Below are 268,553 nucleotides of genomic sequence, written 5' to 3' on the forward strand. Positions count from 1 at the left end.
TCTCCCAAAATGAAATGTGTATAAAAATGAATGTATATACGTAACCAGAAAAAATAAAACAATAAAAAGTTAAAAAAGATCCTTCATCCACTTCCCAAATTTAGGGTTGAGCATGTCCAATGTTCTACTATCACCAAAACACATTTCTGGTGCAGATCCAAGATGGCAGAGATCAGACAGGTCCTTGTTTGAGTTCTTCCTGATTTTCCTCAGATCAACATCAGATTAAGGTTCTTAACTGGTTTTGGAGAGATAGAACCATAAATATTTGGAATATAACAAAATTTCAGTAGAACTTAAGAGCTTCAGAACTTTTTTTTTGTCAGAATTTGAAGAAAGGTCTTTAGAAAAGGGGGGAAATGGAGGGAGGAGAGGAAGAATACAGGAACTCAGGGCAGAGTGGCTTTTGCACACTGGGAAATCTACCAGGAGACTCTTAGACAAAATAAAGAAGCATTAGCTACTCTGTCCTGGTTCAGAACCACTGGCTCTGAGCCATCCAATGCAACTACAAAGGCAAATAGTGAGTCCCTGAACCCCAGAATAATGTGGGACTTGACTGTGCCCACCCAGCTCAGGAAGAAAGTCAGCAATACTCAGGGTACCCTGAAGCTGCTGAAACCTTTAGAGCAAGGATTCTCAAACTGCATCTCATGGGTCAGATGCAGCCCACTGACAGATGTTTATGTGGCCCACCGGGTTATGGCAAATGGGCTGAGGGGTAGAGACAGAATGTGCGTTTTTGTTTTTATTATAGTCTGGCCCTCCAATAGTCTGAGGGACAGTGAACTGGCCCACTATTTTAAAAGTTTCTTTAGAGGAAGCTTGGACCTCAACATAGCTTTTATGGAGACAGAGAAGAACCTTGAGGAGACTAAAGGCAAAATGTCTCCAAATAAATCCCCAAAGTATGATATGAGTTGGTATCCATCTCACAAGGCTCTCTGGGAAAAATTCAAAAAGGATCTTAAAAGAGACTTAGAAATAAAATGGAAAAAAAGGAAATTAGATCTTGGCAGGAGAGTTTGGAAAAGAAAACAAAAATTATCTGAAGAAAACACATTAAAATAGATTTAGTGAAATGGAATAAACATATAATTTCTTACAAAATAGATTTGATGAAATGGAAAAAGAAACCAACTCTTTGAAAAACAGCATTGTGAAATGAGAAAAACAAATTTCAATGAACAAAATAACTCATTTAGAAGTTCAATTGGCCAAATGCAAAAGGAGATTAAAAAAGCTAACTGAAGAAAATAATTCACCAAAATTAGAACTGAACAAATAGAAATGAATGACTCAAGACATCAAGAATCATTCAAACAAACCCTCACCCAAAATGAAAAAAAAAAAAAAAAAAGGAGAAAATAGGGACAGCTAGGTGGCTCAGTAGATAGAGCACTAGCCCTGAAGTCAGCAAGGACCTGAGTTCACATATGGCCTCAGACACTTAACACATCCTAGCTGTGTGACCCTGAACAAATCATTGAATTGCAATTGCCTTAAGGGAAAAAAAAGCAGAAGAAAATGTAAAATACTTCATTGGAAAAACAACTGACCAAACAATCTAATAATTATTGGACTATATGAAAACCATGATGAAAAAAATCCTAGACAACATCTTTCAGAAAATCATCAAGAAAAATGGAAAGAAAATATCAAACACATTTAGTTTCATAGATAAACATGTCTCACCCTATAGAGAAGTAGGAGAGGGAAGAAGAAAGGAAAGGTAGAGGCTAATAGGAGGGAGAACAGAAGTAGAAGAGAAAATGATAAGAAAGGTGGAGGGGCTGTAAAAGGAGAGCTCTGTTTGAGGGAGGTGGTGATCAAAAGCAGAACACTGGGGAGGGAAAAGGGGGAAAGAAAAGAGCAAAGTATAACTTAGAGAAAATAAGATGGTGAGAAATACAGTTAGTAATTTTAATTAATGTGAATGAGATGAACTCTCCTATAACATGGAAGTGGATAGCAAACTATATTAAAAGCCAGAATTCTACAATATGTTGTTTACAAGAAACACATTTAAATCAGAATGATACACACAGAGTAAATGTAAAAGGCTGGAGCAGAATCTATTATACTCAGCTAAAGTAAAAAAAAAAAAAATCAAGTTTCTTAAGTTAAACAAAAACAAAAATAGATCTAATTAAAAGAGATAAGGAAGGAAATTATGTTTTGCTAAAGGGTACCATAAATAATGAAGTAATACCAATACTAAACATAAATGTGTTATGTGGCATAACATCCATATTCCTTTTTTTTTTTTTATAACATCCATATTCCTAAAGGAAAAGTTAAGAGAGCTGCAAGAAGAATTAGCAAAACTAAAGTAGTGGGGGATCTTGAACCTTGCTCTATCAGAACTTGATAAATCAAACCACAAAATGAATAAGAAAGAAGTTAAGGAGGTAAATGGAATTTTAGAAAAGTTATATATGATAGACTTTTGGAGAAAATTGAATACAGACAGAAAGGAATATACTCTCCCCTGAGTGCTAAATGGAACCTATAAAAAAATTGCCCTTGTTTTAGGGCATAAAAATCTCACAATCAAGTGCAGAAAGGCAGAAATAGTAAATGCATCTTTTTTTTTCAGATCATGATGAAATAAAAATATCATCTAACAAGGTCCAGAGAGAAATAGACCAAATGTTAAAGTAACAGCTAGTTTTATAAATAAAATAAAATAAAAAAAAAACATAGATAAACCTTTAGTTAATTTTATTAGAATAAATAAAAAAGAAAACCAATTTGTTAGTTTCAAAAATGAAAAGGGTCAACGTTTTACCAACGAAGAGGAAATTAGAGCAATAATTAGGAGAAGCAACTTTGGCCAACTATGCCAATAAATCTGATAATCTAAGTGAAATGGTTGAACATTTACCAAAAAATATAGATTGCCTAGATTAATAGAGGAATTAAATTACTTCAAAAGTTCTATTTTAGGAAAAAGAAATTTAACAAGCTGTTAATCAACTCCCTAAGAAAAAAAATCACTAAGGCCAAATGTAATCACATGTGAACAAAGATAAGCAGAAGTAAATCGCTTGCCCAGTGTCACACAGTTAGTAGTTTCTCAAAACTATATTTGAACGCAGGAAGATGAATTTTCCTAATTTCAATCTTCATGCTCTATCTATTGTGCCACTTAGTTATTGGAGTGTGTGGGATGTTCAGAGAGGATTAGCATTTCTAATGGGAAGGGTTGTGACCTCTTTTTATGGATGCTCATCACCTATAGTACCTCCCTAAATTCACCCAACACTAACCTGTGGCTTCAAGAAACTATAGCATTGGGAAAGGCTTAATCTGACCTCTTGAGAAAGAAGCTATAGAAGGTTGAGAACAGCTGATATATCTCAAACCTGTTGATGAATCATGGAGTTATCTACCCCTGCATGTGAAAACTTTTCTTGACAGAATGGGTAGATGAAAACAATTTGTTCCAACAGCCATGGAATTGGCTCAACCAGGCACTCTGAAGGGTTGAGAATGTGGTCAGTCATTGAAGATGACAGGATTATCCATTATATCCTGGGCCATTTCTGATTATATTGACTTTTGTCTTGCCACTGTCATTGCCATTTATTAATTTGGGATGACTTATTCTTGTAGATTTTACAAAGTTTCACTTACTATTTTTAAATTCTCCACTATCTTATTTTTTCACTCACTATTTTCCTTCTCAGCCTCTGTTTTTACCATATCCCTTTACTTTATTTTCCCTTTTACCCTCTTATTCCTTATTTTGCCTGCTCCACTAAAATTTCCTTCTTTAGCTTCTCCCTCTACCCTTCTAATCTTATTCCATCCATCATTTTAAAAGTTCTTCTCTCACCTTATTTCCAGGTTTTTTCACCTCTAGAATTTCAGAAGACTTATAACCTTCTTCAAATAAAAATTTTGTTTCTTCTCAACTTGGGTTAAGTAAAATTTCCAATATTATCAGTCTTTTACAAACCCCAAAATGTTCTGGTTCCCTGTACTCACTAGCCTTGTGCTGCCTCATGCTCACTCACAGCATCAGACACAATCAGGGATCATGGTTGTGCAGCATCAGCATCACCAGGTATGACTTCTGGAAACCATAAGCCATTCTTCAATATTCTCCCATTCAGCCATCTGTTCTTTATTTTTTAACATTTTATTAAAGCTTTTTTATTTTCAAGATATATGCATGGATGATTTTTCAACATTGACCCTTGCAAAACTTTGTGTTCCAAATTTCCCCCCCTCCAAAGCCCTCCCCTAGATGGCAAGCAATCCAATATATTTTAAGCATGTGCAATTCTTCTATTCTGATTTCTACAATTAATGTGCTTCACAAGAAAGATCAAATCAAAAAGGAAAAAAATGAGAAAACAAACAAAATTCTGTTTTTCTTTAGATGAAAGTTGATTAAGTGAAAGTTGCTAAGGTTGAGGTTCCTGAGGTAAATTTTCTTAAGCCTATGAATAATGTGAAAGTTAAAATGAAATTCCTTGAAGCTTCCGTTTCCCTCAGAACCACTGTTTGTTGATAAAGTGAAGTCAGTCTGGAAGTATTTGGACTTTTAGTCCAGATGTGAACCCTTGGAGGCCTCACTAAAGTCCTCTCAAATTATGTCAGGAGGACAACTGCTCTACCCCTTCATTTTTGCTGCCCTATAATTATTTCATGATGTTTTCTACTTCCTGATGAATTTTGTCAACAATTTTTTCTCTTGCTTCATAAAGTAATTATTAATTTTATTGATATGGCCCTGAATAAGTAAATTAATTAGGTAGAATTATTTTCCCCTGCTCCCATAAATTAACCAGGCTTATAGATGAACAATTAATATTTATCCAACCATTTAAATTGTCTTTATTTGATAAAAAGTATTTTAAAGTTCTATTCATTTAATCCATTGATTTGCCTTAGCAGTTAGATTTCCAACTATTTTAGAATGCTCATTACTTTAATTGTAATGTTTTTCCTACCTCTTCTTGCTGGGTTTCATTAATAACATATAGAAATGATGATAGTTCATATATTTTATTTTATATTCGACAGAATTGTTAAAGTCATTAATTGTTTCACTTCGGTGTTTATTTGATTCTTCAGGATTGTATAAGTAGCTTATCATATGATGTGTAAAAGGAAAGTTTTATTTTTCCATTGTCTGTTTGTATTCCTCCAAAATATTTTCTTTTCTTATTGCTAATACAATATTGAATAACAATGCTGACAATGGACACACTTGCCTTTCCCTTGATGATATTGAATTGATTTCTAGATTATACCTATTGCAGGTAATGCGTGTTAATGTTTTGATATAGATACTATTTATTATATTAAAAAAAACTCCATTTATTCCTATGATTTGCAGTATTTTTAAAAATAGAAATGGGTATTGTATTTTGAAAAGTATTTTCTGCATCAACTAATATAATCATATGATTTTTGTTCTTTTTTATTTTATGGTCAATTAAGCTTAAATTTTTCCTACTATGGAACCCATTTTTCCCTCCTAATCTTGAAACTCCCGGGTCAGAGTGCATGATATTTGTAGCATATTGCTATAATCTCTTTATAAATATTTTATTTAATTTTTGAAGGGGTCAATATTCATTAAGAAAATTATTTTGTAGTTTTCTTTTGAAGTTTTGATCTCCCTGGTTAAGGTATCAAACCATTTATCATATAAAATAAATTTGGTGGGACTCCTTCTTTACCATATTCCCCCCTTAAAATAACATGTAGTATTAGAGTTAATTTTTCCTCAAATATTTGCTATAGTTCACTTGTAAATCCTTCTGATTCTAAGCATTTTTCTTTTTTTTTCATTGGAGGAGAAACTCATTTGTGGTTTGTTCACTTTCTTTTATTCTAATAGGGTTATTTAATTATTTGATAAATTGGTTAATTTGGGGAATATACATGCATGCATACATATAGATAGGTAGAAAGATACACACATGTACATTCAATCATTTTACATATATTGCCTGTTTTCCTGGCACAGAGTTGGACTGAATATTTCCAAATACTTGTACTAATGTCATCTTCATTATTGATATATTTACCCCTATCATTTTTTTAGTTCAGTAATCTGGTTTTCTTCTTTCTAATTTTTAATCTGATTAATAAATGACTTATCTATTTCCCCCCCAACACCCCCCAAAAAACTAAACTTGTAGCTTTTTTTTAATGGGCAGCATACATTCCCCCCCCTTTTTTTTGACTAGGTATAAAGATCATTCTTTACCTCATTTCTTTCTTAGCTAGTATTAATCATTGAATGGGCGATTTTCCCACTCATACTGCTACTTGTTAAAGAACTGAGCATAAAAAGGTCAAGGACTCCTTAGGCATCCAGAGCTGTCTGTAATTATCTACATCTACCTCTGGTTATTGGATCCCCATGATTCTGGAGGAAAAAGTAAGGCTAGTGACTTTGCACAGCTTTCATTCAATTTAATCTAACTCAAATCTAATTTACTTGTATATCTTGGTATTACCACCATGAAGTCATTGTCATCTACTAGAATGAAAAAAATATAGAACAACTTTCCCTAGCCAAAAGAAACTCAGTCCTTTATTTTAATGTAATCCATTTCCAATTACTTTTACCAATTAGGTTGGATTGCTCTTTGAGCCACCACTTACTGCTTTGAAGTATTGTGAGTATTTGATATGATTGCCTTTGGTTTAAAAGAATTGGCTAATTGACTATTTTATTATTAAAGTGTTAGATTTATTAGTAAAAGGATGAATTACATGAAAACTATGTCTGCTAAACTTTTTAAACATCACAATTTGTGAATTTGTCACTATCTGTGTATATGATCTAGCATCTTGAATACTTCCTTCATTTCAATGTGTTTCCTGAATTCAAATCCCTTTCTCAGTCCATCTTGGACCATTATGTTTCCAAAAGATTAATAAATTAGCAAATATTTCTCAAATAACTGCTATTTCCAGAATTTATATTAGGCAATAGAAGGAGAGGAACAATATGAAGAATGAACCAGATACAACGTAAAGCAAATTTACATTATAGTGGGGGAGAAAAACACATATGGAAATATATACAGTATGAGAAAGAAGTCATTAGCACCTGGTAGATCAGAAAAGACTTTAAATAGATTTGATTGGAGACCATATTAGCAGAAGCATTGCAGACAGTTTTCATTCCTTAGAGAACACAAAAGGACTTGAGAATATGAGTGTCACTGCTGAGAAGCACAAAGGGACTGAGTGATGGAAAAGACATTGACAGAAAGGCAGAGACATAATATGTCCAGGAAATAGTTTCTTGAAAACTTTCTATATAAATAATAATAGGGCCACTGACTGTGCTAAAGCAGACAAAAGTGCTCACTAACAGCAGAATGGATTTGGTGGCTTGAATCTCAGGGGAGAGACTGGAGGCGAGGTTGGTGTGGTGAATGTTCTTGACTTGCTGGTGGTGTCTGTACAGGATAAATACCATGTACACACTACTACAGGCCATGATACCCACAAATACAAAATTATACACAGACTTCCAGATTACAGTTTTTAAAGGACGCATGCCATTTATATTTAAAGAACAGACCCCCACGCTCAGTCTTCCTTTAATTGTCCTATTTTTTGAACCTGTCACATAGATAGGTATAAACATATCTATTAGCATATTGAATATCCAACAGAGAAGACAACATGGTAAGACACATTTTGGAGCTTTAGTTTTTATCTTATACCAAAAGAGGGTGGTGGGACTGATGGTAATGGCCTGGAAGACACTCAGGAGGCTAGTGCTGGACAGAGAAAGGCCCCTGAATACTGATTGTAGATAAAACATGAATTTACACCCAATGTCAGTTATAAAATATTCCCATTTCCTAACCCTTAACATCTCTGGGATTCCCCTGAATAGAAGCAACAAGGCATTGGTAAAGATGAAATGAAGAAGTATTGGGTCTATAGATCTTTTCCTGTAGCCACTCCTAAAATTAAAGATATACATACAAAAAAGCAGAGCATTCCCAAAAATGCCAGTTATAAACTGGATCAAGTAGACAATCCAAATGACTTTCTCTTCAGGAAACATCGTTTATTTGCTTGAGCAGAATTGTTGTTGTCATATCCAGAGCAACCTGGGGAGAAAAACCTAGTCATTTAGAATATTACAAAATGGAATTTCACAGGCCTTCATCTAGTATATGAGTAGCAGTAATATTTCCCTTATTTAGGTGAGATGAAAAATTTTTTTATTATATATATATATATATATATATATATATATATATATATATATATATATATATATATATATATATATTTTATAATATTATCCCTTGTATTCATTTTTCCAATTTACCCCCCCTCCCTCTATTCCCTCCCCCCGACGACAGGCAATCCCATACATTTTACATGTGTTACAATATAGTCTAGGTACAATACATGTGTGTGAATATCATTTTCTTGTTGCACAATAAACATTAGAATCCGAAGGTACATGCAACCTGGGCAGACAGATATTAGTGCTAACAATTTACATTCACTTCCCTGTGTTTCTTCTCTGGGTGTAGCTACCTCTGTCCATCATTGATCAACTGGAAGTGAGTTGGCTCTTCTTTATGTTGAAGATTTCCACTTCCATCAGAATACATCCTCATACAGTATTGTTGTTGAAGTGTACAGTGATCTTCTGGTTCTGCTCATTTCACTCAGCAACAGTTGATGTAAGTCTCTCCAGGCCTCTCTATATTCCTCCTGCTGGTCATTTCTTACCGAGCAATAATATTCCATAACCTTCATATACCACAATTTACCCAGCCATTCTCCAACTGATGGACATCCATTCATCTTCCAGTTTCTAGCTACAACAAAAAGAGCTGCCACAAACATTTTGGCACATATATGTTTCTTTCCGCTCTTTAGTATTTCTTTGGGATATAATCCCAGTAGTAGCGCTGCTGGGTCAAAGGGTATGCACAGTTTGATAACTTTTTGGGCATAATTCCAGATTGCTCTCCAGAATGGCTGGATTCTTTCGCAACTCCACCAGCAATGTATTAGTGTCCCAATTTCCCCACATCCCCTCCAACATTTGTCATTATTTGTTCCTGTCATCTTAGCCAATCTGACAGGTGTGTAGTGGTATCTCAGAGTGGTCTTAATTTGCATTTCTCTGATCAGTAGTGATTTGGAACACTCTTTCATGTGAGTGGATATAGTTTCAATTTCTTCCTCTGAGAATTGTCTGTTCATATCCTTTGACCATTTATCAATTGGAGAATGGTTCGGTTTCTTATAAATTATGGTCAGTTCTCTATATATTTTGGAAATGAGACCTTTGTCAGAACCTTGGTTTTTAAAAATATTTTCCCAATTTGTTACTTCCCTTCTAATCTTGTTTGCATTAGTATTGTTTGTACAGAAACTTTTTAGTTTGATGTAATCAAAATCTTCTATTTTGTGATCAATAATGATCTCTAGTTCTCCTCTGGTCATAAATTCCTTCCTCCTCCACAAGTCTGAGAGGTAGATTATCCTCTGTTCCTCTAATCTATTTATTATCTCCCTCTTTATGCCTAAATCATGGACCCATTTTGATCTTATCTTAGTATATGGTGTTAAGTGTGGGTCCATATCTAATTTCTGCCATACTAATTTCCAGTTTTCCCAACAGTTTTTTCCAAATAATGAATTTTTATCCCTAATGTTGGAATCTTTGGGTTTGTCAAAGATTAGATTGCTATAGCTGTACCCTTTTTTGTCCTTTGTATCTAATCTGTTCCACTGATCTACCGGTCTATTTCTTAGCCAATACCAAATGGTTTTGGTGACTGCTGCTATATAATATAGCTTTAGATCAGGTACACTTAGACCACCTTCCTCTGAGTTTTTTTTCATTAGTTCCCTTGCAATTCTTGACCTTTTATTCTTCCATATGAATTTTGTTGTTATTTTTTCTAGGTCATTAAAATAGTTTCTTGGGAGTCTGATTGGTATAGCACTAAATAAATAGATTAGTTTGGGGAGTATTGTCATCTTTATTATATTCGCTCGGCCTATCCAAGAGCACTGAATGTCTTTCCAATTATTTAAATCTGATTTTATTTTTGTGGCAAGTGTTTTGTAATTTTTCTCATATAATTCCTGACTTTTCTTTGGTAGATGGATTCCCAAATATTTTATACTCTCAACATTTGTTTGGAATGGAATTTCTCTTTGTATCTCTTGCTGTTGCATTTTGTTAGTGATATATAAAAATGCCGAGGATTTATGTGGATTTATTTTGTATCCTGCCACTTTGCTGAAATTTTGAATTATTTCTAGTAGCTTTTTAGCAGAGTCTTTGGGGTTCTCTAAGTATACCATCATGTCATCTGCAAAAAGTGATAGTTTAATTTCCTCATTTCCTACTCTAATTCCTTGAATCTCTTTCTCGGCTCTTATTGCCGAGGCTAGCGTTTCTAGTACTATATTGAATAGTAATGGTGATAGTGGGCAACCTTGTTTCACTCCTGATCTTACTGGGAAAGGTTGCAGTTTATTTCTATTGCATATTATGCTTACTGACGGTCTTAAATATATACTCCTGATTATTCTAAGGAATAATCCATTTATTCCTATACTCTCAAGAGTTTTTAGTAGGAATGGATGTTGGATTTTGTCAAATGCTTTTTCTGCATCTATTGAGATGATCATATGGTTCTTATTAATTTGATTATTAATATGGTCAATTATATTAATAGTTTTCCTAATATTAAACCAGCCCTGCATTCCTGGAATAAATCCTACTTGATCATAGTGTATTATCTTGGAGATGATTTTCTGAAGTCTTTTTGCTAATATCTTATTTAAGATTTTAGCATCAATATTCATTAAGGAGATTGGTCTATAATTTTCTTTCTCAGTTTTTGATCTACCAGGTTTAGGTATCAGTACCATGTCTGTGTCATAAAAGGAGTTTGGTAGGACTCCTTCATCCCCTATTTTTTCAAATAATTTATATAACATTGGGGCTAATTGTTCTTTAAATGTTTGGTAGAATTCACATGTGAATCCATCTGGCCCTGGGGATTTTTTCCTGGGGAGTTGATTAATAGCTTGTTCTATTTCTTTTTCTGAAATGGGCCTATTTAAGCAATTTATCTCCTCCTCTGTTAATCTAGGGAGCCTATATTTTTGGAGGAAGTCATCCATTTCACTTAAGTTATCAAATTTATTGGCATAAAGTTGGGCAAAGTAACTCCTTATTATTTCTCTAATTTCCTCTTCATTGGTGGAAAGATCCCCCTTTTCATTTGTAAGACTATCAATTTGATTTTCCTCTTTCTTTTTTTTGATCAAATTTACCAAAGGTTTATCTATTTTATTGGCTTTTTCATCTATTTTATTGGCTTTTTCTAGGTGAGATGAAAATTGAGGAGGATTGTCCACATTGAAAAGTACTTTACTGAGAGAGAGAGAGAGAGAGAGAGAGAGAGAGAGAGAGAGAGAGAGAGAGAGAGAGAGAGAGAGAGAGAGAGAGAGAAATGTAGAGCTAAATCGTGGAAAGTAGACACATTTTGCCTAGCTGATTTCCTTCAGGATCAACACTAGATCAAGCTTCTGGATAGATTTTGGAATTATAGAACTCACGAGTATTCTGAAATAACAAATTTTCAGCAGAAAATGCCTTGGAAACACTTCAAGAAAGATCTGTCTGAATCAAGGTGGAGGGGACATAATATAGGTGTGCTACAGGGAAACCCACGTTAGAGAGGCCTCACCATGGAGAATCTAGTAGGAGGTTCCTAGATAAAATACAGCACAGTTGGCTACTCTGTCCTGGTTCAGAAGCCAAAGATCAGCAGAATAGCTGTAAAACCTGCAATGCAACTACAGAAGGCAAATAGTGAGCCCTTCAACCCCACTATAACAGGTGGGACTTGGCCATGGCCATCCAGCTTGGGGAGGAAGCCTGGAGCATCACAAGCCTCAGAACAGTGTAAAATCCTTATTACCTAAGCTCTGGACAATATCCCCATTTGCCCTAGAAGCAGAACTCAACCTTTAAAAATGAGCAAAAAAGCAAAAAGAGTTCTGACCATAGATAACTATTATGGAGAGTGAGATTCTTTTCTTTCTTTCTTTTTTTTTTAATTTCCCATTTTCTCTTTGTTTAATTTTCAAAACATATGCAAAGATAATCTCTTTTTTTCTTGATGGTACATGGAACCTATACAAAAATTCACCAGGTATTAGAACATAAAAATCTCATAATCAAATTCAGAAAAAAGCAATAATAAGACATCCTTTTTCAGAGCATAATGAGAAAAAAATAATTTTGGTCCATTTTCCCTGCCAAGTTGCAAACTAAATCTAATCCTAAAGAATGAGAGGGAGAAATAACAGATCATAGAAATAATTGATAATTTCTTCCCAGAGAATGAAAATGAGGCAATAAACCAAAATGTATGGGATGCAGCTAAAGTAGTTTTTACTTACATTAAAAAATAGCTAAAGAGCAGATCAATGCATTGGATATGCAACTAAAAAGCTAGAAAAAGAGAAATTAAACCCCCCCAATTATATGCCAAATTTAAATTTCTGAAAATAAAAGAAGAGATTAATAAAATTGAAATTAAGGAAACTAGGGGGCGGAGCCAAGATGGCAGAGAAGATACACGCCACTGTGTAAGCTCCTTTCTTCCCTCACAACCAACTAGATTTAATCAGCCTCAGAAATAGGGCTGGACTGATAGAATCCACAAGGACTGGAAGCATGACTTACCAGCTGAAGAGAATCTGGAGTTTCAACAGGAAAGGTCGGTTCCCAGGGGAGGAAGAAGCAAGGCCAGCACAGATGGTGGGGTGGTGGCACACTGCGCCAATCACACTGGGGAGGGCTCTGGGATCAAAGAAGCCACTGAGATAGAGGAATCTGGCACAGGCTGTTCACCCTTCTCTGCTTATAATACAGCAGTTCAGAAGAGAAATCAAAGCCACTTTGGAATATAAGCTAGATACTAGAACCTCCCTGATCCTGGGGGTGACTCAGCAGATCTCGGCACTGTGGGTGTGGCCGACATGGGCAATCCAGGCTTTCACCTGAGAGTATTTAAGATATTGAAAAGTGGGCGGGGCGGCAACTCATAGTGCCTGGCTCAGCTGGAGGCTGTGGAACTCAGGCCCTGGAAGTCCCAGAGAAGCAGAACCTTTGAACTAGGGACCTCGGTTTCTGGCAAACACTTCCAGTTTGAGCACAGGGGCTTTTCACTTCACCTGCTGCTGACACCCACTCCCCACCAGGATGCATAGGCTAGGCTTTGAGTTGCCTTTACTGTTCAGTCTCAAACCTCAGGGAAGCCGCTAGAACACAGTGCCCTCAAGGCACAGCAGTGCTAGTCACCTGTGAGGCGTTTCCAGGGAGGGGGTGGGGAACTCTCTCCCAGAGCTCTCTCTTAGCTCAGGCACAGGGGCCGCTGCATCCATCTGGTCTGGGAGGAAGCTGATAAAGAAATAAATAAATAATTTCCTACCCCAGGGACAGACCCCAAAAGATTTGTTAACTATGAGCAAAAAGCCAAGAAAAACTATAGATTCCTTCTACACAGAGAAAGAGCGGGTATCCAACCCCGAGGAAGTTAACAGCAGAGAGTCAGCAGATAACAACCTAAAGGGGAACGATTCCTGCCCCCCATCACATAACTCTCTCCTTGAAGAGACTATTAAAAAGTTAAGAGAGTTTGAAGAAAAATGGGGAAAGGAAGGAAAAGCTATGATAGAGAATAACAACGTTCTGAAATTGGAGTTGGAAAAAATAAAGAATTCACAGGAGATGCAGGGAAACAAAATTAGTGAATTATAAAAGGTTAAAAAATCACAGGAAAGTAGGATTTCTGAATTGGAGAAGATGAAAAAGTCTCAAGAAAAAAGGATTTCTGAATTGGAGAAGATAAAAAAGTCTCAAGAAAATAGGATTTCTGAATTGGAAAAAAAAATAATTCTCAAAAAAAAATTAGGGAAATGGAAAAAAATTCAATAGAGCAAAACAACTCATTTAAAAATGAAATTGGGCATTTACAAAAAGAACTAAAAACTGTAAATGAAGACAATAACTCCTTAAAATTCAGGATGGAACAAATAGAAATGAATGATTCATTGAGAACCCAAGAATCAGTCAAACAAAACAAAAAAAAAAAAATGAAAAGCTGGAGAATAATATCAAATACTTACTTGGAAAATCTATAGACCTGGAAAATAGATCTAGGAGAGATAATCTGCAGATCATTGGACTTCCCGAAAACTATGACCAAAAAAAGAGCATAGATTCTATTTTACAGGAAATTATCAAAGAGAACTGTCCAGAGATAATAGAAACAGAAGGGAAAGTAGATGTTGAAAGAATTCATCAAACTCCAAAAGAACACCACGGAATATTGTGGCTAAGCTGCAGAATTACCACACAAAGGAGAAAATCCTGCAAGCAGCTAGAAAAAAACAATTTAAATACCAAGGTGCCACAATAAGGGTCACACAAGATCTGGCTGCCTCCACATTAAAAGATAGAAGGGCCTGGAACCTGATATTCTGAAAGGCAAAAGATCAAGGATTGCAACCAAGAATAAAGTACCCAGCTAAGTTTAGCATCTTTTTCCATGGAAGAAGATGGTCATTCAATGAAATAGAGGAATTCCATATGTTTCTAAGGAAAAAAACAGACTTAAACAAAAAATTTGATCATCCACAAGACTGAAGAGAAACAGAAAAAGGTACACAGAACCCTTGAGAACTATATCTCTGTTGTGGGTATATAGAAAGTATGCATGGATAATTTGATTTTACTGATATAAAAGAAAAAAAAAGGAGGGGGTGTAGTAAAGGGAAGGGGGTAGTATCAGAAAAAGGGGAGGGAGTGATAAAAAGAGGGAAACTACATCCCAGGAAGAGGCATAGAAAATACACCATATCTGAGGGAATTTAGAGAGGGGGAGAATCATTGTGTAAATCTTACTCTCATCAGAAGAGGCTCAAAGAGTAAATAATTGTCATATTTGTTTTTCAGAGAATTCTCTCTCACCTCATTAAAAGGGGGGAGAGGAAAAGGGAAAAGGAAAAGGAGAATAAGGGAAGGGACGTGGAGGGAGGGGGGAGGGATATTGAAAAAAAGGAGGGCTGTGCGTCACAAGGGGGGTCTATAAATTAAATATTGGGGAAGGGGTTCAGGGGGGTCAAAGGAAAAAGCATAATCTGCGGATAATATTGTGGCAGCTATTCTTATCTCAGATCAAGCAAAAGCGGAAGTTGATCTAGTTAAAAGAGATAAGGAAGGAAACTATATCCTGCTGAAAGGTAGCATAAATAATGAAGCCATATCAATACTAAACATATATGCACCAAGTGGTATAGCATCTAACTTTCTAAAGGAAAAGTTAAGAGAGTTGCAAGAAGAAATAGACAGTAAAACTATAATAGTGGGAGATCTCAACCTTGCACTCTCAGATTTAGACAAATCAAACCACAAAACAAACAAGAAAGAAATTTAAAAAGTAAATAGAACATTAGAAAAACTAGGTATGATAGACCTTTGGAGAAAACTGAATGGCAATAGAAAGGAATATACTTTCTTCTCAGCAGTTCATGAATCCTATACAAAAATAGACCATATATTAGGACATAAAGATCTCAAAATTAAATGTAGGAAGGCAGAAATAATAAATGCATTCTTCTCAGACCACAATGCAATAAAAGCTACATTCAGTAAAATGTTAGGGGTAAATAGACCAAAAAGTAATTGGAAACTGAATAATCTCATCTTAAAAAATGACTGGGTGAAACAGCAAATTATAGAAAACATTAATAATTTCACCCAAGATAATGACAATGATGAGACATCATACCAAAATCTGTGGGATGCAGCTAAGGAAGTAATAAGGGGAAATTTTAAATCTTTAGAGGCTTATTTGAAGAAAATAGAGAAAGAGAAGATTAACGAATTGGGCTTGCAACTTAAAAGGCTAGGAAAAAGACCAAATTAAAAACCCCCAACCAAAAATTAAACTTGAAATACAAAAAATAAAAGGAGAAATCAATAATATTGAAAGTAAAAAAACTATTGAATTAATAAATAAAACCAAGAGTTGGTTTTATGAAAAAGCCAATAAAATAGATAAACCTTTGGTAAATCTGATCAGAAAAAAGAAAGAGGAAAATCAAATTGTTAGTCTTACAAATGAAAAGGGGGATCTTTCCACAAATGAAGAGGAAATTAGAGAAATAATAAGGAGTTACTTTGCCCAACTTTAAGCCAATAAATTTGATAACTTAAGTGAAATGGATGACTTCCTCCAAAAATATAGCTTGCCCAGATTAACAGAGGAACAAGTAAATAGTCTAAATAGTCCCATTTCAGAAAAAGAAATATAACAAGCTATTAATCAACTCCCCAGGAAAAAATCCCCTGGACCAGATGGATTTACATGTGAATTCTACCAAACATTTAAAGAACAATTAGCCCCAATGCTATATAAACTATTTGAAAAAATAGGGAATGAAGGAGTCCTACCAAACTCCTTTTATGACACAGACATGGTACTGATACCTAAACCAGGTCGATCAAAAACTGAGAAAGAAAATTATAGACGAATTTTCTTAATGAATATTGATGATAAAATCTTAAATAAGATACTAGCAAAAAGACTTCAGAAAATCTTCCCCAGGATAATATCAAGTAGGATTCATACCAGGAATGCAGGGCTGGTTTAATATTAGGAAAACTATTAGTATAATTGACCATATTAATAATCAAATTAATAAGAACCATATGATCATCTCAATAGATGCAGAAAAAGCATTTGACAAAATCCAACATCCATTCCTTCTAAAAACGCTTGAGAGTATAGGAATAAATGGACTATTCCTTAGAATAATCAGGAGCATATATTTACGACCGTCAGTAAGCATAATATGCAATAGAAATAAACTGCAACCTTTCCCAGTAAGATCAGGAGTGAAACAAGGTTGCCCACTATCACCATTACTATTCAATATAGTACTAGAAACGCTAGCCTCGGCAGTAAGAGCCGAGAAAGAGATTCAAGGAATTAGAGTAGGAAATGAGGAAATCAAACTATCACTCTTTGCAGATGACATGATGGTATACTTAGAGAACCCCAAAGACTCTGCTAAAAAGCTATTTGAAATAATTCAGAATTTTAGCAAAGTGGCAGGATACAAAATAAATCCACATAAATCCTCAGCATTCTTATATATCACCAACAAAATGCAACAGCAAGAGATACAAAGAGAAATTCCATTCCAAACAAATATTGAGAGTATAAAGTATTTGGGAATCCATCTACCAAAGAACAGTCAGGAATTATATGAGAAAAATTACAAAACACTTGCCACAAAAATAAAGTCAGATTTAAATAATTGGAAAGACATTCAGTGCTCTTGGATATGCCGAGCGAATATAATAAAGATGACAATACTCCCCAAACTAATCTATTTATTTAGTGCTATACTAATCAGACTCCCAAGAAACTATTTTAATGACCTAGAAAAAATAACAACAAAATTCATATGGAAGAATAAAAGGTCGAGAATTGCAAGGGAACTAATGAAAAAAAAGTCAGAGGAAGGTGGTCTAAGTTTACCTGATCTAAACTATATTATATAGCAGCAGTCACCAAAACCATTTGGTACTGGCTAAGAAATAGAACGGTAGATCAGTGGAACAGATTAGATACAAAGGAAAAAAAAAGGTACATCTATAACAATCTAATCTTTGACAAACCCAAAGATACCAACATTAGGGACAAAAATTCATTATTCGGAAAAAACTGTTGGGAAAACTGGAAATCAGTATGGCAGAAATTAGATATGGATCCACACTTAACACCATATACCAAGATAAGATCAAAATGGGTCCATGATTTAGGTATAAAGAATGAGATCATAAATAGATTAGAGGAACAGAGAATAGTCTACCTCTCAGACTTGTGGAGGAGGAAGGAATTTATGACCAGAGGAGAACTAGAGATCATTATTGATCACAAAATAGAAGATTTTGATTACATCAAACTAAAAAGTTTCTGTACAAACAATACTAATGCAAACAAGATTAGAGAAAATATTTTTAAAAGTAAAGGTTTTGACAAAGGTCTCATTTCCAAAATATATAGAGAACTGACCCTAATTTATAGGAAACCAAACCATTCTCCAATTGATAAATGGTCAAGGGATATGAACAGACAATTCTCAGATGATGAAATTGAAACTATATCCACTCATATGAAAGAGTGTTCCAAATCACTACTGATCAGAGAAATTCAAATTAAGACAACTCTGTTATACCACTACATACCTGTCAGATTGGCTAAGATGACAGGAACAAATATTGATGAATGTTGGAGCGGATGTGGGAAAACTGGGACACTGATACATTATTGGTGGAGTTGTGAAAGAATCCAGCCATTCTGGAGAGCAATTTGGAACTATGCCCAAAAAGTTATCAAACTGTGCATACCCTTTGACCCAGCATTGCTGTTATTAGGATTATATCCCAAAGAAATACTAAAGAGCGGAAAGGGACCTGTATGTGCCAAAATGTTTGTGGCAGCTCTCTTTGTTGTAGCTAGAAACTGGAAGTTGAATGGATGCCCATCAATTGGAGAATGGTTGGGTAAATTATGGTATATGAAAGTTATGGAATATTATTGTTCTGTAAGAAATGACCAGCAGGAGGAATACAGAGAGGCTTGGACAGACTTACATCAACTGTTGCTGAGTGAAATGAGCAGAACCAGAAGATCACTATACACTTCAACAACAATACTGTATGAGGATGTATTCTGATGGAAGTGGAAATCTTCAACATAAAGAAGAGCCAACTCACTTCCAGTTGATCAATGATGGACAGAAATAACTATACCCAGAGAAGGAACACTGGGAAGCGAATGTAAATTGTTAGCACTATTGTCTATCTACCCAGGTTACTTATACCTTCGGAAGCTAATAATTAATGTGCAACAAGAAAATGGTATTACCACACATATATTGTATCTAGGTTATATTGTAACACATGTAAAATGTATGGGATTACCTGTCATGGGGGGGGAGGTTGTGGAGGGAGGGAGGGAATAATTTGGAAAAAAGAATAAAAAAAATTAATAAAAAAAAAGAAATTAAGGAAACTATTGAACTAATAAATAAATTAATTAAGATTTGTTGTTATGAACACATAAAATAGTTAATTAAATCTTGAGTTAATTTGATTAGAAAAAGGAAAGAAGAAAAATCAAATTACCAGAATCAAAACTGAAAAGGAGGAAATTACTACTCATGAAAAGGAAATTAAAGTAATAATTAGGTGTTATTTTTTGTTTAACTGTATATAAATAAATCTTATAATTTAAGTGAAATGAATGAATACTTACAGAAATATAGATTTCCCAGATTAACATGGAGGAAATAAATTATTTAAACAGTCCCATTTTAGAAAAAGAAATTGAACAAGCTATTAATGAACTCCCTAAAAAAACCCTACAGGGCCAGATGGATTTAAAAGAGAATCTAGGAGTAGCTAGATAGCACAATGGATAGAGTACCAGACCTGAAGTCAGGAGGACCTGAGTTCAATTCTGGCTTCTAACACTCAATGCCTCCTAGCTATGTGACTTTGGGCAAGTTACTTAATCCCAATTGCCTCAGGAAAAAAAAAATGTAGAAAGCCTTGAAACCACTTTTTTATTGCCTATATGCTATTCTTAGGCAAACTTCCAAGTTAAAGAGGAAAACTACCAATATTAGCCCCAGGGGAATAGGGGTTCTGGTCACAGTTTCAGGACAGAATTTCAGGATGGTGAAGAGTAAGGGACTGACCACAGTTACAGGATTTAGAGCAGTATAGCATCTGTGGTCGCAAGGGAATAAGATCCTTTCTTCAGAAACAACTAGATTATAGGCTAGGAGATCAGTGACCCCATCTTTATTCAGATCACATCTCCTTGAAAGCACTTAAAACTTATGGAACTACAAAATTAACTTTAAAAGGAGCAGTTAAAAAACCCTGAAGCTTGGTGCCTCTTTATGCCTCATAAAAACATAAAGTTAATATAAAGTTAAAAGTAAAAAAAAATAGATGGCGGAAATTATAAAATAAATAACAACAACAACAAAGCCTTAACCATAAAAAACTGCTCTGGTGGCCAGGAAAATGAAGAAAAAAGCCAATACAAGATAATGATGTCAAAATATTTATAAGTAAAGTCTCAAAGGAAAAAAAAATAAATTGGGCAGAAACCCATAAAGAATTCCTCAAAGCCTTCAAAACAATTTTTAAAAATCAAATAAGAAATCTAGAGAAAAATGAGGAAAACAAATGTAAATTATTCAATATTTATTACAAGAGAGTCAACATTGTGATATAAAAAGACCCCATACTGAAGAAAATACTGTATTCCAAAGAGGTGATTTAAACACACTCACCCACACACACGCATACATACAAACACCAGCTTTTTTGTATTACAAAATTGGAAATTTAGGGGATGTTTATCAATTTGGAAATGGCTAAAAATGCTGCACTACATTAATTAATTAGTGTATATATATATATATTATTTATTATTATTATTATTTGTTACTTAGACAGTTGGGGTTAAATGACTTGCCCAGGGTCACACAGCTAGGAAATGTTAAGTGTCTGAGATCAGATTTGAACTCAGGTCCTCCTGACTTCAGGGATAGTGCTCTATCCGTTGTATCACCTAGCTGTCCCTAATTAGTATATTAATTAAATGGTATACTATTATACTATATGAAATGATGAGCAGGAAGATTTTTAAAAAATTGGAAATATTTATAGGAATTGATGTAAAGTTAAATGCAGAATCAGAAAAATATGTTACACAGTAATAGCCACTGTATGATGATCAACTATGAATGATAGCTCTATTCAGCAATAAAATGATCCAATGCAATTCCACAGCTAGAGAAAAAAAAAAAAAAAAAACAAAAAAAAACAAAAAACAAAACTGATGGAACCTGAATTCAGATCAAAGTAGCTCTTTTCACTTTATAACACTTTTTTTTTTTACTATTTATTTACTATCTATTTCTTTTACAACATCATTAAAATAGAATTTTTGAAGGATACATTAAATGAGTTTCAGAAGGAAATAGTAATAAAAGTATATTATTGTGATCCTCAGATTTTACTTCTCACAACTAGATAAATCTAACAAAAATAAACAAGAAATTAAGGAGGTGAATACAATCACATATGATATATTTCTGGAGAAAACTGAATGGGAATAAAAAGCAATATACTTTTTTTTCTCTCAGCAGTACATGAAAAGACCATTTATTAGAACATAAAAACTCCTCGACCTGTTGAAGAAAAGCAGAAATAGCAAAGACATCCTTCTCAGATCATAATGCAATAAAATTTATATCTAATAATGGACAATGAATGAAACCTTTATGACCTTTAGTCATAAACCTTTAGTCGTAAATAGATCATACCAATATTTTCACTCAATCACCAATATTACTCACAGGGAGATCTCAGTATAGAAGTTAGTATTGAAAGGATTCTTATATCTCTTCCAACCCCCTGTTGTTTTGTTTTTTTTCCCTAAATAATCAAGAAAGAAGGTATAGAAAAAGGAAATATTTTCTCAAGTCATGCAAGGCAATAAGAAAAGCTAGATTCAATTTGTCCCAATACCTCTGCCTCTATTTAAGTATCTTTCCCAATTCTCCGAGCTGAAGAGATACCATGGCCTGCAGAGGCTGAGAACTGCCCTTTGCCTTTTTAAAGAGAATAATTTATAAAATGTAAGAGGTCATGCTATATTAGTCTGGCCATGATTAAATGAATGGAGGTGGTGAACATCCTATATGGGCATAAAAAGACAGAGGGAAAGATAGGATAAACAGTCATGGGGGCTCAGTGATGGCATATAAAACCAGAGCTGCTTGGCAGTTTGTGTTAACTGTATTAACATATAATAGGCATCTCATGCCATACAAATAGAAGGAAGAGGGGGAAAGTATTGAATGAGGGAAATGAGGATATAGGTTCAAATATACTCTCAGGTCAGTGCTGCTTCTGAATTCTTGGATGAGTCATTGAATGGTTTTGCCTGTTTTCTCATTTATATCATGAAGATTTTTGATTAATTAATTTATGCCCTCACTACTGTTTGCAACCCAGGTGTATCTGATGAGAGGAAGATTGAGAAATAGTCCCAGAAAGAGACAAACATAGAAAGACAGGAAGACAGGGTGTGGAGAGAGAAAGGGGAGGGAAGAGAAAGAGAGGGGAAAAGGAAGGGAGGGAGGGAGGGAGAGAGAGAGAGAGAGAGAGAGAGAGAGAGAGAGAGAGAGAGAGAGAGAGAGAGAGAGAGAGAGAGAGAGAGAGAGAGAGAGAGAGGAGAGGAGAGGAGAGGAGAGGAGAGGAGAGGAGAGGAGAGGAGAGGAGAGGAGAGGAGAGGAGAGGAGAGGAGAGGAGAGGAGAGGAGAGGAGAGGAGAGGAGAGGAGAGGAGAGGAGAGGAGAGGAGAGGAGAGGAGAGGAGAGGAGAGGAGAGGAGAGGAGAGGAGAGGAGAGGAGAGGAGAGGAGAGGAGAGAAGGAGAAAGAGAGGAGAGAAGGAGAAAGAGAGGGAGAGAGAGGAAGAGAGACAGAGACAGACAGAGACATAGATAAAGATAGGAACACATAAAAGAATGTTAGAGACAGAATAAAGGAGAAAGGGAAAATAAAAGATAGATACAGAGGGATCACACCTTGTCATGTCAGGGATACATACAGTTTTGCTCTTCTCACAGGAACTTTCAGCCTGCTTTAACATTATTTCAGAACCCTGATAGAAGAAGCCAAGGGTTTTGATGTCCACATTGATCTAACCAGGAAGACTTTCTAAACTATGATCTCACAATGTGACAGAACTGGGATTAGGGATCAGGGACTCCTATTGCTCCTTGTGCTAAATACACAACACTCTCTCTCTCTCTCTCTCTCTCTCTCTCTCTCTCTCTCTCTCTCTCTCTCTCTCTCTCTCTCTCTCTCTCTCTCTCTCTCCCCTTATTACACACACATACATATATATACATATATCTATACATAACCACATATAAATGTACACACATATGCACATACACACAGAGTTATATATGTCTCTGAGCACTAGAGACAATGGTACTCACCCAATTTGTTTTTCTAGGCAGAGAATAGGTCTAGAGAGATTGTTCATATTATGATGCCTGAATGAATAAAAATTCAAATAAACTATTTTACTGAAAAGTCTGGGTGTTCCTAGAAAATTTGAAAGACCTAAAAAGCAAAGAGAACAGAACACACACACATATGTATGTAAGTATATGTGTGTGTGTTTGTATGTGTGTTTATATCTGTGTGTATATGCATGTATATATGAATATCTATCTATCGACAAATATATTTTCTAGAAATATATGTATCTGACCCCTTGGGTTAAAGGCACTCACTAGACTGGTTTATCTTGCCAGAGAATGGTGTAGAATTCTATCCACAGTTGTGTGTGTGTCTGTGTGTGTCTGTGTGTGTATGTGCATATGTGTGTTGAGGATGACTGAAGCTACAATTTATAAGGACATCCTTGGTTTGTCTCATCTCCCTGAAGAGCTGTGATTATCATGTCATCAGTGTGGGGCAAGCAGGGAAAACTCTATCAGAAGGAGGAATCTGACAAGTGTCTGAAGTTTGTCTCAGATGCAAATCCCCATCAATAATGGTTAGTAATTAGTTCCAATCCCTAAAAGAGAAGCCTGTGTGTTATTGCTATGTGCTTGTGTACTACCTCCCATGCTGATGGGTGTGTGCATATTTGTCTCTAATAAGACTCTTCAACCCAGAAACCTGCTAGCAATCTGCACATCCCTTTGGTGCTTTTCATCTCCCTTCCTGAGATTTCAGGGAGGGTGTGATTATTTCCTTTTTGGGGTTCTCACTTCCCTGAGAAGTCAGGGATGATGTGACCACTTGTGTTCTAAAACAAAAGAAAGCTGGAGATGTAAAGGGATAGAATTGAGCAAATGCACTTGGATAATGGAGCATGTGAGACTAATTGCCAATTGGACAATTCTCTATTAACATGATGACCCTCCCCAACTATTCAGTGCTGGCTGGATCGGGGGTGTGATCAAAGGAGGGGAAGTGACATGTGAGTGGAGTAGAAAGAGGAAATTGAGGCATTCTCCTGGCGGTGGAGAGAGAGGAAGGAGGTGTGGAGATTGCTAGATCTAATCCCCTGACAGGGACCTCAAAAGACCAAGAATAAAGACTTTTGATTATCCTGACTCCATCTGATTTCTGGGAAGACAGAGTTCCAGCAGCTAATCTGCTGATCTACTGGCTTGCAAACAGGATAGAGTAGCCAACACTGCTGTAGATTCCTCCAGTTATATTCCCCAGCACATGGGACCCACACCACCCTGGGTCTCTATACTGTGCCTATGCTCAGCCCCTCCCTCCATGCCTGGTTGAAACAGATCTTTTCTGAGGTTTTTTCCAATAATATTTTCTGCTGCAAATTTGTTACAATCCAAATATTTGTGGATTCTGTCACTTCAGAGTCTTGATTTGGTGTTGACCTGAGGGACATAAGGGAAAGTTCAGATAATGATGTGTCTCCTCTCTGTCTTCTTGGCTCCTCCCCGCTATATTTGTCTTTAACAGTTTGTCTGTAGTTGTTTTGAAATTATGCTCCTCTTCTGTATGAGTCTGGTTCATTTATCATTATAATGTATTTTTATGATCCATTAGTGTGCTATTTATACTTCTAGACTATCTGTGACCTTAGACTTTGTTAGGCCTAAGTGCTACAAGATAGTTGTTCAAGAGAGAAAGAAGTTTTGTTGAATTGAGCTAGTCTATGATTTTACTCATGATCTTAATTTGCTTGAGCTCCTCTAATATCTAGAGGAGGCCACAGCTCCTGGGAACAAAGATAATAGAGCCACAGTTTAATGATAAATGATTATTAATAACCAATATTCAGGCACTCCACTTTTTTCTGAATTCTTTTTTAAAAGTCCTTTTTTTCTTGAAGGACATTATTGACTTTTTTCAGTCTTGGTCAGACCACACCCATTTTTGTAAGAATTTATTCTGAGGTAGGGAAGCCTATTGTGTTCTAGTCAAGTTTGGGTTGGATAAATATTATTTGAATTGGTCCTTTGTGGTCTTTCATTCTCCAAGACAACCAAAATGACATCATTATTTGGAGTAGTTATACAGAGTGTCCGACTGTGTCTGATCAGAGCAGTAGGAGCTCGGAATGCTCTACCACTGCTCATACACAAACATGAACTTATGAATAACTTTTCTAATTTTACACATCTCAGGTTTCATTTGGATTAATTTAATTCTGCTTTGCTCATAGTACACAGCAACTTCTCTGATGAGAATCTGCCATTCTCAGCAGTCCTGTAACAGTGCCATCCATATTATATAATCAATTCTAAAGTTTTTTAGAGATCCCTATATTAGTGTTCTTACAATGTTTTTTTCTTACTATCTTGTGCATTCTTGCCCAGTGTAAATTATCCATAAAATATTTTTTTTTGCAAGCATACATTTGACATCTGAACAATGTGGCCAGCCCAATGGGATTGTGCTCTCTGCATAGAGTTGGAATGCTTGGAAGTTTAGTTAGAAAAAGGACCTTGTTGTCTGGTATCATGTATAAGATACCTCATATTTTTGAATTGATAGCATAAGCTATGTATTGGCTGGGATAGAGATATTTTAGTGCATGTAAATAGCAATTATTGCCATTTTGGGCAGACATTCAGAGGGAGTTCCCTTCCCATAGTTATTCATTTTTTTGACTAGGTAAAAAAATTCATTCTTTACATCATATCTTTCTTATGTAGCCATATCTAATTATAATAAATCAATGGATGATTGCTCCACTCAAACTGCTACTAAGACTAAACAACTGCTATTAAGACTAAAATCTGCTAAGACCAGATTTTAGATTTAGATTTGGAAGAATATTGGAAAGAATAGTACAAAGATTAGAGATTTTGTGACCAAAATACATCGAATAAACAAGTTTGGCTAAATAATCAAGTTTGGAAAAGATAATAATGTCCAGTTGATGAGTTTGGCACAAGGCAAGGAGTTGTGGGAACCCCCTTCTGATCAGTGTAAGTCTTTCATAAATGAACTTACAGACCTGAAAAGTTAAACTGGCAAAAGAAATTTATTATTAGAACTGAGAAGTCAGCTTTTGCAGGCTGACTTCCTTAGTGTAAGGGTCCTGACAGAGAAGTAAAGATCTAGCAGAGAAATCCTGACAGAGAGATAAAGAGGGATAAGTTCCTGTTAGTGAAATAGGTGAGAGAGATAAAGAAGTCATGCTGAAAAGAGAATGTCTTTTCAGTGGGCAGAGAGTCACAGCTATGCCAAGGGGAGAGAGAGGTTCCTTGGCATGATTCCTGCTTTTGGCTCTCTGCAAGGAATTGAGCTGAAGGAAGCATGTTATATGGGTAGTTCTCGGAAGAGTCTGGGAGCAGTTTGAGTTGGGATCAGAATAGAGAATCTTCAACTTAAATGAGTATCCCTGGACTAATCTCCAACTCAATAGGGTTGGATAAAAATCTCCATCTCCAGCTTGGGCTAAGTAGGAGTGGTCCTGGACTCAACTAGTCCCACCCAGTTAACAGAATGAAACACTTTGTCTTGATTTCCTGGGGTAGGTCTCTCAGGGGAGAGCTTCTCTGAGGGAGTTTCCCAAGCTTTTCCCCCAAAGTGAGTGAGAGTGAGAGTTTTGGGGCTCCCCTCATCACAGTAAATATCAAAAAAAAGTGTTTGGGGCTAGGTGATATATGATTTTAAAAATTAAACGAGTTAATAGTTTATCTTGGACATAAAAAACAGATACTGAATTTTAATAAATAGGACAATGACATCATCAGACACATGCTTAAGGAGAACTACTTTAGATGTATGTAGGATGGACTAGAGCCTCCCAGTAAGGTTTTCATGGAATGACAGCTCTCCACAGATCCTTTATTTTATTTATTAAAAAGCACAAGCATACCAATGAAATAAATGACCTATCTACCATTTATATTTTGTTTTCAATGGCATTTTTCAGACAAATTACCATAAGTAAGTCCTTATATGTAATGTGTATATCCTATTTCCATCCTACACAGACTTTTATTGCTCTAGGCTGATCCTTAAATATGACTTCAGATTGTATTTTTTTTAATAATTTAAAATCCAGCACTAGTAATAGAACATTAATGTTATAAAACATTTATTTTAAGGAACAACTTGGGGTCATAGAGAGATTTTAGAATACATCAATTCCAAAATACACTTGAGGAAACTAAATGCCAGAGAGTAAGTTACATGCCAAAAGTCAAGCTGATTAATATGTCAGGAAAGAAATACAAAACTTTTGATTTCAGATTTAATATCTCTCTTTGTCACATTGGACTTGGTGTGTTTGGGCTGTTGCCTACAAATTGTAAAATCACATTCCTATAGAGTTCTAAAACTGGTGACTTAACTCTCTTATATAAGTTGAGTATGTTTTGTCTGTACCTTATAGAGAAAGTTGCTACAATAGGGCAGATGGCATGAGGGACGGCCTAGTTAGAAGTGGATTCATAAATCTTGGTTTGATAAAATCAAAGGATTTGGGTCCAATATTTTGTCTAGTTATATTATTTAAATATACTATACTATACTATACTATACTATACTATACTATACTATACTATACTATACTATAATTTTGCCTATGCATAGAAATATTCTATAATAGTGCAAGTGCATAGAAATATATTTTTGAAGAGGAATGAAATGTTTGTTCATTCTCAATAAGCCAAAAGTAAAATGTTTTCTCATAGGTGCCAAATATTTAAATAAATGTGTCATGATAAATTTATAGATTATTGGATGTTTGGATTATAGATTATTAGTTGGGAAAATCTGGCTGCATTCTTCAAATATTCTTTTCAAGTATTCCCTTGATTCAGAACTGTATTTGTGCTGGATTTTGATTGAATGTGTATAGAATTTCAATATTGTTTAATCAGTAATTTTTCTTCCTTCATATTTTGAAGGTTATAAAAAAGATAATTGCAATTGAGAATTTATATCTTTGTTATCCTTGTTGGAAGTTGCTAAATTACTGATTGTTTTACATACCTTCCACATCTTCATCTTCTGTGTAAAGGTTAATCGGGTATCAAAATGACCTGCCTTTTAGGGTTGATGTAAGGATCTAGTGAGATTACATTTAGAAAGCATTTATCACCAGGCTTTCCTTCAACTCACCCCCAATCTCTTATGCCTCTCATAATCTATTTGTTAGATGTTGTTAAAGGCAGTTTGTGGAATAGTTGATAGAATGTTGGTCCCAGAATCAAGAAGCCCTCTGTTCAAATCTAGTTGAAGCTTACAATATATGTAATATTGGGACAGAAATTTAACTTCTGCCAAAATTTCATCAATGATAAAATAAATATGGTAATTGTTTATGTCTTACAGAGTTAATGTGAGGATCAAGTGTGATTATACTTTATAAAAAGCAATTGGTAGAATTCCTGGCCTATAGTAGTAGGTAGTTACTCTCTTTCCTTTCTTCTCTTCATTTTCTCTTCCTCAAGATAGGATTTGCCGTATTTTAGTCAAAATATGATAGGTCCATTTACATTGAAGGTAGAAATTACTATTGTTTAAAAATATTGTGCAATTAACCAATTTTTGTTTTTTCTTGATCTTCTTATTCACTTCCCTGAACATACCTATGCTAGCTTTGTTTCTTGACGATCTTACACAAATTTCACTTAGATGTTTGTAAAAATAATTTCATTTCTTCCCCTTCCAAGTTTATGGACTCTGAATCTCTAGGGATCTTTTAGATACTGATAGTTTTCATAAAAAAAAAAAAAAAAAAAAAAAAAAAAAAAAAAAAAAAAAAAAAAAAACTTTAATATATTATTTTCTTACACTTTTTTCAAGTTGTAAAACTACATTTAGAGCATATAAGGCTTTAATTGGATTTGATCTGAGATCACATTAGGAGAAGTATTATAGACATTTATCATTTCTTAGAGAACACAAAAGGACTGGGGCATCTGAATGTCACTGCTGAGAAGCACAAAGGGACTGAGTGATTGAAAAGACATTGACAGAAGGGCAGAGACATAATATGTCCAGGAAATAGTTTCTTGAAAACTTTCTATATAAATAATAATAGGGCCACTGGCTATGCTAAAACAGACAAAAGTGCTCACTAACAGCAGAATGGATCTGGTAGCTTGGATCTCAGGGGAGACACTGGAGGCGAGGTTGATGTGGTGAATGTGCTTGACTTGCTGGTGGTGTCTGTATAGAATAAATACCATGTACATGCTACTATAGGTCATGACGCCCAGAAATACAAAATCATACACAGATTTCCAGATTACAGATTTTAAAGGACGCATGTCATTTACATTTAAAAAACAGAACCCCAACCTCAGTCTCCCTTTAATTGTGCTATTTTTTGGACCTGTCACATAGACAGGTACAAACACATCTATTAGCATATTGAATATCCAACAGAGAAGACAACATGGTAAGACACATTTTGGAGCTTTAGTTTTTATCTTATGCCAAAAGAGGGTGGTGGGACTGATGGTAATGGCCTGGAAGACACTCAGGAGGCTAGTGCTGGAGAGAGAAAGGCCCCTGAATACTGTTTGAAAGTAAATTATGAATTTGCACCCAATGTCATTCACAAAATATTCCCATCTCCAAACCCTTAATATCTCTGGGATTCCCCTGAACAGAAGCAAAATGGCATTGACAAAGACCTCATGAATGAGTATTGGGTCTATAGATCTTTTCCTGTAGCCAGTTGTAAAATTAAAGCTATACATACAAAAAAGCATACTGTTCCCAAGGACACCAGTTATAAATTGGATCATGTAGACAATCCATAGGACTTTATCTTCAGGGATCATTGTTTATTTGGACAGAACTGTTGTTGTCATACCCAGGGCAACCTAGGGAGAAGCACATTTAGAATATTACAAATAAAGGGTTTGCCAAATGGAAATTCATATACTTATGTTTAATATGTGAATAGCGGTAACATTTCCCTTATTTAGGTAGATAGAAGTGGGAGGGCTTTCTCCACATTCAGAAGAGCTTTATTTTCCAAAAAATTTAGAAAATAGTATAGTTATTTATATATAAAACTATATATACATATATATTTATATATATATAAGTATAGCTATATATATATATATATATGTATACATATATACATATATATATTTTAACCGATTTTTTAGATATTAGCTAAAAACCACATCTACTCATGTTAAAACTTAACCTTTCAGGTTCTAAATCTAACTCCAAGGTAAGTTCATTTTATATTTAAGTCTGTTGAATTATGTGAGTTATTATGGATAGATTAAGGGGAAGAAAATATCATACATGTATGTAACCTTAGACTTTCAAAATATGTTTTGATGACCAAAAAGAAAACACATAAGGCTTTAGTATGATTATCAAAAGTGTCTGAGGTTGTTTATCTTTTCTGTAGACCTTATGTAGAAATCATTCATTAATATCAAACTCCTCAGGAAAGGTGAAACAAAGATGATGGAGTATAGGAGGCAAATCACTGAAATTTCCAACATTCCCCACCAAACACTTAAATTTGCATTCTTCAGTAGCAGAATCAATAAAAGCTTGGATGAGACATTTTTCCCAGCTCAAGACTAATTTCAAAGTGAGGGAAAAAGCATCATCCTAGATGATCAGTCCAGACTATAGCCCATGCTGTAACAAGACCTCTAAGAGAGTTTAGAGGCTCTTAAAGCAGCTTCTAGAACTCTCAATCCACAAAGGCAAGGAATTTAGACAACTGTTTGGAAAGAGATCATAGAGGGCATTTGCTGCCATTTGGTATAGGGCCTTTTTTCATTGCTTATATGCAATTCTGAATCATACTTCCAAGGAAAAGAAGACTACCACTTGTAGTCCCAGGGGGAATAGCGACTCCAGGGAATAGCGACTCCGGTCATAGTTTTAGGATAGAGAAAAGTGTTTGTAATCACTCAAAAGGGAGCAGAGATCTTGAACTCACTTTCAAGGTTAAAAGAAGGATTAGTGATTATAGATAGAGGAGAGCAAGGATTTATATATATAGATATAGATTATAGATAGAGGAGATCACAGTTATAAAGTTCAAAGCAATAGAGTATCTGTGATTTCCAGGGGAAAATATCTCTTTCCTAGGAAAGATTAGACTGCAGGCCAAGAGATCAGTGACCACACTTTTTTTTAGATCATAACATCTTGGAAGGACTGAAAACGTACAGACCTACAAAACTAAATATAAAAATATCAACACAAACCCCTTCAAGCCTGGGTGTTTTATCATCCCTGAAAGCAGAAGACAACGATTTTAACTTTAAAGTTAGAAGTAAAACAATAGACTGGGAAAATTATAAAACAATGGCAACAACAACAAAACTTTAACCATAAAAAATTTCCCCGGTGTAAGAGAAGATAAAGGTAAAAACAAAGAAGTCAATGATTTATCAAAAAAGCTATAAACAAAGTCTCAAAGAAAAGAAACCCAATAAGAATTGCTTGAAGCATTTGATTTTAAAAATCAAATAAAAACATAGAAAAATGGGAAAAATAAATGAAAATCATGCCATAAAATTATTAAAAGAGAGTCAAATATGCTATAAAAAGACACAAAAAACACTGAAGAAAATAGTGTATCACAAAGAGGTTATTTTAAAAAAACAGATGCATATATACATACAGTTTTTTTTTTTGTGGTGGTAAAAATTGGAAGTTGAGAAGATGTCCATTTATTAGGGAACAACTGAAAAAGTTATATTAATTTAATTGGATGTTATTGTCCTGTATGAAATGATGAGCAGGAGGATTTCAGAAAAATCTTGGAAACACATGAGCTTTTGCAAAGTTAAACCCACAACCTTGAGAACAGCAAGACTATGATGGTCAACTATGAAATTCAGTAATAAAATCAATCCGGACAATACCAAAGGACTCATGATGAAAAATGCTATCCACAGCCAGAGAAAGAACTGATGAAGTCTTAATGTAGATCAGAGCATACTGTTTTTACTTTATTTTATTTCCCCCCATTTTGTCTGATTTTTCTTTTACCACATGGCTAATGTAGGATTTTTCAAGAAGCTGAATGAGTTACAGAAAGAAATATATGATTAAAGTATAATTTTGGAGCCCTCTATGTTTTCCTCTCAGAAATAGATAATTCTAAATAAAAAAGAAGTTAAGGAGGTGAATTAAATTATGAAAAAGTCAAATATTATAGATCTCTGGAGAATGGGAGTAAAAATGAATATAACTTTTGTGAGCACAATATGACACACACACACACACACACACACCAAAAAAAAAAGACTATGTATTAGGGTATTAAAAAAACCTTCAACAAAATAAAGAAAATCAGAAATAGTGAACACATAATTTTCAGTACATAATACAATAAATATTGCATCCAATAATGGGCAATGGGAAGAAACCCTAAAAGTTAAGCAGAAATTACATAATTCAATTCTAAAATGCATTTGGGTTAAGGAACATCATAGAAACAATCAATAATTTCATTCAAGAAAACAATGAGACAAAAATAAAAATTTATGGCATCCAGTCATAGAGATTCTTAGGAGAAATTGTATATTTCTACTTACTTCAATAAAATAGAGAAAAAGCAGATCATTGAATTGGACATGTAACTGAAAAAATAAAGTAGAAAAAAATACCTAATTTGGTGCCAAATTCAAATCCTGACAGTTTAACAAGATTGAAAGTAAGAAAGCCATTGAATTAGTAAATGAAAACAAAAAAAGATACTTTATAAAAAATTAACAAAATAGGTAAGCCTGGGCAACTTATAAATATGGTTTCATAAACTATGTTTCTATAAAAGAGCAGTGTTTGGGAAGAAGGTAGGAAATGAACTTCAAGGAGAAACCAAATATTATCTAGTAATTCAGAAGGATGGAATTGGCTGTTTAGAATTCATAAATTAAGCCATAGAGAATTATAGAGAAAAATGATAAAGGGGTGAAAATAATGGATTGACCAAGTTAAAGTGTATGGCTACAATGGAAAGGGGATAAGTATTTGGAATTTCATAGCAAGTTACTTTGCTCACTCAAAAAACTCAGAGCAAGAGAATCTAGAGTAAAGTAGAAACTAGCTCAGAGTAGGAGACATGGCCTGATTACAAAGAAAGGACAGAATACATTTTGGAGAGAGTCTAAGAAGACTATTGATATCTTGTACATGGGTTAGTCAGGCTATCGATTTTGAGTTGCTTAGGCACTTTTCAATCCCACACAATCAGTAGATAGGAAAAGAAACCTGAAGTAAATGCTCTTTATTAGTGAATGATTGCATTCATTTCCTTCCATGATCTAAGCGTTTAACTAAATACAGATCACTTAAATTTGCATCTTGTAATGTTTATCTTAATTTTATTAGTAATTTGCATCACTGTGAGGTTTTAATGCAATCACAAATTTTTAACTAATTAATGATTCAAAAAGCCTTTTAAGAAAATAGTCCATTTCTCTTGTCTTTGGGTTTTATGTTTATGAAACAATTTTTAGTATTTCTAGTATCGATTGCATAAAATAATGCTGTAAAAGAGTTTGATAATATAAGTATCAGTGCATTACTTTATGACATTTGTTTTCTCCTCAATCTATATGCAATTTATTTCATCATTTTTGCCTTATCTCAACAATCATTTAGAATTTTTTATAGGTAAGGATCATATCCCTTTACCTGTTTATCTACTCAGAGAACCACATCCATCATTGGTGCTCAATAAATATCTATGCTGGATAAAATGACTTTTACATTTTTAAATACTACATTAAATTTTTGTCATTGTCTAAATAGTACTTGAATCTTACTCAAACTTGATACTGCTCCCAAACCCCTGATAAATATGGAGAATTATGGAAAAAAAAACTGTCTCTAGCATAGTACAAGCAAAAATTAGAATGATATGCTCTCATAGTTTTGGCTTACATGAACACAAGTATTAGATGTAACTACAGATTGGACATGTCAGCACTTGAATTCCAAGATACCAATAACAGCATGCCCAAATTGTGCCATAAATATTGCTCACTCTGATTTTGATAAGAGAAAAAGAATGACCTTACCTTCATTCAGATCCCCAAATTTGATACATTTTAACTGTTGAAGACAAAATGAAACACGATTGGTTTTTTGTTACAAATTTCAATTAGATGATATAAAATATGTATAATATACATAAATATATAAATAAATATCATATAAATATAATAATATACAAATATATGAATATTATATATAAATATATAAAATATAAATAAATATATACATCTACAGTATATAACTATGAATAAATAAACAAAACAAATATAAATATAAATAAATGTATAAATATAATAAATATAAATATTTGAATCAGAGGAAACTAAATAAGCAAGTATGGTCATGATATGATGTTGAGTAGATAAAATTAAAAAAAAAATTTGCTGAAAAAGTTTGGGTGTTTCTAAACCTTGGAAAAATCTGAAAAATAAATAGAACAAAATAAATTTAGATCTTTCAGATGACAAAATTGGAAGATGACTTGGAAAAAAAGGAATACATTTTATAAGAAATTATGAATTTCATATTGTCAATAAAGATAGATATTGAAAGAACCCATAATTCTTTATATTTAAAACTGAGGTGATATCTATGAATCTTATTTGGAATGATTGAATAAGTTATTGAATATGAACATGATGGATTGCTAATGGGCTATAAGAATTGGTGGTTTCAGAGAAATGAGGGAGATAAGTTGAATTTAACCTTTTATTCAACGAATATCAAGGCTTAATCTGAGAAAACTAAAATACATACCATACACACAAAACACACACACACACACACACACACACACACACATATTTTGCATCTGTCAATGTATTGTTCACAATAACTGAGGAATAGGAAAGTGAGGCTGATGTATACAAGGAGGGAGAGGTATTTTTAGGCATATAGAGATCCCAGTAATGAAGTTAGTACTGAAAGGAACCTTAGAATATATTTGTTCCAGATCCTCCTCCTTTTTTTTTCTAAATAATCCAGAAAGAATGAATAGAAAAAGGAAATATTCCTCAAGTTATAAAAGGCAGTAAAAAATGCCAGATTCGATTTGTCCTCAATACCTCTGCCTCCATTGAAGTACTTTTCCAATTTTCCAAACTGAAAGGATATCAAGGCCTGCAGAGGCTGAGAGAGGGCCTTTGTCTTTTTAAAGAGAATAATAATTTATAAATGTAAGAAGCCGTGTTATCTTTGTATGGCCATAATTAAATGAATGGAGGTGGTGAATACCCTATATGGACAAAAAAAGACAGAGGGAGAGATAGAACAGATAGTCATCAGGACTCAGTGGCATATAAAGCCAGAGCTGCTTGGCAGTTTGTAGCATTTTATGCCTTACAATTAGAAGGAAGAGGGGGAAAACTATTGAATGAGGAAACTTAAATGTAGGTTCAAATATACTCTCAGGTCTGTATTGCTTTTGTGTTCTTGGATAAGTCATTGAATATTTTTGCATCAGTTCCTCATGTGTATAGTGAGGATTTTTTATTGATGAATGTATTTTCTCACTACTGCTTGCAACCCATGGTTTGTATATGTGATGAGAGAAAGACTGAGAGATAGACACAGCAAGAGAGAAAGATAGAAATATAGGAAGACAGAGAGGATGCAGGGAGGGGGAGAGAAAGAGAGAGAGAGAGAGAGAGAGAGAGAGAGAGAGAGAGAGAGAGAGAGAGACAGAGAGGGACAGAGACAGACAGATGGAGAGCCATACAGAGAGACAGAGCCAGACAGAGCCAGACAAAGAGAAACAGAAATGGAGACCGAAAGACAAACACTGAGACCGAGACAGAGAGAGCCAGAGAAAGACAGACAGACAGAGTCAGACAGATGGAGACAAAGACAGAGAGGCAGAGAGACAGAGACAGACAGAGACAGACAAAGAGAGACAGATACACACACAGAAACAGAGAGAAAGAAAGAGAGAGAGATACAGGGAAGGGATACACACAGAGACAGAGAAAGGCATAGAGACAATGACTCATAAAAAAGACAGAAAGAGACACACAGAAAGACAGAGATATAGAAAGAGAAAAACAAAGAGAGACAGAGAGAGATACAGACACACAGAGAGACAAAGAGAGACAGAGAGAAAGAGAATAAAGGTGAAAGAAAGTGAAAAAATACAGAGGGATCATACCCTGTCATGTCGGCAAAACACGTGCACAGTTTTGCTCTTCTCACAAAAACTTTCAGGCTGCTTTAACATTATTTCAGAACCCTGGGACAGAAGTAGGGAGGAGATGGAGGGTCACACTTACGTGTCTAAAGACAATGATAGAAGAAACCAAGAGCTTTGATGTCCACATTGATCTATATAGGAAAACATTCAAGACTTTGACCTTACAGTGCAACAGAGGCGGAATTAGGGATCAGGGACTCCTAATGCTTCTTGTGCTAAGTTCCAAATGAGTGTTGTTAGACACACACACATATGTGCAACTATATGCACACAGACAAATACATACATATATATATGTATATATACATATACATATATATATATCCACATGTACATATAATATACATGTATACACACATATACAGAACACAGATGCATATGTCTCTGAGTCCAGGGACAAAGTTTTCTGGATATTAAACAGGTAAGAAGAAATTGTTAATGAGTGAATAAAAATTCAATTAAAATATTTTACTGAAAAAAACTTGTGTCTTCCTATTAAATTAGAAAGATCTAAAAATCAAAGAGAACATAATATATACATATGCATCTATGTATATATGTGTGTATATACACATATGTGTATATATCTGTATTTATGTCTCTTTGAATTTATTTTCTAGGAATATATGTATCTGAGCTCTTGGGATAAAGGCACTTACCAGACTGGTCTGTCTTTCCAGAGAATGGTTGTAGAATTGTGTCCATAATTGTGCCATTGTGTCTGTGTGTCTGTATACGTGCATGTGAATATGTGTGGTGAGGATGACCAAGGATACAATTATAGGAACATCCTCGGTTTGTAATATTTCCCCAAAGAGCTCCATGATTATCATGTCATCAGTGTGGGGCAAGGGGGGAAAACATTATCAGAAGGAAGAATCTGACAAGTGTCTGCGGAAGAAATAAAACTTTGTCTCAGGTGAAAATCCCCATCAACACGGTAATTAATTAGAAACCCTAAAAGAGAATCAAAGGACAATTGGAGAGAGATTTTTTTTCTCTTTGCTTCATCAGAAGGAGAAAGGGAATGTAGAACTTTTATTGTCACATGCTCTTATGAGTACTAATGTGTGCAGTAAAATTTCCCTGTATTCTAGGTCTCCTGATGCTATTTTTATACTATGAGAATCAAGGAATGATAGCCTTTGCTCTAATAATATTAATAAATAACATTCATGTCATAGTTTATGATTTGATAATTTTACAGGCAATATTCCATCAGATTCTCTAAAGATTTAAGTTAAACAGGCACATATCATTTACAGTTGAATAAAATAAAAAAGAAGTGATTAATTGAGTTTCCCAGGATCTTGCAAATAGAAAATGACTGAACTAGGATACAAGTTTAAACTTTTAACCTCCAACCATCACTTTCTTCACTATATCACTGTTCTGTATGATTGGGTTCCCCAGGTGCTCTGAAAATATTCTTTCCTATGGCATGCTTTAGTTCTCAAATAGTAGTAAGTGGGGAGGAAATATAACTTGAAATAATGGGCCTTGAGGATCAAAGCATTGTTTATTGATAGAAGTAATATGCACTTGCACTTTTTTTACATAATTCGGAAGATAAATTTCTCACAACAGGAAGTGGCCCTTATTAATTTATCTTATATTATTTATCTCATTAACTGATTCAGAGTATCAGGAGTTTATTGCTTAAGCCTGACAATGCCAGAATTATATTTTAAAGAACTCTTCATGGATCTTCAAGAGTAGATGAATTAGATTAGTAAGGGTCATTTAGGAAGGGAAACTATTGGGTCAATGGAAGAGTCCAATGTGGTGAAGGCCACAATTGTACTTATGGCAGTTTTATTATAGAAAAAATCAGGAACCACTGGAGATTTATAGGGGAGATAGAGTCATAGTCCATATCAAACTTTCAAATGATTGTTAGATATTTGTGTCAGAAGGAAGACAACATCAAGTGAAGGAGATAATATAAAGAGTAATGAAGAGTGAATTTGTATATATAAGCAATATTATGAAAGTAATAAATGGAATGATTTGGCAAAATAGTGGAATTCTATCGTTTTTAAATCAATATCATGTTTATTACAATTATAAAGTTATTCCAGTAGCTTTTCCTTTTTCCCATTGAGTCAGTCATTCCATATAAAAACAATATTTTTTAGAGACAAAAACAAAATATCAGGACAATTAATCAATATATAGAGAAAGTTCATAAGCATGTACAATGTGTAATAACATTTGACCTACTACCTCCACAAAGTAGTTGGGGGATTGCCACTTATTTTCCTGTAAGACTTGCTTAATTTTTATAATTCTACTTTTATAATTTTTTGTTTCCTTTTCCTTTTTTTTGTTTAGGATAACTTTCATTTTACTACTTTTGTTTTTATATAAGCTAATATATAGTACAAATATACACATTCACATTTACATATGTGTTTATGTGCATCTCTTAAATCCAGTGCATGTGTAAATCTATATATCACATTTGATGTCATTGGTCCTTTTTGAGACAAAAAGCATCAACAAAATCTCCAATATTCCCTCACGTTTCATCTTAATTTAAACATTCCTCTTATACAAAAATTACTGAAAATGAACACCGATTTATAAATGTTTATTCACATATACATCACATCATTTTGCTGTCTATTGATGTCATTCAACTCAAAATTCTCTATAAATTTAGATTTTTAAAATTCTCAAATCTGGGGGGGGCAGAGCCAAGATAGAAGAGAAGATACACGTGAACTTCTAAGCTCTCCCTTACCCTCAATACCAATTATATAATTCAGCCTCAAAAATAATGCTGGATTGGAAAAAACCACGAAGATTAGAAACACAACAACTTATCAGCTGAAGAGAATCTGGAACTTTATCAGAAAAGGTCTGTAATGAAGGGAGAGGGAAAAGGACCAGCACAAACGGAGAGAGACTAAAGGCTAGCTTACTGTGCCAATTGGGCTGGAGAGGTCCCTGGGGAAAAGCTACTGAAACAGAGCATTCTGGCATAGGCTGACAGCTCTACTCTGCTTGCAAAAGAGCAGACCTAGCAGAGAAGTCAAGCCACTTTAAAAACAAAACAAACACAAAAACAAAAACAAAAACAAAACAAAACAAAACAACAACAATAACAACAACAACAACAACAACAAAATGCCAGAAACTGCCTATAGCTACCCCAAACCAGAAGTGAGACAGCACAAAGCTGGGCACACCTTCTGCTGTCCTGGGCTTTTCCTTGGGGCAATTAAGAACCTGCAAGGCAGTGGGGGGAGACACAGCCTGGGGCAGACTCTAATCCCACATGGGAGGCTCAGCCTGAGGCAGTGGAACTTCCACAGCAGTGAACCTCCTGCCACAGTGACTGTGCTTCCCAGGGCAGAGATACTTCTGGTCTGTGTGCCTGGGCTATTTGCCAGTTAGCTGCTAATATCCATGGCCCCATGGGGGGCTTTGGCCTGGGATTGTGACACTTTCACTGTTCAGCCTCTAGCCTTAGGGCAGTTGCTAGGCTACAAAGCTGGGATTCTTCACTGGGCACACCTGCAGCCTGGCTCTGAACCACTTCCAGAGGAGGAGGAGGGAACTCTCTCCCAGAGCACCCTTGTACCTTTTCCACCCTGTTCACAAGATAGCTGCCTTTAATATTTCTGTTCTGTAAAGGAAGCTGGGAACCCTTTAATCAGAAAGCAGACCCCAAAAGCTATAAAAATAAGTAAGAAATTGAAGAGAACATTTGACAGCTTCTGTATAGAAAAGGAACGGATTTCTAACCCTGAGGAGACTAACAGCAGAGAGTCTCCAGATAATGGCCTGAAGGGGAATGTTACCTGGCCCCTATCACATAACTCTCTCCCAGAAGAGAGTATTAAAGACCTGAAAAGAGAGTTAGAAGACAAATGGGCAAAAGAAAGAGAAGCTATGCCAGAGAGTAACAATGTCCTGAAATTTCAATTGGAAAAGAAAGAATTCACAGGAAATGCAGGGAAACAAAATTTGTGAATTGGAAAAGGTTAAAATAGCACAGGAAAGTAGGATTTCTGAAATGGAAAAGATAAAGAATTGTCAAGAAAGTAGAATTTGTGAATTGGAAAAATAAAATAACTCACTAAAACAAAAAACAAAAAAAAAATTTAGTGAAATGGAAAAAAAAATCCACAGAGCAAAATAATTCATTGAAAAACTCAATTGGACATATACAAAAAAGAACAAAGAAATGTGAATGAAGAAAATAACTCATTGAAAATCAGGATTGAACAAATATAAATGAATGATTCATTGAAACACCAAGAATCAGTCAAACAAAATCAAAAAAATGAAAAGTTGGAGAATAATGTCAAATATTTATTGGGAAAATCTATAGACCTGGAAAATAGATCTAGAAGAGATAATCTGAGGATCATTGGACTTCCCAAAAATTATGATGAAAAAAAGAGTCTTGATTCTATTTTACAGGAAATCATCAAAGAGAACTGGCCAGAGATAATAGAAACAGAAGGGAAAATAGGCAATGAAAGAATTTATCGAACACCTTCTGAAAAAGACCCTCCCCCCAAAAAAAAACCCTCCACGGAATATTGTGGCTAAGCTGCAGAACTATCAAACTAAGGGAAAAAATATTGCAAACATTGATGTGTCACAATAAGGGTCACTCAAGACTTGGCTGCATCCATCTTAAAGGATCAAAGGACCTAGAATCTGATATTCCAAAAGGCAAAAGAATTTGGAATGCAGCCAAGAATAAACTATCCAGCTAAGTTTAGCATTTTCTTCCATGGAAGAAGATGGACATTTAATGAAACAGAGGAATTCCATTTGTTTCTAAGGAAAAAAAAAAAGAAAAAGATTTAAACAAAAAATTTGATCTCCATCCACAAGACTCAAGAGAAGCAGAAAAAGGTAAAAGGAAATCTTGAAAACTGTATTTCTGTCATGGATATACAGAAAGTCCACGTGTATAATTTGATTTTCCTAATATAACATAAAAAAGGGAAGTAGTAAGGGAAAGGGGATAGTATCAGAAAAGTGGAAAAAAAAGATAAAAAGAGTGAAACTACATCCCAGGAAGAGGCAAAGAAAATTTACCACATCTGAGGGAATTTAGAAAGGGGGAGGATAATTTTGTGAATCTTGCTCTCATCAAAGTAGGCTCAAAGACTAAATAATTGACATATTTGTTTTTCAGAGAATTCTCTCTCACCTCATTAAAAGGGGAGAGAGGAAAAGGGAAAAGTAAAAGAGGAATAAGGGAAGGGTATAAGAAAGACGGAGGGACTTAAAAGGATGGAGGAGGGATACTAAAAAGGGAGGGCTGTGTGACACAAGTGGAGTCCATAAATTTGATACTGGGAAAGAGGTTCAGGGGGGACAAGGGGAAAAAAGCATAATCTGGGGATAATATGATGGCAGGAAATTCAGAATTAGTCATTTTAATTGTAAATGTGAATGGGATGAACTCTTTTATTAAATGTAGGCAGATAGGAGACTGGATCAAAAGTCAGAACCCTACATTATGTTGCTTACAGGAAGCACATTTAAAGCAGGGAGATACATACAGAGTAAAGGTAAAAGGCTGGAGCAGAATCTATTATGCTTCAAGAGAAGTAAAAAAAAAAAAAAAAAAGGAGGGGTGGCCATCTTTATCTCAGATCAAGCAAAAGCAGAAATTGATCTAATTAAAAGAGATAAGGAAGGAAACTATATCCTGCTAAAGGGTAGCATAGACAATGAAGCCATATCAATAATAAGCATATTTGCAGCAAGTGGTATAGCATCTAACTTCCTAAAGGAGAAGTTAAGAGAGTTGCAAGAAGAAATAAACAGTAAAATTATAATAGTGGGAGATCTCAACCTTGCACTCTCAGATTTAGACAAATCAAATCACAAAACAAATAAGAAATAAATTGAGGAGATAAATAGAACATTAGAAAAAAATTAGGTATGATAGATCTTTGGAGAAAACTGAATGGTGATAGAAAGGAGTATACTTTTTTCTCAGCAGTACATGGAACTTATACAAAAATTGATCATCTGTTAGGACAGAAAGATCTGAAAATTAAATGCAGAAAGGCAGAAATAGTAAATGTTTTCTTCTCAGATCACAATGCAATAAAAACTACATTGAAAAAGAAGTTAGGAGTAAATAGACCAAAAAGTAATTGGAAACTAAATAATCTCATCTTAAAGAATGATTGGGTGAAACAGCAAATTATAGAAAGTATTAATAATTTCACCCAAGATAATGACAATGATGAGACATCGTACCAAAATCTGTGGGATGCAGCTAAAGCGGTAATAAGGGGAAATTTCATATCTTTAGAGGCTTAGTTGAATAAAATAGACAAAGAGAAGATCAATGAATTGGGACTGCAAGTTAAAAAGCTAGCAAAAGACCAAATTAAAACCCCCCAACAAATATTAAACTTGACATTTTAAAATTAAAAGGAGAAATCTATAATATTGAAAGTAAAGAAAAAAACAAACTATTGAATTAATAAATAAAATTTAATAATAAAAAGCCAATAAAATGGATAAACTTTTGGTAAATTTTATTATAAAAAGGAAAGAGGAAAATCAAATTGTTTGTCTTAAAAATGAAAAGGGGGATTTCTCCACCAAATGAAGATGAAATTAGAACAATAATTAGGAGTTACTTTGCCCAACTTTATGCCAATAAATTTGATAACTTAAGTGAAATGGATAACTACCTCCAAAAATATAGGCTTCCTAGATTAATAGAGGAGGAAGTAAATTACTTAAATAGTTCCATTTCAGAAAAAGAAATAGAAGACGCTATTAACCAACTCCCCCCAAAAAAATCCCCAGGATCAGATGGATTTACATGTGAATTCTACCAAACATTTAAAGAACAATTATCCCCAATGTTATATAAACTGTTTAAAAAAATAGGGGATGAAGGAGTCCTACCAAACTCCTTTTATGACACAGACATGGTACTGATACCTAAACCAGGTAGGGTGAAAACCAAGAAAGAAAACTATAGACCAATCTCCTTAATGAATATTGACATTAAATTCTTAAATAAGATAATAGCAAAAAGACTTCAGAAAATCATCCCCAAGATAGATACACTCTGATCAAGTAGGATTTATACTAGGAATTCAGGGTGGTTTAATATTAGGAAAACTATTAGTATAATTGACCATATTAATAATCAAATTAATAAAAACCATATGATCATCTCAATAGATGCAGAAAAAGCATTTGATAAAATACAACATCCATTCCTACTAAAAACACTTGAGAGTATAGGAATAAATGGACTAATCCTTAAAATAGTCAGGAGTATATATTTAAAACCATCAGTAAGCATCATATGTAATGGGGATAAACTGGAACCTTTCCCAGTAAGATCAGGAGTGAAACAAGGTTGCCCACTATCACCATTACTATTCAACATTGTACTAGAAATGCTAGTCTTGGCAATAAGAGCTGAGAAAGAGATTCAAGAAATTAGAATAGGTAATGAGGAAATCAAATTATCCCTCTTTTTAGATGATATGATAGTATACTTAGAAAACCCCAGAGATTCTAATAAAAAAATTATTAGAAATAATTCACAACTTTAGCAAAGTTGCTGAATACAAAATAAATCCACATAAATCCTCAGCATTTTTATACATCACCAACAAAATGCAACAGCAAGAGATACAAAGAGAAATTCCATTCAAAACAACTGTTGATAAAATATTTGGGAATCCATCTACCAAAGAAAAGTCAGGAATTTTATGAGCAAAATTACAAAACACTTGCCACAAAAATAAAGTCAGATTTAAATAATTGGAAAGACATTAAGTGCTCGTGGATAGGCCAAGCGAATATAATAAAGATGACAATACTCCCTAAACTAACCTATTTATTTAGTGCTATACCAATCAGATTCACAAGAAACTATTTTAATGACGTAGAAAAAATAACAACAAAATTCATATGTAAGAACAATAGGTTGACAATTTCAAGGGAATTATTGAAAAAAAATCAGATGAAGGGTCTAGCTATACCTGATGTAAAGCTATGTTATAAAGCAGCAGTCACTAAAACCATTTGGTATTGGCTAAGAAATAGACTAGTTGATCAGTGGAACAGCTTAGGTTAACAGGACAAAATAGTGTACAACTATAGCAATCTAGTATTTGAGAAACCCAAAGATACAAACCTTTGGGATAAGAATTCATTATTTGAAAAAAAAAAAAAAACTTTTGGGAAAACTGGAAATTAGTATGGCAGAAATTAGATATGGACCCACACTTAACACCATATACCAAGATAAGATTAAGATAGGTCCATGATTTAGGCATAAAGAATGAGATCATAAATAGATTAGAGGAACATAGGATAGTTTACCTCTCAGAGTTGTGGAGCAGGAATGAATTTATGACCAAAGGAGAACTAGATATCATTGGTGATCACAAAATAGATGATTTTGATTACATCAAATTAAAAAGCTTTTGTACAAACAAAACTAATGCAAACAAGATTAGAAGGGAAGTAACAAATTGGGAAAATATTTTTACAGTTAAAGGTTCTGATAAAGGCCTCATAGAGAACTAACTCTAATATATAAGAAATCAAACCATTCTCCAATTGATAAATGGTCAAAGGATATGAATAGACAATTTTCAGAGGATGAAATTGAAACTATTTCCACTCATATGAAAGAGTGTTCCAAATCACTACTGATCAGAGAAATGCAAATTAAGACAACTCTGAGATACCACTACACTGCTGTCAGATTGGCTAAGATGACAGGAAAAAATAATGATGAATGTTGGAGGGGATGTAGGAAAACTGGGACACTAATACATTGTTGGTTGAGTTGTGAAAGAATCCAGCCATTCTGGAGAGCAATCTGGAATTATGCCCAAAAAGTTATCAAACTGTGCATACCCTTTGATCCAGCATTGCTGCTATTGGGCTTATATCCCAAAGAAATACTGAAGAGGGGAAAGGGACCTGTATGTGCCAAAATGTTTGTGGCAGCATTTTTCATAGTGGCTAGAAACTGGAAGATGAATGGATGTCCATCAATTGGAGAATGGTTGGGTAAATTATGGTATATGAAGGTCATGGGATATTATTGTTCTGTAAGAAATTACCAGCAGGATGAATACAGAGAGGCTCAGAGAGACTTACATCAACTGATGCTGAGTGAAATGAGCAGAACCAGGAGATCACTATACACTTCAACAATGATACTGTATAAAGATATATTCTGATGGAAGTGGATATCTTCAACATAAAGAAGATCTAATTCACTTCCAGTTGATCAATGATGGACAGAATCAGCTATACCCAGAGAAGGAACACTGGGATATGAGTGTAAACTGTTAGAATTTTTTGTTTTTCTCCCCAGATTATTTTTACCTTCCGAATCCAATTCTTCCTTTGCAATAACAACAACAAAAACAAAATTCAGTTCTGCACATATATATTGTACCTAGGATATACTATAATATATTTAATATGTATGGGAATGCCTGCCATCCAGGGGAGGGGGTAGAGGGAAGAAGGGGAAAATTCAGAACAAAAGGGAGTACAAGGGATAATGTAAAAAAATTACCTATGCATATGTACTGTCAAAAATGTTATAATTATAAAATTAATTTAAAAAATTAAAAAAAAAATTTGTAATTCTTAGGAAAGAATAAAGAGAGCCTTACACCCCTTCATTAAGGTCTAAAAATGAAAATGAGCTAAATCATGGAACTATGGACCTGTAAAGTTTAAAAAAATAAAGAAAAGCTCTTCATCTAAACATTTTATTCAGAAAAAATGATATTGGAGCAAAGTGCTGTTTGTTTAATTAGAAAATGATTATTTTGTTTTCTCAAAACTTAGCTCCCTTGAATATGAGCCTTTCTGTTCAAAACTTTGTGGAGAAAAGAAAAAAGGTAACCAATTACTGAAAGTTGGTAAAAAAATTCCAATGCATGGAATTAACCTTCATAGAAGGATGACATTTTAATTATTACCAAATTTAATACACTCATAATATGATCTGTCATGTTCCTATAATCAATTATATCTATATAATATATAATCAATAAAATATAAATATAATTTATTATAATTATATCTAAATAAATCGATATCATAGATCTGCTAAGACTTCATAAGTAGTATCAGACTGAAATTTTAAATTTTGTTTTTTCTTACTAGAAAGTTCTGCAATCCTACTCATTTGTCTTGTCTCCACCTCTTTTTTAGATCTAGGTAAAAGCCAGTCATTTGCTTTATACTTCTACTCTCTGAAAAATGATTTTTTAAAAATGTACTTTCTTAATCACCAAAACAGCCTAATTCTACAGGCATTTTTAAGAGAAATGATGAGAGGTAGGGTTTGTAAGAAGAGAGAGAAAATGAGAGAAAGCTGATGCAGAACAGGGTGATTGATTCAGTCAAAATAAGCAACATTTTAAGCCAATTTGGCAGGATATGTGGTATTACTACCTATATCTTATGGCAAAATAGTGAAGGGTACTTAAGTTTGCTTCAGATGTTCTGAGTCTAGTCCTTATTATACTAATTGCTTTTAGATTGGCTGTTGTCAAGTCCTTTACACCCTGGTCATTTCAAACTTTTAAAAACAAAAGAAAATAAAACTTAGAACAAAATCCAAGCTTCCAGTCAAGTATAGATTGAAAGGTAAAATGCTATCAAGTTGATATCACACAAATAGCAAATTATTTAATTTGGAAAAGCTAAAACCCATGACTTAAGTGGAGGGAGAGTTGGTACACATTTTTTTTTTCAGATACTTATGCAGTTGTTAGAAATAATAATATGAACACCCCTCCTCAAAGAGCTCAGAATAAGGAAGCAGTTTCAGATTTTTTATATGCTTTTCCATATGAGTTAACTCATACATACTCATACAACTCACAGGTATCAGAGCCAATTTGGAATCCCACGCCAATTCCACATTGCCTTCTTCTCAGCTTTTCCATCAGAGGGGACCCTTCATAAGTCTTACATGTCATTCTATGTAAGGATGCGGTTCCTGCAAAACAAGAGAAGGGAATTGTAAGGGCCCTTTAAATGGGCAGTGCCATAGTGCAACAGGAGATTTGAATGTCCCAGAAGTATTCTCTGTGGATATAAGATTACCCTGTGGGTGGGATCCTGTCCATATTGAGATAGCTTCATAATGGGTGACAGCTCTCTCGCTGGTTGGCTGTGTGTGTGACCTCACAGGCCCTTTATAAGCCCACTGCAGACAGCAGTCACTCTCTTTAACTTTGCTCCCTAGCCTGGGGTAGCCAAGCCAAGCCAAGCTGATGGATAGCCCAGAGGTAAGGAATTTGGTAGTGAACACGTGGGTCTTCAGACCAGGTGTTCAAGGGAGCTGACAAGTCAGGGCATTATGTGAGTATGCATAATAAAGGCTTTTAAGATTACATGTGGCTGTTCTTGAGTGTGCTACTGGTTATTAAACTATAGATTCAAGAGATCGTGGCCAGAGACCTTTGAAGGCCTCAGAGGAGGCGAGCCTGGTAGAGTTGACACTGCAAAGGTCAGTGGTCAAAGGTACTCTGTTGGGCCTAGGGCAGACTAGTAATTGTAATTGCCAGGAAGGCAGATTACAATTCTACATCCACTAAATACACCTCTTAATATATCCCCTCTTTCTGAGCAAGCATACCAAGTTCAAAGATGGTGACTCATTCCATCCTCAGAGTATGTCACTTAATATGTAAGAGCTCATTAAGCAGGTGTTCATTATGAGGTTCATTAAGCAAGCATTTGCAAAAACAAAACAAAACAAAAAAAACCTTGTAATCTGTCATTAATCCCAGTTAGTTCTAGCCAATTTTACACCTTGGCCCCTTTATCAGAAAATCTGTGATTTAGCCAGCTTCTTGACACACAAGGTAACTAGTTGAAGACATCTTAAGAGCTTGTAGTCACTTTCCCCTTCATCCTGTTTTGCCACTATCAGTGGAAATTTAACTTCTCATATTCCTCACCCACTCAATGCACCCTCTCTGATTGAGATGCAACAAAATATGGATCTCTTATTCTCGGTAAGTTGTGCTAATATTGACCTAACAATGAACACTGAGTGTTCTCCATCAGTCACCAACATACCATTCAAATGTGGAACCATTGGATGTGGAGCCATTGCTATGGAAAAGTTATGTAGGAATTTTGAATACTATGTATATATTCACTTAACTTGTCAATCTACTGTGCAATGAGTCTACTGCCCAAGGATGTACACATAGAAGATGAAGCATACACGTGCATTTCCATAGTTAGCTCAGTGTTAAGATTCTCCAAAGGAAAGTTAGGGAGAGAAGAATTATTATGTTGCCTACCAAACTGAAGGCCTCTAGAGCTACTCTGCTTTTCTCATTGTTGTATGCCTGTGAAACCTAGCCAGTATACCTGTACCATAACAGGAAACTGAATTACTTGCATTGAAATTGCTGTAGGAACATTCTGATAATTACCTGGCAAGATAAGACACTGGATGAGGTCCTTTCTCATGCTTAATTGTTGAAACATTCAAATTCTATTTCAGAGAACAGAACTTCAATGAACTGGTAACATTGTTTGAATAATCTTATGATTTCTCTGGTTATCTACATGATCTTATAAAAGTCACTGGAACCTTTCCTATAAACTGGACATCTAAATTCTTTTTCAATTAAAACTGTCAACCTACACAAAGGTTATAATTTTAAATAGGGAATTTGGAGACAGCTAGGTGGTTCAGTGGATAGAGCACTAGCCCTGAAGTCAGGAGGACCTGAGTTCAAATTCCTAGCTATGTGTAACCCTGGACAAGTCACTTAATCCCAATAGCCTCATCAAAAAAAAAAAAAAAAAAGAAAAAAAAAAGATAAAAAGTGGATTTTAATATAACATTATAAGAAACCGTTGTAGAAAATTGACCTGAAATTCTAGAACAAATGAATAAAGTAGAAATAGAAAAAAAAATCTATTATTCACTACCTGAAAAAAAAAAATGCTAGTAAGAATACTTACAGAAATGTCATAGCCAAAGTTCAAAACTCCCAGATTAAGGCAAAAATATTGTAAACAATAAGAAAAATAGAACAAATTAAAAAAACATTTCAAATGCTAAAATTAAGTGAGATTAATAAAATTGAGAGTAAAAATCCATTGGATTACTAAATAAAACTAGGAGTTGGTTTTTTGAAATAAATTAAATAGATGAACCATTGTTTTATTTGATTTTAAAAAGAGAGAAAAAAACCAAATCATCAGCATCAAAAATGAAAAGGGTGAATATATCCCTAATGAAGATAAACTTAAAGATCCCTTCCAGATAATTTAGGACAATTGCTTTATCCCTTTATTGTTGCCACTCTTAATTCATTTCATCTTGTTTTTCTGTCTGTTTGTGAAGGAAATGCAGAAAGCTTGGAAATTTCTTATTTATGCTACTCTTTTCCCAGAAATCAAGGCATCTTTTTGCAAAAACATTTAAGAGAAAAGGACATCTTGGCAAATGACCTGAACTGGAGAAACAGATCAGCTAGAAGAAGCCTCTCTGAAAGCTCTTCTCCAATGCCTAAGAGGCAAAACTTCCAAAGGACTGTTTTAGGAGATCTTTTTAGAAATCAGCCAGCTTTATAAGGTGTCTAAACTTTAAGATATAATGAAATCATGAATTAGTCAATATGAGTGAGTTTCCCATTTTCACTTGTTATCCTGGTTCTTTTGTTTGTTTTGTTTTATTGTTAGCCTGTTATCTACCCCCAAGGACTCCTAACAAAGTTTAATCCCTTCTTGCTTTCCCCCATACTATCCCCATCATGTTAAGTAATCATTCACTGAGATTGATTGAGAAAATTATGTTTCCTTAAGAGAATAAAAGGGAAGACTAGACAGGGAAATTAATCTTGATATTGTGAATATCAAATATCTTATTAATGCAATGTTAATTTTTCTACATCATCCTAGGAATGCCAGAATTCTAGTAATGTCCTTCCATTATTCTTGTTATGAGAATTATGTAAGAGGTAACACCCCTTTTGGTTCGCAAATTAAATGCAGTCTAGTGAAGGCACAGAGTCCCCTGTAAAGAAATTTACAGGCTGGAAAACCTAGATTGATAAAAAAAGGTTTATTGTAGGGGTTTGGAAGTAAGGGTAAAGGTAGAAAGACATCAGGGCCAGAGCTGGTCACTGGGTGGACAGGAATCCTTGGCATGGCTGATATAAGAATGCCATGTTTAGGCTCCTGCTAAGAGTGAACTCCAGGGTTTCCCTTTTTATAATGGGATTATGGGGGTTGGGGAAACCTGAGAAGATCATTAGAGTGGGGACTGGGAAAGTTCAAGTTAGCTCAGATCCAGTGGGGGCTGGGAAAGTCTGGATATCACTGGAATTCAAAAGGGTGCTTTTGGTGATCTCAAAGGTGGGTGGAGTCCCAGATTGACCTCTGGCTCAAGCTTCAGCCAGGGTTAGAATTGAATAGAATTCAATGGGTTCTTAGATAAGGAGAAAGCTGTTGGGGGGGGAGGGGGGTTGGGAATCAGAAAGGAATCTTAAAGGGATGCCAACCCACATCACTTGGGGCCTTTACTCTGAATTATTTTGAGCTGAGCCTCATCTTGAGTACTTAACCTAAGACTTTACTTGTAAACAAAACTTGATTGAATGAGATCAGCTTATCGAAATGATGTTTTAATGTTCTTACTCCTTTCATTAACATTAGTTGGGGCAGCTAGGTGGCACAGTAGGTAGAGCACCAGCCCTGAAGTCAGGAGGACCTTAGTTCAAAACTGGCCTCAGACAGTTAATACTTTCTAGCTATATGACCCTGGGCAAGTCACTTAACCCCAATTGAGTCAGGGAAAAAAAAAAAAAAAAAAAAAGATTAATATCTATATAGACCATGAAGTTGAAAAAAATGTGATGGCAAATATTAATTTACCCAGTTATTATCTCTAAATCTTAGACCAAATCACTTAAATTCTCTCATTCCATTTTATTTTTTTTTTCCTGTGAACTAGATGGAACTCTACATGGTCAATACAATAATTAACCTAATTCACCTTTGCTTTCAATTTATCCTTATCTATTGTATTTTGACAACTTTCATGCCTCCACATTTTAAAAACAAAATAAAGGAAAATATGTTCATATACACAGAAATGCAATTCATGTACTCATTCTTTCAATGTGTCATCCAGTTTTTATATAAAAAAAAAAAAGCTAAAAAAAAGAACATCATTCTTTACAGACATAATAAAATTCCTAATTTCATATGAAGGCATTAAAAAAAATCACATTAAGCACTTATTATTAGGAAAAAAGCAGATTCAATAGTCCTTTTTTTTTTTTTTTTTTTTGCAGAAAAAGTTACCAGGAGGGCTACATTATAATAACTGATTGTTTCAAATATCAGTTTTAGAGATCCCCATCTTTTTTCATTCCTTAAACCTTCCAAGGCCTTTATTTCCTTCTTACCAGTTACCAGGCCAAGGAAAAACAAAAGTTTCTCTCCCAAATGTCATGACTTTCTCCTTTAGAGATTTTAGTTATTCACTTGTGATTGATGATAACAGGTTTTATCTGAGATAACAAGTTGGTTTTTTTTTTTGTTTTTTTAGACACACCCCAAGATCCTTCTGCTGACTTATTTTTGAGGTGACAAGGTAATTACAGGTCTTAGGGGAGATGAGCTCGGGAAAGGCTGTCCTTATAACTCCAGGCTTGGCTATCCCCACAAAATACTTGCATGCACACATTCATGTAAACACTCCCATGCACACCCACACCCACACAACACTAGCCACTGCTTTGGAAGAACATAGATCAGTGACTTCTTGCATCCTTCACAGAAATAAGAGATTCTGAGATAACGGTTCAAGGAGAAAATACTTCCTTTTCCCAGTGCTTAGGATACTGAAGGTACTTTGTAAAAGAAACCTCAAGAGGTATTATTATTCTGGCAAGGATATATTTCTTTCCCCAGATATTTATGTAGTGTCTGTGCCTCCGTCCTCTCCCTACTCTGGTACCTAAGGGGAGTAGCTAGAGGGCAGAGGTGTGGAACTCAGCAGGTTATGCTTCAAATGGTGCAGAATCTGCATTATAACATTTCTGGGACAAAACTCAGACCTGATTAATCCCTTCCAGCTTAAAACAGAGGTGGGAGCTTGAACTCTTAGGTCTAAAGTAAACAGGTGAGTTTAGACCTAAAGAAATACCAAAATGTTTTGATCTCTAATTCAGGTTTCAAGTGTTAGCAAAGTCTTGTTAACAACCTTACTGTGGCAGGTCAGGATTCAGACTGCTTTGTTGGATTGCCAGAACACTATGGCCTTTAAGATCCCTGACTGCTGCTCTCAGGCTCCTAAGCTTGTCACCTTCCTGAGGAAGCTGCAGGACATTGAAAGAATATGGATGACAGGCTGAGTTCCAGTGGGGATTGTGGAAGCAAGTGCTTCAAGGCTTAATCTTTCTCTAAGTCCCAAGAATATAGACTTAGAGATTCAGAATAGATGAGTCAGAACAGTTGATCTAAAGCCCTGCTCACAGATGAAGTGTCTAAGTACCAGAGGGATTCAATGAATCTTTCAAAGTCACAGAGTAGACAAGGAAAGAGCTACAGACTAAGGATATAGTTCAAGTGTTGAAGTACCTCACTGGCAGAGATAAGGTTTTGTTCCCATCTGGTGCCTAAGTTTTGGGACTATATACTGACAGATACTAAGCAAAAAATGTCTGCCAAGAATTCCCTCAGGGAAAGTAGTGGAGGAAGTGTCAGAAGGGGAAGTTCAAGGGAGAAATCATAAAACTGTGCATGTGGTATATGTATTTTTCTTAGCTTTTATTTAAACCTTGATTACCAAAAGTATGGGAATGACATTCAACTAGCCTGGATTGTTTGAGAAGTGAAAAATGAGAAAGCTGCAATGAGAGAGAGCACTGTGCCTAAATCAGAATCATTTCTTTTCAAAATCTCTTCAAATATATTTTAAATTACAGTTGTAAAAGATTTTGAAAGTTTACCCTGCCTTCTCCTCAAAGCCCAGAGCACTGAAAACTGTCTTACCAGAAAACAGAGGCCTGGGATACTTTCTTACTTCTTTTTATCAGCTGTCTATTTCATATTATTTATATGAAGCAATTTTCAGAGTTTAAAGGACTCTAGGCAAAAGTGAGATAATTTTCTAGATGTTGTTTTTAAAGGAACCTCAGGTATTCATGAGACTAAAATATTGCAAACATCCTTCAGGATAAAGAAATCCTAATATTGTGCAGGGTATAACCCTAATAAAAAGGGAAATTGGAAAAGTGTCTTTTCTTATATCTTGTGGGGGTGATCTCTCCTCTCTCCATTTACTACGAGTGATTTTTTTCTCTTTTGATTCCCACCTCAGATTCTAAGACAATACATTCTGGATTCATATTGGTATTTTCTTATTTGTTTTTATCATAACACTTTTCTAATTCATTAATATATTGTGACTTCTGCCATGTTAAATCCTATTAGTTTAATATTAAATAGGATTCATTTCATAAGCGATTACTTTTTGTTATTTGTTATCATTTAAAAATAATGGTAACACTTACAAAAATAAGACTGAAAATAAAGCTAAACCTATCTTTGTATGTTACTCTTCAGCTGTCTTTCTTCTGCTCCACACTTCCTTTCTGTCCTTCCCTCACTTAAGCATATGAAGCAGTGAATAGAGAATTGGATCTACAGTCAGGAGACTTGAATTTGACTCTAATGTCAGATACTTAATAGTTGTATGACCTTCGACAAGTCCTAATTTTTAAAATGGGAATTTTCTTCCTGCAGTTACTGTCTACGTAGCAAATTGGAACATAATATGTGCTTCAAAAAGCATCTTTTCTACTTTATTTTCTTTCAGCTTTCTTTTTCTTCCCTGTATTGAGGTGTACATTATTTATAAATCTGCTTATTTTTGTTGTATTTATTTATCTTTTTTGTTGTATTTTCAAGTATGTCCAATTCTTTGGGACCCCAGTTGGGGTTTTCCTGACAAAGCTTCTGGAATAGTATGACATTTCTTTCTCCTACTTGGTTTAGAGGAGAAGCTGGTGCAAACACAATTAAGTGATTTGCCTACCATCACACAGCTAGTGTGTGAGATATGTTTGAACTCAGAGGTTGAGTCTAATTGATTTGTCCTTCCCCACTCTCCATTGTTCTAACTAGCTACCCCCAAAATATACATGTGTATATAAGAAATAAGGTGGCTATGTTACACAGTAAATAGAAAAATAGACTTGTAATCAATCAAAAAGACCCATCTTTATGAATTCTGTCATTAGGGAAAGTGCTTTAATGCGTTTGCCTCAGTTCCTTATCTATAAAATGAATTGTGAATGAAATGGTAAACTGCTCCAAGAATTTTGCCAAGAAAACCCCAAATAGAGTCACAAAGAACTGCACATGACTAAAATGACTGAATACAATTCTTTATATATTTTAGAAATAAGACCTTTATCAGAAATACTGGTTGCAAAGATTTCTTCCCATTTGCTTCTTCCCCTTTAATCCAGTTTCTATTGATTTTGTTTGTACAAAACCTTTTTAATATAATGTGATCAAAGTTGTCCATTTTGCCTTTCTTATTGTTCTTTAGTTCTACTTTCATCATAAATTCCTCCCTTCTCCAAATATCTGATAGGCAAATTATCCCGTGTTCTTCAAATTGGCTTATTTTATCAACCTTGATGTCTAAATCATGTACCTATTTTGATTTTATTTTATATAGGGTTGAGATGTAGGTCTATGTTGAGTTTCTGATATATTAGTTTCCAGTTTTCCCAGCAATTTTTGTTGAGTAGTGAATTCTTATTGCAGAAGCTGGAGCTTGGGCTTTTATTATCAAACTCTTGATTGCTATAGGCCTTGATTATTGTGTCCTTTGTATCTCTTTTCCTCCTCTATTGTTTCCCTAAATTTGAATCAGTTAGAAGCAGTTTCAGAGCTGTTTCAAAGGGAATTTGGCTGGGCTTTGGGGGGGAGGGGGATCCTTCCTTCTTCATTCCTCTTTCTTGGCATTGGAAGTCAAGAATACATTTTCTAAAAGGTATATATATCCTTATAATAAACACAATTTACTGAAATTCATTTAATGAAAATGGTAAATTTCTTTTGCAATTACTGGTTTTATAACGGAATCCTTTCTCGTCCTGCCTAGGTCACTTTGGATCTGAATACCATTTTTATTTTTTTTCCAATTCAAGAGAACAAGGAATGCAATCTTTTGAAGATATCCTGTTCATTTTCTACATTATCCAGATTATAACTGGAGTCTTTGGTAATTTTTTATTCCTTTGCCTGAATGGCTTCAATTTAATCACTACTCAAAGGATAAGACCCATTGACTTGATTTTCATTAATTTGGCCTTTTCCCACATTTTATTAATTCTCTTCAAGGGAGCTCCAACTGCACTGAAGGCCTACAAACAGACAATTGTTTTGGGTGACATTGAATGTAAAATCATAGTTTATCTACAACGAGTGTCCCGGGGTCTTTCTCTTTGCTCTTCCAGCTTTCTGAGTGTCTACCAGGCCATAGCTATCAGTTCTGGAAGTTCCAAACATGCTGGGTTGAAAGCCAGAATCCCAAATGCCATTGTTCCATCCTTTATCTTCATATGGATCCTTAATTTGTTATTTGATATGAATGTGCCTTGGTATGTGACTGGAGGTACAAACAACACAAACAGTGATATTCATGTGAGCCTAGGATATTGTACTCTAGACTGGTATGCCTTGATTGCCTCAAAAATGATAACCTGGAAAGCCCTTTATGATGCAGTGTTTGTGGGATTCATGGCCATTGCAAGCAGTTACTTGGTACTTATTTTGTATAGACACCACTTGCAAGTACAACACATTCATAACACCAAACTCAACCCTAGTATCTCCCCAGAGACCAGAGCTACCAAAGTCATTTTATTGCTAATGAGCATCTTTATAATCTTTTATTTAGCCAGTTCCCTTTTTGTTAATGTGGTGGATTATTCTAAAGGCAAAAACCAATGGATGATACATATCTCTGTTTTCTTTAACTTGTGTTATCCAACAATCAGTCCCTTTGTTTTAATATGCAGCGATTCCCAGATTCTCCTGTCTTGTAATCCATTCAAAAGGATGAAAAAGGCTTTTTTCAGCCCAAGGTCCCAGAATAGACACACTAAGAATAGAACCATGGGAGTTTTATGCTAAAAATAAATATTTTTGAATATTTTTAGTCTAACTATTTTATTCTGAAAGAGGACATTGAAACAATGGATCAGAAAATAATCATTTTACTTTCTTAAACTTCATTTTCTTTATGTATACATTATTCTGTCCAGAATAGCAACAACTTTAGTGATCAATAAAAATGAATGTATTCTTCACTGTATTTTGGCTACAATTCCAAACTATGGTCAAATCTGTCAGAACAGGAAGGAATCACTATGGTCACTAAGTTTAGTAAACTAATAAATTACAAAACAAACAATGAGTAGTGATTTTAATGAATTTCACAGATCTGCATAGATAGTATCTTAAAGAAATTTATTTTTTTTTCCTCACTAGCAAGACCCCAGTTTTATTCACTGCATCTTGTCTTATTGCCACCTTTTCTTTAGTTATAAGTATTCATTTTTCTAATGTTTTTTATATTTTACAATATTTTCTTGTTCATTTTAATTTGAATATTTAAAAAAAAAGCTTTATCCTATTATCTGCAAAAAATTGTTAAAAGAAATAATAGATGGGGGTTGTAAGGGAAGAAAGAGAAGAGAGGAGGAGAGAGAGAGACAGACAGAGAGAGAGAGACAGAGAGAGAGAGAGAGAGAGAGAGAGAGAGAGAGAGAGAGAGAGAGAGAGAGAGTTCAGTCAAAAATGACCAGAATTTTGAGATAATTTGACAATCTATGTGATATTTCTGCCTATATTCTATGGTAAGAATCCAACTTTTTATCAGATATTCTGGGTCCAATTCTGGTTATGCTACTTAATTTTTAATTTGCTCCTGCCAAATCCTGTACACTCTGGTCATTTCAAACTTCAGTATGGGAAAAAAAAAAAAAAAAAATTAAAGTTTAGCACTGAAAAAATCGCAGATTCCAGTGAAACCTAGATCATACATGAACGTGTAGAGTGATCTAAAGTAGTACTCTACTCATGCTCTTTTCCATAACTTAAAGTTAGGAGGAGCTATCACAAACAAGTATTTATTTTTAAAGTGTCTTATCCACTACATTGCCTCATACATTTAAATAAAAAATATTTTTGATCATTTTATTTTAATTTTTAATAATTTGGTCATGGTTTTATTAAGCCTTGTTGCTAAAAATAGATTACCAAAATGTGATTGAAAACAGAAAAGTTAATTTTAGATGAGGAGAATTTTCTACATTATTTTCTAATAGTTCCCCTTCCACAAATTATGAATATATTGTGCCTAAAAGATAATAACTACATTTTGCTAACTGTACTATCAGAGGCAGGAACTGAGGGTTTGCCTTATGATGCTGAAATTTAGGGAGTCTGAACACATCTTATGATTGTTTGGTAGGCAGAAAACCTTAGTTGTATGTATTATCTACCAAGACTTCTTTATTTTCTCATTTTTAATTCAGTCTTATCACATCATTAAAGTAAACATGTATTCTTTCTGTTACAGTGCAGCAAGAAATTCATAATTTCTTGGAAGAGAACTATTTGTGGTGTTGGACTATTAAATGATGCTTAGGATTGATCACTTAGCCAATAGACTTTGAATTTATGCCTCTTATTTTTGCTCTTTTTTTTTTCTTCCTTTTTCTTGTTCTTTCCCTTCTCTTTGGTTTTCTTGTTCTCTTTTTTCTCTTCCTCATTCTCTTCTAAATCCTTCTCCTTCATTTTTTTTCCTTCTTTCTCTGTAAAGGGCCACAGATAGTGGCAGAACTCTGGGTGAGGTGTAAGACCCTTCAGCCCAGCCAGGGAACCTTCTGATAGTGTCTGACTCTCAACTCACTTGAGGGTGTATCTTCACCTTCTTGAGAAGTCAGGGGGCATTAGAATTGTGTAGTACTTGAAGCAGAGATACTGACTAGCAAGGAAACATCTGCACAACAATAGCAATGTTGTTGGCCCCAGATGTGCAGTATCCTATAGTTGGCACAAGTCTAATATAGTTAGGGTTTGCACAGTGTGCTGTAGTGATGCAAGTATACTAGGGTATTAAGGCTGAGAACTTGAAATAAATGGACTCCATGTTTGACCATCCACTTGAGTCCTGCCTCTTCAATCCTCTTTTAAGATCCAGGACTAGGACTGGTACCAGGATCCTACAATGGGCTAGTCCAGGCAGTGCATTGGGCATTCAACATGGGGCCCTGGACAGCAGAGCACACAGAAGCTCCAATGATACAATCAGCAGGTTCTGGTGGAGGAATCTCTGTGGCCCAGGAATTAGGTAAGTATAAAGATATGCAAAGTAGGGAGATTTGATAAGGACTAATCTGGTCACTTTCATTTATCAGCTGAAATGGGGCAAGTGTTATCCAAAGAACCTCCTTTCGGAAAGTATGATGACTTAATTAGGTTAATAGAGAAGCAAAGTTTGTTGGCAACTCAGAAGCAGATAACTGAGTTCTTAAATGTAGTAGAGTGCAAATCTCCATTGCTCTCTAAGGAGTAGAGGTTGGAGCCAGAGAAGTGGAAAATAGTGGGTAAACATCTAATTGGATATTACAAATCTATGTATGGGTCCTGACTCAATCTCTGAGGAAACTTTCCTTATGTAGAATATAATAAAATTGGCTTTAAGGAATCCTACATATTTTAAAACAAAGAAAGATTTTAATGTTGGCAGCCAGAAAAGGAAGTATGACGAGAAAAAGCAGCAGAGGAATGGCACTGATAGTGGTGGAGGGAATAGTGAGTTGGGCAGGAAGGGAGATCAGTACTGTGCTGAGAAGGTTGAGGAGTGTAGTGCTTCTCAGTTTTACAGTCTGGTTTCTCTTCCTTCTAAAGCTGAACATGTGGTCTTAGAGTCTTCTCACTCTCCTGATCTTTCTCTCTTAACTCTGCCTTGGTGGGAAGGAGAAGGAGGAGAGAGAGGGGGAGTTACACCATTGGCCCTTCCCATGCAGTAGTTTTGCTTTACCCTGTACCCTGATTACAAGAGGCATTAGTTAAAGCAAAGGAGGAAGGACAGGATACATCTGGATTGAACAAAGAGCATATCCTGTGATTGATTAGCTTGACTCTTCAGGTCAAGTCAAGAAAAGACACATTCGTTTTAATCTGAATCAATGATCTGAAAAAGGCTTGCTCTTTTTATGGGTCTATGTAGTCTTATCTTAAGCTTCTGTTAGAGAATTTGGCTTATGAAATTTTAACCCCTAGTGATTGGAAATCTATAGAAAAAAGACCCTGTTTTGGCTTTCTGAATATGATAAACACTGTAGAACATTAACCCAATGAAATAGGCAACCTGGAGTTAATATACCTGTTACTTTTGACCAACTGGCAGGTGCAGGTCCTTATGCAGACACTTTCGTGCAGATTAATTATGTTTTGGCAGTATATGAGCAAACTGCTTCTGCTACTACCAAAGCATAGCACACCCTTTCAAGAAAACAAGATAGAGGGGAAGTGTTCATGAAAATAGTGCAAGGTTCAAATAAACCCTTTGCTGATTTTGTGGGATGTCTGCCAACAGCTGTCTGGTGAACCATTGGTGAATACAAACCAACAGAAATTATTCTAAGACAACTTGCTTGGGAAAATGCTAATGAGGATTGTAAAAGAGTTCTACTAGGACTGAAAAAGGATCCTCCTTTAAATGAGATCATAAGATGCTCTACTGCAGTGGGCACACTTACCTTTTATGCCCAAACTATTATGCAGGATTTTTGAGACCTAAACATGAGAAAATCGGGACAGTTTTGGGAAGCAACTTCCAAAGAGACTCATAAGTGCTTTCAATGCAGTAAATTAGGCCATTTGAAAGCTCAATATTGGCAAAAATTAAGTGAAAACAAACAGGGTTGGAGAGCAAGGCCCCAAAGCCCATCTTCAAAATGCAGCAGTGGCTTCTACTGAGCAAGGAAGGCTTAGGGAAATGCAAAGCAGGGCTTGGCTTCAGGCCCCATGGCAAAAAAAACCCAAAACAAAACAATACAAAACAACACAAAACAAAACAAAAAACAAAAATAAAAATAAACAAACAAACAAACAAACAAAAAAGCACTCTGGGCATAATGGCAGCTGCTATTGCACCCAGAAAATCTTTAAAAGTTTAATAGTAAGTTAGCAGAGAAGCATGCTGATGGGGTAAGGGGATTGCAAGTAGGACTAACACAGTTGCATTCCACCAGGAGTACTGAGATATCCCCTGGAGAACTGAAACCTCTATCTGTCTGGCCTATAGACCTCTTGCCTCCATAATCAGTAGACTTGATCATTTCACATCCTGAGAGTGCTTACAAAACAATGTCCATTCATATATACAGTTGGGAAACTGTAGAATGTGTAGCTAATATCCCAGTCACTAATATAGATAGACATTGTGTGATTTATCACCTAGAAGAACTTGTAGCATCAGTCCTTCCAATACAAACTTCTGATATGCAATAATTACCAGATTTTGACTCCCAGCAACAGAATCCAGGAATGTTCTACACTGCAGCTATTACAGCTGACTGACCTATGTTCACTATCTGTGTAAATGGTATACTTTTGAAAGGGGTGATAGACATGGATGCAGATCACAAGGTCGTTCGAAATGCCAGTTGGCACTGTCACTGGTCAAAGATCACGGCAAAAACCCATATGTCTGGCATGGGAAGATCTTTAGTTACTGACCTTACTGTTACTCCTTTGAGAATGAGAACTTGAAGATAAAACAGGTGTGTTTATGCCTTTTGAAGTTAAAAAAAAAAATCACATCAATTTGTGGGGAAGAGATACCTTACAATAGTTAGGATTACCATTGAGTACTTCAGCTTTGTAAGCAGGGCTGCTGTCAAAGGCTGTCCAGCATTCTCACCTATTCCCATCATTCACTGGAAAACTAATGCGATATGATAAAAAAAAAAAAAAAAAAAAAAAAAGAATCTAGGCATCATCTTTTAGGAAATCATCAAGGAAAACTGACCCAGTGTACTAGAACCAGAAGGCAAAGTAGCCATTGAAAGATTTTACCAATCACGTCCTGAAAGAGACCCCAAAATGAAAACTTCAAGGAATATTGTAGCAAAATTTCAGAACTATCAGGTTAAGAAAAATGCCATGGGAAGCCAGAAAGAAATTGTTCAAATATCAAGGAGCAGGAATCAGGATTACCCAGGACCTAGCAACTTCCACCTTAAAGGATCAAAGAGCCTGGAATCTGAGATTCTGAAAGGGGGAGTGCCTTAAGTGGGGAGAGAGCTGTATGTGGGAAGTGGTGTCCAGAAGCAAAATTCTGAGGAGGACAAAAGGGGAAAGGAAAAAAAAGAAAAGCATAACTTTGGGTAGGAAATACAGAATTAGTTATTTTAACTGTGAATGTGAATGGGATGAACTAGTTTTTCCATAAAATGGAAGCAAATAGCTGACCAAATTAAAAGCCAACATTTATAATATGCTGTTTATCAGAGACACAGTGATATATACAGAGTAAAGGTAAAATGACCGATTTCCCTAATAAATTTTGGGGCAAAAATCTTAAATAAAATATTAACAAAGAGATGACAAAAAGTTATTCCCAGGATAATACACTATGACCAAATAGCACTTATACCAGGAATTCAGGGCTGTTTCAATATGAGGGAAAGTATCAGCATCATTGAGTATATCAATAACCAAAGGAACAAAATAATATGATTATCTCAAGAGATAAAGCATTTGAAAAAATCTGACACTAATTCTTATTAAAAACACTAGAGAGTATAAGAACAAGTGGAGTTCTCCTTAAAATGACCAGTAGTATCTATTTAAAACCATCAGCAAGCATCATATGTAACGAGCACAAACTTGTACCATTCCCAATACGATCAGGGATGAAACAAGGTTGCCCACTCTCACCATTACTATTTAATATTGTATTGGAAATGTCTTATTTGGTGTAATATTCTCTCTAAAATGTAATCTTGTCTTGTTGGGGTTTTCTTGGAGTTCTCTGGGAGCAATTTTCATTTTAGTTCAGTAATCACCACAAGTGCAGCCAGAGATTTAAGTCAAAATACCTTATTGTCTCTTTCAAAGTCTTATCTCTTTCACTTGGGGGTGGGCTAGTTTTGCTGGAGGCCTTCCAGATCTTGGTTTCAGTGGAGAAGTGAAGGAGAAGAGCCTGCCACTACTTGTTCTCATTCTGGCTGAGTTTGTCCAAGCTTTTATTATCTCTTTTAAAAGGTGTGAATCTTGTAGAACTATAGTAAGTATTAAGTACATATAATGAACTAGAGAACTAAGCACCATGATAAATTAGAGAACTATTGTCTATCAGTTCCACTGACTTAATATCTTGTAAGAATCCTTTGTTTCAAGTTCAGAGTTCTGGCCCATAACACTTTGGCAATAATAGAAGCAAAAAAAGTGTAAAGGAATTAGAGTAAGTAATGAGGAAACCAAATTATTACTCTTTGTAGATGATATACTGGTATTCTTAGAGAACCCTAGAGAATCACATTAAAAAAAAAATAAAAAATAAAAAAAACTACTAGAAACAATTCACACCATTAGCAAAGTTACAGGACACAAAATAAATTCACATAAATCATCAGTATTTTTATATATTATCAACAAAGTCCAGCAGCAATAGATACAAAGAGAAATTCCATTTAAAATAATTGTAGATAATATAAACTATTTAGTAGTTTATATGCCAATGGAAAAATAAAAAAATTATATGAATATAACTGCAAAACATTTTCCACACAAATGAGTCAGATCTATGAAGTTGAAAAAATGTCAAGTGCTCATATATAGCCCAAGCAAATATAATAAAATTGCCAATAGTACCAAAAATAATCTACTTATTTAATGCCATACCAATCAAACTCCCAAGAAATTATTATACAAATCTAGAAAAATAATAATACAATTTATTTGAAAGAACAACTGGTCAACGAATTTCAAGGGAATTAATGAAAAAAATGCCAAGGAAGATGGCTTAGCTGTGCCAGACCTAAAAAAATATATTATAAAGTAATAGTCATCAAAACCATTTGATACTGGCTAAGAAATAGGGTAGTCGATCAGTAGAATAGGTTAGGTTCACAGGACAAAGTAGTCAATAACTATAGTAATCTAGTGTTTGACAAATTCAAAAACTCCAGTTTTTGGAATAAGAGCTCATTATTTGACAAAAACTGCTGGGGAAATTGGAAAACTAGTATGGCAGAATCTAGGCACTCCCCCACACATGACACCATTATGCCCAGATAAGATCGAAATGAGTTCATGATTTAGACATAAAGATTGGTAGTATAAGCAAAATAGGTGAACATAGGATAATTTAGCTCTCAGATCTGTGAAGAATGAAGGAATTTTTGACCAATGAAGAACTGAAACTCATTATTGTGAGGGATGTAGAAGACCCTAACACAAAAGATTACCCAAAGATCATTTAGTAAAAAACAGAAAAGTTGTTCATTGACAACCTCTAGAGGATGAGCCATCCCATCTCAAGATAAGAAAGAGAAAGTTCCAGGTAGGAGGGCTAAAGATACATAGCTTTTATGCAAGAGATTATATCACAAGTAAGAGATCATTGATAAAGGGGTAGGGGTGCATCTAATTGGTTGTTGCTATTTGGAGAGATTGGGATGGAAGGTTTCTGTTTCACTGAAATCTCCTGATTTCTAGGAAACAGAAAATCAGGCCTTCAGGCTTAATCAAGCAGATAGTGGTCCAGCTAATAGACTAAATATTGATAAATATCAAATACTGATAAATATCATCAGCTCACGTGAAGTAAATACGTTTATAGCTGGCCAAGGCTCAAGTAAATATGAGCCTGCATATATTATACAGGTCATAGGGGAAACACAGAAATAATGAAAATAAAATACAGAAAAAGAATTCATACATTCCTATAAGTTCTTCACCTTTTCTCTCTCTAATCTACACAATTTCCCCCTTTAACATGTAAATGATTTTTATCATATTTCTATGAAGAACTTACATCCTGATCAAAATCAATGTAATCTGAACATTGTTTATCAAGTTCACCATCAAGATCATCACTCTCTAATACATTCCAGCCTTTTTCTCTGAAGAATCATCATTTTAATAGCATCTTCTGTATGCAATATTTTGATAGGGACCCCTGAACTATTTTGGATAATAATGTAATTATGCAGGGTAGACATAGTGGCAACAAGATAATACTGCTGATTGCAATAAGTTCATACCATAAAAAATTGCTTCCACCAATTGTCTTGGAAACAGTTATCACAGAACAGATTGGCTTTTGGTAGACAAAAAAATACAAAAGGAAATTAACAAAGATGACAATCTAGAGAAACTGAGGCACAACATTACACACTCTCCTTCTGAATGTTTGAATTATTGAATTACCTCCCCTAAATACTTGGGAGGTCTCGGCACCATAATTTTGGCCAACCAAATGTGAAGCAAATAAACAAAAATGAAACTACAAAATGCAAGGACTTATGGCAAAGGTAAATCTCTTCCTGACAACCCCAGAGTTATCAGCAGTACAAAGGCCTTCATCTCAGCCAGAGAATACAGTTTGAGATGGACAGTTCACAGTGTTAGGTGGTCTTCAATCATTTGTGCATTTAAGTCAGCTTCTGCTTATATAGGGAGTAGCAGTGCTCATGACAGCCCCATGCTAGGAGGGCACTCTAAGTCAGTCAGGAATTTCAAAGGAGGGAAAGAGTGGGACCTGGAGTAGTTCCACCTGTCCCCTCTGATAGAATAGGAGGTTCTACTAGGATTCAGAAAGGATTTCTGAGCAGAATATTCACAGTTAGACCATGAAGGCAGTCATATCCTGAATTTTAGAGGCTTGATCTCAAAACTGCAATATCCTTTGAAAACACTGAGATCCCAATTAAGAAACTGGGGTTACACGGCTGGAGACTGCCAGTCCCAAGACAGGTGTATATATCTTGGAGATTTCAAAAAAACAGGCAATCAGAGAATAATCTGCAAGAGCAATTCCAACAGAATAAGGGATTTCAAAGCTAAAGCATAGTAAAAACAAAAAGGACTGCTTAAGGACTTCCAATTCAGTCTGAACTGGTGAGATAAGGGGTAGGGCAGAAGTACCTAAGGCAAAGTGAACAAAAAACTAAGGTTCCCACTTTTTTAGGTACTTAGAGAAAAATCCACCAGTTTCCCTAGTTCCCTCTCTTCCACTCCTTTTTTTTCTCATGGAAAGAATCATCCAAAAGTAAAAAAAAAGTAAATAATCAAAAAACCATCCCACATATAAATGCCAAGAGTGAATTAAAGTTCTTATACGTAACAGACTAATACAGGAGGAGTTTCCTAAAAAAAAAAAAAAAAATCCCCCAAACAATTACATATCCTGAAGTGAACATAGATATTATGAACATATAACTTCCTTAACAGCAACAGTTACCAATTTTAACAATTTCCATCCTAAATCTTAATCACACAATAATAGATGACCAAGTCAAGGTTTAACAGTCATTCATTAACCATTCCCATGTCTCCCATATCAGTCCATATTACATCAGGAGCATGGGTGATGGTCTCTCATACAAAAACTGTTTCATACTGAGAAGGGATGGAGAACTGCCTCTCAGTCCAAGCAGAGGAATGGGTATGGTAGCTGACAAAAAATCAATGGCCTGATCCAGGTCCCAAAAGCAGGTCAATATATCTGTAATGTGACCAAAATTTGGAACAAAAAACAAACAAACAAACAAACAAATCTAATAGGTGAAGAGTAGAACAGACTGTTCTACTTAATAAATAGCAGTTAGGTTTCACAGACTACTGTGCTAACTGCCCTCTCATTATTTAGAAACATTAAAAACAAACAAACAAACAAACAAACAAACAAAAAAACCCTCAATATCCACAGACACAAATAGCCAGTAACACATAGATGATTAGGGTAAATACTCATTTTTCTAAGTATTTAGGATATAATGATTACATATAACCGGATTGGAAACAGCAAGGTATGACATATTTGAAGTGCATTAATAGTTCTTATTAACTATTGTTCTGATCATAGAAATCAGTCACAGGAGGAAAAAATTCAGGGACATGACTATAACATAATATAAGCAGTTAAAACTTAACTTTCAGCAAAACAGGATAAAATAACTTTAATTCATTTTTACTCCTGGTAATTGTCTCACTAATTGTCAGAGGGTAGAGCTGTAAAACTCCCAAATAGCATTAATTATAAGTCCAAAGAAGTTTACATCTAATAACAGTTCTATTACCCAAGTTTCATACATATCCTAAAGAGATATTTAATATAACCTTATATCTGTAACAGTAAGAAATTTATCCCAGAAAATTCACACAATTCTTATATACCCAAGTAGATGTTGAATCTTGAATAAGTTGAATATTATACCAATCATTTTGCTTTTAAAATATCCAATAAACTGAAAAATCCCAAATTACATATTGTTCACAACAATTTTTTTTTCAAAAGGAAGAAGGCAAAAGTATTCTTGGAGTCCCTTTCAGATAATTGGCGTCAATACAGTTAATTAAATCTTCCTATTTTCAGATAAAATCATATGAAAAGTTCTTGAAAATATCAATTAAACTTTTTGAAATAACCCTTTCAAACTATATATCACATTTCTGATAATATTTTTAATATTCATAACCATTATGTATCTAAAGAAACAAATATTCAAACAATTAACATTTTGTAAGAGCAGCCTGTCCCTTTAAATCAGTTTGTTTTCTTCAGCCAAAGGAACCAAATGGCTGCCACTTTCCACTGCTGCTTTCCTCCCTCTTCCTCCCCTCCCTTCCCCCCCCCCCCCCCCCCCCCGAAAAAAACACATCCCCTGGTAGGAGGGCTAAAGACATGGTAAAGATGCATAGCTTTTATTCAAGAGATTGCATCACAAGTAAGAGAGCATTGAGAAGGGGAGGGAGAGGCATCTAATTGGTTGTGGCTATTTGGAGAGATTGGGATGAAAAGTTTCTGTTTCCCTGAAATCTACTCATTTCTAGGAAACAGAAAATCAGGACTCCAGGCTTAATCAAGAAGATTATCTCTTGATAGACTAACTATCAATAAATGTCAAATGCTGATAAATGTCATCAGCTCAGGTGAAGTAAATATGATTATAGCTGGCCAAAGCTCAAGTAAATATGAGCCTGCATATATTATACAGGTCATAGGGGAATCACAGAAATAATGAAAATAAAATACAGAAAAATAATTCATAAGTTCCTGTAAGTTCTTCACCTTATCTCTCTCTATTCCACACATTATTGAATACCAAATAGGTAAATTTGATTATATATTTAAGTTAAAGTCTTTGTACAAACAAAACTAATGCTGACAAGATTAGAAGGGAAGCATTAAATTGGGAAAACATTTTTACATTTAAAGGTTCTGATAAAGGTCTCATTTTTAAAACCTGTGAAGAAGTCACTCAAATTTGTAAGAATTCAAGTCGTTCTCCAACTGATAAATGGTCAAAGGATATGAACTGATAATTTTCAGGTGAAGAAATTGAAATCTTTTCTAGTCACATGAAGACATGCTCTAAATCACTATTGATCAGAGAAACGCAAAGTAAGACAACTCTGAGATACCACGACATACCTCTCAGATTGGCTAAGATGATAGGAAAAGATAATGAATGTTGGAGGGGATGTGGGAAAACTGGAACACTTATACATTGTTGTTGAGATTGTGAATGGATCCAACCATTCCCAAGAGTAATTTGGAACTATTCTCAAAATGTTATCAAAATATGCATACTTGGGAGAGTAGGTGGTAAGATGGATAAAGCACCAGCCCTGAAGTCAGGAGGACCTAAGTTCAAATCTGGCTTCATACACTTAACGCTTCCTATCTATGTTTCCCTGGGCAAGTCACTTAACCCAACTGCCTCAGCAAAAAAGGGCATTCCCTTTGTTCCATCAGTATTTCTATTGGGCTTATATTCCAAAGACATCTTAGAGGAGGGAAAGTGACACACATGTGCAAAAATATTTGTGGTATCCCTTTTTATGGTGGCAAGAAACTGGAAACTGAGTGGCTGCTCATCTATTAGAGAATTGCTATATAAGTTATGGTATATAAATGTTATGGAATATTATTGTTCCATAAGAAATAATGAGTATTTTGATTTGAGCCAGGCCTAGAGAGAGTCACATTAACTGATGCTACATGAAATGAAGAGAACCGGGATTTCATTGCACAAGGCAAATGGCATTGTACACATCAATTCTGAAAGATGTGCCTCTTCTCTGCAATGAGTTGATTAAGAGCAATTCCAATGATCTTCCAATGATGAGACCATCTACCCCAAGAGAGGATTGGGAACTGAGTGTGCATCACAACATAGCATTTTTGCTTGTTTTATTGTTGTTCGCTTAAATTTTATTTTCTATTTTTTCCTTTTTGATCTGATTCTTCTTGTGCAGAAAGATAAATGTATAAATATGTATGTGTAAATTGTATTTGCATATATATTTTACCATATCCAACATATATTGGATCACTTGCCTGCCATCTAGGAGATGGGTTGGAGGGAAGGAGGAGGAAGTGGAACACATGATTTTGCCAGATTCAATAGTGAAAATTTCTCCATAGCATATAATTTTGAAAACAGAAAGCTTCAATTAATATCTAACAAAAAATCAAACAAAACAAAACAAAACAAAAACAACACAAAGCACTTGGATGGGAAAATGTATACAGAAAGTATACAGGAAAATCAGTTTCTCCTCTAGGAGAAGAAGCATTCTTAAAAACTCATGGGAATATCACCCAATTAGTAAAATGTTCAGTTAAGCAGGTAAAGAAATAAAAAAAAGGCATAAAATGTCTGTGCTATGTAAAGTCTATATGTAACATGATATTGAATTTATTAGTAATAATTGATATATTTTTTTACATTGCTTAAAATTTTCATCTCAGGGAGACAGCAAGAATTTCAATTTGTTTGCTGATTATTGTATGGTAGGAAAACCAAAATAAATTAGCCATTGTATAATTAGCTGTGATTTATTAAAAATACTTTTTAACCAGACAATGCTAGCAGCACATATGAATATTGTTTTATTGAATTATTGTTCTTTTTTACATTATTTGTGAATGACTAGTGAGGAGAGCAGATGGTTGATTAAGAGCTGAACCTTACTAGAAAAGATGTGTGATGGTGATCACAAATGCTCTTTATTGTCATCTTTTTACTATTGTGGCAATTGCAGAAGTTGAAGTTGTGCCATGATTGTTCTGAAGAATGAATAAATATTCTCTTTGGGGGAATCTAAAGACAGAGCATCCTTTTCCTGGGACACTGCTATGTCTAAAGAGTCACATATCAAATGAGAATACTTAGTGTAGTGTCTTCTTTGTGCTTAGTTTATAAAAACGTCTTAGAAGAAAATCCTTCAGAAGAAAGCAATTTTGAGAATTCATCAGGAAGTACTGTATAACTTGCCTAGAGATACCTTCCATTTAAGGTTCTAGATAGCTGTGACTATGGATTTTCCCAGCCAAGGAATTTGGATGTTGGTGCTTCCTCGTAGTGGTAATGATGTAAGTTGTATGCTGTTTGTCATAGTTTGCAATGATTCTACTGCCCAATAATGTACATGTAGAAGATAAGGTATACATGTACATTTCCATAGTTAGCTCAATGTTTAGATTCTCCAAAGAAACGTTGAGAGAAGAAATATTATGTTGCCTACCAAACGGAAGGTCTCTAGAGCTGCTCTGCTTTTCTCATTATTGTATGCCTGTGAAACCTGGCCAGTATACCTGTGCCGTAACAGAAAACTGAATCACTTGCATTGAAATTGCTGTAGGAACATTCTGATAATTACCTGGCAAGTTAAAATACTGGATGAGGTCCTTTCTCATGGTTAATTGTTAAACATTCAAATTATTTTTCATAGAGCATAACTTCAAGGAACAAGTCACAATTTTTGAATGATCTTATGATTTCTCTGGATATCTACGTGGCCTTACAAAAAACATATCTAAATTCTCTTTCAATTCAAAATGTCAACCTAAATAAAGGTTATAATTTTAAAAGGAGAATTTGGAGACATCTAGGTGGTTTAATGGATAGAGCACTATCCCTGAAATCAAGAGGACCTGAGTTCAAACCAGTCTTCAGACACACGATAATTCATAGCTACGTGTACCCCTGGGCAAGTCGCTTAACTAGCCTCAGCAAAAAAAAAAATGATAATAAGTGGATTTTAATATAACATTATACTAAACCTTTAAAGAAAATTGACCTGAAATTATAGAACCAATTAATAAAGTAGAAATAGGAAAAAAAATACATTTCACTACCTGAAAAAAGATCCTAGAAAGAATACTTATAGAAGTCATAGCCAAAGTTCAAAACTCCCAGATTAAGGCAAAAATATTGTAACCAATATGAAAAATAGAACAACTTGAAAAAAATTCAAATACTAAAAATTAATAGATTAATAAAACAGAGTAAAAATCCATTGGATTAATAAATAAAACTAGGAGTTGGTTTTATGAAGTAAATTAAATTGATAAACCGTTGTTTGATTTGATTTTTTAAAATAGTGGGAAAAAAACAAATCTTCAGCATTAAAAAATGTAAAGGGTGAATATATCACTAATAAAGATAAATTTAAAGATCCCTTCCTGATGTTTTAGGACAATTGCTTTACTCCTTTATTTTTGCTACTGTGAATTTGTTTCATGGTGATTTCTGTCTATTTATGAAGGAAATACAGAAAGCTTGGGAATTTCTTACTTATACTACTATTTTCCCAGAAATCTAAGCATTGTGAAGAGGAACTCTTTTATCTATCAGTCACATCTCTGTACAAGCTTTTGAGATAATGATTAGCATATTTTTAGACATGTCTGGGATTTGGTTTACCAGCTGCCTTCTACCTGACTCCTTGATCCCCACTACCTTGACCCCCCCTGACACTTCCTCTCTCTTTTATTCCCCCTCTTGAGATCATACCTTTTCTTAAGAGAAACCCCTAAGGCTGTAATTCCCTTGTAAAAGTTCTGGTTATGCTAAAGACTTTTGCTAAATTCTTTCCATGACTATGGTCTCCTCTCCCTCATCATAGTGCTACCTTTCTCCTTACTCTAGCTAACTCTGGCTAATCTAACTTTATAGTCTTCCAACTCTATCTATTTCATATTTGCCATTTCTAATGCCTAATTTTGCCACTTATTTTGGAATGTAAACTCTTCTTCTAAATAAAATTTCATTTCAGAAAAAGAATGGCCATTCTGAATTTGTCACATATTTATTTCCAACATGGTATTGCTACCCTAACCTATTATGACAATCTCTTTGATGTCTCATTTATTTAAAAAAGACTTGTAAAAATTAGAACTTTATATTCTATCTACAGATAATAAAACCACTCATTTCATATGGTTATGATGAGTATCACAAGATATGTCGCTACAATGGGGCACCATAATTAATTATAATTATTTTTAAAAAGAGGAATCAATTAGAGTTTGCTGTAGAAAAAAATTCACAAATATCTTTAGGCTTCAAGCACTGTGGCCCTCACATCTTGGTGCTCAGAGAGCACGATATTTATTGTCTCCCTTCATAATATAAGACAAAGGGGAAAAAAAGTTCTCTTACAATTAGAAGGAGCTGTTCCTTTAGAGATTATAATTACTCACTTTTAATCTCTGCTGTGGATTTTCAGCTGAGATAAAGGGATGTTTCCATTTCAGACACATGACAAATTCCTTCTGCCAACCAGTGTTTTTGAGGTGATAAGGTAATTAGAGCTCTTGGGGGGAGATGAGCTCAGCAAAGACTATGTCTATAAGTCCAGGCCAGGCCATCCCCACAGAACACATATATACACACTTACACAAGCACATGCCCTCACACACACACACACACACACACGCACACACGCACACACACACACACCCATCTCTAACCACTGCTTTGACAGGACAGATCAGACTGGTGAGGAAATTTACATCTTTGTCACAGATCAGATTCATGGAAATCTCTTCAAGGAGAAAGGTTTTATTTCTCTCAGTGTTTGGCATGGAGAGGAGATCTTGTATATGAAGCAGAAAGAGGGATTATTGGCTTTTAGATTACATCCGGGGCATATCATCCTTTCTTTGGCACTTTTTTTGGTACCCCTGTTTTTGTCCCCTCTTGCATGTGGTCCCACCCAGGCTAAGGGCAGCACTGGTTATGATTCAGAGGCTTAGAGATTCTGCACTGAAACCCTCCTGGGAGAAAAGTACATTCTGATTATTCTCTTTCTCTTTTAATCAGGAAAGAAGCTATAACTTTTGGGTCTCAGTTCAACCTAAGACCTGCAGAAGGTTCTGACCCCTGATTCTGACTGAATATTTTAAGAGTCATTGTGCTTCCTAACCACTCACTCTGCAAGCTCAGACTGACTGAGCACTCTGGGTCTGAGACTCCTGGCTGCTCTCAAGGGCTTCAGGCCCTTTACCTTTGGTCTGTTCAAGCAGATGCTTCGCAGTTTGATCTGTGTGTGTGTGTGTGTGTGTGTGTGTGTGTGTGTGTGTGTGTGTATGTGTGTGTGTATCTCAGACTCAGGGATTCAGGGCAAAAAAATAACTCAGAGAAACTGATCTAAAGCCCCCACTTTACAGGTGTGGGAACTGAGATCCAGAGACTCTTAGAGAATTTTTCAATATTAAAAACAACTTATGTTTACTGAGGCTGTATTTCAATGCCCTGTTCTCTGACTGCTATGTAGCTCCTTCTGCTGTGTTTTCTGCTCCCTGGATGGCCTTTGTGCCTGCTTGATTTGAGTGTAGCTTTTCCTGATTAACTGGAAGATGCTTTCAATGCAGTCTTCCCCCCTTCAAAGTTTTTTTCTGCTTTTTCTTCCGGAAATCAAACTTCTGCCACTGTAATACTGATGGTTAATTTAAATTAGTGTCTTGCTGCATTTTAAAATTTACTTTTTACCAGTTGGGAATCCAGTTAGCTTTTGGTGCCTCAAGTGTCTTCGACAACCATGAATCATAGTAGAGTGGGGAGATCTCTCATAGTAGAAGCAGAGGATTTGGGGAGGCACAGATAATTTTCTGACAGAAATAAGGACTGTATTCTGCATGACAGAGAAGTCGTATAGCATTTGATATTGCTTATTCTAATTGTAATTTTAACATCTTTCTAATTCATTGATTGGTTATAAGCTTAGGTTAAGTAACTTTAAATTCTTATGAAAAATACATTTCTAAAGTAATCATTTACTATTTTACATGATTTTATAATTGTATTATTATTAATAAAATGTCAATAATATCAACAATAATTTACAAACTGCATATGTGTCTTTTATAAGTTTGTCCTCAATTTTCTTTTCACTTCTCTGCCAGACTCTTTCTTTCCCCCTCCCCCAATGCACTATGTGAAGCAATAGATAGAATACTGGATTTGTGAGTCAGGAAACTTGAACACTGATTCAGTTTCAAACACCTAATAGTTGTCTTTCCCTGGTGTAGTCATTGATTCTCATCTCCCTTTTGTGTACCTGTATAATTATGCAATGGCATATTATACATTCTATAATGTCTAATTGTATATTATATAATGGGAATTGTATAATCTATATGTCTATATTATATATAATTGTATAATACAAATAACAATAGATACAATTCTTAGGATTTTGTTTACTTAGCTAATTGCCTCACACATTGCAGGTGCTTCCTAAATGCTTCCTTCCCTTCTAATTTCCTTCTTTCCTTCATTTAGTCTTGATTGCCTTCTTTCCTTCCAAATTTTTCTGCCTCTGTCATACCTGGATTTGCATGATATCCAAATATATTTGCATGCTACACCTATATAGATGCATAAGTTATTTCCTGTTGTTTCTGTGTGGGCTGCTGATCAATGTGTCTAAAGTTTATTGTTTTCCTATGTATTCTTATAGACTCTATAATTCATGTTGGAGCCACCGATGCTCCTGCCTAAAGTGGTCCCTTCTTTTTCAGACTGTGTTCCTCATTACATTGTCTGCTATCCTTAAAGAAATTCTTTTTCATCGTCCTCTGTTCTGACTGGGAAACAAGATGGGTTTCAGGATTTGTAAACTGCTATTTTAGTTTCTCGTGAATGTTGTAAAAATATTTTATATGTAATTAATATCTAGATTCAGCATCTTTTCATGCATGTTATGACTATGCAATTATTCTATTTCATGTGGTATTTGCTTTGCTTGAGAAACCTCAAATTCAATTCTTTGCTAACATTTTTGCTAAAGTCATATTTTTCTTATACACATAAATACATATATATATATATATATATATACAAATAATCAATACCTATGTATATAACATATGCAATATAAATATACATTATAATGTAAATATAAATAATTTTTGAATTGGAATTTGAAATATAGAGAGAAAATATTTAACAAGACAAGAACACTAGAAAAATAACCCACAGAATTTAACCATTTATATTTAGGTAATATCTTGGATAGTACTTTCTGTCTGGAGTTAGAAAGGCATGATTTCAAATTTTACTTCAGAGATTTATTATCTATATAACGATGCTCAATATCCTCAAGTTCTGTCTGCCTCAGTTTTCTCAAGTGTTAAATATGGATAATAAAAGCATGCCCTGGTGTTTTTCATAGCTCAAAACTTGTTAAGTATTTGTAGAGTGATTAGCGTATTGGTGACATAAAATAGAATATAATTATAAGAATCATAGAATTAAGGAAGTAACAGGATCTCTCGTCATTTTCAAGTATTTTGAGCTAACTTATAAAAGCAATTATTGCCCGTATTGTATGATGTTTTCTTTCTGTAAGAATCAGATCATATCTGTCTTCAGTATTTAGATAATCTATGAGATTTCAATGACATTCTAAAAAATAAAGCATACTGATTCATGCAAACACACAATTGAATACACACACAGACTATAAATATGAAATAGAATTTAAAAATTGCCACCTACAAATAAAAGCATCTTAAATGCTCCAAAATGAGAATACTTAAGAAAATAAAAAAAAATGCTGTGAGTAAAGTATTTTCTAAAATTCTATATTTCTGAAATAACCAAGGAAAAATGAAGCTCACTCATTGGAAAGAGATATGTAGAATCTGATTTGAATTTACAAACTCAAACACACTCACAACTGTAGCCACTTTTTTGGCAGCACAGATCAGAGTGATGGGTAATTTTACATTTTTGTCACAGAGATCAGATTCCTAGAAATCTCATGTAGGGGAAAAAGAGTCATTTTTTTAGTGTTTGGAATGCAGAAGAGACCTTTCAGATGCAGCCTCAGTCGGGATTATTCCCTTTGTAGATTACAGCAGGGACATATTAGCTTTTCTTCATCACTCTTTGGTACCTCTGTTTTATCTCCCCCTTGAGTTGTTCAGACCAGGCTAAAGGGAGTGGGTGGAGATGCAGGGCTCAGCTGCTTATGATTCAGATGCTGGGAGATTCTGCACTGAAACACTCCTGGGAGAAAATGACATCCTGATTGTTCCCTTTCTCATTTTATCAGGAAGGGGTTAGAACTTCTGAGTCTGAGCTTAACCTAGGAGAAGGAGAAGCTCTGATTCCTGATTCAGGCTGAATGTGTGAGAAAAGTCACTGTGAGCTGTGCAAGGTCAGAGTCCATCTGAAGGTGCTTTGGCAGAGCATTCTGGGCTTAGACCCCTGGCTGCTGCACACAGGGGCTTCAGGCCCTTCTCCTGTGACCTCCATCCTTTCTTCCCTCACACAGGTGGCAGGACTGGAAAGAATGTGGATTCCAGACTGGGATGTCCTGTGGGGATTGTTCAAGCAAAAGCTCCACAGTCTGAACTCTTTCTCTGTGCCAGAGCCTTATAGAGCATAAAGGAAGTCAGAGAATTTGACCAAAAGCACCCATTTTACAGGTGAGGTAACTGAGGCCAAGGAAACAGAGTGATTTTTTTTCCCAGTAAAGGAAGTTATTAGGACTGCATTCCAGTACCTTGGCTCCTTTCCTGCTTTTTAGCTCTTCTGCTGCCCTCTTCTGCTCCCTGGTTGTCCTTTGTGCCTGTTTGATTTCAAAGTAGCTTTCACTGATGGATTAACTGGAAGATACTAAGAAGGATTTTTCTTCCTTTCTTCCTGTATTTCTTTTTTCTTTATTTTTTTTTTGTAGGAATCTAACTTCTGTGACTGTAGTAATCATGGCAAATTTAGAATCAATGACTTCCTACATATTATTTTATGCTGAGAAGAGAGGGGTTAAATGACTTGCCCAGGGTCACAAAGCTAGTAACTACTAAATGCCTGAGGTTAGATTTAAAATTAGGGCCTCCTCACTTCAGGGCCAGTTCTCTATCCATGGAGAAATCTAGCTACCCTGACTTCCTACATTTAAAATTTTATTTTTTACTAACTGGAAAAGGCAGTTAGTTCGCTGCCTAAATGCCTCAGGTGCCCTGGATGGCCATGAAAGTTGGTAAAATGGGCAGGATGTTCAAATTAGGAGCAATGAAATTTGGGGGAACAGAAATTTATCTGACAGAAACAGGGAATGTATCCTGCAATGCAAAAAAGTCCAATAGAATTTTACATTTTCTTATTCACATTATGATGATGACAATTTTGAAAGTAATTTTTGGCCATGATATTTAATATCATCATATTTAATACCACCAATTTATTAGGAAATATATACCTCTTCAATGATTATTATTTATTTGACATAATTTTATGATAAGGCAAATATTTTAAAATGACAAAAGCATTATTAACAATAACAAACTGTACCAAGGATTTATCTAGATATGTTTAATTTTCAGTCATGTGGCCTAGATGGAAGCAGTGTTTGGTCTATAATCCAAGTGCATCAGATTAACTCTTTAAATTTCATTCTTCTGTGGCAGCAAAATTTCTGTTATACCTTTAGGGAAACCATTTTTTAGCTTATATTCAGAGGAAAAAATTGTTATATTGAAAACCAATAAGTACATAAGAATCCCTGAAGTTACTATGCTATGATTTTCTTCATTGTGGTATTGCATTTTGTTTAATTGAGAAATTCATTGTGCCGATAGGAACATTTGTCGGCCAAGAACCTGGTCTGTATATTTAAGGAGAGAGAATGAGCCCTTCAAAAATTCATATTGGACGATGTTTGGCAAGGCAACAGTTTATGACAGAAAGTTTCTTCTACTGTATTTATATGGTCTAATTATCCATCTGGATGAGATAGATATTGAAGTAGGAAAAGAACTCAGAAAGATTTATTGGTTAAGATGAGAAGCCCATGAGAGATATAGACTAAATGATAGAAGCTCACTTGTCAATGTCAGAAATGTATTAAAGTCAAGAATTAAGCCACTGTATGCTATCAAGCATTGTTGTCAGCAAGCCGTAGTAAAAGAAAAAATATTTGCTGAAAGTCAGGAAAAGCCAGAGAATAATCATTGTATTGTGTTGAATAGAAGATTGTGAATGCTCTGGAAAAAAAAAATTACTGAGCTTTTATTTATTTGGTATTTTTTTTTACGATTCTGCATGGATTCCTACAGAGAGAAATAAAAATATAGCAGTACAATAAGCACTTTGAAGTCCTTTTCAAACCTACCATATTATCCTTACAGGAAACATATAAGCTAATTGTTTGATGCTCATGTTACTGATATGCTGGTCATCATGCTGTTAGGGGGAAGTAAACAGGGGTTAAATCACTTTATCTCGTGTTCCAATCCAAAGCTCATTTCTCCACATCTTACAGGCATATAAATTATATATGATGCTTTAAAGAAACCAATATTTTTAAACAGATATAGATCAGTGTATTTTAAAAAGTTATGTGTATATATATGTCTGTGTGAATATAAAAGACAACACAAAAGTCCTTCCCAATTAGATTTCGTCCAAAGTTTACTTTATTATTCCTTCACTCTCCTATCAACACTGATTTTCAAAAAGGTCCTGTTTTCTATAATGTTAAGTTGTTATATAATTGTATGAGTTTCTTGTCATAATCAGAAAGGAGGCATTGATTTGCTGTTCAGTAGGGAATTGAGGAGGTAGCAGGATCCCTCCCTCTTTGAAACTGTTTTGAGCTAATTTAGAAAAGCCATTGTTGCCCAGGGTTATTTTCTGGATTGGCCCTACCTGCCTTTGTTTTCAATAAAGGATATATAAGAAGAGTCTATGAGATGAATAATATTGTCCTTGAGAAAACTGTTTCCCAACATTTTCCTTTGTGTGCAGGATGATATTCCCCTGATTTAGAAGTCTAATTCACTTCTTAGTCTACCTTAAGAATACTTACTCAAAGCATGAGTTCCCCATCGATGACAATTACATTTGTGAATATTTCTCTGTGGTCATACATGTGCCCGTATTAAAGGCAACAGGATCATTGAGATGAAAGAATTTATGAGCTTTGTACTTACAGTTACCTACTGCTGAAAAGAGTTGTATTTTCTCGATGATCACAAGTGGCCCATAAAAGTGTCACAAATGTTTCATTACTAACTAATGAAAAACCAAAAAAAAAAAGACTATTCTTAAATGGTATCTGATTAAAACAAATGCAGGTGTAACAGCACCACTGGCCACAATGATGTGGACGTTGCCTGAGACATTCACCTTAGCTTCTTCCAAAATTACAAGTGTTGTCATAGAGAAGTGACTATAGCAGTAAATGTAAATAGGTAGATTTAGAAAAGTATAGAAAAACTGCAATTTATAAAGGAAAGTGTTATTTACCTTCAGAGATACAAAGGTACGCACAAGCAATGTATAGTCTTACATAGATGCATATAAATATGCATGTATGTGTAAGTGTGATTATAGATATCTATGTATATGCATGAATACATTTATATTTGTGCATAAGTTCATTTGTATATGTATGTCTGGTTATATATATGTACTTACAAAATATGTCTTAATAAATATATATTTAAAATTGTACTTTTCTTCAGGGATTGAAGGAAGAAAAGGAAGAAAAAGGGAAAATAAAATTAAAAAGTACACAGTGGAAAAGAAACAAAAAAACGACAATAGGTAAAAAAAAGATGGTCATCTCTGAACATGTATCATACATATTATAAAGGGTTTTTTCATAAGAAAACTTATGACTTTATATTATAAAATCTTTCTTATGTTCTATTGTATACATGGCAAGGTGTTATTTTCCTATTTTTGGATTTTATTTTTAAATAATAAAGAAACATATATTTATTAACTTTTTTTTCTGGAAAATAATGATCTGATCATACGAGTCCTGTTTTTATGTGATCTATAAAATATCAATGCCATTCTAAACAAAAGGCAAATATAGTTACATAAGTATAAAATCAAATACATAAATACATGAGACATACAATACAATTAAAAATTCCTTAAAAAACATTTTCAATAGGACCAAATAAGAATACATGCATCAAAAAATTAAAAAAAAAACTAGTGTGAATAACATATTTTCTAAAACTTTATATTTCTGTACCAACTAAGGATTAATGAAGATTCTATCATTGGTAAGAATTGTGCAGAATCTGATTTTGAATTCTAGGTTTTATAACAGATATTTTTCTCGTCATTCACAGGGCTTTTTGGATCTGAATATCATTCTGTCCCAGAGAATAAGGAATGCAGTCTAACGATGACATCCTCTGCATTTTCTATATGCTTCAGATTATAATTGGAGTCTTTGGGAATGGTTTACTCCTTTTCTTGTATGGCTTTAATTTTGTCACTGGTCAAAGGATAAGACTAATTGATACGATTTTTGTTAATTTGTTCCTCTCCCATATTGTCATGATTGTTTTCAGGTCAGTTCCTTCTGCAATCCAATTTTGTATCCAGAAAATTTTCCCGAGTGACACTGAATGCAAAATCATTGTTTATCTGCAGAGAGTGTCCCGTGGACTTTCACTTTGCAATACCTGCCTCCTGAGTGTCTTCCAGGCCATCACCATCAGTTCCAACAGCCCCAAATGGGCAGTGCTGAAAACCAAAGCACCAAAATACATTGTTCCATCCTGTGTCTTTATATGGGTTTTTAATTTGTTGGTAGATACTTTTGTGCCTCTAAGTGTGACTGCTGTTAGGAATGACACAGTCAATAACCTTAAGTACACCCTAGGATATTGTTCTATAGACTGGCGTGTTCTTTCTACCTCAAAAGCACTTATCTGGAAGACACTTTATGATGCGGTATTTCTGGCATTCATGGCCATTTCCAGTGGCTACATGGTGTTTGTTTTGTTCAGACACCACTGGCAAGTCCAACACCTTCATAGCACAAGTGGCAACCCTATTGCCACCCCAGAAACCAGAGCCACTAAAGTAATCCTGTTGCTCATGATTATTTTTGTATGCTTTTATACAGTTAGTTCTATCACTGTTTTTCTAATGGAAAAATTTAAAGATACAAGTCAGTGGATTATACATATGTTTTTATTTTTTAATTCATTTTACTCAATAGTAACTCCTTTTGTTTTAATCAGTAGTGATTCACAGATCCTCAATTGTAATAACATTTTCAAAAGAAGAAAAAATTCCTCATTATTAAAATCTCAGAACAAATAAATTGAAACTAAGAAATTTCAAAGAAGAAAATAAATTCTAAAATATGACTTCAAAACTTTTACTTGTAAAAATAAAGCATATACATATGTATTTATATATAAATGTGGTTATAGATATCTATGTATTTGCATGAATACATTTATATTTGTATATCTTATTTTGTATATATGTGTTTATATATATATATATGTATATATACATATTCACACAATATGAATTTATAAACATATATTTTTAAAATTGTACTTTTCTTCAGGGATTGAAGAAAGAAAAGGGGAGAATAAAATTAAAAAGTACACAGCAGAAAACATACCAAAAACCTACAAGAGGTAGAGAAAAGATCTTTATCTCTGATCATGTGTCATACATATTATATGACATATATATATATATATATATATATATATATAGAGAGAGAGAGAGAGAGAGAGAGAGAGAGAGAGGGGGTCTTTTGATAAGAAAATTTATGGCTTTATATTATAAACCCTTTCTTATGTTCTATTGTGTACATGCCAAGGTGCTCTTCTTTTCCTATTTCACATTTTATTTTTACATCATAAAGAAACATGTATTTACTAACTTTTTTCTGTAAAAAATCATCTGATCATTTGAGTTCAGTTTTTATTTGATCTATAAAATATCAATGCCATTCTAAACAAAAAGCAATATATTTAAATAAGTATAAAATCAAACAAATACATAAACATATGAGACATAAAATATAATTAAAATCCCTATTTAGTAAAAAAATTAAATTCAGTCACCTTAAGAAAAACCAAGGATACTATTCAATGGACTGGCATGCTTAACAACCTCCGATCTTGTTATATGAAAGAAACTTTATGGTGTAGTATTTCTAGTATTCATGGACATTTGCAGTGGGTACATGGTGCTTGTTTTGTTCAGACACAAATGGCAAGTCCAATACCTTCATAGCACTAGCATCAACCCTATTGCCACCCCAGAAACCAGAGCCACTAAAGTAATCCTCTTGCTCATGATTATCTTTGTATGCTTTTATTCAGTTAGTTCCTTCTTTGTTATTGTAATGGAAAAATCTAAAGATGAAAACCAGTGGATTATACATATGTCTGTATGTTTTACTTTATTTTACTCAACAGTAAGTCCTTTTGTTTTAATCAGTAGTGATTCATAGATCCTCAATTGTAACATTTTCAAAAGAATTAAATTTCTCATCCTCATTCATTAAAATCTTAGGCCAAATACATTTAAACTATTTAATTTCAAAGAGGAAAATAAATTCTTAAATCTCAATTCAAAACATGCATTTGTGAAAGAAGACACTGAAATAAAAATGAAAATTTTCTTCATCAGGAAATGAGCAATTTTTGTTTTCAGATACATCGTTCTGGCCACCAAACCAATAATTTTTTTCGAAAGCAAAAAAGAGTAATGATAAATGATGATTAGCACAAAGGCCAAATTGTGTTTCCATCACTCATAGAAGACACCTTAATTGTCACCAAGTTCAATATATATATATATATATATATATATATATAAATTTCAAAAACCAATGACAAAAGAAGTTAAGGATTTGCAAACGTTTAACCAGATATGTGATAAAAAAATTTAAATGTTATTTCTCACTACTAGAAAATAACAGATCTTATCACTTTGTCTCTGTTCTCTAGATTTAGCCAATGATTTTTCATTTTCCTAATCCTTTTTTTTTCTTATAGCAAAGAAAGTTTTAAAAAGTTTTTCCTTTTTCTCAAATATATCGCAATTCTTCAGACATTATTAAAGAGGGAAATGAGAAATGGAGTTTGTAAGGACACACAGAGTGAGACAGAGAGACAGAGAGTCAGAGAGTTAAGCAGAGAGAGAGAAAGAGAGACAGAGAGCAAGGGAGAGACAGAAAGACACAGAGACAGGGACAGAGAAAGAGAGAATACTTTGAAAAATATTGATAGCAGAAACAGTGTGGCTGTTCATTTGCTTCAGAGTATGAGAATAGTTAATTTTGACTCAGATTCAAGATCCAATTTATGGTCACAAAACCTAGATTTTGGTGTTTCTGTCTACTAAGTCCTTTATATTCTGTTTATTATTCATTTTTTTCTGAAAAAAATATATATAGAATAGGACCAATCAAAATCTGAGGTTCCCGCCAAGTCTAAATAGTTCTTTTTATGCAACCACTGTTAAGGTTTGAGTAAAGAGGGAGTAGTGTTCCTAGTTCCAGGTGAGCAGTTTCAGTGTGAGAAAGAAGTACAATTGCCTGCATTCCTCAGGGAGGAGAGAGTCTCTTCCAAAATAAAAACTAGAACTCGAATAAAGAGAAGAGTGAACATGGATTTCTCTACATCATAAATCTTAGAATCACAGAAAACTTACAAACTGCAAGAGCCAGTTGTGCAAAGAAGATGGAAAGACATAAAGAAATAGCAATAACTTTCAAAATAAAATCTAAAATTTGAGGCAGTGATACCCCTTTACCATCTCTTCCAAGAGGTAAAGAAAGTCAAATGTTAAATGAAATTCAAAATTATATAAGCAAGAAAAATAAGCAAGCTATCATAATATATAATCTTACCACAAATGTGTTATGGTGACAAGGAAGTTCAAGACATAAACTCAGAAGAATTCAATAACTGGAACATATTTATAAGCATAACTTCAATGAAAATTACAGAATTCAGATTAATGCAAGAAGCATTCCCAAAACAACCTCAATGGAAATATAAACAAGAACAAACTATTCATTCAGTCTTTTATTATCTCTAAATTCTAGATAAAGGCATTAAAATTATCTTCCTAATCTTTCTCTCTCTACAGATACAGAGAATTGTATGGAGTACAAGATAGGTATGGTAAATAGCCTATTTCAATTTAATCACCAACTATCTTCATTGATTTATTACCTAATATTGGAATCTTTCTAAATTATAAAACAAAATAAAAAACATACATTCAAAAAACATCTAATATATATATATATATATATATACACATATATATGTATATATATATATATGTACATATATATATATATATACATATATATGTGTATATATATATTTCCTAGTAATCCCTAAATATGTTAAGGAGTATTTTAACCAAATGCCTGAAAAATATTATGCGCATCATTTTTTATTTACAGATAATAAAAGCTTTATTTTCAAAAGACATCATACAAGTCACTAACTAGCTATTATTAGCAACAGATTTATTTGTTTTTCTCTTTTAGAATGTTAATATGCACTTTTTAAATATGTGTACTTTCTTTGATCATAACTCACATGTTATGTTAATGAAATTGAAGCTCTTCCAAGGGAGATTAAATTAATACTAATAAAGCTAATTAAGCATGGGCCATAACAGAAGCATATGACCAAATTTTGAACCTTAGTGTTGCAATGTCTTTCATGTTTTGAACTCTTTGAGTTATTGTTTGACAAGATAGTATAGACATTTGCTATTACTGCACCCTAATCCTTGATCTTTGTAGCCTACTTATAGTATCCTGGAAACAGAACCTTTTCCTACCACTGTTTCTGACATATATTCTACCATGTCAGAAGCTGTGTGGACTAGTGCTAGTGATGTAGTATTTCCAATGAAAGTGTTCATTTCAATCAAGCAGGTCCCGCTGAGTTAATGCTAGACATTTTTTTCCCTCATGTCCCATGACCCATGGGTAGCATTCCTTCATTGTAAAAGTCAGAGGAGGAGTCAGGTACCATGCAATCAGGAAGTAAACCGAGGCATCTAGCCTGAGATCCCCCCATGTGATTTGCTGTGAGTAAACAGGGACCCCTTCATGGGCAGAAACTCTGGTCACATAGAGATTGCAGCATTAACAAGAGGTGTCTCCTTCTCTGATTGGCTCTGGGTATGACTTCATAGACCCTATTTAAGCTGAGGGGGTGAAGATGTTGGTCCTTTTTTACTGGGAGCCCTGCTTGGAGTAGTAACAAGAGTGCCAGGCTTTTGGATCAGTTAAATCCAGGCAAAGCAAAGATAGGAGGAATTCCAAAAAGAATTGGGAAAATTTTATTCAATCACCAGAAAACCATGTGATAGAGGGAAGAGAGGACTTTTTTAATTTAAGAAACAAGACTTCAATTAGAAACTATTGTTCATTTTATCCTCCAAATCCTGAATCATGTTATACAAGTTCTTTCAATCATGTTTTTCTAACTACAGTATAGGTAGAGTAATAGAGTACAGGTTAGATAGAATAATTCTCCTAAACTAGTTTAACCTTTGATGTATGCTTATATTTCTTTTTTTGTGTTCTTGACCTTGCAACATTAGTATATGTTGAATTTATTTTTTATTATACCTTTTATTTACAAGATCTATGTATAGGTAATTTTTCAGCATTGAAAACTGCAAAACATTTTGTTCTAATTTCCCCCCTTCTTCCCCTCACCCCCTACCCCAGATAGCAGGTTGTCCAATACATGTTAAATACATTAAAATATAAGGTAAATACAATATATGTGTACATGTCCATACAATTATTTTGCTGTACAAAAAAGAATCAGATTTTGAAATAGTGTACCATTAACCTGAGAAGGAAATAAAAAATGTAGCAGACAAAAAGAGAGGGATTGGGAATTCTATGTAGTGCTTCATAGTCATCTCCAAGAGTTCTTTCACTGGGTGTAGTTGGTTCAATTCATTATTGCTCTATTAGAACTAATTTGTTTCATCTCATTGTAGAAGATGGCCATGTCCATCAGAATTGATCATCATACAGTTTTGTTGTTGAAGTAGATAATGATCTCCTGGTCCTGCTCATTTCACTCAGCATCAGTTCATGTCTCTCCAGGCCTTTCTGAAATCATCCTGGTTGGTCATTTTTTACAGAAAAATAATATTTCATAATATTCATATGCCACAATTTATTCAGCCATCATCCAATTGATGGGCATCCACTCTGTTTCCACTTTCTGGCGCTGCCACAAACATTCTTGCACATACAGGTCACTTTTCCTTCTTTAAAATCTCTTTGGGATATAAGCCCAGTAGTAACACTGCTGGATCAAAGGGTATGCACAGTCTGATAACTTTTTGAGGGTAGTTCCAAATTACTCTCCAGAATGGCTGAATGCATTCACAATTCCACTAACAATGCATCAGTGTCCCAGTTTTCCCACATCCCTTCCAACATTCATCATTATTTGTTCCTATCATTCTAGCCAATCTGACAGGTGTGTAGTGGTATCTCAGAGCTGTCTTAATTTTCATTTCTCTGATTAATAATGACTTGGAGCATCTTTTCCTATGGCTAGAAATAGTTTTAATTTCTTCCTCTGAGAATTGTCTGTTCATATCCTTTGACCATTTATCAGTTGGAGAATGGCTTGATTTCTTGTAAATTAGAGTCAATTCTCTATATATTTTGGAAACGAGGCCTTTATCAGAGCCTTTGAAAGTAAAAATGTTTTCCCCGTTTATTGCTTCCGTTCTAATCTTTTTTGCATGAATTTTGTTTCTATAAAAACTTTTCAATTTGATATAATCAAAGTTTTCTATTTTGTGATAAATAATGATCTCTAGTTCTTCTTTGGTCATACATTCCTTCCTCTTCCACAGGTCTGAGAGGTAAAATATCCTATGTTCTTCTAATTTATTTATAATCTCATTCTTTATGCATAGGTCATGAACCCATTTTGACTTTATCTTTGTGTAAGGTGTTAAATGTGGGTCAATACCTTGGTTCTGTCATACTAATTTCCAATTTTCCCAGCAGTTTTTGTCAAACAGTGAGTTCTTATCCCAAAAGCTGGGTCGCTGGTATTGTCAAACACTAGATTATTGAAATTATTGGCTGTTTTTTCCTTTGAACCTAACATATTGTACTGATTATCTAGTCTATTTCTTAGCCAATACAAATGATTTTGGTAACCACTGCTTTATAATATAATTTTAGAGCTGGTACAGCTAGGCCACCTTAATTTGATTTTTTTTCATTAATTTTCTTGAGATTCTTGACATTTTGTTTTTCTATATATATATACTTTATTTTTCTAGGTCATTAAAATAGTTTTGGGGAGTCCTATTGGCATATCACTAAATCAATTTTGTATGATACAACTTTGCTAAAGGTGTGGATTATTTCTAATAGGTTTTTAGAAGAATCTCTGGGGTTCTCTAAGTATACCATCATATCAGCAAAGAGTGATAATTGGGTTTGCTCATTACCTACTCTAACTCCTTTAATCTCTTTTTCAACACGTATTGCCAAAGCTAGCATTTGTAACACAATAATGGTGATAATGGGCAACCTTATTTCACTCATGATCTTATTGGCAATGGTTGCAGTTTATATGATATGATGCTTACTAATGGTTTTAAATAGATGCTACTCATTATTTTAAGGAAAACTCCATTTATTCTATACTCTCAAGTGTTTTTAATAGGAATGGATGTTGGATTTTATCAAATGCTTTTCTGCATCTATTGAGATGATCATATGGTTTTTGTTAATTTGGTTATTAATATGGCCAATTATACTAGTTGTTTTCCTGATATTGAACCAGCCCTGCATTCCTGGTATACATCCTGTTTGATCATGTTGTATTATCCTGGGAATGATTTTCAGAAGTTTTTTTGCTAATATGTTATTTAAGATTTTAGCATCAATATTCATTAGGGAGATTGATTTATAATTTTCTTTCTCTGTTTTCAACTTATCAGGTTTAAGTATCAGTACCATGTCTGTGTCATAAAAGGAATTTGGTAGGACTCCTTCATTCCCGATTTTTTCAAATAGTTTATATAGTATGGAGTTAAAGTTGGGTTCTTTAAATGTTTGGTAGAATTCACTTGCAAATCCATCTGGTCCTGGGTTTTTTTTCTTAGGGAGTTGGTTAATAGCTTGTTCTATTTCTTTTTCTAAAATGGAACTGTTTAGACTATTTACTTCTTCCTCTGTTAATTGGGCAAGCTATATTTTTGAAGGAATTCTTCCATTTCATTTAAGTTATCAAATTTTTTGGCATAAAGTTGGGCAAAGTAACTCCTTATTATTGCTCTAATTTCCTCTTCATTGGTGGAAAATTGTCCCTTTTCATTTTTAACACTAACAATTTGATTTTCCTCTTTCCTGTTTCTAGTCAGATTTACCAAAGTTTTATCAATTTAATTGTTTTTTTAAACTCTTAATTTTATTTATTAATTCAATACTTTTTGTATTTTCAATATTATTAATTACTCCTTTTAATTTTAGAATTTCAATTTTAGTATTTGATTGGGGGTTTTTTATTTGTTTTTTTTTTAGCTTTTTAAGTTGCAAGCCCAATTCATTGATCTTCTCTTTTGCTATTTTATTCAAGTAAGCCTCTAAGGATATAAAATTTCCCCTTATTACCACTTTGGCTGCATCCCACAAATTTTTGTATTATGTCTCATAGTTGTCATTATCTTGAGTGAAATTATTGTGTCTATAATTAGCTGTTTCACACAATCATTCTTTAAGATGATATTATTTAGTTTCCAATTACTTTTTGGTTTAATTCAACTAACTTTTTCTTGAATGTAGTTTTTATTGCATCATGATCTGAAAAGAAAGCATTTGCTATTTCTGCCTTCCTCCATTTAATGTTGAGGTCTTTATGTCCTAATATATGGTCAATTTTTGTATAGTTTCCATGAATTGCTGAAAAAAAAAGTATACTCCTTTCTTTCACCATTGAGTTTTCTCCAAAGATCTATCATACCTAATTTTTCTAATATTCTATTTACCTTTTTATTTTCTTTCTTATTTGTTTTGTGGTTTGATTTATCTAATTCTGAGAGCACAAGGTTGAGATCTCTCATTATTATAGTTTTGCTGTTCTTGCAACTGTCTTAACGTCTCCTTTAGGAAGTTAGATGCTATACGACTTGGTGCATATATGTTTAGTATTGATATTGCTTCATTTTCTAGGCAACCCTTTAGCAAGATATAGTTTCCTTCCTTATCTCTTTTAATTACATCAATTTTTGCTTTTGCTTGATCTGAGATAAAGATGGATATTCTTGCTTTTTTGACATCTCTTGAAACATAATAGATTCTGCTCCAGCCTTTGACTTTTACTCTGTATTTATCTCCCTGCTGTAAATGCGTTTCCTCAACATATTTTTTTTGTAGATCTCTAGATTTCAGGAAATTGTTCCCTGGCATAGCAATGCACAGAAATCACTCTCTGTAGTTCTCCCTTTCATATTATTAAGCAAAAAAAAAGTTTCTTCCAACAAAGTAAAGTGTTGCTCCTTTAGGGACTATAATTAATTACTTTTAATAACTGCTGGGCATTTTTACTTGACATAAAGTGATGTCATGACATGGCAGATTCCTTCTGCCAACTTTTGTTTTTGAGGTGACAGGGTAATTGCATTGCTTGGGGGAGATGAGCTCAGAAAAGGCTGTGCTTATAACCACATGCTTGACCATCCCCACAGAGCACATGCATGCACACACACACACACTCACACACACTCACACACACACTCACAACAGTAGCCACTTCTCTGGCAGCACAGATCAGACTGGTGAGTAACTTTACATTTTTGTCACAGAGATCAGATTCCTAGAAATCTCATGTAGAGGAAAAGAGTTATTTTTTCAGTGCTTGGAATGCAGAAGAGACCTTGCAGATGCAGCCTCAGTGGGGATTATTGCCTTTGTAGATTACAGCAGGGACATATCAGCTTTTCTTCAGCACTTTTCTGGTACCTCTGTTTTATCTCCCCTTTAAGTTGTTCTGAGCTGGCCAAAAGGAGTGGATGGAGATGCAGTGCTCAGGGGGTTATGATTCAGACACTGGCAGATTCTGCACTGAAACACTCCTGGGAGAAAATGACATCCTGATCGTTCCCTTTCTCATTTTATCAGGAAGGGGTTAGAACTTCTGAGTCTGAGCTCAACCCAGGAGAAGGAGAAGCTCTGATCCCTGATTCAGGCTGAATGTGTGAGAAAAGTCACTGTGAGCTGTGCAAGGTCAGAGTCCATCTGAAGGTGCTTTGGCAGAGCATTCTGGGCTTAGACCCCTGGCTCCTGCACACAGGGGCTTCAGGCCCTTCTCCTGTGACCCCCATCCTTTCTTCCCTCACACAGGTGGGTGGACTGGAAATAATGTGGATTCCAGGCTGGGATGTTCTGTGGGCATTGTTCAAGCAAAAGCTCCACAGTCTGATTCCTTTTTCTGTGCCAGAGCATTATAGAGTATAAAGGAAGTCAGAGAAGTTGACTAAAAGCACCCATTTTACAGGTGAGGTAACTGAGGCCAAGGGAACTGAGTGATTTTTTTCACAGTCAAAGCAAGTTCTTGAGGATGCATTTCAGTGCCTTGGCTCTCTGCCTGCTTTTTAGCTCCTTCTCCTGCCCTCTTCTGTTCCCTGGTTGTCCTTTGTGCCTGTTTGATTTCAATGTAGCTTTCACTTATTGATTAACTAGAAGATACTCCTAATGCAGTTTATCTTCCTTTCTTCCTGTCTTTCCTTTTTCTTTATTTTTTTTTATAAGAATCTAACTTCTGTCACTCTACTAATCATGGCTAATTTGAACTCAGGTCCTCCTGAGGGCCAGTTCTCCACCCATTGAGCCATCTAGAAGCCCTGAATGCATACATATTAAAATTTATTTTTTACTAACTGGAAAAAGCAGTTAGTTCTCTGCCTATATGCCTCAGGGATGTTGGATGTCCATGAATCATGGTAAAGTGGGAAGGACATTCAAATTAGAAGCAATGGACTTCCAGGGGCACAGCAATTTCTCTGATAGAAAAAGGTAATGTATCATGCAATGTAAAGAAGTCCAATATAGTTTTACATTTTCTTATTCACATTATCATGATAACAATTTTGAAATTAATCATTTGGCCATAAGCTCATATTTAATGCCATTGATTTATTAGGAAGTATACATTTCTTCAATTATTATTAATTATTTTATATAATTTTATGATAAAGCAAAAATCAGTAAGATTACAATAACACTATGAACAATAACATAAACTGTATTAACCTTTCTTCTGTCCAAGGTTTGATCTAGATATATTTAATTTTTTGTCATGTGGCCTAGATGCAAATGGTGTTTTGCCTAAGATCCATATGCATGAGATTATCTCTTTATATTTCTTCCTTTTGTCACAGAAAAATTTCTGTTATGCCTTTAGGAAAACCTTTGTTTTAGCTTATATTAAGATAAAAAAATAGTTACATTGAAAAGCAATAAATATTTAAGAATCTTTGAAGTTATTATGCTATGATTTTCTACATTATGATGTTGCATTTTGTTTATTTCAGAAATTCATTTTACTGATATGAATATTTATTGGAAAAGAAGACACAATGGGCCCATAAAATAAACACATTGGGCAATGTTTGGTACAGCAACAGTTTATGGCAGAGAATCATCATTGTATTGTATCTGAATAGAAAATTGTGAATGCTCCCCCAAAATTACTGAGCTTTTATACATTTGCTACAATTATTTTTTTTTAGGATTGCACAGGGATCCTTACAGAAATAAATGAAAACATACCAGTACAAGAAGGATTTTGAAGACTTTTTCAAATATATCATATTATTTTTACAGAAAACATATAAGCTAAGTGCATGATGCTCAGGTTACTGATGTAGGATTGAAACACACAGAAATTAAATGATATGTTGCTCGTCATGCTGTTAGAGGGGAAGCAAAGAGGGGTTCAATCCATTTATCCCTTGTGCTCCAATCTCAAGCTCTCTGCTCCACATCTTGCTGGCATATAAATTGTGTATGAAGCTTTAAAGAAACCAATATTTTTAAAACAGATATAGATCAGTGTATTTTAAAAAAAAGTTATGTGTGTGTATGTGTCTCTGTGGGAATATAAAAGACAACATAAAAGTCCTTCGCAATTAGATTTCATGCAAAGCTTACTTTATAGTTCCTTCACTCTTCTATTAATACTGGTTTTCAAAAGAGCCTTATTTGCTGTAACATTAAGTTGATATATAATTGTATGAGTTTCTCATCATAATCAGAAAGGAGGCAATTGATTTTCTGTCCAGTATGTATTGATGAGAACCATAGAATTGAGGAGGTATCAGGATCCCTTCCTCTTTGAAACTATTTTGAACTAACTTATAAAAGCAATTGTTACCTAGTGGTATTTTCTGGATTGGCCCAAATCTGCCTTTGTTTTCAATAAAGGATATATAAGAAGAGTCTATGAGATGGATAATATTGTCCTTGAGAAAACTGTTTCCCTAACACTTTCCTTTGGGTGCATGTTGCTATTCCTCTCATTGGAAGCCTCTTCACTTCTTAGGGTCTCTCTTAAGAACTGTATGCCTTTTGCCATACTCAAAGCATGTGCTGGGAAAAAGTTCCCCATCAGTGACAGTTGCATTTGTAAATATTTCTCTGTGGTCATACATGTGCTGTATTAAAGGCAACAGGATCATTGAAATGAACTAATTTAGGAGCTTTGCACTTATATTAAGCTACTGATGAAAAGAGTTGTATTTCTCTGCAATCACAAGAAGCTCATAAGAGCATCACAAATGTTTCATTAGTAACTAATAGAAAAAACAAAAAAGAACTGTTCTTCAATGATATCTGACTAAAATAAATGCCTGTGCATCAGTACCCCTGGCCACAATGTTGCCTGACACATCCATTTTAGCTTCTTCCAAAATTACATGTGTTGTCAGTAAATGATGAATAGGTGGATTTAGAAAAGTACAGAACAACTTTAGCTTATAAAAGAAGATGTTAGAGATACAGAGGTACACACAAGCAATGTATATAGTCTTACATAAATGCATATACATAGACATTTATATGTAAGTGTGGTTATAACTATTTATGTATATGCATGAATAGTTATATTAGTGTATAAAACTTTTATATGTGTCTGTTTATATATATATACACATATATGCTCACACAATATGAATTTATAAATGTATATTTTTAAAATTATACTTAAGGAATTTGAAAAGGGGAGAAATAAAATTAAAAAGTACAGAGCAGAAAACAAACAAAAAAAAACTACAAGAGGTAAAGAAAAGATGGTTCTCTCTGATCATGTGTCAAACATGTTATATGACATATATACAGGGTCTCTTGATAAGAAAATTTATGGCTTTATATTATAAATCCTTTATGTTCTATTGTATACCATGGCAAGGTGTTCTTCTTTTCCTATTTTGCATTTTATTTTTAAATAATAAAGAAACATGTATTTACTAACTGTTTCTGTAAAAAAATGATCGGTTCATTTGAGTTCAGTTTTTATGTAATGTATAAAATATCAATGCCATTCCAAATAAAATGCATACAAACAAATAAATATATAAACATATGAGACATAAAATATAATTAAAATCCCTATTCAGTAAAAAAAATTACAATACCCCCTAATACTAGCATAGAAAAATTAAAAAAAAAAAAAGAAAACTCGTGGGAGTAAAATATTTTCTAAAACTTTGCATATCTGTAACAACTAAGGATTAATGACGATCACTTCATTGGTAAGAAATGTGCAAAATCTGATTTTGAATTCCTGGATTTATAATAGATACTTCTCTCTTCATTTCAGGTCACTTTGCATCTGGATATCATTCTGTCCCAGAGAATAAGGAATGCAGTCTAACGATGACATCCTCTGCATTTTACATGTGTTTCAGATTGTAATTGGAATCTTTGGAAATGGATTACTCCTTTTCTTGTATGGCTTTAATTTAGTCACTGGTCAAAGGATAAGACCAATAGATACGATTTTTGTTAACTTGTTCCTTTCCCATATTATACTGATTCTTTTCAGGGGAGTTCCTTCTGCAATCCAAGTTTGTATCCAGACAATTTTCCTGAGTGACACTGAATGCAAAATCATTGTTTATGTGCAGAGAGTGTCCCGGGGACTTTCACTTTGCAATACCTGCCTCCTGAGTGTCTTCCAGGCCATCACCATCAGTTCCAACAGCCACAATTGGGCAGTGCTGAAAGCCAAAGCACCAAAGTACATTATTCCATCGTGTGTCTTTATATGGGTATTCAATTTTTTGGTAGATATAGTTGTGCCTCTACATGTGACTGGCCCTAGGAACAACACATTCAGTCACCTTAAGAAGAACCAAGGATACTGTTCAATAGACTGGAATGCCATAACAACCTCCAATCTTCTTATGTGGAAGACACTTTATGATGCAGTGTTTCTGGCACTCATGGCCATTTCCAGTGGGTACATGGTGCTTATTTTATTCAGACACAAATGGCAAGTCCAATACCTCCATAGCACTAGTGTCAACTCTATGGCCACGCCTGAAACCAGAGCCACTAAAGTAATCTTGTTGCTCATGATTATCTTTGTATGCTTTTATTCAGTTAGTTTCATCTTTGTTATTTTAATGGAAAAATCTAAAGAAGGAAACCACTGTATTATACATATGGCTGTATTTTTTACTTTATTTTACTCAACAGTAAGTCCTTTTGTTTTAATCAGTAGTGATTCACAGATCCTCAATTGTAACATTTTCAAAAGAATTACATTTCTCATCCTCATTCTTTAAAATCTTAGACCAGATACATTTAAAGCATGAAATTTCAAAGAGGAAAATAAATTCTAAAATCTCAATTCAAAAGTTTTATTTGTGAAAGAGGATACTGGAGTAAAAGTGAAATTTTTCTTCATTAGGAAATGAGCATTTTTCGTTTTCAGATACATTGTTCTGGCCACCAAACCAATATTTTTTTTCCAAAGCAGAAAGAGTAATGATAAATGACAGTTGGTACAAATTCCAAATTGTGTTTCCATCCCTCATAGAAGACACCTTAATTGGCACCAAGTTCAATTGACCAATTGACAAAAGAAGTTAAGGATTTGTACAGGTTTAACCAGACATGTGATAAAAAATTTTAATGTTATTTTTCATTACTAGAAAATCACAGAACTTACCACTTTGTCTCTGTTCTCTAGATTTAGTCCATGACTTTTCATTTTCCTAATGCTTTTTTCTTACAGTAATGAGATTTTTAAAAACATTTTCCTTTTTCCTCAAATATATCTCAATTCTTCAGATATTATTAAAGAGGTGAATGAAAAAGGGAGTATGTAAGGACACACTGAGTGAGATAGAGAGGCAGAGAGGCAGATAGAAAAAGAGAGACAAAGAGTGAGACAGAGAGACAGAGAGAGAGGTAGACAGAGACAAAGAGAGCAGAGAGACAGAAAGACAGAGACAAACAGTAGAGAGAGATAGAGAAAGACAGACAGACAGACTAACACATAGACAAAGACAGAGATGGACAGAGAGAAAGAGAGAATACTTTGAAAAGTATTGATAGAAACGGTGTGGCTGTTCATTTGCTTGGGAGAATGGGAATAGTTAATTTTGACTCTGAGATTCAAGATCCAATTTCTGGTCACAAAACTTACATTTTGGTGTTTTTGTCTAAATCCTTTATATTCTGCTTATTTTTAATTTTTTTTCTGAAAAATTATTAGCAACAGATTTTGTTTTTTTTAGAATGTTCACATGCATCTCTTAATATGTCCACCTTCCTTTATCATTACTTGCATATTATGTTAATGAAATTGAAGCTCTTCCAAGGGAGGTTAAGTTAATACTAATAAAGATAATTAACCATGTGCCATAACAGAACCATGTGACAAATTTTGGACCTTAGGGTTAAAATGTCTGTCATGTTTTATATTCTTTGAATTATTGTTGGACAAGAAAGCATAGATCACCAATTTGACTGCACCCCATCCTTCATTGTGGTGGCGTAGTTATAGTATCCTTGAAACAGAACCTTTTCCTACCACCATTTCTGACATATATTCTACCACATCTGAAGCTGAGTGGATAGTGTCGTATTTCCAATGAAAGTGTTCATTTCAATCAAGCATGTCCCTCTTTGTTAATGCTAGATACTTGTTTCCATCCTGCTGTCACCATTGGGTGACCATTGTCATGTCCATTGTCACCATTGTCATGACCATTGGGTAGCTTTAATTCATTGTAAGGGTCGGGGGAAAAGTCAGGTACCATGCAATCAGGAAGTAAACCGAGGCATCTAGTCTGAGATCCCCCCATGTTATTTGCTGTGAGTTAACAGGGACCCCTTCATGGGCAGAAACTCTGGTCACATAGAGATTGCACCATTAATAGGAGGTGTCTCCTTCTCTGATTGGCTCTGGGTATGACCTAGAGACCCTATTTAAGCTGTGGGGACTAGGATGTTGGTCCTCTTTCACTGGGAGCCCTGCTAGGAGTAGTAACTAAGGGTGTGCAGGAGGTCAGAGGGTAGGATGTAAACACGTGAATAAATATCCTGAGCCTGCATACAACTACTCTCAAGTGCTCTATTGTGTATTTAAATCCTTGTTCCTATGAAATGATGGCCAAGGAACTCTGAATACCTCAGACATAGTTGACCATGGTAAAATTGGTTTAAACACTGCAAAGTGACCAGAGATTTCTCCGAGGGCTTGGGAATTAGGAGAGACTTCCAGTAGTGAATGTCTTGTGGGCATTCACACTTTATGAGCCCTCTTGCTCAGAATTAAACTTAAACTTTAATTCAACTTCCTCTTCTCAAATAAGCGTTATGTTAGAACCTGGAAGCTTGGAGTTTTCTACAGGAGAAATAAATCTCCATAGAGTTTTATTATTGAGCCAGGCTTTTGGATCAATTAAATCCAGGCAAAGCAAAGATAGGAGGAATTCACAGGAGAATTGGGAAAATTTAATTCAATCATCAGGCAACCAGGTGAAAGAAGGAATAGAGGACTTTATTTGAAAAGACTGCATTAGCACCCTGGATACCTTAGAATCACCCAGAGTCAGGATAAGCAAAAGTCCTTGGTCTTTATTCTTGGACTTTAGTGGTAGAAGTGAAGGGAATGGATACATAGGATATCAAGGACCTCAATTCTTCATCTCCTGCCCAGAAGTGACCCTGGCTAGTCTTACTCCACCTCCTACAATTCTCTGTATACACCAAATGATTGGGCCAGCACAGGATAGTGGGAAAGGCCATTTTTTCAAGCATATTCTTATATTGTCCAATCAGTAATTAGCCATAAGTGCCCAGATCTCAGTGCATTAACTCAAGAATTTCAGCCCTTTATATCTCCCTCTTTTTTTTTTTTTTAAATAGAGGGGGTCACGCTCCCTTCCCCCGAGATCTCAGGAATGGAGGTGAAAAGCACCAAAGGGAAATGGGGATTGCTGGCGGGTTTCTGGGCTAAAGCGTCTTATTAGAAACAGGTATGCACAAACCCATCAGCATGGGAGGTATTACACAAGCACCTAGCAATAATGCACAGGCTATTAGTGATGACTTTCCCTACAGCCAGTGCAGGCTCAATGTGGTGTAACAAACAAGAACTGTACATGCAAGTAGTGGTATAATAAACAATATGAATCAACATGGTCTTTTAAAAGAGTTCCAGAATCCTAGAAGGAGAACATATAAACAATAGTCACACAAACACCTTCTTCAGCAGCCAAGAGATAATCCAAAACTAATCTATTGTCCATTGCTTCATGTGTCAGGGAATCCAATAATCTCCACAAGTTTTTGAAGTCCTGCAACAGTCTTTTTATATGTTAGTTAATGATTCCTGGAGATTTTGAAGTTCTGCAACAGTCTTATCATGTGTAAGAAAATCCAGTGATTACTGAGGGTTTTCAAGTCCTACAACAGTCTTATCATGTCTCAGAGGATCCAATGATTCCTGAGGGTTTTCAAGTCCTATAACAGTCATTATGATGTCTCAGAGAATCCAAAGATTCCTGAGGGTTTTGAAGTCCAACAATTTTTGATGTCCATGAGTCAAATGCCATAACTGCCAGGCTCTTTCAGTTTCTTTTACTTTTGGAGAAGTATCATAATATCTCTGTTTCTCTTCTCTGCTCTTGCCTGCCCTTGAGGATTACAAGGTATGCCAGTGGTGTGTAAAATCTTATATTGTGCACAAAAGTGTGCAAAATGTTTAGAAGTATATGCAGGTCCATTGTCTGTTTTTATTGCTTGTGGTACCCCATAATTGTAAATGCTTGTATAAGGAATTCAGTGATGACTTGGGCTGTCTCTTGCTGCTGGTATTGCAAAAGTGAATCCTGAAAAGGTGTCTACCACAACGTGGATAAAAGACAGACAACCCAAAGATTTATAATGAGTCACATCCATTTGCCAGATTTCATTAGGTTTGAAACCACAAGGATTCTTCCCTGGAGGCAGTGTAGGAGCTTGGAAAAGAAGGCAAGCTGGACAGACTTTTCCTATGCTCCTAGCTTCCTCTCTTATTATTCCAAATTATAAAGGTAAAGCTCGGGCAGCATGATGATATTTAAAATTAGATGCTTGGTCTTCTTGAAATAAAGGAGTGTTGTCAACATAGTTAGAAGTCTATCTGCCTTTGAATTACCTTAAAAAATAAGACCTGGAAGTCCACTATGAGACTGGACATGCAAGATATAAATCTTACCTGGATGCTTTCTCACTTGCTCTTGAAGTTCCTTAAAGAGCTGATATATATGAGAGGCTACAAATTTTATTTGGGCTGTGGCAATTCTTTGTACCACATCTACTGAATAGGTAAAATCAGATATTATATTTATATCTCCTGGATAATAAGTAAGAGCTAGAATGATTGCATACAATTCATTCTGCTGAGTGTATTGAAAAGGAGTTCTGACTACTTTCTTTATAGGTAAGTCATGAGAGTATACAGTGCAAATGTTATGTTTGGATCCATCTGTAAAAATAGTTGGTCTTTTAAGAGGAACTTTATTAACCTTTTCTTCAAGAGTCCTTTGCCAAGTATGTAACAGTCTGGTTATCTTTAATGGAGACTGATGTATAAAATTTGAAGCCATGGCTAATAAAATTTGCTACTCTGGGATGGTTTCACAGCACACATTAACTTGGGCATTAGTATAAAAGGTGTATATCTGGTCAGGTCTTACCCCAGATAATTGTCCTGTGGAGCTCACTATCTTCAGAAATCCACAAGTTTTGTTCAGGTTCTAAGCATGTCTTTTCTATAGATTTCCAGTCCCTAAGGGTTAACACTTCATAAGCCAAATTCTGTAATGACATCTTAACATAAGCTGATGTAGTCCCATAAAGAGAACAAGCCTTTTTCAAGTCTTTGAGGACATCATCTATATCAAAAGGCATATACCTTCTACTTTCTTGACCTGAAGAGTTTAACTGTTGAATCACTGGATACATATTGATTTTAAAATCAGCTAAATCCTTCCCTTCTGCTGTGGCTTTAAGTAGTGCCTTTTGCAATCTAGTTATAGGAGGGGGTGATTGCTGGGGGGGGGAGGTGCTGGTGGTATCACTGCCCCTCCCACTACTCCTCCTCCCTCTATCCTGGAAGGTAAAGTTGATGGGGGCATGTCAAGAACCAGTTCCATTTTAGGCTGGATTGAAGCTGCCTGGTCAGAGAGAGAATCACCAAGCCCTTCACTACATCCTTCTTCCTAATTTACTACACATGCACTATGGTGATATTGCCATTAATCAGTTCATAGTCTTCCTCTTTTTCCTCACACTTCCTCATCTGGCTGTTCTTAATTTTTTTCTTTTTTCTATAACTTGCAGGATTCTTTAAGGCCAATTGTATTATGTTGTATATATAGAATGTTTCCTTGGAAATTGAATGAGTACCTTTATCATTGTAGTATTCACATAGTTGTTCTCCTACCAGCTTCCAATTATCTAGCCCTATTTCTTCTTCCTTTAAGGACCAAGGAGACCTTCATTCTAATGTACTCAACAGTCTAGCTATCTGCAACCAAGTTATAATTAAGCCTTGTTCCTTTATCACCTTAAGTATGCTTTCTATAGGGCCCCCCTGGGGCGGGGATGGGAGTGGGGATGGAGCTGGTGGAGAATCTTTTTTTCTAATTTCTGTCCCATTTCAGCTAGAAAAGGTTAGTAGTTTAGCCCCTAACAAAGTAATTTCCCTGTTTATCTATTAAAATACTCACCCTATTTCCTGGTCCTAGGGCTTCTTCAGGGAAATTAGGGTTCTTGGTCCCACATTGGGTATCAAATGTGATGACCGCATTAGCTCCCTGGGTAACTTAGAATCAGCTAGAAGTCAGGATAAGCAAAAGGCCTTTGTCTTTATTCTTGGTCTTTAGCAAGTTAAGGAAATGGATGAGTAGGGTCTTCAGGATCTCACCTTTTCATCTCCTTCCCCGAATTGACTCTGGCAGGCTTATTCCACCTGCTAATCACTCCTACAATTCTCTGCATTCATGAAATGATTGGGCCAGCACAGGATAAAGGGAAGGGACATTTTCCAAGCATATTCTTATAGAGTATTGTCCAATTGCTAATTAGCCTTAAGTTCTCGGACCTCAGTGAATCAATTTAAGAGTTTCAGCCCTTTATATTTATTTGATTCAAGAAACACGAGTTCAAATAGAAAACAGTATTCATTTTATCCTCCAAATCCTGGATCATGTCATTCAAGCTCTTTCAATCATAGTTTTCTAATTATAGTATAGATAGACTAATAAAGAGTAGAAGTTAGATAGATTAATTCTCCTAAAATAGTTTACCTTTAATGTATCCTTATATTTCTATTAGAAACTCATGTCTATAAGCATGTAATCCAAAATTTAAAATACAATAAACCAAAAAATACTCGCAAAGAATACCTACAATTTAAGTGACTCTATACTTGTTTCATTGTGTTACCTAGATTTTTTCTTTTAAGCAAACTTAAACTCCTAAAGATATGTCATCATCATATTCTATCAATAAATCATAATAGTAGTAAATTCACATGGTTACTTTGACTATCGAAAGATACAATAAAATGTTCAATTAATTAAAATTATTTTCAGAAAGAATAAAATTGATGAGGGTTTTTTTTTAATTTTTATTTTTGTAGATCTCTTGATTTCAGGAAATTGTTCCCTGGCATAGCAATGCGATTTCGCTGTCTGTAGTTCTTGCTTTCATATTATTACTAAGAAAAAAAAAGTTTCTCCCAACAATGTAAAGTATTGCTCCTTTAGGGACTCTAATTAATCACTTTTAATAACTGCTAGGCATTTTTACTTGACATAAAGTGATGTTATGACATGGCAGATTCCTTCTGCCAACTTTTGCTTTTGAGGTGACAGGGTAATTGTGGTTCTTGGGGGAAATAAGCTCAGAAAAGGCTGTGCTTATAACTACAGGCTTGGCCATACCCACAGAGCAAACACATGCACACTCACACACACTCACAACTGTCGCCACTTCTTTGGTAGCACAGAGAAGACTGGTGAGTAACTTTACATCTTTGTCAAAGAGATCAAGTTTCTAGAAATCTCATCTAGGGGAAAAGAGTTATTTTTTCAGTGTTTTGGATGCAGAAGAGACCTTGCAGATGCAGCCCCAGAAGGGATTATTCCCTTTGTAGATTACAGCAGGGACATATTAGCTTTTCTTCAGCATTCTTCTGGTACCTCTGTTTTATCTTCCCCTTAAGTTTCCGACCAGGATAAAGGGAGTGGATGGAGATGCAGTGCTCAGCTGGTTATGATTCAGACACTGGCAGATTCTGCACTAAAACGTCCTGAGAGTTCCCTTTCTCATTTTATCAGGAAAGGAGTTAGAACTTCTGAGTCTGAGCTCAACCCAAGAGAAGGAGAAGCTCTGATCTCTGATTCAGGCTGAATGTGTGAGCTGTACAAGTTCAGAGTCCATCTGAAGGTGCTTTGGCAGAGCATTCTGGGCTTAGACCCCTGCTGCTGCACACAGAGGCTTCAGGCTCTTCTTCTGTGACCTTTATCCTTTTCCCCTCACACGGGTGGCAAGACTGGAAATAATGTGGATTCCAGGCTGGGATGTCCTGTGGGCATTGCTCAGGCAAAAGCTCCACAGTCTGATCCATTTCTCTGTGCCAGAGCATTATCTAGAGCATAAAGGAAGTCAGAGAAGTTGAACAAAATCACCCATTTTATAGGTGAGGTAACTAAGGCCAAAGGAACTGAGTCATTTTTTCACAATCAAAGGAAATTATTTGGTCTGCATTTCAGTGCCTTGGCTCTCTGCCTGCTATTTAGCTCCTTCTCCTGTCCTCTTCTGCTCCCTGGTTGTGCTTTGTGCCTATTTGATTTCAATGTAGTTTTCACTGATTGATTAACTGGAAGGTACTCTCAATGTGGTTTTTCTTCCTTTCTTTCTGCCTTCCATTTTCTTTATTCTTTTATAAGAATCTAACTTCTGTCACTCTAGTAATCAAGGTTAATTTAGAATCAATGACTTCCTACATTTTATTTTTTGCTGAGGCAACTGGGATTAAATGGCCTGCCCAGGGTCACAAAGCTAGTAATAATTAAATGCCTGAGGCTGGATTTAAACTCAGGGCCTCCTGATTTCAGTGCCAGTTCTCTGTCCAATTAGGCATCTAAGTGCCCTGACTTCCTACATTTTTATATTTCTTTTTTGCTAACTGGAAAAGGCAGTTAGTTCTCTGCCTAAATGCCTCAGATGCCCTGGATGTTCATGAATCATGATAAAGTGGCAAGAACATTCAAATTAGAAGCAATGGACTTCAGGGGAACAGAAATTTATCTGATAGAAACAGGAAATGTATCCTGCAAGGCAAAGAAGTCCAATATCGTTTTACATTTCCTTATTCATATAATGATGATAACAATTTTGAAATTAATTTTTGGCACTGAACTCATATTTATTTTCATCAATTTATTACGAAATATATATATATATATATATATATATATATATATATCTTGAAGAATTATTATTTTACAATGTTTTGATTATGCAAACATTAGTAAAATTACAATAGCAACATCAAAATTAACTTATAAACTACATTAACTCCTCTTCTATCTAAGGTTTGATCTAGATATATTTAATTTTTAGTCATATGGCATAGATGCAAGCAGTGTTTTGCCTACAATCCATGTGCATCAGATTATCTCTTTAAATTTCTTTTGTCACAGCAAAATTTCTCTTATGTCTTTAGCTTATGTTCAGATAAAAAATTGTTAAATTGAAAACCCATAAATAGTTAAGAATCTCTGGGGTTACTGTGCTATGATTTTCTTCATTATGCTGTAGCATTTTTTTTAATTCAGAAATTCATTGTACTGATATGGACAGTTATTGGATAAGAACCTAGTCTGTATATTTAAGGAGAGAGAATGAGCCCTTCAAATAATCCTATTGGGCAATGTCTGGCAAAGTAACAGTTTATGGCAGAAAGTTTCTTCTACTTGACAGATACAGAATAAAGTATAGAAGCTCACCTGTCCATATCAGAAATGTATTAAAGTCAAGAAGAAAGCCACTGTATGCTATCAAGCATTCTTGTCAACAAGCCATAGTCAAAGAATAAATATTTGCTGAAAGGCAGGAAGAGCCAGAGAATCATCACTGTATTGTGTCAGAATAGAAAGTTGTAATGCTCTGAAAAAAATTACTGAGCTTTTATTCATTTGGTATCATTTTTTTTAGTATTCTGCATTTATCCCTGCAAAATCAAATGAAAATATAGCAGGCCAACAAGTCCTTTTCTTTCTTTTTTTATTTATAATTTTTTACAGTATATATGCATGAGTAATTTTCAACAAGTCCTTTTCAAAATATGGTATTGTCCTTACGGAAAAGCTATAAGCTAACTGTATGATGCTCATGTTACTGATGTAGGATTGAAGCACATAGAAATTAAGTGATATGCTGGTCATCATGCTGTTAGTGGGGAGCAAAGAGGGATTCAATCCATTTGTCACTTGTATTCCAATCCAAAGCTCATTGCTCCACTTTCTACTGTCACATAAGTTATGTATGAAGCTTTAAAGAAACCCACATTGTCTTAAACAGATATAGATCAGTGTAGTTTAAAAAGTTATGTGTGTACGTGTCTCTGTGTGAATATAAAAGACAACATTAAAGTCCTTCCCAATTAGATTTCATCCAAAGCTTCCTTTATTATTCCTTCACTCACCTATTAACACTGACTTTAAAAAGAGCCCTGTTTTCTACAACAAGAAGTTGATATATAATTGTATGAGTTTCTCATCATAATCAGAAAGGAGGCAATTGATTTACTATCCAGTTTGTATTCATAAGAACCACATTGTTGGGTCCATGATTTAGGCATAAAGAATGAGATCATAAATAGATTAGAGGAACAGAGGATAGTCTACCTCTCAGACCTGTGGAGGAGGAAGGAATTTATGACCAAAGAAGAACTAGAGATCATTATTGATCACAAAATAGAAGAATTTGATTACATCAAATTAAAAAGCTTTTGTACAAACAATACTAATGCAAACAAGATTAGAGGGAAGTAACAAATTGGGGAAACATTTTTACAGTTAAAGGTTCTGATGAAGGCCTCATTTCCAAAATATATAGAGAACTGATCCTAATTTATAAGAAATCAAACCATTCTCCAATTGATAAATGGTCAAAGGATATGAACAGACAATTTTCAGAGGATGAAACTGAAACTATTTCCACTCACATGAAAGAGTGTTCCAAATCACTACTGATCAGAGAAATGCAAATTAAGACAACTCTGAGATACGATTACATACCTGTCAGATTGGCTAAGATGACAGGAACAAATAATGATGAATGTTGGAGGGGATGTTTGAAAACTGGGACACTGATACATTGTTGGTGGAGTTGTGAAAGAATCCGGCCATTCTGGAGAGCAATTTGGAACTATGTCCCAAAAATTATCAAACTGTGCATACCCTTTGATCCAGCAGGGCTACTACTGGGCTTAGATCCCAAAGAAATACTGAGGAGGGGAAAGGGACCTGTATGTGCCAAAATGTTTGTGGCAGCTCTTTTTGTAGTGGCTAGAAACTGGAAAATGAATGCATGTCCCTCAATTGGAGAATGATTGGGTAAATTTTTTTATGATATATGAATGTTATGGAATATTATTACTCTGTAAGAAATGACAAGAAGGATGAATACAGAGAGGCTTGGAGAGACTTACATCAACTGATGCTGAGTGAAATGAGCAGAACCAGATGATCATTATACACTTCAATAACAATACTGTATGAAGATGTATTCTGATGGAAGTGGATAGTCTTCAACATAAAGAAGATCCAACTCACTTCCAGTTGATCAATGATGGATAGAAACAGCTATACCCAGAGAAGGAACACTGGGAATTGAATGTAAACTATTATCACTACTGTCTTTCTACCCAGGTTACTTATACCTTCGGAATCCAATTCTTACCGTGCAACAAGAGAATTGGTTTTACACACATATATTGTATCTAGGTTATACTGTAACACATGTAAAATGTATGGGATTGCCTGTCATCTAGGGGAGAGAGTAGAGGGAGGGAGGGGAAAATTTGGAAAAAATAATACAAGGGATAATGCTATAAAAAATTACTCATGCATATGTACTCGTCAAAAATTATAATTATAAAATTTATAAAATAAGTAAATAAATAAAATTTTAAGTGGCTAAAAAAAAATAAGAACCATAGAGTTGAAGAGGTATCAGGATCCCTCCCTCTTTAAAAGTGTTTTGAGTTGTTGCCCAGGGTTAATTTCTGGATTGGTCCAAAGCTATCTTTGTTTTCAATAAAGGATATGTAAGAAGAGTCTATGAGATGGATAATATTGTCCTTGAGAAAACTGTTTCCCAACACTTTCCTTTGTGTGTATGATTATATTCCCCTGATTTGGAAGTCTGTTCATTTCTTAGTCAGCCTTAAGAACTGTATGCCTATTGCCATATTCAAAGCATGTGCTGGGAAAATAAAGTTCCCCATCGGTGACAATTACATTTGTGAATATTTCTCTGTGGTCCTAGATGTGCCCATATTAAAGGCAACAGGATCATTGAAATGAAAGAATTTATGAGCTTTTCAATTACAGTAACCTACTGCTGAAAAGAGTTGTATTTTCTCTATGATCACAAGAGGCCCATAAGAGTGTCATAAATGGTTCATTAGTAACTGATGAAAAAACAAAAAAGGGATTGTTCTTCCATGATATCTGACTAGAATAAGTGCAGGTGTATCAGCACCCCTGGCCATAATGATGTGAATGTTGCCTGACAAATCCATCTTAGCCTCACCCAAAATTACAAGTGTTGTCATAGAAAAGTGACGATAGCGTTAAATAACAAATAGGTGGATTTAGAAAATTATAGAGCAAATTCAACTTTTAAAGGAAGATGCTATTCACCTCTAGAGGTACAGAGGTACATATAAGCAATGTATAATCTTACATAGATGTATATATATATATATATATATGCATGTCTATGTAAGTGTGATTATAGATATCTATGTACATGCATGAATGAATTTATATTTGTGTATAAGTTCATTTGTATATGAGTCTAAGCTTATATAGATGTGTAGTCACATAATATGTCTTTATAAATATATATTTAAAATTGTACTTTTCTTTAGGGACTGAAGGAAGAAAAGGAAGAAAAATAAAATATTAAAAAGTACAGAGTGGAAAACAAACAAAGAAACATAAGAGGTAAAGAAAAGATGGTTGTCTCTGAACATGTGTCATACATATTATATAGGTTTTTTTTAAAATTAATTTATTAATTAATTTTTACACAAATTTTATGTATAGGTAATTTTCTAGCATTGACAATTGCAACTCTTTTGTTTCAACTTTTCCTCTTCTTGCCCTGCCCCTTCCCCCAGATGACAGGTGGACCAATACATTTTAAATATGTTAAAGTATAAGTTAAATACAATATATATATATATATATATATATATATATATATATATATATATATATATCCAAACTGTTATTTTGCTGTACAAAAAAAATTGGACTTTGAAATAGTGTACAATTAGCCTGTGAAGGAAATAAAAAATGTAGGCAGACAAAAATATTCTGATTGGGAATTCCATGTAGTGGTTCATAATCAATTCCCAGAGTTATTTCTCTGGGTGAAGCTGGTTCAGTTCATTATTGCTCTATACAGGGTTTCTTGATAAGAAACTTTATTACTTTATAATATAAATCATTTCTTATGTTCTATTGTATAAATGGCAAGATATTATTTTCCTATTTTGCATTTTATTTTTAAATAATAGACATGTGTTTACTAACTTTTTTTCTGGAAAAAATGACCTGATCATATGAGTCCAGTTTTTATATGATCTTTCAAATATCAATGCAATTCTAAACAAAAGGCAAATGTATTTACATAAGTATACACTCAAATAAATACATAAATACATAAGACATTAAATATAATTCAAAATCCCTATTTGAAAGAATTACAGTACTTCCAATAAGAATATTTGCATCAAGAAAATTAAAAAAAAATTTGTGGGAGTAAAATATTTTCCAAAAGCTGTAACAAGTAAAGATTAATAAAGATGACCTCATTGGTAAGAAATGTGCTGAATCTGATTTTGAACTCCTGGATTTATAATAGGTACTTCTCTCTTTATTTCAGGTCACTTTGCATCTGAATATCATTCTGTCACAGAGAATAAGGAATGCAATCTAAGGAAGATATACTCTGCATTTTATATTTGCTTCAGATTATAATTGGAGTCTTTGGGAATGCTTTACTCCTTTTCTTGAATGGCTTTAATTTAGTCACTGGTCAAAGGATAAGACCAATTGATGCAATTTTTATTAATTTGTTTATTTCCCATGTTGTAATGATTCTTTTCAGGGGAGTTCCTGCTGCAATCCAATTTTGTATCCATAAAATTTTCCTGAGTGACACTGAATGCAAAATCATTGTTTATCTGCAGAGAGTGTCCCGTGGACTTTCACTCTGCAATACCTGCCTCCTAAGTGTCTTCCAGGCCATCACCATCAGTTCCAACAGCCCCAAATGGGTAGTGCTGAAAGCCAAAGCACCAAAGTGTATCATTCCATCCTGTGTCTTTATATGGGTATTCAATTTGTTGGTAGATACTTTTGTGCCTCTAAGTGTGACTGCTGTTAGGAATGACACAGTCAATAACCTTAAAAACACCCTAGGATATTGTTCTATAGACTGGTGTGCTGTTTCTATCTCAAAAGCACTTATCTGGAAGACGCTTTATGATGCAGTATTTCTAGCATTCATGGCCATTTCCAGTGGCTACATGGTGCTTGTTTTGTTCAGACACCACTGGCAAATCCAATACCTTCATAGCACTAATGTCAACCCTATGGCCACCCCAGAAACCAGAGCCACTAAAGTAATCTTGTTGCTCACGATTATCTTTGTATTCTTTTATTCACTTAGTTCTATCTCTGTTATTGTAATAGCAAAATATAAACATACAAGCCAATGGATTATGTATTTGCCTATATTTTTTACTTTATTTTACTCAACAGTAAGTCCTTTTGTTTTAATCAGTAGTGATTCACAAATCCTCAATTGTAACATTTTCAAAAGAATAAAAAATTCTCATGCTCATTATTAAAGTCTCAGAACTAATACATTTAAACTATGAAATTTCAAAGAAGAAAATAAATTCTAAAATCTCAGTTCAAAATTTCTATTTATGAAAGAGGACACTGAAGTGAAAATGAAAATTCTCTTCATCAGAAAATAAGTCTTTTGCTTTTTCAGGTGTATGGTTCTGTCCACCAAACCAATCATGTTTTTTCAAAGCAACAAGAGTAATGATAAATGATGGTTGATACAAATTCCAAATTGTGTTTCCATCCCTCATGGAAGACACCTTAATTGTTACCAAGTTCAATACCCACAGATGTCAAGAACCAATGACAAAAGAGATCAAGGTTTTGCACAAGTTTAACCCGATATGTAATAAAAAAAAAATTAATGCTATTTTTTCTTCACTAGAAAATCATACTTAAGTACCATGTCTCTATTTTCTAGATTTAGACAATAACTTCGTTTTCCTAATCCTTTTTTTTTCTTAAGGTAATGAGATTTTAATAAGTTTTTCCTTCTTCCTCAAATATATCCCAATTATTAAGAAATTTTTAAAAATGGAAAAGTTGGAGTTTGTAAGCACATGCAGAGAGAGGGAGAGAGAGAGACAGAAATAGAAACAGAGAGAGACAGATAGACAGAGACCGAAAGAGACAAAGAAAGAATACTTTTAAAAATATTGACAGTAGAAGCAGTGTGCCTGTTTATTTGCTTTGGTATAATGAGAATAGTTAATTTTGACTCTGAGATTCAAGATCCAATTTCTGGTCACACTACCTAGATTTTGGTGTGTGTGTCTACTGAGCAAGTCCTTTATATTCTGTTTACTTTTTAATTTTTCTCTGGGAACATTATATATAGAATAAGACCAATCAAAATCTGAGATTCCAGGCAAGTCTAAATAGTTTTCTTTATGTACACAATGTTCCGGATCTTGAAGATAAGAACAGCTATCTCAAATAGAGCTGTATTCACCCTCTGAAACATCCAGTTTTGGAAGGACGTATAAGCCCTAACCCTGCCACCAAGAATGTCTTTAGCTTTTGAGAATGCCATTGAGCTCTTCTATATATGACAAAGAAGTCATAGAATAAATATATTGATTTGGTATAGAATACTTATTTAGGTTTGAGCAACTGCATGACTTTATTTGGCTTAGTTTTATTTATTGACATAAACCCTACTGTTGCAAAGAGGAAGTGTCCAAGGAATAAAGGGAACAAATCTTTTTTGAAGAAGACATAAGATAAAATGTGGTTAAATCCATTCTTCCAAAGTGCTACTTTTGTGCAGGAACTCTGCTAGGTTCCCACATGATCCTCACTACACAATCTATAAAGAACATGAGGCTATCCAACTTCAAAGAACTATGTAAAATAAAAAGTCTTTACCATGCAGAGAAGGAAAATAGGAGGCAGCAATTAAATTAACCAGAGAAGGAACAATAATATTGACAAAGAATTATTTGAAATAAAATTTGTAAGACAAATCAGAGCAGATGTAAAAATCAAAAAATCAGAAAAGGAAATTAAAAAAAGAAGTATTAAAGAATAAAAAGGAATGAATTCTACTAAAATTTGTAACAGAAAAAGTAAAGTAATCACAATAAAAATGGATTTTTGGTATTTCATGAAGTGATGCATAATTCCTAGAAATTTACATAGTATAAATGAGAATCCTGTCTTGTAAAAGACAGTATGAGAATGATTTCAGAAACCAGCTTTCAAAGAAGTAATGACTGAGGCAGATAAGAGGTGAATACACAAGAATTGATTTCCGAAGGATTAAAGTATCAGAGAATTGGAATGAAAAATTAAGCATTCATAAAGTGCAGAAGCAGAAAAAATTGGGTTGAACAATGACGTTTTTAATTAAAAAAGGTGGCAGATCCAAGATTTCAGAGTAGACAATGCATCTGAGCTGACACTTCTCATCATTCCTTCAGAAATAACTTTAATGCATCAAATGTTATACTGGTGCAAGTTAGTAGAACGATTCTTTATTAGACCCATTTTTCTAGACAAAAATATCTTCAGTCAGAAGCAGAAATATGTGTTACCTATTCTTTTACCCCATGACAAATTCTGAGTTCCAGTTTTTGGGAGAAGAAAAGCAATTGATTTCACAAAGAAAGAAGGGCTCTGGTTTAAGTGTGGAATACAGAGGTAGTAGGGTTCCTAGTTCCAGGTGAACAGATTCAGAGTGAGAGAGATGCACAACTGCATTCCATAGGGATGAGAGAGTCTCGTCCAAAATAAGAACTAGAACTCACATAAAGAGAACAGTAACCATGCCTTTCCCTACATCATAAAATCTTAGAATCACAGAAAACTTGCAAACTGAAAGAGCTAGTTCTGAAAACCACAGGGAAACAAAGAAATAACAATAATGTTCACAATAAAGCCTAAACCTTGAGACAGTGTTACTTCTCAACCACTTCTTCCAAAAGGTGAAGAAAGTCAAATTTTAAATGAAATCCAGAGTTATATAAGTAAGAAAAATTAGCAAAACATCATAATATAATCTCAACAAAAATGTGTTGTGATGACAAGGAAGCTCAAGACATAAACTCAGAAGAATTTAATAACTTTAAAACATTTGCAAGAATAACATCAGTGAAAATTGAAGAATTCAAATTAATACGAGAAACATTCATTAAAAAACCTCAATTAAGAAAGATAAACAAGAGAAAACTATTTAGTCTTTTATTATCTCTAAATTCTAGATAAAGACATTAAAATTATCTTGCTAATCTTTCTCTCTCTACAAAATATAGAGAATTGTATAGAATATAGGATAAGTATCGCAAATAGCCTATTTCAACTTAATCCCCAAACTATTTTCATTCATTTATTACATACTATTGGAATGTTTCTAAATTTTAAAAACAAAATAATGAATAAAAAACATACATTCAGAAAAACACATAATAAATGTATTCCTACTATTCCCCTAAATGTGTCATCCCATTTTTTTTAACCAAAAGCTTGAAAAAATATTATGAGCATCATGTTTTATCTATAGATAATAAAAGCTTTAGTTTCCAAAGACTGCATCACAAAAGTCACTATCAAGCTATTTTTTATCATCAGATTGAGTGTTGGTTTTGGTTTTCTTGTTTGTTTCAGAATGTTAATGTGCATCTTTTACTATGTCCATCTTTCTTGATCATAACTCAAATGTTATGTTAATTAAATCTAAGCTCCTCCAATGGAGGTTAATACTAATAAAGCTAATTAAGCATGTGCTATGGCACATGGTTCTGTTATGTGGCCACATTTTGAACCTTTGTGTTCTATCATATTTTACAGTCTTTGAATTTGTGTTGGAGAAGATAATATAGATCACCAATTTGACTTCACACCAATCCCTTATCTTTATGGCCAACTTATACTATCCTGGAAACAGAATATGTTCCTACCATCAATTCTAACATATATTCTATCATATCTGAAGATGAGTAGACTAATAGCTAGTGATGCTAGTATTTCCAATGAAAGTGTCCATTTCAATCAATCAGGACCTGCTCTGTAAATGCCAGACACTTTTTTTTTTCCAATCAGGCTATTACCATGACCTACTGGCTACCATCCCTTCATGAGCCCTCTTGCTCAGAATTCAACTTAAACTTTATTTCAACATTGTCTTATTAAATTAGCATTATCAAAGAGCATTGAAGCTTGGGGTTTTTTATTAGAGAAATAAATCCTGATAGTGCTTCATTATCAAGCCAGACTTCTGGATCAATTAAATCCAGACAAAGCAAAAATAGGAGGAATTCACAAGGGAATTTGGAAAAAAATTGATTCAATCATCAGACAACCAGGTGATAGACAAAATAGAGGATTTTATTTAATTCAAGAAACCCGACGTCAAATAGAATGTATTATTCATTTTATCCTCCAAATCCTGAACATGTCATGCAAGCTCTTTGTCATGTTTTGTTTATTTTATAATTTTTATTATACCTTTTTATTTACAAGATATATGCATAGGTAATTTTTCAGCACTGACAATTGAAAAACCTTTTGTTCCAACTTTTCCCCTCATTCCACCTACCCCTTCCCCCAGATGGCAGGTTGATCAATACATGTTAAATGTGTTAAAGTATAAGTTAAATACAATACAAGTATACATGTCCAAACAGTTATTTTGCTGTACAAAAAGAACCGGACTTTGAAATAATGTGCAATTAGCCTGTGAAGGAAATAAAAAATGCAGGCGGACAAATCTAGAGGGATTGGGAATTCTATGTAGTGGTTCATAGTCATCTCCCAGAGTTCTTTTGCTGGGTGTAGATGGTTCAGTTCATTACTGTTTTGGTTCATCTCATTATGGGTATCTCTGTTGTGGGTATATAGAAAGTACACATGGATAATTTGATTTTACTGATATAAAAGAAAAAAAAAGGAGGGGGTGTAGTAAAGGGAAGGGGGTAGTATCAGAAAAAGGGGAGGGAGTGATAAAAAGAGGGAAACTGCATCCCAGGAAGAGGCATAGAAAATACACCATATCTGAGGGAATTTAGAGAGGGGGAGAATCATTGTGTAAATCTTACTCTCATCAGAAGAGGCTCAAAGAGTAAATAATTGTCATATTTGTTTTTCAGAGAATTCTCTCTCACCTCATTAAAAGGGGGGAGAGGAAAAGGGAAAAGGAAAAGGAGAATAAGGGAAGGGACATGGAGGGAGGGGGGAGGGATACTAAAAAAAAGGGAGGGCTGTGCATCACAAGGGGGGCCTATAAATTAAATATTGGGGAAGGGGTTCAGGGGGGTCAAGGGAAAAAGCATAATTTGGGGATAATATGATGGCAGGAAATACAGAATTAGTAATTTTAACTGTAAATGTGAATGGGATGAACACTCCCATCAAACGGAGAAAGATAGCAGACTATATAAAAAATCAGAACCCTACAATATGTTGTTTACAGGAAACACACTTAAAGCAGGGAGATACATATAGAGTAAAGGTAAAAGGTTGGAGCAGAATCTATTATGCTTCAGGTAAAGCCAAAAAAGCAGGGGTAGCTATCCTTATCTCAGATCAAACAAAAGCAGAAGTTGATCTAATTAAAAGAGATAAGGAAGGAAACTATATCTTGCTGAAAGGTAGCATAAATAATGAAGCCATATCAATACTAAACATATATGCACCAAGTGGTATAGCATCTAACTTTCTAAAGGAAAAGTTAAGAGAGTTGCAAGAAAAAATAGACAGTAAAACTATAATAGTGGGAGATCTCAACCTTGCACTCTCAGATTTACACAAATCAAACCACAAAACAAGCAAGAAAGAAATTTCAAAAGTAAATAGAACATTAGAAAAACTAGGTATGATAGACCTTTGGAGAAAACTGAATGGCAATAGAAAGGAATATACTTTCTTCTCAGCAGTTCATGGCTCCTATACAAAAATTGACCATATATTAGGACATAAAGATCTCAAAATTAAATGTAGGAAGGCAGAAATAATAAATGCCTTCTTCTCAGACCACAATGCAATAAAAGCTACATTCAGTAAAAAGTTAGGGATAAATAGACCAAAAAGTAATTGAAAACTGAATAATCTCATCTTAAAGAATGACTGGGTGAAAGAGCAAATTATAGAAACAATTAATAATTTCACCCAAGATAATGACAATGATGAGACATCATACCAAAATCTGTGGGATGCAGCTAAAGCAGTAATAAGGGGAAATTTTATATCTTTAGAGGCTTATTTGAAGAAAATAGAGAAAGAGAAGATTAACGAATTGGGCTTGCAACTTAAAAGGCTAGAAAAAGAACAAATTAAAAACCCCCAACCAAAAATTAAACTTGAAATACAAAAATTAAAAGGAGAAATCAATAATATTGAAAGTAAAAAAAACTATTGAATTAATAAATAAAACCAAGAGTTGGTTTTATGAAAAAGCCAATAAAATAGATAAACCTTTGGTAAATTTGATCAGAAAAAAGAAAGAGGAAAATCAAATTGTTAGTCTTACAAATGGAAAGGGGGATCTTTCCACCAATGAAGAGGAAATTAGAGAAATAATAAGGAGTTACTTTGCCCAACTTTATGCCAATAAATTTGATAACTTAAGTGAAATGGATGACTTCCTTCAAAAATATAGGCTTTCTAGATTAACAGAGGAGGAAATAAATTGCTTCAATAGCCCCATTTCAGAAAAAGAAATAGAACAAGCTATTAATCAACTCCCCAGGAAAAAATCCCCTAGACCAGATGGATTTACATGTGAATTCTACCAAACATTTAAAGAACAATTAGGCCCAATGCTATATAAACTATTTGAAAAAATAGGGGATGAAGGAGTCCTACCAAACTCCTTTTATGACACAGACATGGTACTGATACCTAAACCAGGTAGATCGAAAACTGAGAAAGAAAATTATAGACCAATTTCCTTAATGAATATTGATGCTAAAATCTTAAATAAGATATTAGCAAAAAGACTTCAGAAAATCATCCCCAGGATAATACACTATGATCAAGTAGGATTCATACCAGGAATGCAGGGCTGGTTTAATATTAGGAAAACTATTAGTATAATTGACCATATTAATAATCAAATTAATAAAAACCATATGATCATCTCAATAGATGCAGAAAAAGCATTTAACAAAATCCAACATCCATTCCTACTAAAAACTCTTGAGAGTATAGGAATAAATGGACTATTCCTTAGAATAATCAGGAGCATATATTTAAGACCGTCAGTAAGCATAATATGCAATAGAAATAAACTGCAACCTTTCCCAGTAATATCTGGATTGAAACAAGGTTGCCCACTATCACCATTAGTATTCAATACAGTACTAGAAACGCTAGCCTCGGCAATAAGAGCCGAGAAAGAGATTCAAGGAATTAGAGTAGGAAATGAGGAAATCAAAAAATCACTCTTTGCAGATGACATGATGGTATACTTAGAGAACCCCAAAGACTCTGCTAAAAAGCTATTAGAAATAATTCAGAATTTTAGCAAAGTGGCAGGATACAAAATAAATCCACATAAATCCTCAGCATTCTTATATATTACCAACAAGATGCAACAGCAAGAGATACAAAGAGAAATTCCATTCCAAACAAGTATAAAGTATTTGGGAATCCATCTACCAAAGAATAGTCTGGAATTATATGAGAAAAATTACAAAACACTTGCTACAAAAATAAAGTCAGATTTAAATAATTGGAAAGACATTCAGTGCTCTTGGATAGGCCGAGCGAATATAATAAAGATGACAATACTCCCCAAACTCATCTATTTATTTAGTGCTATACCAATCAGACTCCCCAGAAACTATTTCAATGACCTAGAAAAAATAACAACAAAATTCATATGGAAGAATAAAAGGTCGAGAATTGCAAGGGAACTAATGAAAAAAAAGTCAGAGGAAGGTGGTCTAAGTGTACCTGATCTAAAGCTATATTATATAGCAGCAGTCACCAAAACCATTTGGTACTGGCTAAGAAATAGAACGGTAGATCAGTGGAACAGATTAGATACAAAGGACAAAAAAGGGTACATCTATAGCAATCTTATCATTGACAAACCCAAAGATACCAACATTAGGGACAAAAATTCATTAATCGGAAGAAACTGTTGGGAAAACTGGAAATTAGTATGGCAGAAATTAGATATGGATCCACACTTAACACCATATGCCAAGATAAGATCAAAATGGGTCCATGATTTAGGCATAAAGAATGAGATCATAAATAGATTAGAGGAACAGAGAATAGTCTACCTATCAGACCTGTGGAGGAGGAAGGAATTTATGACCAGAAGAGAATTAGAGATCATTATTGATCACAAAATAGAAGATTTTGATTACATCAAACTAAAAAGTTTCTGTACAAACAATACTAATGCAAACAAGATTAGAAGGGAAGTAACAAATTGGGAAAATATTTTTAAAAGGAAAGGTTTTGACAAAGGTCTCATTTCCAAAATATATAGAGAACTGACCCTGATTTATATGAAACCGAACCATTCTCCAATTGATAAATGGTCAAAGGATATGAACAGACAATTCTCAGATGATGAAATTGAAAGTATTTCCACTCATATGAAAGAGTGTTCCAAATCACTACTGATCAGAGAAATGCAAATTAAGACAACTCTGAGATACCACTACACACCTGGCAGATTGGCTAAGATGACAAGAACAAATGATGATGAAAGTTGGAGGGGATGTGGGAAAACTGGGACACTGATACATTGTTGGTGGAGTTGTTAAAGAATCCAGCCATTCTGGAGAGCAATTTGGAACTATGCCCAAAAAGTTGTCAAACTGTGCATACCCTTTGACCCAGCATTGCTATTATTGGGATTATATCCCAAAGAAATACTAAAGAGTGGAAAGGGACCTGTATGTGCCAAAATGTTTGTGGCAGCTCTTTTTGTTGTAGCTAGAAACTGGAAGTTGAATGGGTGTCCATCAATTGGAGAATGGTTGGGTAAATTGTGGTATATGAAGGTTATGGAATATTATTGCTCTGTAAGAAATGACCAGCAGGAGGAATACAGAGAGGCTTGGAGAGACTTAAATCAACTGTTGCTGAGTGAAATGAGCAGAACCAGAAGATCACTATACACTTCAACAACAATACTGTATGAGGATGTATTCTGATGGAAGTGGAAATCTTCAACATAAAGAAGATCCAACTCACTTCCAGTTGATCAATGATGGACAGAAATAACTACACCCAGAGAAGGAACACTGGGAAGCGAATGTAAATTGTTAGCACTACTGTCTATCTACCCAGGTTACTTATACCTTCGGAAGCTAATAATTAATGTGCAACAAGAAAATGGTATTTACACACATATATTGTATCTAGGTCATATTGTAACACATGTAAAATGTATGGGATTACCTGCCATCGGGGGGAGGTAGTGGAGGGAGGGAGGGGATAATTTGGAAAAATGAATTAAAAAAAAAAAAAAAAAGAAGTGCCAACTGGCCCAGTCACTGGCCAAAGATTAAGACAGACACCCACATGTCTGGCATAGGAGCATCTATAGCAGCTGAAGTTAATGCTACCCCTTTGAGATGTACTTTTGAAGGTGAAACAGGAGTTTTTACTCCTTTTATTATTGAAAAAATCCCCATCAATCTTTGGGGAAGAGACATTTTACAACAATTAAGATTAAAAATTAGTAATTTAGTTTTTTAGCAGGACTGCTGTTGAAGGCCTGCCAACACTTTCTCCTATTCCTATCCAATGGAAAACTGATATACCAGTGTGGATAGAACAGTGGCCTTTATGTAGTGATGAAATTCAGAGATTATTAGATATAGTACAGGAGAAAGTTGACCAAGGACACTTACAACCTTCTCTAAGTCCTTGGAATTCCCTGTATTTGTTGTAAGAAAGAAATCTCGAAAATGGAGGATGCTGATTGATTTATGAAAGGTAAATGAACAGATGGAAACTACTGGAACTCTTCAGCCTGGACTTCCATCTACTACTCAGTTGCCTAGAGAATGGCTTCTGTGGCTTATAGACATTAAGGATTGTTTCTATTCTATCCCTCTAGATAAGGAGGATATGAAAAGATTTGCCTTTTCAGTGCCCAGCATTAATGTAGCTGAGCCTTATGAAAGATATGAATGGACAGTTTTGCCACAGGAAATGAAAAACAGTCCTACTATGTGTCAAATGTATGTTGCTACTGCACTTATTCCAGTAAGAAAAACATTTCCAAAAGTAATGTCATTACATTATGTGGACAATATATTGGGATGTGCACCTGAGGAACAAATGTTAGAAGCATGTCTACAAAAGATCACTAAGGAATTATGAATTGCACGTAGTTCCAGAAAAAAAAATTCAAAGGCATGCTCCTTTTCAATATTTAGGATATGAAGTATATCCTAAGGTGCTTACAGTGCAAAAACTGTCCTTAAGAACAGAGAAGCTAAATAACTTAAATGATTTTCAGAAATTGATAGGAGATACCTAATGGATGTGTCCAGTGTTAAGCTTGACTACCTATCAATTGCAACCATTATATGACATTTTAAGAGAAGACAGTGCTTTAAACTCACAAAACCAGCTTTCAAAAAATCTCAAGGCACTTTGAGAGAAGTTGAACTGGCTTTATCCAATGTGGTTGAAAGAGTAATTCAAAAACTCTTGGAAATATTGATTTTTGCTACACGAGGCACCCACAGCAGTCCTTCATCAAGGAGACAGTGTGATTGAGTGGGTGAACCTCCCAGGACAACAAGAACAAAGTCTTATTCCTTACCCAGTGCTTGTGGCTAGAATTTTATTAAAGGACATAAAGCAAGCAATACAATTATCTGGGATAAGACCTGACAATATATACACCTTTTATACTAATGCACAAGTTAATGTGTGCTGTGAAACCATCCTAAAGTGGCAAATTTTATTAGCCATGGCTCCACATTTTACACATGGGTTTCCATTAAAGATAACCAGACTATTACATAATTGCAGATAGATTTTTGAAGAAAAGTTTCTAAAGTTCCTTCTAAAGGACCAACTATCTTTACAGATGGATCCAAACATAATATTTGCACTGTATTATCTCATGTCCTAACTATAAAGAGAGTAGTCAGAACTCTTTTTCAATCCGCTCCACAGAATGAATTGTATGCAATCATTCTAGCTCTTGCTTATTATCCAGGAGATATAAATATAACATCTTATTTGGACTATTCAGTAGGTGTGGTAAAAGAACTGCCACAGCCCAAATAAAATTTGTAGCCTCTAATATATATCATCCCTTTAAGGAACTTCAAGAGCAAGTGAGAAAGCATCCAGGTAAGATTTATATCTTGCATGTACTTCCCAGTATTAAACTTATGGTCCCCTCTTGCAGTTACACAGCTCTCCCTCTTTAGAACCCCTCTCTTGTCCCTTTGAATTCCTTCCCCTTTCTTGTATCCCCTTATTACTCTTTCCCTTTACCCTTTTCCTCTCTCACTTTTTAATGAGGTGAGAACAGATTCTCTGTAACACAAATATGTCAATTATTTTCTCTTTGAGCCAACTCTTATGAGAGTAAGATTCACACAATGTTCCTCCCCCTCTCTAAATTCCCTCAGATATGATAGATTGCCTTTGCCTCTTTGTAGGATGTAGTTTCCCTCTTTATATATATATATATATATATATATATATATATATATATATATATATATATATATATCAGTAAAATCCAATTATACGTGTAGTTTTTATGTATATCCACCACAGAAATACAGTTCCCAAGAGTTCCTTTTACATTTTTACACTTTTCTTGAGTCCTATGGTTGGAGATCAAATTTTTTGTTTAGATCTGTTGTTTTTTTTTTCCTTAGAAACAAATGGAATTCATCATTTTCATTGTTCCATGGAAGAAAATGCTCAGCTTAGTTGGGTAGTTTATTCTTGGCTGCATTCCAATTTCTTTTGCCTTTCGTAATATCAGATTCCAGGACCTTTGATTCTTTAATGTGGAAGTAGCCATATTTTGAGTGATTCTTATTGTGACACCTCTGTATTTGAATTATTTTTTCCTGGGTCCTTGTAATATTTTTGCCTTAGTCTGATGGTTTTGAAATTTGATGACAATATTCCTTGGAGTTTTTAATTTAGGGTTTTTTTTCAGAAGGTGTTTGATGAATTCTTTCAATGCCTGTTTTGCCTTCTGATCCTATTACATCTGGGCAGTTCTCTTCAATGATTTCCTGTAAAATAGTATCTAGGCTCTTTTTTTTCATCATCATTTTTGGGAAGTCCAATCATCCTCAGCTTATCTCTGCTAGATCTTTTTTCCAGGTGTGTGTGATATTTTTCCAAGTAGATATTTAATATGATTTCTAATTTTTCATTTTTTTTTTGGTTTTGCATGACTAATTCTTGATGTCTCAATGAATCATTCATTTCTACTTGTTCAGTACTGATTTTTAATGAGTTATTTTCTTCATTAGCTTTTTTAAAACTTATTTTTGTATATGTCCAATCGAGTTTTTAAACAAGTTGTTTTGTTCTATGGAATTTTTTTTCCATTTCACTAATTTTTTAGTGAGTTATTTTCTTTTTCCAATTTACAAATCCTACTTTCCTGAGAGCCCTTTACCTTTTCCAATTCACAAATTCTGTTTCCCTACACTTCCTGGGAGTTTTTTTTTTTTCAAGATGTTGTTACTCTCTTGCATAGTTTCTCTTTCCTTTCCCCATTTTTCTTCTACCTTTCTTTTGAGGTGTTAAATAGTCTCTTCTAGGAGAGCCTTTTGTGTTGGGGATCAAGAATTGTCTGGATACTGTCTGCTATTAGTCTCCTCGGGGTTGAAAACCTGCCTCTCTTTTTCTGTATAGAAGCTATTGATTGTCCTTTTGATTTTTTTTACTCATTTTTTAAAAGATGTAGGGTCTGCCTTCAGGGCCAAGAGGTTACCAGTTTCCTCTGCAAAGCTGGGATAGGTGGCAACCAGCTACAAAGAGCTTTGAGTTAGGGGAGTGTTCTGGGAAAAGTTCCTCACCGGAAATGACTCAGACCTTCTGGGGGAGCTGTGGAAGTGCCCTAAGATGAACCCCACTGTGCAGATTAAAGACTGTCCTGAGGCTAAAGGCTGAGTAGTAAAAATGTCACTACCTCAAGCCAAAGCCTGCCTTGGGGCTGTGAGTATTAGCAGTTGCCCAGAAAATTCCTGCATGACACTAGAAGTGGCCTAGCCTAGGGAAGCTCAGTTGCTCTAGGAAGTACTATTGCCCCAGGCCGAGCCCCTTACTGGACAGATTAGAGACTGCCCACTAGAGCCCCCTGCTGCAAATTACCACTGCACAGCTGTGTTGTGATCTTTGCTGAGTCACTTCCGGTTTTGGATGGGTATGTTAGAATTTGTGAAGTTTTGGCATTTTTAGTGTAACCTCTACTTTTGGCTTTAATTTCTCTACTGGTCTACTGCTTTGCAATCAAGACAGAGCTGTCAGTTTGTGGCATAGTCTTCTCTATAACTTTTCTAGTCACATAGGTCACCTCTGCTGCTGGTCTGCTTTAGATGCTAGCCTCTCCTACCTTCCTGCTTGCCCTGGCCTGCTCTGGCGACTCAGGAAAAACCTGTTTTGGCAATATTCCAGATTATCTTTGGCTGCTGAGTTGTTGTACTTCTAATTTTTATGAATTTTACCAGTTAAGCACTATTTCTGAGGCTGAATTTAATAATTTGTCATGAAGGCATGAGAGGAGCTTAGAAAGTCCCATGTGCCTTTTCTGCCATCACAGCTCTGCCATGTTTTTGTAACTGCAGTGTAGGTAAACTAATAAAGAGTACAGGCTAAATAGAGTAAGTCTCCCAAACTGGTTTAACTTTTCATTTATGCTTCTAGTTTTAACACAAACTCATGCCTGTATGTTTCCAAATATTAAATGCAAACCAAAGCAAAAAAAAATACACACACAAGAATACATAAAATTTAAATCACTCTACTTTTATCTCAATGTCTTACTAGATATATTTTTTCTTTTAAGCAAACTCCTAAAGATATATCATCATTATATTATATCAATAAATCATACTAGTAGTAAATTCACAGGGCTGCTTTGACTATCAAAAGATTTGTCTCTACAATAAAGTATTTAATTAATTATAATAATTTTCAGAAAGAATAGGATTGATGAGTATTTTTTTAGATCTCTAGATTTCAGGAAATTGTTCCCAGATACACCAATGCACAGAAATCACTCTCTGTAATTCTTCCTTTCATATTATTAAGCAGAAAAAAAGTTTCTCTTCACAATGTAAAGTATTGCTCCTTTAGAGTATAATTAGTCACTTTTAATAACTGCTGGGCATGTTTACTTAGATAAAGGGATGTCATGACATGACAGATTCCTTCTACCAATTTTTGTTTTTGAGGGTGACGGTGTAATTGCTGTTCTTAGGGGAGATGAGCTCAAAAAAGGCTGTGCTTATAAATCCAGGTCTGACCAGCCCCACAGAGCACACAGAAGCAAACTTGTACAAGCACACACACACACACACACACACACACACACACACACACACTCAAAATTGTAGCCACTTCTTTGGCAGCACAGATCAGACTGGTGAGTAACTTTACATTTTTGTCACAGAGATCAGACTGCTAGAACTCTCACCTAAGGGAAGGAATTATTTTTTTCAGTATGTGGGATGCAGAAGAGACCTTGACGCCTCAGTAGGGATTATTCCCTTTGTAGATTACAGCAGGGGCATATTAGATTTTCTTCAGCACTTTTCTGGTACCTCTGTTTTATCTCCCCCTTAAGTGGTTCTGACCAGGTTAAAGGGAGTGGATGGAGATGCAGTGCTCAGCTGGTTATGATTCAGACACTGGCAGATTCTGCACTGAAACACTTCTGGGAGAAAACGATATCCTGGTTGTTCCCTTTCTCAATTTATCAGGAAAGGAGTTAGAACTTATGAATCTGAGCTCAACTTAGGAGAAGGAGAAGCTCTAATCTCTGATTCAGGCTGAATGTGTGAGAAAAGTCACTGTGAGCTGTGCAAGGTCAGAGTCCATCTGAAGGTGCTTTGGCAGAGCATTCTGGGCTTAGACCCCTGGCTGCTGCACACAGGGGCTTCAGGCCCTTCTCCTGTGACCCCCATGCTTTCTTCCCTCACACAGGTGGCTGGACTGGAAATAATGTGGATTCCAGTCTTGGAGGTCCTGTGAGGGTCTGAACCCTTTCTCTCTGTCAGAGAATTATGGAGCATAAAAGAAGTCAGATAAGTTGACTAAAATCACCCATTTTATATGTGAGGTAACTGAGGTCAAGGGAACTATGTGATTTTTTTTCACAGTCAAAGGAAGTTATTGGGGTTACATTTCAGTGCCTTGGCTCTCTGCCTGCTTTTTAGCTCCTTCTCCTGTCCTCTTCTCCTCCCTGGTTGTCCTTTGTGCTTGTTTGATTTCAATGTAGCTTTTAGTATTTGATTAACTGGAAGGTACTCTCAATGTTATTTTTCTTCCTTTCTTCCTGTCTTTCCTTTTTCTTTATTCTTTTATAGGAATCTAACTTCTGTCACTCTTGTAATCAAGAGTTAATTTAGAATCAAGCACTTCCTACATTTTAATTATTGTTGAGGCAAGTAGGATTAACTGATTTACCCAGGGTCACAAAGCTAGAAACTATTAAATGTCTGAATTTGAACTCAAGTCCTCCTGACTTCAGCACCAGTTCTCTATCCACTGAGCCATCTGGATGACCTGAATTCCTTAATTTTTAAATGTATTTTTTACTAACTGGAAAAAGCAATTAGTTCTCTTCCTAAATGCCTCAGGTGCCCTGGATGCCCATGAATCATGGTAAAGTGGCAAGGACATTCAAATGAGAAGCAATGGACTTTGGGGGCACAGAAATGTATCTGACAGAAACAGGGAATGTATTCTGCAATGCAAAGAAATACAATATAGTTTTACATTTTCTTATTCATATAATGATGATAACAATTTTGAAAGTAATTTTTGTCTATGAGCTGATATTTTATACCACCAATTTATTAGGGAGTATTCATTTCTTCAATAAGAATCAATTATTTGACATTATTTTATGATGATTCAATTATTAGTAAGATTCAAAAAGCAATATCAACAATAACTTATAAACTGTATTAACCCTTCTTCTCTCCAGGGTTTGATCTAGATATATTTAATTTTTTTGTCATGTGGCCTACAATCCATGTGAATGAGATTATTTCTTTAAATTTCATTCTTTTGTCACAGCAGTATTCTGTTATACCCTTAGGAAATCGATTTCTTTAGCATATATTCAGACAAAAAAATTGTTACACTGAAAACCAAGAAATAGTTAAGAATCTTTGAAGTTACTGTACTAAGATTTTCTGCATTATGATGTTGCATTTTGTTTAATTAGGAAATTCATTATACTGGTATGAACATTTATTGGGCAAGAACCTGCTTGCAAATATTAGGAAAGAGAAAGGGCCTATAAAATAATCCTATTGGAAGATGTTTGGCAAGTCAACATTTTATGTCAGAAAGTGTCTTCTATTAGTATGGTCTAATTATCCATCTGAATGAGGCAGGTACGGAAGTAGGAAAAGAACTCAGAAAGATTTATTGGTGAAGATGAGCCCATGAGAGATATAGACTAAACTATGGAAGCTCATTTGTCAATAGCAGAAATGTATTAAAGTCAAGAAGAAAGCCACTGTATGCTATCAAGGATTTGTATCAGCAAGTTGTAGTCAAATAATAAATATTTGCTGAAAGTCAGCAAGAGCCAGAGAATCATCACTGTATTGTCTGAAACAAAAGTTGTGACTGCTCTCAAAAAAATTACTGAGCTTTTATTCATTTGGTATAATTTTTTTTAGGATTCTGCATGGATACTCACAGAAATGAATGAAAATTTAGCAATACAAATAAGTCCTTTTCTAACATATCATATTATTCTTATAGAAAACATATAAGCTAACTCTATGATGCTAATGTTACTGATGTAGGATTGAAACATAGAAATTACTTGATATGCTGATCTTCATGCTGTTAGTGGGGAGCAAAGAGGGGTTCCATCTATTTGATCTTTGTATACCAACAAAAGCTCTCTCCTCCACATCTTATTGGCATATATATTATGTATGAAGCTTTAAAGAACCAACATTTTCAAACTCTGATATAGATCAGAGTATTTTAAAAAGATATGTTTGTGTATGTTTCTCTCCTTCCCAATTAGATTTCATCCAAAGCTTACTTTATTGTTTGTTCACTCCCAAATTAACACTGATTTTCAAAGAAGCCCTGTTTTTTGTAACATTAAGTTGATATATAATTGTATGAGTTTCACATCATAATCAGAAAGGAGGCGTTGATTTGCTGTCCAGGATGTATTCATAAGAACCATAGAATAGAGGAGGTATTAGGATCCCTTGCTTTTGAAACTGTTTTGAGTAAACTTATAAAAAATTTGTAGCTCAGGATTATTTTCTGGATTGGTTCAAAGCTGACTTTTTTGTCAATAAAGAATATATAAGTAGAGTCTATGAGATGGATAATATTGTCCTTGGGAAAACTGTTTCCCTAACACTTTCCTTTGGATGGGTGTTGCTATTCCCCTGATTTAGAAATCTCTTCACTTCTTAGGATCTCCATTAAGAACTGTATGCCTTTTGCCATGCTCAAAACCTGTGCTGGGAAAAAGTTCCCTATCAGTAACAAGTGCATTTGTGAATATTTCTCTGTGCTCATAGATGTGCCGGTATTAAAGGCAACAGGATCATTGAAATGAACGAATTTATGAGCTTTGCAATTACAGTAACCTACTGCTGAAAAGAGTTCTTCAATGATATCTGACAAAACTAAGTACAGGTGCATCAGCACCACTGTCCACAATCGTGTGGATGTTGCCTGACAAATCCATTTTAGGCTCCAAAATTACAAGTGTTGTCATGGAGAAGTGACTATAGCAATAAATGATCAATAGGTGGATTTAGAAAAGTACAGAACAACCTCACCTTATAAAGGGAGATATTATTCAAATATAACAGAGATACACAGGTATAGATACAGAAATACAGAGACACACAAGCATTGTATAGTCTCACATAGATGCATATACATATGCTTGTATATGTGTAATTATAGATATCTATGTATATGCATGAATACATTTACATTTTTGTATAAGCTCATTTGTATATGTGTGTCTGTTTATATATATATGTACTCACACAATAAGCCTTTATATATATATGTATATATATATATTTATATATAGATATATATTTAAAATTATCCTTTTCTTCAAGTATTGAAGGAAGAAAAGGAAGAAAAGTGGAAAAATAAAATTTAAAAGTATATATCAGAAAACACGTAAAAAAAGACCAGAGATAAGGAAAAGATGGTGATCTCTGAACATGTGTCATACATATTATATATAGAGAGTCTTTTCATAAGAAAATTTCTTGCTTTATATTATAAATCCTTCCTTATGTCTTATTATGTATATGGCAAGGTGGTCTTTTCCTATTTTTTATTTTATTTATAAATCCTAAGGAAACATATATTTATTAACTTTTTTCTGGAAAAAAAATTATCAGATCATATGAGTTTAGGTTTTATGTGGGCTATAACATATCAATGCCATTCTAAACAAAAGGCAAATATATTAACATAAGTATACAATCAAGTAAGTACATAAACACATGAGATATAAAGTATAATTAAAATCTATATTTACAAAAAAAAATACGATACCCCCAATTAAGAATATTTGCATCAAGAAAGTAAAACAAAAAAAATAGAAAACTTGTGCAACATATTTTCCAAAACTGTGTTTCTGTAACAACTAAGATCACTTCTTTGATGAGAAATGTGCAGAATCTAATTTTGAATTCTTGATTTTATAACAGATATTTCTTTCTTCATTCCCAGGTCACTTTGGATCTCAATATCATTGTGTTCCACAGAATAAGGAATGAAGTCTAACGATGACATCCTCTGCATTTTATATATGCTTCAGATTATAATTGGAGTCTTTGGGAATGGTTTACTCCTTTTCCTGTTTGGCTTTAATTTAGTCACTGGTCAAAGGATAAGACCACTTGATACAATTTTTGTTAATTTGTTCCTTTCCCATATTATAATGATTTTTTTCAGGGCAGTTCCCACTGCAATCCAACTTTGTGTCCAGAAAATTTTCCTGAGTGACACTGAATGCAAAATCATTGTTTATCTGCAGAGAGTGTCCCGGGGACTTTCACTTTGCAATACCTGCCTCCTGAGTGTCTTCCAGGCCATCACCATCAGTTCCAACAGCCCCAAATGGGCAGTGCTGAAAGCCAAAGCACCAAAGTACATTATTCCATCCTGTGTCTTTATATGGGTATGCAATTTGCTGGTAGATTCTTTTGTGCCTCTAAGTGTGACTGCTATTAGGAATGACACAGTCAATAACCTTAAGAACAACCTAGAATATTGTTCTATAGACTGGCGTGTTCTTTCTACCTCAAAAGCACTTATCTGGAAGACACTTTATGATGCAGTATTTCTGGCATTAATGGCAATTTCCAGTGGCTACATGGTGTTCATTTTGTTCAGACACCACAGGCAAGTCCAACACTTTCGTAGCACTGGAGACAACCCTATTGCCACCCCAGAAACCAGAGCTACTAAAGTAATCTTGTTGCTCATGACTATCTTTGTATGCTTTTATTCAGTTAGTTCCATCAGTGTTATTTTAATGGAAAAATCTAAAGATCCAAGCCAGTGGATTATATGTATACATATATTTTTTACTTTATTTTACTCAACAGTAAGTCCTTTTGTTTTAATCAGTAGTGATTCACAGATCCTCAATTGTAACATTTTCAAAAGAATTACATTTCTCATCCTCATTCTTTAAAATCTTAGACTAGATACATTTAAAGCATGAAATTTCAAAGAGGAAAATAAATTCTAAAATCTCAATTCAAAAGTTTTATTTGTGAAAGAGGATACTGGAGTAAAAGTGAAATTTTTCTTCATTAGGAAATGAGCATTTTTCGTTTTCAGATACATTGTTCTGGCCACCAAACCAATATTTTTTTTTCCAAAGCAGAAAGAGTAATGATAAATGACAGTTGGTACAAATTCCAAATTGTGTTTCCATCCCTCATAGAAGACACCTTAATTGGCACCAAGTTCAATTGACCAATTGACAAAAGAAGTTAAGGATTTGTACAGGTTTAACCAGACATGTGATAAAAAATTTTAATGTTATTTTTCATTACTAGAAAATCACAGAACTTACCACTTTGTCTCTGTTCTCTAGATTTAGTCCATGACTTTTAATTTTCCTAATGCTTTTTTCTTACAGTAATGAGATTTTTAAAAACATTTTCCTTTTTCCTCAAATATATCTCAATTCTTCAGACATTATTAAAGAGGTGAATGAAACAGGGAGTATGTAAGGACACACCGAGTGAGATAGAGAGGCAGAGAGGCAGATAGAAAAAGAGAGACAAAGAGTGAGACAGAGAGACAGAGAGAGAGAGGTAGACAGAGACAAAGAGAGCAGAGAGACAGAAAGACAGAGACAGACAGTAGAGAGAGATAGAGAAAGACAGACAGACTAACGCATAGACAAAGACAGAGATGGACAGAGAGAAAGAGAGAATACTTTGAAAAGTATTGATAGAAACGGTGTGGCTGTTCATTTGCTTGGGAGAATGGGAATAGTTAATTTTGTCTCTGAGATTCAAGATCCAATTTCTGGTCACAAAATTTACATTTTGGTGTTTTTGTCTAAGTTCTTTATATTCTGCTTATTTTTAATTTTTCTCTGAAAAATTATTAGCAACAAATTTTATTGTTTTTTTTTAGAATGTTCACATGCATCTCTTAATATGTCCACCTTCCTTTATCATTACTCACATGTTATGTTAATGAAATTGAAGCTCTTCCAAGGGAGGCTAAGTTAATACTAATAAAGATGCCATAATAATGCCATAACAGAACCATGTGACAAATTTTGGACGTTAGGGTTAAAATGTCTGTCATGTTTTATATTCTTTGAATTACTGTTGGACAAGAAAGTATAGACCACCAATTTGACTGCACCCCATCCTTTATTGTGGTGGCGTAGTTATTGTATCCTTGAAACAGAACCTTTTCCTACCACCATTTCTGACATATATTCTACCACATCTGAAGCTGAGTGGATAGTGTAGTATTTCCAATGAAAGTGTTGATTTCAATTAAGCACGTCCCTCTTTGTTAATGCTAGATACTTGTTTCCATCCTGCTGTCACCATGACCATTGGGTAGCTTTAATTCATTGTAAGGGTCGGGGGAAAAGTCAGGTACCATGCAATCAGGAAGTAAACCGAGGCATCTAGTCTGAGATCCCCCCATGTGATTTGCTGTGAGTTAACAGGGACCCCTTCATGGGCAGAAACTCTGGTCACATAGAGATTGCACTATTAACAGGAGGTGTCTCCTTCTCTGATTGGCTCTGGGTATGACCTAGAGACCCTATTTAAGCTGTGGGGACTAGGATGTTGGTCCTCTTTCATTGGGAGCCCTGCTAGGAGTAGTAACTAAGAGTGTGCAGGAGGTCAGAGGGTAGGATGTAAACACATGAATAAATATCCTGAGCCTGCATACAACTACTCTCAAGTGCTCTATTGTGTATTTAAATCCTTGTTCCTATGAAATGATGGCCAAGGAACTCTGAATACCTCAGACACAGTTGACCTTGGTAAAATTGGTTTAAACACTGCAAAAGTGACCAGAGATTTCTCCGAGGGCTTGGGAATTAGGAGAGACTTCCAGTAGTGAATGTCTTGTGGGCATTCACACTTTATGAGCCCTCTTGCTCAGAATTAAACTTAAACTTTAATTCAACTTCCTCTTCTCAAATAAGCATTATGTTAGAACCTGGAAGCTTGGAGTTTTCTACAGGAGAAATAAATCTCCATAGAGTTTTATTATTGAGCCAGGCTTTTGGATCAATTAAATCCAGGCAAAGCAAAGATAGGAGGAATTCACAGGAGAATTGGGAAATTTTAATTCAATCATCAGGCAACCAGGTGAAAGAAGGAATAGAGGACTTTATTTGAAATGACTGCATTAGCACCCTGGATACCTTAGAATCACCCAGAGTCAGGATAAGCAAAAGTCCTTGGTCTTTATTCTTGGACTTTAGTGGTAGAAGTGAAGGGAATGGATACATAGGATATCAAGGACCTCAATTCTTCATCTCCTGCCCAGAAGTGACCCTGGCTAGTCTTACTCCACCTCCTACTATTCTCTGTATACACCAAATGATTGGGCCAGCACAGGATAGTGGGAAAGACCATTTTTTTCAAGCATATTCTTATATTGTCCAATCAGTAATTAGCCATAAGTGGCCAGATCTCAGTGCATTAATTCAAGAATTTCAGCCCTTTATATCTCCCTCTTTTTTTTTTTTTTTTTTAATACAGGGGGTCACGCTCCCTTCCCCAGAGATCTCAGGAATGGAGGTGAAAAGCACCAAAGGGAAATGGGGATTGCTGGCGGGTTTCTGGGCTAAAGCGTCTTATTAGAAACAGGTATGCACAAACCCATCAGCATGGGAGGTATTACACAAGCACCTAGCAATAATGCACAGGCTATTAGTGATGACTTTCCCTACAGCCAGTGCAGGCTCAATGTGGTGTAACAAACAAGAACTGTACATGCAAGTAGTGATATAATAAACAATATGAATCAACATGGTCTTGTAAAAGAGTTCCAGAATCCTAGAAGGAGAACATATAAACAATAGTCACACAAACACCTTCTTCAGCAGCCAAGAGATAATCCAAAACCAATCTATTGTCCATTGCTTCATGTGTCAGGGAATCCAATGATCTCCACAAGTTTTTGAAGTCCTGCAACAGTCTTTTTATATGTTAGTTAATGATTCCTGGAGATTTTGAAGTTCTGCAACAGTCTTACATTTGTAAGAAAATCCAGTGATTACTGAGGGTTTTCAAGTCCTACAACAGTCTTATCATGTCTCAGAGGATCCAATGATTCCTGAGGGTTTTCAAGTCCTATAACAGTCATTATGATGTCTCAGAGAATCCAAAGATTCCTGAGGGTTTTGAAGTCCAACAATTTTTGATGTCCATGAGTCAAATGCCATAACTACCAGGCTCTTTCAGTTTCTTTTACTTTTGGAGAAGTATCATAATATCTCTGTTTCTCTTCTCTGCTCTTGCCAGCCCTTGAGGATTACAAGGTATGCCAGTGGTGTGTAAAATCTTATATTGTGCACAAAAGTGTACAAAATGTTTAGAAGTATATGCAGGTCCATTGTTTATTTCTATTGCTTGTGGTACCCCATAATTGTAAATGCTTGTATAAGGAATTAAGTGACGACTTGGGCTGTCTCTTGCTGCTGGTATTGCAAAAGTGAATCCTGAAAAGTTGTCTACCACAACGTGGATAAAAGACAGACAACCCAAAGATTTATAATGAGTCACATCCATTTGCCAGATTTCATTAGGTTTGAAACCACAAGGATTCTTCCCTGGAGGCAGTGTAGGAGCTTGGAAAAGAAGGCAAGCTGGACAGGCTTTTCCTATGCTCCTAGCTTCCTCTCTTGTTATTCCAAATTATAAAGGTAAAGCTCGGGCAGCATGATGATATTTAAAATTAGATGCTTGGTCTTCTTGAAATAAAGGAGTGTTGTCAACATAGTTAGAAGTCTATCTGCCTTTGAATTACCTTAAAAAATAAGACCTGGAAGTCCACTATGAGACTGGACATGCAAGATATAAATCTTACCTGGATGCTTTCTCACTTGCTCTTGAAGTTCCTTAAAGAGCTGATATATATGAGAGGCTACGAATTTTATTTGGGCTGTGGCAATTCTTTGTACCACATCTACTGAATAGGTAAAATCAGATATTATATTTATATCTCCTGGACAATAAGTAAGAGCTAGAATGATTGCATACAATTCATTCTGCTGAGTGGATTGAAAAGGAGTTCTGACTACTTTCTTTATAGGTAAGTTATGAGAGTATACAGTGCAAATGTTATGTTTGGATCCATCTGTAAAAATAGTTGGTCTTTTAAGAGGAACTTTAGAAACCTTTTCTTCAAGAATCCTTTGCCAAGTATGTAACAGTCTGGTTATCTTTAATGGAGACTGATGTATAAAATTTGGAGCCATGGCTAATAAAATTTGCTACTCTGGGATGGTTTCACAGCACACATTAACTTGTGCATTAGTATAAAAGGTGTATATCTGGTCAGGTCTTACCCCAGATAATTGTACTGCTTGCTTAATGGCCTTTAATAAAATTCTAGCCACAAACACTGGGTAAGGAGTAAGGCTTTGTTCTGGTTGTGCTGGGAGATTCACCCACTCTATCACACTGTTTCCCTGATGAAGGACTGCTCTGGGGACCTCTTGTGTAGCAAAAATCAATATTTCCAAGGGTTTTTGAGTGACTCTTTCAACCACATTGGATAAAGACAGTTTACCTTCTCTCAAAGACTCTTGAGCATCTTTTGTAAGCTGGCGTGGTGAGGTTAAAGCACTGTCCCCCCTTAACATGTCATATAAGGGTTGCAATTGATAGGGTCAAGCTTAATACTGCACACATGCATTGGATATCTCCTATCAATTTCTGAAAGTCATTTAAGGTGTTTAGCTTCTCTGTTCTTAAGAAGAGTTTTTGTACTGTAAGCACTTTAGGGTATACTTCATATCCTAAATATTGAAAAGGAGCATGTCTTTGAATTTTTCTGGAGCTGTGTGCAAATTGTAGTTCCTTAGTTTCCATGGTCTTTTGTAGACATTCTCCTAACATTTGTTCCTCAGGTGCACATCTCAATATATCATCCATGTAATGTAATAACATTACTTTTGGAAATGCTTTTCTTACTGGAGTAAAAACAGCAGCAACATACATTTGGCACATAGTAGGGATGTTTTCCATTCCCTGTGGCAAAACTGTCCATTCATAACTTTTATAAGGCTCAGCTACATTAATACTGAGCACTGAAAAGGCAAATCTTTTCATATCCTCCTTATCTAGAGGGATAGATTAGAAACAATCATTAAGATCTATAACCCAAAGAAGCCATTCTCTAGGCAATGAGTAGGAGTTGGAAGTCCAGGCTGAAGAGTTCCCATAGTTTCTATCTCTTCATTTACCTTTCTTAAATCAATCAGCATCCTCCATTTTCCAGATTTCTTTCTTACAACAAATACAGGGGAATTCCAAGGACTTAGAGAAGGTTGTAAGTGACCTTGGTAAGTTGTCCTGTGCTATATCTAATAATACCTGAATTTTATCACTACCTAAGGGCCACTGTTCTATCCACATTTGTGTATTAGTTTTCCATTGGATAGAAACAGTTTTAAGTGTTGGAAGGCCTTCAAAAGCAGTCCTGCTAAAAAATTAAAGTACTAATTTTTAATCCTAATTGTTGTAAAATGTCTCTTCCCCACAGATGGATAAGGATTTTTTCAAGTACAAATGGAGTACTTTTTCTCCTTCAAAAGTCCATCTTAAAGGGATAGCACTAACTTCAGCTGCTATTGATTCTACTATGCCAGACATGTAGGTGTCTTTCTTAATCCTTGGCCAGTGACTGAGTCAGTTGGTACCTCTAATGAATGTATGCTCTGCACCAGGGTCTACCAATTCTTCTAATGGCATGCCATTTATATAGATAGTGAGCATAGGTTGGTCAAATGTCACAGCTACTGTCCAGTATATTCCTGGATTTTGTTGCTTGAATTCAGAATCTCGGCGACTGTCACCAGGTTGCTGCTTCTTCTCCTGGTTGATAATTCACACATTGTCAACTTGTATTAGTGACTGAGATATTATTTACACATTCCCTGGTTTCCCACATCAGTGTATGGATGCACACTGTTTTCTAAGTACTCTCAGGAGATGAAATGGTAAAGCCTACTGTGCCTGGAGGCAAAGGATCCATAGGCTGGAGAGGAACAGATTTCACCTCCCCATGGGGTATCTCAGTTTTCCCAATTGCATAAAACTCTATCCTCCCCAATTGTAATCCCTTTTTCCCATCAGGTTTCTTCCTGGCTGTTTGATTGTGTAATCCCTTTCTCCCATCAGATTGCTTCCTGGCTGATTGTTCATGTCTGAGTACTGTACTTCTAAGCACTCTCTGGTATAGCATCGGCTGCCATCACACCCCAAGTGTTTTTTGCCTTGGGTCCTGGGGCTGGGCCGCCCATCGCGTTTCCTTTAATCTGTTTAGATGGAAGCCTCTGTAGCATTTTGGACATGGTGTATTGGGTCTTCTTGTTCTTTTTTCTTACTCTGTCTCTATGCCAACATTGAGCTTTCAGATACCCTACTTTACCACATTGAAAGCATTGATGAGTCTCTCTGTAAGTCCCTTGCCAAAGGGGACACTGTCTTCCCATCTTGGGATCTTGGAAAGTCTGCATCATAGCCTGGATATAAAAGGCATTTGTTCCCACTGTGGCACAATGTCTTATGATCTCCTCTAAAGGAGCATCCTTTTGTAGTCCTAGTATAATCCTTCTACAAACCTCATTAGCATTCTCTTTAGCAAGTTGCCTTATCATAATGTCTGTTACTGCATTTTCATCATTAGTTCGTATGACAGCTGTCTGTAAAATGTGTGAAGACCTCACCCTTGCCATTTTTACCGGGGAGAAAAGCCCATGCTTTGATAGCAACAGCAGCAATTTGTTCATATGTTGCTAAAGTGTAATTAATCTGTACTGAAATGTCTGCCTAAGAACCTACACCTGTTATTTGGTCATAGGTGAATGGAGGATTAACTCCAGTATGACTATTTTTTGGGCTTGTATCCTGTGGAGCTCACTATATTCAGAAATCCACAAGTATTGTCCAGGTTCTAAGCATGTCTTTTCTATAGATTTCCAGTCCCTAGGGGTTAACACTTCATAAGCCAAATTCTGTAATGACATCTTAACATAAGCTGATGTAGTCCCATAAAGAGAACAAGCCTTTTTCAGGTCTTTGAGGACATCATATATATCAAAAGGCATATACCTTCTATTTTCTTGACCTGAAGAGTTATACTGTTGAATCACAGGATACACATTGATTGTAAAATCAGCTAAATCCTGCCCTTCTTCTATGGCTTTAAGTAGTGCCTTTTGCAATCTAGTTATAGGAGGGAGTGATTGCTGGGGGGGGGGGGTGCTGGTGGTATCACTGCCCCTCCCATTACTCCTCCTCCCTCTATCCTGGAAGGTAAAGTTGATGGGGGCATGTCAAAAATCAGTTCCAATTTAGGCTGGGTTGAAGCTGCCTGGTCAGAGAGAGAATCACCAAGCCCTTCACCACACCCTTTATCCTAATTAACTACACATGGTGATATGCCATTAATCAGTTCATTGTCTTCCTCTTTTTCCTCATACTTCCTCATCTGGCTGTTCTTAAATTTTTTTTTCTTTTTTCTATAACTTGCAGGATTCTTTAAGGCCAATTGTATTATGTTGTATATATTGAATGTTTCCTTGGAAATTGAATGAGTACCTTTATCATTGTAGTATTCACATAGTTGTTCTCCTACCAACTTCCAATTATCTAGCCCTATTTCTTCTTCCTTTAAGGACCAAGGAGACCTTCATTCTAATGTACCCAACAGTCTAGGTATCTGCAACCAAGTTATAATTAAGCCTTGTTCCTTTATCATCTTAAGTATGCTTTCTATAGGGCCCCCTTGGGGCGGGGATGGGAGTGGGGGTGGAGCTGGTGGAGAATCTTTTTCTAATTTCTGTCCCATTTCAGCTAGAAAAAGTTAGTAGTTTAGCCCTTAACAAAGTAAGTTCCTTGTTTGTCTATTAAAATACTCACCCTATTTCCTGGTCCCCAGGGCTTCTTCAGGGAAATTAGGGTTCTTGGTCCCACATTGGGTATCAAATGTGATGACCACATTAGCTCCCTGGGTAACTTAGAATCAGCTGGAAGTCAGGATAAGCAAAAGGCCTTTGTCTTTATTCCTATTTTTTTAGCTGTAGAAGTTAAGGGAATGGTTGAGTAGGATCTTCAGGATCTCACCTTTTCATCTCCTTCCCAGAAGTGACTCTGGCTAGCTTATTCCACCTGCTAATCACTCCTACAATTCTCTGCATTCATGAAACGATTGGGCCAGCACAGGATAAATGGAAGGGACATTTTCCAAGCATATTCTCATATTCTTATAGAGTATTGTCCAATTGGTAATTAGCCTTAAGTTCTCGGACCTCAGTGAATCAATTCAAGAGTTTCAGCCCTTTATATTTATTTAAAAACAGTATTCATTTTATCCTCCAAATCCTGGATCACGTCATTCAAGCTCTTTCAATCATAGTTTTCTAATTATAGTATAGGTAGATTAATAAAGAGTAGAAGTTAAATAGACTAATTCTCCTAAAATAGTTTACCTTTAATGTATCCTTATATTTCTAATAGAAACTCATGTCTATAAGCATGTAATCCAAAATTTAAAATACAATAAACCAAAAAATGCTCGCAAAGGAATACGTACAATTTAGGTGACTCTATACTTCTTTTAATGTGTTACCTAGATTTTTTTTAAGCAAACTTAAACTCCTAAAGATATGTTATCATCATATTCTATCAATAAATCATAATAGTAGTAAATTCACATGGTTACTTTGACTATCGAAAGATACAATAAAGTGTTCAATTAATTAAAATTATTTTCAGAAAGAATAAAATTGATGAGGGTTTTTTTTTTTAATTTTTATTTTTGTAGATCTCTAGATTTCAGGAAATTGTTCCCTGGCATAGCAATGCGGTTTCGTTGTCTGTAGTTCTTGCTTTCATATTATTATTAAGAAAAAAAAAGTTTCTCCCAACAATGTAAAGTGTTACTCCTTTAGGGACTCTAATTAATCACTTTTAATAACTGCTAGGAATTTTTACTTGACATAAAGTGATGTTATGACATGGCAGATTCCTTCTGCCAACTTTTGCTTTTGAGGTGACAGGGTAATTGTGGTTCTTGGGGGAAATAAGCTCAGAAAAGGCTGTGCTTATAACTATAGGCTTGGCCATACCCACAGAGCAAACACATGCACACTCACACACACTCACAACTGTCGCCACTTCTTTGGTAGCACAGAGAAGACTGGTGAGTAACTTTACATCTTTATCAAAGAGATCAAGTTTCTAGAAATCTCATCTAGGGGAAAAGAGTTATTTTTTCAGTGTTTTGGATGCAGAAGAGACCTTGCAGATGCAGCCCCAGAAGGGATTATTTCCTTTGTAGATTACAGCAGGGACATATTAGCTTTTCTTCAGCATTCTTCTGGTACCTCTGTTTTATCTTCCCCTTAAGTTTCCCACCAGGCTAAAGGGAGTGGATAGAGATGCAGTGCTCAGCTGGTTATGATTCAGACACTGGCAGATTCTGCACTAAAACCTCCTGAGAGTTCCCTTTCTCATTTTATCAGGAAAGGAGTTAGAACTTCTGAGTCTGAGCTCAACCCAAGAGAAGGAGAAGCTCTGATCTCTGATTCAGGCTGAATGTGTGAGAAAAGTCACTGTGAGCTGTACAAGTTCAGAGTCCATCTGAAGGTACTTTGGCAGAGCATTCTGGGCTTAGACCCCTGGCTGCTGCACACAGAGGCTTCAGGCTCTTCTTCTGTGACCTTTATCCTTTTCCCCTCACACTGGTGGCAAGACTGGAAATAATGTGGATTCCAGGCTAGGATGTCCTGTGGGCATTGCTCAGACAAAAGCTCCACAGTCTGATCCATTTCTCTGTGCCAGAGCATTATATAGAGCATAAAGGAAGTCAGAGAAGTTGACCAAAAGCAACCATTTTATAGGTGAGGTAACTAAGGCCAAAGGAACTGAGTCATTTTTTCACAATCAAAGGAAATTATTTGGTCTGATTTCAGTGCCTTAGCTCTCTGCCTGCTATTTAGCTCCTTCTCCTGTCCTCTTCTGCTCCCTGCTTGTGCTTTGTGCTTTTTGATTTCAATGTAGTTTTCACTGATTGATTAACTGGAAGGTACTCTCAATGTGGTTTTTCTTCCTTTCTTTCTGCCTTCCATTTTCTTTATTCTTTTATAAGAATCTAACTTCTGTCACTCTAGTAATCAAGGTTAATTTAGAATCAATGACTTCCTACATTTTATTTTTTGCTGAGGCAACTGGGATTAAATGGCCTGCCCAGGGTCACAAAGCTAGTAATAATTAAATGCCTGAAGCTGGAATTAAACTCAGGGCCTCCTGATTTCAGTGCCAGTTTTCTGTCCAATTAGGCATCTAAGTGCCCTGACTTCCTACATTTTTATATTTCTTTTTTGCTAACTGGAAAAGGCAGTTAGTTCTCTGCCTAAATGCCTCAGGTGTCCTGGATGTCCATGAATCATAATAAAGTGGCAAGAACATTCAAATTAGAAGCAATGGACTTCAGGGGAACAGAAATTTATCTGATAGAAACAGGAAATGTATCCTGCAAGGCAAAGAAGTCCAATATAGTTTTACATTTTCTTATTCATATAATGATGATAACAATTTTGAAATTAATTTTTGGCACTGAACTCATATTTATTTTCATCAATTTATTACGAAATATATATATATATCTTGAAGAATTATTATTTTACAATGTTTTGATTATGCAAACATTAGTAAAATTACAATAGCAATATCAAAATTAACTTATAAACTACATTAACTCCTCTTCTATCTAAGGTTTGATCTAGATATATTTAATTTTTAGTCATATGGCATAGATGCAAGCAGTGTTTTGCCTACAATCCATGTGTATCAGATTATCTCTTTAAATTTCTTTTGTCACAGCAAAATTTCTCTTATGTCTTTAGCTTATGTTCAGATAAAAAATTATTAAATTGAAAACCCATAAATAGTTAAGAATCTCTGGGGTTACTGTGCTATGATTTTCTTCATTATGCTGTAGCATTTTGTTTAATTCAGAAATTCATTGTACTGATATGGACAGTTATTGGATAAGAACCTAGTCTGTATATTTAAGGAGAGAGAATGAGCCCTTCAAATAATCATATTGGGCAACGTCTGGCAAGGTAACAGTTTATGGCAGAAAGTTTCTTCTACTTGACAGATACAGAATAAAGTATAGAAGCTCACCTGTCCATATCAGAAATGTATTAAAGTCAAGAAGAAAGCCACTGTATGCTATCAAGCATTCTTGTCAACAAGCCATAGTCAAAGAATAAATATTTGCTGAAAGGCAGGAAGAGCCAGAGAATCATCACTGTATTGTGTCAGAATAGAAAGTTGTAATGCTCTGAAAAAAATTACTGAGCTTTTATTCATTTGGTATAATTTTTTTTAGTATTCTGCATTTATCCCTGCAAAATCAAATGAAAATATAGCAGGCCAACAAGTCCTTTTCTTTCTTTTTTTATTTATAATTTTTTACAGTATATATGCATGAGTAATTTTCAACAAGTCCTTTTCAAAATATGGTATTGTCCTTACGGAAAAGCTATAAGCTAACTGTATGATGCTCATGTTACTGATGTAGGATTGAAGCACATAGAAATTAAGTGATATGCTGGTCATCATGCTGTTAGTGGGGAGCAAAGAGGGATTCAATCCATTTGTCACTTGTGTTCCAATCCAAAGCTCATTGCTCCACTTTTTACTGTCACATAAGTTATGTATGAAGCTTTAAAGAAACCCACATTGTCTTAAACAGATATAGATCAGTGTAGTTTAAAAAGTTATGTGTGTACGTGTCTCTGTGTGAATATAAAAGACAACATTAAAGTCCTTCCCAATTAGATTTCATCCAAAGCTTCCTTTATTATTCCTTCACTCACCTATTAACACTGACTTTAAAAAGAGCCCTGTTTTCTACAACAAGAAGTTGATATATAATTGTATGAGTTTCTCATCATAATCAGAAAGGAGGCAATTGATTTACTATCCAGTTTGGATTCATAAGAACCACAGTGTTGGGTCCATGATTTAGGCATAAAGAATGAGATCATAAATAGATTAGAGGAACAGAGGATAGTCTACCTCTCAGACCTGTGGAGGAGGAAGGAATTTATGACCAAAGAAGAACTAGAGATCATTATCGATCAGAAAATAGAAGAATTTGATTACATCAAATTAAAAAGCTTTTGTACAAACAAAACTAATGCAAACAAGATTAGAAGGGAAGTAACAAATTGGGGAAACATTTTTACAGTTAAAGGTTCTGATGAAGGCCTCATTTCCAAAATATATAGAGAACTGATCCTAATTTATAAGAAATCAAACCATTCTCCAATTGATAAATGGTCAAAGGATATGAACAGACAATTTTCAGAGGATGAAACTGAAACTATTTCCACTCACATGAAAGAGTGTTCCAAATCACTACTGATCAGAGAAATGCAAATTAAGACAACTCTGACATACCATTACATACCTGTCAGATTGGCTAAGATGACAGGAACAAATAATGATGAATGTTGGAGGGGATGTGGGAAAACTGGGACACTGATACATCGTTGGTGGAGTTGTGAAAGAATCCGGCCATTCTGGAGAGCAATTTGGAACTATGTCCCAAAAATTATCAAACTGTGCATACCCTTTGATCCAGCAGGGCTACTACTGGGCTTAGATCCCAAAGAAATACTGAGGAGGGGAAAGGGACCTATATGTGCCAAAATGTTTGTGGCAGCTCTTTTTGTAGTGGCTAGAAACTGGAAAATGAATGCATGTCCCTCAATTGGAGAATGATTGGGTAAATTTTTTATGATATATGAATGTTATGGAATATTATTACTCTGTAAGAAATGACAAGAAGGATGAATACAGAGAGGCTTGGAGAGACTTACATCAACTGATGCTGAGTGAAATGAGCAGAACCAGAAGATCATTATACATTTCAACAACAATACTGTATGAAGACATATTCTGATGGAAGTGGATATCTTCAACATAAAGAAGATCCAACTCACTTCCAGTTGATCAATGATGGACAGAAACAGCTACACCCAGAGAAGGAACACTGGGAATTGAATGTAAACTATTATCACTACTGTCTTTCTACCCAGGTTACTTATACCTTCAGAATCCAATTCTTACTGTGCAACAAGAGAATTGGTTTTACACACATATATTGTATCTAGGTTATACTGTAACACATGTAAAATGTATGCGATTGCCTGTCATCTAGGGGAGAGAGTAGAGGGAGGGAGGGGAAAATTTGGAAAAATGAATACAAGGGATAATGCTATAAAAAATTACTCATGCATATGTACTGTCAAAAATTATAATTATAAAATTTATAAAATAAGTAAATAAATAAATTTTTAAGTGGCTAAAAAAAAAAAATAAGAACCATAGAGTTAAAGAAGTATCAGGATCCCTCCCTCTTTAAAAGTGTTTTGAGTTGTTGCCCAGGGTTAATTTCTGGATTGGTCCAAAGCTATCTTTGTTTTCAATAAAGGATATGTAAGAAGAGTCTATGAGATGGATAATATTGTCCTTGAGAAAACTGTTTCCCAACACTTTCCTTTGTGTGCATGATTATATTCCCCTGATTTGGAAGTCTGTTCATTTCTTAGTCAGCCTTAAGAACTGTATGCCTATTGCCATATTCAAAGCATGTGCTGGGAAAAAAAAAAAAAAGTTCCCCATCAGTGACAATTACATTTGTGAATATTTCTCTGTGGTCCTAGATGTGCCCGTATTAAAGGCAACAGGATCATTGAAATGAAAGAATTTATGAGCTTTGCAATTACAGTAACCTACTGCTGAAAAGAGTTGTATTTTCTCTATGATCACAAGAGGCCCATAAGAGTGTCATAAATGGTTCATTAGTAACTGATGAAAAAACAAAAAAGGGATAGTTCTTCCATGATATCTGACTAGAATAAGTGCAGGTGTATCAGCACCCCTGGCCATAATGATGTGAATGTTGCCTGACAAATCCATCTTAGCCTCACCCAAAATTACAAGTGTTGTCATAGAAAAGTGACGATAGCGTTAAATAACAAATAGGTGGATTTAGAAAATTATAGAGCAAATTCAACTTATAAAGGAAGATGCTATTCACCTCTAGAGGTACAAAGGTACATATAAGCAATGTATAATCTTACATAGATGTATATATATATATATATATATATGCATGTCTATGTAAGTGTGATTATAGATATCTATGTACATGCATGAATGCATTTATATTTGTGTATAAGTTCATTTGTATATGAGTCTAAGCTTATATAGATGTGTAGTCACATAATATGTCTTTATAAATATATATTTAAAATTGTACTTTTCTTTAGGGACTGAAGGAAGAAAAGGAAGAAAAATAAAATATTAAAAAGTACAGAGTGGAAAACAAACAAAGAAACATAAGAGGTAAAGAAAAGATGGTTGTCTCTGAACATGTGTCATACATATTATATAGGGTTTTTTAAAATTAATTTATTAATTAATTAATTTTTACACAAATTTTATGTATAGGTAATTTTCTAGCATTGACAATTGCAACTCTTTTGTTTCAACTTTTCCTCTTCTTGCCCTGCCCCTTCCCCCAGATGACAGGTGGACCAATACATTTTAAATATGTTAAAGTATAAGTTAAAAACAATATATATATATATATATCTATGTATATATACATACATAGATATATATATATATATACATACATACATATATATATATATATATATATATATCCAAACTGTTATTTTGCTGTACAAAAAGAATTGGACTTTGAAATAGTGTACAATTAGCCTGTGAAGGAAATAAAAAATGTAGGCAGACAAAAATATTCTGATTGGGAATTCCATGTAGTGGTTCATAATCAATTCCCAGAGTTATTTCTCTGGGTGAAGCTGGTTCAGTTCATTATTGCTCTATACAGGGTTACTTGATAAGAAACTTTATTACTTTATAATATAAATCATTTCTTATGTTCTATTGTATAAATGGCAAGATATTCTTTTCCTATTTTGCATTTTATTTTTAAATAATAAAGAGACATGTGTTTACTAACTTTTTTTCTGGAAAAAATGACCTGATCATATGAGTCCAGTTTTTATATGATCTTTCAAATATCAATGCAATTCTAAACAAAAGGCAAATGTATTTACATAAGTATACACTCAAATAAATACATAAATACATAAGACATTAAACATAATTCAAAATCCCTATTTAAAAGAATTACAGTACTTCCAATAAGAATATTTGCATCAAGAAAATTAAAAAAAAAATTTGTGGGAGTAAAATATTTTCCAAAAGCTTGTATTTCTGTAACAAGTAAAAATTAATAAAGATGACCTCATTGGTAAGAAATGTGCTGAATCTGATTTTGAACTCCTGGATTTATAATAGGTACTTCTCTCTTTATTTCAGGTCACTTTGCATCTGAATATCATTCTGTCACAGAGAATAAGGAATGCAATCTAAGGAAGATATACTCTGCATTTTATATTTGCTTCAGATTATAATTGGAGTCTTTGGGAATGCTTTACTCCTTTTCTTGAATGGCTTTAATTTAGTCACTGGTCAAAGGATAAGACCAATTGATGCAATTTTTATTAATTTGTTTATTTCCCATGTTGTAATGATTCTTTTCAGGGGAGTTCCTGCTGCAATCCAATTTTGTATCCATAAAATTTTCCTGAGTGACACTGAATGCAAAATCATTGTTTATCTGCAGAGAGTGTCCCGTGGACTTTCACTCTGCAATACCTGCCTCCTAAGTGTCTTCCAGGCCATCACCATCAGTTCCAACAGCCCCAAATGGGTAGTGCTGAAAGCCAAAGCACCAAAGTATATCATTCCATCCTGTGTCTTTATATGGGTATTCAATTTGTTGGTAGATACTTTTGTGCCTCTGAGTGTGACTGCTGTTAGGAATGACACAGTCAATAACCTTAAAAACACCCTAGGATATTGTTCTATAGACTGGTGTGCTGTTTCTATCTCAAAAGCACTTATCTGGAAGACACTTTATGATGCAGTATTTCTAGCATTCATGGCCATTTCCAGTGGCTACATGGTGCTTGTTTTGTTCAGACACCACTGGCAAATCCAATACCTTCATAGCACTAATGTCAACCCTATGGCCACCCCAGAAACCAGAGCCACTAAAGTAATCTTGTTGCTCACGATTATCTTTGTATTCTTTTATTCACTTAGTTCTATCTCTGTTATTGTAATAGCAAAATATAAACATACAAGCCAATGGATTATGTATTTGCCTATATTTTTTACTTTATTTTACTCAACAGTAAGTCCTTTTGTTTTAATCAGTAGTGATTCACAAATCCTCAATTGTAACATTTTCAAAAGAATAAAAAATTCTCATGCTCATTATTAAAGTCTCAGAACTAATACATTTAAACTATGAAATTTCAAAGAAGAAAATAAATTCTAAAATCTCAGTTCAAAACTTCTATTTATGAAAGAGGACACTGAAGTGAAAATGAAAATTCTCTTCATCAGAAAATAAGTCTTTTGCTTTTTCAGGTGTATGGTTCTGTCCACCAAACCAATCATGTTTTTTCAAAGCAACAAGAGTAATGATAAATGATGGTTGATACAAATTCCAAATTGTGTTTCCATCCCTCATGGAAGACACCTTAATTGTTACCAAGTTCAATACCCACAGATGTCAAGAACCAATGACAAAAGAGATCAAGGTTTTGCACAAGTTTAACCCGATATGTAATAAAAAAAAAATTAATGCTATTTTTTCTTCACTAGAAAATCATACTTAAGTACCATGTCTCTATTTTCTAGATTTAGACAATAACTTCGTTTTCCTAATCCTTTTTTTTTTTCTTAAGGTAATGAGATTTTAATAAGTTTTTCCTTCTTCCTCAAATATATCCCAATTATTAAGAAATTTTTAAAAATGGAAAAGTTGGAGTTTGTAAGCACATGCAGAGAGAGGGAGAGAGAGTGACAGAAATAGAAACAGAGAGAGACAGATAGACAGAGACCGAAAGAGACAAAGAAAGAATACTTTTAAAAATATTGACAGTAGAAGCAGTGTGCCTGTTTATTTGCTTTGGTATAATGAGAATAGTTAATTTTGACTCTGAGATTCAAGATCCAATTTCTGGTCACACTACCTAGATTTTGGTGTGTGTGTCTACTGAGCAAGTCCTTTATATTCTGTTTACTTTTTAATTTTTCTCTGGGAACATTATATATAGAATAAGACCAATCAAAATCTGAGATTCCAGGCAAGTCTAAATAGTTTTCTTTATGTACCCAATGTTCCGGATCTTGAAGATAAGAACAGCTATCTCAAATAGAGCTGTATTCACCCTCTGAAACATCCAGTTTTGGAAGGACGTATAAGCCCTAACCCTGCCACCAAGAATGTCTTTAGCTTTTGAGAATGCCATTGAGCTCTTCTATATATGACAAAGAAGTCATAGAATAAATATATTGATTTGGTATAGAATACTTATTTAGGTTTGAGCAACTGCATGACTTTATTTGGCTTAGTTTTATTTATTGACATAAACCCTACTGTTGCAAAGAGGAAGTGTCCAAGGAATAAAGGGAACAAATCTTTTTTGAAGAAGACATAAGATAAAATGTGGTTAAATCCATTCTTCCAAAGTGCTACTTTTGTGCAGGAACTCTGCTAGGTTCCCACATGATCCTCACTACACAATCTATAAAGAACATGAGGCTATCCAACTTCAAAGAACTATGTAAAATAAAAAGTCTTTACCATGCAGAGAAGGAAAATAGGAGGCAGCAATTAAATTAACCAGAGAAGGAACAATAATATTGACAAAGAATTATTTGAAATAAAATTTGTAAGACAAATCAGAGCAGATGTAAAAATCAAAAAATCAGAAAAGGAAATTAAAAAAAAGAAGTATTAAAGAATAAAAAGGAATGAATTCTACTAAAATTTGTAACAGAAAAAGTAAAGTAATCACAATAAAAATGGATTTTTGGTATTTCATGAAGTGATGCATAATTCCTAGAAATTTACATAGTATAAATGAGAATCCCGTCTTGTAAAAGACAGTATGAGAATGATTTCAGAAACCAGCTTTCAAAGAAGTAATGACTGAGGCAGATAAGAGGTGAATACACAAGAATTGATTTCCGAAGGATTAAAGTATCAGAGAATTGGAATGAAAAATTAAGCATTCATAAAGTGCAGAAGCAGAAAAAATTGGGTTGAACAATGACGTTTTTAATTAAAAAAGGTGGCAGATCCAAGATTTCAGAGTAGACAATGCATCTGAGCTGACACTTCTCATCATTCCTTCAGAAATAACTTTAATGCATCAAATGTTATACTGGTGCAAGTTAGTAGAACGATTCTTTATTAGACCCATTTTTCTAGACAAAAATATCTTCAGTCAGAAGCAGAAATATGTGTTACCTATTCTTTTACCCCATGACAAATTCTGAGTTCCAGTTTTTGGGAGAAGAAAAGCAATTGATTTCACAAAGAAAGAAGGGCTCTGGTTTAAGTGTGGAATACAGAGGTAGTAGGGTTCCTAGTTCCAGGTGAACAGATTCAGAGTGAGAGAGATGCACAACTGCATTCCATAGGGATGAGAGAGTCTCGTCCAAAATAAGAACTAGAACTCACATAAAGAGAACAGTAACCATGCCTTTCCCTACATCATAAAATCTTAGAATCACAGAAAACTTGCAAACTGAAAGAGCTAGTTCTGAAAACCACAGGGAAACAAAGAAATAACAATAATGTTCACAATAAAGCCTAAACCTTGAGACAGTGTTACTTCTCAACCACTTCTTCCAAAAGGTGAAGAAAGTCAAATTTTAAATGAAATCCAGAGTTATATAAGTAAGAAAAATTAGCAAAACATCATAATATAATCTCAACAAAAATGTGTTGTGATGACAAGGAAGCTCAAGACATAAACTCAGAAGAATTTAATAACTTTAAAACATTTGCAAGAATAACATCAGTGAAAATTGAAGAATTCAAATTAATACGAGAAACATTCATTAAAAAACCTCAATTAAGAAAGATAAACAAGAGAAAACTATTTAGTCTTTTATTATCTCTAAATTCTAGATAAAGACATTAAAATTATCTTGCTAATCTTTCTCTCTCTACAAAATATAGAGAATTGTATAGAATATAGGATAAGTATCGCAAATAGCCTATTTCAACTTAATCCCCAAACTATTTTCATTCATTTATTACATACTATTGGAATGTTTCTAAATTTTAAAAACAAAATAATGAATAAAAAACATACATTCAGAAAAACACATAATAAATGTATTCCTACTATTCCCCTAAATGTGTCATCCCATTTTTTTTAACCAAAAGCTTGAAAAAATATTATGAGCATCATGTTTTATCTATAGATAATAAAAGCTTTAGTTTCCAAAGACTGCATCACAAAAGTCACTATCAAGCTATTTTTTATCATCAGATTGAGTGTTGGTTTTGGTTTTCTTGTTTGTTTCAGAATGTTAATGTGCATCTTTTACTATGTCCATCTTTCTTGATCATAACTCAAATGTTATGTTAATTAAATCTAAGCTCCTCCAATGGAGGTTAATACTAATAAAGCTAATTAAGCATGTGCTATGGCACATGGTTCTGTTATGTGGCCACATTTTGAACCTTTGTGTTCTATCATATTTTACAGTCTTTGAATTTGTGTTGGAGAAGATAATATAGATCACCAATTTGACTTCACACCAATCCCTTATCTTTATGGCCAACTTATACTATCCTGGAAACAGAATATGTTCCTACCATCAATTCTAACATATATTCTATCATATCTGAAGATGAGTAGACTAATAGCTAGTGATGCTAGTATTTCCAATGAAAGTGTCCATTTCAATCAATCAGGACCTGCTCTGTAAATGCCAGACACTTTTTTTTTTCCAATCAGGCTATTACCATGACCTACTGGCTACCATCCCTTCATGAGCCCTCTTGCTCAGAATTCAACTTAAACTTTATTTCAACATTGTCTTATTAAATTAGCATTATCAAAGAGCATTGAAGCTTGGGGTTTTTTATTAGAGAAATAAATCCTGATAGTGCTTCATTATCAAGCCAGACTTCTGGATCAATTAAATCCAGACAAAGCAAAAATAGGAGGAATTCACAAGGGAATTTGGAAAAAAATTGATTCAATCATCAGACAACCAGGTGATAGACAAAATAGAGGATTTTATTTAATTCAAGAAACCCGACGTCAAATAGAATGTATTATTCATTTTATCCTCCAAATCCTGAACATGTCATGCAAGCTCTTTGTCATGTTTTGTTTATTTTATAATTTTTATTATACCTTTTTATTTACAAGATATATGCATAGGTAATTTTTCAGCACTGACAATTGAAAAACCTTTTGTTCCAACTTTTCCCCTCATTCCACCTACCCCTTCCCCCAGATGGCAGGTTGATCAATACATGTTAAATGTGTTAAAGTATAAGTTAAATACAATACAAGTATACATGTCCAAACAGTTATTTTGCTGTACAAAAAGAACCGGACTTTGAAATAATGTGCAATTAGCCTGTGAAGGAAATAAAAAATGCAGGCGGACAAATCTAGAGGGATTGGGAATTCTATGTAGTGGTTCATAGTCATCTCCCAGAGTTCTTTTGCTGGGTGTAGATGGTTCAGTTCATTACTGTTTTGGTTCATCTCATTATGGGTATCTCTGTTGTGGGTATATAGAAAGTACACATGGATAATTTGATTTTACTGATATAAAAGAAAAAAAAAGGAGGGGGTGTAGTAAAGGGAAGGGGGTAGTATCAGAAAAAGGGGAGGGAGTGATAAAAAGAGGGAAACTGCATCCCAGGAAGAGGCATAGAAAATACACCATATCTGAGGGAATTTAGAGAGGGGGAGAATCATTGTGTAAATCTTACTCTCATCAGAAGAGGCTCAAAGAGTAAATAATTGTCATATTTGTTTTTCAGAGAATTCTCTCTCACCTCATTAAAAGGGGGGAGAGGAAAAGGGAAAAGGAAAAGGAGAATAAGGGAAGGGACATGGAGGGAGGGGGGAGGGATACTAAAAAAAAGGGAGGGCTGTGCATCACAAGGGGGGCCTATAAATTAAATATTGGGGAAGGGGTTCAGGGGGGTCAAGGGAAAAAGCATAATTTGGGGATAATATGATGGCAGGAAATACAGAATTAGTAATTTTAACTGTAAATGTGAATGGGATGAACACTCCCATCAAACGGAGAAAGATAGCAGACTATATAAAAAATCAGAACCCTACAATATGTTGTTTACAGGAAACACACTTAAAGCAGGGAGATACATATAGAGTAAAGGTAAAAGGTTGGAGCAGAATCTATTATGCTTCAGGTAAAGCCAAAAAAGCAGGGGTAGCTATCCTTATCTCAGATCAAACAAAAGCAGAAGTTGATCTAATTAAAAGAGATAAGGAAGGAAACTATATCTTGCTGAAAGGTAGCATAAATAATGAAGCCATATCAATACTAAACATATATGCACCAAGTGGTATAGCATCTAACTTTCTAAAGGAAAAGTTAAGAGAGTTGCAAGAAAAAATAGACAGTAAAACTATAATAGTGGGAGATCTCAACCTTGCACTCTCAGATTTACACAAATCAAACCACAAAACAAGCAAGAAAGAAATTTCAAAAGTAAATAGAACATTAGAAAAACTAGGTATGATAGACCTTTGGAGAAAACTGAATGGCAATAGAAAGGAATATACTTTCTTCTCAGCAGTTCATGGCTCCTATACAAAAATTGACCATATATTAGGACATAAAGATCTCAAAATTAAATGTAGGAAGGCAGAAATAATAAATGCCTTCTTCTCAGACCACAATGCAATAAAAGCTACATTCAGTAAAAAGTTAGGGATAAATAGACCAAAAAGTAATTGAAAACTGAATAATCTCATCTTAAAGAATGACTGGGTGAAAGAGCAAATTATAGAAACAATTAATAATTTCACCCAAGATAATGACAATGATGAGACATCATACCAAAATCTGTGGGATGCAGCTAAAGCAGTAATAAGGGGAAATTTTATATCTTTAGAGGCTTATTTGAAGAAAATAGAGAAAGAGAAGATTAACGAATTGGGCTTGCAACTTAAAAGGCTAGAAAAAGAACAAATTAAAAACCCCCAACCAAAAATTAAACTTGAAATACAAAAATTAAAAGGAGAAATCAATAATATTGAAAGTAAAAAAAACTATTGAATTAATAAATAAAACCAAGAGTTGGTTTTATGAAAAAGCCAATAAAATAGATAAACCTTTGGTAAATTTGATCAGAAAAAAGAAAGAGGAAAATCAAATTGTTAGTCTTACAAATGGAAAGGGGGATCTTTCCACCAATGAAGAGGAAATTAGAGAAATAATAAGGAGTTACTTTGCCCAACTTTATGCCAATAAATTTGATAACTTAAGTGAAATGGATGACTTCCTTCAAAAATATAGGCTTTCTAGATTAACAGAGGAGGAAATAAATTGCTTCAATAGCCCCATTTCAGAAAAAGAAATAGAACAAGCTATTAATCAACTCCCCAGGAAAAAATCCCCTAGACCAGATGGATTTACATGTGAATTCTACCAAACATTTAAAGAACAATTAGGCCCAATGCTATATAAACTATTTGAAAAAATAGGGGATGAAGGAGTCCTACCAAACTCCTTTTATGACACAGACATGGTACTGATACCTAAACCAGGTAGATCGAAAACTGAGAAAGAAAATTATAGACCAATTTCCTTAATGAATATTGATGCTAAAATCTTAAATAAGATATTAGCAAAAAGACTTCAGAAAATCATCCCCAGGATAATACACTATGATCAAGTAGGATTCATACCAGGAATGCAGGGCTGGTTTAATATTAGGAAAACTATTAGTATAATTGACCATATTAATAATCAAATTAATAAAAACCATATGATCATCTCAATAGATGCAGAAAAAGCATTTAACAAAATCCAACATCCATTCCTACTAAAAACTCTTGAGAGTATAGGAATAAATGGACTATTCCTTAGAATAATCAGGAGCATATATTTAAGACCGTCAGTAAGCATAATATGCAATAGAAATAAACTGCAACCTTTCCCAGTAATATCTGGATTGAAACAAGGTTGCCCACTATCACCATTAGTATTCAATACAGTACTAGAAACGCTAGCCTCGGCAATAAGAGCCGAGAAAGAGATTCAAGGAATTAGAGTAGGAAATGAGGAAATCAAAAAATCACTCTTTGCAGATGACATGATGGTATACTTAGAGAACCCCAAAGACTCTGCTAAAAAGCTATTAGAAATAATTCAGAATTTTAGCAAAGTGGCAGGATACAAAATAAATCCACATAAATCCTCAGCATTCTTATATATTACCAACAAGATGCAACAGCAAGAGATACAAAGAGAAATTCCATTCCAAACAAGTATAAAGTATTTGGGAATCCATCTACCAAAGAATAGTCTGGAATTATATGAGAAAAATTACAAAACACTTGCTACAAAAATAAAGTCAGATTTAAATAATTGGAAAGACATTCAGTGCTCTTGGATAGGCCGAGCGAATATAATAAAGATGACAATACTCCCCAAACTCATCTATTTATTTAGTGCTATACCAATCAGACTCCCCAGAAACTATTTCAATGACCTAGAAAAAATAACAACAAAATTCATATGGAAGAATAAAAGGTCGAGAATTGCAAGGGAACTAATGAAAAAAAAGTCAGAGGAAGGTGGTCTAAGTGTACCTGATCTAAAGCTATATTATATAGCAGCAGTCACCAAAACCATTTGGTACTGGCTAAGAAATAGAACGGTAGATCAGTGGAACAGATTAGATACAAAGGACAAAAAAGGGTACATCTATAGCAATCTTATCATTGACAAACCCAAAGATACCAACATTAGGGACAAAAATTCATTAATCGGAAGAAACTGTTGGGAAAACTGGAAATTAGTATGGCAGAAATTAGATATGGATCCACACTTAACACCATATGCCAAGATAAGATCAAAATGGGTCCATGATTTAGGCATAAAGAATGAGATCATAAATAGATTAGAGGAACAGAGAATAGTCTACCTATCAGACCTGTGGAGGAGGAAGGAATTTATGACCAGAAGAGAATTAGAGATCATTATTGATCACAAAATAGAAGATTTTGATTACATCAAACTAAAAAGTTTCTGTACAAACAATACTAATGCAAACAAGATTAGAAGGGAAGTAACAAATTGGGAAAATATTTTTAAAAGGAAAGGTTTTGACAAAGGTCTCATTTCCAAAATATATAGAGAACTGACCCTGATTTATATGAAACCGAACCATTCTCCAATTGATAAATGGTCAAAGGATATGAACAGACAATTCTCAGATGATGAAATTGAAAGTATTTCCACTCATATGAAAGAGTGTTCCAAATCACTACTGATCAGAGAAATGCAAATTAAGACAACTCTGAGATACCACTACACACCTGGCAGATTGGCTAAGATGACAAGAACAAATGATGATGAAAGTTGGAGGGGATGTGGGAAAACTGGGACACTGATACATTGTTGGTGGAGTTGTTAAAGAATCCAGCCATTCTGGAGAGCAATTTGGAACTATGCCCAAAAAGTTGTCAAACTGTGCATACCCTTTGACCCAGCATTGCTATTATTGGGATTATATCCCAAAGAAATACTAAAGAGTGGAAAGGGACCTGTATGTGCCAAAATGTTTGTGGCAGCTCTTTTTGTTGTAGCTAGAAACTGGAAGTTGAATGGGTGTCCATCAATTGGAGAATGGTTGGGTAAATTGTGGTATATGAAGGTTATGGAATATTATTGCTCTGTAAGAAATGACCAGCAGGAGGAATACAGAGAGGCTTGGAGAGACTTAAATCAACTGTTGCTGAGTGAAATGAGCAGAACCAGAAGATCACTATACACTTCAACAACAATACTGTATGAGGATGTATTCTGATGGAAGTGGAAATCTTCAACATAAAGAAGATCCAACTCACTTCCAGTTGATCAATGATGGACAGAAATAACTACACCCAGAGAAGGAACACTGGGAAGCGAATGTAAATTGTTAGCACTACTGTCTATCTACCCAGGTTACTTATACCTTCGGAAGCTAATAATTAATGTGCAACAAGAAAATGGTATTTACACACATATATTGTATCTAGGTCATATTGTAACACATGTAAAATGTATGGGATTACCTGCCATCGGGGGGAGGTAGTGGAGGGAGGGAGGGGATAATTTGGAAAAATGAATTAAAAAAAAAAAAAAAAAGAAGTGCCAACTGGCCCAGTCACTGGCCAAAGATTAAGACAGACACCCACATGTCTGGCATAGGAGCATCTATAGCAGCTGAAGTTAATGCTACCCCTTTGAGATGTACTTTTGAAGGTGAAACAGGAGTTTTTACTCCTTTTATTATTGAAAAAATCCCCATCAATCTTTGGGGAAGAGACATTTTACAACAATTAAGATTAAAAATTAGTAATTTAGTTTTTTAGCAGGACTGCTGTTGAAGGCCTGCCAACACTTTCTCCTATTCCTATCCAATGGAAAACTGATATACCAGTGTGGATAGAACAGTGGCCTTTATGTAGTGATGAAATTCAGAGATTATTAGATATAGTACAGGAGAAAGTTGACCAAGGACACTTACAACCTTCTCTAAGTCCTTGGAATTCCCTGTATTTGTTGTAAGAAAGAAATCTCGAAAATGGAGGATGCTGATTGATTTATGAAAGGTAAATGAACAGATGGAAACTACTGGAACTCTTCAGCCTGGACTTCCATCTACTACTCAGTTGCCTAGAGAATGGCTTCTGTGGCTTATAGACATTAAGGATTGTTTCTATTCTATCCCTCTAGATAAGGAGGATATGAAAAGATTTGCCTTTTCAGTGCCCAGCATTAATGTAGCTGAGCCTTATGAAAGATATGAATGGACAGTTTTGCCACAGGAAATGAAAAACAGTCCTACTATGTGTCAAATGTATGTTGCTACTGCACTTATTCCAGTAAGAAAAACATTTCCAAAAGTAATGTCATTACATTATGTGGACAATATATTGGGATGTGCACCTGAGGAACAAATGTTAGAAGCATGTCTACAAAAGATCACTAAGGAATTATGAATTGCACGTAGTTCCAGAAAAAAAAATTCAAAGGCATGCTCCTTTTCAATATTTAGGATATGAAGTATATCCTAAGGTGCTTACAGTGCAAAAACTGTCCTTAAGAACAGAGAAGCTAAATAACTTAAATGATTTTCAGAAATTGATAGGAGATACCTAATGGATGTGTCCAGTGTTAAGCTTGACTACCTATCAATTGCAACCATTATATGACATTTTAAGAGAAGACAGTGCTTTAAACTCACAAAACCAGCTTTCAAAAAATCTCAAGGCACTTTGAGAGAAGTTGAACTGGCTTTATCCAATGTGGTTGAAAGAGTAATTCAAAAACTCTTGGAAATATTGATTTTTGCTACACGAGGCACCCACAGCAGTCCTTCATCAAGGAGACAGTGTGATTGAGTGGGTGAACCTCCCAGGACAACAAGAACAAAGTCTTATTCCTTACCCAGTGCTTGTGGCTAGAATTTTATTAAAGGACATAAAGCAAGCAATACAATTATCTGGGATAAGACCTGACAATATATACACCTTTTATACTAATGCACAAGTTAATGTGTGCTGTGAAACCATCCTAAAGTGGCAAATTTTATTAGCCATGGCTCCACATTTTACACATGGGTTTCCATTAAAGATAACCAGACTATTACATAATTGCAGATAGATTTTTGAAGAAAAGTTTCTAAAGTTCCTTCTAAAGGACCAACTATCTTTACAGATGGATCCAAACATAATATTTGCACTGTATTATCTCATGTCCTAACTATAAAGAGAGTAGTCAGAACTCTTTTTCAATCCGCTCCACAGAATGAATTGTATGCAATCATTCTAGCTCTTGCTTATTATCCAGGAGATATAAATATAACATCTTATTTGGACTATTCAGTAGGTGTGGTAAAAGAACTGCCACAGCCCAAATAAAATTTGTAGCCTCTAATATATATCATCCCTTTAAGGAACTTCAAGAGCAAGTGAGAAAGCATCCAGGTAAGATTTATATCTTGCATGTACTTCCCCAGTATTAAACTTATGGTCCCCTCTTGCAGTTACACAGCTCTCCCTCTTTAGAACCCCTCTCTTGTCCCTTTGAATTCCTTCCCCTTTCTTGTATCCCCTTATTACTCTTTCCCTTTACCCTTTTCCTCTCTCACTTTTTAATGAGGTGAGAACAGATTCTCTGTAACACAAATATGTCAATTATTTTCTCTTTGAGCCAACTCTTATGAGAGTAAGATTCACACAATGTTCCTCCCCCTCTCTAAATTCCCTCAGATATGATAGATTGCCTTTGCCTCTTTGTAGGATGTAGTTTCCCTCTTTATATATATATATATATATATATATATATATATATATATATATATATATATATATATCAGTAAAATCCAATTATACGTGTAGTTTTTATGTATATCCACCACAGAAATACAGTTCCCAAGAGTTCCTTTTACATTTTTACACTTTTCTTGAGTCCTATGGTTGGAGATCAAATTTTTTGTTTAGATCTGTTGTTTTTTTTTTCCTTAGAAACAAATGGAATTCATCATTTTCATTGTTCCATGGAAGAAAATGCTCAGCTTAGTTGGGTAGTTTATTCTTGGCTGCATTCCAATTTCTTTTGCCTTTCGTAATATCAGATTCCAGGACCTTTGATTCTTTAATGTGGAAGTAGCCATATTTTGAGTGATTCTTATTGTGACACCTCTGTATTTGAATTATTTTTTCCTGGGTCCTTGTAATATTTTTGCCTTAGTCTGATGGTTTTGAAATTTGATGACAATATTCCTTGGAGTTTTTAATTTAGGGTTTTTTTTCAGAAGGTGTTTGATGAATTCTTTCAATGCCTGTTTTGCCTTCTGATCCTATTACATCTGGGCAGTTCTCTTCAATGATTTCCTGTAAAATAGTATCTAGGCTCTTTTTTTTCATCATCATTTTTGGGAAGTCCAATCATCCTCAGCTTATCTCTGCTAGATCTTTTTTCCAGGTGTGTGTGATATTTTTCCAAGTAGATATTTAATATGATTTCTAATTTTTCATTTTTTTTTTGGTTTTGCATGACTAATTCTTGATGTCTCAATGAATCATTCATTTCTACTTGTTCAGTACTGATTTTTAATGAGTTATTTTCTTCATTAGCTTTTTTAAAACTTATTTTTGTATATGTCCAATCGAGTTTTTAAACAAGTTGTTTTGTTCTATGGAATTTTTTTTCCATTTCACTAATTTTTTAGTGAGTTATTTTCTTTTTCCAATTTACAAATCCTACTTTCCTGAGAGCCCTTTACCTTTTCCAATTCACAAATTCTGTTTCCCTACACTTCCTGGGAGTTTTTTTTTTTTCAAGATGTTGTTACTCTCTTGCATAGTTTCTCTTTCCTTTCCCCATTTTTCTTCTACCTTTCTTTTGAGGTGTTAAATAGTCTCTTCTAGGAGAGCCTTTTGTGTTGGGGATCAAGAATTGTCTGGATACTGTCTGCTATTAGTCTCCTCGGGGTTGAAAACCTGCCTCTCTTTTTCTGTATAGAAGCTATTGATTGTCCTTTTGATTTTTTTTACTCATTTTTTAAAAGATGTAGGGTCTGCCTTCAGGGCCAAGAGGTTACCAGTTTCCTCTGCAAAGCTGGGATAGGTGGCAACCAGCTACAAAGAGCTTTGAGTTAGGGGAGTGTTCTGGGAAAAGTTCCTCACCGGAAATGACTCAGACCTTCTGGGGGAGCTGTGGAAGTGCCCTAAGATGAACCCCACTGTGCAGATTAAAGACTGTCCTGAGGCTAAAGGCTGAGTAGTAAAAATGTCACTACCTCAAGCCAAAGCCTGCCTTGGGGCTGTGAGTATTAGCAGTTGCCCAGAAAATTCCTGCATGACACTAGAAGTGGCCTAGCCTAGGGAAGCTCAGTTGCTCTAGGAAGTACTATTGCCCCAGGCCGAGCCCCCTTACTGGACAGATTAGAGACTGCCCACTAGAGCCCCCTGCTGCAAATTACCACTGCACAGCTGTGTTGTGATCTTTGCTGAGTCACTTCCGGTTTTGGATGGGTATGTTAGAATTTGTGAAGTTTTGGCATTTTTAGTGTAACCTCTACTTTTGGCTTTAATTTCTCTACTGGTCTACTGCTTTGCAATCAAGACAGAGCTGTCAGTTTGTGGCATAGTCTTCTCTATAACTTTTCTAGTCACATAGGTCACCTCTGCTGCTGGTCTGCTTTAGATGCTAGCCTCTCCTACCTTCCTGCTTGCCCTGGCCTGCTCTGGCGACTCAGGAAAAACCTGTTTTGGCAATATTCCAGATTATCTTTGGCTGCTGAGTTGTTGTACTTCTAATTTTTATGAATTTTACCAGTTAAGCACTATTTCTGAGGCTGAATTTAATAATTTGTCATGAAGGCATGAGAGGAGCTTAGAAAGTCCCATGTGCCTTTTCTGCCATCACAGCTCTGCCATGTTTTTGTAACTGCAGTGTAGGTAAACTAATAAAGAGTACAGGCTAAATAGAGTAAGTCTCCCAAACTGGTTTAACTTTTCATTTATGCTTCTAGTTTTAACACAAACTCATGCCTGTATGTTTCCAAATATTAAATGCAAACCAAAGCAAAAAAAAATACACACACAAGAATACATAAAATTTAAATCACTCTACTTTTATCTCAATGTCTTACTAGATATATTTTTTCTTTTAAGCAAACTCCTAAAGATATATCATCATTATATTATATCAATAAATCATACTAGTAGTAAATTCACAGGGCTGCTTTGACTATCAAAAGATTTGTCTCTACAATAAAGTATTTAATTAATTATAATAATTTTCAGAAAGAATAGGATTGATGAGTATTTTTTTAGATCTCTAGATTTCAGGAAATTGTTCCCAGATACACCAATGCACAGAAATCACTCTCTGTAATTCTTCCTTTCATATTATTAAGCAGAAAAAAAGTTTCTCCCCACAATGTAAAGTGTTGCTCCTTTAGACCATAGTAATTAGTCACTTTTAATAACTGCTGGGCATGTTTACTTGGACAAAGGGATGTCATGACATGACAGATTCCTTCTACCAATTTTTGTTTTTGAGGTGATGGTGTAATTGCTGTTCTTGGGGGAGATGAGCTCAAAAAAGGCTGTGCTTATAAATCCAGGTCTGACCAGCCCCACAGAGCATACAGAAGCAAACTTGTACAAACACACACACACACACACACACACACACACACACACACACACACACTCAAAATTGTAGCCACTTCTTTGGCAGCACAGATCAGACTGGTGAGTAACTTTACATTTTTGTCACAGAGATCAGACTGCTAGAACTCTCACCTAAGGGAAGGAATTATTTTTTTCAGTATTTGGGATGCAGAAGAGACCTTGACGCCTCAGTAGGGATTATTCCCTTTGTAGATTACAGCAGGGGCATATTAGATTTTCTTCAGCACTTTTCTGGTACCTCTGTTTTATCTCCCCACTTAAGTGGTTCTGACCAGGTTAAAGGGAGTGATGGAGATGCAGTGCTGAGCTGGTTATGATTCAGGACACTGGCAGATTCTGCACTGAAACACTTCTGGGAGAAAACGATATCCTGGTTGTTCCCTTTCTCAATTTATCAGGAAAGGAGTTAGAACTTATGAATCTGAGCTCAACTTAGGAGAAGGAGAAGCTCTAATCTCTGATTCAGGCTGAATGTGTGAGAAAAGTCACTGTGAGCTGTGCAAGGTCAGAGTCCATCTGAAGGTGCTTTGGCAGAGCATTCTGGGCTTAGACCCCTGGCTGCTGCACACAGGGGCTTCAGGCCCTTCTCCTGTGACCCCCATGCTTTCTTCCCTCACACAGGTGGCTGGACTGGAAATAATGTGGATTCCAGTCTTGGAGGTCCTGTGAGGGTCTGAACCCTTTCTCTCTGTCAGAGAATTATGGAGCATAAAAGAAGTCAGATAAGTTGACTAAAATCACCCATTTTATATGTGAGGTAACTGAGGTCAAGGGAACTATGTGATTTTTTTTCACAGTCAAAGGAAGTTATTGGGGTTACATTTCAGTGCCTTGGCTCTCTGCCTGCTTTTTAGCTCCTTCTCCTGTCCTCTTCTCCTCCCTGGTTGTCCTTTGTGCTTGTTTGATTTCAATGTAGCTTTTAGTATTTGATTAACTGGAAGGTACTCTCAATGTTATTTTTCTTCCTTTCTTCCTGTCTTTCCTTTTTCTTTATTCTTTTATAGGAATCTAACTTCTGTCACTCTTGTAATCAAGAGTTAATTTAGAATCAAGCACTTCCTACATTTTAATTATTGTTGAGGCAAGTAGGATTAACTGATTTACCCAGGGTCACAAAGCTAGAAACTATTAAATGTCTGAATTTGAACTCAAGTCCTCCTGACTTCAGCACCAGTTCTCTATCCACTGAGCCATCTGGATGACCTGAATTCCTTAATTTTTAAATGTATTTTTTACTAACTGGAAAAAGCAATTAGTTCTCTTCCTAAATGCCTCAGGTGCCCTGGATGCCCATGAATCATGGTAAAGTGGCAAGGACATTCAAATGAGAAGCAATGGACTTTGGGGGCACAGAAATGTATCTGACAGAAACAGGGAATGTATTCTGCAATGCAAAGAAATACAATATAGTTTTACATTTTCTTATTCATATAATGATGATAACAATTTTGAAAGTAATTTTTGTCTATGAGCTGATATTTTATACCACCAATTTATTAGGGAGTATTCATTTCTTCAATAAGAATCAATTATTTGACATTATTTTATGATGATTCAATTATTAGTAAGATTCAAAAAGCAATATCAACAATAACTTATAAACTGTATTAACCCTTCTTCTCTCCAGGGTTTGATCTAGATATATTTAATTTTTTTGTCATGTGGCCTACAATCCATGTGAATGAGATTATTTCTTTAAATTTCATTCTTTTGTCACAGCAGTATTCTGTTATACCCTTAGGAAATCGATTTCTTTAGCATATATTCAGACAAAAAAATTGTTACACTGAAAACCAAGAAATAGTTAAGAATCTTTGAAGTTACTGTACTAAGATTTTCTGCATTATGATGTTGCATTTTGTTTAATTAGGAAATTCATTATACTGGTATGAACATTTATTGGGCAAGAACCTGCTTGCAAATATTAGGAAAGAGAAAGGGCCTATAAAATAATCCTATTGGAAGATGTTTGGCAAGTCAACATTTTATGTCAGAAAGTGTCTTCTATTAGTATGGTCTAATTATCCATCTGAATGAGGCAGGTACGGAAGTAGGAAAAGAACTCAGAAAGATTTATTGGTGAAGATGAGCCCATGAGAGATATAGACTAAACTATGGAAGCTCATTTGTCAATAGCAGAAATGTATTAAAGTCAAGAAGAAAGCCACTGTATGCTATCAAGGATTTGTATCAGCAAGTTGTAGTCAAATAATAAATATTTGCTGAAAGTCAGCAAGAGCCAGAGAATCATCACTGTATTGTCTGAAACAAAAGTTGTGACTGCTCTCAAAAAAATTACTGAGCTTTTATTCATTTGGTATAATTTTTTTTAGGATTCTGCATGGATACTCACAGAAATGAATGAAAATTTAGCAATACAAATAAGTCCTTTTCTAACATATCATATTATTCTTATAGAAAACATATAAGCTAACTCTATGATGCTAATGTTACTGATGTAGGATTGAAACATAGAAATTACTTGATATGCTGATCTTCATGCTGTTAGTGGGGAGCAAAGAGGGGTTCCATCTATTTGATCTTTGTATACCAACAAAAGCTCTCTCCTCCACATCTTATTGGCATATATATTATGTATGAAGCTTTAAAGAACCAACATTTTCAAACTCTGATATAGATCAGAGTATTTTAAAAAGATATGTTTGTGTATGTTTCTCTCCTTCCCAATTAGATTTCATCCAAAGCTTACGTTATTGTTTGTTCACTCCCAAATTAACACTGATTTTCAAAGAAGCCCTGTTTTTTGTAACATTAAGTTGATATATAATTGTATGAGTTTCACATCATAATCAGAAAGGAGGCGTTGATTTGCTGTCCAGGATGTATTCATAAGAACCATAGAATAGAGGAGGTATTAGGATCCCTTGCTTTTGAAACTGTTTTGAGTAAACTTATAAAAAATTTGTAGCTCAGGATTATTTTCTGGATTGGTTCAAAGCTGACTTTTTTGTCAATAAAGAATATATAAGTAGAGTCTATGAGATGGATAATATTGTCCTTGGGAAAACTGTTTCCCTAACACTTTCCTTTGGATGGGTGTTGCTATTCCCCTGATTTAGAAATCTCTTCACTTCTTAGGATCTCCATTAAGAACTGTATGCCTTTTGCCATGCTCAAAACCTGTGCTGGGAAAAAGTTCCCTATCAGTAACAATTGCATTTGTGAATATTTCTCTGTGCTCATAGATGTGCCGGTATTAAAGGCAACAGGATCATTGAAATGAACGAATTTATGAGCTTTGCAATTACAGTAACCTACTGCTGAAAAGAGTTCTTCAATGATATCTGACAAAACTAAGTACAGGTGCATCAGCACCACTGTCCACAATCGTGTGGATGTTGCCTGACAAATCCATTTTAGGCTCCAAAATTACAAGTGTTGTCATGGAGAAGTGACTATAGCAATAAATGATCAATAGGTGGATTTAGAAAAGTACAGAACAACCTCACCTTATAAAGGGAGATATTATTCAAATATAACAGAGATACACAGGTATAGATACAGAAATACAGAGACACACAAGCATTGTATAGTCTCACATAGATGCATATACATATGCTTGTATATGTGTAATTATAGATATCTATGTATATGCATGAATACATTTACATTTTTGTATAAGCTCATTTGTATATGTGTGTCTGTTTATATATATATGTACTCACACAATAAGCCTTTATATATATGTATATATATATATTTATATATAGATATATATTTAAAATTATCCTTTTCTTCAAGTATTGAAGGAAGAAAAGGAAGAAAAGTGGAAAAATAAAATTTAAAAGTATATATCAGAAAACACGTAAAAAAAGACCAGAGATAAGGAAAAGATGGTGATCTCTGAACATGTGTCATATATATTATATATAGAGAGTCTTTTCATAAGAAAATTTCTTGCTTTATATTATAAATCCTTCCTTATGTCTTATTATGTATATGGCAAGGTGGTCTTTTCCTATTTTTTATTTTATTTATAAATCCTAAGGAAACATATATTTATTAACTTTTTTCTGGAAAAAAAATTATCAGATCATATGAGTTTAGGTTTTATGTGGGCTATAACATATCAATGCCATTCTAAACAAAAGGCAAATATATTAACATAAGTATACAATCAAGTAAGTACATAAACACATGAGATATAAAGTATAATTAAAATCTATATTTACAAAAAAAAATACGATACCCCCAATTAAGAATATTTGCATCAAGAAAGTAAAACAAAAAAAATAGAAAACTTGTGCAACATATTTTCCAAAACTGTGTTTCTGTAACAACTAAGATCACTTCTTTGATGAGAAATGTGCAGAATCTAATTTTGAATTCTTGATTTTATAACAGATATTTCTTTCTTCATTCCCAGGTCACTTTGGATCTCAATATCATTGTGTTCCACAGAATAAGGAATGAAGTCTAACGATGACATCCTCTGCATTTTATATATGCTTCAGATTATAATTGGAGTCTTTGGGAATGGTTTACTCCTTTTCCTGTTTGGCTTTAATTTAGTCACTGGTCAAAGGATAAGACCACTTGATACAATTTTTGTTAATTTGTTCCTCTCCCATATTGTCATGATTGTTTTCAGGGCAGTTCCTTCTGCAATCCAACTTTGTGTCCAGAAAATTTTCCTGAGTGACACTGAATGCAAAATCATTGTTTATCTGCAGAGAGTGTCCCGGGGACTTTCACTTTGCAATACCTGCCTCCTGAGTGTCTTCCAGGCCATCACCATCAGTTCCAACAGCCCCAAATGGGCAGTGCTGAAAGCCAAAGCACCAAAGTACATTATTCCATCCTGTGTCTTTATATGGGTATGCAATTTGCTGGTAGATTCTTTTGTGCCTCTAAGTGTGACTGCTATTAGGAATGACACAGTCAATAACCTTAAGAACAACCTAGAATATTGTTCTATAGACTGGCGTGTTCTTTCTACCTCAAAAGCACTTATCTGGAAGACACTTTATGATGCAGTATTTCTGGCATTAATGGCAATTTCCAGTGGCTACATGGTGTTCATTTTGTTCAGACACCACAGGCAAGTCCAACACTTTCGTAGCACTGGAGACAACCCTATTGCCACCCCAGAAACCAGAGCTACTAAAGTAATCTTGTTGCTCATGACTATCTTTGTATGCTTTTATTCAGTTAGTTCCATCAGTGTTATTTTAATGGAAAAATCTAAAGATCCAAGCCAGTGGATTATATGTATACATATATTTTTTACTTTATTTTACTCAACAGTAAGTCCTTTTGTTTTAATCAGTAGTGATTCACAGATCCTCAATTGTAACATTTTCAAAAGAATTACATTTCTCATCCTCATTCTTTAAAATCTTAGACTAGATACATTTAAAGCATGAAATTTCAAAGAGGAAAATAAATTCTAAAATCTCAATTCAAAAGTTTTATTTGTGAAAGAGGATACTGGAGTAAAAGTGAAATTTTTCTTCATTAGGAAATGAGCATTTTTCGTTTTCAGATACATTGTTCTGGCCACCAAACCAATATTTTTTTTTCCAAAGCAGAAAGAGTAATGATAAATGACAGTTGGTACAAATTCCAAATTGTGTTTCCATCCCTCATAGAAGACACCTTAATTGGCACCAAGTTCAATTGACCAATTGACAAAAGAAGTTAAGGATTTGTACAGGTTTAACCAGACATGTGATAAAAAATTTTAATGTTATTTTTCATTACTAGAAAATCACAGAACTTACCACTTTGTCTCTGTTCTCTAGATTTAGTCCATGACTTTTAATTTTCCTAATGCTTTTTTCTTACAGTAATGAGATTTTTAAAAACATTTTCCTTTTTCCTCAAATATATCTCAATTCTTCAGACATTATTAAAGAGGTGAATGAAACAGGGAGTATGTAAGGACACACCGAGTGAGATAGAGAGGCAGAGAGGCAGATAGAAAAAGAGAGACAAAGAGTGAGACAGAGAGACAGAGAGAGAGAGGTAGACAGAGACAAAGAGAGCAGAGAGACAGAAAGACAGAGACAGACAGTAGAGAGAGATAGAGAAAGACAGACAGACTAACGCATAGACAAAGACAGAGATGGACAGAGAGAAAGAGAGAATACTTTGAAAAGTATTGATAGAAACGGTGTGGCTGTTCATTTGCTTGGGAGAATGGGAATAGTTAATTTTGTCTCTGAGATTCAAGATCCAATTTCTGGTCACAAAATTTACATTTTGGTGTTTTTGTCTAAGTTCTTTATATTCTGCTTATTTTTAATTTTTCTCTGAAAAATTATTAGCAACAAATTTTATTGTTTTTTTTTAGAATGTTCACATGCATCTCTTAATATGTCCACCTTCCTTTATCATTACTCACATGTTATGTTAATGAAATTGAAGCTCTTCCAAGGGAGGCTAAGTTAATACTAATAAAGATGCCATAATAATGCCATAACAGAACCATGTGACAAATTTTGGACGTTAGGGTTAAAATGTCTGTCATGTTTTATATTCTTTGAATTACTGTTGGACAAGAAAGTATAGACCACCAATTTGACTGCACCCCATCCTTTATTGTGGTGGCGTAGTTATTGTATCCTTGAAACAGAACCTTTTCCTACCACCATTTCTGACATATATTCTACCACATCTGAAGCTGAGTGGATAGTGTAGTATTTCCAATGAAAGTGTTGATTTCAATTAAGCACGTCCCTCTTTGTTAATGCTAGATACTTGTTTCCATCCTGCTGTCACCATGACCATTGGGTAGCTTTAATTCATTGTAAGGGTCGGGGGAAAAGTCAGGTACCATGCAATCAGGAAGTAAACCGAGGCATCTAGTCTGAGATCCCCCCATGTGATTTGCTGTGAGTTAACAGGGACCCCTTCATGGGCAGAAACTCTGGTCACATAGAGATTGCACTATTAACAGGAGGTGTCTCCTTCTCTGATTGGCTCTGGGTATGACCTAGAGACCCTATTTAAGCTGTGGGGACTAGGATGTTGGTCCTCTTTCATTGGGAGCCCTGCTAGGAGTAGTAACTAAGAGTGTGCAGGAGGTCAGAGGGTAGGATGTAAACACATGAATAAATATCCTGAGCCTGCATACAACTACTCTCAAGTGCTCTATTGTGTATTTAAATCCTTGTTCCTATGAAATGATGGCCAAGGAACTCTGAATACCTCAGACACAGTTGACCTTGGTAAAATTGGTTTAAACACTGCAAAAGTGACCAGAGATTTCTCCGAGGGCTTGGGAATTAGGAGAGACTTCCAGTAGTGAATGTCTTGTGGGCATTCACACTTTATGAGCCCTCTTGCTCAGAATTAAACTTAAACTTTAATTCAACTTCCTCTTCTCAAATAAGCATTATGTTAGAACCTGGAAGCTTGGAGTTTTCTACAGGAGAAATAAATCTCCATAGAGTTTTATTATTGAGCCAGGCTTTTGGATCAATTAAATCCAGGCAAAGCAAAGATAGGAGGAATTCACAGGAGAATTGGGAAATTTTAATTCAATCATCAGGCAACCAGGTGAAAGAAGGAATAGAGGACTTTATTTGAAATGACTGCATTAGCACCCTGGATACCTTAGAATCACCCAGAGTCAGGATAAGCAAAAGTCCTTGGTCTTTATTCTTGGACTTTAGTGGTAGAAGTGAAGGGAATGGATACATAGGATATCAAGGACCTCAATTCTTCATCTCCTGCCCAGAAGTGACCCTGGCTAGTCTTACTCCACCTCCTACTATTCTCTGTATACACCAAATGATTGGGCCAGCACAGGATAGTGGGAAAGACCATTTTTTTCAAGCATATTCTTATATTGTCCAATCAGTAATTAGCCATAAGTGGCCAGATCTCAGTGCATTAACTCAAGAATTTCAGCCCTTTATATCTCCCTCTTTTTTTTTTTTTTTTTAATACAGGGGGTCACGCTCCCTTCCCCAGAGATCTCAGGAATGGAGGTGAAAAGCACCAAAGGGAAATGGGGATTGCTGGCGGGTTTCTGGGCTAAAGCGTCTTATTAGAAACAGGTATGCACAAACCCATAAGCATGGGAGGTATTACACAAGCACCTAGCAATAATGCACAGGCTATTAGTGATGACTTTCCCTACAGCCAGTGCAGGCTCAATGTGGTGTAACAAACAAGAACTGTACATGCAAGTAGTGATATAATAAACAATATGAATCAACATGGTCTTGTAAAAGAGTTCCAGAATCCTAGAAGGAGAACATATAAACAATAGTCACACAAACACCTTCTTCAGCAGCCAAGAGATAATCCAAAACCAATCTATTGTCCATTGCTTCATGTGTCAGGGAATCCAATGATCTCCACAAGTTTTTGAAGTCCTGCAACAGTCTTTTTATATGTTAGTTAATGATTCCTGGAGATTTTGAAGTTCTGCAACAGTCTTACATTTGTAAGAAAATCCAGTGATTACTGAGGGTTTTCAAGTCCTACAACAGTCTTATCATGTCTCAGAGGATCCAATGATTCCTGAGGGTTTTCAAGTCCTATAACAGTCATTATGATGTCTCAGAGAATCCAAAGATTCCTGAGGGTTTTGAAGTCCAACAATTTTTGATGTCCATGAGTCAAATGCCATAACTACCAGGCTCTTTCAGTTTCTTTTACTTTTGGAGAAGTATCATAATATCTCTGTTTCTCTTCTCTGCTCTTGCCAGCCCTTGAGGATTACAAGGTATGCCAGTGGTGTGTAAAATCTTATATTGTGCACAAAAGTGTACAAAATGTTTAGAAGTATATGCAGGTCCATTGTTTATTTCTATTGCTTGTGGTACCCCATAATTGTAAATGCTTGTATAAGGAATTAAGTGACGACTTGGGCTGTCTCTTGCTGCTGGTATTGCAAAAGTGAATCCTGAAAAGTTGTCTACCACAACGTGGATAAAAGACAGACAACCCAAAGATTTATAATGAGTCACATCCATTTGCCAGATTTCATTAGGTTTGAAACCACAAGGATTCTTCCCTGGAGGCAGTGTAGGAGCTTGGAAAAGAAGGCAAGCTGGACAGGCTTTTCCTATGCTCCTAGCTTCCTCTCTTGTTATTCCAAATTATAAAGGTAAAGCTCGGGCAGCATGATGATATTTAAAATTAGATGCTTGGTCTTCTTGAAATAAAGGAGTGTTGTCAACATAGTTAGAAGTCTATCTGCCTTTGAATTACCTTAAAAAATAAGACCTGGAAGTCCACTATGAGACTGGACATGCAAGATATAAATCTTACCTGGATGCTTTCTCACTTGCTCTTGAAGTTCCTTAAAGAGCTGATATATATGAGAGGCTACGAATTTTATTTGGGCTGTGGCAATTCTTTGTACCACATCTACTGAATAGGTAAAATCAGATATTATATTTATATCTCCTGGACAATAAGTAAGAGCTAGAATGATTGCATACAATTCATTCTGCTGAGTGGATTGAAAAGGAGTTCTGACTACTTTCTTTATAGGTAAGTTATGAGAGTATACAGTGCAAATGTTATGTTTGGATCCATCTGTAAAAATAGTTGGTCTTTTAAGAGGAACTTTAGAAACCTTTTCTTCAAGAATCCTTTGCCAAGTATGTAACAGTCTGGTTATCTTTAATGGAGACTGATGTATAAAATTTGGAGCCATGGCTAATAAAATTTGCTACTCTGGGATGGTTTCACAGCACACATTAACTTGTGCATTAGTATAAAAGGTGTATATCTGGTCAGGTCTTACCCCAGATAATTGTACTGCTTGCTTAATGGCCTTTAATAAAATTCTAGCCACAAACACTGGGTAAGGAGTAAGGCTTTGTTCTGGTTGTGCTGGGAGATTCACCCACTCTATCACACTGTTTCCCTGATGAAGGACTGCTCTGGGGACCTCTTGTGTAGCAAAAATCAATATTTCCAAGGGTTTTTGAGTGACTCTTTCAACCACATTGGATAAAGACAGTTTACCTTCTCTCAAAGACTCTTGAGCATCTTTTGTAAGCTGGCGTGGTGAGGTTAAAGCACTGTCCCCCCTTAACATGTCATATAAGGGTTGCAATTGATAGGGTCAAGCTTAATACTGCACACATGCATTGGATATCTCCTATCAATTTCTGAAAGTCATTTAAGGTGTTTAGCTTCTCTGTTCTTAAGAAGAGTTTTTGTACTGTAAGCACTTTAGGGTATACTTCATATCCTAAATATTGAAAAGGAGCATGTCTTTGAATTTTTCTGGAGCTGTGTGCAAATTGTAGTTCCTTAGTTTCCATGGTCTTTTGTAGACATTCTCCTAACATTTGTTCCTCAGGTGCACATCTCAATATATCATCCATGTAATGTAATAACATTACTTTTGGAAATGCTTTTCTTACTGGAGTAAAAACAGCAGCAACATACATTTGGCACATAGTAGGGATGTTTTCCATTCCCTGTGGCAAAACTGTCCATTCATAACTTTTATAAGGCTCAGCTACATTAATACTGAGCACTGAAAAGGCAAATCTTTTCATATCCTCCTTATCTAGAGGGATAGATTAGAAACAATCATTAAGATCTATAACCCAAAGAAGCCATTCTCTAGGCAATGAGTAGGAGTTGGAAGTCCAGGCTGAAGAGTTCCCATAGTTTCTATCTCTTCATTTACCTTTCTTAAATCAATCAGCATCCTCCATTTTCCAGATTTCTTTCTTACAACAAATACAGGGGAATTCCAAGGACTTAGAGAAGGTTGTAAGTGACCTTGGTAAGTTGTCCTGTGCTATATCTAATAATACCTGAATTTTATCACTACCTAAGGGCCACTGTTCTATCCACATTTGTGTATTAGTTTTCCATTGGATAGAAACAGTTTTAAGTGTTGGAAGGCCTTCAAAAGCAGTCCTGCTAAAAAATTAAAGTACTAATTTTTAATCCTAATTGTTGTAAAATGTCTCTTCCCCACAGATGGATAAGGATTTTTTCAAGTACAAATGGAGTACTTTTTCTCCTTCAAAAGTCCATCTTAAAGGGATAGCACTAACTTCAGCTGCTATTGATTCTACTATGCCAGACATGTAGGTGTCTTTCTTAATCCTTGGCCAGTGACTGAGTCAGTTGGTACCTCTAATGAATGTATGCTCTGCACCAGGGTCTACCAATTCTTCTAATGGCATGCCATTTATATAGATAGTGAGCATAGGTTGGTCAAATGTCACAGCTACTGTCCAGTATATTCCTGGATTTTGTTGCTTGAATTCAGAATCTCGGCGACTGTCACCAGGTTGCTGCTTCTTCTCCTGGTTGATAATTCACACATTGTCAACTTGTATTAGTGACTGAGATATTATTTACACATTCCCTGGTTTCCCACATCAGTGTATGGATGCACACTGTTTTCTAAGTACTCTCAGGAGATGAAATGGTAAAGCCTACTGTGCCTGGAGGCAAAGGATCCATAGGCTGGAGAGGAACAGATTTCACCTCCCCATGGGGTATCTCAGTTTTCCCAATTGCATAAAACTCTATCCTCCCCAATTGTAATCCCTTTTTCCCATCAGGTTTCTTCCTGGCTGTTTGATTGTGTAATCCCTTTCTCCCATCAGATTGCTTCCTGGCTGATTGTTCATGTCTGAGTACTGTACTTCTAAGCACTCTCTGGTATAGCATCGGCTGCCATCACACCCCAAGTGTTTTTTGCCTTGGGTCCTGGGGCTGGGCCGCCCATCGCGTTTCCTTTAATCTGTTTAGATGGAAGCCTCTGTAGCATTTTGGACATGGTGTATTGGGTCTTCTTGTTCTTTTTTCTTACTCTGTCTCTATGCCAACATTGAGCTTTCAGATACCCTACTTTACCACATTGAAAGCATTGATGAGTCTCTCTGTAAGTCCCTTGCCAAAGGGGACACTGTCTTCCCATCTTGGGATCTTGGAAAGTCTGCATCATAGCCTGGATATAAAAGGCATTTGTTCCCACTGTGGCACAATGTCTTATGATCTCCTCTAAAGGAGCATCCTTTTGTAGTCCTAGTATAATCCTTCTACAAACCTCATTAGCATTCTCTTTAGCAAGTTGCCTTATCATAATGTCTGTTACTGCATTTTCATCATTAGTTCGTATGACAGCTGTCTGTAAAATGTGTGAAGACCTCACCCTTGCCATTTTTACTGGGGAGAAAAGCCCATGCTTTGATAGCAACAGCAGCAATTTGTTCATATGTTGCTAAAGTGTAATTAATCTGTACTGAAATGTCTGCCTAAGAACCTACACCTGTTATTTGGTCATAGGTGAATGGAGGATTAACTCCAGTATGACTATTTTTTGGGCTTGTATCCTGTGGAGCTCACTATATTCAGAAATCCACAAGTATTGTCCAGGTTCTAAGCATGTCTTTTCTATAGATTTCCAGTCCCTAGGGGTTAACACTTCATAAGCCAAATTCTGTAATGACATCTTAACATAAGCTGATGTAGTCCCATAAAGAGAACAAGCCTTTTTCAGGTCTTTGAGGACATCATATATATCAAAAGGCATATACCTTCTATTTTCTTGACCTGAAGAGTTATACTGTTGAATCACAGGATACACATTGATTGTAAAATCAGCTAAATCCTGCCCTTCTTCTATGGCTTTAAGTAGTGCCTTTTGCAATCTAGTTATAGGAGGGAGTGATTGCTGGGGGGGGGGGGGTGCTGGTGGTATCACTGCCCCTCCCATTACTCCTCCTCCCTCTATCCTGGAAGGTAAAGTTGATGGGGGCATGTCAAAAATCAGTTCCAATTTAGGCTGGGTTGAAGCTGCCTGGTCAGAGAGAGAATCACCAAGCCCTTCACCACACCCTTTATCCTAATTAACTACACATGGTGATATGCCATTAATCAGTTCATTGTCTTCCTCTTTTTCCTCATACTTCCTCATCTGGCTGTTCTTAAATTTTTTTTTCTTTTTTCTATAACTTGCAGGATTCTTTAAGGCCAATTGTATTATGTTGTATATATTGAATGTTTCCTTGGAAATTGAATGAGTACCTTTATCATTGTAGTATTCACATAGTTGTTCTCCTACCAACTTCCAATTATCTAGCCCTATTTCTTCTTCCTTTAAGGACCAAGGAGACCTTCATTCTAATGTACCCAACAGTCTAGGTATCTGCAACCAAGTTATAATTAAGCCTTGTTCCTTTATCATCTTAAGTATGCTTTCTATAGGGCCCCCTTGGGGCGGGGATGGGAGTGGGGGTGGAGCTGGTGGAGAATCTTTTTCTAATTTCTGTCCCATTTCAGCTAGAAAAAGTTAGTAGTTTAGCCCTTAACAAAGTAAGTTCCTTGTTTGTCTATTAAAATACTCACCCTATTTCCTGGTCCCCAGGGCTTCTTCAGGGAAATTAGGGTTCTTGGTCCCACATTGGGTATCAAATGTGATGACCACATTAGCTCCCTGGGTAACTTAGAATCAGCTGGAAGTCAGGATAAGCAAAAGGCCTTTGTCTTTATTCCTATTTTTTTAGCTGTAGAAGTTAAGGGAATGGTTGAGTAGGATCTTCAGGATCTCACCTTTTCATCTCCTTCCCAGAAGTGACTCTGGCTAGCTTATTCCACCTGCTAATCACTCCTACAATTCTCTGCATTCATGAAACGATTGGGCCAGCACAGGATAAATGGAAGGGACATTTTCCAAGCATATTCTCATATTCTTATAGAGTATTGTCCAATTGGTAATTAGCCTTAAGTTCTCGGACCTCAGTGAATCAATTCAAGAGTTTCAGCCCTTTATATTTATTTAAAAACAGTATTCATTTTATCCTCCAAATCCTGGATCACGTCATTCAAGCTCTTTCAATCATAGTTTTCTAATTATAGTATAGGTAGATTAATAAAGAGTAGAAGTTAAATAGACTAATTCTCCTAAAATAGTTTACCTTTAATGTATCCTTATATTTCTAATAGAAACTCATGTCTATAAGCATGTAATCCAAAATTTAAAATACAATAAACCAAAAAATGCTCGCAAAGGAATACGTACAATTTAGGTGACTCTATACTTCTTTTAATGTGTTACCTAGATTTTTTTTAAGCAAACTTAAACTCCTAAAGATATGTTATCATCATATTCTATCAATAAATCATAATAGTAGTAAATTCACATGGTTACTTTGACTATCGAAAGATACAATAAAGTGTTCAATTAATTAAAATTATTTTCAGAAAGAATAAAATTGATGAGGGTTTTTTTTTTTAATTTTTATTTTTGTAGATCTCTAGATTTCAGGAAATTGTTCCCTGGCATAGCAATGCGGTTTCGTTGTCTGTAGTTCTTGCTTTCATATTATTATTAAGAAAAAAAAAGTTTCTCCCAACAATGTAAAGTGTTACTCCTTTAGGGACTCTAATTAATCACTTTTAATAACTGCTAGGAATTTTTACTTGACATAAAGTGATGTTATGACATGGCAGATTCCTTCTGCCAACTTTTGCTTTTGAGGTGACAGGGTAATTGTGGTTCTTGGGGGAAATAAGCTCAGAAAAGGCTGTGCTTATAACTATAGGCTTGGCCATACCCACAGAGCAAACACATGCACACTCACACACACTCACAACTGTCGCCACTTCTTTGGTAGCACAGAGAAGACTGGTGAGTAACTTTACATCTTTATCAAAGAGATCAAGTTTCTAGAAATCTCATCTAGGGGAAAAGAGTTATTTTTTCAGTGTTTTGGATGCAGAAGAGACCTTGCAGATGCAGCCCCAGAAGGGATTATTTCCTTTGTAGATTACAGCAGGGACATATTAGCTTTTCTTCAGCATTCTTCTGGTACCTCTGTTTTATCTTCCCCTTAAGTTTCCCACCAGGCTAAAGGGAGTGGATAGAGATGCAGTGCTCAGCTGGTTATGATTCAGACACTGGCAGATTCTGCACTAAAACCTCCTGAGAGTTCCCTTTCTCATTTTATCAGGAAAGGAGTTAGAACTTCTGAGTCTGAGCTCAACCCAAGAGAAGGAGAAGCTCTGATCTCTGATTCAGGCTGAATGTGTGAGAAAAGTCACTGTGAGCTGTACAAGTTCAGAGTCCATCTGAAGGTACTTTGGCAGAGCATTCTGGGCTTAGACCCCTGGCTGCTGCACACAGAGGCTTCAGGCTCTTCTTCTGTGACCTTTATCCTTTTCCCCTCACACTGGTGGCAAGACTGGAAATAATGTGGATTCCAGGCTAGGATGTCCTGTGGGCATTGCTCAGACAAAAGCTCCACAGTCTGATCCATTTCTCTGTGCCAGAGCATTATATAGAGCATAAAGGAAGTCAGAGAAGTTGACCAAAAGCAACCATTTTATAGGTGAGGTAACTAAGGCCAAAGGAACTGAGTCATTTTTTCACAATCAAAGGAAATTATTTGGTCTGATTTCAGTGCCTTAGCTCTCTGCCTGCTATTTAGCTCCTTCTCCTGTCCTCTTCTGCTCCCTGCTTGTGCTTTGTGCTTTTTGATTTCAATGTAGTTTTCACTGATTGATTAACTGGAAGGTACTCTCAATGTGGTTTTTCTTCCTTTCTTTCTGCCTTCCATTTTCTTTATTCTTTTATAAGAATCTAACTTCTGTCACTCTAGTAATCAAGGTTAATTTAGAATCAATGACTTCCTACATTTTATTTTTTGCTGAGGCAACTGGGATTAAATGGCCTGCCCAGGGTCACAAAGCTAGTAATAATTAAATGCCTGAAGCTGGAATTAAACTCAGGGCCTCCTGATTTCAGTGCCAGTTTTCTGTCCAATTAGGCATCTAAGTGCCCTGACTTCCTACATTTTTATATTTCTTTTTTGCTAACTGGAAAAGGCAGTTAGTTCTCTGCCTAAATGCCTCAGGTGTCCTGGATGTCCATGAATCATGATAAAGTGGCAAGAACATTCAAATTAGAAGCAATGGACTTCAGGGGAACAGAAATTTATCTGATAGAAACAGGAAATGTATCCTGCAAGGCAAAGAAGTCCAATATAGTTTAACATTTTCTTATTCATATAATGATGATAACAATTTTGAAATTAATTTTTGGCACTGAACTCATATTTATTTTCATCAATTTATTACGAAATATATATATATATCTTGAAGAATTATTATTTTACAATGTTTTGATTATGCAAACATTAGTAAAATTACAATAGCAATATCAAAATTAACTTATAAACTACATTAACTCCTCTTCTATCTAAGGTTTGATCTAGATATATTTAATTTTTTGTCATATGGCCTAGATGCAAGCAGTGTTTTGCCTACAATCCATGTACATCAGATTATCTCTTTAAATTTCTTTTGTCACAGCAAAATTTCTCTTATGTCTTTAGCTTATGTTCAGATAAAAAATTGTTAAATTGAAAACCCATAAATAGTTAAGAATCTCTGGGGTTACTGTGCTATGATTTTCTTCATTATGCTGTAGCATTTTGTTTAATTCAGAAATTCATTGTACTGATATGGACAGTTATTGGATAAGAACCTAGTCTGTATATTTAAGGAGAGAGAATGAGCCCTTCAAATAATCATATTGGGCAATGTCTGGCAAGGTAACAGTTTATGGCAGAAAGTTTCTTCTACTTGACAGATACAGAATAAAGTATAGAAGCTCACCTGTCCATATCAGAAATGTATTAAAGTCAAGAAGAAAGCCACTGTATGCTATCAAGTATTCTTGTCAACAAGCCATAGTCAAAGAATAAATATTTGCTGAAAGGCAGGAAGAGCTAGAGAATCATCACTGTATTGTGTCAGAATAGAAAGTTGTAATGCTCTGAAAAAAATTACTGAGCTTTTATTCATTTGGTATAATTTTTTTTTAGTATTCTGCATTTATCCCTGCAAAATCAAATGAAAATATAGCAGGCCAACAAGTCCTTTTCTTTCTTTTTTTATTTATAATTTTTTACAGTATATATGCATGAGTAATTTTCAACAAGTCCTTTTCAAAATATGGTATTGTCCTTACGGAAAAGCTATAAGCTAACTGTATGATGCTCATGTTACTGATGTAGGATTGAAGCACATAGAAATTAAGTGATATGCTGGTCATCATGCTGTTAGTGGGGAGCAAAGAGGGATTCAATCCATTTGTCACTTGTATTCCAATCCAAAGCTCATTGCTCCACTTTTTACTGTCACATAAATTATGTATGAAGCTTTAAAGAAACCCACATTGTCTTAAACAGATATAGATCAGTGTAGTTTAAAAAGTTATGTGTGTACGTGTCTCTGTGTGAATATAAAAGACAACATTAAAGTCCTTCCCAATTAGATTTCATCCAAAGCTTCCTTTATTATTCCTTCACTCACCTATTAACACTGACTTTAAAAAGAGCCCTGTTTTCTACAACAAGAAGTTGATATATAATTGTATGAGTTTCTCATCATAATCAGAAAGGAGGCAATTGATTTACTATCCAGTTTGGATTCATAAGAACCACAGTGTTGGGTCCATGATTTAGGCATAAAGAATGAGATCATAAATAGATTAGAGGAACAGAGGATAGTCTACCTCTCAGACCTGTGGAGGAGGAAGGAATTTATGACCAAAGAAGAACTAGAGATCATTATCTATCAGAAAATAGAAGAATTTGATTACATCAAATTAAAAAGCTTTTGTACAAACAAAACTAATGCAAACAAGATTAGAAGGGAAGTAACAAATTGGGGAAACATTTTTACAGTTAAAGGTTCTGATGAAGGCCTCATTTCCAAAATATATAGAGAACTGATCCTAATTTATAAGAAATCAAACCATTCTCCAATTGATAAATGGTCAAAGGATATGAACAGACAATTTTCAGAGGATGAAACTGAAACTATATCCACTCACATGAAAGAGTGTTCCAAATCACTATTGATCAGAGAAATGCAAATTAAGACAACTCTGACATACCATTACATACCTGTCAGATTGGCTAAGATGACAGGAACAAATAATGATGAATGTTGGAGGGGATGTGGGAAAACTGGGACACTGATACATCGTTGGTGGAGTTGTGAAAGAATCCGGCCATTCTGGAGAGCAATTTGGAACTATGTCCCAAAAATTATCAAACTGTTCATACCCTTTGATCCAGCAGGGCTACTACTGGGCTTAGATCCCAAAGAAATACTGAGGAGGGGAAAGGGACCTATATGTGCCAAAATGTTTGTGGCAGCTCTTTTTGTAGTGGCTAGAAACTGGAAAATGAATGCATGTCCCTCAATTGGAGAATGATTGGGTAAATTTTTTATGATATATGAATGTTATGGAATATTATTACTCTGTAAGAAATGACAAGAAGGATGAATACAGAGAGGCTTGGAGAGACTTACATCAACTGATGCTGAGTGAAATGAGCAGAACCAGAAGATCATTATACATTTCAACAACAATACTGTATGAAGACATATTCTGATGGAAGTGGATATCTTCAACATAAAGAAGATCCAACTCACTTCCAGTTGATCAATGATGGACAGAAACAGCTACACCCAGAGAAGGAACACTGGGAATTGAATGTAAACTATTATCACTACTGTCTTTCTACCCAGGTTACTTATACCTTCAGAATCCAAGTCTTACTGTGCAACAAGAGAATTGGTTTTACACACATATATTGTATCTAGGTTATACTGTAACACATGTAAAATGTATGCGATTGCCTGTCATCTAGGGGAGAGAGTAGAGGGAGGGAGGGGAAAATTTGGAAAAAATAATACAAGGGATAATGCTATAAAAAATTACTCATGCATATGTACTGTCAAAAATTATAATTATAAAATTTATAAAATAAGTAAATAAATAAATTTTTAAGTGGCTAAAAAAAAAAAAAAATAAGAACCATAGAGTTAAAGAAGTATCAGGATCCCTCCCTCTTTAAAAGTGTTTTGAGTTGTTGCCCAGGGTTAATTTCTGGATTGGTCCAAAGCTATCTTTGTTTTCAATAAAGGATATGTAAGAAGAGTCTATGAGATGGATAATATTGTCCTTGAGAAAACTGTTTCCCAACACTTTCCTTTGTGTGCATGATTATATTCCCCTGATTTGGAAGTCTGTTCATTTCTTAGTCAGCCTTAAGAACTGTATGCCTATTGCCATATTCAAAGCATGTGCTGGGGAAAAAAAAGTTCCCCATCAGTGACAATTACATTTGTGAATATTTCTCTGTGGTCCTAGATGTGCCCATATTAAAGGCAACAGGATCATTGAAATGAAAGAATTTATGAGCTTTGCAATTACAGTAACCTACTGCTGAAAAGAGTTGTATTTTCTCTATGATCACAAGAGGCCCATAAGAGTGTCATAAATGGTTCATTAGTAACTGATGAAAAAACAAAAAAGAGATAGTTCTTCCATGATATCTGACTAGAATAAGTGCAGGTGTATCAGCACCCCTGGCCATAATGATGTGAATGTTGCCTGAAAAATCCATCTTAGCCTCACCCAAAATTACAAGTGTTGTCATAGAAAAGTGACGATAGTTAAATGATGAATAGGTGGATTTAGAAAATTATAGAGAAAATTCAACTTATAAAGGAAGATGCTATTCACCTCTAGAGGTACAGAGGTACATATAAGCAATGTATAATCTTACATAGATGTATATACATATGCATGTCTATGTAAGTGTGATTATAGATATCTATGTACATGCATGAATGCATTTATATTTGTTTATAAGTTCATTTGTATATGAGTCTAAGCTTATATAGATGTGTAGTCACATAATATGTCTTTATAAATATATATTTAAAATTGTACTTTTCTTTAGGGACTGAAGGAAGAAAAGGAAGAAAAGGAAGAAAAATAAAATATTAAAAAGTACAGAGTGGAAAACAAACAAAGAAACATAAGAGGTAAAGAAAAGATGGTTCTCTCTGAACGTGTGTCATACATATTATATAGGGTTTTTTTTTAAATTAATTAATTTATTAATTAATTTTTACACAAATTTTATGTATAGGTAATTTTCTAGCATTGACAATTGCAACTCTTTTGTTTCAACTTTTCCTCTTCTTGCCCTGCCCCTTCCCCCAGATGACAGGTGGACCAATACATTTTAAATATGTTAAAGTATAAGTTAAAAACAATATATATATATGTATATATATACATAGATATATATGTATATATACATACATATATATATATATATATACATATATATATATCCAAACTGTTATTTTGCTGTACAAAAAGAATTGGACTTTGAAATAGTGTACAATTAGCCTGTGAAGGAAATAAAAAATGTAGGCAGACAAAAATATTCTGATTGGGAATTCCATGTAGTGGTTCATAATCAATTCCCAGAGTTATTTCTCTGGGTGAAGCTGGTTCAGTTCATTATTGCTCTATACAGGGTTACTTGATAAGAAACTTTATTACTTTATAATATAAATCATTTCTTATGTTCTATTGTATAAATGGCAAGATATTCTTTTCCTATTTTGCATTTTATTTTTAAATAATAAAGAGACATGTGTTTACTAACTTTTTTTCTGGAAAAAATGACCTGATCATATGAGTCCAGTTTTTATATGATCTTTCAAATATCAATGCAATTCTAAACAAAAGGCAAATGTATTTACATAAGTATACACTCAAATAAATACATAAATACATAAGACATTAAACATAATTCAAAATCCCTATTTAAAAGAATTACAGTACTTCCAATAAGAATATTTGCATCAAGAAAATTAAAAAAAAATTTGTGGGAGTAAAATATTTTCCAAAAGCTTGTATTTCTGTAACAAGTAAAAATTAATAAAGATGACCTCATTGGTAAGAAATGTGCTGAATCTGATTTTGAACTCCTGGATTTATAATAGGTACTTCTCTCTTTATTTCAGGTCACTTTGCATCTGAATATCATTCTGTCACAGAGAATAAGGAATGCAATCTAAGGAAGATATACTCTGCATTTTATATTTGCTTCAGATTATAATTGGAGTCTTTGGGAATGCTTTACTCCTTTTCTTGAATGGCTTTAATTTAGTCACTGGTCAAAGGATAAGACCAATTGATGCAATTTTTATTAATTTGTTTATTTCCCATGTTGTAATGATTCTTTTCAGGGGAGTTCCCGCTGCAATCCAATTTTGTATCCATAAAATTTTCCTGAGTGACACTGAATGCAAAATCATTGTTTATCTGCAGAGAGTGTCCCGTGGACTTTCACTCTGCAATACCTGCCTCCTAAGTGTCTTCCAGGCCATCACCATCAGTTCCAACAGCCCCAAATGGGTAGTGCTGAAAGCCAAAGCACCAAAGTATATCATTCCATCCTGTGTCTTTATATGGGTATTCAATTTGTTGGTAGATACTTTTGTGCCTCTGAGTGTGACTGCTGTTAGGAATGACACAGTCAATAACCTTAAAAACACCCTAGGATATTGTTCTATAGACTGGTGTGCTGTTTCTATCTCAAAAGCACTTATCTGGAAGACGCTTTATGATGTGGTATTTCTAGCATTCATGGCCATTTCCAGTGGCTACATGGTGCTTGTTTTGTTCAGACACCACTGGCAAATCCAATACCTTCATAGCACTAATGTCAACCCTATGGCCACCCCAGAAACCAGAGCCACTAAAGTAATCTTGTTGCTCACGATTATCTTTGTATTCTTTTATTCACTTAGTTCTATCTCTGTTATTGTAATAGCAAAATATAAACATACAAGCCAATGGATTATGTATTTGCCTATATTTTTTACTTTATTTTACTCAACAGTAAGTCCTTTTGTTTTAATCAGTAGTGATTCACAGATCCTCAATTGTAACATTTTCAAAAGAATAAAAAATTCTCATGCTCATTATTAAAGTCTCAGAACTAATACATTTAAACTATGAAATTTCAAAGAAGAAAATAAATTCTAAAATCTCAGTTCAAAACTTCTATTTATGAAAGAGGACACTGAAGTGAAAATGAAAATTCTCTTCATCAGAAAATAAGTCTTTTGCTTTTTCAGGTGTATGGTTCTGTCCACCAAACCAATCATGTTTTTTCAAAGCAACAAGAGTAATGATAAATGATGGTTGATACAAATTCCAAATTGTGTTTCCATCCCTCATGGAAGACACCTTAATTGTTACCAAGTTCAATACCCACAGATGTCAAGAACCAATGACAAAAGAGATCAAGGTTTTGCACAAGTTTAACCCAATATGTAATAAAAAAAAATTAATGTTATTTTTTCTTCACTAGAAAATCATACTTAAGCACCATGTCTCTATTTTCTAGATTTAGACAATAACTTTTCGTTTTCCTAATCCTTTTTTTTTTCTTAAGGTAATGAGATTTTTAATAAGTTTTTCCTTCTTCCTCAAATATATCCCAATTATTAAGAAATTTTTAAAAATGGAAAAGTTGGAGTTTGTAAGCACATGCAGAGAGAGGGAGAGAGAGAGACAGAAATAGAAACAGATAGACAGATAGACAGAGACCGAAAGAGACAAAGAAAGAATACTTTAAAAAATATTGACAGTAGAAGCAGTGTGCCTGTTTATTTGCTTTGGTATAATGAGAATAGTTAATTTTGACTCTGAGATTCAAGATCCAATTTCTGGTCACACTACCTAGATTTTGGTGTGTGTGTCTACTGAGCAAGTCCTTTATATTCTGTTTACTTTTTAATTTTTCTCTGGGAACATTATATATAGAATAAGACCAATCAAAATCTGAGATTCCAGGCAAGTCTAAATAGTTTTCTTTATGTACCCAATGTTCCGGATCTTGAAGATAAGAACAGCTATCTCAAATAGAGCTGTATTCACCCTCTGAAACATCCAGTTTTGGAAGGACGTATAAGCCCTAACCCTGCCACCAAGAATGTCTTTAGCTTTTGAGAATGCCATTGAGCTCTTCTATATATGACAAAGAAGTCAAAAAATAAATATATTGATTTGGTATAGAATACTTATTTAGGTTTGAGCAACTGCATGACTTTATTTGGCTTAGTTTTATTTATTGACATAAACCCTACTGTTGCAAAGAGGAAGTGTCCAAGGAATAAAGGGAACAAATCTTCTTTGAAGAAGACATAAGATAAAATGTGGTTAAATCCATTCTTCCAAAGTGCTACTTTTGTGCAGGAACTCTGCCAGGTTCCCACATGATCCTCACTACACAATCTATAAAGAACATGAGGCTATCCAACTTCAAAGAACTATGTAAAATAAAAAGTCTTTACCATGCAGAGAAGGAAAATAGGAGGCAGCAATTAAATTAACCAGAGAAGGAACAATAATATTGCCAAAGAATTATTTGAAATAAAAATTGTAAGACAAATCAGAGCAGATGTAAAAATCAAAAAATCAGAAAAGGAAATTAAAAAAAAGAAGTATTAAAGAATAAAAAGGAATGAATTCTACTAAAATTTGTAACAGAAAAAGTAAAGTAATCACAATAAAAATGGATTTTTGGTATTTCATGAAGTGATGCATAATTCCTAGAAATTTACATAGTATAAATGAGAATCCCCGTCTTGTAAAAGACAGTATGAGAATGATTTCAGAAACCAGCTTTCAAAGAAGTAATGACTGAGGCAGATAAGAGGTGAATACACAAGAATTGATTTCCGAAGGATTAAAGTATCAGAGAATTGGAATGAAAAATTAAGCATTCATAAAGTGCAGAAGCAGAAAAAATTGGGTTGAACAATGACATTTTTAATTTAAAAAGGTGGCAGATCCAAGATTTCAGAGTAGACACTGCATCTGAGCTGACACTTCTCATCATTCCTTCAGAAATAACTTTAATGCATCAAATGTTATACTGGTGCAAGTTAGTAGAACGATTCTTTATTAGACCCATTTTTCTAGACAAAAATATCTTCAGTGAGAAGCAGAAATATGTGTTACCTATTCTTTTACCCCATGCCAAATTCTGAGTTCCAGTTTTTGGGAGAAGAAAAGCAATTGATTTCACAAAGAAAGAAGGACTTTGGTTTAAGTGTGGAATAAAGAGGTAGTAGGGTTCCTAGTTCCAGGTGAACAGATTCAGAGTGAGAGAGATGCACAACTGCATTCCTTAGGGATGAGAGAGTCTCTTCCAAAATAAGAACTAGAACTCACATAAAGAGAACAGTAACCATGCCTTTGCCTACATCATACAATCTTAGAATCACAGAAAACTTGCAAACTGAAAGAGCTAGTTCTGAAAACCACAGGGAAACAAAGAAATAACAATAATGTTCATAATAAAGCCTAAACCTTGAGACAGTGTTACTTCTCAACCACTTCTTCCAAAAGGTGAAGAAAGTCAAATTTTAAATGAAATCCAGAGTTATATAAGTAAGAAAAATTAGCAAAACATCATAATATAATCTCAACAAAAATGTGTTGTGATGACAAGGAAGCTCAAGACATAAACTCAGAAGAATTTAATAACTTTAAAACATTTGCAAGAATAACATCAGTGAAAATTGAAGAATTCAAATTAATATGAGAAACATTCATTAAAAAACCTCAATTAAGAAAGATAAACAAGAGAAAACTATTTAGTCTTTTATTATCTCTAAATTCTAGATAAAGACATTAAAATTATCTTGCTAATCTTTCTCTCTCTACAAAATATAGAGAATTGTATAGAATGTAGGATAAGTATCGCAAATAGCCTATTTCAACTTAATCCCCAAACTATTTTCATTCATTTATTACATACTATTGGAATGTTTCTAAATTTTAAAAACAAAATAATGAATAAAAAACATACATTCAGAAAAACACATAATAAATGTATTCCTACTATTCCCCTAAATGTGTCATCCCATTTTTTTTAACCAAAAGCTTGAAAAAATATTATGAGCATCATGTTTTATCTATAGATAATAAAAGCTTTAGTTTCCAAAGACTGCATCACAAAAGTCACTATCAAGCTATTTTTTATCATCAGATTGAGTGTTGGTTTTGGTTTTCTTGTTTGTTTCAGAATGTTAACGTGCATCTTTTACTATGTCCATCTTTCTTGATCATAACTCAAATGTTATGTTAATTAAATCTAAGCTCCTCCAATGGAGGTTAATACTAATAAAGCTAATTAAGCATGTGCTATGGCACATGGTTCTGTTATGTGGCCACATTTTGAACCTTTGTGTTCTATCATATTTTATAGTCTTTGAATTTGTGTTGGAGAAGATAATATAGATCACCAATTTGACTTCACCCCAATCCCTTATCTTTATGGTCAAGTTATACTATCCTGGAAACAGAATATGTTCCTACCATCAATTCTAACATATATTCTATCATATCTGAAGATGAGTAGACTAATAGCTAGTGATGCTAGTATTTCCATTGAAAGTGTCCATTTCAATCAATCAGGACCTGCTCTGTAAATGCTAGACACTTTTTTTTTTCAAATCAGGCTTTTACCATGACCTACTGGCTACCATCCCTTCATGAGCCCTCTTGCTCAGAATTCAACTTAAACTTTATTTCAGCATTGTCTTATTAAATTAGCATTATCAAAGAGCATTGAAGGTTGGGGTTTTTTATTAGAGAAATAAATCCTGATAGTGCTTCATTATCAAGCCAGACTTCTGCATCAATTAAATCCAGACAAAGCAAAAATAGGAGGAATTCACAAGGGAATTTGGAAAAAAATTGATTCAATCATCAGACAACCAGGTGATAGACGAAATAGAGGATTTTATTTAATTCAAGAAACCCAACGTCAAATAGAATGTATTATTCATTTTATCCTCCAAATCCTGAACATGTCATGCAAGCTCTTTGTCATGTTTTGTTTATTTTATAATTTTTATTATACCTTTTTATTTACAAGATATATGCATAGGTAATTTTTCAGCACTGACAATTGAAAAACCTTTTGTTCCAACTTTTCCCCTCATTCCACCTACCCCTTCCCCCAGATGGCAGGTTGATCAATACATGTTAAATGTGTTAAAGTATAAGTTAAATACAATACAAGTATACATGTCCAAACAGTTATTTTGCTGTACAAAAAGAACCGGACTTTGAAATAATGTGCAATTAGCCTGTGAAGGAAATCAAAAATGCAGGCAGACAAATATAGAGGGATTGGGAATTCTATGTAGTGGTTCATAGTCATCTCCCAGAATTCTTTTGCTGGGTGTAGCTGGTTCAGTTCATTACTGTTTTGGTTCATCTCATTATGGGTATCTCTGTTGTGGGTATATAGAAAGTACACATGGATAATTTGATTTTACTGATATAAAAGAAAAAAAAAGGAGGGGGTGTAGTAAAGGGAAGGGGGTAGTATCAGAAAAAGGGGAGGGAGTGATAAAAAGAGGGAAACTACATCCCAGGAAGAGGCATAGAAAATACACCATATCTGAGGGAATTTAGAGAGGGGGAGAATCATTGTGTAAATCTTACTCTAATCAGAAGAGGCTCAAAGAGTAAATAATTGTCATATTTGTTTTTCAGAGAATTCTCTCTCACCTCATTAAAAGGGGGGAGAAGAAAAGGGAAAAGGAAATGGAGAATAAGGGAAAGGACATGGAGGGAGGGGGGAGGGATACTAAAAAAAAGGGAGGGCTGTGCATCACAAGGGGGGCCTATAAATTAAATATTGGGGAAGGGGTTCAGGGGGGTCAAGGGAAAAAGCACAATCTGGGGATAATATGATGGCAGGAAATACAGAATTAGTAATTTTAACTGTAAATGTGAATGGGATGAACACTCCCATCAAACGGAGAAAGATAGCAGACTGTATCAAAAATCAGAACCCTACAATATGTTGTTTACAGGAAACACACTTAAAGCAGGGAGATACATATAGAGTAAAGGTAAAAGGTTGGAGCAGAATCTATTATGCTTCAGGTAAAGCCAAAAAAGCAGGGGTAGCTATCCTTATCTCAGATCAAACAAAAGCAGAAGTTGATCTAATTAAAAGAGATAGGAAGGAAACTAGATCCTGCTGAAAGGTAGCATAAATAATGAAGCCATAGCGATACTAAACATATATGCACCAAGTGGTATAGCATCTAACTTTCTAAAGGAAAAGTTAAGAGAGTTGCAAGAAGAAATAGACAGTAAAACTATAGTAGTGGGAGATCTCAACCTTGCACTCTCAGATTTACATAAATCAAACCACAAAACAAACAAGAAAGAAATTTCAAAAGTAAATAGAACATTAGAAAAACTAGGTATGATAGACCTTTGGAGAAAATTGAATGGCAATAGAAAGGAATATACTTTCTTCTCAGCAGTTCATGGATCTTATACAAAAATTGACCATATATTAGGACATAAAGATCTCAAAATTAAATGTAGGAAGGCAGAAATAATAAATGCCTTCTTCTCAGACCACAATGCAATAAAAGCTACATTCAGTAAAAAGTTAGGGATAAATAGACCAAAAAGTAATTGGAAACTGAATAATCTCATCTTAAAGAATGACTGGGTGAAAGAGCAAATTATAGAAACAATTAATAATTTCACCCAAGATAATGACAATGATGAGACATCATACCAAAATCTGTGGGATGCAGCTAAAGCAGTAATAAGGGGAAATTTTATATCTTTAGAGGCTTATTTGAAGAAAATAGAGAAAGAGAAGATTAATGAATTGGGCTTGCAACTTAAAAGGCTAGAAAAAGAACAAATTAAAAACCCCCAACCAAAAATTAAACTTGAAATACAAAAATTAAAAGGAGAAATCAATAATATTGAAAGTAAAAAAACGATTGAATTAATAAATAAAACCAAGAGTTGGTTTTATGAAAAAGCCAATAAAATAGATAAACCTTTGGTAAATTTGATCAGAAAAAAGAAAGAGGAAAATCAAATTGTTAGTCTTACAAATGAAAAGGGGGATCTTTCCACCAATGAAGAGGAAATTAGAGAAATAATAAGGAGTTACTTTGCCCAACTTTATGCCAATAAATTTGATAACTTAAGTGAAATGGATGACTTCCTCCAAAAATATAGGCTTTCTAGATTAACAGAGGAGGAAATAAATTGCTTCAATAGTCCCATTTCAGAAAAAGAAATAGAACAAGCTATTAATCAACTCCCCAGGAAAAAATCCCCAGGACCAGATGGATTTACATGTGAATTCTATCAAACATTTAAAGAACAATTAGGCCCAATGCTATATAAACTATTTGAAAAAATAGGGGATGAAGGAGTCCTACCAAACTCCTTTTATGACACAGACATGGTACTGATACCTAAACCACGTAGATCGAAAACTGAGAAAGAAAATTATAGACCAATTTCCTTAATGAATATTGATGCTAAAATCTTAAATAAGATATTAGCAAAAAGACTTCAGAAAATCATCTCCAGGATAATACACTATGATCAAGTAGGATTCATACCAGGAATGCAGGGCTGGTTTAATATTAGGAAAACTATTAGTATAATTGACCATATTAATAATCAAATTAATAAAAGACATATGATCATCTCAATAGATGCAGAAAAAGCATTTGACAAAATCCAACATCCATTCCTACTAAAAACTCTTGAGAGTATAGGAATAAATGGACTATTCCTTAGAATAATCAGGAGCATATATTTAAGACCTTCAGTAAGCATAATATGCAATAGAAATAAACTGCAACCTTTCCCAGTAAGATCTGGATTGAAACAAGGTTGCCCACTATCACCATTACTATTCAATATAGTACTAGAAACGCTAGCCTCGGCAATAGGAGCCGAGAAAGAGATTCAAGGAATTAGAGTAGGAAATGAGGAAATCAAACTATCACTCTTTGCAGATGACATGATGGTATACTTAGAGAACCCCAAAGACTCTGCTAAAAAGCTATTAGAAATAATTCAGAATTTTAGCAAAGTGGCAGGATACAAAATAAATCCACATAAATCCTCAGCATTCTTATATATTACCAACAAAATGCAACAGCAAGAGATACAAAGAGAAATTCAATTCCAAACAAGTATAAAGTATTTGGGAATCCATCTACCAAAGAATAGTCTGGAATTATATGAGAAAAATTACAAAACACTTGCTACAAAAATAAAGTCAGATTTAAATAATTGGAAAGACATTCAGTGCTCTTGGATAGGCCGAGCGAATATAATAAAGATGACAATACTCCCCAAACTAATCTATTTATTTAGTGCTATACCAATCAGACTCCCAAGAAACTATTTTAATGACCTAGAAAAAATAACAACAAAATTCATATGGAAGAATAAAAGGTCGAGAATTTCAAGGGAACTAATGAAAAAAAAGTCAGAGGAAGGTGGTCTAAGTGTACCTGATCTAAAGCTATATTATATAGCAGCAGTCACCAAAACCATTTGGTACTGGCTAAGAAATAGAACGGTAGATCAGTGGAACAGATTAGATACAAAGGACAAAAAAGGGTACATCTATAGCAATCTTATCATTGACAAACCCAGAGATACCAACATTAGGGACAAAAATTCATTAATTGGAAGAAACTGTTGGGAAAACTTGAAATTAGTATGGCAGAAATTAGATATGGATCCACACTTAACACCATATGCCAAGATAAGATCAAAATGGGTGCATGATTTAGGCATAAAGAATGAGATCATAAATAGATTAGAGGAACAGAGAATAGTCTACCTCTCAGACCTGTGGAGGAGGAAGGAATTTATGACCAGAAGAGAATTAGAGATCATTATTGATCACAAAATAGAAGATTTTGATTACATCAAACTAAAAAGTTTCTGTACAAACTAATGCAAACAAGATTAGAAGGGAAGTAACAAATTGGGAAAATATTTTTAAAAGGAAAGGTTTTGACAAAGGTCTCATTTCCAAAATATATAGAGAACTGACCCTGATTTATACGAAACCGAACCATTCTCCAATTGATAAATGGTCAAAGGATATGAACAGACAATTCTCAGATGATGAAATTGAAAGTATTTCCACTCATATGAAAGAGTGTTCCAAATCACTACTGCTCAGAGAAATGCAAATTAAGACAACTCTGAGATACCACTACACACCTGTCAGATTGGCTAAGATGACAAGAACAAATGATGATGAAAGTTGGAGGGGATGTGGGAAAACTGGGACACTGATACATTGTTGGTGGAGTTGTGAAAGAATCCAGCCATTCTGGAGAGCAATTTGGAACTATGCCCAAAAAGTTGTCAAACTGTGCATACCCTTTGACCCGGCATTGCTGTTATTGGGATTATATCCCAAAGAAATACTAAAGAGTGGAAAGGGACCTGTATGTGCCAAAATGTTTGTGGCAGCTCTTTTTGTTGTAGCTAGAAACTGGAAGTTGAATGGATGTCCATCAATTGGAGAATGGTTGGGTAAATTGTGGTATATGAAGGTTATGGAATATTATTGCTCTGTAAGAAATGACCAGCAGGAGGAATACAGAGAGGCTTGGAGAGACTTACATCAACTGTTGCTGAGTGAAATGAGCAGAACCAGAAGATCACTATACACTTCAACAACAATACTGTATGAGGATGTATTCTGATGGAAGTGGAAATCTTCAACATAAAGAAGATCCAACTCACTTCCAGTTGATCAATGATGGACAGAAATAACTACACCCAGAGAAGGAACACTGGGAAGCGAATGTAAATTGTTAGCACTACTGTCTATCTACCCAGGTTACTTATACCTTCGGAAGCTAATAATTAATGTGCAACAAGAAAATGGTATTTACACACATATATTGTATCTAGGTCATATTGTAACACATGTAAAATGTATGGGATTACCTGCCATCGGGGGGAGGTAGTGGAGGGAGGGAGGGGATAATTTGGAAAAATGAATTAAAAAAAAAAAAAAAAAAAAAAAAAAAGAAGTGCCAACTGGCCCAGTCACTGGCCAAAGATTAAGACAGACACCTACATGTCTGGCATAGGAGCACCAATAGCAGCTGAAGTTAATGCTACCCCTTTGAGATGTACTTTTGAAGGTGAAACAGGAGTTTTTACTCCTTCTATTATTGAAAAAATCCCCATCAATCTTTGGGGAAGAGACATTTTACAACAATTAAGATTAAAAATTAGTACTTTAGTTTTTTAGCAGGACTGCTGTTGAAGGCCTGCCAACACTTTCTCCTATTCCTATCCAATGGAAAACTGATATACCAGTGTGGATAGAACAGTGGCCTTTATGTAGTGATGAAATTCAGAGATTATTAGATATAGTACAGGAGAAAGTTGACCAAGGACACTTACAACCTTCTCTAAGTACTTGGAATTCCCTGTATTTGTTGCAAGAAAGAAATCTCGAAAATGGAGGATGCTGATTGATTTATGAAAGGTAAATGAACAGATGGAAACTACGGGAACTCTTCAGCCTGGACTTCCATCTACTACTCAGTTGCCTTAGAGAATGGCTTCTTTAAGGATTGTTTCTATTCTATCCCTCTAGATAAGGAGGATATGAAAAGATTTGCCTTTTCAGTGCCCAGCGTTAATGTAGCTGAGCCTTATGAAAGATATGAATGGACAGTTTTGCCACAGGAAATGAAAAACAGTCCTACTGTGTGTCAAATGTATGTTGCTACTGCACTTACTCCAGTAAGAAAAACATTTCCAAAAGTAATGTCATTACATTATGTGGACAATATATTGGGATGTGCACCTGAGGAACAAATGTTAGAAGCATGTCTACAAAAGATCATAGAAACACTAAAGAATTATGAATTGCACATAGTTCCAGAAAAAAAAATTCAAAGGCATGCTCCTTTTCAATATTTAGGATATGAAGTATATCCTAAGGTGCTTACAGTACAAAAACTGTCCTTAAGAACAGAGAAGCTAAATAACTTAAATGATTTTCAGAAATTGATAGGAGATACCCAATGGATGTGTCCAGTGTTAAGCTTGACTACCTATCAATTGCAACCATTATATGACATTTTAAGAGAAGACAGTGCTTTAAACTCACAACACCAGCTTACAAAAAAATCTCAAGGCACTTTGAGAGAAGTTGAACTGGCTTTATCCAATGTGGTTGAAAGAGTAATTCAAAAACCCTTGGAAATATTGATTTTTGCTACACGAGGCACCCACAGCAGTCCTTCATCAAGGAGACAGTGTGATTGAGTGGGTGAACCTCCCAGCACAATGAGAACAAAGTCTTACTCCTTACCCAGTGCTTGTGGCTAGAATTTTATTAAAGGCCATAAAGCAAGCAATACAATTATCTGGGATAAGACCTGATAATATATACACCTTTTATACTAATGCACAAGTTAATGTGTGCTGTAAAACCATCCCAGAGTGGCAAATTTTATTAGCCATGGCTCCACATTTTACACATGGGTCTCCATTAAAGATAACCAGACTATTACATAATTGCAGATGGATTTTTGAAGAAAAGTTTCTAAAGTTCCTTTTAAAGGACCAGCTATCTTTACAGATGGATCCAAACATAATATTTGCACTGTATTATCTCATGTCCTAACTATAAAGAGAGTAGTCAGAACTCTTTTTCAATCCGCTCCGCAGAATGAATCATTCTAGCTCTTGCTTATTATCCAGGAGATATAAATATAACATCTTATTTGGACTATTCAGTAGGTGTGGTAAAAGAACTGCCACAGCCCAAATAAAATTTGTAGCCTCTAATATATATCATCCCTTTAAGGAACTTCAAGAGTAAGTGAGAAAGCATCCAGGTAAGATTTATATCTTGCATGTACTTCCCCAGTATTAAACTTATGGTCCCCTCTTGCAGTTACACAGCTCTCCCTCTTTAGGATCGCTCTCTTATCCCTTTGAATTCCTTCCCCTTTCTTGTACCCTTCCCTTATTACTCTTTCCCTTTGCCCTTTTGCTCTCTCACTTCTTAATGAGCTGAGAGCAGATTCTCTGTAAAACAAATATGTCAATTATTTTCTCTTTGAGCCAACTCTTATGAGAGTAAGATTCACACAATGTTCCTCCCCCTCTCTAAATTCCCTCAGATATGATAGATTGCCTTTGCCTCTTTGTAGGATGTAGTTTCCCTCTTTATATATATATATCAGTAAAATCCAATTATACGTGTAGTTTTTATGTATATCCACCACAGAAATACAGTTCCCAAGAGTTCCTTTTACATTTTTACGCTTTTCTTGAGTCCTATGGTTGGAGATCAAATTTTTTGTTTAGATCTGGGTTTTTCCTTAGAAACAAATGGAATTCATCATTTTCATTGTTCCATGGAAGAAAATGCTCAGCTTAGTTGGGTAGTTTATTCTTGGCTGCATTCAATTTCTTTTGCCTTTCGGAATATCAGATTCCAGGACCTTTGATTCTTTAATGTGGAAGTAGCCATATTTTGAGTGATTCTTATTGTGACACCTCTGTATTTGAATTATTTTTTCCTGGGTGCTTGTAATATTTTTGCCTTAGTCTGATGGTTTTGAAATTTGATGACAATATTCCTTGGAGTTTTTAATTTAGGGTTTTTTTTCAGAAGGTGTTTGATGAATTCTTTCAATGCCTGTTTTGCCTTCTGATCCTATTACATCTGGGCAGTTCTCTTTGATGATTTCCTGTAAAATAGTATCTAGGCTCTTTTTTTTCATCATAATTTTTGGGAAGTCCAATCATCCTCAGCTTATCTCTGCTAGATCTTTTTTCCAGGTGTGTGTGATATTTTTCCAAGTAGATATTTAATATGATTTCTAATTTTTCATTTTTTTTTTGGTTTTGCATGACTAATTCTTGATGTCTCAATGAATCATTCATTTCTACTTGTTCAGTACTGATTTTTAATGAGTTATTTTCTTCATTAGCTTTTTTTTACTTATTTTTGTATATGTCCAATCGAGTTTTTAAACAAGTTGTTTTGCTCTATGGAATTTTTTTTCCATTTCACTAATTTTTTAGTGAGTTATTTTCTTTTTCCAATTTACAAATCCTACTTTCCTGAGAGCCCTTTACCTTTTCCAATTCACAAATTCTGTTTCCCTACACTTCCTGGGAGTTTTTTTTTTTTTTTCAAGATGTTGTTACTCTCTTGCATAGTTTCTCTTTCCTTTCCCCATTTTTCTTCTACCTTTCTTTTGAGGTGTTAAATAGTCTCTTCTAGGAGAGCCTTTTGTGTTGGGGATCAAGAATTGTCTGGATACTGTCTGCTATTAGTCTCCTTGGGGTTGAAAACCTGCCTCTCTTTCTCTATAGAAGCTATTGACTGTCCTTTTGATTTTTTTACTCATTTTTTAAAAGCTGTAGAGTCTGCCTTCAGGGCCAAGAGGTTACCAGTTTCCTCTGCAAAGCAGGAATAGGTGCCAACCAGCTACAAAGAGCTGAGAGTTAGGGGAGTGTTCTGGGAAAAGTTCCCCACTGGAAGTGACTCAGGCCTTCTGGGGGAGCTGTGGAAGTGCCCTAAGATGAACTCTGCTGTTTAGATTAAAGACTGTCATGAGGCTAAAGGCTGAGTAGTAAAAATGTCACTACCTCAAGCCAAAGCCTGCCTTGGGGCTGTGAGTATTAGCAGTTGCCCAGAAAATTCCTGCATGACACTAGAAGTGGCCTAGCCTAGGGAAGCTCAGTTGCTCTAGGAAGTACTATTGCCCCAGGCCGAGCCCCTTACTGGGCAGATTAGAGACTGCCCACTAGAGCCCCCTGCTGCAAATTACCACTGCACAGCTGTGTTGTGATCTTTGTTGAGTCACTTCCGGTTTTGGATGGGTATAGTTAGAATTTGTGAAGTTTTGACATTTTTAGTGTAAGCTCTACTTTTGGCTTTAATTTCTCTACTGGTCTACTGCTTTGCAATCAAGACAGAGCTGTCAGTTTGTGGCATAATCGTCTCTATAACTTTTCTAGTCACATAGGTCACCCTGCTTCTGGTCTGCTTTAGATGCTAGCCTCTCCTACCTCCCTGCTTGCCCTGGCCTGCTCTGGCCACTCAGGACAAACCTGTTTTAGCAATATTCCAGATTATTTTTGGCTGCTGAGTTGTTGTACTTCTAATTTTTATGAATTTTACCAGTTAAGCACTATTTCTGAGGCTGAATTTAATAATTGGTCATGAAGGCATGAGAGGAGCTTAGAAAGTCCCATGTGCCTTTTCTGCCATCATAGCTTTTGCCATGTTTTTGTAACTACAGTGTAGGTAAACTAATAAAGAGTACAGGCTAAATAGAGTAATTCTCCCAAACTGGTTTAACTTTTCATTTATGCTTCTATTTTTAACACAAACTCATGCCTGTAAGTATGTTTCCAAATATTAAATGCAAACCAAAGCAAAAAAAAATACACACACAAGAATACATAAAATTTAAATCACTCTTTTATCTCAATGTCTTACTAGATATTTTTTTTCTTTTAAGCAAACTCCTAAAGATATATCATTATCATATTATATCAATAAATCATACTAGTAGTAAATTCACAGGGCTGCTTTGACTATCAAAAGATTTGTGTCTACAATAAAGTATTTAATTAATTATAATAATTTTCAGAAAGAATAGGATTGATGAGTATTTTTTTTAGATCTCTAGATTTCAGGAAATTGTTCCCAGGTACACCAATGCACAGAAATCACTCTGTAATTCTTCCTTTCATATTATTAAGCAGAAAAAAAAGTTTCTCTTCACAATGTAAAGTATTGCTCCTTTAGAGTATAATTAGTCACTTTTAATAACTGCTGGGCATGTTTACTTAGATAAAGGGATGTCATGACATGACAGATTCCTTCTACCAATTTTTGTTTTTGAGGTGACGGTGTAATTGCTGTTCTTAGGGGAGATGAGCTCAAAAAAGGCTGTGCTTATAAATCCAGGTCTGACCAGCCCCACAGAGCACACAGAAGCAAACTTGTACAAGCACACACACACACACACACACACACACACACACACACACACACACTCAAAATTGTAGCCACTTCTTTGGCAGCACAGATCAGACTGGTGAGTAACTTTACATTTTTGTCACAGAGATCAGACTGCTAGAACTCTCACCTAAGGGAAGGAATTATTTTTTTCAGTATGTGGGATGCAGAAGAGACCTTGACGCCTCAGTAGGGATTATTCCCTTTGTAGATTACAGCAGGGGCATATTAGATTTTCTTCAGCACTTTTCTGGTACCTCTGTTTTATCTCCCCCTTAAGTGGTTCTGACCAGGTTAAAGGGAGTGGATGGAGATGCAGTGCTCAGCTGGTTATGATTCAGACACTGGCAGATTCTGCACTGAAACACTTCTGGGAGAAAACGATATCCTGGTTGTTCCCTTTCTCAATTTATCAGGAAAGGAGTTAGAACTTATGAATCTGAGCTCAACTTAGGAGAAGGAGAAGCTCTAATCTCTGATTCAGGCTGAATGTGTGAGAAAAGTCACTGTGAGCTGTGCAAGGTCAGAGTCCATCTGAAGGTGCTTTGGCAGAGCATTCTGGGCTTAGACCCCTGGCTGCTGCACACAGGGGCTTCAGGCCCTTCTCCTGTGACCTCCATCCTTTCTTCCCTCACACAGGTGGCTGGACTGGAAATAATATGGATTCCAGTCTTGGAGGTCCTGTGAGGATTTTTCAAGTAACAGCTCCACAGTCTGAACCCTTTCTCTCTGTCAGAGTATTATGGAGCATAAAAGAAGTCAGATAAGTTGACTAAAATCACCCATTTTATATGTGAGGTAACTGAGGTCAAGGGAACTATGTGATTTTTTTCACAGTCAAAGGAAGTTATTGGGGTTACATTTCAGTGCCTTGGCTCTCTGCCTGCTATTTAGCTCCTTCTCCTGTCCTCTTCTCCTCCCTGGTTGTCCTTTGTGCTTGTTTGATTTCAATGTAGCTTTTAGTATTTGATTAACTGGAAGGTACTCTCAATGTTATTTTTCTTCCTTTCTTCCTGTCTTTCCTTTTTCTTTATTCTTTTATAGGAATCTAACTTCTGTCACTCTTGTAATCAAGAGTTAATTTAGAATCAAGCACTTCCTACATTTTAATTATTGTTGAGGCAAGTAGGATTAACTGATTTACCCAGGGTCACAAAGCTAGAAACTATTAAATGTCTGAGGTTGAATTTGAACTCAAGTCCTCCTGACTTCAGCACCAGTTCTCTATCCACTGAGCCATCTGGATGACCTGAATTCCTTAATTTTTAAATGTATTTTTTACTAATTGGAAAAAGCAATTAGTTCTCTTCCTAAATGCCTCAGGTGCCCTGGATGCCCATGAATCATGGTAAAGTGGCAAGGACATTCAAATGAGAAGCAATGGACTTTGGGGGCACTGAAATGTATCTGACAGAAACAGGGAACGTATCCTGCAATGCAAAGAAGTACAATATAGTTTTACATTTTCTTATTCATATAATGATGATAACAATTTTGAAAGTAATTTTTGTCTATGAGCTGATATTTTATACCACCAATTTATTAGGGAGTATTCATTTCTTCAATAAGAATCAATTTTTGACATTATTTTATGATGATTCAATTATTAGTAATATTCAAAAAGCAATATCAACAATAACTTATAAACTGTATTAACCCTTCTTCTCTCCAGGGTTTGATCTAGATATATTTAATTTTTTTGTCATGTGGCCTACAATCCATGTGAATGAGATTATTTCTTTAAATTTCATTCTTTTGTCACAGCAGTATTCTGTTATACCCTTAGGAAATCGATTTCTTTAGCATATATTCAGACAAAAAATTGTTACACTGAAAACCAAGAAATAGTTAAGAATCTCTGAAGTTACTGTACTATGATTTTCTGCATTATGATGTTGCATTTTGTTTAATTTGGAAATTCATTATACTGGTATGAACATTTATTGGGCAAGAACCTGCTTGCAAATATTAGGAAAGAGAAAGGGCCTATAAAATAATCCTATTGGAAGATGTTTGGCAAGTCAACATTTTATGTCAGAAAGTGTCTTCTACAATATTAGTATGGTCTAATTATCCATCTGAATGAGGCAGGTACGGAAGTAGGAAAAGAACTCAGAAAGATTTATTGGTGAAGATGAGCCCATGAGAGATATAGACTAAACTATGGAAGCTCATTTGTCAATAGCAGAAATGTATTAAAGTCAAGAAGAAAGCCACTGTATGCTATCAAGGATTTGTATTAGCAAGTTGTAGTCAAATAATAAATGTTTGCTGTAAGTCAGCAAGAGCCAGAGAATCATCACTGTATTGTCTGAAACAAAAGTTGTGACTGCTCTCAAAAAAATTACTGAGCTTTTATTCATTTGGTATAATTTTTTTTAGGATTCTGCATGGATACTCACAGAAATGAATGAAAATTTAGCAATACAAACAAGTCCTTTTCTAACATATCATATTATTCTTATAGAAAACATATAAGCTAACTCTATGATGCTAATGTTACTGATGTAGGATTGAAACATAGAAATTACTTGATATGCTGATCTTCATGCTGTTAGTGGGGAGCAAAGAGGGGTTCCATCTATTTGATCTTTGTATACCAACAAAAGCTCTCTCCTCCACATCTTATTGGCATATATATTATGTATGAAGCTTTAAAGAACCAACATTTTCAAACGCTGATATAGATCAGAGTATTTTTAAAAGATATGTTTGTGTATGTTTCTCTCCTTCCCAATTAGATTTCATCCAAAGCTTACTTTATTGTTTGTTCACTCCCAAATTAACACTGATTTTCAAAGAAGCCCTGTTTTTTGTAACATTAAGTTGATATCTAATTGTATGAGTTGCTCATCATAATCAGAAAGGAGGCATTGATTTGCTGTCCAGGATGTATTCATAAGAACCATAGAATAGAGGAGGTATTAGGATCCCTTGCTTTTGAAACTGTTTTGAGTAAACTTATAAAAACATTGTAGCTCAGGATTATTTTCTGGATTGGTTCAAAGCTGACTTTTTTGTCAATAAAGAATATATAAGTAGAGTCTATGAGATGGATAATATTGTCCTTGGGAAAACTGTTTCCCTAACACTTTCCTTTGGGTGGGTGTTGCTATTCCCCTGATTTAGAAATCTCTTCACTTCTTAGGATCTCCCTTAAGAACTGTCTGCCTTTTGCCATGCTCAAAACCTGTGCTGGGAAAAAGTTCCCTATCAGTAACAATTGCATTTGTGAATATTTCTCTGTGCTCATAGATGTGCCGGTATTAAAGGCAACAGGATCATTGAAATGAACGAATTTGTGAGCTTTGCAATTACAGTAACCTACTGCTGAAAAGAGTTCATCAATGATATCTGACAAAACTAAGTGCAAGTGCATCAGCACCACTGTCCGCAATCGTGTGGATGTTGCCTGACAAATCCATTTTAGCCTCCAAAATTACAAGTGTTGTCATGGAGAAGTGACTATAGCAATAAATGATCAATAGGTGGATTTAGAAAAGTACAGAACAACCTCACCTTATAAAGGGAGATGTTATTCAAATATAACAGAGATACACAGGTACTATACAGAGATACAGAGACACACAAGCATTGTATAGTCTCACATAGATGCATATACATATGCTTGTATATGTGTAATTATAGATATCTATGTATATGCATGAATACATTTACATTTGTGTAAAAGCTCATTTGTATATGTGTGCCTGCTTATATATATACATATATATATATATATATATATATATATATATGTACTCACACAATAAGCCTTTATATATATATGTATATATATATATATATATATATATATATATTTATATATAGATATATATTTAAAATTGTCCTTTTCTTCAAGGATTGAAGGAAGAAAAGGAAGAAAAGTGGAAAAATAAAATTTAAAAGTATATATCAGAAAACACGTAAAAAAAGACCAGAGATAAGGAAAAGATGGTGATCTCTGAACATGTGTCATACATATTATATAGAGAGTCTTTTCATAAGAAAATTTCTTGCTTTATATTATAAATCCTTCCTTATGTCTTATTATGTATATGGCAAGGTGGTCTTTTCCTATTTTTTATTTTATTTATAAATCCTAAGGAAACATATATTTATTAACTTTTTTCTGGAAAAAAATTATCGGATCATATGAGTTTAGGTTTTATGTGGGCTATAACATATCAATGCCATTCTAAACAAAAGGCAAATATTTTAACGTAAGTATACAATCAAATAAGTACACAAATACATGAGATATAAAGTATAATTAAAATCTATATTTACAAAAAAAATACAATACCCCCAATTAAGAATATTTGCATCAAGAAAGTAAAAAAAAAAAAAAAAAATAGAAAACTTGTGCAACATATTTTCCAAAACTGTGTTTCTGTAACAACTAAGATCACTTTTTTGATAAGAAATGTGCAGAATCTAATTTTGAATTCTTGATTTTATAACAGATATTTCTTTCTTCATTCCCAGGTCACTTTGGATGTCAATATCATTGTGTTCCACAGAATAAGGAATGAAATCGAATGATGATATCCTCTGCATTTTATATATGCTTCAGGTTATAATCGGAGTCTTTGGAAATGGTTTACTCCTTTTCCTGTTTGGCTTTAATTTAGTCACTGGTCAAAGGATAAGACCAATTGATACGATTTTTGTTAATTTGTTCCTCTCCCATATTGTCATGATTGTTTTCAGGGCAGTTCCTTCTGCAATCCAACTTTGTGTCCAGAAAATTTTCCCGAGTGACACTGAATGCAAAATCATTGTTTATCTGCAGAGAGTGTCCCGGGGACTTTCACTTTGCAATTCCTGCCTCCTGAGTGTCTTCCAGGCCATCACCATCAGTTCCAGCAGCCCCAGTTGGGCAGTGCTGAAAGCCAAAGCACCAAAGTACATTATTCCATCCTGTGTCTTTATATGGGTATGCAATTTGCTGGTAGATTCTTTTGTGCCTCTAAGTGTGACTGCTATTAGGAATGACACAGTCAATAACCTTAAGAACAACCTAGGATATTGTTTTATAGACTGGCGTGTTTTTTCTACCTCAAAAGTACTTATCTGGAAGACACTTTATGATGCGGTATTTCTGGCAATAATGGCCATTTCCAGTGGCTACATGGTGTTCATTTTGTTCAGACACCACAGGCAAGTCCAACACTTTCGTAGCACTGGAGACAACCCTATTGCCACCCCAGAAACCAGAGCTACTAAAGTAATCGTGTTGCTTATGACTATCTTTGTATGCTTTTATTCAGTTAGTTCCATCAGTGTTATTGTAATGGAAAAATCTAAAGATCCAAGCCAGTGGATTATATGTATACATATATTTTTTACTTTATTTTACTCAACAGTAAGTCCTTTTGTTTTAATCAGTAGTGATTCACAGATCCTTAATTGTAACAATTTCAAAAGAATAAAAAATTCTCATCCTCATTATTAAAATATCAGAACAAATACATTTAAAATATGAAATTTTAAAGAAGAAAATAAATTCTAAAATCTCAATTCAAAACTTTTATTTCTTTAAAAGGACACTAAAGTACAAGTAGAAATTATTTTCATCAGAAAATAATTGTTTTTTAAGATGTATGATTCTGTCTACCAAACCAATAATGTTTTTTCTAAAGCAAAAAGAGTAATGATAAATGACGGTTAGTACAAATTCCAAATTTTGTTTCCATCCCTCATGGAAGACACCTTAATTGTCACCAGGTTCAATACTCACAAATGTCAAGAGCCATTGACAAAAGAGGTTGGGCTTATGCACAGGTTTAACAAGATATGTGGTAAAAATAAATAAACAAACAAACAAACAAACAAACAAATAAATAAATAGATAAATAAATAAATAGATAGATAGATAGATAGATAAATAAATAAATAAATGAATAAATAAATAAATGTTATATTTCATTCCTAGAAAATCACAGACCCAAGCACTTTCTCTGTTCTCTATATTTAGCTCATATCTTTTCATTTTCCTAATCATTTTTCTCATACATTAATGAGATTTTTAATAAAATTTTCCTTCTTCCTCAAATACATCTCTATTCTTCAGACATTTTAAAAGAGAGAAATGGAAATGGAATTTGTAAGCACACACAGAGAATGAGACAGAGAGACACACAGACACAGAGAAAGGGAGATAGTGAAATAGACACAGAGACAAAGGAGAGAGAGAGAGAGAGAGAGAGAGAGCGCAACAGGGAGAAAAAAAAAGATTATTTTGACAAGTATTGGCAGTAGAAGCAGTGTGGCTGTTCTTTTCCTTTGGTAAAATGAGAATAGTTAATTTTGACTCTGAGATTCAAGATCCAAATACTAGTCACAATACTGAGATTTTGTGTGTATATCCATTGAGCAAGTCCTTTCTTTGTGTTCATTTTTAATTTGTCTCTGAAAAAAAATTATATAGAGAATAGGGCCAATCAAAATTTGAGCTTTTAGGCAATTCTAAATAGTTCTTTCTCTTTGTGTACCCAAGTTTCCCAATCTTGAAGAACAGCTGTCTTAAATAGAGTTGTTTTCAACCTCTGAAACATCCATTTTTCTAAAAGTGTATAAACCCTAACCTTGCCACCATGACTATCTTTGGCTTTTAAGAAAGCCATTGAACAAATATATGGTTTAGGAATAAAATACTTATTCTGGTTTGAACAACTTTATAATAATTTATTTGGCTTAATTTATGTATTTATTGAACTAAACCCTACTGTAGCATAGAGGAAAGGTCCATGAGAGAAAGGGAACAAATCTTGTTTGAAGAAGACATGAGCTAAAATGTGATTAAATCTTTTCTTCCACAGGAATACTTTTGTACCGGAACTCTCCCAGGTTCCCAATAGATCCTCAAAACACAATCTACAAATAACATGAGTCTATACAACTTCAAAGAATTATGTAAAATTAAAAAAAAAAAGTTTTTACCATTGCAGTGGCATAAAATAGAAGCCAGAAATTAAACTAAACAGAGAAAGAGCAACAATATTGAAAAAGAAATATTTGAAATAAAGTTGGTAAGAGAAATCAGAGCACATTTAAGAATCATAAAATCAGAATAGGAAATTAGCAAAAAAGCATAAAAGAACAAAAATAAATGAATTCATACTAACATCTGTAACAGAAAAAGTAAAGCAATCACAACGAAAATGGATTTCTGATATTTCATGAAGTGATGTATAATTCCTAGAAATTTACATAATATAAATGAGAAACCCATCTTGTAAAAGAAGATAGTATGCTAGTGATTTCAGAAACCAGCTTTCAAAAAAGTAATGACTGAGGGAGATAAGAGTTCAGCACACAATAAGGGATTTCCAAAGAAATAGAGGATCAAATAAATGGAATGAAGAATTAAGCATTCGTAAAATGCAGAAGAAGAATAAATTGGGCTGAACAATAATTTTTTTAAATTAAAAAAAGGTGACAGATCCAAGATATCAGAATAGACATGGCATTTGAGCTGATACTTCTCATCATTCTCTCAGAAATAACTTTTAAAAAATGGATCAAATGTTATTCTGGTGCCCACAAGTGCTTTAGTAGAGTGATTCTTTAGTAGAGCCATTTCCAGCCAAAGATAACTTCAGTCAGAAGCAGAAATATATGCTACCATTCTTTTGCCCAATGGCCAATTTTGAGTTCCAGTTTTTGGGTGGAGAAGCAATTGAGTCACTCAGAAACAAGGGCTCTGGTTTAAGTTTGTTGTAAAGAAGGAGTAGCGTTCCTAGTTCCTCATGAACAGTTTCAGAGCAAGAGAGAAGTACAATTGCTTGCATTCCTCAGGGAAGACAGTGTCTTCCAAAATAAGAACTCACATAAAGAGAACAGTGACCATGCCTTTTTCTACATGATACAATCTTTGAATCACAGACAACTTACAAACTGCAAGAGCTAGTTTTGAAAAGCACAGGGAAACAAAGAAATGGCAATACTTTTTACAATAAAACCTAAAACTTAAGACAGTGATAACCCACCACCACCTCTACCAAAAGGTAAAGAAAGTCAAATTTTAAGTGAAATTCAGAGCTATATAAGTAAGAAAAATTAACACATTTATCATAATGTATTCTCAACAGAAATGTGTTATGGTGACAAGGAAGCTCAACACATAAACTCAGAAGAATTTAATAACTTGAAAATATTTGCAAGAATAATGTTAATGAGAATTATTGAATTCAGATTAATGCAAGAAGCATTTTTAAAATAAAACCTCAATAGAAATATAAACAAGAGCAAACTATTAATTTAGTCTTTTCTTATCTGTAAATTCTAGATAAAGGCATGAAAATTATTTTGCTAATCTTTCTCTACAGAGTACAGAGAATCATATAGTATATAGGATAAATATTGTGAAGTGCCTATTTCAATTTAATCCCCAACCTATCTTCATTCATTTATAACATACTATAGCAATGTTTCTAAATTTTAAAAACAAAATAATGAATAAAAACATACATCCAGAAAAACATGTGATACATACATATATATATATATATATATATATATATATATATATATATATAAAATATATATAAATATATATATATATATATGTACGTATGTCTATAGATATATACCTACTACTCCATAAATGTATCATCCAGGTTTTTATAACCAAAAGCTTGAAAATATTATGAGCATCATTTCTTTTTTTATCTACAGATAATAGAACCTTTAATTGCAAAACACTGCATCACAAAAGTCACTATCTAGCTATTATTAACAACAGATTAAATGTAGTTTTTGGTTTTTTTCCTTTGTTTTAGAATGTTCACATGCATCTCTTAATATGTCCACCTTCCTTGTTCATAACTAAATGTTATGTTAATGAAATTTGAGCTCCTTGAAGGGAGGTTAATATTAATAAAGCTAATTAAACATGTGCCATAACAGAACCATGTGACCAACTTTTGAACCTTAGAGTTGGAATGTCTGCCATGTTTTGTAGTTTTTGAATTACTGTTGGACAAGAAAATATACACCATTGATTTGACTGCACCCCTATCCCTTATCTTTTTCGCAAAGTTATAGTATCCTGGAAACAGTACATTTTACTACCACCATTTCTGACATATATTCTACCATATCTGAAGATGAGTGGCCTAGTGCTAGTGATGCTAGTATTTCCAATGAAAGTTTCCATTTAAATCAAGCAGATCCTGCTCTGTTAAGATTAGACACTTTACTTTCCTATCCTGCTGTCACCATGACCTGTTGCATACCATTCCTTCATTAGCTTTCTTGCTCAGAATTGAACTTAAACTTTATTTCAACTTTGTTTTATTAAATAAGCATTAACAAAGAGCCTTGAAGCTTGGGGTTTTCTATAAGAGAAATAAATACTGATAGAGCTTCATTATCAAGGCAGGCTTTTGGAACTATTAAATGCAGTCAAAGCAAAGCTAGGAGGAATTCACAACAGAACTGGGAAAATTTTATTCAATCATCAGACAACCAAGTAATAGAGGGAACAGAGGATTTTATTTAATTCAAAAAACCAGACTTCAATTAGAAAGTATTAATTATTTTATCCTCCAAATCCTAGATTATGTCAGGCAACCTCTTTCAGTCACGGTTTTCTAATAACATTATAGGTACACTAATAAAAGAGTACAGATTAGATAGACTAATTCTTCTAAACTAGTTTAACCTTTGCTTTATCCTTATATTTGTAATACATGTTTCCCAATATTAAAAACACAATAAACCAAAAAATACTCAAACAGGAATACATACAATTTAAATGAATATACTTTCCTCTCAATGTGTTACCTAGATTTTTTTTCTTGTAAACAAACTCCTAAAGATATATCATCATTATATTCGATCAATGAATAATAGTAGTAGTAAATTCACAGGGTTACTTTGAGCATAAAAAGATTTGTCTCTATAATAGAGTGGTCAATTAATTATAATTATTTTCAGAAAGAAAAAAATTGATGAGTTGTTTTTTTTTTTTTTAGATCAGTAGGTTTCAGGAAAATTTTCCTTGGCATATCAACGAACAGAAAGCACTCTCCGTAGTTCTTCCTTTCATATTATTAAGCAAAAAAAAAAAAAAAAAAAAAAAAAAAAAAAAAAAAGTTTCTCCCCACAATGTAAAGTGTTGCTCCTTTTGAGATTCTAATTAGTCACTTTTAGTAACTGCTGGGGATTTTTACTTGAGATGAAGGGATGTCATGGCCTGGTTCCTGCACACAGGGGCTTCAGGCCCTTCCCCTGTGACCCCCATCCTTTCTTCCCTCACACAGGTGGCTGGAAATAATGTAGCTTCCAGGCTGGGATGTCCTGTGGTGACTGTTCAAGCAAAAGCTCCACAGTCAGATTCCTTTCTCTGGGCCAGAGCATTATATAGTATAAAGGAAATCAGAGAAGTTGAGCAAAATCACCCATTTTATAGGTGAGGTAACTGAGGCCAAGGGGAACTGTGTGATTGTTTCACAGTCAAAGGGAGTTATTGGGACTGCATTTCAGTGCCTTGGCTCTCTGCCTGCTATTTAGCTCCTTCTCCTGGCCTCTTCTGCTCCCTAGTTGTCCTTTGTGCCTGTTATTTCAATGTAGCTTTTAGTATTTGATTAACTGGAAGGTACTCTCAATGTGGTTTTTCTTCCTTTCTTCCTGTCTTTCCTTTTTCTTTATTCTTTTATAGGAATCAAACTTCTGTCACTCTAGTAATCATGGTTAATTTAGATTCAATGACTTCCTATATTTTCTTTTGTGCTGAGGCAAGTGGGATTAAATTATTTGCCCAGGGTCATAAAGCTAGTAACTATTGAATGCCTGAGGCTGGATTTGAACTCAGGTCCTCCAGACTTCAGGGACAGTTCTCTATCCAATGAGCCACCTAAGTGCCCTGACTGCATACATATTAAAATTTATTTTTTACTAACTGGAAAAGGCAGTTAGTTCTCTGCCTAAATGCCTCAGGTGCCCTGGATGCCCATGAATCATGGTAAAGTGGCAAGGACATTCAAATTAGAAGCAATGGACTTTGAGGGCACAGAAATGTATCTGACAGAAACAGGGAATGTATCCTGCAAAGGAAAGAAGTCCAATATAGTTTTACATTGTCTTATTCACATTATAATAAATTTGAATTTTTTTTGGCCATGAGCTCATATTTAATAACCACCAATTTATTAGGAAATATATATTACTTCAATGATTATTAATTATTTCACATAATTTTATAAGACAAATATTTTAAAAGTACAATAGCAATATAAACAATAACTTATAAACTGCATTACTCTTTCTTCTGCCCAAGGTCTGATCTAGATATGCTTAATTTTTTGTCATGTGGCCTAAATACAAGCAGTGTTTTTAGCTATGTTCCATGTGCATCACATTATCTTTATAGTTCTTCCTTTTGTCACAGCAAAATTTCTGTTATACCTTTAGGAAAACCGTTCCTTTACCATATATTCAGACAAAAATTGTTATATTGAAAAGCAATAAATATTTAAGAATCTCTGAAGTTACTATGCTATGATTTTCTGCATTATGATGTTGCATTTTGTTTAATTCAGAAATTCATTGTACTGATGTGAACATTTATGGGGAAAGAACCTCGTCTGTATATTTAAGGAGAACAAATGGGCCCTTCAAATAATCATATTGGGCAATGTTTGGCAAGGCAACAGTTTATGTCAGAAACTGTCTTCTACAATATTAGTGTGATCTAATTATCCATCTGAATGAGGCAGGTCCTGAAGTAGGAAAAGGTCTCGAAGATTTATTGGTGAAAATGATGTGCCCATGAGAGATATAGAGTAAACAATAGAAGCTCAATTGTCAATATCAGAAATGTATTAAAGTCAAGAAGAAAGCAATGTATGCTATCAAGCATTGTTGTCAGCAAGCCGTAGTCAAAGAATAAATATTTGCTGAAAATCACAGAGTCAGACACTGTATTGTGTCTCAATAGGAAGTTGTGAATGCTCTCAAAAAAAATTTCTGAGCTTTTATTCATTTGGTATAATTTTTTTAGGATTCTGAAGCATTCACTACAGAAATAAATGAAGTTCTTTTTAAACATATCCTATTATTCTTACAGATAATGTATAAGCTAATTGTATGGTGCTCATGTTACTGATGTAGGATTGAAACCTATAAAAACTAAGTGATATGCTGGTCATCATGCTGTTAGGGGAGAACAAAGAGGGGTTCAATCCATTTATATCTTGTGTTCCAATCTAAATCTCTCTGCTCCACATCTTACTGGCATATAAATTATGTATGAAGCTTTAAAGAAACCAATATTTTTAAACAGATATACATCAGTGTATTTTTTAAAAAGTTATGTGTCTATGTCTCTCTATATGAATATAAAAGACAACATAAAAGTCCTTCCAAATTAGATGTTCAAAGCTTACTTTATAGTTCATTTACTCTTCTATTAACACTGATTTTCAAAAGAGCTCTGTTCTGTAGCAATAAGTTGATATGTAATTGTATGAGTTTCTCATCATAATCAGAAAGAAGGCAATTGATTTTCTGTCCAGTAGGAATAAATACGAACCATAGAATTGAGGAGGTGTCAGGATCCCTCCCTCTTTGAAACTATTTTGAGCTAATTTATAAAAGCTATTGTTATTCAGGGATATTTTCTGGATTGGTCCAAAGCTGTCTTTGTTGTCAATAAACAATATATAAGAAGAGTCTATGAGATGGATAATATTGTCCTTGAGAAAACTGTTTCCCTAAAACTTTGCTTGAGTGCATGTCCATATTCCCCACATTCCAATAGATACGATTTTTGTTAATTTGTTCCTTTCCCATATTATAATGATTCTTTTCAGGGGAGTTCCTTCTGCAATCCAAGTTTGTATCCAGAAAATTTTCCTGAGTGACACTGAATGCAAAATCATTGTTTATGTGCAGAGAGTGTCCCGGGGACTTTCACTTTGCAATACCTGCCTCCTGCCTGTCTTCCAGGCCATCACCATCAGTTCCAACAACCCCAAATGGGCCAAGTTCAAAGCTAAAGCCCAAAAACACATTGTTCCATCATGTGTCTTCACGTGGGTACTCAATTTGTTGATAGATGTAGTTGTGCCTCTGCATGTGACTGGCACAAGGAAAAACACATTTAGTCACCTTAAGAAGAACCTAGGATACTGTTCAATAGACTGGCATGCCATAACAACTTCCAATCTTGTTATGTGGAAGACACTTTATGATGTGGTATTTCTGCCATTCATGGCCATTTCCAGTACATGGTGCTTGTTTTGTTCAGACACAAATGGCAAGTCAAATATCTTCATAATACTAGTGTCAACCCTATGGCCACCCCAGAAACTAGAGCCATTAAAGTAATCTTGTTGCTCATGATTATCTTTGTATGCTTTTATTCAATTAGTTCTATTTTTGTTATTGTAATAGAAAAATCTAAAGATACAAGCCAGTGGGTTATACGTGTGTTTAAAATTTAAAATTTATTTTACTCAACATTAAGCCCTTTTGTTTTAATCAGTAGTGATTCACAAGTCCTCAGTTATTATATTTTCAAACGAATAAAAAATTCTCATCCACATTCACTAAAATCTCAGAACAAATACATTTTAACTATGATATTTCAAAGAAAAAAATTCTAAAGTCTCAATTCAAAGCTTTTATTTGTGAAAGAGGACACTGGAGTAAAAGTGAAATTTTTCTTCATCAGAAAATGATTATTTTACTTTTTCAGATGTTCGGTTCTGTCCAGCAAACCAATAAACTTTTTTTCCAAAGTAAAAAGAGTAATGATAAATGATGGTTGGTACAAATTCCAAATTGTGTTTCCATCCCTCATTCATCACCAAACTCAATACAAACAAATGTCAAGTACCAATGACAAAAGTGGTTAAAGTTTTGAACAGGTTTAACCAGATATGTGATAAAAAAAAAAATGTTATTTTTCATTACTAGAAAATCACAGACCGAAGCAGTGTGTCTGTCCTTTACATTAACCAATGATTTATCATTTTCCTAATCCTTTGTTTTTCTCTTATGTTAATGAGATTGTTTATAAGCTTTTCCTTCTTCCTCAATTATATCTTAAGTCTTCAGACATTTTTTTATTTTATTTTATTTAGAATTTTTTCCCACAGTATATATGCATGAGTAATTTTTTTATAATATTACCCCTTGTATTCATTTTTCCACTTTGTATTCCTTTTTACCCTTTGTATTCATTTCCCCTTCCCTCCACTCCCTCCCCCCAATGACAGGCAATCGCATACATTTTACATGTTACAATATAACCCAGATACAATATATGTGTGTAAATACCATTTTCTTGTTGCACATTAAGTATTAGATTCCGAAGGTACATGTAACCTGGGTAGATAGACAGTAGTGCTAACAATTTATAAAAGAACAAAAAGTAACAAATTCATACTGAAATTTATAACAGAAAAAGTAAAGCAATCCCAATGAAAATGGATTTTTGATATTTCATGAAGTGATACATAATTCCTAGAAAGTTACATAGTATAAATAAGAAGCTCATCTTGTCAAAGAAGACAGTATGAGAATGATTTCAGAAGCCAGCTTTCAAAGAAGTAATAATTGAGGCAGATAAGAGTTGAGCATACAATAATGGATTTCCAAAGAAATAATGGATCAGAGAAATGGAATGAAAAATTAAGTATTCATAAAATGCAGAAGCAGAAAATACTGGATTGAGCAATAATTTTTTTTAAATTAAAAAAAGATGACAGATTCTAGATAACAGAGTAGACAGCATTTGAGCTGACACTTCTCATCATTCCCTCAGAAATAACTTTAAAATAATGTATCAAATGTTCCTCTGTTGCTAACAAGTGTTTTAGTAGAGCCATTATTTAGTAGAGCCACTTTTCCAGCCAAAGATAACTTCAGTCAGAAGCAGAAATATGTGCTACCATTCTTTTGCCCAATGCCCAATTCTGAGTGCCAGATTTTGGGTGGTGAGAAGAGTCACACAGAAAGCAGGACACTGGTTTAAGTTTGGAGTAAAGACAGAGTAGCATTTCTAGTTCCTAGTGCATAATTTCAGAACAAGAGAGAAGAACAATTGCCTGCATTTCTTAGGGAGGAGAGATTTTTCCAAAATAAAAGCTAGAACTCACTTAAAGATAACAGTGACCACGCCTTTCTCTACATCATACAATCTTAGAATCACAGACAACTTACAAACTGCAAGAGCTAGTTATGAAAAGCACAGGGAACAAAGAAATAACAATAATGTTCACAATAAAGCCTAAACCTTGAGACAGTGTTACCCCCTCAACCACCTCTTCCAAAACATGAAGAAAGTCAAATTTTAATTTTTTTTTATTTTATTTTTTTTTTAATTTTTTATTTTATTTTATAATTATAACATTTTTTGACAGTACATATGCATGGGTAATTTTTTACAACATTATCCCTTGCACTTACTTCTATTCAGATTTTTTCCCTTCCTCCCTCAACCCCCTCCCCCAGATGGCAAGCAGTCTTATATATGTTAAATATATTACAGTGTAATTTAGATACAATATATGTGTGTAGAACCGAATTTTTTGTTGCACAGGAAGAATTGGATTCAGAAGGTAAAAATAACAGTTTACATTCATTTCCCAGTGTTCCTTTTCTGGATGTAGCTGGTTCTGTCCATCATTAATCAATTGGAATTGGATTAGTTCTTCTCTATGTTGAAGAAATCCACTTCCATCAGTATACATCCTCGTACAGTATCATTGTTGAAGTGTATAATGATCTTCTGGTTCTGCTCGTTTCACTCAGCATCAGTTGATGTAAGTCTCTCCAAGCCTCTCTGTATTTCTTCTGTTGGTCATTTCTTATAGAACAATAATATTCCATAACATTCATATACCATAGTTTACACAACCATTCTCCAATTGATGGACATCCATTCATCTTCCAGCTTCTAGCCACTATGAAAAGGGCTGCCACAAACATTTTGGCACATACAGGACCCTTTCCCTTCTCTAGTAGTTCCTTGGGGTATAAGCCCAGTAGTAGTATGGCTGGGTCAAAGAGTATGCACATTTTGATAACTTTTTGGGCATAATTCCAGATTGCTCTCCAGAATGGCTGGATTCTTTCACAACTCCACCAACAATGCATCAGTGTCCCAGTTTTCCCACAGCCCCTCCAACATTCATCGTTATTTGTTCCTGTCATCTTAGCCAATCTGACAGGTGTGTAATGATACCTCAGAGTTGTCTTAATTTGCATTTCTCTGATCAATAGTGATTTGGAACACTCTTTCATATGAGTGGAAATAGTTTTAATTTCATCATCTGAAAATTGTCTGTTCATATCCTTTGACCATTTATCAATTGGAGAATGGCTTGATTTCTTATAAATTAAAGTCAATTCTCTGTATATTTTGGAGATGAGGCCTTTATCAGAACCTTTAACTGTAAAAATTTTTTCCCAATTTGTTACTTCCCTTCTAATCTTGTTTGCATTAGTTTTGTTTGTGCAGAAACTTTTTAATTTTGTGTAATCAAAATGTTCTATTTTGTGATCAATAATGGTCTCTAGTTCTCCCTTGGACACAAACTCCTTCCTCCTCCACAAGTCTGAGAGGTAAACCATCCCATGTTCCTCCAATTTATTTATGATTTCGTTCTTTATGCCTAAATCTTGGACCCATTTTGATCTAATCTTAGTATGTGGTGTTAAATGTGGGTCCATGCCTAGTTTCTGCCATACTAATTTCCAGTTTTCCCAGCAGTTTTTGTCAAATAATGAATTCTTATCCCAAAATTTGGGATCTTTGGGTTTGTCAAAGATTAGATTGCTATTTTTATTCACTATCTTGTCCTGTGAACCTAACCTATGCCACTGATCAACTAGTCTATTTCTTAGCCAATACCAAATGGTTTTGGTGACTGTTGCTTTATAATATAGCTTTAAATCAGGTACACTTAGACCACCTTCCTCTGACTTTTTTTTCATTAGTTCCCTTGAAATTCTCGACCTTTTATTCTTCCATATGAATTTTGTTGTTATTTTTTCTAGGTCATTAAAATAGTTTCTTGGGAGTCTGATTGGTATAGCACTAAATAAATAGATTAGTTTGGGGAGTATTGTCATCTTTATTATATTCGCTCGGCCTATCCAAGAACATTGAATGTCTTTCCAATGATTTAAATCTGACTTTATTTTTGTGGCAAGTGTTTTGTAATTTTGCTCATATAATTCCTGATTCTCCTTTGGTAGATATATTCCCAAATATTTGATACTATCGACTGTTATTTTGAATGGAATTTCTCTTTGTATCTCTTGCTGTTGGATTGTGTTGGTAATGTATAAAAATCCTGAGGATTTATGTGGATTTATTTTGTATCCTGCGACTTTGCTAAAATTCTGAATTATTTCTAATAGCTTTTTAGCAGAGTCTTTGGGGTTCTCTAAGTATACCATCATGTCATCTGCGAAAAGTGACAATTTGATTTCTTCATTTCCTACTCTAATTCCTTGGATCTCTTTCTCGGCTCTTATTGCCAAGGCTAGAGTTTCTAGTACTATATTGAATAGTAATGGTGATAGTGGGCAACCTTGTTTCACTCCTGATCTTACAGGGAAAGGTTCTAGTTTATCACCATTACATATGATGTTTACTGAAGGTTTTAAATATATTCTCCTTATTATTTTAAGGAATAGTCCATTTATTCCTATACTCTCAAGCGTTTTTAGTAGGAATGGATGTTGGATTTTATCAAATGCCTTTTCTGCATCTATTGAGATGATCATATGGTTTTTATTAATTTGATTATTAATATGGTCAATTATACTAATAGTTTTCCTAATATTAAACCAGCCCTGCATTCCTGGTATAAATCCCACTTGGTCATAGTGTATTATCCTGGGGATGATTTTCTGAAGTCTATTTGCTAATATCTTATTTAAGATTTTAGCATCAATATTCATTAAGGAAATTGGTCTATAGTTTTCTTTCTCAGTTTTCGATCTACCTGGTTTAGGTATCAGTACCATGTCTGTGTCATAGAAGGAATTTGGTAGGACTCCTTCAATCCCTATTTTTTCAAATAGTTTACATAGCATTGGAGTTAGTTGTTCTTTAAATGTTTGGTAGAATTCACCTGTAAATCCATCTGGTCCTGGGGACTTTTTCTTAGGAAGTTGGTTAATAGCTTGGTCTATTTCTTTTTCTGAGATGGGAATATTTAGACTACTTACTTCTTCCTCTGTTAATCTGGGCAAGCTATATTTTTGAAGGTATTCTTCCATTTCATTTAAGTTATTGAATTTATCGGCATAAAGTTGAGCAAAGTAGCTCCTAACTATTGTTCTAATTTCCTCTTCATTAGTGGTGAGTTCACCCTTTTCATTTTCAAGACTATCAATTTGCTTTTTCTCTTTCCTTTTTTTAATCAGGTTTACTAAGGGTTTGTCTATTTTGTTGGTTTTTTCATAAAACCAACTCTTAGTTTTATTAATTAATTCAATAGTTTTTTTACTTTCAATTTTATTAATCTCACCTTTTATTTTTTGAATTTCAAGTTTTGTGTTTGTCTGGGGGTTTTTAATTTGTTCCTTTTCTAGCAATTTTAGTTGTAAACCCAATTCGTTGGCCCTCTCTTTCTCTATTTTATGCAGGTAGGCCTGTAGAGATATAAAACTTCCCCTAATTACTGCTTTGGCTGTATCCCACACATTTTGGTATGATGTCTCATTATTGTCATTTTCTTGGGTGAAGTTATTAATTATGTCTATGATTTGCTGTTTTACCCAATCATTCTTTAGTATAAGATTATTTAGTTTCCAATTATTTTTTGGTCTATTTTCCCCTGGCTTTTTATTAAATGTTATTTTGATTGCATTATGGTCTGAAAAGGATGCATTTACTATTTCTGCCTTACTGCATTTGATTTTGAGGTTTTTATGCCCTAGTATATGATCAATTTTTGTATAGGTTCCATGAACTGCTGAGAAGAAAGTATATTCCTTTCTGTCTCCATTTAGCTTTCGCCAAAGATCTATCATATCAAACTTTTCTAGTATTCTATTTACCTCTTTGACTTCTTTCTTATTTATTTTGTGGTTTGATTTATCTAATTCTGAGAGTGCAAGGTTGAGATCTCCCGCTATCATAGTTTTGCTATCTATTTCCTCTTGCAGCTCTCTTAATTTCTCTTTTAAGAATTTAGATGCTGCACCACTTGGTGCATACATGTTTAATATTGATACGGCTTCACTATTGATGCTTCCCTTTAGCAGGATATAATGCCCTTCCTTATCTCTTTTAATTAGATCAATTTTTGTTTTTGCTTGATCTGAGATGAGGATGGCTACTCCTGCTTTTTTGGTTTTGCCTGAAGCATAATAGATTCTGCTCCACCCTTTTACTTTTAGTTTGAATGTCTCATCCTGTTTCAGGTGTGTTTCCTGTAAACAACATATAGTAGGATTCTGACTTTTAATCCAGTCTGCTAACTGCTTCCTCTTTATGAGGCAGTTTGCCCCATTCACATTTATGGTTAGAAGGACTAATTCTATATTGCTTGCCATCCTATTAACCCCTGCTTATGCTTTTCCCCTTTCCTTCCCTTTTACCCTCCTATCCAGTATTCAACTGGTAAACACCACTTGCTTTTCACAGCCCTCCCTTTTTAGGATCCCTCCCCCACCTTAAAGATCCTCCCCTTATTTTACCCCTTTTCCTCGAAATTACTGTATTCCCTTCCCCTTAGCTTACTCCTTCCCTTTCACTTTTCAATGAAGTGGAAGAAGTTTCACCATAAATCGAATATGTCTATTGATACACGCTATGTTCATCTCCCTCCTTTCTTTCTCTCAGATATAATAGGTTACCTTTGCCTCTTCATGAGATGTAGTACCACCACTTTATACTTTTTTATGATATAATCTCCTTTCCACCTCTAGTTTCTAAGACAAATTGTACATATGTTCTTTACATATTTTTTTGACAGAAGTATAGTTCTCAAGATTTCTTTTTACCTTTTTTAGAAGTCTCTTGAGTTCTGTATTTGAAGATCAAACCTCTTATGTAGGTCTGGTTTTTTCATCAAAAATAGATGGAATTCATTTATTTCGTTAAATGTCCATCTTCTTCCCTGGAAAACGATGCTCATTCTTGCTGGGTAAGTTATTCTTGGCTGCATACCAAGTTCCTTAGCCTTTCGGAATATCATGTTCCAGGCCCTGCGTTCTTTTAATGTGGATGCTGCTAGATCCTGTGTTATCCTTATTGTGGATCCTCCATATCTGAATTGTTTTTTTCTAGCAGCTTCCAATATCTTTTCCTTTGTCTGATGGTTCTTGAACTTGGCCACTATATTTCTTGGCGTTTTGATTTTAGGGTCCCTTTCAGTAGGTGATCGATGAATTTTCTCAATGTCTATTTTACCCTCTGTTTCCAAAACGTCTGGGCAGTTCTCTTTGATAATTTCCTCGAAAATGGTGTCCAAGCTCTTTTTTTCCTCCCATTTTTCAGGGAGTCCGATTATTCTCAAATTGTCTCTCCTGGATCTGTTTTCCAGGTCTGTTGTCTTTCTGGTAAGGTACTTGACAGTCTTTTCAATTGTTTCATTTCTCTGGTTTTGCTTGACTCCCTCTTGGTTTCTCCTTGAGTCATTCATTTCTACTTGTTCCAGTCTAATTTTCAATGATCTATTTTCTTCACTCACTTTTTTTATATCTCTTTGTAATTGTCCAATTGAGTTTTTATCTTCTATGGAATTTTTTTCCATTTTATCCATTTTATTTTTTAGAGAGCTGATTTCTTTTTCCAGCTCTCTAATCCTGTTTTCCTTGGAGTTGTTTACCTTTTCCAGCTCACTAATCCTGTTTTCCTTGGAGTTGTTTACCTTTTCCAGCTCACTAATCTTGTTTCTCAATGATTTGATTTCTTTATCCATTCTGTCTTTGAATGCATGGGATGACTTCTCCAGGCTCTCTTGCCAAGCTTCCCTTTCCTTTTCCCATTTCTCTTCCAGCTCTCTTGTGAGAGCCTTTTTGATTTCCTCTATGAGGTTCTTTTGTATTGAGGAGCAGCTTATATCCCTCCCAGGGGATACATCTGGGGACATTCTGTTCCTAGTCTCCTCAGCATTTGAAGTCTGCTCCCTCTCCACACAGAAGCTGTCAATGGTTAGAGCCCTTTTGAATTTTTTGTTCATTTTGTCAGAGTAGGAATCAAAGAAAACAAACTGACAAGAGAAACAATTGGTCTGTTTTGCGAGGATAGGGCTGGATGTTATTAATGGGCTTCCTCTACAGACTGGGGGTAGGGCAGCAGAGAGCCACTAACAGAACAGCAATGACTGTACTGAGTCTGCGTTGTGAGGCTCTGAGAACGCACCGAGTCAGTCCAGGTGGGGGTTGGGGGTGGCCAGGCTCTGAGAGACACTGGCTTTCTGGGGTTTTAATCTTCACCTCCGGTGTTTACACCCTCTCTGCTGCTCCTGGCTTGCTGCCAAGATGGAGTATCCACACTGGGGCAAAAGCCCTTTCACAGAAAGGGCAGAGATCACACCCCTCCCCCTCTGGTCTGAGCTGTGTGAGCTGCCTGTCTTGCTCTGGCTGTCTGCCCTCAGTCTGCGCCCAGTCTGATTGACCCTCCCCCGAACAAACACAGACCTTTTCTGGCGACTTTCAAGGATGTCTTCTCTTGGTGATTATTTGTGGATTTCTTTCTGGTTCAAGCATTAAGTCAGAGGCTTCTCATGAAGTAAGTTCTGAGAGAAAACAAGGAGCTCAAGCAGCTGTCTGCCTCCACGCCGCCATCTTGGCCGGAAGTCAGAAAGTCAAATTTTAAATGAAATTCAGAGTTATATAAGTAAGAAAAATTACCAAAGCAGTATAATATAATCTCAACCAAAAATGTGTTATGGTGACAAGGAAGCTCAAGACATAACTCAGAAGAATTGAATAACTTGAAAATATTTGCAAGAAGAATGTTTGTGGCAGCCCTCTTTGTAGTGGCCAGAAACTGGAAATGGAGTGGATGCCCATCAGTTGGAGAATGGCTGAATAAACTGTGGTCTATGAATGTTATGGAATATTATTGTTCTATACGAATTGACCAGCAGGATGGGTTCAGAAAGGCCTGGATAGACTTACAAGAACTGATGCTGAGTGAAATCAGCAGAACGAGGAGATCATTGTATACTTCAACCATAATACTATATGATGATCAATTCTGATGGAAATGGCCCTCTTCAACAATGAGATGAACCAAATCAATTCCAATAGAGCAGTAATGAATTCAACCAGAGAAAGAACTCTGGGAGATGATGATTAACCACTACATAGAATTCTCAATCCCTCTATTTTTGTCTGCCTGCATTTTTTATTTTCTTCACAGGCTAATGGTTCAAAGTCTGATTCTTTTTATACAGTAAAATAACTGTATGGACATGTACACATATATTGTGTTTACCATGTATTGGTCAACCTACCATCTGCAGGAAGGGCTTGGGGGAAGGAGGGGAAAAGTTGGAACAAAAGGTTTTGCAATTGTCAATGCTGAAAAATTACCCATGCATATATCTTGCAAATAAATAGATATAATAAAAAAAGTAAAAGAAAATATTTTCAAAAATAACTTCAATGAAAATAACAGAATTCAGATTAAAGCAAGAAGCATTCCTAAATAACTTCAATAGAAAGATAAGCAAGAGCAAACTATTAATTCAGTCTTTTATTATCTCTAAATTCTAGATAAAGGCATTAAAATTATGTTGCTAATCTCTCTCTCTCTCTCCAGAATATAGAGAATTGTATAGAGTATAGGATAAGTATCACAAATAGCCTATTTCAGTTTAATCCCCTACATATCTTCATTCATGTATTACATACTATTGGAATGTTTCTAAATTTAAAAAAATAACAAAATAAAGAATAAAAACCATACATTAAGAAAACACATAATATATGTATTCCTACTACTCCATAAATGTGTCATCTAGTTTTTTTACAACCAAATGCCTGAAAAATATTAAAAGCATCATTTTATCTACAGATAATAGAATCATTTTATCTACAGATAATAGAAGCTTTAATTTCAAAAGACTGCATCACAAAAGTCACTAACTAGTTATAATTAGCAACAGGTTGTGTTGTTTTTTTTTTTGTTTTAGAATATTAACATGCATTTTTAATATGTCCACCTTGCTTGATCATAACTCAGATGATATGTTAATGACATTGAAGCTCTTCCAAGGGAGGTTAAGTTAATACTAATAAAGCTAATTGAGTATGTGCCATCACAGAAGCATGTGACCAAATTTTGAACCTTAAGAGTTGGAATATCTGTCATGTTTTGTAGTCTTTGAATTACTATTGGACAAGAAAGTATAGACCACTGATTTGACTGCATCCCATCCCTTATCTTTGTGGCCAAGTTATAGTATCCTGGAAACAGAACCTTTCCTACCATCTTTTCTGCCATATATTCTACCATATCTGAAGATGAGTGGAATAGTGCTAGTGATACTAATATTTCCAATTAAAGTGTCCATTTCAATCCACCAGACAGAACTGGCTCTGTTAATGCTAAACACTTTTTTCCCATCCTGCTGTCACCATGACCCATTGGGTACCATTCTTTCATGAGCCCTCTTGCTCGGAATTAAACTTAACATTTATTTCAACTTTGTCTTATTAAATAAGCATTATCATAGAGCCTCAAGGTTTGGAGTTTTCTATAGGATAAATAATACCTGATAGAGCTTCATTCTCAAGCCATGTTTTTGGATCAATTAAATCCAGGCAAAGCCAAGATAGGAGAAATTCCAAGATAATTGGGAAAATTGTATTCAATCATTAGACAACCAGGTGATAGAGGGAATAGAGGACTATATTTAATTCAAGAAACCCGGCTTCAAATAGAAAGTATTATTCATTTTCTCCTCCAAATCCTGGGTCATGACATGCAAGCTCTTTCAGTCATGTTTTTCTTACTACAGTATAGGTAGACTAAAAAATAGTACAGGTTAGATAGACTAATTCTCCTAAAACAGTTTAACCTTTGATTTATCCTTATACTTCTAATACAAACTCAGGTTTATAAGCATGTTTCTGAATATTAAAAATACAACAAACCAAAAAATACTCATACAGGAATACATACAATTTAAATGACTGTACGTTTCTCTCAAGGTGTTTTCTTTTAAAACAAACCCCTAAAGATATATCATCATCATGTTCTATCGATAAATCATAGTAATAGTAAATTCTCATGGTTACTTTGGTGTAAAAACAGTTCTCTCTACAATAAAGTGTTCAACTAAATATAATTATTTTCAGAAAGAAAAGAACTGATGAGGTTTTTTTTGTTTGTTTGTTTATTTTGTTTTGTTTTGTTTTTTGTGGATCTCCAGATTTCAGGAAATTGTTCCCTGGCATATCAATGCACAGAAATCACTCTCTGTAGTTCTTCCTTTCATCTTATTAAGCAAAAAAAAAAAAAAAAAAAAAAAAAAAAAAAAATTCTCCCCACAATGTAAAGTGTTGCTCCTTTAGAGATTCTAATTAGTCACTTTTAATAACTGCTGGGTAATTTTACTGTAGATGAAGGGATGTCATAACATGGCAGATTCCTTTTGCCAACTTTAGTTTTTGAGGTGACAGGGTAATTACTGTTCTTGGGGGAGATGAGTTCAGAAAAGGCTGCGCTTATAACTCCATGTTTGACCATTCCCACAGAGCACATACATGTACATTTCCACAGGCACACGCGTGCACACACACACACTCACACACACTCTTACACACACTCACTCTTACACAAGCACAGACACTCACAGATTCAACCACACTCACACCTGTAGCCACTTCTCTGGCAGCACAGATCAGACTGGTGAGTAACTTTACATCTTTGTCACAGAGATCAGATTCCTAGAAATCTTACATAGGGATAAAAGGCTTATTTTTTCCAGTGTTTGGGATGTGGAAGAGACCTTGCAGATTCAGCCTCAGTCAGGATTATTCCCTTTGTAGATTACAGCAGGGACATATTAGCTTTTCTTCAGCATTCTTCTGGTACCTCTGTTTTATCTCCCACTTAAGTGGTTCCGACCAGGCTAAAGGGAGTGGATGGAGATGCAGTGCTCAGCTGCTTATGATTCAGACAGATTCTGCATTGAAACACTCCGGGGACAAAACCACATCCTGATTGTTCCCTTTCTCATTTTATCAGGAAAGGAGTTAGAACTTCTGAGTCTGAGCTCAACCCAGGAGAAGGAGAAGCTCTGATCCCTGATTCAGGCTGAATGTGTGAGAAAAGTCACTGTGAGCTGTGCAAGGTCAGAGTCCATCTGAAGATGCTTTGGCAGAGCATTCTGGGCTTAGACCCCTGGCTCCTGCACACAGGGGCTTCAGGCCCTTCTCCTGTGACCTCCATCCTTTCTTCCCTCACACAGGTGGCTGGACTGGAAATAATATGGATTCCAGTCTTGGATGTCCTGTGGGGATTGTTCAAGCAAAAACTCCACAGTCTGATCTCTTTCTCTGTGCCAGAGCCTTATAGAGCATAAAGGAAGTCAGAGAGAAGTTGACCAAAATCACCCATTTTATAGGTGAGGTAACTGTGGCCAAGGGAACTGAGTGATTTTTTCACAGTCAAAGGAAGTTATTGGGGATGCATTTCAGTACCTTGGCTCTCTGCTTGCTTTTTAGCTCCTTCTCCTGCCCTGTTCTGCTCCCTGGTTGTCTTTTGTGCCCCTTTGATTTCAATGTAGCTTTACTCTCAATGAGGTTTTTCTTTCTTTCTTCCTGCCTTTCCTTTTTCTTTATACTTTTATAAAAACCTAACTTCTGTCACTCTACTAATCATGCTTAATTTAGATTCAGTGACTTCCTACATTTTATTTTTGCTGAGGCACCTAGGGTTACAAAGATAATAACTATTATATGTCTGAAGTTGGATTTGAACTCAGGTTCTCCAGAGTTTAAGGGCAGTTCTCTATCCACTGAGCCATCTAGATGCTCTGAATTCATACATTTTAAATGTATATTTTACTCACTGGAACAAGCAGTTCTCTGCCTAAAAGCCTCAGGTGCCCTGGATGCCCATGAATCATGGTAAAGTGGAAAGAACATTCAAATTAGAAACAATGAACTTCTTGGGCACAGAAATGTATCTGACAGAAACAGCGAATGTATTATGCAATGAAAAGAAGTCCAATATAGTTTTACATTTTCTTATTCACATTATGATGATAACAATTTTGAAAGTAACTTTTTGGCCATGAGCTCATTTTTTATACCACCAATTTATTAGGAAAAAAATGTGCATTTCTTCAATAAGAAGTAATTATTTGACATTATTTTATGACAATGCAAATACTAGTAAGATTACAAAAGCAATATCAACAATAACTTATAGATTGTATTAACTTTTCTTATTGCCAAGGTTTGATCTAGATATGTTTAATTTTTTTTGTCATGTGGCTTAGATGCAAGCAGTGATTTGCCTACGATCCATGTGCATGAGATTATGTCTTTAAATTTTATTCTTTTTTCACAGCAAAATTTCTGTTATGCCTTTAGCATAAATGTATATTTTACTCACTGGAACAAGCAGTTCTCTGCCTAAAAGCCTCAGGTGCCCTGGATGCCCATGAATCATGGTAAAGTGGAAAGGACATTCAAATTAGAAACAATGAACTTCTTGGGCACAGAAATGTATCTGACAGAAACAGCGAATGTATTATGCAATGAAAAGAAGTCCAATATAGTTTTACATTTTCTTATTCACATTATGTTGATAACAAACAAAAATATTGTTACATTGAAAACCAATAAATAGTTAAGAATCTCTGATGTTACTATGCTATAATTTTCTGCTTTATGCTTTTGCATTCTGTTTAATTCAGAAATTCATTGTACTGATATGAGCATTTATCAGGCAAGAACCTGGTCTGTAAATATCAGGAAATAGAAAGGGCTTGTAATTGTATATTATGTTTTGTATAATAGCAATTATATAATTGTATAATCTATAATATGTGCGTATATTATATATAATTGTATAATACAAATAGCACTAGATACAATTCTTAGGATTTTGTTTACTTAGCTAATTGCCTCACACATTGCAGGTGCTTCCTAAATGCTTCCTTTCCTTCTAATTTCCTTCTTTCCTTCATTTAGTCTTTACTGCCTTCTTTTCTTCCAAATTTTTCTGCCTCTGTCATACCTGGATTTGCATGATATCCCAAATATATTTGCATGCTACACCTATATAGATGCATAAGTTATTTCCTGTTGTTTCTGTGTGGGCTGCTGACCAATGTGGCTAAAGTTTATTGTTTTCCTATGTATTCTTATAGACTCTATAATTTATGTTGGGGTCATCAATGCTCCTGCCTAAAGTGGTCCCTTCTTTTTCAGACTGTGTTCCTCATTACATTGTCTGCTATCCTTAAAGAAATTCCTTTTTCATCGTCCTCTGTTCTGACTGGGAAACAAGATGGGTTTCAGGATTTTTAAACTGCTATTTTAGTTTCTCATGAATGTTTTAAAAGTGGTTTATATGTCATTAATAACTAGATTCAGAGTCTTTTCATGTATATTATGACTATGCCTATAAATGCATGCCATTATTGTGTTTCACATGGTAATTGCTTTGCTTGAGAACTTGAGAAACCTCAAGTTCAATTCCTTGTTATTATTTTTGCTAAAATCAGTTCTCTTATTTAAATATTTTAAATATATTCATCAAGTATACCGGTTATTATTTCTCCATAACTTTTCATTGGATCTCAAATTTCTCTGAGCCATTTCTCCTATCTACTTTGAATATTTCTCCTATCAAATATATTTGATAGATTTAACTTTCTATACCATTTATTAACAATATATTTTATTAAAATCTCTTCACAATTTACCTTGATGTTGAAATAATTGAAAGATTTTTGCTGTGATTTCAACATATATTATTATTTTCAGTAATTCAAGATTTATTTTCCAATTATTCATGCAATTACTAGAAGTTGTCTGTAGTCAAATGTTCTAACAAACTGTCTGCCTAAGTTTTCTCAAGTGTTAATAAAAAAATAATAAAAATATTCCCTAGTGTTTTCATAGTTGATAACTTATTAACTATTTGTTTAATGATTACCATTTTGCTGACATAAAATAATCTTTAAAAACACTTGATACAATGTGTTCCTCAGTAAGGCTTTCTTATGCAATATTTATCTAAATAATTTGTTAATTTCTCTGAGCTCAATCATGCTGCGAAGCTTTAATGATCCACAATAATAATAGTTAACAAGTCATAGATATTGAAAAAATACTTAAAACTAAGTGTTTTTCAATGAGGAGACTAATATTTTTTGAGGAGGAACAACTCATAGACTTTAATGGGAGTGATAATTTTTTTTAATTCATTTTTCCAAATTATCCCCTCGCTCCCTCCGCTCCCTCCCCCCGATGGCAGGTAATCCCATACATTTTACATGTGTTACAATATAACCTCGATACAATATATGTGTGTAAATACCATTTTCTTGTTGCACATTAATTATTAGCTTCCGAAGGTGTAAGTAACCTGGGTAGATAGACAGTAGTGCTAACAATTTACATTCGCTTCCCAGTGTTCCTTCTCTGGGTGTAGCTGTTTCTGACCATCATTGATCAACTGAAAGTGAGTTGGATCTTCTCTATGTTGAAGATTTCCACTTCCATCAGAATACATCCTCATACAGTATAATTATGGATTTCTTAGCAAAGCATTCTATAATTCTTTCATCCTCTTCCCAATGCATGCATGATGGGCTTAAGCACTCTCTAAATGCTTAATAATTACTCTAAATATATATCTAAATATTTACTCTGAAACCCATCACAGTGGCTTTTATTAGTTTTCTGAGTTTCTCTCCAAAATTAAATCTAATTCATCTTTGTAACCAAGTCATTTCTTTCAGCTCTGTCATGAATTGCAGGCCCATTTCTACAAGAGCTTGTTCTTAGTTTCTTAGGTTAGAAAGCTGTGTCCTTAGTAAACATTAAAAGTTCCTACCTTTGATAGATTTATTTAGCCAACATGTTTTATAAGCCAGAAAAATTCCTTTTGTGGAGATTATTAAGACCCCCTTAGAAAGTTTCTGAGTTATTTTATTAAGTTTTGCTTGACTTTGAGTTGTGGATTTGTTTCAACCATATGAAAATCTTTATGATGCCATTTGGGAGTTTCTTGCTAAAAATACTAGAATGGTTTGCTATTCCCATCTGTTGCTCAAGTTAAAATGAGGAGTTAAGGCAAATAGGGTTAAAATTCCCAGTGACACAGAGGTAGCAAATCTAAGGAAAAATTTGAACTCAGAAACTTTGACTGCAAGGGTAATACTTAATCTACTGAACTAGTAACTAACTCATTCCAACTACTTCTTAATTTCCAGGCAAATGTATGTTTATGGGTGTGAGTGGGGACACACAGTCTTTAAACGTGGTTAAGGATGGAGCTAGATGTATTTAATTTTTGGCCATGTGGACTAACTGCAAGCAATATTTTGCCTAGGAGCCCTCTGAATCAAAGCAAAGGTTTCCAAAGATGAATTATAGTTTCTGTATTTTTTAAATTTTCATTTCATTCTCACAGCAAAATTTCTTTTATGCCTTTGAGAAAAACCATTGCTTTATCTTATTTTCAGACAAAAAGGTTGATACATGGAAAGACCAATAAATATTTAAGAATTTCTGAAGTTACTATAATATGATTTTCTTCACCCTATGTAACATTTTGTTTAAATGTTTTATTTTCAGAAATCTAATGTACCAATAAGAGCATGTATCAGGCAAGAGCTTGGACAATATATTTAAGGAGTGAGAATTGGTCCTTAAAATAATTATATTGTGCAATGTTTGTCAAGAAAATGACTCATCCTATAGTCTTATAGTCTAATTATCAAATTGGAAGAGGCAGATACTGAAATAGGAAAAGAACTCAGAAAGATTTATTGATTAAAATGAGGAGCTCATAAAGGTGTAAACCACAGAAGTCCACAGGGCCATCTTAGACATCTCTATTAAAGCCAAGAAAAGACCAACTGTGAGTTATCAAATACTATGGTCAGCAAGCAATAGTGAAAGTGCAAGTATTTGTTGAATGTCAGAAAGAACCAGGGGATCAGCTATTATAGGAGTGTCTAAATAGAAATCTGTGAATGCTGACCTCAAAAATAGCTGTTTTCATTTATTTATTATGTTTTTTTTTTTATAATTCTGCCTGTATTGCTCATGTTATTAACAGAGGACTGAAACATACAGAAATTAATGCTTTTCATCATGGCATTAGGGAGCAGCAAAGAGAGTTGCAATCCATTTATTTCTTGCACCCCAATCCAAAGCTCTATGCTGCACATCTTACTGGCCAAAACTGTCCATGAAGCTTTGAAGAACCCAACATTTGTAAAGAGGTATTAGTCAATATCTTTCAAAAATTATGTGCATATGAATGCATGTCTCTGTGTGTGAACGCATAAGAAAAATACAATTCTTTCCCAATTAGTCTGTCCAAAGTTTATTTTATAATTGCTTCACTCTCCTACTGACTAATTTCCAAAAATAAATCCTTTTTTCCTGTAACACTAAATAGATCACCTGTTTGACTTTCTCATGATAGTCAGAATATAGGGGATTGATTTACTGTCCAGAATACAGTCATCAGAATCACAGAATTAAGGAGATTACAGGATGTCTCTTCATTTTAAGCTATTTTGAGCTATTGCCCGTATTGTATAAAGTTTTCATTCTGCAAGAATCTGATCATATCAGTCTTCAGTATTTAGATAATCTATGAGTTATCAATGCCATTCTAAAAAATGAGGCATACAGATTTATGCAAACATGAAATTGAATATACACATATACACAAAATTATAGATATGAAATAGAATTTTAAAATTGCCATCTATAAATAAAACCATTTTACAATGTTCCAAAATGAAAATAATTGAGAAAGTAAAAACAATGCTGTGAGTAAAATATTTTCTAAAATTCTACATGTCTGACATAACCAAGTCTCCTCATTGGTAAGAGATATGTAGAATCTGATTTGAATTCCTGATTTTATAACAGAAACTTTTCTCTTCCTTCCCAGGTCACATAGGATCTGAATATCTTCTGTCCAAGAGAATAAGAATGAAATCTTATCATGATATCCTGTGCATTTTACAAATGTTTATGATAATAAGAGGAGTTGGTGGGAATGGTTTACTCCTTTACTTGTATGGCTTTAATTTAATCACTAGTGAAAGGATAAGACCTATTAATGTAATTTTCATTAAATTGTTTCTTTCCCATATATTGATGATTATCTTCAGAGGAGTTCCATTTGTAATGCAAGTATGTATCCAGAAAAATTTTCATGAATGACATTGAATGCAAAATCATTATTTGTCTGCAAAGAGTGTCCTGAGTACTTTCACTTTCAAACTCTGAAATGCAAGATCCAATTTTTGATGACACTACCTAGATGTTGGTTTGTGTGTCCACTAAGCAAGTCCTCTAGTTTTCTGTTCATTTGAAATTTTTCTCCATTAAAATTATATATACAATAGGGCCAATCAAAATCTGAGGTTCCAGCCAAGTCTAAATAGTTTTCTTTATGTACCCAGTGTTCCCTATCTTAAAGAATAGCTGTCTCAAACACAGTGTTTTCATCCTCTGAAACATCCATTTTTCGAAGGGTCTATAAGCCATGACGCTGCCACCATGAGTGTCTTTGGCTTGTGAGAATGCCACTGAGCTCTCCCATATATGACAAAGAGGTCATAGAATAAAAATATTAACTATGTATAAAATATATATATATTATATATTATACATATATATATATATACTCATATAACTATGTCTTTATATATACATACTCACACACATATGTCTAGATGTATATATATGTAAATATATATACATTTAAATTGTACTTTTCTTCAGGGATTGAAGGAAGAAAGGGAAGTAAAGGGGAGAAATAAAATTAAAAAGTACACAGCAGAAAACAAACAAGAAAAAACTATAAAAGGTAAGGAAAAGATGGTTACTTCTGACCATGTGGAATACATATTATATAGGTTTTCTTGACAAGAAAATTTATTGCATGGTATTATAAATCCTTGCTTATTTTCTATTGTTTCCATGGCAAGAAGTGTTCTTCTTTTAGTATTTTGCATTTTACTTTTAAATAATAAATATAAAGAAATGTATTTACTAATATTTTTTTGTAAAAAAAATGACCTGAACATGAGTCTAATTTTATCTGATCTATGAAATAACAATGCCATTCTAAACAAAAGGTAAATATATTTACATAAGTATACAATCAAATAAATACATAAACAAAAGAGACAGAAAATAGAATTAAAAATCCCTATTTAAAAAAAAAAATTACAGTACTCACAAATAAGAATACTTGCATTAAGAAAGTTAAAAAAAAATAGAAAACTAGTGGGAGTTAAATATTTTCTAAAACTTTGTATTTCTGTAATAACTAATGATTAGTGGAGATCATCTTATTGATAAGAAATGTGCAAAATCTGATTTTGAATTCCCAGTTTTATAACAGGTATTTTTCTCTTCATTCCCAGGTCACTTTGGATCTGAATATCACTGTGTCCCAGAGAATAAGGAATGCAGTCTAAAGATGATATTCTCTGCATTTTATATACGCTTCAGATTATAATTGGAGTCTTTGGAAATGGATTACTCCTTTACATGTATGGCTTTAATTTAGTCACTGGTCAAAGCATAAGACCAATAGATACAATTTTTGTTAATTTGTTCCTTTCCCATGTTATAATGATTCTTTTCAGGGGAATACCAAATGTAATCCAAGTTTGTTTCCAGAAAATTTTCCTGAGTGATATTGAATGCAAAATCATTATTTATCTGCAGAGAGTGTCCCGGGGACTTTCACTTTGCAATACCTGCCTCCTGAGTGTCTTCCAAGCCATCACCATCAGTTCCAACAACCTGAAATGGGCAGTGCTGAAAGCCAAAGTCCCAAAATACATTGTTCTATCATGTTTCTTCATGTGGATAGTCAATTTGTTGGTAGATGCAGTTGTGCCTCTATATGTGACTGGGCCTAAGAACAACACATTCAGTCACCTTGTGAATAATCTACGATACTGTTCAATAGACTGGCATGCCATAACAACCTCCAATCTTGTTATGTGGAAGACACTTTATGACGGGGTATTTCTGGGATTCATGGCCATTTCCAGTGGCTACATGGTGCTTGTTTTGTTCAGACACAAATGGCAAGTCCAACACCTTCATAGCACTAGTGTCAATCCTATTGCCACCCCAGAAACCAGAGCCACTAAAGTAATCCTGTTGCTCATGATTACCTTTGTATGCTTTTATTCACTTAGTTCCATCTTTGTGATTGTAATGGAAAAATCTAAAGATGCAAACCAGTGGATAATACATATGTCTGTATTTTTTACTTTACTTTACTCAACAGTAAGTCCTTTTGTTTTAATCAGTAGTGATTCACAGATCCTGAATTGTTGTACTATTTTCAAAAGAAATAAAAATTTTCATCCTCATTAAAATCCCAGAACAAATATATTTAAACTATGAAATTTCAAAGAAGAAAATAAATTATCAAGTCTCAGTTCAAAACTTTTATTTGTGAAAAGGACACTGGAGGAAAAGTGAAATTTCTCTTCATCAGAATATGCATATTTTGCTTTTTCAGAATTAATGGTTCTGTCCACCAAATCAATATTTTTTTTTTCCAAAGCAAACAGAGTAATGATAAATGATGGTTGGTACAAATTCCAAATGTTGTTTCCATCCCTCATGGAAGACATGCTAATGGTCACCAAATTCAATATATACAAATGTCAAGAACCAATGATAAAAGAGGTTAAGATTTTGCACAGGTTTAACCAGATATGTGATAAAAAAATTAAATGTTATATGTCATTATTAGAAAATCACAGACCCAAGCACTGTGTCCCTGTCCCATTTGTAACGTGCTCTCCTGGCAGTTACAATTACTAGTCTGTCCTAGACCCAACAGAGTACCTTTGACCACTGTCCTTTGCAGTGTGAACTCTACCCGGCTCGCCTCCTCTGAGGCCTTCAAAGGTCTCTGGCCATGATCTCTTGAATCTATAGTTTAATAACCGGTAGCGCACTCAAGAACAGCCACGTGTAATCTTAAAAGCCTTTATTATACATATTCACATAATGCCCTGACTGATGCCCTGACTTGTTGGTTCCCTAGTGAACACCTGGTCAGAAGACCCACGTGTTCACTACCAAAATCCTTACCTCTTTTGGCTACCCATCTCGGCTTGGCCACCCAGGCTAGGAAGCCAGGGTGTAAATGTAAACATTTACCCAATAACTTCATTATCCTAATCCTTTTTCCTCTTACATTAATGAGATTTTAAATAAGCTTTTCCTTCTTCCTCAAATATAACTCAATTCTTCAGAAATTTTTAAAGAGGGAAATGAGAAATGGAGTTTGTAAGCACACAAAGAGAGGGAGACAGAGACACAATGAGACAGAGAGGCAGAGAGACAGACACACAGAAATAACGGGAGCTAGAGCGAGAGACAGAGAGAAAGAGAGAGAGAGAGACAGACAGAGAAAGACAGTGAGAGAGAGCAGAGAGAAACAGAGAGAGACAAAGAGAGACAGATAGACAGAGACCAACAGAGAAAAATAAATAATACTTTGAAAAGTATTGACAGTAGGAGCAGTGTGGCTGTTCATTTGCTTTGGTAAAATGAGAATAGTGAATTTTGATTCTGAGATTCAAGATCCAGTTTCTGGTCACACTACTTAGATTTTGGTGTGCGTGTGTCCACTGAGCAAGTCCTTTATATTTTGTTATTTTTAATATTTCTGTGAAAAAAAATTATATAGAATAGGAATAATCAAAATTTAAGGTTCCAGCCAAGTCTAGGTAGTTCTTCTTAGCACCCAATGTTCCTGATATTGAAGGTAAAAAAAGATTGTCTCAAATAGAATTGATTTCATTCTCTGAAACATTCATTTTTTGAAGGGTGTCTAAGCTATAACCCTGCCACCATTAGTGTCTTTGGCTGTTGAGAATGCCATTGAGCTCTCCCATATATGACAAAGAGGTCCTAGAATAAATATACTGTCTAGTTATAAAATAGTTATTCAGGTTTGAGCAACTTCAATAATTTATTTGGCTTAATTTTACTTATTTATTGTTATAAACCTTACTGTAGCATAGAGGAAGGATCCATGAGAGAAAGGAAAAAATCTTGTTTGAAGAAGACATGAAATAAAATGTGATTAAATCCCTTCTTCTACAGGAGTAGTTTTGTACAGGAACTCTTCCAGGTTCCCACTTGATTCTCACTACACAATCTATAAATAACATGAGGCTATCCTACTTCAAAGGACTATATCAAATAAAAAGTCTTTGCCATAGCATGGAGGAAAATAGGAGGCAAGAATTAAATTAACTAGAGAAGGAACAATGATATTGAAAAAAATATGTGAAATAAAATTTGTGAGACAAATCAGGGAAGATATAAAAATCATAAAATTAGAAAAAGGAAATTAGCAAAAAGTATAAAAGAACAAAAAGAAATGAATTCTTACTTAAATTTTAACAGAAAAAGTCAAGCAATCACAATAAAAATGGATTTTTGATATTTTGTGAGGTGATGCATGATTCCTAGAAAGTTACAGATAATATAAATGAGAAACTCATCTTGTAAAAGATGACTATATGAGAATGATTTCAGAAATCAGCTTTCAAAGAAGTAATGACTGAGGTAGATAAGAGTTGAGCACACAATAATGGATTTCCAAAGAAACAAAGGATCAGAAAACTGCAATGAAAAATTAAATATTCATAAAATGCATAACCAGAACAATTTCGGTTGAACAATAAATTTTTAAAATTAAAAAGGATGGCACATCCAAGATATCCCAGTAGAAACTGCTTTTGAACTTCCACTTCTCATCATTCCCTCAGAAATAACTTTAAAATAATGCATCAAATGTTCTTCTGATGCCAACAAGTGTTGAGTAGACCCACTCTTTAGTAGAGCCATTTTTCTAGCCAAAGATAACTTCAGTCAGAAGCAGAAATAGTTGTTACCAATTTTTTGCCCAATGACCAATTCTGAGTTCCACTTTTTGGGTGGAGAGAAGCAATTAGAATCACAAAGAACCAAGGGCTCTGGTTTAAGTTTGGAGGAAAGAGGGAGTAGCATTCCTACTTCTTGGTGAACAGTTTCAGAGCAAGAGAGAAGCACAATTGCCTGCATTCCTTAGGGAAGAGAGACTTCCAAAATAAGAACTAGAAATCACATAAAGATAACAGTGACCACACCTTTCTCTGCATCATATAATCTTAGAATCACAGACAACTTACAAACTACAAGAGCTTGTAAGGATGCAGTTCCCGCAAAACAAGAGAAGGGAATTGTAAGGGTCCTTTAAATGGGCGGTACCACAGCACAACAGGAGATTGAGTTCCCCAGGAAGTATTCTCTGTGGATATAGGACTGCCCTGTGGGTGAGATCCTGGCCATATTGAGATAGCTTCATAATGGGTGACTCTCTCACTGGTTGGGTGTGCATGTGACCTCACAGGCCCTTTATAAGCCCACTGCAGACAGCGAGTCACTCTCTTTAACCTGGAGCTCTTTAACCTGGCTCCCTAGCCTGGGGTAGGCAAGCCAAGCCAAGCTGATGGATAGCCGAGAGAGGTAAGAAGTTTGGTAGTGAACAAGTGGATCTTCAGACCAGGTGTTCACTAGGGAACTAACAAGTTAGGGCATCAAGTCAGGGCATTATGTGAGTAGGTATAATAAAGGCTTTTAAGATTACATGTGGCTATTCTTGAGTGCGCTACCAATTATTAAATTATAGATTCAAGAAATTGTGGCCAGAGAACTTTGAAGGCCTCAGAGGAGGTGACCCGGATAGAGTTGACACGGCAAAGGTCAGTGGTCAAAAATACTCTGTTGGGCATAGGATAGACTAGTAATTGTAACTGCCAGGAGTACATGTTACAAGAGCTAGTTTGAAAACCACAGGAAAACAAAGAAATAGCAATAATTTTCACAATAAAGCCTAAAACTTGAGATAGTGATACTACCCCAACACCTCTTCCAAAAGGGGAAGAAAGTCAAATTTTAAATAAAATTCATAGCTATATGAGTAAGAAAAATTAGCAAACCATCATAATATAATCCCAAGAAAAATGTATTATGATGAAAAGGAAGCCCAAGACATAAACTCAGGAGAATTCAATAACTTGAAAATATTTACAAGAATAACTTTCAATGAAAATTACAGAATTCAGATTAATGCAAGAAGCATTCCTAAAAAATATCTCAATGGAAAGACAAACAAGAGCAAACTATTAATTTAAACTTTTATTATCTCTAAATTCTAGATAAAGGCATTAAAATGATCTTGCTAATCTTTCTCTCTCTACAGAATACAGAGATTTGGATAGAGTATAGGATAAAAATCGTGAATAGTCTATTTCAATTTAAGCCCCAATTTATCTTCATTCATTTATTACATACTATTGTAATGTTTCTAAATTTTAAAAACAGAATAAAGAATAAAAAAACATACTTTCAGAAAAACATGTAATATGTATATATGTATATGTATGTATATATATATGTGTGTGTGTGTGTGTGTATACTACTCCATGAATGTGTCATCCAGTTTTTTTAACCAAATGCCTGAAAAATATTATGAGCATCATTTTTTTAATCTATAGATAATAGAAACTTTACTTTCAAAAGACTACATCACAAAAGTCACTTTCTAGATATTATTAACAATAGGTAAAGTGTTCTTTGTGCTTTTTCACTTGGGTTTGGAATGTTCACATGCATCTCTTAATATGTCTGCTTTTCTTGATCATTACTCAATGTTATGTTAATGAAATCTTAGCTCCTCCAAGGGAGGTTAATACAAATAAAGCTAATTAAGCATGTGCCATAACAGAACCATGTGACCAACTTTTGAACCTTAGAGTTGGAATGTCTGTTATATTTTGTAGTCTTTGAATTACTGTTGGACAAGAAAGTATAGACCACTAATTTGACTAAACCCCATCCCTTATCTTTGTGGCCTAGTTATACTATCCTGGAAACAGAATCTTTTCTTAACACCACTTTTTACATATATTCTACTATATCTGAAGCTGAGTGGCCTAGTGTTAGTCCAATGAAAGTGTCCATTTCAATGAAGCATCTTCTGCTCTGTTAATCCTAGAAACTTTTTTCCCATCCTGCTGTTGCCATAACCAATGGTTAGCATTCCTTCATTGTATGGGTTGGGGGAGGAGTGAGGTACCTTGTATTAAGGAAGTAAACAAAGTCATCTAGCCTGAGATCCCCAGATGAGATTTGCTGTAACTTAACAAGGACCCCTTCATGGGCAGAAACTCTAGTCACATAGACACTCACACAGAGAAGGTGTCTCCTTCTCTGATTGGCTCTGTGTGTGACCTCAGAGACCCTATTTAAGCTGTGGGGACTAGGATGTTGGTCCTCTTTCACTGGGAGCCCTGCTAGGAGTAGTAACTAAGAGTGTGCAGGAGGTCAGAGGGTAGGATGTAAAGATATGAATAAAGATCCTGAGCTTGCATACAACTACTCTCAAATGCTCTATTTTGTATTTAAACCATGGTTCCTATGAAATCTTGGCCAAGAAACTCTGAAGACCTCAGACGCAGGTGACCTTGGTAAAATTGGTTTAAATATTGCAAAAGACAGGGAGCAGAGATTTCTCTGAGGGCCCAGGGATTAAGAGAGACTGGCAGTAGTGAATGCCTTGTGGGAATTCACACTTCATGAGCCCTCTTCCTCAGAATTGAAATTAAACTTTATTTCAACTTTCTCTTATCAAATAAGCATTAACAAAGAGCCATGAAGCTTGGAGTTTTCTATAGGAGAAATAAATTCCGATAGAGTTTTATTATCAAGCCAGGCTTTTGGTTCCATTAAATCCAGGCAAAGCAAAGATAGGAGGAATTTGCAAGAGAATTGGGACCATTTTATTCAATAATCAGACAACCAGGTGATAGAGGGAACAGAGGACTTTATTTAATTCAAGACACCTGACTTCAAATAGAAAGTATTATTCATTTTCTCCTCCAAATCCTGGATCATGTCATGCAAGTTCTTTCAGTCATGGTTTTCTAACTAGAGTATAGGTAGACTAGTAAAGAGTACAGGTTGTATAGACTAATTCTCCTAAACTAGTTTAACCTTTGATTTATCCTTATACTTCTAATACAAACTCATATCTATAAACATGTTATCCAATATTAAAAAAAAAAAAAAAACAAAAAATACTCACACAGAAATACATACAATTTAAATGACTCTACTTTTCTCTCAATGTGTTACCTAGATTTTTTCTTTTAAGCAAACTGTTAAAGATATATCATGATCATATTATATCAACAAATCAGAGTAGTAGTAAATTCACATGATTACTTTGACAATCAAATGATTTGTCTCTACAATAAAGTGTTCAATTAATTAAAATTATTTTCAGAAAGAATAAAATTGATGTTTTTTTTGTTTGTTTGTTTTGGTTTGTTTTGTTTTGTTTGTAGATCTCTAGATTTTAGGAAATTCTTCCCCGTTATACCAATAAACAGAAATCACTTTCTGTATTTTGTCCTTTCATATTATTATGCAAAAAAAAGTTTCACAATGTAAAGTGTTGCAACTTTAAAGATACTAATTAGTTACTTTTAATAACTGCTGGGGATGTTTACTTGAGATAAAGGAATGTCATGACATGGCAAATTCCTTCTGCCAACTTTTGTTGTGGAGGTGACAGGGTAATTGCAGTTCTTGGGGGAGATGAGCTCAGAAAAGGCTGTACTTATAACTCAAGAGCTGACCATCACCACAGAGCACACACATGCAAATTTGCACAAGCACACATACAAATTTGCACAAACACACACACAAACACTCCACCTGTAGCCACTTCTCTGGCAGCACAGATCAGACTGGTGAGTAACTTTACATCTTTGTCACAGAGATCAGATTCCTAGAAATCTCATCTAGGGGAAGAGGGTGATTTTTTCCAGTGTTTGCAATGCAGAAGAGACCTTGCAGATGCAGCCTCAATCGGGATTATTCCCTTTGTAGATTACAGCAGGGACATATTAGCTTTTCTTCAGCACTCTTTGGTACCTCTGTTTTATCTCCCTCTTTAAGTAGTTCTGACCAGGCTAAAGGGAGTGGATGGAGATGCAGTACTCAGCTGCTTATGATTCAGACACTGGCAGATTCTGCACTGAAACACTCCTGGGAGAAAACCACATCCTGATTGTTGTCTTTCTCCTTTTATCAGAAAAGGAGTTAGAACTTCTGAGTCTGAGCTTAACTCAGGAGAAGGAGAAGCTCTGAGCTCTGATACAGACTAAACGTGTGAAAAAAAGTCATTGAGAGCTGTGCAAGCAAGGTCAGAGTCCATCTGAAGGTGCTTTGGCAGAGCATTCTGGGATTAGACCCCTGGCTGCTGCACACAGTGGCTTCAGGCCCTTCCCCTGTGACCTCCATTCTTTCTTCCCTCACACAGAAATAATGTAGATTCCAGGCTGGGATGTCCTGTGGAGATTGTTCAAGTAAAAGCTCCACAGTCTGATCCCTTTCTCTGTTCCAGAGCATTATAGAACATAAAGGAAGTCAGAGAAGTTGACCAAAAGCACCCATTTTATAGGTAAGGTAAATGAAGCCAAGGGAACTGTGTGACTTTTTCACACTCAAAGCAAGTTATTAGGTCTGCATTTCAGTGCCTTGGCTCTCTGCCTGCTACTTAGCTCCTTCTCCTGCCCTCTTCTGCTCCCTGGTTGACCTTTGTGCCTGCTTGATTTCAATGTAGCTTTCACTGATGGATTAACTGGAAGGTACTCTCAATGGGGTTTCCCTTCCTTTCTTCCTGTCTTTCCTTTTCATTTATATTTTTATAGGAATCTACCACCTTTAACTCGAGTAATCATGGTTAATTTAGAATGGAAGACTTCCTACATTTGATTTTTTGCTGAGGCAAGTGGGGTTACATGACCTACCCAGGGTCACAAACCTAGTAACTATTAAATGGCTTAGACTGGATTCGAACTCATGTCCTCCAGACATCAGAGGCAGTTCTCAATTCACTGAACCATCAAGGTGCCCTGATTTCTCACATTTTGAAATTTATTTTTTACTATATGGAAAAAGCAGTTAGTTCTCTGCCTAAATGCCTCAGGTGTCCTGGATGTCCATGAATCATGCAAAAGTGGCAAGGACATTCAAATTAGAAGCAATGGACTTAGGGGCACAGAAATATATCTGACAGAAACGTGGAATGTATCCTGAAATTCAAAGAAGTCCCATATAGTTTTATATTTTCTCATTCATATTATAATCATAACAATTTTGAAATTAATTTTTTTGGCCATGAGCTAATATTTAATACCACCAGTCTATTAGGAAATATATATCTATATCTATATCTATGTCAATATATATATGTATATATATATATCTTCAGTGATTATTAATTATTTGATATAATGTTGCAATTATGCAAATATTAGTTAAAAATCAATAGGAATATCAAAATTAACCTATAAACTGTATTAACCTTACTTCTGCCCAAGGTTTGATCTAGACATATTTAATTTTGGGTCATGAGGCCTAGATGCAAACACTGTTTTTCCCTATGATCCATGTGCATCAGATTATCTCTTTAAATTTCATTCTTTTGTCACAAAAAATTTTCTGTTATGCCTTTAGGGAAATCATTGTTTTAGCTTATATTCAGACAAAAAATTGTTACATTGAAAACTAATAAATAGTTAAGAATCTCTGAAGTTACTATGATATGATTTTCTGCATTATGGTATTACCATTTGTTTAATTCAGAAATACATTGTATTGATATGAGCATTTATCAGGCAAGAACCTAGTCTCTATATTTAAGGAGACAGAATGGGCCCTTCAAATAATCATATTGGGCTATATTTAGCAAGCCAACAGTTTATGACAGAAAGTTTCTTCTACTATATTATTAGGGTCCAACTATCCATCTTGATGAGGCAGGTATTGAAGTAGGAAAAGGTCTCAAAGATTTATGGGTTAAAATGAGGAGCCCATGAAAGATATATAATAAACGATAGAAGCTCAATTGTCAATAGCAGAAATGTATTAAAGTCAAGAAGAAAGCAATGTATGCTATCAAGGATTGTTGTCAGCAAGCTGTAGTCAAAGAATAAATATTTGCTGAAAGCCAGGAAGAGCCAGAGAATCATCACTGTATTGTGTCTGAATAGAAAATTGTAAATGCTTGCAAAAAAATTACTGAGCTTTTATTCACTTGGTATAATTTCTTTCTTTTTTTTCAGATTTTGCATGGATTCTTACAAAAATAAATGAAAATACAGCAGTACAATAAGCATTTACAAATCCTTTTCAAACATATATTATCCTAACAGAAAACATAAATTAACTGTATAATTCTTATGTTACTGATGTAGGATTGAAACCTATAGAAATTAAGTGATATTTTGGACATCATGCAGTTATGGGGGAACAAATTGGGGTTCCATCCATTTATCTCTTGTGTTCTAATCCAAAACTCTCTTCTCCACATCTTATTAGCATATATACTAGGTATGAATCTTTAAAGAAACCAACATTTTTTAAACAAATATAGATCAATGTATTTTAAAAAGTTATGTGTGTGTATGTCTCTCTGTGTGAATATAAAATACAACATAAAAATCCTTCCCAATTAGATTTTGTCTAAAGCTTATTATTCCTTCACACTTCTATTAACACTGCTTTTCAAAAGAGCCCTGTATCTGTAACATAAAGTAGATATATAATTGTATTAATTTCTCATCATAACCAGAAAGGAGGCAATTGATTTACTGTCCAGTATGTATTCATAAGAAACGTAGAACTGTGGAGGTATCAGGATCCTTCACTCTTTGAAATTGTTTTCAGCTAAAGTATGAAAGCAATTGTTGCTTTTATCAATATTTTATATATATATATATATGATATATATAATATAATTATATAGGCATAACTATATATTATATATCATAATATTAAAAATATTATATAATTTCTGGATTGGCCCAAAGCTGCCTTTGTTGTCAATAAAGAATATATGAGAAGAGTCAATGAAATGGATAATATTGTCCTTGAGAAAACTGTTTCTCTAACACTTTCCTTTGGGTGCATGTTACTATTCCCCTGATTTGGAAGTCTCTTCACTTAGCGTCTGCCTTAAGAACTGTATGCCTTTTGCCATAGTCAAAGCATGTCCTGGAAAGATTCTAAGTTCCCCATCAGTGACTCTTGAATTTGTTTCTCTGTGGTCATAGATGTGCCCATATTAAAGACAACAGGATTATGAAAGAATTTATGAGCTTTGCAATTACAGTAACCTACTGCTGAAAAGAGATGTATTTTCTCTGTGATCACAAGAGGCCCATAAGAGTGTCACAAATATTTCATTAGTAACTAATAGAAAAAAAAAACAAAAAAAGGACTGTTCTTCAATGATATCAGACTATAACAAGTGCAGGTGCATCAGCAACCCTGGCCACAATGGTGTGGATGTTGCCTGACAAATGCATCTTAGCTTCTTCCAAAATTACAAGTGTTGTCATAGAGAAGTGACTACAGTGGTAAAAGATGAATAGGTGGATTTAAAAATTATAGAGCAAATTCAGCTTATAAAGGAAGATGTTATTCACCTCCAGAGGTACAGAGATAAACACAAGCAATGCATAGTCTTGCACAGATGCATATACATGCAAAAGTAAGTGCGGTAAGAGATATTTATATATATGCATGAATACATTTGTATATAATTTGTATATAAGTTCATTTGTATAGGAGTTTATGCATATATATATGTATATATGTACTCATAATATGTCTTTATAAATATGTATTTAAAATTGTAATTTTCTTCTGGGATTAAAAGAAGAAAAGGAAAAAAAATGAAGAAAAATAAAATTAAAAAGTACACAGCAGAACACAAATGAAAAAACACAAGAGGTAAAGAAAAGATGGTCATCTCTGAACATGCGTCATACATATTATACAGAATTTCTTGATAAGAAACTTTTTTTGCTTTATATTATAAATCCTTTCTTGTATTCTATTGTGTATATGACAAGGTATTCTTCTTTTCCTATTTTGCATTTTGTTTTTAAATAATAAAGAAACATGTATTTACTAACTTTTTCTGAAAAAAAAGGATCTGATCCTATAAGTCCAGTTTTTATGTGATCTATGAAATATCAACACCATTCTAAACCAAAGGCAATATATTTACATAAGTATAAAATCAAATAAATAGATAAACACATGAGACATTAAATATAATTAAAAATACCTATTTAGAAAAAAAAACTTTACAATACTTCTAAATAAGAATCCTTGCTTATTAAAGAAAGTAAAAGAAAAAATAGCAAACTAGCATGAGTAAAAATTTTTCTAAAACTTGGTATTTCTGTAACAACTAATGATTAATGACGATCACTTTATTGGTAAGAAATGTACAAAATCTGATATCGAATTCCCGGTTTTATAACAGATATTTCTCTCTTCATTCCCAGGTCACTTTGGATCTGAATATCATTGTGTCATAGAGGGTAAAGAATGAAGTCTAACAATGGTACCCTCTGCATTTTCTATATGCTTCAGATTATAATTGGAGTCTTTGGGAATGGATTACTGCTTTTCTTGTATGGCTTTAATTTAGTCACTGGTAAAAGGATAAGACCAATTGATACGATTTTTGTTAATTTGTTCCTCTCCCATATCGTAATGATTCTTTTCAGGGGAGTTCCTGCTGCAATCCAATTTTGTATCCAGAAAATTTTCCTGAGTGACACTGAATGCAAAATCACTGTTTATGTGCAGAGAGTGTCCCGGGGACTTTCACTTTGCAATACCTGCCTCCTGAATGTCTTCCAGGCCATCACCATCAGTTCCAACAGCCCCAAATGGGCAGTGCTGAAAGCCAAAGCACCAAACTACATTATTCCATCCTGTGTCTTTATATGGGTATTCAATTTGTTGGTAGATACTTTTGTGCCTCTAAGTGTGACTGCTGTTAGGAACAACACAATCAATAACCTTAAGAACAACATACAGTATTGTTCTATAGACTGGCATGCTATTTCTACCTCAAAAGTACTTATCTGGAAAACACTTTATGATGCGGTATTTCTGGGATTCATGGCCATTGCCAGTGGCTACATGGTGTTTGTTTTGTTCAGACACCACTGGCAAGTCCAACACCTCCATAGCACTAGTGGTGACCCTATTGCCACCCCAGAAACCAGAGCCACTAAAGTAATTTTGTTGCTCATGATTATCTTTGTATGCTTTTATTCAGTTAGTTCTATCTTTGTTATTATAATGGAAAAATCTAAAGATGAAAGCCAGTGGATTATACATATTTCTTCATTTTTTACTTTACTTTACTCAATAGTAAGTCCTTTTGTTTTAATTAGTAGTGATTCACAGATTCTCAATTGTAACATTTTCAAAAGAATAAAAAATTCTCATTTTCATTATTAAAATCTCAGAACAAATACATTTAAAATATGAAATTAAAAAAGAAGAAAATAAATTCTAAAATCTCAGTTTAAAAATTTTATTTATGAAAGAGGACACTGGAGTAAAAGTAAAAATTCTCTTCACCAGAAAATGAGTATTTTGGTTTTTTAGAGGCATAGTTCTGTCCACCAAAAAAATCACGTTGTTTTTTTTTTCCCCAAAGCAAAAAGAGTAACGATAAATGACAATTGGTCTAAATTTCAAATTGTGTTTCCATCCCTCATGGAAGCTACCTTATATTGTCCCCAGGCTCAGTACACACAAATTTTAGTATCCACTAACAAAAGAGGATAAAGTTTTGCAGAGGTTTAACCAGATATGTGATTTAAAATTTAAATATTATTTTTCATTACTAGAAAATCACAGACCTAAGCTCTATGTCTCTGTTCTCTAGAATTACCCAATTGCTTTTCATTTTCCTAATTTTTTTCTTACACTAATGATATTTTTAGTAAGCTTTTTCTTCTTCCTCAAATATAACTCAATTCTTTAGATACTTTTAGAGGGAAATGAGAAATGAAGTTTGTAAGCACAGAGAGAGTGAGACAGAGAGACAGAGAGGTGGACAGAAAGACAGACATACAGAGAGAGAGAGTGAGACAGGGAGGCATAGTGACACAGACAGAGAGACAGAGAGAGATACACAGAGAAAGAGACAGAGATGGAGAGCAGAGAGAGACAGATAAAGACAGACAGAGAGAAAGAAATAATCCTATAAAAAGTATTGCAGTGTGGCTGTTCATTTGCTTTGATAAAATGAGAATAGTTAATTTTGACTCTGAGATTCAAGATCCAATTTTTGGTGACACTACCTAGATTTTGGTGTGTCTTTCTACTGAGCAAGTGCTTTATATTCTGTTTATTTTTAATTTTTTTCTCTGAAAAAATTTATATATATATATATATATATATATATATATAGAAGAGGACCAATCAAAATCTGAGGTTCTGGCCAAGTCTAAATAGTTCTCTTTATGCACCCAATGTTCCTGATGTTGAAGGTAAGAATAGCTGTGTCAAATAGAGTTGCTTTTCCTCTCTGAAACATCCATTTTTGAAAGAGGTATAAGCCATAACTCTGCCACCATTAGTGTCTTTGGCTTTTGAGAATGCCATTGAGCTCTCCTATATATGACAAAGAGATCATAGAATACATTGTTTAGGTATAAACTACTTATTCAGGTTTGAGCAACTTAAAATTTTTATTTGGCTTAATTTTACTTATTTATTGCAAAAAATTCTACTGTAGCATAGAGGAAGGGTCCATGGGAGAAAGGAAACAAATCTTATTTGAAGAAGAAGACAAAGATAAAATGTGATTAAATCCTTTCTTCCACAGGAATACTTTTGTACAGGAACACTTCCAGATTCCTACTTGATTGTCACTACACAATCTATAAAGAACATGAGGCTATCCAACTTCAAAGAACTATGCAAAATAAAAAGTCTTTGCCATAGCATGGAGGAAAATAGGAGGCAGCAATTAAATTAAACAGAGGAGGAACAATAATATTGAAAAATAAATATTTGAAACAAAATTTGTGAACCAAATCAAAGCAGATATAAGAATCAGAAAATCAGAAAAGGAAATTAGCCAAGAAGTTTAAAAGAACAAAAAGTAATGAATTCATACTGAAATTTGTAACAGAAAACTAAAGCAATCACAATGAAAATGGATTTTTGATGTTTCATGAAGTGATGCATAATTCCTAGAAAGTTACATAGTATTAATAAAAAAAAAACTCATCTTGTAAAAGAAGACAGTATGAGAATGCTTTCAGAAATCAGCTTTCAAAGAAGTAATAACTGAGGCAGGTAAGAGTTGGGCAAACAATAATGGATTTCCAAGGAAATAAAGGATCAGAGAAATGGAATGAAAAATTAAGTATTCATAAAATGCAGAAGCAAAAAAAAATGAAAAATATTTTTAAAATGAAAAAAGATAACAGATTCTAGATATTAGAGTAGATACAGCATTTGAGCTGACACTTCTCATCATTCGCTCAGAAATAACTTTAAAATTACACATCAAATGTTCTTCTGGTGCCAACAAGTGCTTTAATAAAGCCATTCTTTAGTTGAGCCATTTTTCTAACCAAAGATAACTTCAGTCAGAAGCAGAAATATGTGCTACCATTCTTATGCCCAATGCCCAATTCTGAGTTCCAGTTTTTGGGTGGAGAAGCAATTAGAATCACACAGAATCAAGGGCTCTGATTTAAGTTTAGAGTAAAGACAGAGTAGCTTTTCTAGCTCCTGATCAATAATTTCAGAGCAAGAGAGATGCACAATTGCCTGCATTTCTTAGGGAGGAGAGACTCTTCCAAAATAAGAACTAGAAATCACATAAAGATAACAGTGACTAACCTTTCTATACATGATACAATCTTAGAATCACAGAAAACTTACAAAGTACAAGAGCTAGTTATGAAAACCACAGGGAAACAAAGAAATAACAATAATGTTCACAACAAAGCCTAAAACTTGAGACAGTGTTACTCCTCAAACACCTCTTCCAAAATGTGAAGTAAAATTTTAAATGAAATTCAGAGTTATATAAGTAAGAAAAATTAGCAAACCAGTATAATATAATCTCAACAAAAATGTGTTATGATAACAAGACATAAACTCAAAAGAATTCAATAACTTGAAAATATTAGCAAGAAGAATGTTTGTGGCAACCCCCTTTGTAGTGGCCAGGAACTGGAAACTGAGTGGATGCCCATCAATTGGAGAATGGCTGAATAAATTGTGGCATATGAATATTATGGGACATTATTGTTCTGGAAGAAATGACCAGCAGGATGATTTCAGAAAGCCCTGGAGGGACTTACAGGAGCTGATGGTGTGTGAAATGAGCAGGACCAGGAGACCATTATACACTTCAACAACAATATTGTATTGGTGAACAATTCTGATGGAAATGGCCCTCTTCAACAATGAGATGAACCAAATCAATTCCAATAGAGCAGTAATAAATTCAACCAGCTACACCCAGAGAAAGAACTCTGGGAGATGATGATTAACAACTACATAGAATTCTCAATCCCTCTATTTTTGTCTGCCTGCATTTTTTATTTCCTTCACAGGCTAATGGTACACTATTTCAAAGTCCAATTCTTTTTTGTACAGTAAAATAACTGTATGGACAAGTACACATATATTGTATTTACCATGTATTGGTCAACCTGCCATCTGGGGGAAGGACTTGGGGGAGGGAGGGGAAAAATTAGAACAAAAGGTTTTGCAATTGTCAATGCTAATAAATTACTCATGCATATATCTTGTAAATAAAAAGTTATAATAAAAAAAAGAAAAGAAAATATTTTCAAGAATAACTTCAATGAAAATGACAAAATTCAGATTAAAGCAAGAAGCATTCCTAAATAATTTCAATAGAAAGATAAGCAAGAGCAAACTATTAATTCAGTCTTTTATTATCTCTAAATTCTAGATAAAGTCATTAAAATTATAATGCTAATCTTTCTCTCTCTACAGAATATAGAGAATTGTATAGCGTATAGGATAAGAATCACAAATAGCCTATTTCAGTTTAATCCCCTACATATCTTCATTCATGTATTACATACTATTGGAATGTTTCTAGATTAAATAAAAATTAATAAAGAATAAAAACCGTACATTCAGAAAAATATGTAATATATGTATTCCTACTACTCGATAAATGTGTCATGTAGTTTTTTTATAACCAAATTCCTGAAAAATATTAAAAGCATCATTTTTATCTACAGATAATAGAAGCTTTAATTTCAAAAGACTGCATCACAAAAGTCACTAACTAGTTATAATTAGCAACAGATTGTGTTGTTTTTTTTTGTTTGTTTTAGAATATTAACATGCATTTTTTAATATGTCCACCTTGCTTGATCATAACTCAGATGGTATGTTAATGACATCGAAGCTCTTTCAAGGGAGGTTAAGTTAATACTAATAAAGCTAATTAAGCAGGTGCCATCACAGAAGCATGTGACCAAATTTTGAACCTTAGAGTTGGAATGTCTGTCATGTTTTCTAGTCTTTGAATTACTGTTGGACAAGATAGTATAAACCACCGTTTTGATTGTACCCCATCCCTTATCTTTGTGACCAAGTTATAGTATCCTGGAAATGAACCTTTTCCTACCACTATTTCTGCCATATATTCTACTATATCTGAAGCTGAGTGAAGTAGAGGTAGTGATGTAGTATTTTCAATAAAAGTGTCCATTTCAATCCAGCAAGACCTGCTCTGTTCATGCTAGACACTTTTTTCCCATCCTGCTGTCACCATGACCCATTGGGTACCATTCCTTCATGAGCTCTCTTGGTAAGAATTAAACTTAAAATTTATTTCATCTTTGTCTTATTAAATAAGCATTATCATAGAGCCTCAAGATTTGGAGTTTTCTGTAGGAAAAATAAAGCCTGATAGAGCTTCATTCTCAAGCCAGGCTTTTGGATCAATTAAATCCAGGCAAAGCAAAAAGAGGAGAAATTCCAAGATAATTGGGAAAATTGTATTCAATCATCAGACAACCAGGTGATAGAGGGAATAGAGGACTATATTTAATTCAAGACACCCGACTTCAAATAGAAACTATCATTTATTTTATCCTCCAAATCCAAGATCATGTCATGAAAGCACTTTTAGTCATGTTTTTCTAACTACAGCATAGGTAAACTAATAAAGGGTACAGGTTAGATAGACTAATTCTCCTAACATAATTTAACCTTTGATTTATCCTTATATTTCTAATACAAACTTATGTCTATAAATATGTTATTCAATATTAAAAACACAACAAACCAAAAAATACTCACATGAATACATATAATTTAAATGACTCTACTTTTCTCTCAAAGTATTACCTAGATTTGTTTTCTTTTAAAACAAACACCTAAATATATATCATCATCATGTTTTATCAATAAATCATAGTAATAGTAAATTCTCATGGTTATTTTGGGTGTAAAAACATTTGTTTCTACAAAAAAAAAGTGTTCAACTAATTATAATTATTTTCAGAAAGAAAAGAATTATTTTTTTTATACATCTCTAGATTTCAGGAAATTGTTCCCTGGCATATCAATGCACAGAAATCACTCTCTTTACTTCTTCCTTTCAAATTATTTAAAAAAAAAAAAAAAGTTTCTCCCCACAATGTAAAGTGTTGCTCCTTTACAGATTTTAATTAGTCACTTTGAATAACTGCTGGGTAATTTTATGGCAGATAAAGGGATGTCATAACATGGCAGATTATTTCTGCCAACTTTAGCTTTTGAGGTGAGAGGGTAATTGCAATTCTTGAGGTAGATGAGCTCAGAAAAGACTGTGCTTATAACTCCAGGTCTGACTATTCCCACAGAGCACACACATGTACACTTGCATAAGCACACACACTCACATAAGCACATGCATATACACACTTACACAAGCACACAAGCTCACAGACTCACACACACAGTCACAACACACACACACACACACACACACACACACACACACACTCACACACACTCACACACACGCAAACCTGTAGCCACTTCTTTGGTAGCACAGACCACACTGGTGAGTAACTTTACATCTTTGTCACAGAGATCAGATTCTTAGAAATCTCATCTAGAGGAAAAGAGTTGTTTTTTTTTCAGTGTTTGGGATGCGCAAGAGATGTTGCAGATGCAGCCTCAATAGGGATTATTCCCTTTTACAGGTTCATATTACCTTTGCTTCAAGAGTGTTCTGGTACATCTGTTTTATCTCCCCCTTAAATTGGTCCAACCAGGCTAAAGAGAGTACAGGAAGATGCAGTGCTCAGTGGGTTATGATTCAGACAGATTCTGCACTGAAACACTCTTGGGAGAAAACGACATCCTGATTGTTCCCTTTTTCATTTTATCAGGAAAGGAGTTAGCACTTCTGAGTCTGAGCTCAACCCAGGAGAAGGAGAAGCTCTGAACTCTGATTCAGGCTGAATGTGTGAGAAAAGTCACTGTGAGCTGTGCAAGGTCTGAGTCCATCTGAAGGTCCTTTGGCAGAGCCTTCTGGGCTTAGACCCCTGGCTCCTGCACACAGGGGCTTCAGACCCTTTCCCTGTGACCTCCATCCTTTCTTCTCTCACACAGGTGGCTGGACTGGAAATAATGTGGATTCCAGGCTGGGATGTCCTGTGGGCATTGTTCAAGCAAAAGCTCCATAGTCTGAACCCTTTCTCTCTGTCAGAGTATTATGGAACATAAAGGAAGTCAGAGAAGTTGACCAAAATCACCTTTTTTATAGGTAAGGTAATTGAGCCCAATGGAACTGTTTGATTTTTAACACAGTCAAAAGAAGTTATTGGGTCTGCATTTCAGTGCCTTGGCTCTCTGCCTGCTATTTAGCTCCTTCTCATGTCTTCATCTGCTCCCTGGTTGTCCTTTGTGCCTGTTTGATTTCAATATACCTTTCACTGATTAACTGGAAGGTACTCTCAATGTGGTTTTCCTTCCTTTCTTCCTGTCTTCCCTTTTCCTTTATTCTTTTATAAGAATCTAACTTCTGTCACTAATAATCACAGTTAATTTAGATTTAATGACTTCCTACATTTTATTTTCTGCTGAGGCAAGTGGGATTGGCCTGAGTCACAAAGTTATTAACTATGAAATGTCTAAAGCTGGATTTGAACTCAGGTCCTCCTGACTTCAGGGACAGTTTTCTATCCAATGAGCAATCTAGTCCTGAATTCCTATATTTTAAAATTTATTTTTTACTAACTGGAACAAGCAGTTGTTCTCTGCCTAAATGCCTCAAGTGCCCTGGATGTCCATACATCATGATAAAGTGTTAAGGACATTCAAATTAGAAGCAATGAACTTCAGGTACAGAAATGTATCTGACAGAAACGTGGAATATATCCTGCAAGGCAAAGAAGTCTAATAGAATTTACATTTTCTTATTCATATTATGATGATAACAATTTTGAAAGTAATTTTTTTGGCCAGGAGCTCATATTTTATACCACTGATTTATTAGGAACTATACATTTCTTCAATGATTATTCATTATTTTATATAATTTTATGATAAAGCAAATATAAGTAAGATTACAATAACACTATCAACAATAACATAAACTGTATTAACCTTTCTTCTCTCCAAGGTTTGATCTAGATATGTTTAATTTTTTGGTCATATGGCCTAGATGCAAGCAGTGTTTTTCCTACGTTTCATGTGTATCACAATATCTCTTTATGTTTCTTCTTTTTGTCACAGTAAAATTTCTGTTATACTTTTAGGAAATCCATTTCTTTATCTTATATCCAGACAAAAAATTTGTTATATTGAAAATCAATAGATATTTAAGAATCTCTGAAGTTACTATGCTATGATTTTCTGCATTATAGTGTTGCATTTTGTATAATTCAGAAATTCATTGTACTTATAAGAACATTTATCAGGCAAGAACCTGGTCTGTAAATATCAGGAAAGAGAAAGGGCCTGTAAAAATTATATTGGACAATGTTTGGCAAGGCAACATTTTATGTCAGAAAGTGTCTAATTATCCATCTGAATAAGGCAGGTCCTGAAGTAGGAAAAGGTCTCAAAGATTTATTGGTGAAAATGAGGAGCACATGAGAGACAGAGACTAAACTATGGAAGCTCACTTTTTGAAACTGTTTTGAGTAAGCTTATAAAAGCATTTTTTTTCCTTCATCTCTAATTTTTATTTTATTTTATAATTATAACATTTTTTTTGACAGTATATATGCATGGGTAATTTTTTTACAACATTATCCCTTGCACTTACTTCTATTCAGATTTTTTCCCTTCCTCCCCCAACCCCCTCCCCTAGATGGCAAGCAGTCTTATATATGTTAAATATATTACAGTATATTCTAGATACAATATATGTGTGTAGAACCGAATTTTTTGTTGCACAGGAAGAATTGGATTCAGAAGGTAACAATAACAGTTTACATTCATTTCCCAGTGTTCCTTTTCTTGATGTAGCTGGTTCTGTCCATCATTAATCAATTGGAATTGGATTAGCTCTTCTCTATGTTGAAGAAATCCACTTCCATCAGCATACATCCTCGTACAGTATCATTGTTGAAGTGTATAATGATCTTCTGGTTCTGCTCATTTCACTCAGCATCAGTTGATGTAAGTCTCTCCAAACCTCTCTGTATTTCTCCTGTTGGTCATTTCTTATAGAACAATAATATTCCATAACATTCATATACCATAGTTTACCCAACCATTCTCCAATTGATGGACATCCATTCATCTTCCAGCTTCTAGCCACTATGAAAAGGGCTGCCACAAACATTTTGGCACATACAGGTCCCTTTCCCTTCTTTAGTAGTTCCTTGGGGTATAAGCCCAGTAGTAGTATGGCTGGGTCAAAGGGTATGCACATTTTGATAACTTTTTGGGCATAATTCCAGATTGCTCTCCAGAATGGTTGGATTCTTTCACAACTCCACCAACAATGCATCAGTGTCCAGTATAAAAGCATTTGTTGCCCAGAGTTATTTTCTGGATTGGCCCAAATCTGCTTTTGTTATCAATAAACACTATATAAGAAGAGTCTATAAGATGGACAATATTGTACTTGAGAGAACTAATTGCCTAACACTTTCCTTTGGGTGCATGTTCATATTCCCCTGATTAGGAAGTCTCTCCACTTCTTAGGGTCTCCCTTAAGAACTGTACATCTTTTGTCATACTTAAAGCATGCACTGGGAAAAAGTTCCCCATCAGGGACAGTTGCATTTGTGAATATTTATCTATGGTCATAGATGTGCGCTATTAAAGGCAACAGGATTAGAGGGTGGAGCCAAGATGGCGGAGAAGATACATGCGATCCTGTAAGCTCCTTTCTTCCCTCACTACCAATTAGATAAATTCAGCCTCAAAAATAGCGCTGGACTGATAGAAACCACAAGGACTGGAAGCACGACTTACCAGCTGAAGAGAATCTTGAGTTTCAACAGAAAAGGTCAATTCCCACGGGAGGAAAAAAAAAAAGAGACCAGATCAGACGGTTGGGTGGTGGCACACTGAGCCAATCATGCTGGGGAAGGGCTCTGGGATCAGACAAGCCACTGAGATAGAGGAATTTGGCACAGGCTGTTAGCTCTTCTCTGCTTATAAAACAGCAGTTCAGAAGAGAAATTAAGCCACTTTAAAATATAAGCTAGATACTAGAACTTCCCCAACCCGGAAGTGACTCAGCAGATCTTGGCACTGTGGGTGTGGCCGACTTAGGCTGTCTGAGCTTTCACCTGGGAGTACTTAAGGGATTGAAAAGCGGGCAGACACAGCCCACGGTAACTCATAGTGCCTTGCTCAGCTGGAGGCTGTGGAACTCAGCCCCAGAAGTCCCAGAGAAGCAGAACCTTTGAAATAGGGATCGCGGTTTCAGGGCAGACACTTCCAGTTTGAGCGCAGGGGATTTTCACGTCACCTGCTGCTGACATCCACTGCCCACTGGGACGCATAGGATGGGCTTTGTGTCGCCTTTACTGTTCAGTCTCAAACCTCAGGGAAGTCGCTAGCACACATAGTGCTGTCCTCAAAGCACTGCGGTGCTGATCACCTCTGAGACACTTCCAGGGAGGGGGTGAGGAACTCTCTCCCAGAGCTCTCTCTTAGCTCAGGCTCAGGAGCCGCTGCATCCATCCAGTCTGGGAAGAATCTGGTAAAGAAATAAATAAATAATTTCTTCCCCAGGGACAGACCCCAAAAGATTTTTTAATATGAGTAAAAAGCCAAGAAAAACTATCGATTCCTTCTACAAAGAGAAAGAGCAGGTATCCAACCCCAAGGAAGTTAACAGCAGAGAGTCAGCAGATAACAACCTAAAGGGGAACGATTCCTGCCCCCCATCACATAACTCTGTCCTAGAAGAGACTATTAAAAAGTTAAGAGAGTTTGAAGAAAAATGGGGAAAGGAAAGGGAAGCTATGATAGAGAATAACAACGTTCTGAAATTGGATTTGGAAAAAATAAAGAATTCACAGGAGATTCCGGGAAACAAAATTTGTGAATTAGAAAAGGTTAAAAAATCACAGGAAAGTAGCATTTCTGAATTGGAAAAGATAAAAAAAAGTCTCAAGAAAGTAGGATTTCTGAATTGGAAAAAGAAAATAATTCTCAAAAAAAAAATTAGGGAAATGGAAAAAAATTCAATAGAGCAAAATAATTCATTTAAAAACGAAATTGGGCATTTACAAAAAGAACTAAAAACTGTGAATGAAGAAAATAACTCTTTAAAATTCAGGATGGAACAAATAGAAATGAATGATTCATTGAGAACCCAAGAATCAGTCAAACAAAACAAAACCAAAAAAAAAAAAAAAAAAAAATGAAAAGCTAGAGAATAATATCAAATACTTACTGGGAAAATCTATAGACCTGGAAAATAGATCTAGGAGAGATAATCTGCGGATCGTTTGGACTTCCCAAAAACTATGACCAAAAAAAGAGCCTAGATTCTATTTTACAGGAAATTATCAAAGAGAACTGTCCAGAGATAATAGAAACAGAAGGGAAAGTAGATGTCAAAAGAATTCATCGAACTCCTTCTGAAATAGACCCTAAAAAAAGAACACCACGCAATATTGTGGCTAAGCTGCAGAATTACCACACAAAGGAGAAAATCTTGCAAGCAGTTAGGAAAAAACAATTTAAATACCAAGGTGCCATAATAAGGGTCACACAAGATCTGGCTGCCTCCACATTAAAAGATAGAAGGGCCTGGAACCTGATATTCCGAAAGGCAAAAGATCAAGGATTGCAACCAAGAATAAACTACCCAACTAAGTTTAGGATCTTTTTCCATGGAAGAAGATGGTCATTCAATGAAATAGAGGAATTCCATATGTTTCTAAGAAAAAAACCAGACTTAAACAAAAAATTTGATCTACATCCACAAGACTGAAGAGAAACAGAAAAAGGTACACAGAACCCTTGAGAACTCTATCTCTGTTGTGGGTATATAGAAAGTATGCATGGATAATTTGATTTTACTGATATAAAAAAATAAGGGGGTGTAGTAAAGGGAAGGGTGTAGTATCAGAAAAAGGGGAAGGAATGATAAAAAGAGGGAAACTACATCCCATGAAGAGGCATAGAAAATACACCATATCTGAGGGAATTTAGAGAGGGGGAGAAACATTGTGTGAATCTTACTCTCATCAGAAGAGGCTCAAAGAGTAAATAATTGACATATTTGTTTTTAGACATATAATAATTGACATATTTGTTTGTTAATAGGGGGCCAGTTCACTGTCCCTCAGACTGTGGGAGGGCCTGACTATTGTAAAAACAAAACCTCACATTCTGTCTCCCCCCCTCAGCCCATTTGCCATAACCTGGTGGGCCGCATAAACATCCTCAGTGGGCTGCATCTGGCCTGCAGGCCATAGTTTGGGAATCCCTGGATAGACTAATAAAGAGTACAGCTTAGATAGACTAATTCTCCTAAAGTAGTTTAACTTTGATTTATCCTTATATGTGTAATAAAACTCATGTGTATAAGCATGTTTCCCAACATTATAAACAAAATAAACCAAAAAATACTCACACAGGAATACATATAATTTAAATGAATCTTCTTTTCTCTCAATGTGTTACCTAGATTTATTTTCTATTAAGCAAAGTCCTAAAGATATATCATCATCATATTCTATCAATAAATAATAATAGTAGTAAATTTCACAGTTACTTTGAGTCTCAAAATATTTGTCTCTACAATAAAGTGTTCAATTAATTATAATTATTTTTAGGAAGAATAGAATTGATGAGGTTTTTATTTTATTTTTTTTTCTTTAGGTCAGTAGATTTCAGGAAAATTTTTCCTGGCATATTAATGCATAGAAATCACTCTCCATATTACTCCCTTTCATATTAATAAGCAAAAAAAAAAAAAAAAAGAAAGTTTCTCCCCACAATGTAAAGTGTTGCTCCTTTTGAGATTCTAATTAGTCACTTTTAATAACTGCTGGGGATTTTTACTTGAGATAAAGAGATGTCATGGCATGACAAATTCCTTCTGCCAACTTTTGCTTTTGAGGTGACAGGGTAATTGTATTGCTCGGAGGAGATGAGCTCAGAAAAGGCTGTGCTTATATTGCCAGGTATGACCATCCCCACAGAGCACGCACATGCACACTTGCATAAGCACACACACACATACATACACACTCACGCACACTCATACCTGTAGTCACTTCTTTGGTAGCACAGATCAGACTGGTGCATAACTTTCACATCTTTGTCACAGAGATCAGATTCCTAGAAATCTCACTTAAGGAAAAAGAATTAGTTTTTTTCAATGTTTGGGATGCAAAAGAGACATTGTAGATGCAGCCTCAGTAGGGATTATTCCCTTTCTAGATTACAGCAAGGACATACTAGCTTTTCTTCAGCACTCTTCTGGTACCTCTGTTTTATCTCCTCCTTAAGTTTTTCCGACCAGGCTAAAGGGAGTGGATGGAGATGCAGTGCTCAGCTGCTTATGATTCAGACACTGGCAGATTCTGTCCTGAAACACTCCTGGGAGAAAACGACATCCTGATTGTTGCCTTTCTCATTTTAACAGGAAAGGAGTTAGAACTTTTGAGTTTGAACTCAACCCAGGAGAAGTAAAAGGCTCTAATCTCTGATTCAGACTAAATGTGTGAGAAAAGTCACAGTGAGCTATGCAAGTTCAGAATCCATCTGAAGGTGCTTTGGCAGAGCATTAGGCCCTTCCCCTGTGACCTCCATCCTTTCTTCCCTCACACAAGTGGCAAGACTGGAAATAATGTTGATTCCAGTCTGGGATGTCCTGTAGGCATTGTTAAAGCAAAAGCTCTACAGTCTGGTCCCTTTCTCTGTGCCTGAGCATGATAGAACATAAAAAGTAGTTGAACAAAATCACCCATTTTATAGGTGACATAACAAAGCCAAGAGAACTGTGTGATTTTTTCACAGTCAAAGGGAGTTCTTGCGGCTGCATTTCAGTACCTTGGCTCTCTGCCTGCTATTCAGCTCCTTCTCCTGTCCTCTTCTGCTCCTTGGTTGTCCTTTGTACCTGTTTGATTTCAATGTAGCTTTCACTGATGGAGTAACTGGAAGGTACTCTCAATGTGGTTTTTCTTCTTTTCTTCCTTTCTTTCCTTTTTCTTTATTCTTTTATAGGAATCTAACTTCTGTCACTCTAGTATTCATGATTAATTTAGATTCAATGACTTCCTACATTTTATTTTGTGCTGAGGCAAGTGGGGTTAAATTATTTACCCAGGGTCATAAAGCTGGTAACTATGAAATGTCTGAAGCTAGATTTTAACTCAAGTCCTCCTGACTTCAGAGACAGTTCTCTATCCACTGTATCATATAACTGCCCTGACTTCCTACATTCTAAAATTTCTTTTTGGGGGCAGAGCCAAGATGGTGGAGAAGGCACACATGAGATTCTGAGCTCCTCTTATACCCTCATTACCAATTTTTAAAATCAGTTTCAAAAATAGCGCTAGACTGGTAAGGTTCATGAAGATTGGAAGTACAACAACTCACCAACTGAAGATAATCAGGAATATTGCCAGAAAAGTTTTGTCCTGAGCGCTGGGAACAGAGCAGTGTTGGGCAAGGATAAAATCGGGAGCAGGGCAACCTCCACCGTTGGAAGGTTTACATAGAGCTCTCTGCCATACCCTGACTGCTTTGCTTTGGTCTCAGAGTAGAGGGCCAGCAGAAAGATTAGAGCCTAGGGTAGAGTGTACACTGAGGGATGCCAGAGTCTAAGAGTATCTGGCTGTACCCACCCAGTACAGGAAGTGACTCAGTGCAGACCGTAACACAACTTTTCATGGCATGCTGCAGCTAGGGGCTCTTGTTGGAGGGCCATAACAAACTTGCATAGGAGGAGCACAGCCTGGGGCAGCCTCTCATCTGCACAGTGGGGGCTCAGCCTTGAGTAGTGTAATTTCCCCAGCTTGACTGTGCTCCTCAGGAAGAGAGACTTACAGTGCCATGAGGAACAGGGTGACTGCTAATACTCAAAGCCTGCTTCTGTGGGGGAGCAGTGATACTTTTTTCTGCTTAACCTCTAGCCCCAAGGCAGTCACTAATCCTCACATCAGGGCTCCTGGGAGGGCAATTATACAGCCCAGACCTTGATACCCAGACCTAGTCACTTCCAGAATGGAGCTCTTCCCAGAACTCTCTTGCAGCGTGGCCACTCCTTGCAGCCCATTGAGAGGACAGTTAGTATCCATATACCCATCCTTTCTCTGCAGTGGAAGCTGGAAACCTCCTTGCCCTGAAGGCAGACCCTAAAGGCTTAAAAAAAATAAAGAGAATGATTGATAGCTTCTATACATAAGAGAATGGGTTTCCAACTCCAATGAGACTAATTGCAAACAGTCTCCAGACAATACCCCAAATAACACTCTGTTATAAGACATTATTAAAAATCTCAAAAGAGAGTTAGAAGAAAAATAGGGAAAGGAGACAGAAACTATGCAAGAAAGTAACAACCTCCTGAAATTGGAATTGGAAAAGGTAAACAACTTCCTGAAATGTGAATTGGAAAAGGTAAAGAAATCACAGGAAAGTAGGATTGGCAAATTGGAAAAAGAAAATAAATCACTAAAAAACAAATTTAGTGAAATGGAAAAAAATTCCATAGAGCAAAACAATTCGCTTAAAAACTCAATCGGACATATACAAAAAGAAGTTTTAAAAAAAGCTAATGAAGAAAATAACTCATTAAAAATCAGAACTGAACAAATAGAAATTAATGATTCATTGAGACACCAGGATTCAGTCAAGCAAAACCAAAAAAATGAAAAAGTGGAGAAAAATCTCAAATATCTATTTTGCAAAATGACAGACCTGGAAAATAGATCCAGCAGAGATAATCTGAGGATTATTTGACTTCCCAAGTATGATGATGAAAAAAGACCCTAGATACTATTTTACAGGAAATCATCAAAGAGAACTGTCCAGATGCAATAGAATCAGAAGGTAAAATAGGAATTGAAAGAATTCATTGAACACCTTCTGAAAAAGACCCTAAAAAAGAAACAAACAACAACAACAACAAAAAAAAACTCCATGGAATATTGTGGCCAGATTTCAGAACTATCAGGCAAAGGAAAAAAAAAAATTACAAGCAACCAGGAAGAAACAATTCAAATACTGAGGTGCCACAATAAAGGTCACTCAGGATCTGGCTGCCTCTACATTAAAGGATTGAAGGGCCTGGAATCTGATATTCTGAAAGGCAAAAGAATTTGTAATGCAGCCAAGAATAAACTTATGCAGCTAAGTTTAGCATTTTCTTCCATGGAAGAAGATGGAAATTTAATGAAACAGATGAATTCCATTTGTTTCTAAGGAAAAAACTAGATGTAAACAAAAAATTTGATATCCAACCATAGGACACAAGAGCAGAAAAAGGTAAAAGAAACTCTTGAAAACTATATTTCTGTTATGGATATACATTAAGGCTACATGTATAATTTGATTTTACTGATAACAACAACAACAAAAAAAAGGAAGTAGAAATGGAAAGGAGATAGTGTCAGAAAAAGAGAAAAGGGGAGATAAAAAGAGGATAACTACATCCCACAAAGAGCCAAAGAAAGCCTATCATATCTGAGGGAAGTTAGAAAGGGGGAGGGACATTGTGTGAATCTTACTCTCATCAGAATTGGCTCAAAGAAAAAATAACTGACATATTTGTTTTACAGAGAATTCTCTCTCACCTCATTAAAAAGGGGGAGAAGAAAAGGGAAAAAGAAAGTAATAAGGGAAGGATACAAGGAAGGGAAAAGGGACTTAAAGGGAGAATGGAGGGATACTAAAGAGGGAGGGCTGTGTGATGCAAGTGGGGCAAATAAGTTTAATACTGGGGAAGGGGTTCAGGGGGGATAAGGGAAAAAAATCATAATCTGGGGATAATAAGAGGGATAATATGATGGCAGGAAATACAGAACTAGTAATTTTAACCATAAAGGTGAATGGGATGAACTCTCCCATTAAGTGGAGATGGATAGAAGATTGACTCAAAAGTCAGAACCCTAGAATATGTTGTTTACAGGAAACACATTTAAAGCAGGGAGATACATACAGAGTAAAGGTTAAAGGTTGAGAAGAATCTATTATGCTTCAAGTGAAGTCAAAAAAGCAGGGGGAGCCATCCTTATCTCAGATCAGGCAAAAAGCAAAAATTGATGTAATCAAAAGAGATAAGGAAGGAAATTATAACTTGCTAAAGGGTAGCATAGACAATGAAACAATATCAATACTAAATGTATATGCACCAAGTGGTATAGTATGTAACTTCCTAAAGGAGAAGTTAAGAGAGTTGCAAGAAAAAATAGACAGTAAAATTATAATAGTGGGAGATCTCAACCTTACACTCTCAGAATTAGATAAATCAATCCACAAAACAAATAAGAAAGAAATTAAAGAGGTAAATAGAATATTAGGAAAATTAGGTATGATAGATGTTTAGAGAAAACTGAATGATGACAGAAAGAAGTATACTTTCTTATCCACACTTCATGGAACCTATACAAAAATTGACCATATAGTAGTTCATAAAAACTTCAAAATTAAATGCAGGAAGCAGAAATAGTAAAGGCTTTCTTTTCAGATCACAATGCAATAAAAACTGCATTCAACAAAAAGTTAGGAGTAAATAGACCAAAAAGAAATTGGAAACTACATAATCTCATCTTAAAGAATGATTGGGTTAAACAGCTAATTATAGACCCAATTAATCATTTCAATCAAGATAATGACATGGTTTTTCCATTTTATTCTGATTTTTCCATTGCAATGTGATTCATAAAGCAATATGTATTAAAAATTTATTAATTAATTAATAAAAGTGCAATTATGGTTGTTTATTCCATCTCTTAGTGTTCTTATTAAAGAATGACTTCGTGATGATTATGCTCTGTGATCAATCCATACCTGGTTCCCATTGTCATTATTTTCAGATATATCTTCTTGGCATGTTAAATTGGAAAAACATGTTTCTAGAGCAGCTTACAATTCTGGACTTTGATCATCATTGAAATTCACATCTATTGATTTTAACAGCTTATACATAAGCTTTGTGTGCAATCATGGAGAAGTAATAGAACTAGAACAATCAGTTAATCAGTCCTTCTCAACATAGGATCACAAAACCATAGATATCAACCAATAAAGGCTTAGAGAGCACATAATCCACATACTATCTATTACAGAGTAGGAATTAAGACCCGTAGTGATTTAAGTTATTTTCTTTAAAATTTTTAGATTGCATTTTCAATAAATGTTTACAACAATTTAGATGCCTCTTACCATGTGACAGGTACTGAGTCTAAGGCTTTACAAATATTTCATCTGATTCTCAGAAAGACTCTGTAATGTAGTTTCTCTTTTTATACACATTTCACAGTTCAAGTAAGCAAGTAAAAGAGCAATTAAGTTACTTGTCCAAGATCACAGAGCTAGTCGTATGTGATTCTGCATTTGAGTTTATATCTTTTTGATTCCAGGCCTATTGTCTTATTTGCTATTCTACCTAGCGGCCTGATAAATTTCACAAACTTCTATTAGGCATAGAAGGGACAATACAATGTAGATTTGTAGACACAGAAAAGACCTTAGCATATGGAATATCAGACCTGGAAGTGATTTCAGAGCATGGAAAGAACATGATATAATATATTAGAACAGGCCTTGAAAGTGTGGAAAATGTTGACTCTCTCTTTTAAAATATTTCCTTGTTGTTAGATTATGGTCAATTTGTTTAATCTCTGAGCTGTCTCAGTTTCCTTATCTGTAAAATGGTGATAAAAGTTCTAATAGTATTTAATTCACTGAGCTATTGTGAAGATCAAATTATTATATAAAAAGGATTTTATAAAGAAATATATACCATTTGCCATTAGTCATGATGAGACTTGGGCCTCTAAAAATGAAATAACTTTCCCAAATTAGTTAGTTGCATAGTTTAGAATTTTAAAAAGTAAAAAAATAAAAAATAAAAAATAAAAAAAGAGAAAAAAGCTTAGAAAAATAATCTTTTCTCATAAAAAAATGTATACATCTTAAAAAATGTATACAACTGAAATAGATAAATGTTACAAATCAGAGTTCAATTATGGTTTTCTTGATTGTCTAGACTTGAGGAAAAATTTTAATAATGCAGAATAAACTTACAAATTGATACAAATTTTCAGAGATGCTCTTAAATGTTTACCTTTAATCTCTATCTTCTTCCCCTTTTAATTTAATATTTCTAATGTCTAGGACATTATCTTGCACATAATTTCTATCTAATAAATGTTTTCTGTATTGTTGAACTGAATGAATGGATTTATGAATGGGCTTTTTGAGAGAAAATCCAAAGTTATGCAATTTAACATAAAATTTCGACAGCCACCTACCAAAAAAAAAAAAAAAAATCCAAGTGAAGTGAAACCTTTCTAGTGGTTCCAAAGTTTACCCAGTATATTCTACGACTGTGGCACTAAATTGCACCAGAGTGAATTTCTTAAATTAGGATGAAATACACTAGGGATCTCATTACCAAATCTCTTAATGAAGTAGTTATGATGCATCTTCCATGGCAAAAAAGTTAAAGACTTGGTACTGATCAAAAGAAGAGACATTTCTTAGAATCTCACTGAACCATTCTTCACAAGTAAAAGATCGGTTCCATTGCTTTCTAGCTTTAATTTCAGGGCAAATTCTCAATCATAATAGAGGAACCTGATTACTTATCCTGGAAAGTCATCAGAAAATGCAAGCCTGTCAGGAACCATTATCTAAAGAGAATAGCATTGAATCTGGGGACCACTGAAGAATCAAAACTCTTAAGACTATTTTGTTTTCTCCCTCTTAGGTAAAAGATCAGTAGATGCAAAGGTTCCTGAGCATTAATCCAAAATGTTGCCTTTCTAGTTATGGACTCATCAACTGTGAGTCGTTCTTTGAGCTAATAATTCCCATGGTATCTTTTAAATCCTCAGTTTTCTGTTCATTCCTTTTGTGTTAACAGATGATCTTTTGAAGATTTACTTAACCCTTAGTAAGATATGAATACACTTAGATGGGCCTTAACATATAGTACAAAGAGCATAGGGTTAGAAAGTAAGAGATCAGAGTACAAGCACTAGCTCATTAGTTTATAACCTTGGCTAAAGTACTTGTACTCTTTGGGCTGAACTGACAAAAAGAGGGGAATATATTGGATGATCACCAGATCCCTTCCAGCTAAGATAAAAAGTGATTTTTCTGAGGCCCCATTTGGTATCTGATGAGAGTAGAAGAAAAAATAAGTGAAAAATTAGGCCCTAATGGAGTAGGTTCAGAATTGCTAAATTTGGCTATCTTCCTGTTAACGTGACTATGACACAAAGTGGTGAAATCCTAGCGGAAGTAATCTTGAAGCCTAGATACTTGTGGCCAAACAGTAAGGTCAGAGATTTAGAGCTATAAAGGAACTGGAGACAATCAAATCCACCAAATCCTCATTTTACAGGTAAGAAAACTGAATTCAAGAGAAGGGAGATGACTTTACCAGAATCATCTAGCTACCAGATATAAAACAATATTTAAACTAAAGTTGTCTTGAGACTAAAAGCATTTATCCACTACACAAAATTGTCTCCTTTAAATACTCTCTTACCCATTTAATCTTGTATTTCTAAATTAATGTTTCTATTTTGTTGCCAATTATAAAGCATATAGCTAATTTGTTTCAACCTTGTTTAAATCTTAAACAAAAATCATTTGACATCTAGAGGTACCCTTCAATGACATAGTAAAATTTATTGTAAGATTTTGCAACATTGATTTGAGGTTTTTTATTTCTTTCTCTCCTTATAATATATGTGTATATGCCTATATGCATAAACATATTATCTCACTATATATGTTAATTAATACTGTGACTCTTTGTTAGGTGAATATACACACTTATTAGATAGCCCTCTGAGAATCTAAATGTTAACATAATGGATTGCCGGTTCCTTTTAAAACCATCAAGGTACTTTTGAGGCAGGTGAACCTTTCAAATACAGCTTTAGAATCTTACATGTGTAATTCTGGGTAAGTAAGTCACTTTCTGTTTGTCTCAGCTTTCTCATCTATAAAATTGGAGTGACAGTGAGAGTTTTGTGAGAATTAAATGAGATAATATTTGCCTTTAGCATATGAGTTATATAAATGTTATATAAATGAAAGTTATGTAAATTATATATATTGCTTCTCATATCTATTTAACCCACTCTCCATAATTCTGGGCACATATATTTCAACTTCATATTTTTATATTTCATTTAACATTTTGACTGTATGGTGAATTTTACACTTAGATTTGGAGATAATGGATGAGGAACTATAGTAAAGGGTAGGCCTGTATAGTAAAGGATAATCAGTGAAGAATTTTCTGTTAAAAAATGGATCTAAACCTTTGCTGCAACTTATGGCCTTAGAATAGTCTTTTAGATAGAGTCTTATGTTGGGTACTCAAAAGTTAAGGGTCAAACCAGGGTCACACAGATTATATGTTCCAGAAGCAAAATTTGAATTTTGAATTTCCAACTCTCTATATACTATACTCTTTGATGCCAGGAGAGTGGTGGGATATAATTCAGTGAAATTATTTTTGTGGAGCCTGTCAGAATGTGACATTTATGTAGATAATTATAGTTCAAAATAATACTCTTGGAAAATATTTAAGGGGAAATTAGAAAATCTTCAGATTAATTCAAAGATGGAAGGTATGTTCAGCTTCATCAACACCAACCTTCTAGCTGTGTTTCCATATTCTTTATATTGTCTTTTGCTGAGAATTATGTTGTTCTTTGAAAAATATTTCTAATAATCCAGAATTCTCTGTCTTATAAATGGGTAATTTCATTTTAAATTATTCTAATGATCAAATCTTTCCAAAACCTTTCATTTTACAAAAGACTATATACTATGAAGTATGCTGAAATATGATCATCGAGATATCTGAAATTAAATATAAAATTTAATCTTTTAAGGAGAACTTAAAGTTTGTAAAACTTGTGGATGTGTTAGCTCGTTTAAGCCACGCACCAACCACATGAAGAAGTTACTATTGATATTGCCATAATTTACCAATAAGAAAACTCCAGTTTAAGTAACATACTTATAGCTACAGTGGTATTAATTATTATTTTCATGATTTAAATGCATATTTTCTGCCACCAAATCTAATTTTCTCTCCTCTTTGTCTCCACTGCTTATTTTATGCTAAATGCCTTCTGAGATGATGCTGAAATTAGGATTACTTTTGTTCAAAAGAGTGTAAGTTCTTTTATTTTTTTCAATACCTTTCTCTATTAGGGATTTACAAATTTTATTTCTAATATCTAAATTAAGACCATGGACATAATTTAAATATCAAATTTCTCATAATTCAAGAAATATCTGTGAAGTGTCAATTATACAAAAAATGTGTCTTGGACTTAAAGAAAGAAATACAAAAATGAAACAATTTCTACAATTGTAGAGCTTATGTTGTATGTACAAAGCATTGATATAATTTTACAATAGGTGCATTAGCCGTTTCAAAGGGCATCCACTCTTCTGCTTCCTACTGATTCTGCTACAAGTACTACATTAGAGAGTCTATTCAGTGCTCCAATGTCTTCTTAAAACACATTCCACTTTCCTTTGGGGTATTACTATATAAGAAAGAAGCATTTAACTAAGCTGGTGAGACATCCCTGGAGGGAAAAAAAAATAATTGCTTTTTGGCAATGGTTAAACTGCCTAGAAGAGTCTAATATCCCAGGATTCTAGAATTCTATAGCCAGAATTCAGTTAAAATCCCACATCACTTAGAATTGATTTTTCTGAATAAAATTAATGGCATTACAGCATTTAGAAATTTAAAAAAAAAACCTTAAAGAATAAATCTTGTAATCCAACCTACCATATTTCAGATGAGAAAACTCAATCATAAAAGGGACAAAAGTTAATTATTTATAAACTAACAGGTTATTTATTTGAATCTAAATCCAGATTCAAACCTCCAAGCATTAACATATTATAGAATTTCAAATCCAAGATTTCTTTTTTTTATTTTTTATTATTATAGCTTTTTAGTTATAAGATATATACATGGGTAATTTTACAACACTGTCAATTGCTAAGCCTTTTGTTACAATTTTTCCCCTCTTTTCCCCTACCCCTGTCCCCCAGATGGCAGGTTGACCAATACATGTTACATATGTTAACATATAAATTAAATACAATATATGTATACATGTCCCAACAGTTATTTTGCTGTACAAAAAATTCGGGCATTAAAATAGTGTAGAATTAGCCTGGGAAGGAAAAAAAAATGCAGGTTGACAAAAATAGAGCAATTGGTAATTCTATGTAGTGGTCCATAGTCATCTCCCAGAGTTCTTTCACTGGGCATAACTGGTTCAGTTCATTACTACTCTATTGGGACTGATTTGGTTCATGTCATTGTTGAAGATGGCCACATCCATCAGAATTGACCATCATATAGTATTGTTGTTGAAGCATATAATGATCTTCTGGTCCTGGTCATTTCATTCAGCATCTGTTCATGTAAATCTTTTCAGGCCTTTCTGAAATCATCCTCTTGGACATTTCTTACAGAACAATAATATTCCATAATATTCATATACCACAATTTATTCAGCCATTCTCCAATTGATGGGCATCCACTTAATTTCCAGTTTCTGGCCACCACAAAAAAGAGGGCTTCCACAGACATTCTTGCACATACAGTTCCTTTTCCCTTCTTTAAGATCTCTTTGGTATATAAGCCCAGTAGTTATACTGCTGGATCAAAGGGTATAAACAGTTTGATAACTTTTTGAGCATAGTTTCAAATTGTTCTCCAGAATGGCTGGATGTATTCACAATTCCACCAACAATGTATCAGTGTCCCTGTTTTCCCACATCCCCTCTAACATTCGGCATTATCTTTTCCTGTCATTCTAGCCAATCTGACAGGTGGGTAGTGGTATCTTAAAGTCATCTTAATTTGCATTTCTCTGATTGATAATGATTTGGAGCATATTTTCATATTGCTGGAAATAGTTTCAATTTCTACATCTGAAAATTGTCTGTTAATATCCTTTGGCCATTTATCATTTGGAGAATGGCTTGATTTCCTATAAATTAGAGTCAATTCTTTATATATTTTTGATATGAGGCCTTTATTAGAACATTTGACTGTAAAAATCTTTTCTCAATTTATTGCTTCCCTTCTAATCTTATCTGCATTACTTTTGTTTGTACAAAACCTTTCATAAAATGAAAGTTTTCTATTTTGTGATCAATAGTGATCTCTAGTTCTTCTTTGGTCATAAATTCCTTCCTCTTCCACAGGTATGAGAGACAAACTCTCTAATTTATTGATAATCTTATTCTTTATGCCTAGATCATGAACCCATTTTGATCTTATCTTGGTGTATGGTGTAAAGTGTGGGTCCATGCTCAGTTTCTGCCATACTAATTTCCAATTTTCCCAGCAATTTTTGTCAAACATTTTGTTCTTATCCTAAAAGCTGGGGTCTTTGGGTTGTCAAACACTAGATTATTAAAGTTATTGTTTTGCCCTTTAAACCTAACCTATTCCACTGATCAACTACTTTATTTCTTAGTCAATCAATACCAAATTGTTTTGGTGACCACTGCTTTATAATATAATTTTAGATCTGGTACAGCTTAGGCCACCTTCATTTGATTTTTTTTTCCCCATTAATTCTCTTGAAATTCTTGACCTTTTGTTTTTCCATATGAATTTTGTTGTCATTTTTTCTATGTCATTAAAATAATTTTTTGGGGAGTCTGATTGGTACAGCAATAAATAAATAGATTAGTTTAGGTAGAATTGTCACTTTATTATTTTTGCTCACCCTATCCAAGAGCATTTAATATTTTTCCAATTTGTTAGATCAGACTTAATTTATGTGGAAAGTGTTTTGAAGTTTTGCTCATATTGTTTCTGATTTTCCCTTGGCAGATAGATTCCTAAATATTTTCTACTATTGGTAGTTACTTTAAATGGAATTTTGCTTTGTAACTCAAACTGTTGGATTTTGTTGGTGACATATAAGAATGCTGATGATTTCTGTGGGTTTATTTTGTATCCTGCAACTTTGCTAAAGATGTGAATTATTTCTAATATTTCTAATCTCTGGGGTTCTCTAAATATACCATCATATCATCAGCAAAGAGTGATAATTTGGTTTCCTCATTACCTACTCTAATTCCTTTAATCTCTTTCTCCACTCTTATTGCCAAAGCTAGCATTTCTAATACAATATTGAATAGTAATGGTGATAGTAGGCGACCTTGTTTCACTCTTGATTTTATTGGAATGGTTGCAGTTCATCCCCATTACATATGATGTTTACTGATGGTTTTAAATAGATGCTACCATGTCTGTGTCATAAAAGAAATTTGATAGGACTCCTTAATTCCCTATTTTTTCAAATAGTTTATATAGCATTGGGGCTAATTGTTCTTTAAATGTTTGGTAGAATTCACTTGTAAATCTCTCTGGTCCTGGGGATTTTTTTCTTAGGGAGTAGAATAATAGCTTGTTGTATTTCTTTTTTCTGAAATGGGACTATTTAAGCAATTTACTTCCTCCTCTGTTAATCTGGGAAGCCAGAGGTAGTCGTCCATTTCACTTAGGTTTTCAAGTTTATTGGCATAAAGTTGGGCAAAGTAACTCCTTATTATTTCTCTAATTTCCTCTTCATTGATGGAAAGTTCTCCCTTTTCATTTTTAGGACTAAGAATTTGATTTTCCTCTTTCCTTTTTCTAATCAGATTTACCAGAGGTTTATATATTTTATTGCTTTTTTTCATAAAACCAACTCTTAGTTTTATTTATTAGTTCAATAGATTTTTTTTCAACGTTATTAATTTCTCTTTTTAATTTTAGAATTTCAAGTTTAGTATTTGATTGAAGGTTTCTAATTTGGAATTTTTCTAGTTTTTTAAGTTGCAAGCCCAATTCATTGATCTTGTCTTTCTCTATTTTATTCCAGTAGGCCTCTAAAGATATAAAATTTCCCCTTATTACCACTTTGGCTGCATCCCACAAATTTTAGTATGATGTCTCATCATTGTCATTATCTTGAGTGAAATTATTAATTGGTCTATAATTTGCTGTTTCACCCATTCATTCTTTAAAATGAGATTATTTAGTTTCCAATTACTTTTTAGTTTATTTATCCCTAAGTTTTTGTTGAATGTAGTTTTTATTGCATAGTGATCTGAAAAGAAAGCATTCCTTCATTCAAAAATGCCTTCCTGCATTTAATTTTGACATCTTTATGTCCTGATATATGGTCAATTTTTGTATAGGTTCCATTAACTGCTGAGAAAAAAGTATTCTCCTTTCTGCCACCACTCAGTTTTCTCCAAAGACCTATCATACCTAATTTTTTTTTAGTATTCTATTTACCTCTTTAATTTCTTTCTTATTTGTTTTGTGTTTTGATTTATCTAATTCTGAGAGTGCAAGGTTGAGACCTCCCACTATTATAATTTTGCTGTCTATTTCTTCTTGTAACTCTCTTAACTTCTCGTTTAGGAAGTTACATGCTATATCACTTGGTGCATATATATATTTAGTATTGATATTGTTTCATTGTCTATGCTACCCTTTAGCAAATTATAGTTTCCTTCCTTATCTCTTTTGATTAGATCAATTCTTACTTTTGCTTGATGTGAGATAAGGATGGCTCCCCCTGCTTTTTTGACTTCACCTGAAGCATAGTAGATTCTGCTCCAGCCTTGTACCTTTACTTTGTATGTATCTCCCTGTTCCTGTAAACAACATATTGTAGGGTTCTGACTTTTGATCCAATCTGCTATCCTTATCCACTTAATGGGAGAGTTCATCCCATTTACATTTACCATTAAAATTATTAATTCTGTATTTACTGATATCTTATATCCCCAAATTATGCTTTTCTTTTTCTTGCCCACCCCAACCCTCTTTCCCAGTATTAAACTTTTAGGCCCCACTTCTGTCATGCTGTTCACGCTCTTTGGTATCCCTCCCTCCCCCCTTTGAATCCCTTCTCCTTTCTTATACCCTTCCCTTAGTACTCTTTTCCTTTTCCTTTTTCCTCTCCCCCTTTTTAATGAGGTGAGAGAGAATTCTCTGTAAAAAAAATATGTCAATTATTTTTTCTTTGAGCCAACTCTGATGAGAGTAAGATTCACACAATGTTCCTCCCCCTCTTTAATTTCCCTCAGATATGATATGTTCCTTTGACTCTTTGTGAGATATGTTTTCCCTCTTTTTATCCCACCTTTCCTTTTTTTTTTCTGATACTATCTTCTTTCCATTTCTACTTCCCTTTTTTATGTTATATCAGTAAAATCAAATTATACATGTGGTCTTTATGTACATCCACAATAGAAATACAGTTCTCAAGAGTTCCTTTTACCTTTTTCTGCTTCTCTTGAGTCTTATGGTTGGGGATCAAATTTTTTTGTTTAAATCTGTTTTTTTTTCCTTAGAAACAATTGAAATTCATCTATTTCATTAAATGCCCATCTTCTTCCATGGATAGTTTATTCTTGGCTGCATTCCCAGTTCTTTTGCCTTTCAGAGGAGGTATCCAGATCCTGAGTGATCCTTATTGTGGCCTCTTGGTATTTGCATTTTTTTTTCTGGCTGGTTGCAATATTTTTTTCCTTTGTTTGATAGTTCTGAAATTTGGCCACAATATTCCATAGAGTTCTTTTTTTAAGGTCTTTTTCAGAAGGTGTTCGATGAATTCTTTTAATGCCTATTTTACCTTCTGATTCTATTACATCTGGGCAGTTCTCTTTGATGATTTCCTATGAAATAGTACTTAGCTCTTTTTTTCATCATAATTTTCGGGAAGTCCAATAATCCTCAGATTATCTCTCCTAGATCTATTTTCCAGGTGTGTCATTTTGCCAAGTAGATATTTGCCATTTTTCTCCAGATTTTCATTTTTTTGGTTTTGCTTGACTGAGTCTTGGTGTCTCAATGAAACATTCATTTCTATTTGCTCAGTTCTGATTTTTAATGAGTTGTTTTCTTCATTAGTTTCATTTTACTTCTTTTTGCACATGTCCAATTGAGTTTTTAAATGAACTGTTTTGCCCTATGGAATTTTTTTCCATTTCATTAAATTTGTTTTTTAGTGAATTATTTTCTTTTTCCAATTCACAAATCCTACTTTCCTGTGATTTCTTTACCTTTTCCAATTCACAAATTCTGTTTGCCTGCATTTCCTTGGAATTCTTTATGTTTTCCAATTCACCTTTCAGGAAGTTGTTACTCTCTTACATACTTTCTTTTTCCTTTCCCCATTTTTCTTCTAACTCTCTTTTGAGATTTTTAATAGTCTCTTCTAGGAAAGTGTTATTTGGAAGTATTGTCTGGAGGCTATTTACTATTAGTTTCCTTGGGGTTGAGAACCAGCTCCCTTTCTGTATAGAAGCTATTCATTGGATCTTCCTTTTGATTTTTTACTCATTTTAAAAAGCTTGTAGAGTCTGCCTTCAGGGCAAGGAAGTTACCAGCTTCTTCTGCAAAGCAGGGATAGGTGCTAGCAGGCTACAGAGAGTGGCCAGGTAGGAGAGTGCTCTGGGAAAGAATTCCCGACAGGAAGTAGTTTAGACTTGATTAGCACTGCGGAGCTGAGGAAGTGCCCAGTGAAAAATCCAGCTGTGTTGATTAGCGACTGCCATGGGGATAGAGACTGGGCAGCAAAAGTGTCACTGCCCCAAGCCAAAGCCCACTGTGGGGTTGTGGGTATTAGCAGCTGACCAGCAAATAGCCCCACACAGACTGGAAGTGGCTCTGCCCCAGAAGCACAGTCACACTGTGGAAGTTCTATTGCCCCTGGCTGAGCCCCGCATTGTACAGATTAGAGGCTGCCCTGAGCTGTGCCCCGCTGGTGCCGATTTGCAACTTCCCAGAGGAAAAGCCCAGTACTGCAGAATGGGGCCATATAGTTATGTTGTGGTCTGTGCTGAGTCACTTCTGGTTTTGGGTCAGTATAGACAGGTTCTTTTAGCATCTGGCATTTTTTAGAGTACCCTCTGGCTTTGGCTCTAACTTCTCTGCTGATCTGCTGCTTTATAACCAAGGTAGAACAATCAGCTTATGCCAGAGTCCTCTCTGTACCTTTTCTAACCACAGAGGCCAATCCTTCCCCAGTCCACTCTGTTTGCTAGCCTCTCCCAATTTCTGGTTTGCATTGATCTACTCCAAACCCTCAGGAGAAACATTTTCCAAGGAACTTCCAGATTATCTACTGCTGGTGAGTTGTACTTCTAGTCTTAGTGAATTTTGCCAGTCAAGCACTATTTTTTGAGGCTGAATTCAATTACTGGTCATGAGGTATGAGAGGAGCATAAAAAAGTCACATGCGTCTTCTCCACCATCTTAGCTCCACCAGCACGTTTCCCCCCCCCCCCCCCAGATTTCTTTATGAAGCTTTATTGTATAGTTCTTCCAGCTTGACATGTAAAAACTGTCAGAAGAAGGGAGAGGTAATCCCTAACCCTGTAGCAAATAGTGATAGTAAATCAGGGAATACCCAAAGATGCCATAAAATATCATAGATTCAAGAAATATAAGTAGGATCAGAAAATTATTGTTATTTTGAGATTTATTACAGGTTTCTTTCAGTAAAATAGGGACTCTTTTCCATCAGTTTTTATACAGGCACTATATTTTGTCCAATGGTCTCTGTAATTTGAAGTATTGGGATTCTAGAGTAATAATCTTTTCCATCTTTTTTCTTATATACACTCTTTTACCATATCAATTTCTTGTCTTTATTCCAGCTACAGATTGTCTTTCCCAGGATTTCTTTAATCACCAGGATTTCTTTAATCACCTATACAAGTCAGTTCTAGATCAAATGAAATAAAACAGTTCCCTAAGAACATTATCTCACACTTAAGTAAAGTGTACAGAATGCATGGCCATTCCCTAATGAGAGTCAAGCATATCTCACTTATAA

General features: G+C 34.7%; 10 protein-coding genes, 2 long non-coding RNA genes and 1 pseudogene across 13 annotated transcripts; 12 read left to right on the top strand and 1 right to left on the bottom strand.

Moving 5' to 3' along the window:
- Nucleotides 1–23,159: 23,159 nt before the first annotated feature.
- Nucleotides 23,160–39,737, bottom strand: LOC141545556 (uncharacterized). Of its 2 annotated transcripts, XR_012483066.1 has the most exons (4): nucleotides 39,553–39,737; nucleotides 34,197–34,230; nucleotides 29,882–30,005; nucleotides 23,160–23,216 (listed from the first exon to the last, which is right to left on the bottom strand). It is a non-coding gene; the product is annotated as an uncharacterized LOC141545556 (long non-coding RNA). The 2 variants fall into 2 exon arrangements; XR_012483065.1 differs by lacking the exon at nucleotides 23,160–23,216 and having other exon boundaries at nucleotides 29,632–30,005.
- Nucleotides 39,738–55,523: 15,786 nt separating this feature from the next.
- LOC141545573 (uncharacterized) lies at nucleotides 55,524–79,513 on the top strand. The gene is made up of 4 exons (XR_012483070.1): nucleotides 55,524–55,637; nucleotides 58,620–58,775; nucleotides 76,238–76,391; nucleotides 79,431–79,513. It is a non-coding gene; the product is annotated as an uncharacterized LOC141545573 (long non-coding RNA).
- A 584-nt stretch (nucleotides 79,514–80,097) lies between these two features.
- On the top strand, nucleotides 80,098–82,195 carry LOC141545813 (vomeronasal type-1 receptor 4-like). The gene is made up of 2 exons (XM_074273089.1): nucleotides 80,098–80,700; nucleotides 81,926–82,195. The coding sequence occupies exons 1-2, from the start codon at nucleotides 80,098–80,100 to the stop codon at nucleotides 82,193–82,195; spliced, it is 873 nt and encodes a 290-aa protein (XP_074129190.1).
- An 11,438-nt stretch (nucleotides 82,196–93,633) lies between these two features.
- Nucleotides 93,634–94,560, top strand: LOC141545561 (vomeronasal type-1 receptor 4-like). The gene has a single exon (XM_074272674.1). It carries the CDS (start codon nucleotides 93,634–93,636, stop codon nucleotides 94,558–94,560), a length of 927 nt encoding a protein of 308 aa, XP_074128775.1.
- Nucleotides 94,561–107,507: 12,947 nt separating this feature from the next.
- On the top strand, nucleotides 107,508–108,434 carry LOC141547389 (vomeronasal type-1 receptor 1-like). Its single transcript, XM_074275833.1, has one exon. It carries the CDS (start codon nucleotides 107,508–107,510, stop codon nucleotides 108,432–108,434), a length of 927 nt encoding a protein of 308 aa, XP_074131934.1.
- An 18,419-nt stretch (nucleotides 108,435–126,853) lies between these two features.
- Nucleotides 126,854–127,780, top strand: LOC141546210 (vomeronasal type-1 receptor 1-like). Its single transcript, XM_074273900.1, has one exon. It carries the CDS (start codon nucleotides 126,854–126,856, stop codon nucleotides 127,778–127,780), a length of 927 nt encoding a protein of 308 aa, XP_074130001.1.
- A 15,509-nt stretch (nucleotides 127,781–143,289) lies between these two features.
- Nucleotides 143,290–144,216, top strand: LOC141547390 (vomeronasal type-1 receptor 1-like). Its single transcript, XM_074275834.1, has one exon. The coding sequence runs from the start codon at nucleotides 143,290–143,292 to the stop codon at nucleotides 144,214–144,216; it is 927 nt and encodes a 308-aa protein (XP_074131935.1).
- An 18,429-nt stretch (nucleotides 144,217–162,645) lies between these two features.
- LOC141546209 (vomeronasal type-1 receptor 1-like) lies at nucleotides 162,646–163,572 on the top strand. The gene has a single exon (XM_074273899.1). The coding sequence runs from the start codon at nucleotides 162,646–162,648 to the stop codon at nucleotides 163,570–163,572; it is 927 nt and encodes a 308-aa protein (XP_074130000.1).
- Nucleotides 163,573–179,066: 15,494 nt separating this feature from the next.
- Nucleotides 179,067–179,993, top strand: LOC141547391 (vomeronasal type-1 receptor 1-like). Its single transcript, XM_074275835.1, has one exon. The coding sequence runs from the start codon at nucleotides 179,067–179,069 to the stop codon at nucleotides 179,991–179,993; it is 927 nt and encodes a 308-aa protein (XP_074131936.1).
- Nucleotides 179,994–198,442: 18,449 nt separating this feature from the next.
- On the top strand, nucleotides 198,443–199,369 carry LOC141547393 (vomeronasal type-1 receptor 1-like). Its single transcript, XM_074275836.1, has one exon. It carries the CDS (start codon nucleotides 198,443–198,445, stop codon nucleotides 199,367–199,369), a length of 927 nt encoding a protein of 308 aa, XP_074131937.1.
- A 144-nt stretch (nucleotides 199,370–199,513) lies between these two features.
- LOC141547394 (vomeronasal type-1 receptor 4-like) lies at nucleotides 199,514–207,527 on the top strand (annotated as a pseudogene).
- A 19,003-nt stretch (nucleotides 207,528–226,530) lies between these two features.
- Nucleotides 226,531–227,457, top strand: LOC141546223 (vomeronasal type-1 receptor 4-like). Its single transcript, XM_074273905.1, has one exon. The coding sequence runs from the start codon at nucleotides 226,531–226,533 to the stop codon at nucleotides 227,455–227,457; it is 927 nt and encodes a 308-aa protein (XP_074130006.1).
- An 11,106-nt stretch (nucleotides 227,458–238,563) lies between these two features.
- Nucleotides 238,564–239,490, top strand: LOC141546213 (vomeronasal type-1 receptor 1-like). Its single transcript, XM_074273901.1, has one exon. The coding sequence runs from the start codon at nucleotides 238,564–238,566 to the stop codon at nucleotides 239,488–239,490; it is 927 nt and encodes a 308-aa protein (XP_074130002.1).
- Nucleotides 239,491–268,553: the final 29,063 nt, after the last annotated feature.

The sequence above is a fragment of the Sminthopsis crassicaudata genome, chromosome 6 (genome assembly GCF_048593235.1).
Source record: "Sminthopsis crassicaudata isolate SCR6 chromosome 6, ASM4859323v1, whole genome shotgun sequence".
NCBI classification, from domain to species: domain Eukaryota; kingdom Metazoa; phylum Chordata; class Mammalia; order Dasyuromorphia; family Dasyuridae; genus Sminthopsis; species Sminthopsis crassicaudata.

Coding starts and splice junctions, on each gene's coding strand:
- LOC141546223 (XM_074273905.1), top strand. CDS start 226,531: ATGCAGTCTAAAGATGATATTCTCTGCATTTTATATACGCTTCAGATT.
- LOC141547393 (XM_074275836.1), top strand. CDS start 198,443: ATGAAATCGAATGATGATATCCTCTGCATTTTATATATGCTTCAGGTT.
- LOC141545813 (XM_074273089.1), top strand. CDS start 80,098: ATGCAGTCTAACGATGACATCCTCTGCATTTTCTATATGCTTCAGATT. Junction 80,701..81,925: donor TGGCCATTTCCAGTGGCTAC/ATGGTGTTTGTT, acceptor TGCAGTGGGTAC/ATGGTGCTTGTTTTGTTCAG.
- LOC141547391 (XM_074275835.1), top strand. CDS start 179,067: ATGCAATCTAAGGAAGATATACTCTGCATTTTATATTTGCTTCAGATT.
- LOC141546209 (XM_074273899.1), top strand. CDS start 162,646: ATGAAGTCTAACGATGACATCCTCTGCATTTTATATATGCTTCAGATT.
- LOC141545561 (XM_074272674.1), top strand. CDS start 93,634: ATGCAGTCTAACGATGACATCCTCTGCATTTTACATGTGTTTCAGATT.
- LOC141546210 (XM_074273900.1), top strand. CDS start 126,854: ATGAAGTCTAACGATGACATCCTCTGCATTTTATATATGCTTCAGATT.
- LOC141546213 (XM_074273901.1), top strand. CDS start 238,564: ATGAAGTCTAACAATGGTACCCTCTGCATTTTCTATATGCTTCAGATT.
- LOC141547390 (XM_074275834.1), top strand. CDS start 143,290: ATGCAATCTAAGGAAGATATACTCTGCATTTTATATTTGCTTCAGATT.
- LOC141547389 (XM_074275833.1), top strand. CDS start 107,508: ATGCAATCTAAGGAAGATATACTCTGCATTTTATATTTGCTTCAGATT.